We start from the raw sequence: 288358 nt of genomic DNA on the forward strand, positions 1-288358 counted from the left end.
GACAATAGCAATACATTTGGACTTCCCCTTAACATAGTTTGCAAACAACTTATTTCCATCAACAATAGCTGGTAAGTTGATGTTGTCTTTAGACATTTTACACGTGATCTTCTAGATTAATTAAGGATAGAGTGTTAAATCTCAGTACTACTCTATAAAGCACTTCTCAAGTGCTTGGGGGAGATGAAAGAAGTAGGTACAAAGGCCACGAAGGAGGGATTCCCTTGTATATTGAATATCTGTTTGTTTTGTGAATAATAAAGAATAGGAGGCTAGAATTTAAGCATATGCCACTGGGTACAGAATCATTATTCTCTTGAAAAGGCCTGGGGAAAAAGCAGTTACTCTTGAGATGCTGTCAGGATTCAACCAGATGCACTACACGAGCCTACACATATAAAACTTGGATGTACTTAAAAGCTTCTTAAAAAGGAATTTCTTTAAGTGTCACTAAAGAGGTTTCTGCAGATTTGCCTTGGAGGGTCACAGCAGAGTTAAATTTAAGGAACAGAGTTAAATTTCCTGTGACCACTCAGAGAGGGTACACACTTTGTCACCCCCTAGATAGGCAGCATAACCATCTCCCTCATTCCCTTTTAACCTTTGAGGGTAGAGGAAACTGGGAAGCAGGTAACAAGCCCCAGGTTGATCTGCGTGGCTCTAGATCATAATCTCTCAATTGCCTCCAAATGGGTGGAGAAATTATCTACTTCCTTTCAATATCCAACAAATATTTGTTTAGCACACAGATGTGAACAACACAGGCATGGTTCTATGTTCCTGTGAGGTGTACAGTCCAGCAGTAAAGGCAGACTTTATGTAAGAAATTGCCATAATGGGTTATGGTATTATCTTGGGAACAGACAGGGCATCATGGGAGCAAATAGCCGAGATTCTCATTTTTTGAGAAAGAGCCCCGGGCTCAAAACTCTGCATTTTCCCCATAGACCTTCCACAGGACTGATTTCTTCTCTGTAATAAACTTGAGACGCCAGCTGTGTGTGTGCAGCTTGCTATGGCAAACATTTACTGTTCAGGAAATGGTTTTGGCAGAACAGGCTAGGGTTATATGGATACTAAAACCTGCCAGAATAGTCTCAAAAGCAAGTATTATTTGCTTGGTGAGATTCCTTTCCAGACTTTAGGCTGTTTTTTTGTTTTGTTTTGTTTTTGGTTTTTTTAAAGATTCAGGACTAAGAAAGACACCATTTGCATCAATGTAAAGGGAGTTACAATATTCTTCAGTTCTGTGTAAGTATAGAAGGACCCTCGACTTGTGCTGAACCCTTTATATCTAAAGAAATAACCCACAGATGAGCTTTTTTTTTTTTTTTTTTTGCTTCTGGCCCCATCCATTTATGAAATATAACACCCTTACAGTCAATTTGAATGATTCCAGCAGTTATGTACAGAATTTAAAAATTGTCTTTGTCCATTAACATTCTGGGAAAGAAGGGATAAAGATTCAGATGAAAAATAGAAACTAATAACCATGGAAATTATTTGTTTTTTATGTAGTCACTTTTGAGCTATTTTGTTATATATTTGAGTAAATATTGATTTTTGACAGTTTTGCTGTATAGTCTTTTTTTTTTTTTGAGACGGAGTCTCTGTCGCCCAGGCTGGAGTGCAGTAGTGCAATCTCGGCTCACTGCAAGCTCCGCCTCCCGGGTTCACGCCATTCTCCTACCTCAGCCCCCTGAGTAGCTGGGACTATAGGTGCCTGCCATCACGCCCGGCTAATTTTTTTTGTACTTTTAGTAGAGACGGGGTTTCACCGTGTTAGCCAGGATGGTCTCGATTTCCTGACCTCATAATCTGCCTGCCTCAGCCTCCCAAAGTGCTGGGATTACAGGTGTGAGCCACTGTGCCCGGCCTGTATAGTCTTATTCTTATTGGGCTTCTAGAATATACATCTATGTCTTTCCGTTTTTAAAGGTTCACATTAAAGCAAAGAACATGTCATGCAACCCTGTAGGTTCTCATACTCTGAGGTCCCTCTGAGCTCTCAGTTTTTCATAATGCACTGGACATATAGGAGCTGTTTTATTGGTCTTTAAAAATATAGAATTCAAATATCTTTGGAAACAGATTAAGTTTGTTGTGTAAAATTGTCATTTGTTGTTCTTTTCTTCAAGCCCAGCTTCAAAAAATGTTTATCTGCTGGAGTTCCACCCTTCCCTCAGCCTGGCAGCACTTATCCCCAAAGCCCTAGAGCGTCTCTTCCAAGAGGCCTGCCGTGCCTGCAGACCCACATCAGCCAGTGGCCTTGCCTCCCTGGAGCGACATGTCCTGCAGCTGGCCCTGGACCTGTGGCTCACCCCAGCCATGCCTGAGGCCTGGTACAGTACACAGCTCCAGAAAGATGTAAGTTCTTTTTGAAGGGGGCGGTTGGGTCCTTGGCAAGGAGAATGTTTTTTTCCAGATGTTACTATTTAGCTTTGTTTTTCTGTTTGGCTCTATTCCCCCATTATTTGGCTAGAGACAGAGCTCAGTCATAGGCCTCACCAACATTTTTATGTCAGATTTTGGGAGATTGGGTCAAAGTTTCTCATTTATAAACATATTGCTACGATTAAAATTTTAAAGGTGATATACATGGGTATGTGGGAAATGTTTTCTGGTTTATTATTTATATTTTAACAAATACATTTTAATTAAAAATGATATATTTTCTTTCCGCTAAGACACTTCCTAAATGTGTTCTTTTTGTCAAGATCTGGTAGAAGACAGAAAGCATTGAGTAAGGAGTCAGGGATCTGAATTCAAGTTCAGTCCTGCCATTAACTTGCTGTGTGACTCTGAGCATGTATCTTAGCCTCTCTGACCTCACTTTCCTTTTTTTGTAAAATTATGTTTGTGTACTTGGTAGGGGAGGTAGGTGGAGGTGAGCTTGATGATCTCTGAAGCCCCTTTCAGCTCTACTACTCCATGGTTAAAATTGTGAGTTAATGATTTATATGGTGTTTCTAGTTGGATTTTAATCATTTTCTTTTTCTGTTAAGGCTGTCAAGGTTACCCCTGGGTTTCCAATTTGACCTCATTCTGTGTGCGTACTTGCCGTATGACAAAGAAACTTTCATGGGCCCCCCACTGCCAAAACTGTCTGCTCCATAGGTCTGCCTTGGCCTCCTATCCCGTCCTGCCTAAAGTAAAAATTGACTTTATTTTACAGTGATCAAAATAATATAAAATCACAGAGAATTCTAGCAAAAGCAGAAAGAACAAAATGGAATGTAAACATCACCAATCAAATGCATTCATATCATTATTTTTCTGAATTTAAGTATTGTTAATATGTGTGTTGTACATAGCTATAATCATAGTTTTTGTCCATTGTTATTTCCTCCTCTTCTCAGTTAACATTATACTACATATTTTTCCATAACACCAACTAGTCTTTAGACTTACCTTTATGACCACATAATTCCCATATCTGATGAATAAAAACTTCTCTAATCATTTCTCTGTTGATGGACATTCAAGTGGTTTCCAATTTTTCATTTATGAAAAATGCTGTAAGATATATCTTTTTACTTAAAGATTTTTCCATATTTTGAATTGATGCCTTTTGATAGGTTCTTGGAAGCAGAATTATTAAAATAAAATTTAAATATTTGGATACATATTGGCAGATTGCTTTCCAAAGAGTTGTGCCAATTTGTAATGGCACTCATATATTCTGAGTACCAGTTCTGCTATACTGTGTAGTATTAGGCAAAAGTATATGATGTATGTGCAAATATACACATATACATAAAAAGTGGTATTATGCTGTTAATTTGCATTTTCTTCTATTTATTGAACTTAAATAGTCTTTCAAATGTTTTGTTGCTAATTATATTTTTTGTGAATTTTGTTCTTTCCCTTTATTTATTTATCTGTTGGAATCCTAACATTAGTCCTATCTACTTACATGAGCTTCCCTTAAATAAGAACTTTAACCTTCTTTTTGTCTATAATTTTCTACAAATATTTCCCCATTCATTCCCCCACCACCTTTTTTTTTCTTTTGAGGTAGTGTCTCACTCTGTTGCCCAGGATGTAGTGCAGTGGCACAATCACAGCTCACTGCAACCTCAGTCTCCCCAGCTCAAGCTATTCTCCTACCTCAGCCTCCTGAGTAGCTGGGACTCTAGGTGCACACTATCATGCCCAGCTAAATTTTTGCATTTTTGGTAGAGACGAGGTTTCACCATGTTGTCCAGGCTGGTCTCCAACTCCCGGGCTCAAGCGATTCCCCCACCTTGGCCTCCCAAATTGCTAGGATTATAGGCACGAGTCACTGTGCCCAGCCTCTCCATTTTTTTTAACATAAACTTATTTTCATATAGTCAAATCTATTAATCATTTTCTTTCATGTTGCTTCAGATCCCTCACGACAAAGGGGAATTGTGATACCTGTGACGCCTATTTCATGGGGATCTTGTGAAAATAAAAATGAGTTAATATATGTAAAAATACTTCAAAATTTTGAAACTATAATTAGAGAGGTTTATTTTTAAAAAATTGTTGGCCGGGCATGCTGGCTCACGCCTGTAATCACAGCACTTTGGGAGGCCAAGGCGGGTAGATTACAAGGTCATGAGATTGAGACCATCCTGGCTAACATAGTGAAAACCCACCTCTACTAAAAATACAAAAAATTAGCCGGACATGGTGGCACATGCCTGTAGTCCCAGCTACTCAGGAGGCTGAGGCAGGAGAATCGCTTGAACCCGGGAGGCAGAGGTTGCAGTGAGCCAAGATCGCGCCACTGACCCCAGCCTGGGCGACAGAGCAAGACTCCATCTTAAAAAAAAAAAAATTGTTATTGGCCACCAAAATACTTTTAAGAATCAAAGACGTCTATTTCTATTTAGCTTGTGTTTGGCATAGACAAAATATCCCCACAGTGAATATCTAGGGATTTATTTAGACTCATAACATTTATAATAATGATAACGGCAGATACTTTTGCATATGTTAACCCATTTAATCCTCTCAAGAGCCCTATTAGGAAGTTAGTATCTATTTGCATACAGTAAGGACTATTATTATCCTTATCATCACTTTATAGATGAGAAAATTGAGAGACAGCAAAATTGAGTACATTACCAAAATCTCACAGCTTCTAAGTGGCAAAGTTAGGACTTGAGCCTAGGAAATCTGCATCCAGAGTTTGTGCCACTGACAGACAGTGTATTTTTTTAATGTGAAAATTCTTCTTCTATGTTTTAAAGGATATTTTGTTTTCTTCCAGCTGTTTTCAGCTAAAGTTATGGGAGATCCCTTTCTCGTGGGGGAGATATGCCTGCTGGCATTCAAGTCTGTAGCAGACGAAGGACAGAAACAAGGCCAAGACTCTCATGTGCTGCTCTTGGAGATGTTTTCCAGACTTCTGGAACTCTTGACCCTCTGCCACCGGCTGATAGAAATGAGCCTGGAGAGTGCACACTTAGCTCGGTCAGTGGGGGTCAGAGAACCCAGATGGAATATAAGGTTTGCAGCAAAACATGGGGGGAAACAGGCCATGAGACTCCCCGCCTACAAGCCTGCCCCCTCTCTGCTCCCAGAGCAGCCGGAGTTTTCTAAATGGCTAACATGATCACCTTGCTCCCTTGTTCCTTCTCTCTTCCGAGCCTTCCCAAATGCCTCTCTGATCACTCAACCAGGCTAAGCCCTTCTACTGGCACCTGGGTTTCCCCTCCATTCAGCACATTTGCTTTTAATTCATTGCTTATTATTGGTTTATTGACTTTCCTGCTAGCATAAGCTCCCTAAATGCAAAAGCCCTATCCACATTCTTTACCGTGACATACCATCACCTGGTATAGGGCCTGAGCCACACCAGGCACTCAGGGAATATTGGCTGAATTTGCTCCTGAATGTAATGAAATTGAATAGAAAGAGCCTAGAGATGGGAGAGAGATGAGTCAGTGAGAGCATCCAGGTCAGACAGAGGTATGGCGGGCTCGATGCATAGGAGAGAGAAATTAGCGAGTTACGTTTTAGGTATGAGGGTGAGATGATGGTAGGACATCAAGTGGACATGTCCTACAAGCAGGAATAATATGGAACTAAAGGGTTTGTTGTAAACATGTATGAGTGCTGTTATGTTCTGGTCCCCACAAAAGGCCCTGTAGACATAGAGAGTCCAGTTACCCACCACCAACCAGTATCAAGGGCCCGCTGTGGCCAGGGTCTTTACTGGGGATTTTATGTGTATTATTTCATTTAATTCTCAGAATATCCTTATGAGGTAGGTTACAAACATTTTATGAGCAAGGAAATAGAGGCTCAGAAAAGTTAATTTGCCTAAGAGCATATAACTAGAAAGTGTGAAGGCAAAATTTAAATTGTCGGTCAAGATATTAACATCGTTCTGTAATTTATAATCCTTGGTGGCAGGAAGCTCATAATGTAAAAATTACCCATGATACATGGTAACAATGATATTCTACTGATATGTACAAAATACTAGAGGAGTACAGAAAAGAGAGTATTTCATTCTTCCTAAGTGGTCAGGGAAAGCTTCATAGAAGAGGGGCTGCTATGGATTGAATTATGTCCCTCCAAAATTCATATGTTCAAGGCCTAATCCCCAGTACCTCTGAATGTGGCCTTATTTGAAGATAGGTCTTTACAGAGGTAATTGAGTTAAACAGAAGTTATTAGAGTGGGTCTTAATCCAATTTGACTGGTGTCCTTATAAGAAGAGGAAATTCGGACACAGATACACACAGAGGGAGACCATGTGAAGGCACAGGGAGAAGATGGTCATCGACGAGCCAAGGAGAGAGACCAGGACCAGATCCTTCCCTCACGGCCCTCAGGAGGAACCAGTCCTGTTGACACCTTGATTTCAGACTTCTATCCTCTAGAACTGTGAGACAATAAATTTCTGTTGTTTTATATTTTGTGTGTTTCTAGGGTACTTTGTTACAGCAGCCCTAGCAAACTAATATAGGTGCCAAAAACTCAGCCTTCATGTGCCAACTTCTCAAGATGGAGAAATGCATTAGAAGTGGGATGTTGGGGGACATGCACCATGGCTCATGCCTGGAATCACAGTACTTTGGGAAGCCAGGATGGGAGGATCACCTGAGGCCGGGCGTTTGAGACCAGCATGGGCAACACAGCAAGACCTCATTTCTACAAAAATTTTTTAAAAATTAGTTGGGCCTGGTGATGCGTGCCTGTTCCAGACACTTGGGAAGCTGAGGTGGGAGGATTGCTTGAGCCCAGGAGTTTGAGACTGCAGTGAGCTATGACTGCACCACTGCACCCCAGCCTGGGCAATAAAGCAAGACTCCTATCTCTAAAAATAAAAGACAAAGGAGGAGGAGGAAATAGGAAGAAGAAGAAGGAGGAGGAAAGGAGGAGGAGGAGGAGGAAGAGGAAGAAGAATAAGGAAGAAGAAGAAAAGAAGCAGAAGGAAAAGAAGAAGGAGGAGAAGAGGAAGAAGAAGAAGAGGAGGAGAGGAGGAGAAGGAAGAGAGTGTTAAGGAAGGAGGAAAGAATTGTAAACACATAAGGCTGAGATTCCAGAGGAACATCTAACTGGACCCATGCTGCGATAGACTTGAGACTGGAGCTCAGAGTTAAGTCAGGACACAGACAAGGGTCACAGATGGTTACATGAAGGAGTAGTCTTAGGGTGTGGAGCTGAACAGACTCCCCCACAAATCCCCAAGGAGGGGATGTGGTGGATGAGAAGAGAACCAGGTTTGGAACCTCAGGAAACACCAACATTTGAAGATAAGCAAGAGGAGAAGTCAGTGAAGATGAGAGAGAGTGGTCATGAGGCAGGAACATGGAGAAAGATGATCCTCGAGGAGGGGACAGTGAGGCCAACTGTGATGAGTTCTGAGAGAAGATGGTGAATGTTGCGTTTCAGCAACATTGGTGACTTCATGAGGTCTCTGGGGATGGAAGTCAGCTTGTGGAAAATGAGAGTTGAGTAAACATCCAAGCACATCTCCTACTTGACCTGCTTTCTACTATCTGTAACTATCACAGCAAGTGCAGAGCAGAAGACCTCTGTGACTCACTCACTTCACACAGACCTGGGCTTTTGTTGGACTTTACTTTGGTTCTTGTTCAGGTGTCTTGGTTTTCTTATCACTCGCTTTCTTTTTACGAGAAAACACTAACATATGTCCTTGGCTCTTTTTTTTGTTTTAGGCTCTATAAAGAATTGGCATGGGAGATGGGTTTTGAAGAGTTCCATATGTATCTGAGGCCTGTTCACTTTGAATTTGCATCACACAGGGACAGGGCAGACCAGCCACCTCCTGTCTTTATAACCTCTCTGCTGGAGGACAGTGGTCGGGTAGACAGGTGAGCCTTGAGAGGGTTGAGGTAAAAATAATGTAATGGCTGAGTGAACAACCAGTGAAAAATAATTTTTGTCACCATTCGACATGCAAGAACAATCACATTTCTAAGTTCTCACTTATATTCTATCTGCCATGATGCCAGTTTTTTTTCTTCTTTCTTTTTTTAATAAGAGGGAAAAAGTAAGATCTCATTTAAGAGGGACAATTTCATTTAAAAACACCAAGTAACTGAGAAATGAAAGAACCAGGTTGTCCGAGAACTCAGTGGGATGAAATCACAGGCTCAGCCGCTTCCCAGGTAGAATATGTTGCTTCCGGGTAGAAAAGGGAGTCAGCATGGGTCTAATGGGGTGAGAGCCATGGCTCAGAAGTCCAGGTCTCATCTCTCACTTTCCTTCAGACCAGGAAGATGTCACTTAAGTTTTCAGAGCAGCTGTTTCCTTGAAAGGATAACACGAAGTACAAATATAACGTGCAGGCAATATCTCAGGCAGCCTCCTTTGTTGGCTAGTGACAGAAGCCAATGCAAACCGGTGAAACTTCTCTCTCATGCCCCATAGGTTCAACCCATTGCTTGAAAGAAAATACCCTTACTAGTAATAGATGTTGAGTCTACTCAGTCAGGGGAAGGAATCTTTCTTTTGTCCTCACACAATTAACCTTTGATGTGTGGGGAGGAGAAACTTCTGTCTCCCTCTTTTTTCCTTCTCTGCTATCTGCTTTTCCCCATAGGGTCCCACCTCTATCCCTGGAGATTCCTGGTACTGGCTCCATGCCAAGGAAGGAAGAAGGTGACTCCAAGGAGGCAACTGGCACCTTTGTTTTGCTAATGCAGATCCCTGCTCAAAATAGAGCTCTGAGTGTTAATATCCTAAATGACTCCATAGAGCAGGGGTGGAATGAGGGGGTTAGGATGATAGAATACAATATCCCAGGATTTCTCAATTTTAGCACTAGTAAACTTTGGGGCTGAATAAATCTTTGTTGTGGGGCACTGTCCTGTGTATCTTAGGTTGATTAGCAACATTTCTGACTTCTACCCACTAGATACCAGTAGTATCCCAGTACCCCACCCCACACACACTGTTCTATAATCAAAGATGTCCCCAGACATTGTCAAATATCTCCTGGGAGCAAAACCTCCCCTTGCTCTCTCCTGTCACACTAGCTAAGCCAAAAACAGAATTTACTGTAAGGATACAGAGATGTTCACAGAAGCCAAGGCAGGAAGTAGGAAGTATGATCAGGCCTTAGGTGACCATGCTGGGTCTCCAATTGGCGAAAAAAAAAAAAAAAAAACCCATCTGGAGCCAAGCTATTTTCTGGTTCTTCAAGGGCCTCCTTGGTTGGTGTTTTATATTGCTGTGAAAATAGGGCATCACATTTTTGTTCAGTCAGAATCCACCAATCAGCACAAACTGCCCAAATGCCCTGTGGTCTGGCCGATGCTCTGTGGTCTGTGATTGGTCCTCCAGGTGATGACCTAGAGATGCTGCAAGATAAGGGAGCCTTCTGCATTACCAGGGGAAGGCTTATGCAACCAAAGAACTTGTGTATTGAATTCGTATTTATTTTATGTATGTTAATTCCTTAAAGTTGCCACTTTGGAGTGCCATTATAACAACAATATATATAGTGGTCACTTAGTGTCTGTGGGGGATCAGTTCTAAAATCATCTCGGTTACCAAAATCCAAGGATGCACAAGTTCCTTATATAAAATGGCATAGTATTTGCATATAACCTATGCACTCCTGCCCTTATGCTTTAAGTCATCTTTGGATTACTTATAATTATACTTAATACAATTTAAATGCTATGTAGTCATTATACTACATTGTTTTTATTTGTATTAGTTTTATTTTTGTATTGTTACTTTTTATTATTTTATGTTTTCAAATATTTTTTATCTGCAATCAGTTGAATCCATGGATGCAGAACCCATAGATATGGAAGGCCAACTGGATCAAATATGAGTATAGTGACTTACATTTTAAAAAGCACATTCATGCATATTATCCCTGTTAATATTTGCCATAACCCTGTGAGATAGGTGATACCCCCTTTACAGATGAAGAAAGAAAGATTGATAGATATTAAGTTACTTGACAAAGTTTCATAGTTACGGACAAAGTGCCAAGTCTCAAGGTGGAAAAATGGCTGCAAAGAATATTTAGATAGCTGTTGGACCCATAGGAAAGAGAGAGAATTGGACAACATTTAGGGGGTGCTCAAAGGAGTGAGTCAGTGAGGGATCCTAAACAAGTGTGGTCAAGAAGGTGAGAAGAGCCAGGTGTGGTGCATGTCTGTAGTCCCAGCTATTCAGTAGGCTGAGGTGGGACAATTGCTTGAGCTCAGGGGTTCAAAGCTGCAGTGAGCTATAATTGCACCACTGCCATTCAGCCTGAGTGACAGAGTAAGATTCTGACTCCAAAAAAAAAAAAAAAGTCACTTGGTACACCTTTGATACCCAGTTAACTATATATATACTTCAAATAAATAAAAACATTTTGCTTAAAAAAAAAAAGAAGGTAAGAGGAAAAACGGGAGACAGTAGTGTAATGGTAATCAAGAGAAAATAACTTCCAACACTATGGGGTAGTCACCATAATCAAACTACAGAAAGATCAAGTCCCAAAAGGACAGAAAAGATCCCAGAGGCCTTATAACTTTCAGTGGAAATATCAAGTCTTGTATAAAAGTTGCATTTCCTATTATTATTGACATTTCTGATCTGATCACGACATCCTGTTCCATCATAATGGTGTCTCTTGATTAGTTGCATATTACATCAAAACAATTTCATATTTTTTGTTGCAGATATTCTCCTACTGCTCTTGTCTTAGCCATCTCTGAGGTGGATGATAACCAAATTGGCAAATTTAGTTTTTACACAAAGGAAGCCATTCTTAAGGTAAACAATTTATTTTTTAAAAGCAAATGAAAGTAAAATAAAGCAATTTGCTCACATATTTCTTTAAGAAGACATAATACTTTATATAAATTTAGCTTCCATATATAAGAAAAGCTTCCAATTTCATAAATAATAATAATGGTTGTTTTAGTCCATTTTCTTTTGCTGTAACAAAATACCTGAGACTGGGTAATTTATAAAGAAAAGAAGTTTATTTGGTCCATGACTCTGGAGGCTGGGAAGTCCAAGGACATGGTGGCAGCTTCTGGCAAGGGCTTTTGCACTGCATCATAACGTGGCAGAAAAGCAGAAGGGCAAGCAATTATATGCAAAAGAGACTGCAAGAGCAAGCCAAGCTTGCTTTTATAACATCCTGCTCTCTGGAGAAAGAAATCCACTCCCACGATTGTGACATTAATCCATTCATGAGGGCTCTAATCTCATGACCCAATCACCTCCCAACACATGAACTTTTGGGGGACACATTCAAACCATAGTGATGGCCTTGCCTTATTTGATGTGCACATTAGCCTGGTTTGAACCATAGAGACTGCAACACCACTTATAATAACTTCTGTTAGATACTAAAAAAGAAGTTAACATGTAGTGAACAATCTTTGCATAAGGTTTTAAAAATATACATTTGTTATTGGAGCTTTTATCTGGTCTTTCTAAACCTGGTGCTATTTTTTATCTGCTACTTGGATTTCTTTGCTTCTATGTGTGTATTTTTAAAACATTAATCTAATCTTGGCTTACAGGAGCCTGCCACTGAGCACATGTTTGCTAGTTCATCAGAGCCTATTCATCTTTTCCTGACCATTGGGGAAATCTCATGGTGTCCAGCTATAGAGCAAATCAAGCCTGGAGGCTGCCTTCTTGGAATGAAATGCTGCTTAGGGAGAGAGCAGATTCAGTCTTATGGCTGAGTAGCAAGCATCCCAGCTCATTTGGGAGTTTGATTCATATATTTACACGTTGAATAAGTGGTGGTCTCAACCCTCAACTCACTTCTTTATGCAAGAAATTCCTAATATTTTTCATATTTTCTTCCTTTAGCTCTTGTTGCATTCAGGAGTGGAAAATATGCAGGTGACTCTTGCATGCCAAGCTGCTCAGAAAAATGCTTTGATGGCGGCTGTCCACCAGGTGTACTTCTATCACACCCCTCAAGGGAGCTGTCCTGCTAATGTCAAGGTCAGCCTGCATGACAGAGAAGGCAGAGGCATATCATCACTCCCACCAGCTAATGTCAGGCTGCCCCTTTCTTCCTTCCTTTTTTCCCTTCTCCCTTTCTCCCTTTTTTTCTCCCCTGCCCCTTACTTTCTCTTTCCTATCTCTTTATCTTCCTTACTTTCCATTTTTCTTCCTTTCCTTGTTTCCTGTTTGTGAATCAATGTATGACTAAATCCTTACTGGATTTCTTAATTTTTAGTGATACTTTTTTCTGTATTTCTTATTTTTTGGTTATTGAGACAATTCATGTGATATAAAACATACCACAGGCCGAGCCTGGTGGCTCACACCTGTAATCACAGCACTTTGGGAGGCGGAGGTGGGTGGATCACAAGGTCAGGAGATCAACACCATCCTGGCCAATATGATGAAACCCCATCTCTACTAAAATACAAAAAATTAGCCGGGCGTGGTGGCATGTGCCTATAGTCCCAGCTACTCGGGAGGCTGAGGCAGGGGAATTGCTTGAACCCAGAAGGCAGAGGTTGCAGTGAGCTGAGAATGCACCACTGCACTCCAGCCTGGCAACAGAGTGAGACTCCTTCTCAAAACAAACAAACAAACAAACAAACACCACATTATAGTATATAATTCAGTTGTTTTTAGTATATTCACAAGATTGTGCAGCCATCATCACTATCTACTTCTAAAACATTTTTATCACTCACTCTCAAAAGAATCGTACCCATTAGCAGTTACTTACTTTTTCTCCCTCCCCTCAGTCCCTAGCAACCACTAATCTACTTTCTGTTTCTATAGATTTGCTTATTCTGGACATCGTATATAAATGGAATCATACAACAGGTGATCTTTGGTGTCTGCCTTTTTTTCCTTAGCATAATATTCTCAAAATTTAACTGTGCTATAACATGTATCAGTGCTTCATTTCTTCATTGCTAAATAATAGTTTATTATATGGATATACCACATTTGTTTCTACTTTTTGGCATTAGGAATAATGCCACTATGAACACTTATGTATAGGGTTTTGTTTTGTTTTGTTTTGTTTTGTCTTGTTTGAGACGGAGTCTCGCTCTGTCGCCCAGGCTGGAGTGCAATGGTGCAATCTCGGCTCACCGCAACCTCCGCCTCCCAGGTTCAAGCGATTCTTTTGTCTTAGCCTCCTGAGTAGCTGGGACTACAGGTGCATACCACCACACCTGGCTAATGTTTTGTATTTTTAGTAGAGACAGGGTTTCACCATATTAGCTAGGATGGTCTCAATCTCCTGACCTTGTGATCTACCCGCCTCAGCCTCCCAAAGTGCTAGAATTACAGGTGTGAGCCACCATGCCTGGCCTACGTATAGGTTTTTATGAGGACATATATTTTTAAATTTTCTTGGGTATATACCTAGAAATTGGATTGCTCAGATTATATGGTAACTTTATATTTTACATTTTGAGGAACCACCAAACTGTTTTTCAAAGTGGCTGCACTTTTTACATTCCCATCAGCAATGTATGAGGGTTCCAATGTCTCCACATTTTTGTCAACACTTGTTATTGTCTTTTTATTTTAGCTGTTCTAGTAGGAGTAAAGTAGTATCTCATTTTGGTTTTGACTTGGATTTCCCTATTTACTAAGACCTTAAGCATCTTTTCATTTGCTTACTTGAGCATTTGTGTGTCTTTAGAGAAATGTCTATTTAAATCATTTGCCTTTCTATAAAATTTGATGTTTTGGCTTTTTATTGATGAGTTGTAAGAGTTCTTTATATATCCTGAATACAGGTCCCTTATAAGGCATATGACTTGCAAATATCTTCTACGAATTGTCTTATTATCTCCATTTATCTGTTGTTTCATTACTTGTACTTTTGGTGTTATATTTAAGAAACCATTGCCTAATCCAAAGTTATGAAAACACTCCTATGTTTTCTTCTAAGAGATTTATGGTTTTAACTCTTACATTTAGGTCTAGGGTCCATTTATACTTAATTGTTCTGTATAATGGGAAGTAGGGATCCAACTTTATTCTTTTCATGTGGCTAATCAGTTTTCCCAGAATCTCTTGTTGAAAAGACTCATCTTTCCTCATTAAATTATCCTGGAACCCTTGCCAAAAAACCACTTGACCATAAATGTAAGAATGTATAACTGGACTCTCAATTCTATACCATTAATCTAAATGCCTGTTTTTATGCCAGTACTACTATGTTTTGATTACTGTAGCTTTGTAGAAAGTTTGAAATTATGAAGCATAATCCCCCCCAAATTTGTTTTTCTTTTTCAAGTTTGCTTTAGCTATTTTGAGTCCCTTGCATTTTCATATGAATTTTAGTGTCAGCTTGTCAATTTTGGGGGCTTTAAAAAGAGTAAGTTGGAATATTGACAGGGATTGCATCAAAGCTATTGATTGAGTAGTATTGCCATTTTATTTTATTTTATTTTAGTAGGATTGCCATTTTAACAATATTATGTCTTCCAATTCTTGAGCATGGGATGTCTTTCTATTTATAGACACACCTTGGAGATGTAGGTTTGGTTCCAGATGGTTCCATGCAAATTTTTTGGTTTCTGAGTGCATATAAAAGTTATGTTTATATTACACTGTAGCCAATTAAGTGTGTAATACCATTTTGTCTTAAAAAAACCCAATGTACATATACCTTAATTAAATATACATTATTCACTTGCAGACCAAAGAATATTAAGTTACAAAAAAAGAAAGAAAAAATATATTTTTACTAAGAAGTGCTAATAATCATTTGAGCCTTCAGTGAGTTGTAATCTTTTTGCTGGTGGAGGGTCTTACCTTGATATGGAAGGCTGCTGACTGATTAGGGTGGTGGTTGCTGAAGGTTGCGGGCCAGGGGTCTCTGGCAATTTCTTAAAATAAGACAAAATAAAGTTTTCCACATTAATTGACTCTACTTTTCATGAAAATTTTCTCTTTGGCATGTAATACTGTTTGATGGCATTTTACCTACAGTAAAACTTTTTTCAAAATTGAAGTTAATTCTCTCAAACTGTGCTTTATGTAATATTCTGAATCCTTAGCTGTCATTTCAACAATGCTCACAGCATCTTCACCAGGAGTAGGTTCCATCTCAAGAAACCACTTTCTTTCTTAGCTCTTCTATAAGAAGTACCTCCTCATCTGTTTAAGTTTTATGACGAGAATGCAGCAATTCAGTTACATCTTCAGGTTCCACTTCTAATTCTAGTTCTCTTGCTATTTCTGCCACATCTGCAGTGACTTCCTCCACTGAAGTCTTGAACTCCTCAAAGTCCTCCATGAGGGTTGGAATTAACTTCTTCCAAATTCCTGTTAAAGTGGATATTTTGACCTCCTCTCATGAATCATGAATGTTCTTAATGATATCTAGAGTGATAAATCTTCCAGAAGGTTTTCAATTTACTTTACCCAGATCCATTATGCAGGGGTGTCCAAATCTTTGGCTTCTCCGGGCCACATTGGAAGAAGAAGGATTGTCATGGGCCACACATAAAATACACTAACACTAATGATAGCTGATGAGCTTTAAAAAAAATCGCAAAAAAACTCATAATATTTTAAGAAAGTTTACAAATTTGTGTTGGACTGCATTCAAAGCCATTCTAGGCCTCATGCAGCCCATGGGCCACAGGTTGGACAAACTTGCATTAGAGTAATTACTATCTATGGCAGTTATAGTCTTATGAAATGTGTTTCTTAACAATGACTTCACAATATGACACAGACACAAGACATACTCCTTGATCCATGGGCTGTAGAATGGATGTTGTGTTAGCAGGCATAGAAACATTAATCTATTTGTACATTTCCATTAGAGCTCTTGGGCACTGTCAATGTACAGTAATGTTTTTAAAGGAATCTCTTTTTCTGAACAGTGGGTCTCAACAGTGGGCTTAAGATGTTCAGTAAACTATGCTGTAAAGAGATGTGGTGTCATCCAGGCTTTGTTATTCCATTTGTAGAGCACAGGCAGAATAGATTTAGCATAATTCTTAAGGGTCCTAGGATTTGGTCCTAGGGAATGGTAAATGAGCATTTGCTTCCACTTCAAGTTACCAATAGCATTAATCTCTAACAAAAGAGTCAACCTGTCCTTCGAAGCTTTGAAGCCAGGCATTGACTTCTCCTCTCTAGCTATAAAAATACCAGATGGCATCTTCTTTCAGTGGAAGACTGGTTTGTCTACATTGAAAATCTGTTGTTTAGTGTAGCCACCTCTATCAATTATCTTAGCTAGGTATTCTGGATAACTTACTGCAACTTCTACATCAGCATTTACCACACTTCACCTTACACTTCTTTGTTATGGAGATGGCTTCTTTCCTTAACCCTCATGAACCAGTCTCTGCTAGTTTCAAACTTTTCTCTCATCCTTCATGGAATTGGAGAGAGTTAGGACCTTGCTTTGGATTAGGCTTTGGCTTCAGGGAATTTTGTGGTTGATTTGATCTTCTATCCAGACCACTAAAACTTTCTCCGTATCAATAATAACGCTATTTTCCTCTCTTATCATTCTTGTATGCATTAGAGTAACGCTTTTAATTTCCTTCAAAAACTTTTCCTTTGCATTCACAACTTGGCTGTTTTGCACCAGAGGCTTAGCTTTTGGCCTGTTCCAGCTTTTGACATGCCTTCCTTGCTAAGTTTAATCATATTTAGCTACTGATTGCAAGTGAGAGTTGTGTGAGTCTTCTTCTCCCTTAAACACTTAGAGGCCATTGTAGAGTTATTAATTGGCCTAATTTCAATAGGGTGTCTCAGGGAATAGGGAGATCTGAGGAGAGGCAGGGAGACAGGGGAATGGCCAATCAGTGAAGCAGTCAGAACACACATATTTATTAAGTTCATCTTATTTGGTGTGGTTCATGGCACCCCAAAACATTTACAATAGTAACATCAAAGATCTCTGATGTCGGATCACCATAATAGACATAATAATGAAAAAGTTTGAAATACTGTATGAATTACAAAAATGTGACAGAGATGTGAAGTAAGCATATGCTATTGGTGCCAATAATTTGTTCAATGCAGGGTTGCCACAAACGTTCAACTTGTAAAAAACGCAATATCTGCAAAGCACAATAAAGCTGAGTGCAAGAAAATGAGGTGTGCCTTTATTTAGATCTTCTTCAACTTCTTTCAACAATATTTTATAGTCTTCAGGGTACAACCTTTATCCTTTTTTTGTTATATATTAATTCCAAAATATTTCATTCCTTTTAACGTGATTATAAATTGAATTGTTTTTCTTAACTTCATTTTCAGAGTGTTCATTACTAGTATATTGGAATACAAATTGACTTCTGTATATTGATCTTGTATCCTGCAATCTTACTAAGCCGGTTTATTGGTTCTAGTAATTTACAGGTGTGTGTTTGTGTGTATGTATGTGTGTGTTCATAGTATTTCTTAGGAGTTTCTACATACAAGATTATGTTATCTGCAAGTAGAGATAGTTTTACTTCTTCCTTTCCAATCTTTATGCCTTTTATTTCTTTTCTTGCCTAATTGCTCTGGCTAGACCCTCCAATACAAGATTGAGGAGAAGTAGTGACAGTAGATATTATTGTATTATTCCTACTCTTGGGGGAAAACCTTCAGCCTTTCACCATTAAGTGTGATATTAGCATTGGTTTTTCATAGATACCTCTTACCCGGTTGAGGACATTCCCTTCTATTCTAAGTTTGTGGAGTGTTTTTATTGTGAAGGGGTTTTGGATTTTATCTATATATACTTTTTTGTATTTTGTTGTTTTCACTTAACAGTATATCTTGGTTATCACTCCAAATCAGTTCATAGAGGTTTTCCTCTTTCTGCAACTGTTCTCTTTTTGCAATAGTTCTCTTTTATGTATATACTAGTGAATGTAACTTACATGTAAAATTAAATATGGTTTTAAGAAATCAACTTTCCAGATGGTTTTAAACATTCTTTAAGCCTCATGGATTCTACTCAGCTCACCACATTAACCCCTTATCGCATTTATCTACCTCTATTTACCCATTTCTACTCTCTCTTTTTTTTTTTTTTTCAGAGATAGGGTCTCACTCTGGCAACCAGACTAGAGTGTAGTGGTGTGACCATAGCTCACTACAGCCTCGTATTCCTGGGCTCAATTGATCTTCCCACCTCAGTCTTTCAAGTAGCTGGGACCACAGGTGTGTGCCACCATGTCCTGCCAATTTTTAAATTTTTTCTAGAGATGGGATCTCGCTATGTTGCCCAGACTGGTCTCAAACTCCTGGCCTTGAGCAATCCTCCCTCCTTGGCTTCCCAAAGCAGTGGGATTATAGGCATGAGCCACCATACCTGGCCTGTACTCTTCATATTAATAGGAAAGTACAAATTTATGGGTATGGCAACAATATTGAATGCCAAATACTTCTACTGCCAAATACTCAGTCCCATCGAAATCAACTGCTGTAGAAAATAGGGATAGAGTGAGTTATATAGATTTTTAAAAATACAACCCCCAAAATCTTAATTCAGTGCCTATTGTAAATTAGGCTCATAAGATAATACTGAGGTACAATTCCTGAACCTGATGAACCTCTCGGCTGGTGTGTTTAAGGGGGGTAGGCCCACAAGTGGCTCAAAGACAAAGGCACAGAGAGGTTCAACAAGCTATACGAAAGGAGATTAAAGAAATGAGAATACACATCTGGGGAAACAGAAAGGGCAGCACAGAGAGGGGGCATTTGGGAAAACCCTGAAGGATGAGTTTTTTGGCAGGCAGAGATGACCACTTGATCATTCTGAGTAGAGGAAAGACCCTTCAGATACGCAGGCATGTGAGACAGAAAGGGCAGGTGGACACCAGGAAAAAATGAGAAGCCCAACTTGATAACCACCTATGATTTTCATACACAGTTGACACAGAGAATCCTTTACTCAGTCAATTTGATCTTATAAAGAATACCAGTATATAAAACAGATGTAAGTGGGGCTGTTCTGGTTGAAGTGAAGGTTGAGAGCTCGTAAGTCACTTCCTAAGATCAATCCAAGGAGCATATGTTAAAATATACTGCCTAGTAGACAGACACAAAGACAAGTAGGAAATACTATTCATTGGATGATTGCCAAATTCACACTTAATAGAGATTTAAAATGCTGTAGACAGACACAAAGGCAAATAATAAGTACCATTTGTTGAGTGATTGCTGAATTCACACTAAAAAGTTTTTGAGCTGAGGAAGGACCTGACCTGAGATTCTCATTAGGAATATTCACTGTATTTGACAGGTTGAAGGGGAGAAAGGTAAGTTAGGGAGACCAAAAGGCAAGAAGATGTGAAGTCCTGAGCCATGGGTGCAGCCGTGGGGATGAGCGGGAGGGATGGGTGGGAGCGGCAGTGTTGGAATGCATACAGCACACAGGCTTGGGGCAAGTCCCCGGACAAGATTGAAGGTTCCTACCAGGTTGCCACCCTCAAATGCACACCCTTCAAACTTATCTTACACCTGTTACCGTGCTTCCCTCCAGCCATAGAGTGTGAAGTGTTCTTCCTAGTCAAGTTCAATGCCTCCCACCAACATTCTCGATCCATTTCCTTTTCTGAGGCCTTGATTCATTGGTTATCTTCTTTCCCTACTGCACTTTCAAGCTTTTCATCCATTACCTCTTTCCACTTACCGGTACTTCCCACATTCCACTTATGTGCAGGCTAGATTGTTTTCATCCTCTCCAGAAAGCTTAACTGAATCCTGTGTGCTTCTCTGGCCAGTACCCTAATTATGACCTTTCTTTCTTATTCAGGTTTATTGAAAGGATGTTCTTTAACCCCCTAGCTCTATATCCTTTCATTGTAATGTAGCTTGCTCTTCCACTACACCCCTGAAACTGTTCTCACTAGAGTCAGCAATGACCTCTCAATTGTTAAATCCAGGGAACATTATTAAGATGTTGTATTTGACTACTTTCCTTCATTTAATGCTGTTGGTCACTCCCTTGTCCTCGATACTCTTCTTCCTCTGCTTCTGTGACTCCATTCTCTCCTGGAACTCTTCTACATCTTTGATTCTTCCTTCTCAATTTCCTGGAGTTGGGGACCTCTTCTCCACCCATCTCTAACATGATGATGTTTTCGTGGATCCTCTTTTTAGAACTCCTATTCTCTCCTTTCATATTCTCCCTTGGTGATCTCATTGACTCTTGAGGTTTAAAACCTCCAATATACTGTCAACTTTCAAATCTACATCTCTTCATGGAACCTCTCTCCCAGGCCCCAAACTAGAGTATCTAAATGCTTCACGGATAGTGTTTGGATATCCCACAAACACCTCAACTCAGCATCAAAAGGCAACTCATCCTTCTCCCATCTAATTCTCTAGTATTTCTATTCTTGGTTAAGATAGCACCACCTGAGTAGTAATACAGGATTTTTTATTTTTTTTGAGATAGAGTTTTGCTTGTGTCGCCCAGGCTGGGGTGCAATGGTGCAATCTTGGCTTACTGCAACCTCTGCCTCCCAGATACAAGTGATCCTCCTGCCTCAGCCTCCTAAGTAGCTGGCATTACAGGCGCACGTCACCATGTCTGGCTAATTTTTGTATTTTTAGTAGAGATGGCGTTTCGCCATGTCAGCCAGGCTCGTCTCGGACTCCTGACCTCAGGTGATCCACCTGCCTTGGCCTCCCAAAGTGCTGGGATTACAGGCATGAGCCACCGCGCCCAGCCATCAGAAAGGATTAAAATGTGGGTATTGTCCTCAACTCCTCTGGCTTTCTTACTTTAGATCAATCAAGCACTACCTCTTGCCAATATCACACTCTACATATTTATTGAATATGGCCCCTCTTCTCCATCCTCACTGCCTTAGTTCAAATTCTCATTATCTCACTTGTGTGACTGTAATGGCCTTCTAAGTGGCCTCCATCACTCTGGGTTCATGCCTTGCACCACTACCTCTGCCCTCAACCATATCTGTCCTCCACACAGTGACCAGAGAAACTATGCCTCCTTGATTAAATCCCTTCAGTGGCTTCTTGTAGACCAAAGAGCAAAACTCAACCTCCTTAGCTAGGCATGCAAGACCTTCACTTCCTGACCCCAGCCCTCTATTCTGTCACTTCTCCTGCCCTCTATTTGAAGTATCCTAAACATTTTGTGCTATTTCATGTCTCTCTGCTTCTACTCATATTTATTAGAAAATGTTAACCTTACTTTACCACATCCCACCCTCCCATTTTATTTTTTTGCCTCCAAGATTCAACTCAGTCATTGTATCTTCTAGGATGTGTTCATGACTCTTGGCTAAAATGCATTTTGTGACTACTTCATTATAAAATGGTATACTATAATACACACACACATTGCTTCTCTTACAAGTGTGAAACAACAAGAGGACTGATGACATAATAAGGATGAATAAATGATGGAGACAATGAAAGAGTGCAGGGGAAGAAAGGGAAGGGAGCAAGAAAGGAAAGAGGTGGACAGCAAATTGTGCACTGCCACCAAAGTCAAAGGAAGAGAACATTGCAAGAAAGAAAAAGTCACCAAAGATGTACAAATGACAAATAAGCATGAAATGATGTTCAACACTGTTAGTCATTAGCAAAATGCAAACTGAAACCCTATTGAGAAACTTCTACATGCCCTTTAGAATGGTTAAAATGTAAAAGACTGACCATCTGAGTATTGGCAAGGTTGTGGAGGACCTGGGCCTCTCACACACTGCTAACAGAAATGCAAAATAGTGCAACCACCTTGGAAAACAGTTTGGCAGCTTCTTAAAAAAATTGAACATATACTTACCATATGATCCAGCCATTCCTCTCCTAGGTATTTAACCAAGAGAAATGAAAGCACACGTTTATACAAACATTTTTACACAATATGTTTATAGCAGTTTTATTCATAATAGCCAAGAACTGGAAAGAATCCAAATGCCCATCAACAAGTGAATGGATAAACAAATTGTAGTACATCCATACGACAGAATAGTACTACTCAGCAATACAAACAAGTAAAATATTTATATCCACAATAATATGAAGACAAGGGCACATAATGCACGATTCCATGCATATTAAATTCTAGGAAATGCATTCTCATCTATAGTTGCAGAAAGCCAAGCAGTGATTGCTTAAGGAAGAGGTAAGGTGGGAAGGGTGGCTATGGTCATAATTTGATTGTGATGATGGTTACACAGTTGAGTACATACGCCAAAGCTAATCCAATTGAATGCTTTAAATATGTGTTGTTTATTGAATGTCAATTATGTATCAATAAAGCTATTATTTTTAGAAGAAGAAGAAGGAATCCAATAGATTTGAATGTAGAGTGAAAACTCGGAGGATAGGGATTAAAATGAGGCCACAAAAACTTCTTGCTGACTCTGAGAGCAGTTCTGCTAATGAAGTCAGAGTGAAAGCTAGAGTGCCAGAGTAAAGGAGCAAGAAGAGGCTGATAGGCGTGTAGAAGGAGTGTGTGTTTATTGCTCTTGTATTAGTTTGCTAAGGCTGCCATAACAAAATACCACGGACTAAGAGGTAGAAATTTATTTTCTCCCAGTTCTGGAGGCTGGAGGTCTGAGATCAGGGTGCCAGCATGGTTGTTTTCTGGTGAGGGCTCTCTTTCTGGCTTGTACATGGCTTCCTTACACTGTGTGCTCACACTAAAGGACGGATGGGTGGGAAACAAGTGAAGGAGAGCCCCAGTGTCTCTTCCTCTTTTATAAGCGCAGCGCCATGTCAGACTAAGGCCCAACCCTTATGACCTCATTTAAACTTTATTACTTCCCAAAGGCCCCATCTCCAAACACTATCACTTTGGGGTTAGAACTTCAACATATGAGTTTTGGAGGGACACAAATATTCAGGCCATAGTAGCTCCTTAAGAATTGAGGAAGAAACTTGAAAGGGTAGGAAGATTAAAGAATAAAAAAAATGTGAACACATTTGTAGGAAGAGACTTGGACAAGATGAAGCAACTGAGGATAGAGATGAGTATGAACACTGGGCATGGTTGGAATGGAGAGTCTAGGTGGGGGGTCAGGGAGTTAATGATTTAATTCAGCAGCTTCTGTGGTCCAGGCAGGCAGTAAGCTAGGTGATAGAAATAGGTGGACTCATGGAGTTCTCTCACTGCCCCATGCGATGGGGGGGCGTTATCTTCTTTTTCTGGGTGAGGAAACAAGTTCTGAGAGGTTAAGAAAAAGAGACAAGATGAGCAGCTCAGTGTCAGCACCAGGATCTCATTGCAGAGCGTGTGCTTTCTTCCCTCTGCCCTCACTCATGACCTTGTAAGACCTCCCCGGTCCCCTGAACTGGCAGATGCTCCTATTTCCAAGAGACTGGGATACCTCAAGGGTCTTCAGAAAAAAATCTGGTTAAAAACTTTAGATTTTTTTACCTAGGATCTTTTTTCTTTTTCTCCTTATGTCTCCTATGGTAACTCTGCTATGGGTAACTCCTTGTGTCTTTCACTGAAGAATGATCTTTCCTTCAAAGCTTTAACCTTTTTCTTTTAGTTAGTAGTTTAGAAAAATATAAATGAGTTCCATCCAACATGGCCTGCAGCTCCATAGCCAATGGAGCTGGAATATTGGAAGACATGAATTTCCCTTTTATTTCCCCATTCCTCATTCCCTTCTCCCTCCTTCTCCTCTTTTTCTCCCTCTCCCTTCTCCCTCCCTTCTTTGTCATTATGTTGTGCATGGTGGCATATAAAGCCCACTTCCATCTGCCTAGGTGCCCTGTGGGAACTTTTCAGATCTTCTAGCCATGAAAACTATTATTGGTATTCCTTGAAAGACTACTATATACAGAGCATACTATCTAGCCACTTCGTAGAATGGAGATTTTTTTCTCAGAGCACTTTAGACAACTGCACTCTCTTCTGAAAATAATCACACTTAGTGCCTCACCTCTTAATTGTGCAAAGTGATATCTCTCCTTCTCCACTCCACTCTTTTCCCTTTCCGTCTCCTCCCCTCCTCTTCTTTCTACTCCCCTGTCACATGTACCCAGGCCTTTACATGTGTTGGGGATCAGTTGTGGCTGTGAGATCATTTTACAGCAGTACTTCAGGACTTACATGCCCAAAAATTTAACTTACTTTGGTTTAAAATATTTTAGGAAATAAGTTCAGATCTGAGAAATCATGGTGGAATGGGCCCAACCAGAAGAAGACATTCCAGAATTGTGAACGGCATAGACAGCTCGCTGATAGCTCCAACTCCAAAAGTCCCAGATACCCTTACTCATTCTCCAGAAAGATTTCAGGCTACCAAAAGATACTGTACCTGGTGAGTTGGAAGGAGGGATACTGCTTAGAATAACAAAAGTGTCCTCTTTTAAGTCAATTAATAGTATTGGGGGGATTGAAGGAGTCTAAACCCTCAGAGTGACTAGCATCTTATATAAAGACCTTGTATGAATACTAAGAGGGCTCAGCTCCTTCCAATATACTCCAGTCAATAAAGGACAGTGAATAGTTCCTCATTTTAACCTCTTCTCTTTTTCCTCCCCTCTTCTCTTTTCTCTTTCACTTCCCTTCTTCTCTCTCTATATATTTTTCAGACTCCAAAGAGTGTATATCACAAGGAAGGCCTTTCCAAGTTCTCCAAATCTATTTAAATTGAGAAGAACAGAACTGTCCTTTTTTTTTAGATGGAGTCTCGCTCTGTCACCAGGCTGGAGGGCAGTGGCACGGTCTCGGCTCACTGCAACCTCCACCTCCTGGGTTCAAGTGATTCTCCTGCCTCAGCCTCCCTAGTAGCTGGGATAATACGCACGCGCCACCATGCTCAGCTAAATTTTTTGTATTTTTATTATAGATGGGGTTTCACCATGTTGGCCAGGATGGTCTTGATCTCCTGACCTCGTGATCTGCCAGCCTAGGTCTCCCAAAGTGCTGGGATTATAGGCGTGAGCCACCGCACCTGGCCTTTTTTTTTTTTTTTTTTATGATGGAGTCTTGCTCTGTCACCCAGGCTGGAAAGCTGGAGTGCAGTGGCCTGATCTTGGTGCACTGCATCCTCTACCTCCTGTGTTCAAATAATTCTCCTGCCTCAGCCTCCCGGGTAGCTGGGACTACAGGCATGCACCATCATACCTGGCTAATTTTTGTATTTTTAGTAGAGATGGGGTTTCACCATGTTGGCCAGGCTGGTCTTGAACTCCTGACCTCAAGTAATCTGCCTGCCTCAGCCTCCCAAAGGGCTGGGATTACAGGCATGAGCCACCATGCCCAGCCTGTCCTCACTGTTCTAACAAAGGTTTTAACATTGCTTAGAATAATAGGATGGTGAATTATTGTCAGAGAGGCACGACCTCTCCAGAGACATGTCTATAAATCAGAGATGCCCTGTTCTGTCTGGATCTCTTTTCACCATGACAGAGAAAGAGAGACGTTCATACTCTATAGTATGAATTACTTTGTAATACTCTGTATGATACTCTGTCTGAATACTCTGTAAATCATACTCTGTAGTATGATTAGTCAGAGTATTTTATCGAGGCCTACCAATGACACTGTAATTGAATTCTGGCAAATTTAGAATAAAAATTAATAACAGGCAAAGCAACTCTACTACTCAAGATGCTGTTAATCTGACACATGGCCAGAGTTCAAGTGAATTAAAGTCCACATTTCCAATGTGATGGAAGATTTAAGACCAATATGTCTAGTCAAGAGGATCCTTGGGAGGCCACTTCAATCTAAATATCCCTAGAGTCAAGGCTAGGAGAATGCAAAGGGAGATGGGTAGTACAAATACTGGGCTTAGGACTGAGAAAGGACTGCTGAAGCATGCTTCAGGCACAGAGGGTCCCCAAGCAGGATGGTGACACATCCGCATCCCTGGCGAATAATCAGAAATACCTGAAACAGGCAAGAACCATGGAGACATAGCCACCTGCCCTCCTGCTGCAATGCCCAATATACACATTGTCTTTCTGATCCATGTCCACATACCTCCTGCCTTGGGCTCCCATGTTTCTGTTCACTTGTCAGGGCTCCAGAGGCCTTTGTGTCTATTCAACTGGAAAAGGTGGGGCTGCGGGACATGCTGCTGAACACCTTCCTCCTGAGGAAACAAACTATGGCCGACAGAACGAAGAGCCCTGTGAGTGTGTAATGAGAAATGCTGCCTAAAGCTCTGGTCCTCTGTTGTATTTGAGCAAATGAAAATTCTTCACTTGGAATCTGTTGATCTGATGCTTTCATCCTATTTGGCTAGGACCATTGAAAATATATTGTAAAGAGGTGAAAAGGGAAGTTCAATAAGAAGTAGAAAGGAATCAGTTCAAGTGGTTTACAGTCATGCTTTAAAAATGTAGGCATTTTCCCAATGCCACATTTTGTTTTGTCACTTTCTAAATGAACTAGTTTCAGCACCTGCACTGGAACATTAGCCCACTCTTGAGTGACCCACAGGGGTTCGGGGATTAGACAAGGTAAACAATGGCTCTTACCCATCTGGTCACCTGATAACCATCTGGTTATCTTGGTTTTTCAGACACTACCACTATGTTTGTATTTAAAGTTTTTATATTAGCCTAATCTATTGAAAAATACTAAAACTCAAAACTTTAATCAGTAAAAATTATTCCTTAATTTTGTGAATATCATTTCATTATTAATTTTTTGATGAGAAAATCATTATGGTAATACATAGTTATTTAGGAGGAGAATGACAAGATTTATAATTCTAGGCTTTCTTCCCTACTTGTGACTTTAAAGGAAAGACTTAAATTTACTTAATTTAGTTCTACAGATGGGATATGACGAGGGCCAGCAATTACTGCTCAGCAATAATAGAAGCAAAGGGTCCCTTCTAATAAGCAATTCTCAAAAAATATTGACCAAGTGGAAAAAATATAATCATTCATGAACTGCCCTTCAGGATTATTCCACACCTATCAGATCAGAAAGAGCTCAGGCAATATAATTACCTGTATTAATTTGGTCAGGGTCTGGGGACTACTTACTGTCTAATAAGTTAACCTGTTACTGTTCCATGGATGCTGGCAGAAGGCACACAAGACTCTTTTGTCAGAGACAAAGAATTTTATTGTGCACAGCAGAGTAGGCAATGTGATCTTCATGTTCGTGCCAGTCCCATGGGGACAGTGTGGAGGAGCCCACATGCAGGTAGTGGCTTGTGTCACAAGTGAAAAGCACTGAGCTTGGGGAACCCACCTCTTTTATAATAAGCCTGCTCTTTTTCCTGGAGGGAGACATTACCTTATCACTCAAGATTGCTCTCTGCAAACACAACCCTGAGAAATGGTTGTGAGGTAAACTGTGGTCAGGGCCTTGCATCCTTGGCATAATCAGCAAGATGGGTAGGAGCGGGAGAGAGACACGGGAGTGCCTCCCAACAAGCTTAACCCAGAAAGAATGTCTCAGCTCTGTAGCCTTTTCCTGCTTGAAGTCTGCTTTAAGTTGTACACATGTACTAGGGTGGGGAGTTCTTATAGCCAATTGTCTACTAAAACTATCATTCTCCTTTATCACAGGATGAAATTGGAAAAGCCAAGAGAGATGTTATAGTTAAATATTGTCAGAAGTAAGTATAGTATATGTGAATAACACATGCTGATTTCTCTGACTCTAAATGTAATAACTAGCAGTTTTATTGGGTAAAACCAAGTTAAACTGTCCTTTGACATGCATAGAAGCATTGGAAGTGAAGGATAGGGGTCGTTATGAAGGGGTTCATGCCTCTGCCTTCAGGCAATAGCCACCTGACCCAAATGGAAATTCCTTCTTGATAGAAGTACTCTTTCTCTTTGAAAAGTCCTCCAGGGATGTAGATTCTGGAGCTTCTGTGAGAGGTGGAAGAATTTGGATTCTCCTTCTGGACATCCTCTCTTCTGACTTTCAGGTTTAACCACCGCATATCTCACTATGCTCTTCGGGGTCAGATCATGGCATACTGCAATAGCCTGAGAGATCTTCTGGAAGATTTTCCTACCATCAGGGACACCTTTTTCATGGTAGGGCAACCACAGTAGAAGAAGGGGTTGAGGGACTCCAAGGAGGGCCTCAAGACTGACCCCAGGTGCGTAATTTGCTTCAGTGTTTATTACTCTCCTTCCCTGGCCCTACTTCTCCCTGGGGAGAGGCATGTTAAGTTTAATATTAAATCTTTGCTCCCTTTACTGCACTTGACCTTAATATTCTTGTCCAAAAGGGCAAAAGGAAGAGTTAATACTCCAAGAATAAGAGTATCTTTGTATTTGAACCCAGAAGGGGTTCTTTGTTTATAGGCTGTTTGACTGCTTTTTCAATCTCTTCGTCTAATGACTGAGGAAATTGAAGAAGCAGCTCTCTGAAGTTGAACATGTTATGATTCTTGGTGCTAAGTTATCTAGAGCATGATTCCAAGGAATAGGACTGCTGAAGAAATACTTTATGGAAAGGGGCCATTTTTAAGACTGCTCAGGACATGGCAAATAGGAATCATCCCAAGCCAGAGTTAACTAAAGATGAAGGGACAGAGTTGAGGAGTGAGGGCCATAGAGGAAAGAGGTCCTCATCTCATTCATAAAATAAGGGGTTGAGTTAGAATGAAGATAAGAAATAAGGTTTATTCTAAATGTCAGTTCAAACAATGCATTAGTGGCCCTGCTGAGGATTCTGAGGCATCTCAAGTTTGTGAGAGTAATTGTAATTGACTGGCAATGTCTGCCATGCTCAAGGAAAGGCAGAAAGGTAATTTCCATGCTGTGGGTTTGCCATCCTTGACAGAAGAGCCTGTAAAATTCTATAATCCTACTTAATTCTGCAAAGGCTATAATGTACTGTGTTTGATTTAGCAAAGACACCCCTGCCCCGGTAGAGAAGGAGTCAAGGGGAGCCCTCTTCCTAAGCAGGAAGTCCCTTGAGGCTTCCATTCCCTTCATGGCCCAGAGAAGACTGCAGTCTGAGGCCTAGGATGACACTTCAATCCACTCCAGGAGAAGCTGCATTTGCTGATGAACAGAGAGAGGATGCTAACATTAATTGAGCCCTTACTTTGTGACAGGTAGAGCCACTGTCATCCCATACAGCTACTTTGTGCAAATTAGAAGGCAGCACCCCTTCCTCTGGGCAGGTGTGGGCTCATCCCAGGGAAAAGCCTCTAGCAAGTAAAGTACAGGTTGGATCTTGGCCATCGCTTGTTGCCTTAGGGTACAACCTGAACAACAGTATATAGCAGCCTTGGTATCAAGTGCTGGTCCTTCCCCAGCAACGGGAAATAGGTAATTACAATACACTGTGATAAAGAATAAAGTAAAATAAATGTTTAATGAAAGCACCCACCAAGAAACAGTATTATCTGAAGGATTGGGTTGATGGGGATGGGGAGCAAAAAAGGCTCCAGGGAAGAGGGGATGCTTAACTTGGGTCTTGAATGACAACTAGTGCTCCAGGGAGACAGGGAAAAGAAATTCAGCTTAAGCTGGGAGAATCACATGTGCAAAGGAACAGAGGTGTGAGACAGCATGTGGACTTGTGCAGTGCTCATATCCAGAGTATGTGAGGGCAGCAATGGGAAGCAGAATGTATCGAAGGGTGAGGAAAGAGCCAGAAGTCTGTGTTTGTCCTTCAGGTCATTGGGAGAAGTGGAGCAAGATGATTGTCAGTGACATTATGTAGGAAGCTACTAAAATTGTACAGACAAGAGATGTTTAGAAGGTGAAATCAGCTAGGCCAGATGGCGGATATAATAAGAAGCTGAGGGAGACGGAGGAATCTAGGATGTCACTCAGAATCTCTGGCTTGGGTGGATGAAAAGATAGCAGTGCCATTATTGTTTAATGGACACAAACTTTCAGTTTTGGAAGACGAAAAAAGTCCTGGAGATGGATGGTAGCGATAGTTGCACAACACTGTGAATGTACTCAGTTCCATGGAGCTATACACTTAAAAATGGCTAAAATGGCTGAGAGGTGGGCCCTGGGCGGATAGCTGGGCTCGGAGCCGAGCAGGGTCAGGATGGACGAGGATGTGCTGACCACCCTGAAGATCCTCATCATCGATGAGAGTGGGGTGGGCCAGTTCAGCCTCCTCTTGAGGCTCACAGATGATACTTTCAATCCAGAACTTGCAGCAACAATAATATGATTAGCAAACTGTATGATTAGAATGTGTGCCAGGTGAAACAAAGGGATCACTGTCATAGAAGTTGCCTCAAATTCCAGCTGTCTGGAAAGCAATGTAAAGTGGACCACCTGCCACAAAAAATATACTCAGTGAGCTCCAAGCAAGTTTTGGGGACTTCCCAAAACCAACAAAAACTTCAACTAAAAATAGAATTTCAAAGTACTGTAATTTAGTTAGAAACCAATCCCCTAAATCAAACATAAACATCAATGTCTGTACTAAACAGCCTCATGTGGTGGACACAAGATTTGTGTTATCGACCTGAATGTTACCAAGGATTCATGATTTCTGGCATCCATCAGTTTTATTTATTTATTTACTTATTTATTTATTTTGAGATGGAGTTTCGCTCTTGTTGCCCAAGCTGGAGTGCAATGGCGCGATCTTGGCTCACTGCAACCTCTACCTCCTGGGTTCAAGCAATTCTTCTGCCTCAGCCTCCGGAATAGCTGAGATTATAGGCATGAGCCACCATGCCTGGCTATTTTTTTTTTAAATTTTTAGTAGAAACGGGGTTTCACCATGTTAGCCAGGCTGGTCTCGAACTCCTGACCTCAGGTGATCCACCTGCCTTGGCCTCCCAAAGTGCTGGGACTACAGGTGTGAGCCACCATGCCTGGCCCCAACAGTGTTAATTTAAGAAAGTTGGATTGGCCAGGCATGGTGGCTCATGCCTGTAATCTCAACACGTTGGGAAGCCAAGGTGGGCGGATCACCTGAGGTCAGGAGTTCGAGACCAGCCTGCCCAACATGGTGAAACCCTGTATCTACTAAAAATGCAAAAATTAGCTGGGCATGGTTGCGGGCACCTGTAATCCCAGCTACTCGGGAGGCTGAGGCAGGAGAATCACTTGAACCTGGGAGGCAGAGTTTGCAGTGAGCCGAGATCGTGCCACTGCACTGCAGCCTGGTGACACAGCGAGATTCACCTTAAAAAAAAAAAAAGAAAGAAAGAAAGTCAGATTAAGTACCAAATACAGTAGAGCAAACCCAGCTGTGAGGCAAGGACCCCATCAAGTAGTCATGCAGTGCTTTTGTTAGGGTTCTCGGAGCAAGTCTTCCTCATCCCTCCCACATTCACCTGACCTCCCTGTAAACCTGAACTACCAGGTACCTCAATTTTCTTCAAGGCTAGACTGTTGTTAATGTTGCTAAATTGGTTGACGGAATGGGTGAGCCATCTCGCTCTGCACGTTGTCCTCAGGGTGCTCTTCAGGCAGTTCAGCAGCCACATGGCTTTGGCCTGCAGGAGGAACTGGCCCATTACCTATGCCAGTTACATCCCAAGATGTGTCCTCCAAAGAAGCCGATCAGACAGAGGGATGCTCACTGTGGTTGTAGCTCAGGTCGAACGTTTTGTCCACTTGCCAGACATCCAGGAACGGGTTGGGGGACACACAGAGCCTCTTGTACCTCACGCACACCTGCTCGTACTGGATCTGGCTTCCGTTTCCCTGTGCCACACGTAGATCCTGCACCGTGCTGTCCAATTTACTGACTTCGCAAAGATGTCCGGTTCCAGCAGTGGGTTGCTGTGGGAGCCCACCAGAATCCAGGTGAAATTGGCCTGAGTGCACCTCCTGGAGGTGGAGAGGCGGTAGGAATCGTTGGTGGTGAAACAGCCCTGCACAAAGCGTCTCTCCGCCTTGGCCGGGCTCTCCACCGGGGTGCACTGCTCCTCCAGATCTTCCTCTTCGTCCTTGGGCAGGTGAAGGAAGCTGGCGCCCAGTGCGGCCGTCAGCATCATGGGCGCCAGCAGGAAGATCCAGGGGTGCGCGTCCACCTGCCACCTCGGCCACCGGAAGAAGAGCGGCGCCTCCAGGCAGTCGGTGTGGCAGTGGCACCAGCAGACGGGGTCTCCAGGGTTTCCACCTCTGGCAGGGGTGCATTGTCCCCCTCCAACGCCGGGGATGGCTGTGGCCCCTGCCCCTGCCCCAGCGACGGTCGCCGCTCCGAGGGCTGCCATGAAGCCCCGCCCGGTAGCGATTCCGGTTCCTGATCCCACTCCGGGACCTCCCCGGCCCCGAACCTTGTGGCATCGAGCTACGCTCTGTCTGGGACCCCTGCGGCCTCTTGGAGCCTGGCCCCGGCCCTGGCTTCCCCTCTGACTCGGACTCCGGTTTTGGCTCTGACCCCGGCCAGACCCCGGCCCCGACCCCGGCCCCGACCCCGGCCAGACCCCGGCCCCGTTGCCCAGTCCCGCTTCCTGGGCGGCGACTCAGTCTTGGGGTCCAGCTGTGCCACGACCTTAGAGGAGCTGAAGCCCATTTCCAGGAAGCACAGTCAGCGTTCTCACTCGGCACTGCCGGTGAAGAAGCAGCTGCTGGCAGAGCTGCCACCTCTGCCCTATCCAACGGCTTCCTGGAGAAATTATAGGGGAGTCTGTGTGAGCGCGCCTGGAGCAGAGGCGGCGTGGAGAGCACGTGGTTGGCCCTGTCGCTCAACTAATCTGAGATGTGTTGGTGGCGTGCCTGGCCTCTCAGGGGGTTCAGCAAATACAACGAACACTTCTTCAAGGCCATCAGATGCATGCCTGTCCTACGGGACTTGCAATGTATTGGGAGAATTTGGGTGTTTCTCCCCACAACACATAAACGGCGCAGAAATTCCACGTGTCCTGAGTGACAGATTTTACCTTTCTTGCAGTTCACCCAGTAGCAGTTTGAGGTCAGATAGGTAATGTGACGACGTTGTAACAAGGTTCAAGAGTAGCATATCTCACACACGTGTGAACACCCAATCATCAGGCTCATGAACTACAAAAGAATCCTCAAGCCTTTTAAGTAAACTTCCACTCCTGCTCTGAAAAAAACAAAAATAAAAAAAGGCTAAAATGGTAAATTTTGTGTTATGCATATTTTACCACAATTTTTTAATGGAGGGGAAAAGATGGCAATGTCATTGGGACAAAGGGATATGGAGGGAGATGAGAAATCACAGCTCAGAAGCCTCAGCTGTGAATTTCTTCCACCAGCCTCCCAATAAGGCTCAGGTGCTTCTTATTGGGCATCCTCTGCACTGCCATACGCTTCCATTAGCCATGCTGCTACCACAGTGTCATGGTTCCCAGCTGCTTCTGGAAGGTAGGAGCATGGAGGGCAAATGCTGTCTTCATTTTATATCCAAGGTGTGCACCTCTGACTTTGACCCTGGTTGAAAGGGAGGGTGTGTGTGTATTAGGGGTGGGGGTTGGGGAAATAGGCCATCAGGAAGGGGAGGGAGTTCCAGCAGTGGCCTTTAATTTGATCATGAAATAGCAGACCATGTCATGATCTGCTGGCAGGAATTTGGTATGGGGGCCTTAAAGAAGGCTTGGAATTATGAAACAAGAAGAGCTGATCACAGGAAAGGAAAAGGATTGTTCTGGGGTGACATACCTCAGGCTGGAAACCATTTCCATCAGTATAATTAGCAGTGTGATTTCCTCCAGCTGTGCTTAGCAGCATGCCATCAGAAACAGCAAGCTGAGTATTTGCAGGGACCCAGAACTGGGGCTTTGATAGGTAGGTGGGTTGTGAGTACAAAGCAGCAGAGAATTGAAGGTGCTGGGGAGAGAGTGGTTCGTATGCTTGACTGTGAGATCCAGTCTGGGTAGGGAAGGGAGGGAGGTCAGAAAGGAGCTGACAGATGGAAGGGGAGACCAGAGGACTGGATGATGTCAAGGAACCTATTTTGGGGGAATAAAGGAAGGGAAGTTTAGTGAGAGTGGATGACTCAGAAAACTGGAGGAATAAAATATGGAGCTGGGAAAGTTAAGACTTTGGAGGTGATATGGTTTCAGAGGATAATAAAGTCTTGGGTGTGGCCCAGAAGTGGTCAGCTGAAGGAGAATGAAAGGGGACAGTGTTGAGCAGGTTGGGGAACTGCCAGGCCAGATAATTGGCAGGCCATCCACAAGGGGCAGGGGCAAGTCTCCTTGTGGGGCTGAGAACCAGGCTATGCTTCATGTACTGAGCACCTAAAGCTTTCTGCAGTCATCTCTGCTCTTCTCAGCCGATGGCTGCTCACTGCAGGCAGGACTGGAAATGGCAGGAAATAACAGATAAGAAGTAAAGGATAGCACTTGGTAGAGAGCCCAGTGGCTCCAGGGACACATGTGCTTCTCAGAGGCCAAGGAAGGACTGGTTCAGTCCTTGCTGCTAGCAGCACCTGCCAGCATGTGGCTTGCAGGCCCATGTGCCCAGATGCAGACCCTGCAACTTTTTAGTTTTGATATTCATTGTTACCTCTGGGCAGGAATGAGCACAGTGAGCTGAATAATAGAGATGAGACTGGATTATGCTGGTTTTGATCTGTTTCAGGACAGGAATTGTTTGACTTTGTGGTTGCTAAAAGAAAGGCAATTCTCCAAACTAAGACCATACTTTATTCCTGAGCTGAGAATTAACTAATTAAAATCCTGAGACTTATGTTTATTGTAGCACTATTCACAACAACCAAGATATAGAATCAACCTAATAACCCACAAATCAGTCATTTGCAGTAGCACAGATGCACCAAGGATTTTCCACCAAAAAAAAAAAAAAGAAGGCATTGATTAATGTAAAATTCAGGATGGTGGTTTGTCTGGGGGCCACCAGGGAGGTGCACATCAGGCTTCAAGGGTGCTGGCAACATTCCTTTTCTCAGGCCAGGTGGTGAGTACCTGGGCTTGTGTGAATCCTTAAACCAGACATATATGGACAATATGTTTGTATATAAACCTGCAACAAAGAGATGACTAACCTTATTAAGAAATAATAAGGTATTTGGAGGAGGAGGAGAAAGAAGGAAAAGAAGACCAGAAGCTGGAGAACCTGGCAAGAAATGTGATGGCAAGGCAAGAGAAACAGAGCCTGGTTCTGGAGCCCAGATTCTACAGGTGGACAGATAGATGTGCATTTGAATTCTCTTTTTTGTTTGTTTGTTTTGATACAGAGTCTTGCTCTGTCGCCCAGGCTGGAGTGCAGTGGCGCGATCTCCGCTCACTGCAAGCTCTGCCTCCCAGGTTCATGCCATTCTCCTGCCTCAGCCTCCTGAGTCGCTGGGACTACAGGCGCCCGCCACCAAACTCGGTTAATTTTTTGTATTTTTAGTAGAGATGGGGTTTCACCGTGTTAGCTAGGATGGTCTTGATCTCCTAACCTTGTGATCCACCCACCTCGGCCTCCCAAAGAAATGTGCATTTGAATTCTAACTTTGTCTTTCAGGAGCTGGGTAGATTTCCATAACCTCTCAGGGCATCAATTTCCTCAGCTGTGAAAGAGGAACGAAAATAGATCCATCCTGAGGTTGCCAGATGAATTAAGTGACATAATATATGTACCACCTAGTGTGGTGCTGGCTATCTAATTCATGGCCTTTCTGTCCTTTCTTACCATGTCTTTCCCTCCCTCCATCCCCACTCCTTCCCCCACACAGCTCTGGCTAAAATCAGCCTAACTGCTCTTCTTCCTGTTGAGTTATTTATAAACTGGCCACCTGGGAGTGGCATGAAAAGGGCTGCTACCCTGGGGCGTGGATGCTGGGCCTATGGTGACAGGCCTGTGTGACGGAGGGCGGTGTGATTCAACAGGGTCATTCATGATGCCTCTTGTTTAGAGAGAAATGTGTGCTATGGGTCCTTTTTTCTAACACTTGCAGAAGATTTCAGCCCCGGCCACAGTGTTTGCTGTCAGCGGATGGAAAAGTCTTCCTCAATTTATGGTTCATACCCCATTCTTCTGAAGTGCTGGTTATGTTCAAAACTCTGCCAGAAAAGGTTTGTATTTTTTTGCATGTGTGCCAGAATGGAAACTGGCTGATTTTTGTCTCACAGTTAAACATATCAATTCCAGAGAACATCCCTTCTTTTATTCAGACATCTAACTACTGAAATCTTTTCACAGCAGCCTTTTCTGCTTTATTATAATTTGTCTTGGGTCTCACTATGCTTTGATTTCTCTTTCTCCCTAGTCACTAATGAACACTAGTTCAAGCCTCTGACATTTCTTATTAATCTTCAATTTCCTTCCAACCCTTCCAAAAAACCCCACTGATGCTCTGAAGCTAATGGGATGTTGAGATCACACTTGTAACTTAGGGTTACTGTTTTCTGAGGGGTGCTCTGTGTACCTCACTTATTGATCAAGGGCAATGTTGGTAACAATTTTTTAAAAAAAGAAAACACAGGAACACAAAAACATATGTATTTGCTAAAGAAATAAAATACAATGTTGAAAATGGCATTTGGGAATATTCTGATTTTTCTTTGTAAGTGAAATCTTATTTAGCAACCTTGGTTTCTTACCCCTACTTTCACTGAAGAAGTTTCAGATTTTTATTTTTAAAAATATGGAAATACTGCCTTCTGCAGTTAGATCATAATTTTTCACTTTTACTCCACTTGGACATTGATATATAAGATCCACGGTTTGATTTTCAGTCATGTGTTGGTTTAAACAATGTTGATAAATATCTATACCTTGCTTACAGGTATTCTCTCAAGATAATGTTGTCTGAATATGAGTTCCTTCTATGAATTGATTTGTGACCCTTGTAATTCATTGATGGCCATACAAACATTTTGATGTGTTCATGGCCTTCAGTGACTTTAAACAAAGAAACACATTGCTTTAACCCCCCACAGGAGTTCCCTTGTCCAAGGGCATGTAACCCTGGTTCATGAATAGGTTTATTGTTCTTTCTCTGATATTATCCTGTATATACTGTGACAATGTTTATTGAAATATTCTTGTTTAAAGATATCATCCCCATTGAGTGTTCATATATTTTTATATGCCTCTTAGAAACTTCCTAAAACGTATTTCCTTGTATTAATTTTATCCACAGGCAGCTTTTAAAGCCTTAAAGCAAACTCTACAGCTGATAGCTCCTCTGCATGATATCATGGCCTACCTTGTCAGTTTTGCTAAGTTTGGCAACTGTCCAGCATGTTTTGAATTTCCTCTAAGTCCCAACCCTTTGAGAGGTGACTAGGGAGGAACCGAGGGCATTGGTGAGTGATTAAAAGTGATTCAAATCACCTTCAATATTCACTGGAAGTTCTATAAAGCTCTTAATACTTGGAAAGGCAGAACTACAATATACTCTCATAAATGACAGCAATCAGAAGGGCAAAGGAAAAGTCCAAACTGTCTTATAGACTGTCTCCACACTGCACAGCTATCTGCTTGATTCTGCATTCATGGGCTATACCACAAAGTGCACCAAGTTGGGAGTTGGGAGGCCTGGTTCTTACTCTGCCTCTGCCACTTGGTTACTGAAAGCTGGGTACTTTACTCTCTGGGTCTCTCTTGTCCATCTATAAAATGGGGTGATAGTATCTGTCTCATAAAGATGTTCTGTGGATTGAAATTTATGTAAAAATTCTAGGATATATAAGCCCCCATTAAATATTAGTTTTGTTTCATTCCCGTTTCCTTCCTGGCCTTCATAAACTCACATGGCAAGGCCAGAGCCAATCACTGTCTATTAAGAAGCTTGTAAACAGCCCTTGGGTAGCTATCAATGACCTAAAAGTCTTTGTGGTAAGAATGATTGAGGCTTTAGTTTTATACGTCAAGCGCTCATCAGCACAGGTTATATTATAAGACAAACACATGAGGTGAATTAAAGACACTAAAATGTTTACTAAGCTACAATTATCAGAATCAGGGAAAGTAATCTTGCCTTAATAATGTGACTACCATCCAAATAATGTCACTGGTCATGTAAATATAAATTAATAGCAAAATACTGTAGTAGCCAGGGATTTTAAAGAACAGGAAGAGCCTAAGAAATGAGGCAGCATGCCTATTTAAACCTAATTGCTCTTAAAACAAATGTCAGAGAATCTGAGGATATTCCCCTGTGGCTGGTTGGTGCATAAAGGAAATACATTTGTGGGAGACCTTGGAGCTGGTGGCAGGTATATTTGCTTGTGCTAAGGAACACTGAAGGGCTCTGTAAACATTTAGATGTGGACATAGGGAAGGGCATGAATGCTGATCTGGGAGGAGGATAATGCCTGTGTCTAGGCGTGGCAGGATGAAGAGAAAGTGGTAGTGGTGCCGCCTCCGCAGAAGGCACAGAATTGTTGCAGACTAATGAGCTCTCAGAGTGACTCACAAGTCTTCAACATAAGCATCCGATTAGAGAAGCTCCAAAGCACTCTTAGGTCCTTTCCTTTTACTAGTTTGGGGACTGTTGTAAGTAGGGCTTACTCAGAAAATAAGCTAAGACACTCTTAGGGGAGCTATTGGATGTCAGGAGGGTGTGGGGGCTGAGCTTTAGCTAAGGCACAGGAAGAAGAAGTGTGGCCAAGAGAAATGTCCTGCCTGCCATTGAGATAGGGAGGCAGGTGTTACATGGAGATGAGATAAAAGCCGAGAGAGCCAGAGCCATGTTTCATGGTGAAGTCACTACTTAGGAAGTCCTATAGCAGCTGGGAGTAAAGGGTGCCCCCAGGCAAAACCTGCAGGGAGGTGATCTGGAGTGCTTTCCAGACTGGACAGGAGTGGACTTGGATCAATGTAGAAAATAGGAGGGACAGTTCTAGCAACATAAGAAAAGGACACTGGTGAAAGCAGCAGGCAGAACTGCACGTGGCCAGTCCAGAGAAGTGAACCTACCTGTGAGCGAACCCATGAGTATGGCTCTGAGGAACAATGGGAAATGAGGCCAAGTTGAGGACCTAGAATTCAGGAAGAAGGAATTGTTTTCTTGCCATTTCTGCATTGTGAACCCAGAAACCATTGAGATATGTGCGGCCCAGGCTTTCTGAAGCATGCAGGGAGGCACACATTGTCATGTTGCACATTTGTGCTCCAGGGAGAATGTACAGTTTTGCATACTCTGCTTTGCTCAAAATAAAGAGCAAACTTAAAAAAAAAAATCCCCTCCAAGATAATCTTTTTAAAAAGACTAGGCTGCTTAGTTCCTGGCCTATTTCCCAGAGGAGGCAAGAAGAACTAAGAGAAAAGATGAAATGAGAGTCTGTTCCTTTAAGCTATCTCAGAACAATTTAGAGTTCGTTCTAAATTGTCAGTTCTAATTTTTAGTTAGTTCAAATTACTTTTGTGGACTTGTATGCTTTAAAGTATTTTTAAAACAAATCTTGAGGGAAACTCAAGATTTCAGCTTTTAGTCCTCCCCTTGACTGAAGAAAACAGCTCTTAGACATTGTGGACCAGCTCTGTGGATGCAGCCAATTCTCTCCTTCCCTGAAAGCCAGTAACTGCCTTTGAAGTCCAAGTGAAGCAGAGGATGTAATCAGAATGTGGACGTTTACACTGTGACTTCCTTTGCAAAGGATAAGGAGGCCAATTAAAGCCCAAATACTTCACACTGAACTTAGGGTTTCAGGAACTCTCAAGACAAACAAGGAATGAAGTGTACGAGCTCTGAGTCTTCATGCAGAGACAGGCCACTGTGACTCCTCTCTCTCTCCCTCTCTCTCTGGCTGTCTGGCTGTCTGTCTTCTCTGACTTCCCAAACGGGACCCTCCTGGGAAAGACATGAGCAAAGGCTCCTTTCCTGATGTTTCCTGGCACAGGGTTCACCCCAGCCTCACCACCATCGCTGCCGGCAACAACCCTCTGCCCTGTCCACACCGCCAGGCTGCTTGTCCTGCCACCTCCCCTCCCACCAAGCCTCTTGACTCCACAAAGGAAGGAAAGTCAGAATGAGGATTTAAAGATCAGTAAAATAACAAAGGAAAGGCAGTCCTGCCTCCACATCTGTATTTTAATGATAATACTACATATCAACATACAACAATTTTGATGGGAAGCGATCACATGCCAGTAATATATAAACGATGGAAATAACAGAAAAAAAAATCACCTGTAAGCCAGCCACTCTAACAAGTGAAATAATTTTATTTGTCTTTACTCCCTTCTAGCCCCTGCCCGAATATATTCCATATTTACATTTTACAGAGCTTTAACCATAGGGTATGTGTAATTTTATATTCTCCTTTTTTCATTGTCGTTGCAGAGGATTAGTACATTTTCCCCTGGTTACTGCGTAGCCTGATAGAGTATATTACTTTTAGACCGAACACACTAGGCCTTGAACAAATGAGGCTCTCTGACCACCTCCCTCCCACCACCACAAAAGTTCTTGTACAATTCACTCTAATATTACTCTTTTTCTGGTGAACTCTTCAGCCCAATAGAACTATCAGATTTAGAGGAGTCATAAAAAGTTTGCTGATTGCACTCAATTATTTGGGGCTGGAAACAAAAATAAAACACATTTTTTATTGTATAAAACAGCAAATGGATATGAAATCTGGACTGCTCATCTGTTCTTAAAGCCAAAAGCACATGTTAGCAACCATCCTCAGCCCTGGATCTGCCTGATCAAGCTCTCATGGACTGCTTCCCCCTCCCACAACTCTCTGCTTTCTCAGTCGGTAGATGCTGGAGCCCAGTACTGGGCTAGGGAGGAAAGAAGGCTGCTTGCATGTGGACCAGCTGTCAAGATAGAGCATCTCCAGAAATGCCCTGTGGGCTTCCTGTCTCACTCCTGCCTTGGACTGCATGTCAAGGCATTGTGATCAGTTTTCACAATCCTGATAACAGGGATGTCCTCTCAGGGTAGAAAACAATCACTATGTTCACAGGGATATTTCAGACCAGCTGAAATTCTGGTAGCCCTGTAAGTGTGAGCCCAAGCGTGTTCCCCAAGGGCTCATCACTTTCCACTGTGCTAGCCTGTTCTGACTAGCTCCTTTTCTATGCCAATAACTAGGATATACATACCTAGATGCTAGGATGGTCATCCAGACTCAGGCTGGGTTCCACATCCCAGCACTGAGTGCCCCACAGGGCCCCTAAGTTAGATTTTCACCCAAAATGAATACAGATTTATGTATATGTAGCCTACTCTTGCAGTAAGGGTCTAAGAAATAAGGCAAATATGGATCCCTCACATTTACTCCTAAAATGACTAGAATCTCCTAGAAGGATATGTATGCATATGTATACACACGTGTATGTATGCATATGTGTGCATATCTTTATATATACATATATGCACATGTGTTTTTTACTTGCTTTAGATGGTCTTGAGTCTTCTTTAATCCATGAGCCAGTGACAGGGAGGGCTGATTTGGATATAGCATGGCAATAAGAGATGAGTGCTGATTCATAATCTCTGATCGTTTCAAGTGCCTAACAGATATACTGAGGACTAGACTTTCCCATTCCTGTCATTTCTCCTTTTTGTTCTGTTTCAAGACCATAGCCTTATAAATTTTAAAACTTTCTTTCCATGGCCTGTTCTTATTGTACTGAAAAGCAAAGCAAATTTTTATCTTCCTGAGGAAGGAAGGAGACATAAATCAGACCTTTGATTCTACAGCATAAGGCTTTGCTGGTCTTGCAAAACGTATAATTAGTATACCCACAAACAAAACAAGGGAAGTCTGATTAGGTGACAAGTATGGGACAAAATGTTGGTTTACTGGTTTAGCTATAGTAGCCTATATTTCACACTCTCAGACTAAAATATTGTCCATCTTCTAGGGTCTGAGCTTCAAGAGCTGCAGAACATGATTGACAGCCTCCAGAGCCCCCAAGACCCTACCCGGGTGGCCCAGGCACTCCTCCTCTGGAGGGAGGTTATGTTTTTGCAGTTTGATGCTGCAGTAAGGCATCTCATCCCGTAAGGGCTGGAGCACTAATCCTGTTCTGGTAAATTCTGCAGCAGAGGTGTTTGCTGAGTGACCATCTAGGGAGGCCACTCTTGGCAAGGTTAGATAATGAGCTTAAAATAGTCATGGGCACAAGCAGATCCAGAACGCCATGGCTACCAAACACGACCTGCCGCAAAGGCTGTCTGTGAGAATATGTTCTTGTTGGCTAATAACACTCTTGATTTTAGCAAATGTAATCTCAGAACAGTTCATATAATGATTGCTGCTTTCAATGTACAGGGGGTTCTACTGGGAATAACATTTTTATACTTCTAAAGATGATTAGGTTATTTTTTCAACATTTGTTTACCTTTCAAAAAGACAGAATTTTTACTGTACCTCTCAAGCTAATGGAATTGGCTACCAGCGTTAAATTTATAAGTAAATCCATCTACCTCTAGCCTTGTAGGTACCATTGTGTTAAGTATTCCACATACAAAAGGAATGTTTCATTTGGTTAATTAATCATGACGCTGATGGGAAAATTAGCTTGGATTAAGACACATAATGTTTCCAGTATAAATAAGTTTTGTATGAGAGGGAAGGAGGGTTAGCCCTAAAGGTCTCTGCTTATTTTTTAATTGTCAAAATTAACTTTTTTGGGTTAGCTCCCGGTGTGAGTATTTAGCCACTGAGAGGGCCTCAGAGGGCTGTCTGTGCTCTTACCTGTAGGTTGCAGCTGCTTTCCACTGCACTTGTGGGCATCCATGGAGAATGACAAGGTGGGGGTTGCACTGAACTGTCTTGTTCTTTTTCTACTCTCAATCTTCTTTACTCTGACATCAGAGGACTCTTGGATTTAGAATGTAAATTCAGCAGGACAAAAATCAGGCTAATTTGTTTTCTTTATATTGACAAATAGCTTCCTGAGCTGTAGCTTAGTCAAGCAGGTAAGATGTAAAGCCTCAGACAATTATCAGGATGGCCATTTGTTAGTCCTCTGGGCTCTGAAAGCCCAAGGTCAGAATTTGCGAGGATTTTACAAACTGGTGAAGAAAAGTCCTTTTTCGATTTCAGCTACGAAGGATTCGGTTTGGTACTGCTCTCCCAGGGGAACCACTCTGCTTCCAGGAAATCCCCTGGAATTGCTTTGCCAGTGCTTTCTTTGTCCTCACACTCGGTCTACAGAAATGGAGGACACTGTGTCCTATTTCTGGTTTTATGTACTTTTCTGTGACCCTCTGGAGAGAATCACCCAGATGGTTCACCCCACTGTGTCCTCCACTGGTTACATTTCTCCAGCCTTTTTTCCTCAGAGCTGTTCAGGTTGTGTGTGTTTGGAATTATACAGCTAGTAAGTGACAGACTAGAATTAGAACCTAGGTGTGTTTGACTCCAAAACCCGAGATCTATGATGGAGACCAAGCAGCAGCGTGGACAGAGAAGAGGATGCTGAAGAAAAGGCAAGAGGCAGGAGAAAAAGAGAAGCTAAAAGATAAATGTCATCCCTCTTGATTGTTTTACTTAGTGCTGAACCTGTAAACAAGGGAAAGTCCTTAGAGAATGGAAAGAGATAGGAAGCTTGGGACAGTTCCTTGACCCTTCCTAGAGCTCACCAAGACTGAGCAAATCTGACTGTTTACCCCAGGAATTTTCTGCCCATGTAAGCTGAAGGCTTCTCCAGAATTTGCAAAGGAAAAACTGAACTCTTACCTGGAACGAGGGCAGCATGCTTCACAGATGAGGGTGGGGTGTAGGAGGAGGAAGGATGTGGCTCAGGGATGACAGGACAGCCCTGTAAAGTCGCTGAAAATTTGGCTCCTGCTTCCCTGTGGCATAGATCATCTTGGGTACTGGCTATGTGCATGTTTCTAGGCACAAAACATTTCACTCTGCCCGTCTCAACCCCCCTCTACTAGCCAAAGGGCTGATGGAAATTGATAGCTGTCCTCCGAAGGGTTGGATCACACTGACCAGGGCCCAGTATTCATCTCTGGACATGTCCACCAACCTGCAGGAGTTATTGATTAGCCAATTCAAGAAATGCCCAAGGATTGAGTTATCTTTAATGCTAGGTGAATTAATCATTCGCATTGAAGATAAATGCTTGGGTGACAAAGCAGTTCTATCCAATCTCATCTATTTAAGTCAGGAGTTGGCAAACTACTGCTGGAGGTCTCTGCCGATTTTTGTATGGTCTGTGGGCTAAGGATGGCCTTCCCATCTTTAAATGGTTGAAAAAAAATATGTAAAAGAATAGTATTTTGCGACCCATGAAAATGCTATGGAGTTCATATTTCCACGTCCGTAAATGAAACATTGTTGGAACACAGTCATGCCCATTCACTTACGGATTGTCACCGCTTTCACACTACAACCACGGAGCTGAATAGTTGCCACAGAGTCCGTAGGGTCTGCAAAGATGAAAATATTTACTATCTGGTCCTTTAAGAAAAAGTTTAAGCTGGGTGCGGTGGCTCAAGCCTGTAATCCCAGCACTCTGGGAGGCTGAGGTGGGTGGATCACGAGGTCAGGAGATGGAGACCATCCTGGCTGACACGGTGAAACCCTGTCTCTACTAAAAATACAAAAAAAAAAAATTTTAGCCAGGCATGGTGGCGGGCGCCTGTAGTCCCAGCTACTCGGGAGGCTGAGGCAGGAGAATGGCATGAACCCGGGAGGCAGAGCTTGCAGTGAGCTGAGATCTCACCACTGTACTCCAGCCTGGGCTAAAGAGTGAAACTCCGTCTCGAAAAAAAAAAAAAAAGTTTAGTTTTTTATCCCCTGATTTAAAGAATACAATTCGTTTGCACTTTAGGGGTAGAAGGAAGCAAAGAAGTCCCTCAAAGGTACTCTACAGCACAGTATAAAATATATAGCATGGCCGGGCACGGTGGCTCACGCTTGTAATCCCAGCACTTTGGGAGGCGGAGGCGGGCGGATCACGAGGTCAGGAGATCGAGACCCCGTCTCTACTAAAAATACAAAAAAAAAATTAGCCGGGCGTGGTGGCGGGCGCCTGTAGTCCCAGCTACTCGGAGAGGCTGAGGCAGGAGAATGACGTGAACCCGGGAGGCGGAGCTTGCAATGAGCCGAGATCGCGCCACTGCACTCCAGCCCGGGCGACAGAGCCAGACTCCGTCTCAAAAAAAATTCCGATCTCTAAAGAGTCCGTATATATATATATATATATCATGAAACATGCCTCTAGTCTGAATGTATTGTTGATGTTCAGGGTGATTAGGGTAAAAAGGAGAAAGCTGAAGAGATATCCTGTTAATACAATCCTTCCTGCAGCAAGCCTGCTTTAGGAGTACATCAAGGAATTTCTAAAGAAAGCAACACCAGCCTCTCATTCCTTGAATATTTGTTGCTTTTCTCTTCATTTTTGTTTTTGTTTTTGAGACAGAGTCTCACTCTGTCTCCCAGGCTAGAGTGCAGTGGCATGACCTCAGCTCACTGCAACCTCTGCCTCCCAGGTTTAAGAGGACACTGCCCCCCTCCACATAGGGCCACTTGGGAACAGAGTGAACAAGCAAGGGCTGTGGGAGGCAGGTTTTGTAATATCAGGAGAGTGTGATGTTCCATGCTTCACACAGGAAGGGGTGATTGATTTGAATAATGCTGTGGTCTGGCAGGGAACTGAAACCGCTGCTCAGGGATAAGCAGGAATTGCACCTGGTTCCTTTGATAAGGAGGGTCGTTAAACCTGGAGACCTTATCTGTGGGAGCAGAGTGGGGAGCGGGGGACCTTGTGGCTAAGCTATTTGAGGCCTCCCGATTTTGCCAGAAGTCAAGGCAGCACAAATTTTGGACCTTAAGTTTAGGGCTCACAAGACACTCTTCTCGTTCTTCCATCCTCTCAGAGGTGATCTAAGTTTCTGGCAGTGCTTTCAAATCTTCCTGGCAGTTGGGAAGACACAGCTACTTCCCTTATCTCTGCTGTGGGTGAGCTGGCCTCTTCTGGTTAGCCTGCTGTTCAGTACCCCTCTGGATACCCACGTGTGGGGGTCTTTCTCCCCACTTTGAGGGGCTGCTAGTCTTCCTGGGAGGCCACCTCACAGAGAATCCAAGCAAAAGGGACCTTCTGCTCTGGGATACCATCCTCCAACTTATCCAGCATCCTTCCTTAGGCATCCACTAGAACTAAGCTCTAGAAATAGTCTTTCTTTGTTTAACTGTTATTTCCTTTTAGGCAAGAAAAATCATTCTAATTTATCATGCATACTTCCTTCTCTCTGACTTATGGTATAAATTTCATGCTCCAGTCTTCAGGGTTTGTGGTTCTTGATATACAAAGCCACGTTTTGTTTAAAACCAAACAAGAACTTTTCTCCTTCAAACCCCAAGGAGGCTTAAAATTTAAAATTTAGTTTTTATAAAGAACTATTGTCTCAGCTGTTGGTCTTAATTCATTCAATAAACAATTGACAGCTTTTTTCTAGAGCTACAGCTGCACTATTCAGTTCAGTAGCCACATGTGGCTATTTAATTTACTTTAATTAAAATTATTAATTTAAATGAAAGAAAATTAAAAATTCAGGCTGGTCTGAGTGCAGTCATGTTTACAACTAATTGATCACAACCAGTTACAGGTTGCTTTATTCTTTCTCCACTCACACTGCTTCACTTGATTAGCCTTTAAAAAAAGAAAAAGAAGAAAAAGAAAATTAAAAATTCATTCCCTCAGTCACAGCAGTCACATTTCAAGTGTACAACTGCCACACGTGGCCAAAGGCTACTCTGTTGGACAGTGCAAATATAGGACATTTCCACCATTGCAGACTGTTCTGGCAGACACTGCTAGTCGAGAGTATGCCAACCCTCCCCGTGAGGGCTACGAACTGTGAAAGTTGAGGGCAAGGGGCACGGGGGTTGATGTGGCTGAAGAAGGAACCTGTTAATATCTCAAAATGTTTTTTTGCTTCTCTAACTTTGAGGAAAGTTTTGAACTTTAGAAGTGTAAGTAACTGCTTTTAATGAAATGTCCCCCCATATTTTGGTAGAAGAACATTTTTGGCAGCTGGAAATGTTCCTGCCTGCCAGTCTGTCACAGACGGCATGTGCCATGGGCTACCAGCACTGAGCAACTCTCTCAGGAGGAGCATTTTTGCCTAGCAGCTCAGCCTGCCCCAGCCACTGGATCCACGGAGCCTCCAGGTGTCTTTCAGATGTATTTTTATACTGTAAATGGTATGCGGTGTGTAGGGAATTTAGTCAGTTGTTTCCATTTGGTTTAGATTCTGCAGGGGCTTTCAAGACTTTAATGCCCTCTGTCTTCACTGGCTCTGCTTCACTTGAACAGTGGAAGAGTCTGGGCCCCAGGGCCGGCTGTGATTCCCAGTCAGGGTCTTTGTCTCCAAACACTCAACAGGCTGATCAGGGCAACAGCTTGTCTGTTCACAGTTGATAGCAAAACAAACAATCTTCTCCACTTAATAAATAGTCATGATAGCAATTGCAATACATAAATGACGTTAGTAGCTGGGTTTTCAATAGCCCTGGTTATAGCACCTGTTATTGAAGGTAATCCTAGCAACTGTTGTTGCTCCTAGGCAGGAACAATATTACCCACCTTCTACAACCAAAGAGTTCAAGATTCAGGAAGGCCAGAGATCAGACTATTCCAGAATCATGGCAGCACCGGGTTGCAAGCTGTATTAGTTACTTATTGCTGCACAATGATTTACCCTAAAGTTTGGCAGATTAAAACAATAGACATTCATTATCTAACATAGTTTCTGAGGATCAGGAATCTGGGAGCAGCTCAGGTGGATAGTTCTGGCTCAGGGTCTCTCATGAGTCAAGATGTTGGCCAGGGCTGTAATCATCTCAAGGCTCGACTGGAGGACAACCTGCCTCCAAGCTCACTCCTATGGCTGCTGGTGGGCACCAGAAGATCCACTTCCAGGCTTATTCACATGGGCTTCTCCACAGAGCTTCCTCGCAACACAGCAGATGGCTTCCCCCAGCACAAACAGTCCAAGAGAGAACCCAAGATGGAAGTCACAGTGTTTTTATTACCAGATTTCAGAAGTGACTCTCCATCACTTCTGTCATATTCTTTTCACTGGAAGTGAGTGACTAAGTCCAGCAGACATTCAAGGGGAGGGGAAGTAAGCTCCACCTCTTTACAGGAGGAGTATCAAAGAACTAGTGGATATCTCTTTCAAACTACCTCACAATCCCTGGTCTTTTGACTCCAAAATTTCCAGTTTAATATTCTGATCTTATAATGCTAAGCCAAGGGACACCAACATCAACCTCAAGCAAGTCCCACATTTCTACCTTCAGTGGCTGCAAGACAGTGACTTTTGGCCCAAGCCTTGGCCCTCATTTAGACCCAGAAGACAGGGTTGGACCGTGACCATTGGATCTGCTCTTGCTTCCTTTGGGTGTTGCCTGGGATTAGGTGGAAACAGGAGTCCCGGCTCCTTGCTGTCAGAATCAACTCCAACTCCAGGACTTGACTAAAACCAGAATTAGGTCTGGAAGTATAGAATGGAGTCAGATAGGCAGGCCCACTGGTTCCAGGGCTGCACATGGTGTCACAAGGGACAGAGGATGCCTTAGCTGTTGGTTAGTGATATGGAGGAGCCAGAGACTCACATGTAATAATTTGTGGTACTGGTCTTGAGTTGTTGCCTAGAATTGGAGCACAATAGTGATGAAGGACAACTTTTTAAGGTTCCTGATATTGACAGCATTTGAGTAAATTTATTTTTATTGATTTTAAATATGTCCCATTGGTGTTATACTGCTCTGGAACTTCTGAACACTGGTGCTGATTAGTTACACTGAAATCTTTTTTTTTTTTTTTTTTTTTTTTTTTTTTTTTTTTTTTTTTTTTTTTATTATACTTCAGGGTTTTAGGGTACATGTGCACAATGTGCAGGTTTGTTACATATGTATCCATGTGCCATGTTGATTTCCTGCACCCATTAACTCGTCCTTTAGCATTAGGTGTATCTCCTAATGCTGTCCCTCCCCCCTCCCCCCACCCCACAACAGTCCCCGGAGTGTGATGTTCCCCTTCCTGTGTCCATGAGTTCTCATTGTTCAATTCCCACCTATGAGTGAGAACATGCGGTGTTTGGTTTTTTGTCCTTGAGATAGTTTACTGAGAATGATGTTTTCCAGTTTCATCCATGTCCCTACAAAGGACACGAACTCATCATTTTTTATGGCTGCATAGTATTCCATGGTGTATATGTGCCACATTTTCTTAATCCAGTCTATCGTTGTTGGACATTTGGGTTGGTTCCAACTCTTTGCTATTGTGAATAGTGCCGCAATAAACATACGTGTGCATGTGTCTTTATAGCAGCATGATTTATAGTCCTTTGGGTATATACCCAGTAATGGGATGGCTGGGTCAAATGGTATTTCTAGTTCGAGATCCCTGAGGAATCGCCACACTGACTTCCACAATGGTTGAACTAGTTTACAGTCCCACCAACAGTGTAAAAGTGTTCCTATTTCTCCACATCCTCTCCAGCACCTGTTGTTTCCTGATTTTTTAATGATGGCCATTCTAACTGGTGTAAGATGGTATCTCACTGTGGTTTTGATTTGCATTTCTCTGATGGCCAGTGATGATGAGCATTTCTTCATGTGTTTTTCGGCTGCATAAATGTCTTCTTTTGAGAAGTGTCTGTTCATGTCCTCTGCCCACTTTTTGATGGGGTTGTTTGTTTTTTTCTTGTAAATTTGTTTGAGTTCATTGTAGATTCTGGATATTAGCCCTTTGTCAGATGAGTAGGTTGCAAAAATTTTCTCCCATTCTGTAGGTTGCCTGTTCACTCTGATGATAGTTTCTTTTGCTGTGCAGAAGCTGTTTAGTTTAATGAGATCCCATTTGTCAATTTTGGCTTTTGTTGCCATTGCTTTTGGTGTTTTAGACATGAAGTCCTTGCCCACGCCTATGTCCTGAATGGTATTGCCTAGGTTTTCTTGTAGGATTTTAATGGTTTTAGGTCTAACATATAAGTCCTTAATCCATCTTGAATTAATTTTTGTATAAGGTGTAAGGAAGGGATCCAGTTGCAGCTTTCTACATATTGCTAGCCAGTTTTCCCAGCACCATTTATTAAATAGGGAATCCTTTCCCCATTTCTTGTTTTTGTCAGGTTTGTCAAAGATCAGATAGTTGTAGCTATGCGGCATCATTTCTGAGGGCTCTGTTCTGTTCCATTGATCTATGTCTCTGTTGTGGTACCAGTACCATGCTGTTTTGGTTACTGTAGCCTTGTAGTATAGTTTAAAGTCAGGTAGCGTGATGCCTCCAGCTTTGTTCTTTTGGCTTAGGATTGGCTTGGCGATGCGGGCTCTTTTTTGGTTCCATATGAACTTTAAAGTAGTTTTTTCCAATTCTGTGAAGAAAGTCATTGGTAGCTTGATGGGGATGACATTGAATCTATAAATTACCTTGGGCAGTATGGCCATTTTCACGATATTGATTCTTCCAACCCATGAGCATGGAATGTTCTTCCATTTGTTTGTATCCTCTTTGATTTCATTGAGCAGTGGTTTGTAGTTCTCCTTGAAGAGGTCCTTCACATCCCTTGTAAGTTGGATTCCTAGGTATTTTATTCTCTTTGAAGCAATTGTGAATGGGAGTTCACTCATGATTTGGCTCTCTGTTTGTCTGTGATTGGTGTACAAGAATGCTTGTGATTTTTGTACATTGATTTTGTATCCTGAGACTTTGCTGAAGTTGCTAATCAGCTTAAGGAGATTTTGGGCTGAGATGATGGGGTTTTCTAGATATACAATCATGTCATCTGCAAACAGGGACAATTTGACTTCCTCGTTTCCTAATTGAATACCCTTTATTTCCTTCTCCTGCCTGATTGCCCTGGCCAGAACTTCCAGCACTATGTTGAATAGGAGTGGTGAGAGAGGGCATCCCTGTCTTGTGCCAGTTTTCAAAGGGAATGCTTCCAGTTTTTGCCCATTCAGTATGATATTGGCTGTGGGTTTGTCATAGATAGCTCTTATTATTTCAAGGTACGTCCCATCAAGTTTTTTAAGTAAAATAGTAAAAATGGTCTTAAAAAATTAACCATATGGCTGGGTGTGGTGGCTCACGCCTGTAATTCCAGCACTTTGGGAGGCCAAGGTGGGCAGATTGCTTGAGCTCAGGAGTTCAAGACCAGCCTGGACAACAAGGTGAAAGCCCATGTCTACTGAAAATGCAAAAATTAGCCAGGTGTGGTGGCACATGCCTGTAGTCCCAGCTACTCAGAAGGCTAAGGCATGAGAATCACTTGAACCCAGGAGATTGCAGTGAGGTTGCAGTGAGCTGAGATCGCACCAGGCTGCACTCCAGCCTGGTGACAGTGTGAGACTCTCTTAAAAAATAAAATAAAATAATAAAATAAAATAAAATAGTAAAATAAAATAAAAAATCAACCATAGTTCCACAACTAAGAGACAATTACAGTTCACATTTTATTTCCCTGGTATTTTCCCTCTGCATATATGGGTTTATATCTATACTTTTAAGGGAAAATTGATATCACACTATACATTCACCATGTACAGATCTGCTATAAGGGCTGGAAACTTGTCATTTTCTTACAGAGCCAAAAGTTTGATGTGCTCAAAGAAAACTTTAAGTTAGATATGTTACTCTGGTTTTTATGAATTTTCTAGCAGTTGAGGGAATGGGTTCTTGTAAATACAGTTACTCCCAGTTTTCTTCCTGAAAACCATATGTAAAAAATATATATGGTCTTCAAATGGAAGGGTTTTTTGTTTTTTTTAGCTGTGCCTCTGTGGGCTGAGCGACCGTGACCACAAAGTGGCTCATGGAGAACTGGTGGGTGTGCAACTGCTACTGGAAGATGTTCTGAGTAGCTATCATGTGACCATGGAGGCCCCCCAAAGACAGCAAGCCACACTGGGCAAAAATACACAGGTATTCTTGGGGAATCGTTTCCATATTGACCAGTACTGTATTGGACTGAAGGACCTCTCTGTTGGGGAGTTGGTCCGGGGAGTCATGTTTTCCCACAGCCTCTCTCAGTAGGTCCCAGGACTGTGCCAACACCACCTGGCAGCAACAGTGGAGCAGGGGTAGCCACTGCAAAGCATTTTCTAAGTTCCATGATTATGGTATATCCATCTATTTTAATTTTAAAAATACGACAAAAGTTGTGGGAGGTCTATTGAACCCAAATGAAACAAAAACACCAACTGGATGCTTTCTTTGTGAGTCATACATCTAGAAGTGGAGTTGGAAGGGCCAGAGGGGTCTGATAGCCCCAGGTGAACATCTCAGGCCTGGGCTCTTGTCCTCATCACTCAACTACTGGCCTATGGACTCCTGGGCAGGCACTGCCTCCTCTGGGTTTATCACTCTCAAGCTCTAAGGTGCAAGAGCCACTAGCCCTCCTAGTATCATGACTTTAAACAATTTTGCATGTATCCAGGAACTAGGCAGAGACATGTTTGGATGCCAGACAAACTAGCTGGTGCCCCTACTTGAAGAGCTTTTCTGTCCGAGCCAAACTTTCTGAGCAATGCCTAAACCCATCATCTCCATTTTCTTACCTTCCTGACACTCCTTGAAGCACTGCAGTCTGTCTTCCCAATCTTGCTGCTGAAACCTCTCTCATCAAGAGATGGTCCTTGTCACTAAATCCCCTGGGTACTTTCAGTCACCTTCCTACCTAACCCCTTGGCAGCATTTGACACAGAGTCCTTCTCAAAGCCTCTCTGCCCTTGGCTTCTACAGCATGAGTCTCTCCTAGCTTTCCTCCAACATCGCTGAGCCCTCCTTCTCAGACCCTTCTGTAGGGTCCTCTACCTCTGCCAACCCTAAAATTTTTTTATAATCTATCCCACCACTGCTACCAGGGCCACATTTTGACTTCCACAGGCCCTAACACTTTTACCTTTGTGGGCTCTTCCCTCCTCCATGAAAAACCATTAAAAGTTATATTTTAACATTGTGCTAGTACAAAGAAAAATATATTAATATCATATATTAAAGCATTTTATTTAGCCTAAAAGGTCTTTTTTTCTGATTAAAAAAAAATAAAGCATTTTGTGGTCCCTAGGCACTGTGCCTCCTCTGCCCAAGCTGTTAAGTCAGCCCTGAATACTATTAATACCACTAGTATTATTGCCTAGAAGTTGAGGTTTGTTCAGATTGCTTTTTCTGTATTCATTTATTTAGTCCTCACAATAATTCCATGAGATAGGTTGTTTCATTGTTCTCATTTTATAGATAAGAATACTAAGGCTTAAAAAGGTTAAGTAACATGGCCAAAGTCACATGGTTAATGAGGAAAGAAGCTCAGATTCCAACCCAACGGTCTGGCCCTAGAGCTCCCTCATCCTCTTCTCTACTAGGTTGCTCCATTCCTCACCCTCTCCCTAGGAAAACCCATCTACTTTTATAACTTTGATGATATTCACATGCAATGATCCAAATCTATATGTCTAGCCCAAGTATGAATCCTATCAGACTCACATGTTCAATTGCCTGCTGGATATCTCCACTTATTCCATCTCAGAGACAGCGTTTCTCAAGCTAAGGTCATCTTACTCCCTAAATCTTGACCCTCTCTGTCAGTTTACCACTACCTGCCCAGTTGGCCAAGCCAAAAACTCTGGGCACCATCTTTGACTTCTGTCCCACACCCCACAACCAGTCACCAAGTTTTACTATCAATTATTTTAATATCTTTCAAGTTTGTCTTCTTTCTCTGTTCCCCCACAGTACCCACTTCTATGAGTCCAAACCATCATCATCCCTGATCACTAGGCGATGATCTTGACCTCCAATTGGATTCAATACACATACTCTCACCTCCTTCCAATCCATTCACCAGGGTAATATTTTTAAATGCAAGCCTGATTATATCACTTCCTTCACTATAACTCTTCAATGGATTCCAGATGCCCTGAGAAGAGTCCAAATGCTTTCATCAGCCCCTTGTGACTTGACTCCTGCCAATATTTCTACCCTTAATGTCTTTCGATTTGTCAAATGCACCATGCTCTCTTCGGTACTTCTCCCAGACTGGTCCCTGTAGTGGAAAACTTCCCTCTCCTTCCTCTTTCTGCTTCATCACCTGATTAACTCTTACTTATCCTTCAGATTTCCACTTCCAAACCACTCTTTAGGAAGCTTTTTCTGATAATCCACCCTTACCCCGATGCTTCTCTGTGCCAATTAGAGTGCTTCTGGTGCAAGTAACAGGTTGTTCCATTAGCTATAACTTAAATTAGGGAAGCATATTAATCCTCCATAATAAGAAGTCTAGAAGGAGGCAGTTCAGGTTGGTGTAGCCCCTTGACAGTGACTTCAAGGACTCAAGCTCTGCCATTTAGGTGTGTTGGCAAACATCTCCCTCCTGTTTGTATGATAAAAACAGGAACAAAAAAGCTTTCTCCTTGGAGATCTATCTTTTTATCAAGGAGGGGAATATTTTCTAGAAGCCCCCCCATTAGATTTTCCTTGTGTCTTTTTACCTAAACTGAGTCACAAGTCCACTTGGGGCCAATTAGTGGAAAAAGAAGTGGTTTTATATGTGCCATCTACATTCCACAACATAATTAGATCTTCACCCAGTGTGATCATTTGCAAAGCTGAGTATAGACCAAATTGTGCCAAGATAAAAAAACATGCTGGGCCCTCAGGTCCTTCTGTTTGCCATTTTTTGGCTCTATCTGTGATGGATTACCATCTTTTCCTGACATTCCCCACCATCCTCCACCTTGTTATTTATCTTGGCTCCTGTTCCTTCTCTTGTCTGTTAAATTAAAGCACGTAGGTAGAAAAGACTTATCATCATATGAACATATTAACAAACAAGTTTGCTTTAAAATTATTATTTATTTTAATTAACTTTATTTCATGTGTTTTTATTTAGGAGTATTTAGCTATTCATAGACAATAAGAAGCAGTGGAATTTATACTGCCCTGAGAGTCAGGACTCCTGAGTTCCTACCCCAGTTATGCTACAAGTTTTTTGATCTCACTAGGCCTCAGTCTCCAAAGCTCCAAAGTAAAGGTGATGAATTGGCTCAGGGCTTTTAAAATTGTGGTCCAAGGAGCCCTGGGGTTCCTCAAAGACACCTTGGGGCTTCTTGAGCTGGGGAGCAGGGGCAGCAATTACGTGGCCTCCAGGCTGTCCCCTTCATGTCACCATGCTTGGCCTTGGTCTGTTGAATATTTGGGCCAGTGTGTAAGAATTCATTTGATGAAAGAGCTCTGAGGATAAAATAAAATCTGGAAATCTATACACTAGCTGATTGTTGGGGAGGCAGGCTACAAGACTGAGGAGTTACCAGCAGTCTACAGGAACTCACTCTCCCCTGGGTTTTGCTTATCAATTCTTCCTTGGACAATTTGACCAATGCTCTTCCTGGCAGGCAGGCTTTTCCTTAGATATGTTAATACCACTGCTCTAGGTTGCAATTATACCAGGTTGTTCTCCCTGTTTCTAGCCAGGAAACTTGAGTGTCTCAGGTACTGTCACCTAAATGGTCTCTAAGGCTCTTTTTATCATAACATCATGGGATTTGCCATCCTGGTCTGCCAAGAAGAGCTCCTTTTTCTGTGACTGAGACACTGTGGACAGGCAGTGGGCCTGAATCTGGTCCTCATTTTGTTCCTCACTCCGGGTGACCCTGGCCCTCAGACCACTGGCTGCAGGACAGCAGGACAAACAAGGACCCGAATACCTTGTTTCCTCCACATCCTCCAGGGCTCATAGCAGCCCCTCCACAATTATTTACTTAAGGAAAGCACTAATGAATACATGAAGAAATCATAATTTTAAAGTAATCTTTCTTATTGAATGATAAATTCTAGTTAAGAGAAATGTTTCCTGCTTAACTTCTAAAAGATGAGAAGAAACAGGAGGTAGGATAAACTTAAGTTTCCATTTCTTTACCCATAAGATGGGTAAAACCCTCAATGGAAGGTTACTTCATGGCTCCACCGTGATGGAAATTTTAATCTCAGGTGTATTGAAGAGCACTTTCCAGAATGCAGAGGGAAAACACAAAAGGCTCAGTTTTTCAAAGGCAGATAAAATGTTAGTATGCAAGTAAGAGAGTTTTCAAAATGAATGGTTCCAGACCCAAGCAGAAAGCTGTAGTTGAAGCATTCCTATCCTTTCCATAAACTGTTCATGAAGGATGGTCAACCTCTCAACTCTACATGTGCTGTGGGCCTGTAAACCATTCCTCCTGGGGAAAAAGTTAATTCTCCAAAGGCTTTGTTTTGCACAAGCTGCATGTAAAAGGTTAGCCTGTGTTGGTCCATGATCAGTAAAGAAGGATTTCCATAATGCTTTCAGCCAGATTGGTCCAAAGTGCCAGGATTCAGAAGTCAGTTCTGAAGCAGCCCAAAGACCTCCGAGCTGCTGGAGGGCCCGTGCGATGCGGTGATGTCCTTTGCTTTGCTGAGATCATTCTGATACTGTGGAAGCAGCTGGAAGTGCTAAAGGAGCACTGGGGCCAACTCAAGCTGCAAGGCCAGGATATCAACTGTGTCTCTCTCCACAAACGGTTTTCAGAGCTCTATGAGTGAGTGCTGCTGAGGATGAAATTCACGGCCATGACTAGAACCTGGGGGATGGCAGATTCCTGCCCCTTAATCTGAGGGCGAGATTTGGTCCATGAATCCTAATATGAACCATTAGACCCATAGACTGAGTCTCTTAGAGCTTGCAGCATTGCAGCCAGAGATATACAGATGGCACATGTGGCACAGGTCTGGGGAATGGGAGGCATTCTAGCAGCTGCAGGCCCTGGCTCGAACGACATAGCTGGCTGGGAAGGCGTGTTGCTTCTGCCACGTGTCTGTTAACAAACAAACATTTACTAAGCACCCCCATACACCCTGAGCCTTACCAAGCTTAAGAAAGTTTGCTTTAGGCCAGGCGTGGTGGCTCCCAGCTGTAGTCCCAGCACTTTGGGTGGCTGAGGCGGGTGGATTACCCGAGGTCAGAAGTTTGAGACCAGCCTGGCCAACATGGTGAAACCCTGTCTCTACTAAAGATACAAAAAATTGGCCAGGTATGATAGTGGGTACCTGTAATCCCAGCTACTCGGGAGGCTGAGGCAGGAGAATGGCTTGAACCCAGGAGGCAGAGGTTGCAGTGAGCTGAGATCGCACCATTGCACTCCAGCCTGGGCAACAAGAGTGAAACTCGCTCTCAAAAAAACAAAAAGAAACAACAACAACAACAACAAAAAGTTCACTTTGGTATAGCCAGATTGTTTATCTTGTGAAATTATTATAGTCAGTGTCCCTGTTAACTAGGGAAGGTGAAGACTTGTCAATATTTTGAAGAATGAGGACTGAGATCATATGCACCCAACAGGAAAAAGCCTCATGATTTCATGTGGCTAAGGAATGATAACTGTGGTGAATTTAGATGTTGATATATCTGTGAATGGGTTAGGATACTGATGATAGGAAAGAGAAAATGAACGAAAATGATTATCAGAGAATCGAAATGAGAAAAAATATGTTTGCTAATTTCTGTCTTTCTTCTTTAATAGAACTGACATTCTCTACCCCAGCATGAAAGCTATAGCCAGGCAGATGGGGAAAGAAGATGAATTTGAAGGATTTATAGTAAATAATCAGTCTGTTCTTCCCCCCAGTGGAGCCTCAGAAATTGAAATAAAAACTCACCAGGTATGCATGATATATTTTAAATTTGCCTTTGAAAATGTCCTTTATGGCATTAGCATGTAAAACTACAGGCATACCAAAATGGTATTTTTTCTAAGAAGCTAAGTGTAAATTGCAGGGTTGTAAATCATTGAATGGGCTGGAGGGAGGGCAGGACTAAGTATTTAAAGGCATGTGGTGCTTCGATGAAGCAAATTACTACCCTTAATGTCCCTGTTCTATAAGTCTGGAATTTTATCATTTTGATTTTCCTCAAATTGATGTGTACCTTCATAAGAATGATCATAGAAAACATAACCATTATCTTAAGCATAAAATTTAGCACACAAGTATCCACATGGAAATGAAATATTTGTAAAATCTCCCTGTAACTGTTTTTCTGAGAATAAGAAAATGCCCATTCGGTATGTGTAAGATGATCTGTGTGGAGAAGTTGTTTCCCAATTCCTTGTTCAGCTTGATCCTGGGACTCAGGCGCTCTGTGGCTGGGCTTATTGTACCAGGCAAGCAAAGCCTCAGCTGTTTGGTTGTCAATGCAGAGATGCTCATCCACTGAGCAACAAGGAGAAGTAAGCCCCCGTCAGGCCCCAGTGCCAAGCTCACTGCTTACCCTTCTGAGCCCTATTCCTTTCCAACACCTGGGGGCCTACAACAGGGAGAAACCTATGCTCTGCAAGCGTAATGAATTGAGTGAGGGCTCACAGTTTTTGGAAGACTTTACTGTTGGTCCTACATGGAGTTTTAAATCTTGTGAAATCTTCCTTGGTATCTAAATCAAGTTTTATACCTGAGGGCTTCTGGGTTTTTTTTTGTTGTTTTTTTTTTTTTTGAGACGGAGTCTTGCTCTGTTGCCCAGGCTAGGGTGCAGTGGCGTGATCTTGGCTCACTGCAACCTCCACCTCTCAGGTTCAAGCAATTCTCCTGCCTCAGTCTCCAGAGTAGCTGGGATTACAGGTGCCTAGCTAATTTTTTTATTTTTAGTAGAGATGGGGTTTCATCATCTTGGCTAGGCTGGTCTCGAACTCCTGACCTCGTGATCCACCCACCTCGGCCTCCCAAAGTGTTGAGATTACAGGCGTGAGCCATCGCGCCCGGCTGAGAGCTTCTTTTGTAATGAGAACTCACAGAATCCTAGCCACATTTAGAGACCCCAAAAGACATGAGGTCACCCCAGGGATTAGACACTTTGCAATTTAGCAAAACTTGGTTAAAAAAAAAAAAAAGGGATTGTATTTTATCAATAAGGATGTGAGCCGGGAAGAAAAGGTGTTGGTCTCCAGGGAGGTACATCTGTGCCCCCAGAAGCACTAGGGAGACCTAGAAGGGAAGTGTTTCTTCTTTCCTGGGAGAGTAGCTGAGGGGCAGGCCCTAGCCCAAAGCCCTTCTGCAGGAATGTGACACGGGACCCAAAATGTAATCTGAATGTAGAGAGTGACCCTCAACCTGTGCTTACTCTAGCTTCAAAAACTTCTGGAAAATTGTGAAATGCATATGATCCAAGAGGTACTAAGAAAAGTTAACAGAGAGATGACACTGGTTTTATCTGAAAAGTCCAAGGAGAAGTGTTCTCTCCCTACAGGTAAAGTACATTTATTTTGTTACTTCACAAAATAATGTTTATTGGTTTTTCCTAATTACGAAAGCAATTCATGTATCGACATTTGTTGTAAAAACAAGCAAAAACCAAAACATCGGTGCGATGCCCAGAAAATGATATAAAAATGATCTTTTACCCTTGACCCTGTGCAATGAAAGGGCAAGCCTCTCCCCAGCTGGGTGTCTCTAAATGCCACCAGAGAGCTGAGTGTGGCTGAGCTCTAGTTATAGAACCTGCAACAAGACACAAAGCACTTTGGTATATTTCTTTTCCTGTACAAAGTCTTTTTTAAACAAATGGAAACATAGTTTCACTTCAGTTTCAACTCTACTGATTAACTCATAACTGAAATAAAGTTGAAATGAAGGGAAACCTAAAGCCTTTATTATTTGTAACATATATAAGTTATAATATGTCAAATTTGCATATTTAGGGTATGAAGGCAATCAGAATGGTTTCCTTCCATCTGAGGTCCAAACCTGGGGCCACTTCATGGGCACGTGACACAGGATGCAGAGGGGCACTTGGGGTTTCATGTTCTGTGGTCACCATCCTGAAACTTTTAATGGTTTAACTTTGAATTTGTTCAAAGTTACAATTCTAGGTACCTAAAGTGGGCAGGAGGCTTACCCTTCCTGAGCTACCCATTGAACACATGGTGTTGCTGCCAGCCTGGGACCCCTGAGATGCTGCTGGGTACACACGTCTGACCTTGACCCTCCCCGTACCCAGAAGGGAGGGGGACCTTGGCACAGGGAGGGTCAAGGTCAGGCATGTGCACCCGGCAGCATCTCAGGGGTCTTAGGCTGGCAGCACTGCCATGTGTTCAATGGGTAGCTCAGTAACGGCAAGCCTCCTGCCCACCTTGGGTACCTAGAGTCTCCCAGGACAGAGGTTGCAGTACTCTTGGGGGTTGCCTTTCCACGGTGGATTGGGGTAGTGGGAAGGGGAGATGCCTGACTCAACTTCTCATCCCCAGGCAGGGCCCGGTGCCTCAGTCTGGTAGCTGGTGGGTCATGCATATTCATGCACTGAGACACAGGCAGGTCCACTGGGTGCTTATGGGGGTCTCACTTCCCCTGCACATATCCCCATGACCAAGAGAGCGCAACGTTAAAGGCAAATTAAAAACACCGTGACAGGTCAAGAGAAAGACTGCAGAAGAAAGGGAAAAGGTTTATCTTTTAATATCTGTGTGACACTTTTTCCTCCTTTTTGAACAAGAGGTCCTACATTTTTATTTTGAACCAGGCCCCTGCATTATGTAGCTAGTCCTGTCTGATCTATAATATCTATTCCTAACTTTGAATATTCTGTAGGAAATTCATAACCTTTGAGCTAGGGAGTTGTCTGACTACGAACTTAAATTAGGTTTTGCTTTTGAGACAAAGTCCACAGACATTGTAGTGTTAATTAATAACCTCTGTCCTCACCTAAGACATAGTCATTTTATTAGTGCTTCGAATAACTGAATTCTGTAAACAGGGCGCTGTGCAATGAAAGCGTGAGCCTCTCCCCAGCTGGGCGTCTCTAATGCCACCAGAGAGCTGAGTGTGGTTGAGCTCTGGTTACAGAACATTCAACAAGACACAAAGCGCCTGTTGTTTGTGCTGTGTTTGCTGCATCCAGGCGGCTCCCTTCCGAGTCCTTGGAGAAAATCCACAAGCCTGCAGCAGGTGCAACCATCTGCACATATTGGGGCCGTGGTTCCTACCAGACACCCGGGGTGAGGGGCTGTGGGGAAGCATCTTTGCTTTGTGGTTGTGCTGCCTTGCGCAGGGTGCCTGTCAGCTGTGCTGCAAAGGGCCTTCAATGCAGTGGGGGGGCAGGCAAAGGGGAGGGGTAGAGTTATTTTTAACAGTGGCTAGGTTGATATTACCAAGCCTCACTTTGGCTGGAGTGTGTTGGCCAGTTCTAAACTCTTGTTTGATGCTATACTTATAAGACTTTCAAACTCCATGCCAATATCAAATGGGAAGGGTTGTTGTTTCTGGTTCTGTTTTGTTTTGTTCTTTGGTCTGTCAGGCGTGACTCAGTGTGGAGACCTGGATCTCCACCTCTACTGAGTTCTCCTAATTCAAGCGATTGAGTCCTCACTGTGTGCCAAGGTGCTTTGGTATACATTTCTTCAGTGTCATCTTCCTGAGACCTCTGTGGGTTTGGTGCCTTCAAAGAAGGCAATAACATATTGGAATCCCCACCTACCTACTGTTTATCTTGGCAGCAAGAAGTAGCCATAGTGGACAGGGCTTCCACACAAGGGCCGCCTCTTCATGCAGAGATCACCCTCTGTGGTCAAGGTTAGCTTGGGGCTGGAGGTTTTTCCAGAGGAAGTTAGGAATGGAGAGTATTGAGAACCAGAGGGACAGTAAAAGCCCTTATCCTTTTCCTCAGGGTCTTCTCCTTCCCTGTGGGCTGACTGACTCTGGTGTTTACATTTACATCTGCCAAAAAGAAACCCTGAGCCAGGTATGGTGGCTCACTCCTGGAGCCCAGAGGCACTCTGGGAGGCCAAGGCAGGCAGATCACTTGAGCTCAGGAATTTGAGACCAGCCTGAGCAACATGGTAAAACCCCAACTCTACAAAAAATGGAAAAAAAATTAGCTGGGTATGGCAGTGCACACCTGTAGTCCCAGCTGCTCAGGATGCTGAGGTGGGAGGATTGCTTGAGCCTGGGATGTCGAGGCTGCAGTGAGCCAAGATTGTGCCACTGCACTCCAGCCTGAGTGACAGAGTGAGACTCTGTATCAAAAAAAAAAGGAACCCTGGAATACTTCTCTCCCTCTCCCTCCTTCCTTCCCCCTCACCTTGTCTTGGAGCTTGATCATACAGCTTCTGAATGAGTTTCCAGTTTGTCATTGAGCCTCTGAGGATGTGGCATCCAGACCTGGCCCTCATACTAGGTCTTGGTGGCTGAACTAGTAGTCCCCTGAAAACTATCTAAAGTGGATCCAGACATCTTTGTTCAGCCCCGGGGCTTATCTTAGCAGAGATGGCCCCATTGGTTCACAAAGATTCTGCCATCCCTCATCTTTGATGTTTTGGCATTGCAGTGATTTTTAATTGATTTTCTAATTTTCTCTGAGCAGTTATAAGGCCAACAGTGTCCAAAGTGGAATGCATATATCCCAGGGGTGTGGGAAGAAAATATTAGAACTTCTAAATAGATTAGAGCCATATGTAAGGAGTCACATGCCACACTCTACACTGAGGTGTCCTGAAGTGACCATGGGCAGGCAATCCACAAGTAACAAGAAAATAGTAGAGGTGACACTGCTAATCCTAGTGCATGCTTATCCTCAGCCACATTATGAGGTCATAAAACATAATCTAATCATATCTGATAAGAAGAGAGACAATAAATTTTTCTTTTTTTTTTTTTTTTTAGAGATACAATCTCACGCTGCCACCCAGGCTGGAGTTCAGTGGTGCCACCATAGCTCACTGCAGCCTTGAACTCCTGGGCTCAAATGATCCTCCTACCTCAGCCTTCCAAGTAGCTAGAATCACCGGTGCACACCACCATGCCCAACTAATTTTTAAAAATTTTTTGTAGAGCCATCCTCTTGCTATGTTGCCCAGGCTGGTCTTGAACTTTTCAAGTGATCTTCCCACCTCTGCCTCCCAATGTGCTGAGATTATAGGTGTAAGCCACCTGCCTACCAGACAAAAAAAATTGTAAAAGGTCAAGGAAACTATTGGGAATGCGGATTGAGATCCATTCTCATTGTTGATGAATCCTCCCCTAAGTATATCATGCTTTGTGATATTCACTATTGGTAGTACTGTAGTTATAAATACATATAAATAAAATAAAATATAAAAATATAATAATATAGGATAATAAATATAATCAAAATATAAGTGTACATATATTAAAGGTGAGAGATGAACAAACGTTTTGCTTCAAGAGACAGTTCTTACAAGAGCGTCGTGTCAGCCAGCACTTCCCCAGCAGTGCCATGGAACACAAGTTCCTCAAGATACTACAGCAGCAGTTCTCCCAGCCCTTCTTCGCTAACAGGCTTCTGGGTTACCTGACGCTTTCCGTTCTCCTGGTAACATGAGCCAGCAAAGTGCTCACTAATCACAGTCTTTGGGTTGCATGTGTTTTACCTAGCATCGCTGATCATTGTTTGCTCCAAACCTGTTTGTGCCAGTTTTAACTGTCATTGTATTGAGATAATTTAATTAAAAACTATGTAAACCAGTGTAATAGGAATACAAAAAGAAAGAGATCTGTTGATTCTAGAAAAACTAAATTGAAATTGATCATCTGTAGCACATCTAGTCAGTGGAACATTAAGCATTTAAAAGAAATGAGCTGTCAAGCCATGAAAAGACATGGAAGAAGCTTAAATGCATATTACTAAGTGAAAGAAGCCAATGTGAAAAGGCAACATATTTTATGATTCCAAATATGACATTCTGGAAAAGGCGAAACTATGGAGAGAGTAAAAAGATCAGTGCCTGCCACCGTTTAGGAGGGTAGGAAGGAGGAATAGGCAGAGCACAGAGGATTTTGGGGCAGTGAACCTATTCTGTATGATACTAACATAGTGTATCCATGTCGTCATATGTTATCCAAGCCCATAGGATGTAGGACACTAACAGTAAACCATAATGCAAACTATAGGCTTTGGATGATAATGACATGTCAGTGTAGGTTCATTGATGGTAACAAATGCACCCTCTGGGGCAGGACATTGATGGTGGAGAATGCATGTGAGGACTGGGAGCTTATGGGCACTCTCAATACATTCCCCTCCATTCTGCTATGAACCTGAAATTGCTCTAAAAAAATTAAATGTATTTGAAAAAGAAAATAAAGTAAAACGCCTGGGCATGGTGGCTCACGCCTGTAATCCCAGCACTTTGTCTTGGCCAACATGGTGAAACCCTGTCTCTACTCAAAATACAAAAATTAGCCAGGCGTGATGGCAGGCAGCTGTAATCCCAGCTACTCAAGAGGCTGAGGCAGTGAGCTGAGACTGCGCCATTGTGCTCCAGCCTGGGCAACAAGAGCGAAACTCTGTCTCAAAAAAAAAAAAAGAAAAGAAAAAATAAAATAAAAATTATGTTGAAAGGATTTGGAAAACCTGAATAAAAGGCTAGTTGTGTAGAAAAAAGAAAAATTATCAAATCGGTTATGAGACAGATAGCTGAAAAGACTAGGTAAAATTGTGAAATTGTGCAAAATGATGTGTTTGGATTTTCAGGTCTTTAAGTTTTCTCTAAAATCAAACAAACAAAAGTAGAAACTATAGACCAAGATTTATAGAACAAAGATGGTGCAGAACTTCAGTCAGTGGGTACTTACAAAGAAAAGGCCTAGGCCCTATGTTAGATGACTGGCAGATGTTTGTAAATTTACGTAGTTTTAAGTTAAATAAAATGTTTTAGATAGTACATGTTATTTGTAAAGCATTCTCTGCTTTAACTGACTTTTTTTTTTTTTTTTTTTAACTAACCAACTAACTCTTAGTCTTGATTGCATTGGATAGGAGGATTTCTACCATGTTTTTCAGGGTCGGTGGAGAAGGGTTTTGTTCATTTGTCTTTTGTTCAAAATAAGTTTGGGAAACTCAGGATAAATAATATTAAACAGTTTCCTCTACTCGAGAGCCTTTACTATCCAACTGTGCACTGTGTATCTCCAAAGGAGAGAAAATATGCAATGTTTTTTTTAAATTTTATTTACTTCTTTATTTATTTGACCATAGAAACTTTTTCTCTCCTTGGAAACATTTATTATCAACACGAAGAATTAGTGTTCTGGGGAGCAGTTTGAAAATCACAAGAGTACAAGATGCATGCATACTCTGCAATAAGGCTTTCAACCTACCCACTTATTGGGGTGCCCCAGCTGGTTGGGAGAACAGCCTTGATTGGCAGTTGTATGTCTTCAAGTTTCAGTTCTGCCTTGGTTTGGGACCCAGGAACCACTGAGGCACCAAAAGCTAGTGGTTGTGTTAGGGAAGTGGAATGTTACCCAGCCAAGATGTCCTTCCTAGAGGGAGGAGGCTGGGGGGTGGTGTGCAGAGAAGGAGAGAGGGGAAGTGGTTTGGCTAACAGGAAGTCAAAGTTTCCTCTAGTCAAATGACCTGGAACAGAGTGAGAGGAGAAAATGGAGTCCTAACTTAACCCCCAGTGTGCTGTCTCCTTCCTACTTCCATGTTTCTGTCAAAAACTGCTGCCTCCTCTTAAAGAAGCCATGACCAAACACACACTGAAAATGAGACCCATTTGGAGACAGCCAACTCCCCTTTGCCAGGAATTGTTTCTTTTGGATGGATTCTGCTTTTCCTGGCTCCCTGACTCCTGCCTGCAGATGCAAATGCATGTCTGAACCTGAATTCACGAGCAAGGAGAGAGTGCGGCCCAGCGCTCTGTTAAGTTTTCCCTTCAGCTGAGTGCAGAGCTAAACCCCAAACCAGCTCACTGGACATCTGCCAGGTGAGGGTCCCCATACTAGAAGTGTGCAACAGATGTGGTCCCTCACCAGGCTTATCTGTGAGCTGGAGACCCGCCACAACAGTACCTTGGAAAAGATATCCAACTTCTCATGTGAAATACACATGAGCCCTGTCTTGTCATAGCTTAGACGTTTAAAAAGCCTTAAACATCTTAAGAAGTGTGAATTGCTGGGCACATTAACTCTTGGATTTTCCATTTCAGCTGTACTGGGACAGTGGCGATGTGTCTTCTGGCCTTTATTTCCTAAAGGAAAAGCAAAAACAGATTTATATGTTTATTATGGAAAGTAGTCAATTGTTGAAGAAACATAGAATCCCATTTTCAAAACCAGGACTTGGCAGTAAATAGCATAAGTACAAATACCAAAGGCTCTGGCTCTGTTGTGCCCACATTTCTGGGGGGACTGTGCTAGGTATTTTGTCTTGGGAGCACTGAGCCTCCTGTCAGTAAATTGAGTGTGCACGTAGGAAGGCTCATCTGAAATTAGAAACAGCTGGGGCGGGAGCAGGCTGGCAGGTGTCCCTGCTGATGACCAGCACCCCCCATTAACAGAAAATGGAGCGAGGTGGAGCCTGGCTCCTCAGTCCAACTCCATAGATCGCTTCCCTTCAGTATTCCCCTGGGACCACCACGAGGAGGTAGGCACTATCCAGCCAGTTCTTACCAATATAATTAACACGCACATGTGCTTTTGCTCTTCCATGTGGATGGAAGTCAAGCAGTGTTGACATTCTCACATCGTTCCACCACTGTCATGTTATTTTTAAGTATCTTATTTTTAACAGATAATATATGCACATGGTTCCAAATTCAAAATGATGAAAAATATACATTTAGAGTCTTGTTGTCACCATGAACCCCCTTGCACCCTAGTCTGCCACCTGTATGTAACCACTTTCATTAGTTTTCTGTATGTCCTTTCAGTGCTGCTTTGTGCATATATTCATTCTTTCATTCAATAACTATTCAATAAATATTTACATTCTTTCATTACAGGAACTATTCCATGTCCTAGGCTACTATATTTTAGGAAATACTTTAGGAATATATTCTTCCTTTCATTGAGTTTATAGTCTAGGAAGGGGCAGACAACAAGCGATAACATAAGAAAAGAGAAAATAATGGAGTAAGGAAGGGTGGTGTTGCGGAGGTTTGGAGGGGGCTCATTGCAATTTTAAATAGGGTTATTAGGGTAGACCTCACTGAGTGAGTGATGTTTTGAGCAAAAGTTTGAAATAAGGTGAGGTATTGAGCTATGAGGGTATCTAAGTGAAGAGCATTCCAGAAAAGGAACAAGTCATACAAAGGCCCTACGCAGAGCATGCCTACTATATTCAAAGAATAGCAAGGACCTAAGTGTGGCTGGAGTGGAGACCGTGAGGGACAGAAAGCAGTAAGCGTTGAAGTCAGAGAGGGAGGGGGAAGGGGGGCAGACCATGCAAGGCCTTTTGAGGCTTTTTTGTTTGCTCCAAATGCAGTGGGGACCAAGTCTCAGATTTTGAGCGTCATGATCTGGCTTATATTTTGACAGAATCTCTCTGGCTAAGGTGTGGAGAATAGGCTGTGAAGGAAGAAAGGGTGAAAGTAGAAAGAAGCTGGTGTGGAGGTTATTGCAATAACTGAAGAAAGGAGTGATGGTGGCTCAAAGCTGGGAGCAGTGGAAATAGTGAGTGGTCAGACTCTGGGCTTATTGTGAAGTAGGCACTAATGGGTTGAGTATTGTTAGGTGTGTGAGAAAGAAGAACCAATTATGACTCCAGCGTTTTCAGTTGGGAAGATAGAATTTCTATCAGCTGAGAGGAAAACTGTGAAGCAAGTTAGGGAAGGAAGATTGGGAATTTGATTATGCACAAATTAAGTTTTAAATGCCTTTTAGACATCCAAGAAGACATGCCAAGTGAGTATTGGATCTAAATTTGGGAGTTGTCAGGATATGAATGGTATTTAGCTGTGAGACGAGATGAAAACGCCAAGGGAGTGAATATATATAGAAGTGAGGAGGTGGACCACGGCTGAGCCCTGGGACACTCTAATGTTAACAGCTGGGGGTGGTGGGGGAGGAGAAATAGCAAAGACATCTAGAAGGAATATAAAGAACAAACGTTGAGTTAGGAAAACTAGGGCACCGCAGTGTCCCAATGCCTAGTGAAGGAGATTTCTCAAGCAGGAGGAAGCGACAAATTGTGTGAAATGCTGCTGGTAGTTGAGTAAAACCACTGGCTTTAGCCACGTGAAGATCACTGGTGTTCGTGACAAAATCAGTTTCAGTGCAGTGGTGGAGGCGAAAACCAGGTAAGTGGGGTTAAGAGAATTTGTAAGACGTCAAAGGCAGTTTAAGTATAGACTTCTCTTTCTGGGAGTTTTGCTACAAAAGGGTACAAAGAAATGAGGCAATAGCTGATGGGTGAAGTGGGGTCAAGAGAAAGGTTTTTATGAGATGGGAGAAATAACGTGTACTATTGTGAGTGATCCAGGAAAGAGGGGAGAAACGATGATAGAGAAGAAAGGGGAGTTTCTGGGGTAGTAATCCTAGTAGGCTTGAGGGGATATCCTCCCCCTTTATTATCATTGTAGTTATCTCTCTTATAAAATGTGGCATTTTATGGCCACTGTTCTGCACCTTGCCTTTTTCATTTAACAATCTGTGCTTGTTTTCGTAACAGTATATGGAGAATTTTTCTTTTTTTTACGGCTGCATTCTATTTCACTGGAAAGATATGCCATACTTTTAAGTACGCCCTGAAGGGTGGACACTTGTGTGCTTCCAAGCTTTTGCTGCTATAACCAATGTTCCTCTGAATAACTCTGGTTATTTTTTTTTTAATTTTTATATTTTTTCAATTTTATTTATCTTTTTCATTGCAGAGAGAAGTGAACATTTATTTTTGTGCCTTTCTTCCTATGTGTATTTCAAGTCTTTTTCAAAACAAGGCCCCAGGAATCTCTAGATTCAATTATGTCCCTGGGCTTGGCCGAGTGCTACAGGAGTCTTAGGGAGCCTTGTACGGAAGCTAGAGTTACTCATTTACCAACATTAAACCCTGGGATAGACAATGCAGCAAAGAAGGACGCCTTCCTCCATGGAATGTGCTGATTTCAGATGGGGCAGCAGCCAATGTAGAAAACACTAACATTTTTTCTTGGAACTGGATTGTGATGAGAGGTGCTTGCCATGAACATAAGCTACTATCTTTTGTTTTTTGGGTTGTTTTTTGTTTTGTTTTGTTTTGTTTTGTTTTTTGAGACGGAGTTTTGCTCTTGTTGCCCAGGATGGAGGGCAATGGCGCAATCTTGACTCACTGCAACCTTCGCCTCCCAGGTTCAAGCAATTTTCCTGCCTCAGCCTCCGGAGTAGCTGGGATTACAGGTGTGTACCATCATGCCCGGCTAATTTTTGTATTTTTAGTAGAGACAGGGTTTCTCCATGTTGGTCAGGCTGATCTTGAACTCCTGACCTCAGGTGATCTGCCTGCCTCAGTCTCCCAAAATGTTGGAATTATAGGCATGAGCCACCGTGCCCAGCCAGCTACTGTCTTTTCTTTGGCGCTTCCTTTCCAGTTTTTGAAGATAAAGCAGGAAATAATCTTCTCTGAAGATACTTGGTAAAAATTCCCAAAAAAACAAAAACACATGCTTCCACTTCATTGACAAAACTTTACTGCAGTTTGGCACCTGGGTCTAGTTCAGCTGGCGGATAAGCTGATTGATGCATTCACCCCGATAGCCAGGTGTGCCCATCTCCTTGAGGAAGCCCACTCTATTTTTGGTAGCATGACAGGCCACTGAGAGGTGGAAAGGGTGTAAGAACCATGACATCTCCTGGAAATGCTTCCCTGGGGAGGCAATTTCATGAATGAGGTCTTCCAAGCAAATGACGCCAAACTTCCCCAGGTGCTCCTCAATCACTGTGTTGTCTGTCAGAGGGATGGTCTTATTCTTGACCTCGGATTGTCCACGTTTCAAAATGAGTTCCCGGACAGACTTCAGATTTGGAAATCCCCAGGTAACATAAGGTTCCACTATACACAGCATTTTTAGGTTCTGAGGGGTTACTTTTACAAAGACACAACTAAAAATTTTCTTTAGGTGAAGTGTTGCAATGGTTCTCTGCACCAGTAAACTCACACCGCACCAGTAAACTCACACCATTAATCCTTTCAATGCATTCAACAAAGGCCAAGGAATGTTTATCTGGCAATTCCAAGGTGTGAGGTTTCACTTCTAGTCATCTGAGATGCACCTTGTCACATTTCTGCCGCCAGGAACCATGTAGGAATGATTCCAGTCATTTAAACCTGAGCCCTTTTCCTTTCCTCCGCTCCTTCTTTGCTAAAAGTGCCTGCTTTGCCTGGGTGGCTTTGAGGGCTTGATAAGCCTTCCTCTTTTTCAGGAGATTTTCTGGAACCAAAGGGATTTTTCTTTGCTCTTACTCTGCCATCTTTCTAGTGTTGCAGCTACTGATCACGCGCAACCCCTTTAAATTTTTTTTTTTAGAGCGAGGATCTCAACCTGTTTCCCAGCCTACAGTGCAGCGATGTAATCATGGTTCACTGTAGCCTTGACCTTGTGGGCTCAAGGGATTCTCCCACCTCAGCCTCCCAAGTAGCTAGGACTATAGGCATGCATCACCACGCCTGTCTATTTTAAATGTTTTGTGGAGATGGGGTCTCACTATGTTGCCCAGGCTGGTCTGAACTCCTGGCCTCAAGTGAACTTTGCATATGCCTCATCCCATCTGTGTCAGCCATATTGCTGCTTCAATCTTGGAGCTAAAGTTCAGTCTGTCAACATTTCTAATCTGTAACTCTATCTTCTCTCTTCTGAATTTCCTCTCCTTTTTTATCACTATATATTCAAGTTAATTTTGCCCTCTAGCACTAGGAACTTAAGCAGATAAATGTAATAGCTCTTCATTTATTTCTGATCATTGTTTTAGACCAAAGTAATTGGCAGATACATAGAAGGCCTTAATAAAAACAAACATAATGTAGGATTAATACTAATATTTGATTTGCGGTTTTTAGTTATGGTAATGGAATATTCCCTGGATTTCATAGGTGTTCTTCCAAATCTTTGCATTAGGAGTCAGGTTAGAGATCTTCCTAGTTCCCATGTCCAGAGGGTCCTGGATCCCCAGTTGCCCAGCCCCCACTAGTTTTTGCATACAGTTGACCTTTGAACAACATGGTTTGAACTGTGCAGGTCCACTGATACACAGATTTTTTTCAACCAGATGAGGATAGAAAATACAGCATTCAGGATGTGAAAAACACGTGTGCAGAGGGCAGATATTTGTATCCACGAGCCCCCCAGGGCTGACTGCAGGATTTGAATATGCATGGATTCAGGATCCAAGGGTGTTCCTGGGAACAGTCTCCAGTCCCCTGCATGTATCAAGGGGCAGCTGAGTTTGGAAATAGCTTATTGTGTCCCATGTTCTGTCTCAGAGAGTTGCCATTTTATAGCCATTAATGACAGCACAATGTTTTGTGGTACTAGTGCCGGTATGTTTTTCCCCCTAGATCTCTGGAAACACCAAGTCATGAAAGAAAATTTTTCAGTCTCAAGACCACAAATAGTTGAAAAATTTATACAGAGATTAATGCAGAATTATCAGGATGATGGAGTAGAGGTATGTATTGAAAATTAGTCATTCTGTTGGTTTTTATAACATCATCCCAAACAAGGAAAACTTTCTCATTTAATGGATCTCCTAATGCTTCCCTTATTCCCTAAGAATGATTATATGAATACTGAGGCTAAGCCCAAAATAGAGCAATTGTTAATTGTTTTTTTCCTTTTTTTTTTTTTTTTGAAACGGAGTCTCCCAGACTTGAGTGTAGTGGCACGATCTCGGCTCACTGCAACCTCCGCCACCCGGGTTCAAGCGATTCTCCTCCCTCAGCCCCCTGAGTAGCTAGGACCACAGGCATGTGCCACCACACCCAGCTAATTTTTGTGTATTTTTAGTAGAGAGGGGGTTTCACCAAGTTGGCCAGACTGGTCTCAAACTCCTGACCTCAGGTGACCCACCTGCCTTGGCCTACTAAAGTGCTGGGATTACAGGTATGAGCCACCATGCTCAGCTGTAATCATTAATTTTTAATTTTGGAAAAAAATTGATTTCCACTAAAGATCTGAGTAATTAGAATATATGTGTTGGCAAATTTCAAATTTGGTCATTTTTTTAAAGTAACCTTGGAGTTTGTTTATGAATGAGTTGATTTTTAGCAACATATTCTGTTGTTGATTTGTTAGTATGGAAAGCCTAAATGAGGAAAACCAAAATAGCCTATAATGCTGTTACCTAGGAAACATTAAAATGTAGCATATGAAAAAAAGCCAATAGCACAGAAAGCTAGCATTTTCACCCGTCCCCATGCCACCATCTCCAGCTTCCTCTGCAAAGGAAGCCAGCTTCAGCAATCTGTGTGTGTCCTTCCAGAAAAAATATTCGAATCCATGACAACTCTATATATTATATTAAATAATAATATACATTTAATACATACACACACGCATATACACAGTCCTTGGAGTTTTGAAACATGTTTATTCTTGGCAGGAAGTGCCTTGCTAAATCAAAGCAACCCACTGAACAGGCAGGATAAGAGAGTAGACGTAGATATTTGACCATAACAGAGTTTTGAGGAGTGTTAACAAGTGCTTCTGGGTAACTGTGAATCCAGTTTCCTTTGAAACTCAGCCATTTAAAGAAATTTGACTTGGCAAAACATACTTCATTTTTTTAAATGTCTTCTCCAAATTTACATTTTTCCAAGTTCTTCAAATGTTCTCCCTTATTTTATAATATACATCTCAGTTCTTATGAGGTAGACAATTCACAAGCTTGGTTGGGGATACATTTTTCCTCAGAACTTGATGACTTACATGTATTAGTTTAAGCTTTCAATCATAAACAAACATGGTACTGGGTACTCTGAGTGGGTGAAGTAGTTTTCCATCCTTGAGATAAGGAAGTGGTTAGGGTGGGGCATATCAGAAAAATGGATGGAAAAATTTTGTGGCTCACCTTATAAAGGAAGGAAATTCTGGCCTGATGTGGTGGCTCATGCCTGTAATCCCAGCACTTTGGGAGGCCGAGATGGGCAGATCACTTGAGGCCAGGAGTTCGAGACTAGCCTAGCCAACATGGTGAAACCCCATCTCTACTAAAAATGCAAACATTAGCCGGGTGTGGTGGCACGCACCTGTAGTCCCAGCTATTTGGGAGGCTGAGGCAGGAAAATCGCTTCAACCTAGGAGGTGGAAGTTGCAGTGAGCCGAGATTGTGCCATGGCACTCCAGCCTGGGTGACAGGGTGAGACTCCATCTCAAAAAAAAAAAAAAAAAAAAAAAACAGAAATTCTGATACATGCTACAATGAGGATGAACCTTGCAGACATTATTGCTAAGCGAAATATGCCAGTCACAAAAGCACAAATATGCTATGACTCAACTTTTATGAGGTACCTAGAGTAGCCAAATTCAGAGAGACAGAAAGGATGGTGGTTGCCAGGGGACAAGAGGAAAGAATAGGTAATTATTGTTTATCGGGTACGGGGTTTTTGTTTTACAAGATGAAGAGTTCTAGCGGTGGATGGTGGTGATAGCTGCACAGCAACGCGAATATACCTAATGCCATTGAACTGTACCTTTGAAAATGGTATAGTGACAAATTTTATGTTTAACACAACAAAAACAACAGTTTTGTGACTCAAGTCCTTCTCATTTCTTATCTATATGCTTCACCCCAACAATGAGGTCTTGTGGGAAAGAAGCATGAATGTCAGTAGGCAAAGCAAACCCATATCAGGTACACCCCACACTCTGGGCACACTTGAAGAGGCTGGTGTCAGCCTGCCAGTGTCTTGAAGTCGGGGTCCTCAGGATGCTCCAGCCCCTCCAAAGTCTATGCCTGGTAGGCTTCTAGCCTCTTCTAGATCATCTGCAGTGACAGGGAACTTACTCCTCCAGCTACCCCGTCTCCATCATGGAGATGTGCAATCTTGGCTCACTGCAACCTCTACCTCCTGTGTTCAAGTGATGCTCCTGCTTCAGCCTCCCAAGTAGCTGGGATTACAGGCACATGCCACCACATCTGGCTAATTTTTGTATTTTTAGTAGAGACAGGGTTTCGCCATGTTGCCCAGGCTGGTCTTGAACTCCTGACTTCCAGTGATCTGCCTGCCTTGGCTTCCCAGAGTGTTGGGATTACAGGTGTGAGCCACTGCTCCCCAGCCCACTGACGTGTTTTGTCAGCAGAGGTGGGTGTTTTAGAAACATCCTCAAAATACCTCGTGTGTGCCTGATACTAAACAAATTGTTACAAGGGATTCCAAGATGAAGCAAACCACAGAAACTCAATTGCTGCTGGCAGGCCTCAGGGCTAGACTTTGGCCATAACAAGGCCCAGTGCTTGCCATGCTTCACCCCAGGCTGGTTCTCTTGAAGAATCCCTGGGGTAATCTGCTGCTCTTCCACCCAGTGCCATCCATCATGGTTCAGGTTTGAATGATGGTGACAGAACAACCCAGTGGAAGGCAGTGCTGCTTATTGGGCAGAACTGGGCCAATAATCTTAGTCTGCAGCTCTTATGCCAGCCAGGGTCTTGGAGAAGAAACTGGCCAATGGTACCCACTCACGCTGCATTTTGACACAAGCATAGCTGACTCAGGCAGGCAGGGGTAGGTTGCAGAGCAAGTTTTAGGAAATAAATTGCTCCGAGAGCCCAGAGAAGGCTGAGCCCATGGAAGCCACACCGGCTGCTTCATATGCTGCTTCCAGAAGGCTGAGTGCACAGGGTGCAAGACCAAAGCTCACCTGGAGAGAGGGGCTGCTGAGAGCCTGAGAACCTCCCTGCACCCCTCCCTCACTGGCCACTCACTGCTTCCTGTCTGCCCCTCCTCAGACATGTTCCCTGTCCCATGTCCCCTGCAGGCACTCTGCCTGCACCCTTCTCCCTCTCCCTGCTTCCAGCCTCTCTCCCCTTGAGCTGCTCTTTCAGCTCAATCTCTTGAGGCCTCAGTAGAGCCCTGAGAGATGGAAGCAACAGAACTTATCTGGCCTCTGGAGACGCTCAAGGAGAGTCCTACCTTTCCCACCTCTTTGATGTTATACAGACTCACCATAGACTCCTCCTGCTGGCCGGGTAAAACATCATGTTGGCTCAGAGGGCATGGCAGAGGGCCACTGTGGTCCAGTTGTGCATTTCTGTGGGTTTGGGATCCTATATCTGCAGAGGCTGTGGTGGCATTACTGTGAGAAGTGTTTGCCCTGCATAAGAGCTGTTTGATGCCCTGTTGGCACACCCATGTCTGGGCACTGATGCCCAGGATAGTAAAGACTGAGTTGCTGTGGCTGGCTCAGAGCACTGGGCCCAGAAGAGGTCACTGGCCACACCTTGCTGAACTCCAGTAGGGTCTTTTGACTTCTCATGGCTGCAGGCTTTCATTACAGTCAAACCAGGAAGTGCTTCCTTTGTCATGACCAAACCCATGTAGCCTTGCCCTTTCACCAGGAGGTCAAGGTCCAGGGGTAGAATCTTGAGTTCTCTTTGCCTTGTGTCAGCAACTAAACCATGGCTGTCCTGGTGCTTGCTCTCCAGAGGCTGGGTGGGGCAAGAAGGGTAACGGGCAGGTCATCCTGCCCTCACCCCACCAACTAATGCAGCCCCTTGAGGAGGGCCCTAGAGTGTGAGTGGGAGACACTGAGTTCCTGCCCCTCACTGCCCGTCCACTGCTCATTAAATCCAGTATGAGCAGAGGTTTCCATCTGCTGCTTCATTGCCCCTATCTTGATCATATCCTGCCAAGCTGATATAGTTGATGACTTTTTAAAAAGCTCAACTATCTTTAGATTACTATATGCATTTTATTTTTACACATATTTACATAATTATTTTAATTATGTACATTTTATGATTATATTGTAGTAGAAAATACACTCATAATCTTAGTGCTCATTGATAACCATTATTATTATTATTATTTTTAAGAGATAGGTCACCCAGGCTGGAGTGCAGTTGCCTGATCATAGCTCACTGCAGCTTCAAACTCCTGGGCTCAAGTGCTCCTCCCACCTCAGCCTCCGGAAGCTGGGACTACAGGCACACACCACCATGCCCAGCTAGTTTTTGTATTTTTTTTTTTGTAAAGGTGGGGTCTCACTTTGTTGGCCAGGCTGATCTCAAACTCCTGGCCTCAAGCAATCCCTCCTTGGCCTCCCAAAGTGCTGGGATTACAGATGTGAGCAACAGCGCCTAGCCTCCACTATTATTATTTTGACATATTTTCTTCCAAACTTTATTTATAACATTTTTCTATTCATGCACTTTGATATAGGTTGGCTGTGTCCCCACCCAAATCTCACCTTGAACTGTAACTCCCACAATTCCCACATGTTGTGGGAAGAACCCAGTGGGAGGTGATTGAATCATAGGAGCGGGTTTTTACTGCACTGTTCTTACCATAGTGAATGAGTCTCACAAGATTTAATGGTTTTAAAAACAGGAGTTTCCCTGCACAAGCTCTCTTTCTTTGCTGCCATCCATGTAAGACGTGACTTGCTCCTCCTTGCCTTCCACCATGATTGTGAGGCCTCCCCAGCCATGTTGAACTATAAGTCCATTAAACCTCTTTCTTTTGTAAATTGCCCATTCTCAGGTATGTCTTTTTCAGCAGCATGAAAATGGACTAACACACACTTTTTTTTTTTTTTTACAAAATAAGATTATTCTGCATGACCTTTTTTTATAGCATGCTTTTTTGTTCACTTGACAATATGTTATAAAGATCTTTCCTCATCAATAAACATATGTCCATTTATGGTGGCCATTCAGTATTTCATCACGTCTATGAGCCAGATGGATTCAACTCATTTCCACTGTTAGGCATTTTAGGTCATTTCCATTTTTCTTTTCTATTAGAAAAAATATAAAGAATATCTGTTTACATATATTTTCATGGATAACTTTTATTCCCTAAATTCCTAGAAGAGGAGCTACTAGGTCAAAAGTCACAAGCATGTAAAATCTTGTCATAGATACTGTCAGCTTGCCTCCAAAATAGCATCCTGTCTCCCTTCCCCAGCTGCAGCGAGTGAGCCACTGTCCTCACTCCTCCATCAGGGCTCGTCTTACTGCTATTTGCCATCTCTGCTAGTTTACCTCAATAACTTACCTTGGCCAAGCCCATGGTGGGCTTTCCCTGGAGGTCAGTGGAGCACTGGGGTTGCAATGATAGGACAGTGCCCTGGGCCTTCCAGGACAAGCAAATCAGAGCCAGGAGGATCCCCCAGGCTCAAAGGACAGGCTGGCTTCAATGGCAGATGGCCAGGGAGTGGGAGATGGCCTGACCCCAGAAGTGTCACAGATAAAACTCACATTACAGTGTAGGCTGGGTCTTAGACTTGGCCCCATAAACTTTCTCACCCTCCCATCCCTGCAGATAGATACACACACACACACACACATGCACTCATTGATGCACAGAGGGACAAACACACTCACATAGATATGCAGGTCCTAGTTGGGTAGGTCTGTCCTACCTTCCAAATATTGGCTTCCATTTCTCTCCAGAACCTAAATCTAAGCCTGCCTTGGAAGGTTGGGCTGTTCCTTAATTGCCACCTATTCAAAAACTATGCCCAGTCTCCTGGAGAAAGGGAATGAGTGGAATTGCCTAGAGAATGAGCTGTGTGGCCCTTAGACCAGAGCAAGAGAAGCCCCTGCCAGATACCCCATATACCAGAGGGCCCCTCTCTGGCCTTTTTCCAGCCATGATCTTCCTCACAAGGTAAGAAATCCCCTGGGCCACAGGGACATATCCACTCAGAGCCCTGGCCTTCATTTTAGACCATGCTCTAAGTACCTGGGACCTGGAATTCCCTGAGTCCCTGGCCTGAATGCGCCTCCTTCCTGGATCACCTTCCCCAGAGTGAGAGTGGACCTCATCACTAGTGTGCACACCCCTGGCCTGGAAGTGGCCAAGGGGCGACTGGGCATGTGGATGGAGTTTGGACATGCAGGCTAGGATGTCCACTCACAGGCATGTGAAGACCTCACAGCATGACGTGAGGCCAGAGCTGGGAAGAGAAGGGGGTCACACTGTAAACTATAGGTTGGGGACCAGTCCTCCCCAGGTCACCACACTTCAGCATAGAACTGAGAGTAGTCGGCCGTGTGACTCTCACGCCTGTAATCCCAGCACTTTGGGAGGCCGAGGCAGCTGGATCACCTGAGGTCAGAAGTTTGAGACAAGCCTGGCCAACATGGTGAAACCCCATCTCTACTAAAAATACAAAAATTAGCTGGGTGTGGTGGTGCACCCTTGTAATCCCAGCTATTTGGGAGGCTGAGGTGGAAGAATTGCTTGAACTTGGGAGGCGAAGGCTGCAGTAAGCTGAGATCACACCACTGCACTCCAGCCTGGGCGACAGAGCGAGACCCCTCTGAAAAAAAAAAAAACTCAAGAGTAGTCCAGGAATAATAAATTCAAATCTGGCTTTCCAGGTCATTTTTCAGGTCTGTTTTTCAAGGTGGGAGAATTAAACATTTCATTCTGATAGTTTGTTAGTTTGATTTATAACCTTTCAATGTTTTGACACATGCTATGTGGGCTTCCATTGTCCTCGTGTCCCTACAAATGTTCAAAGCTGACCTGAAAGAGAGGCTTGCAAGACTAGAGCCCATGTTGGATATAGAGGAGAAACAAAAGTGGGTCTGTGAGCCAAGGCAAAGAGTGCCTGGGGCCCTGGCATGATGAGGCTGCACTGCTGGAGTGGCTGTGAATAATGAATGCCTCTTTCCTTTCAGATCACTTTCAGGAAAAATCACCTTGAGGCCTGCCTCCTTTCCCTGGGTTGTGATGTGATGGCAAGAGAACGCAGCAACTTTGAGACCTACTCCATGTGCTCTGAGCACGTGTTGCGTCGTGCTAGGCAGAGGCTCAGCCAGAAAGAGCAAGTAGGTTCCCAGAGAGAGGAGAACTGCAGTGGGGAATGGGCGTGGGCAAGGAGGCTCAGGAGGCACTCAGAAGAGAAGAGTAAAACTGAGGGGGTTGGGATACATACAGTGGTTCTTATGCCAGAACTGAGAGTGAATGGTACCCTCAAATCTCTCTACTCATTGGCTCAGTCATTCCCTTGGGCTCTGGTGTTCTCAGTTGCACACTAGGTTATGTGCTTGGGAGGTGTCTGGTGGGGAATACAAAAGGTGAGCAACAAAGGGGCTGGCCCTCCAGGGGAAAGTGCATAGCTGTCCTTTCCACCCTCGGCAAACACAAGGCACCATGTGCTGTTCCTGGTCTGGGAAAGAAGCCAGGATCCTTGAGTAAACTCTCTCTTCAGGAAGCATGTCATGGGTCAGTCTCACTGGAGACTTCCTTAAAATATGAGCCCACTGGTGGGATGGAAGAGTCAGTCCTCCTGCCCTGGGCTGCCCACTATTGTGAAGGTAGATTGCATCAGAGGTTTAGTGTGATTTTAGTTTATACCTTAGAAAAGTTCAAAAATCTAAACCACTAGCCAAAACACCAAATGAAGCATTAAAATGATGAACAATGAGCCTTGGAGCCACCCCCGTTTTGGCCTATCCCCATTACTCAGTTCATGGCATCAGTGTGGGTACCTGGAAGTCATTGTCTTTTGAGGCTGTGTTAGGCATCCTGAAGTCCAGTGGGGCAACTCACACAGTCTCAGCTCCAGGCACAGCCTAAGGTTCTCAAAATGGGGCTCCATTAACACAAATAGGAGGTGTTTGGAATGTGCTGTACTGACTTGAGCCATGGTTGGAAGACTAAATGTTTGAGTTTTGTTGTGTACTGCTTTCTCCTGCCCAGGAATTATATGCTACACAAAGAGGCCAGGGTCCACCTGAAGACAGTGCTGGCCAGGTAGGTCATTTCCTATTAAAAGTTTCTCTTCTCCGTTTCTCACATCCACTCTCTCAGGGTTAGCCAGCTATGGGATGCCTTAGAGTCATTTGCTTGTGTCACCCATAGAAGTCCCGTCAGTGAAGGTCCACTACAGGAACACCAAGGAGTGTGCTTTCACTTTTGGTGAGCAACCCTCCTTAGGGTGCATTTTTTTTTCTTGAGTTTTTTGGTCGCTTTTGTTATTTTGTACTGGTTTTGTTTTGTTCTGTTTTTGTTGTTACTTTGGGGAGTTTTGTTGTTGTTGCTTGTTTTCTTTTGATGCCAGTTAAGGTGCATTCCAGGTCAGACGTGGTGACTCACGCCTGTAATCCCAGCACTTTGGGAGGCCAAGGTGGGTAGATCACCTGAGGTCAGAAGTTCCAGACCAACCTGACCAACATGGAGAAACCCTGTCTGTACTAAAAATACAAAATTAGCCAAGTGTGGTGGCGCACGCCTGTAATCCCAGTTACCTGGGAGGCTGAGGCAGGAGCATTGCCTGAACCCAGGAGGTGGAGGTTGCGGTGAGCCAAGATCGCTCCAGCCTGGGCAACAAGGGCAAAACTCTGTCTCAAAATAAATAAATAAATAAAATAAAATGCATTCCAAAAAAGAAAAGGGATGTTTGGGCTGAGGTGTCAAGGGGAGGCCAGTTTGGAAATGGAGGCCAAGACAGTTGAAGTATTTTTCTCTAACTGAAAAGGGCCTATGTAGTGGCTTTTCTGGGGTCACTTATTCACCAGTCAGTGCCTGGCACTTTTCTGGGACCTTTGAATTGTCCTTAAATTCTTCTGCCCACATTTATGCATCAGAATGTTCACTCTCTTCTTTAGGTTTAAAATAGAAGTGAAATTCAATACTGATCTATAAGAAACTATTTTGTAGTAGCAGTTTGAAACTCCTAAACACACACACACACTTTCTCATGCTTCTGGATTGCAGAGCTCAGTCATGATATGAGCATGGAAATCACCGCTCTGAGAGCCCAACTCACAGACTGGGAAGAGGTGAATCTGAATCTCAAGAAGTAGATTAGAAAAGAAGTCCAAGAAGAATACGAAGCATTAGTCCGAGCTTTGTTTGAGACCTGTTTACACATAAAAGTAAGTGTCCCGTGTTGAACGTCTGGGCCACCCATTGGGGAGCCGAGTGTAACAGATTCCCATGGTGGCTGCACACCCAGGGATCGACGACAGAATGATGGGCTTTGTGGTAACAAGAGATTCTTAGGCCCAAGAATTTTCTAGCTCTAAGCTTTCACTGCAGAAAGAGAGTCAGCAATGGGTTGTCATTAACCACGACAGACACTGAATTTGGGGATAATATAGAAGTCTGTTTTTTACCCTCTGTTGACAGTTGCCATTGTCACTGTCTGATTGCTGTTGGGAGGAGAGAGTGTTCTGCTCCCCCCAATCCCCCACCTCCCCAGTTTCTACCACCATTTTATCTGTTAGTGTGACTTTCCAGACTACAGTGCCTGGGCCAGGCCAGACCTTATGTAGGTAGCAGCAGGTGCCTCTGGAGAACTCCCTGGACACATTCAGAATTTGAATCAGCTTCCACAATTTTTTCCAACCCTCAAAATGCCTGCCAGCCTCACTCTCACATTCAGTGTCAGCAAAGACCCATTGCAGAAGTGATGGGGCGCGCGTGCACCCGCAGCACTGTGGAAGCCAATCGCTTTCATCTGATGTTTGCGCAGCCGTAAGATAGATGCCCCATTCCTAAAATGGGCCATCAGGGAGACCGGTCCAGCTGACTCACTGGTGTGAATTTCAGTACAACCTACCACCTGCAAGTCCACAGCTTCCCCCAACCCTGTCCCCTTCCCTGCTATTGGATACACCCCAAAGCCAGCCCCATTTGGGTCCTTGCGTCTCTCCCCAGGATTGCAGAGTGGCCCTGAGGGTTGTTGGGTTAACAGGAGCTTCCACCAGTACTCACCTTGGCCTGGTCATTCCAGCGAGAATTTCCTCTTACTTGCAGTGTAAATGCTTACACATATTAAGGGATCAAACACAAAATGTATTAGGTCTGGTGCTGCAGGAGAAGGATGGGCAGACAGTGACAGCTGGAATTTGCTAAGCCATCTTTCAGGTGTGAGATTGTTGAGAAATGTCTTAAGTTCCTTTTAGCTTCTGCCAGATTCCCAGTTAAAAAGTAGATTCTCTCTGTTTCCCAGGCTGAAGTAGTTCCACCAAGCCTCCTACAGTAGGGAATCCCTGTTATATTCCAGGGTCCCACGAAGTGCTAAAGCTTCTGTTGTGTGGCCAGAGCCAGGCTTCCCTCCATGGCTCCCAGCTGGGCAACCTCCTCCTGCCTTCCTCTCCCGGGAAGTGGTTTAGAAGTGAGAGGACACCCCTACCCTACCTCTCACCCCAGAGACACTGGGTGTCTTAGTCTGCTCAGGCTGCCATAACAAAATATGATAGGCTGCACAGCTTAAACAACAGAAAGTGTATTTCTCACAGTTCTGGAAGCCAGAAGTCTGAGATCAGGGTGCCAGCGTGGTCTGCTTCTGGCTGAGGGCATGCTTCCTGGCTTGCAGGTGGCTGCCTTCTCACTGTCCTCACATGGAAGAGAGGGAGAAAAAGAAAGGTCTCTTTCTCTCCCTCTTCCTATAAGGCCACAGTTTATTGCAATAGAGCCTCACCCTTATGTCCTCATTTTAATCTTAATTACCTCTTAAAGATCCTTTCTCTAGATGCTGTCACATTGCTGGTTAGGGTTTCAACATATGAATCTGAGGAAGACACGATTCAGTCCATAGCACTGGGTCTTCAGTTGTACTTACCATTGATCAAGCTGTTTCCTCACAAGCCATTTAGCCAGAAGCCATTCAGAACGGAATATTTCCTAATGAGGTTTCTGCTAGATCCTAAATAGGAAGGCAGCCAGCCTGACTCCCTCCTCCACTTTATCTATATTTAACAGAGCTCCTCAGGAGTGGCTCATCTGCAGTGTCTTGTCTGGTCACATTCTGCTGTGAGTCAACTAGCAGCAAAAATCTTTGGTTCAGCTTCCCAAGTAACTCTTACCAGGGGCAGTTTGGTCAGCAGGTTTTCTACCTGTGTGACCTTCCACTGTCCTCCTGGCTCAGCTTGCCTTGGTGTTGACAAGGAAGGCACAATCTAAGATGTGCTGGTGTCCAGATGATGAAGCCCTATGAATAAAAGACAGCACTCAGGGGGCCGCTAAGTGTGACTTCCTTATAGTACATGTCAGAATAATTGTCTGAGTAGGTGATATCTTAATGTGAAATTACTTACAAAAGTTAAGTTGTAGAAGGCAAAATGGCTTTTCTTCAACTGCCCTTCACACTACCCAAATCCATTTTACTTCCTTGACTTGATTCTGCAATTTGCAAGAGAAGCTGGATGAGAATCAGCTTAATTTGATCCAGAAAGTGTGTGAGCTCATCGGTGAAGTGAGAACAGAAGGGATTGACAATATGAAGGACCTAAAGAAAAAAATGGGGCTCTGCCAGCCCTGATGAAGGAATGAAAGAAAACCCAGCCAAAGTATGTGATTTCATTTAGCAATGTGATATCAGCATTTCATCCTAGCATCTGACTCCACCATTCACCCTGTTAGCATTCCAGCCTGATTTCTCTGAGAAAGCATTGCATCAGGCATTGTAAAGAGGGCACAGGGACGCACTGCACAATTGTGTCATCTTCTGGAATGCATGTTTCTGATGTTAGGGTTTGTGCCCTTCCTATGAAAATGTTGGGGGCAGCCTTTCCTGAAAATGAGACTTCTTAGCAGGAACAGCTGTGGGCCTTGGAGCAGGACAACTGCAGCCTGGCCACCCTGGTGTGCAAAGTGAGGAGCCTGGGCTGCTGGAGGCTGGCTGTGCAGCAGGCACGCTTCCAGGCCCAGCTAAGCAGGGCAGAAAAGGTGAGCTCTGGTGGGGGAGGCCCAGACAGTCCCCAGGATGGCTGATCCCAAGCCTCCATGGCTGCAGCTGCCATGGTGTCACTGTAGCTGTGAGTGGCACTGGTGTCAGGTGGCCCAACCATCCTGAAGGACCTGACAGTTGGCGATTTTTCCTGGGAACAGGCCATGTGAGAACTTCAGGAGAAATAGAAAGGGGGCAGAAGCAAAAGGGGCAAGAAAGAACAGATCAGAGAATTCAGCATAAGGGAGGGCAGTGAAAAGATGGAGGAAAAGCTTCACCAAGGGCTTGAGGCTGCTTTGTCAAAATACTGCATATCTTTGGGTTTCATACATGATTATCTGAGGAAAATGAAGTCACAAAATAATAAGTGAGAAATCTGCTTTAAGGCAAATTGACTCCAAAGCGCATATTGATAGCTATTTGGAAACTTTCACATCCTGTTTCTGAAAGTATTTACTCTGATATGTTACCCTCTTCTGAATTAAAATCATGGAAGCAGGCTGGACATGGTGGCTCATGCCTGTAATCCCAGCACTTTGAGAGACCAAGGTGGGCAGATCACCTGAGGTCAGGAGTTTGAGAGCAGCCTGGCCAACATGATGAAACCCAATCTCTACTAAAAATACAAAAAAATTAGCTGGGTGTGGTGGCAGGCACCTATAGTCTCAGCTACTCAGGAGGCTGAGGCAGAAGAATTGCTTGAACCTGGGAGGTAGAGGTTGCAGTGAGCCAAGATTGTACCACTGTACTCCAGGCTGGGTTGACAGAGAAAGACTCCATCTCTAAATAAATAAACAATAAAATAAAATAAAATCATGGAAGCAGTGACTAGCAGGAGCTCCCTTTTACCAGAAGTTTGAAAGAAGAATGGATGGGAAAGTGGTTTAGATACTGCTTTTGAAACTAAAAATCTGGAAAGGAAACCTATTTCCTATCTTACTGTGTTTGGGATGTTTACAGGAATCTATTCAAAGTGAAAAAGAGTATTTACGCATCAAGCTGATGGCAGAGCGAGAAGTGGGTTTATTTCGTCAGCAGGTCCTGGCTCTCAGGCAAGCCCTGGCCAGGGCACAGGCCGACAGCGCGAGGATATGGAAGCAGCAGGACAGCCAGATATCCGAGCTTCAGACCCTCTTCCTTGTTCCCTTTGCAGTTAACTCTGCAAAGCTGAACGTGGCCACCACACTTGGTGCTGTGGCTGCCAGGAGCAGTCACCAGAGCACCACAGCCTGAAGCCACACAGATGGCACATCCAGGAAAAGATGGCCTGGACTTGGGCTTCCCTTCTCCTCCCTCCTCTCTAGCCCGGAAACCAAGGGTGGTGGCCAAAAGGCTATTGTTCTTACTCATATGCGGCTGAGAAAATACTACTCATAAGCAAGATCATTATCACATACGTGTGTGTGTGTGTGTGTGTGTCCATTTCTTTGAGGATCTTTTTGCTAGAGGCTGTCCTGGGATCCTGTGATCTAGGCCTCTGCCTTGAACACAGGCTTTCATGGGGCAAGCAGCACACTTTCAGTTGACAACAATCCTTGGCAAGTAGAGTGTGGTCCAGCCTTGCAGTATTATCCCCCACGCGAGACTCTGTCCTTTGCCAGTGATCCATACTGTGTCTCACTTCCAGAAGTTACTGCTGTGCGATAGGGGCTGGCACCAAAATAAAGGCATTCTAAGCCTAAGCATTTCCTTACTGTGCCAACCTTCTGGGCATGAATGAAGCAGGGCGACTCTAGGTTTAGAGTGAGAACAGCCGAGTTGAAGTAACAGCCTGGGAAAGCTAGGCATATTTAAAGCATGAAATTTAATTTGTTCATCTTGGGCCCTAATTCCTCCATGATTCTGCATCAGATGAGTTAACTATGTAAAGTACATTATAAACTGTAAAGTCATCATACAGGTATGAATAATAATATTAAGTATTGACCATCTAGTACTTAGGATAATACTTATTAGAAAAACTTTGGAACAGAACCAAATTATTTCTACCCTTATCCTTCTTTAACTATCTAGAATCTGACTTCCCCAGATTTTTGGAAGTGAAAACAGAGCCTAAATCAGAACCTCCTATCTTCGCTCATTGTGTGTATGGCATGGCTCCGTCTCCTTGGTGTTAAATGCTTCCACGGCTACCTCCTGACAAAGGCTCCACGACAATGTAAATGTTGTTTGTGCTAGATATGATTATCTGGTTAGTAAGCTGATACATATTATCAAATCTGGGTATTAAAAGACCAAATTATTTGCCCTGGTACTGCTGTACAGTGGCGTGATCGCGTGCCTGGCTTTTGGTGTCTGTTCTGCTTCCCTCTGACTGTCACTTCAGGGCTCACAGTGTAAATGCCAGGCTAGGCTAGATCCTGGTACAGGACAGAATCATTGGGCCACATTTTCTAGAGCCTAGGAATACACCATGTAGTTGTGTCCCTGAGCCCCAAAGGAGGGGATGGTTATTATGCTGTCCAACCTCTCCCCACTTCTGCTGGGAAGAAAGGCTCCCTGCCTCCTCCTTTCTTTTGGTGTTTTCCTGCCACAGGCTCAACTGCTGAAGGAGTTAGAACATAGAGTGACCAGGAAGCTCTCACCCAGCAGCAGCTGCATTTCATGAAAACATCCAGGATGGAGAAGCTCTTGGAAGATGTGGGGCAAAAAGAACAGCAACTGAAGCTCCTTAGCAAAGAGGCTGAGAAGGCTTCTAAGCTGGGCCAACTGCAGCAGAAAAAAATGAAGAGGGACCTCCACCAGGTAAACCTCAGTAAGAGGGAGTGTCCAACCAGAGTGCACCTGGTGCCCCAGCGAGGGCTGCTGCATCCTTCCCCTGCGTGCCCATGCCTCTCTCCTGTCCCCCACAGCAGTGTTTCTCAACCTCTGTCACTTATAGGCAGCCCAGGAGAATGGCAGCCTCTCTCCCCACAGTGTCTCCCCATACCACAGGTATTGCTGGGCAGGCCATGGTGGCTTGGCTGCCTCAGGGCTCGGAATCTCAGGACCCCTGTAACCTACTGAAAAACCCTGTTTCTACCCAGCTCTCATCTTTGAACTAGGAATCTTTTAGAAAATTCCAAGAAGTAACCTGGAAAAGCAGCAAGTGTTAATGGAGGCTATGACAAGAAGATTTTATTCAAGTGTTTCGGGAACTGCAGAGACAAAAATGAAAGGCAAAAGTGGTTTGCAGATCCAATGTATTTTGTTAACTATACCTAACAACAAAGAAATAGAAGAGAATACTAGAATGTAGGTGTGGATTAATACAAGTTTCAACAAAGCAGAAAACAATGTAATTCAATAAAAAAGGAAAAAGTAATTTCCAAAGCAGGCGCCTCACACATATCCATTGAATGAGCAAATCACTGAATTCATTCATCAGAGATAGAAGGAGATGGAAATTGAAAGACAAATTATTGGTCAAGTGTTTTTTTTTTTTTTTTTTCTTTTTTTGAGACAGAGTCTCATCTGTCACCCAGACTGGAGTGCAGTGGTGTTATCTTGGCTCACTGCAACCTCCACCTCCCAGATTCAAGCAATTCTCCCACCTCAGCCTCCTTTGTAGCTGGGGCTACAGGCATGAGCCACGAGCCACTATGCCCAGCTAATTTTTGTATTTTTAGTAGAGACGGGGTTTTACCACGTTGGCCAGGCTGGTCTCGAACTCCTGATCTCAGGTGATCCGCCTGCCTTGGCCTCCCAAAGTGCTGGGATTACAGGCGTGAGCCACCGCGCCCAGCCTCTGATCAAGTAAGTGCTCAAGGAAGAGATCAATAAGGAGAATTCTATCCACAAAAATGACAAAAAAAGATTAAAATTTGAATTGAGTAAAAGCTAAAGAAAATATTTATATAGAAATGGGTAGAGAAAATGAGTAGCTTTAGAACAAAAATTAGAATTTCATATTTATTGCCTGAAAAGTAAACAAAAATATGAACCTATAAGAAAACTTTGGCATCCTAATTTTGTTACAAATTATGCTTTTTTAAAAGCCACCACAAAAACAGAGAAGTTCATAGATTCATTTCTTAAAGGTTTTCTCTAGTTAATTATTTGTTTCATGGCAGAGATTCTAGAGGTGGTCAAAACAAATATTTTGAGGTTTCTCTCAACAAATGTGCACTTTATCATATGTATGTATAAGCCATTGGCCCTTTGTAGAGTACACCTCCAGCTCTCCTGACAGCTCAAGTGTCCCTGCGCCTACCTACTTTAAACAGCAATCCTCAGCCAGCAAGACCCGAGCCCCTCACCCTCACCCCCGGCCCCTTCCAGCCAGACGTGGCTTCTTTAATCTATCTCCGGCCTCTGACTCCATGGGCAGATATTCACTGTCTGACCTCGGAGAGCCTCAGTGTCCTAACCTGTTGCCTGCACCTGGTTGAGGTCATTTATAGCAGGGGTTTCCAACTCCCGGGCTGTGGACTGGCAGGGGTCCATAGCCTGTGAAACTGGGCTGCACAGCAGAAGATGAGCAGCAGACAGCATAACTGCCTGAGCTCCGCCTCCTGTCAGACCAATGCTCCTTAGATTCTCATAGGAGCACAAACCCTATTGTAAACTGCACATGTGAGGGATCTAGGTTGCCTGCTCCTTATGAGAATCTAGCTAGTGCCTGATGATCTGAGGTAGAACAGCTTCATCTTGAAACCATTTGCCCCCACCCCGTGGAAAAACTGTCTTCCATGAAACCAATACCTGGTGCCAAAAAGGTTGGGGACCAGTGATTTAGAACACAGGCCCTGGAGTGGAACTGAGTGGTTCATACTGCCGGCCCTCCAGCGGTGTGGCTTTGGGTAAGGTCTGTGGCCTCCCTATGCTTTGGTTTCTTCATCATTACAATGGAAACAATGTACTCACTTCACTGAATTTGGGGGATGATTAAATTAGGAAATTAGGTAATTCAAATAAAGCCCTTAAAACTAGGCCTAAAACAGGCATGCCTGTAGTCCCAGCTGCTTGGGAGGCTGAGGCAGGAGGATCTCTTGAGCCCAGGAGTTCAAGCCTGCAGTAAACTAAGATTATGCCACTGTACTCCAGCCTGGGTGAAAGAGTAAGACCCTGTCTCTAAAAAATAAAAGTAAAAAATTAACAAAAATAAACAGGCCAGGCGCGGTGGCTCACTCCTGTAATCCCAGCACTTTGGGAGGCCAAGGTGGGAGGATTGCTTGGGCAACATGGTGAAACCCTGTTTCTACAAAAAATACAAAAATTAGCCAGGGGTGGTGGTGTGCATCTGTGGTCCCAGCTACTCGGAGGGCTGAGGTGGGAGGATCACTTGAACCCGGTTGCGGTGAGCCAAGATTGTGCCAATGCACTCCAGCCTGCGTGACAGAGTGAGACTTTGTCTCAAAACAAACAACAGCAAAATCACGGTGTGATACATAGCTCTCAGTAAATTTTGGCTGTTGATATTTTTGTTGGGAATGTGAAGGTAGACAGCCTTGGAAACAGGTAGGTAGACCTGGACTCAAATCCTGGCTGTGTGGCCTTGGGCAAGTCACTTCACCAGCCTCTGTGACATTGGGGTGAGTGACCTAACACAAGGAGGTCCTGAGGAAGCACGCTTCCTTGCTGGTATTTCTCAGGTTTCCTAGTGCCAGCCTGGCTCAGGAAATCTTGATATGTTTCCTTGGCACCAGCCTATAGGGAATGAGGATCCTACACAAATCCCTACAGTATGGAGAGGGACTTTGGACCTAGTTTATGTTAGGAAGTTTTCCTAACTCTGGAGCTCTGGTAATCTTCTGAAATTTAAACTATGCTTGGGAGCCCCCCGACATAAGGAAGAGCCCACTTTAACGTTTAGGGCAATACTATGCAGGGGCCTTCTGGCCGGGTATGTATAGGCAGAGTGGGATGTACAACACACGGGGCTGAATGCTTGAGATTAGCACGTGTATTCACTTCCTAGGGTTGCCTTAATTATCACAAACTGGGTGGCTTAATAGAATAAAAACGCATTCCTTCACAGCTCGGGAGGCCAGAAGCCTGAAACTAATGTGCTGGCAAGGCTGGTTCCTTTTGGAGGCTCTGAGGAAGAATCTGTTCCATGTCTCTTCTTAGTCACATTTTGGTCTCTGGCATTCCTCGGCTTGTAGTTACCTCACTCCAATCCTGCCTCTGTCATCATGGAGCCTTCTTCCTGTGTGCTCCTCTGTCTGTATCCTCATCCTATCTTCTTTGTAAGGACAACAGTCATTAGATTCAGGGCTCACCCTAAATCCAGTATGACCTCATCCTAACAAGTCCATCTATGAAGGCCCTATTTCCCAATAAGGTCACATTCTGAGGTTCCAGGTAGACATGAAATTTGGGGGGTACTCTTCAAACCACTACAGTATGTATTTTCTACAAGTAAAAACAATTAGGAGATTATAAACTGAAAAAGCACACCTGTGATCTGTGCAGATGAGATACACTTTGGACCCGGGCACTGTCTGGCTGGGGAGTGTGGGCTAGCCGTGCTGGGGGAGAGCCATACAAGCCAATACAAAGGTTGCTTCTGGAGATGGGCTTGTCAGAACAGGGCATTCCTGGCAGATGCTGAGCTGAGAGCAGAGATCTAGGACAGAGATCAAGTCTTTCCTCTGTTTGAAACTGTCCAGGGGCTCTGACAAGTCCTCATTGTAGATGCAGTGGCTGGGCCTCCAAGTTCCTGTGTGCACTGGGCCCTCACTCCCATCTTCCTCTACCTATCTGATGAAATAAACATGAAAGATATAACCTTGTGAATAAGTTCCTAGCTATTATAAGGTATAAGGGATTCCATGGACTGTTCCTTTTTGGTTAAGTTCTTGGTCTTCCTGAAGTTCTTGATTCTCAGAAGGCTAAGCTGAGCCTAATCAGGCCAGAGCCAGTTCTCTTTGCAGGGTAGCCTGGGACACCCATTCTTCCTAGGAACCCCCTGTGAACCGAGGAAATGAAAGTGAGCACAAAGCATCTCTGCTTCTCATTTTCCCCTCAGATGAGAAGCTGGCTTGCCCAGGAGCGCAGTGTGAAGCTGGATGCTCTCCAGCGTGTAGAGGAGCTGCAGAGTCAGCTTCACGATGCCCAGCGGTCAGCTGTCCCCACGGGTCATCAGGCGGTAAGGATACCCCCTGCTCTGGCTAGAAAACCCTCCTAGTCTCTGGGGTCTGAACTGAGGAGGGTCTCAGGGACTCAGGGAGGACTGAGTCAATAACTATCCAGTGGTTATTGAGTGGGTCCTCCACAATGTTTGTTGAATGACACATAAATGGATAAACCGTAATTCTGATTTACAGTCAAAACTTCCTACTTTAGCACCTTGGAGTACTGACATACAACTACTAAAAGGTTTCAGTCATAAAAAACTGGTCTTGGCTGGACACAGTGGCTCACAACTGTAATCCCAGCACTTTGGGAGGCCGAGGTGGGCGGATCACGAGGTCAGGAGATTGCAACTATCCTGGCCAACATGGTGAAACCCCGTTTCTACTAAAAATACAAAAATTAGCTGGGCATGGTGACACACACCTGTAATTCCAGCTACTCGGGAGGCTGAGGTAGGAGAACTGCTTGAACCCGGGAGTTGGAGGTTGCAGTGAGCTGAGATGGAGCCATTGCACTCCAGCCTGGTGACAGAGCGAGACTCCGTCTCATAAACACACACACACACACACACACACAATCTGGTCCCAGAACCAGTTCATTGGATTTTGAGACATCTTAATGCTTTGGGATACCAATGACCCCATTTCTCAGTTATTCATAAAGTACGTGATGATTCTTGTGTGCTGGGGGTTTGGGGTGTCCTTGAAAATAACAATCAAAATAGCTCTCTGAGCAGTGCAGGCAGCATGGAGCCGAGGCCAGACCCCAGGATGTCTCTAAACCAGCTTCCTCCTCTATAAGATGAGGACTAAATACATTCTAAGTTCTCTTCTAGATCTGACTATTAGAAATATCACCAGGCCGGGCGCGGTGGCTCACGCTTGTAATCCCAGCACCTTGGGAGGCCGAGGCAGGCGGATCACGAGGTCAGGAGATCGAGACCACGGTGAAACCCCGTCTCTAATAAAAATACAAAAAAAAAAAATTAGCTGGGCGTAGTGGCGGGCGCCTGTAGTCCCAGCTACTCGGAGAGGCTGAGGCAGGAGAATGGCGTGAACCTGGGAGGCGGAGCTTGCAGTGAGCCGAGATTGCGCCACTGCACTCCAGCCTGGGTGACAGAGCAAGACTCCGTCTCAAAAAAAAAAAAAATCACCAAATATCACTAACCATGATTGGCCTGTTGTTATGATTGGCCATGTCTCTTCTTTCCTGTTCTGTACATAGCCTGGTAGTTGAGTATATGGGCTTTGGAGTGAAACAACCAGAATTCAGGCCCTGGCTCTGTCACTGCTAGCTGCATGACCTTAGACCTTAATTAGCCTCTCTGTAAAATGGGAATACTCACTCAAAGGCTTGCTCTGAGATTAAATGAAGTAATTCCTGTCTGACACCTTAGTGGCACTTAGTAATTGTGCAAGTGTTGGTTACTATACTTGCATACATGTGTTTAGCCCTTTATCTGTATTTCCTTTTGGCTACTTTCCAGCGTGAATGAGCTGAGGAAACACAGCCTTTCAGGAGCACAAAGTCACAGATGAGATTACTTTGGGTTTACTAAGAGCAGAGCTGGACTTGGTAGTAAAGCTCACAGGGCCCTCCTTCCTGCCTCTGGATTGCTGCCTGGACCTGACATTGGGAGCTGGTGTCCCCTGCCCCAGCTACTGGTTGCTGCTGCTGCCCCAGCCCCAACACAAAGGGCATCAAGAGCACACAAGGGCCCTACTTTGGCACCTGACCCTATGCAGTTCTGTACCTTACACTGTCTTCTCCATGTGCCAGGGGATTTTTTCCTTCTCTCCCTTTCACTGCTGCCTGCAGCCTAGCCAAGCATCTTTCTAATCCCTTCCTGGGATAATGCGTCCTAGTGAACTGCCATCCACGTTCTCCAACACTTGCCTATTGTGAAGGAGAACCAGAGTGAGGCATGAGGCAGGTGGGGTAGACCCTAATTCCCAGGATTGGGGCGGGAGCAGGAGTGGGAAGGAAGCTTCTTTCCCAGGAAGTAGAGGAGGGATTTGAGGGCACAGTCAGCTATCACCCATACTGCTAATGCTAAGCAGTAAAAGTCAGCCATATTCTCACTCCTTCCTCCGCTGTTGTCCAACTGGAGTCTCAAAGTGACCCAGGGGTCTTCTGCAGCAGCAGCCACAGCAGCATCCCTGCTGGTGCATCCTGCATAGGTGCACTCAAAGGGCACGCTCTCTTTCCTTGCCATTAACGTGATTCCCCTAGGATTTTGCAACTCCTGAGAAATGATTTTTTTCTAAATCAATTATTTTAGAAATGCTTAAGAAAAAAATGAAACCACTTGGCTCATAAAACTGTAAAATGTTGAGAAGAGGCCTGGCTAAAGGTAGCTTCATCAAGGTTTGAACTACTTCACGAGGACTGCTTTCACTCTCTCCATCTCTGGCTCTGAGGAGGCTGGGAGCAGAAAGGAAGCAAGGCTCTTTGGAAGCAAGATGGCAGCCACCTCTGTAGCTTCCGTCTGTTCATGCTCAGCATGGCAGGAGCAGGGTGTGGAGATGGGACAGTTAAAAAGAACTGGGCTCTGCCTGCACTGACTTGGGTCATGTTGCCAATTTTGAACAAATCGGTGGAGCCACAGCCTAAGATGCCTGGTTGGCTTAGGCCCAGCTTACCTGCTCCTCCACTGGAATTGAGGGTTGGGTCAGCTCACTCTCTCCTCCTCTCTGCAGCAACTGTTTTAAATCTGCCTTGTCTCCTCAGACCTTCATACACTCCCCCCAACCCCTCATCCTTTCATCTCCCACTTCACAGAGAAATTAAAAACCCTCAGACAGGAATGCCATCTTCTCCCTGTCTCTCAGCCCACCTACATCTGTACTCTGCTGCTTCTCCTTCCCTCCTGTGAACATGGAAAGGATGTCCCTTTTCTTCCCCAGGCCAATCCCTATGTAAAGGGCCCATCAGCTGCTACCTTCTCAGGGGCCTTGAACTATCTGCTTCTTTTCTACATACTTGCATTTCCCATCCATGCATCCCTCTAATCTTGCAAGCAACAATTACTTATGACTTATGTGCCAGGATCATAAAATTCACTGTAAAATAGCTCCCCCCCCCCCCCCCCCCTTGACGACATATTCCTTCCTCTGCCCCTAGTCTTTCTCTTCCCAGTCAGACTTCTTAAAAGAGCTGCCTAAACTCACTTTCGTGATTCACTTCACTTAATTTCTCTCAGGTTTTGCCATTCTCGACTTGTGGCTTCCAAATGTTGCTCACTACCTCATGGTCCAAGATGACTACTTAAGCTTTCCGGCCAATAGGAAGGAGGAAGGCAACAAAAAGGGCCCACCCCTCTCTTGAAGCTTGAGGAATGCTTCCTGGAAGTCACTTGTGACACTTCTGCATACATCCCATTGGCCAGCACTTAGCCCCAAGAACACACAAAGGAGACTGGGAAATGTAGTTGTTATTCTAGGATGCTGTGTGAACAAAAAATGTGAGGTCTATTTCTAAGACTTAGGGGAGATTCACAATTGGGGGCCAAGAATAGGTCTTTACCACACCACCAGCAATCTGATTTTTCTTACCACCATTTCATTGCAGTTGCTCTTGCCAAGATCACCTTCACTTCTGTCTCCAAGTCCAAAGGACACTGCTGAATTCTCACTGATTTAGTGTCTCAGCAGCATTTGAAACAGCTGACCACACCCTTCTCCTAATTATTCCCCTGGCACTGCTCCTTGTGGTTTTTCTCTTCCTCTGGCTTCCTTTTCTAGTTCCTCCTACTGTATCCAACCTCTAAACACTGAAGTTGTTCAGGGATCTTTCTGTTTCTGGCCCCTTCTCCTCTCACCTCACATTGTCTCCAGATAATTGCATATTTCCCACAGCTTTAATCACTGTTTGCTAAGTCTACATCTGCAGCTCAAAACTCTCCTCTGAGCTGTAGACGCATATATCCAATGACCCATATATCCAGTGAATAATGTCTACATTCGTCTCAGGCTCACCAGTTCAACAGGAATGGAGTCCATCTTCCTATCCTCCCCCCTTCCTACTTTTGGGGTGGGGGAGATGCTCTTTCAGCAAATGGTAGTGCCAAATACCCAGTTGCTTAAGCCAGAAATTTGGGAGCTGTTCTTTGTCACCCTGCAAATCTGGTTAATTCCCAACTCCTACTAATTTGAGTAGCTTTCAGTCTATCCGCTTCTACCTACCATAGTCCAAGTCTCTCGTCACCTCCTTCACTTTTACTTGGTCATGTGACTATTGGGCAAAAAACTCTCTCCAAGTTTTGACATATTTGCTCAAAATTGATGAAGCTGAAAAATAAGCTGAGTTAGATGCCAATTTTAAGCCCTAAATTTTATGAATTAAATCTAGGTACAGGAATTTGAGGTTATAGTGAGCTATAATCATGCCACTGCACTCCAGCCTGGGCAACAGAGTGAGGCCCCCACTCTCAAAAAAATAAAAAATCTAAATAATCTAGGTTTATCCATTGCAACCAGAGATATAATTTAACATTTTTAACTTTATAGACCTTATATTCCAGGCTCAATACTCCCCAACTTCTGTCTCCACATCATCCAGATACTCCCAGCAACGCTTTTTAAAGACTAATCTCAAAGGCAGTAAAATAACAAGATGGATTCAAAGGCCACAGACTGTAAGTAATAAGATTGATTTACATGCATTAAACAATAAAGCCTTACAATTTGATTTCATGGTTTTTGGGTCACTTCAGACTTACATTAGAAAAATTATATATCAGGAGCTTATGTAGATGCCTTGAATCTGGATAAGAAAATTCTGATGTTGAAATAATCCTATAATAGCACCTTCTAAATTACAAGTCAATAAATGGGTGTGGAATCAGTACCAACACCTTGCTGTGTTCCATCTCTGAATTTCTTTTTTCCCCCAATCATCTTCAACAATTAACTAGCAGCATCAGACTCCTTATCTGAGTTCCCCCACAGAGCAGAAATAGTTTCGGAAGTCATTTTAAAACACGTGAGAAATCTACCCTTCCAAGAAAATTCTTGGGATGCAGATTAGCACATATTTGAAGAACTCGTAAAATGTTTGTTTTTAGTTTATGTAAAACAACACATAATTCCTCTTCCACTGCCTCCTCTCTACTGCTTTAGTAAATATTTTACTCTTTGCTCCATTTTCTTTCAGAATCCCTTCTAGAGATTCACATAGCTAATCAACACATTTAAGAACTCCTGGCTGGGCACGGTGGCTCACGCCTGTAATCCCAGCACTCTGGGAGGCTGAGGCAGGCAGATCACCTGAGGCCAGGAGTTTGAGACCAGCCTGGCCAACATGGTGCAACACTGTCTCTATGAAAAATAAAAAAATTAGCTGGGCGTAGTGGCGGGCACCTGTAATCCCAGGTACTCGGGAGGCTGAGGAAGGAGAATCGCTTGAACCTGGGAGGCAGAGGTTGCGGTGATCTGAGATTGCACCATTGCACTCCAGCCTGGGCAACAAGAGCGAGACTTCATCTCAAAAAAAAAAAATCTTTCCCATTACCTGATGAAAAATTAAGAGGAAAAGATTTAATCATTCCTTCAGAGAAAAGTATGCCATTCCAAGTCATTCGATGGTGTAATTCTGCAGCTGATGGTCTAGTTATAAGGATCAAAAGTTTCAAGATTTCTAAACATGCAGTTAAGAACGGGGAAAGACAGATTGGGAAGATACCCAAACACCATCTTGACCAAGTGAGGGCCACATTACTAATGTCCACCATTTGCTTGACTCACCAATCTCTGTGCAGTCATCTTTCTTGAAAATGTGAAATTGTATTATATGTCTATGTTTCTGCAAAAGCCTTTTTCAAAAAGAAGCAAAGTTCACTTTGTATGTGTAGGATCACAAGGGCTTTCAACAATCACTTCATCTCCATTTCACCCTGAAAGCTGTAAGTACCATGGGGGTGCTGGTGATCGTGACTTGTTGAAAAGGCTGCTAAGCAGATAAGTGCATTAGTGAAGATTTATTATATTTGAGAGTTTCAGAAGGGTGATGGTCTAAGGCTAATTGATGAACATTGCCCTACCAAATAAATAAACCCTACAATGAAATGTCTTGTGGCCCAATATGGGAACCCCAAGCAAAAAACCTCAAGGCCAGGGAAGGTACACAGTTAGCTGGAACTTCTTCAGATCTCAGGTCTGACTTCTTAAGCAAGGCCTATGAGACAAGTCAGATAAATACTGATTGAAGACGAATTTATACATGGCTGAAATGTAAGAATACAGTTAATTTTCTAAAAATTAGCCCTGCACTAACACAAATGATAAAAAGTTAAGGAATTTTTAGATTACTTGAAATATGAGCTGTGGTTTCTTCCTTAACTGGAAATGGCTTTCCATTGATGGATTCATTCTTGACCAATTCCCTTTAGGACAAGTGGCAAAATACAGACAAGAAGGCGTACTATATGGCCTAACCCAGACTGAATCAATGATCTTGGTCTCATTAATAAGTGACTTTTTATGATGCTATAACAAGAATTATTCACCGTGTTCTTAATGAACACCGATATCTACTTATATTACAGGTACCTATTAAACACAAAAAAAGGATTGACGAAGTTTTCCTACCCAATATGGCAGAAAATCTTCAACTGACAGCTTTTCAGGTTCAAACAGCTCCATCCAGATTCCCATTTAGAGCTGACTGGTGATCGTATCTTCTTTTTCCAACCTTTATTTCTATGAGTATTTGAATGAATAAAAATGACTCCAAATGCCATTAAACCTCTTATTTAATTTTATGTATGAAATTCTCTTGTCTGTACTTGGAAGACAGGGTTGAAGGACTAAGATGATTACATCTTGAACCAACCCCAGGTGAAGCAGGGGTTGGTCCTAGACTTTAAAACCTAAGCATTGATTTGCATTTCTACAAGCTAGCCTTTGCCTCTGGTCAACCAGCAGCCTCTCAATACGAATTCTAGAGTTAGTGGGTAGACAGGACAGCTAAGATGGAGGCCCTTGCTTCTAAGCAGTGTTTACTAACAAGTGAAAAACCAAAGTATGTTAATAGAGATTAACAGACAAATGAACGTCAAAGCATTTGTTTCACTTAGAAAACAAATTTGCCATCCTCTATTAATCTTTTCATTCTTCCTATAAATGCCAAAGACTTCCTCAGACTTTAGTATAAAGTCCTAACCCAAGTCCTTTGTTCAGACAAGAAAATCTGTATTGTGTAAAGCAATTAATAAACAGATGAATGGAACAGAGAAACATATTTACATGCATAAATTTATATATGATATACATGGCGTTTCCAACTAAAGAGAACATGGAGGTTATTTAGAATAAATTAAATCGTCACCTTACCCCATACACTATAAATTCCAAATGGATTAAAGACCTAAATGCACATACATACACATGCATACATATACACACGACACACATGCACAAACTGATTTTTTAAACAATATAAAAGCCAATAGGAAAATTGATAACTCTGATATCAGAAAACTTCAGTATGATAAAATACTGTATCAGTTATCAACTTATATCTCAGCTCCAAATTCATTCTTTATTGTCTGTTCTGCAATAACAAATATGGACCCTATAAATATTTCCTCTTTGCCAACTGGCAAGAAGTTAAGCTTTGTCAGTAGAGGTTGCTGGAGGGACCCTGTAGGAGGTGGCAGGGTTTTTTCCCAGGTTACCTTGTGCTCCTCTAGGCAGGCTCTTGCAGTGTGCATGGCTTCTGCAGCACCAGGTTCTTGTAGTATATACAGCTTCTGCAGTGCCTGGCTCCAGTGATGCATGTAGCTCCATGGTAGAGTGTCACTTGCATGGCACCTCCTATGACGGGTCCCCTCCAGCACCCCTTTGAGTAGCTTTGCAGTCTCGGTGAATTTCCCAGCCATCCAGTAAGCTTTGGCCAGATCCTCTCCAATGAGGTCTGGATCTCAGCCCTGAAGGGTAGTGGCTGGTACCTACATCCGCTATCCTTGTATTCTTTAGAGTTCTCTTTATTGCTTACAAGCAGTATGCCAATCCTTTGTTATAGTTAATAATTCTTTATATCAAACTTTCCCTGTTTGAATTACTGTGTGCTTTCTATCTCCCGATTGGCCCATGACTGATACAGAACTGGTACCAGGAGCAGGGTGTTCCCAGAGGATAGACCTGCTATGGTTTGAGTGTTTGTCCTCTCCAAAACTCATGTTAAAATTTAATCCCCAATGTGGCAGTACTGAAAGGTGAGACCTTTAAGAGGTGATTGGGTCATGAGGACTCTGCCTTTATGAATCGATTAATCCATTCATGGATTGGATTTGTGGGTTGTTAAATTAATGGACTATCATGGGAGTGGGACTGGTGGCTTTATAAGAAAGGAAGACTTGGGCTAGCATGCTCAGCTCCCTCACCATGTGACGCCCTGTGCTGCCTCAGGTCTCTGTGGAGGGTCCCCACCAGCAAGAAGGCTCTTACCAGACATGCCTCCTCAACCTTAGGTTTCCCAGCCTCCATAACTTTAAGAAATAAATTCCTTTTCTTCACAAATTTCCCCATTTCAGGTATTATGTTATAAGCAACAGAAAATGTACTGAAACAGAACACAGATGGAACTTGGGATTTGGTTGGCTGCAACCTTAGGCTTGAACACAGTGCTGAGCCAACAGGAAATTGGAATGTTAGTATTCTTTGCATGCAGTGGCATCACAATCACGTTATTACCTGTGGCAGATTGTGCTGAAGTACCTGCTGAAGCATGTGCCTTTAGGAGCCTAAATTGCTACTACATTGACTATCATGGTAGTCATGTTGACTATAGAGACTGTGGTGTGAGGTGGATTTTTTTGAATGCACTTCAGCACTTCTGGAAGAAAATGGCAAGTCATGACCTTTAATTCTAGGCTTAATTCATGGTCTGAAACCAGAGAACTTCCATGATACCCCTAAAAGTATCTCTTATTTCTCAGTCACAGGGATAATATTGCTAAAAATCAAGCACAAATTTTTATTAGGGGCATGCTAAATTACAATGACAGTTGTATTTATAAGCTCATCAAATTTCTCATTGCCATTGAGATGGGCCCTGTGATTTCAATGAAGAAAATGCAATTCCAAAGTAGAAGAGTGAAGTGGCAGGCTTTAACTGGCAAAGACAAGGTGGGCACATCCATTATAAAGGGCAATAGGGATGTATCAGTAGTCAGAATCCCTTGGCCTGCAGAGATCTTTGGTAGTTAATGTGTCCCCAGGTATGAAATCATACGAAATCATAGATTGCTTAATGTATGTAACAGAAATTGCTTAATGTATATAACATTGCTTAATGTATGTAACAGAAAATTGCTTAATGTATATAACAGAAAAATCTATAGGTCTAGTAGCCAAAACTTGAGTCACCACAGTGAAGAGTCACAGCCCCTGACCCAGGTTCCAATTCACAGACCAGAGGCCCTTGACCAAAGGGGAGGATGGATCTCCTTGAGGAAGGACCCTTCACTGCTGCAGGTTCATGTTATACATCTTCTTCCAAACCGTTCCCTAAGGGACCTGCAATCATTTTCTTAAATTACTGTTCTTCAGAGAAAAGAAAATATCCAGACATTTTGGTGGTTACTAGACCCAGGGCCTAAATTAATGCTAATTCTTGTTCCCAAAACACCACTGTGGCTTACCAGACAAAATGAAGGCTTACAGTGGTAAGGTGCTATAGAAAGAGTCATAGCTCAGGTCTGAATTACAGTGGACCAAATTGGCACATGGACCCACCCTGTGACTACTTCCCCAGTTTCTGAGTGAATAATTAGAATAAATATAATTAACAATATGAAGAATTTCCATATTGGTTTTTTGACATATGAGCTAAGAATCAATTATGGTAGGAAGGGATTACTGGAAGCCCCTGGAACTTTCCCTATCAAAAAAGCAAACCAGAAGCAATACCATAACCCTGGGGAAATGGCCCTGGGCATTAATGCCACCATCAAACACTTGAAAGCAGCAAGAGTGATGATAACCATCCCTTCATCATTTAACTCACCACTCTGGCCTGTGCAGAAAACAGATCTTAGAAAACAACTAGGGAGTATCAGTTCCACATCTTAATGAGGTGGTGATTTCAATTGCAGCTGCTGTCACAGACTTATTATCTTTACTGCAACAAATATGCTCCTGGGACTTGACATGCAGTTATTTCCTTAAAGCCTTTTGTAGCATGAGAGGCAGTTTGCTTTTACCTGGCAAAGCCACAGTATATCTTTATAGTCTTGCCTCAAAGCTTTGTCAGTTCTCCTTCTCTCTGCCATGATATAGTCCACAGAGACTTTGTTCATCATGATATTCCACACAATATCACATTGGTCCACTACACTGATGACATTATGCTGACTAGAAATAATGAGCAGGATGTGGCAAGTACTTAGGTGCTTAATAAAACATACAAAAACTAAAAGGTGAAAGAAAAATCCCGTAATTCAGAAACTCAGTGAAGTTTCTAGGGGTTCAATGATTTGGAACAAATTAAAATATCCCCTTCCAAAATGAAAGATAAGTTGCTGCACTTCACACTGTGCACCATGATTAAAAAGACATGATGCTTGGTAGGTCATTTTGAATTTTGAAGGCAACATATGCTTTATTCAAGTGTGCTATTTCAGCCCATCTAGAGTCACCCATAAGATGATCATTTTTGAGTGGGTACTAGAGCAAGAAAAGGCTCTATTGCAAGTTTGAGTTACAGCACAAGCTGCTCTACCATGTGGGTCTTATGATCCAGCAGATCCACTGATACTGAAAGTATCACGGCCTATAGGGATATTGTGTGGAGCCTCTTTTAGCACCAGTAGGAGAATCATGGGGAAGAAAACCCATGTCTTCTGAAGATTACTACTCTGCTTTTAAGAAACCGCTGTCTTACTACTGTGCCTTGGTAGAGACTGAAAACCTAACCATGGGATGGCAGGGGATCATGTGGCCTGAGCTTGCCATCATAATGTGGATGTTAGCTAGCCTAGTCATGAACTTGGACATGCAAAGCAGCAATCTATCATCAGACAGAAATGGTGCACAATAGACTTAGCTTGCTTTAGCAGGTCTGAAGACAGAGGTAGCATAGCTTGCTTGAACAGTTGGCTCAGACTCTTTCAACACCAACTCCTCTTTCATTGCCTTCTCTCCCTCAACCCATACCTATGGTCTCCTGGGGGTTGTTCTAACCAATTGACCAAGAAAGAAAAAAAATCAAGTCTGGTTTACAGATTGGTCTGCATATGTTGGTTTCATGCAAAAGTGGATAGCTAAAGCACTATAGCCCCACCCAAGGGCCACCCTGAAGGACAGTGGTCAAAAGAAAAAAAAATCCTCCCAGTGAACAGAACTTCAAGTAATACCTTTGGTTGGCCACTTGTCTGAACTGAGAGATGGCCATAAGTACAGACTTATACTAATTAATGGGTAGCTGCCGATGGCTTGGCTAGATAGGGACTTGGAAGAAACAGGTCTGGAAGGCTGGTGACAAGGAAGTCTGGGAATCATCTGTGGACGGACCTCTGGGAATGGGCACAGACTAAAGATATTTGTGCCCTAGGTTAATGCCCACTGATATGGTTTGGCTCTGTGTCCCCACCCAAATATCATCTTGTAGCTCCCATAATTCTCACGTGTTGTAGAAGGGACCCAGTGGGAGACGACTGAATCATGGGGGAGGGGTCTTTCCCATGCTGTTCTTGTGACAGTGAGTAAGTCTCATGAGATCTGGTTTTAAAAACGGGAGTTTCTCTGCACAAGCTCTCTCTTTGCCTGCTGCCATCTATGTAAGACGTGACTTGCTCTTCCTTGCCTTCCGCCATGATTGTGAGGCCTCCCCAGCCATGTGGAATAACTGTAAGCCCGTTAAATCTTTCTTTTGTAAAGTGCCCAGTCTCAGGTATGTCTATCAGCAGCTTCGGACTAATACACCCACCAAAGGGCATCCATAGCAGAGGAGGCTCTTATTAATCAAGTTGACAAAACAATGTGCTGAGGTTATCAGTTACATTAATTATAATCTCAGTGCACATTCCCCAGCTACTATACCACTTGCTCAATGGGTCCATAAATAATGCAGCCACAGTAGCAGGGATAGAGGCTGTGTGTGGGCTCAACATCGGGGGATTCCCCTTACCAAGGCTGACAGGCACTACTGCCAACTGCCCAATCTGTCAAGAGCCAAGACCAATATCAAGGCTGCAATATGGCACCAATTCCATGGGTAACAGCCATCTACCTGGTGGCAAGTTGACTACATCAGATCTTTTCCATCATGTAGGGGGCAGAGATTCATCTTCACTGGAATAGACACGTATTCTGGATATGGATTCCCTTTCCTGCCCATAATGCTTCTGCCAGTACTACTATCCAATCCACCTACTCACAAAATGCCTTGTCCACCACCATGGCATTTCCCATAGCATTGCTTCTAAGCATGGAATCAGTTTCCCAGCAAATGAAATGCTGCAATGAGTTCATGCCTATGAAATTAACATACTCCAAAACCCAGAAGTGGTTAATCTAATTGAAAGGTGGAATGGTTCACTCAATACCCACTTATGATGATAGCTGGCAGATACCACAGTGAAGGATGGAGTTCCACATGACAGTACATGCTTTGAGCCAGAGTATACAGTTCTGGGAATCACAGGGTGGAAGTGGGAGTGGCTCCTTTCATGATTATACTTCTTACTTTAGCAAACTCAAGCTTGCTGGTTTGGCAGTCTTAGTTCCCAGGGGATCCTTCAATCAGAGATACAACACTTGTTCCACTGATGTAGGATCTAAGACAAGACTGCCATCTGGGTTTCTGACGCCACTGAACCAATAAGGAACAAAAGGTGTAACTATACTGGCAGGAATGATCAATCCTGATTACCAGAGTGAGTGTATTGCTAGTACACAATGGAGGCAAAAAGGACTATTTCTGGAACACAGGAGATTCTCTGGGTGCCTGAGTATTCCCACATCCAATAGTAAAGGCTCATGAAAAATTACAGCAACCAAAACAGGTAGCACAGGAGGACTCAAGATTCTTCGCTGAGGTTCTGGCCAAGGGCAAAATAAATCTCAAATAGGGAGTTAAAAGAGGTTGAAGGTTTGTAGAAATGACGGCTATAGTAGCTTTGAATGTTTTCCATTTTCCTCTTGTATTTATTCATATGTTCTAACCATTTTCACTTTCTCCTTGCATTTTAACTTAATATACACGGTTTTCGAGGTTAAATTGACAATTGGGTTTATTATTTTTTGAGACAGAATCTTGCTCTATCGCCTAGACTGGAATGCAGTGGCACAATCTCAGCTCACTGCAACCTCTGCCTACCAGGTTCAAGTGATTCTCCTGACTCAGCCTCCCAAGTAGCTGAGATTACAGGTGTCTGCCACTATGCCCAGCTAATTTGTGTATTTTTAGTAGAGATGGGATTTCACCATGTTGGCCAGGTTGGTCTCAAACTCCCGACCTTCAGTGATCCGCCCAAGACAGATTGGTCTGGATGCAGGGCTGCAGTGCTTTAGCTTTCCACTTTTAGATGAAACCAATGTATCATGCAGACCAATCTATCTTGACCTCTGAAAGTGCTGGGATTACAGGCGTGAGCCACCACACTGGCCACAATCAGTCTTTTGATAACAGAGCAATTGGTGGAACAGTGACAGAACTTGAGTAATTCATATAGCCAACAATGGATACAATGACTGCTGGTACTGGGCTTCTCATGTTGGGGAAAGGGAGCAAACGTGACTTATAAGGAAGTATAGCTGTATCTTGTTAGATGGAAATGTAGAGCTGTTCCAATGTTGTTGAGAAGCGTCAAAGTGTGTAGATGGGCAAATGTGGAAGTTGAGTAGCCAAAGGGGTGGACTGTGACTATTACCAACTTCTTGCCTCAGCTCCCAATCCACCTCTCATTGCCTGCTCTGTGATAATGACGCTGGACCGTATGACGATTTCTCCTTTTATACACAAGGCTGGGGAAAAGGTTTAGAAAAAACAGTACTTGCAGCTCACACAAAGCTAGGAGTTGAGCCTGGTCCTTCCTACTAAGCCACACTAGAAAGCCTCCTCAGAGGAGTCTGGCCTCAGTATTGGGGAAGCAGCATGATATTTTATAAGGGCACTGGCAGGATGCTGGAGGGATTTCTTTTCCTGGCTCTGGTTTGCTCCACTAGGGAGACACCCTCAGTGCCCTGCTCCAGCAGCTCACAACTTTACAGTGGAATGCCACTGTAAAGTCACCACCTTGGATGACTTCCCAGAAGATTGCCACTGGTGTGACAAACATGGATGGCTTCCTTGGCCCTCTCTCAGATGGATTTGCACCTACCATGAGCTTCACCCAGGGGGCCAGGACTGCATGCTCGCTAATCAGTTCTGAAACTCAGCTTGAGGGAGTGGGTGGTGGCTGCTTCCTACATCTGCTATCTCTGTATTCTTTAAAGTTCTTTTTTGGCTAGGCAAGGTGGCTCACGCCTGTAATCCCAGCACTTTGGGAGGCTGAGGTGGGTGGATCACTTGAGGTCAGAAGTTCGAGACCAGTCTGGCCAACATGGTGAAACCCTATCTCTACTAAAAATACAAAAAAATTAGCCAGGCATGGTGGCTCATACCTATAATCCCAGCCACTCGGGAGGCTGAGGCAGGAAAATTGCTTCAATCTGGGAGGTGGAGGTTGCAGTGAGCTGTCATCGTGCCACTGCACTCCAGCCTCCAGCCTGGGCAACAGAGCAAGACTCCGTCTCAAAAAAAAAATAAATAAATAAAAAATAAAAAAAGTTCTTTTTACTGCTTCACAAATTTCTTAAAATTCTGCAGATAATATGCCTCATCACTGCAAACCACTGTTATAGCTAATATCTCTTCATATCAAACTTTTCCTGTTCATATTGTGTGGCTTGTCTCCTGACACAAACCATTATCAGAGACACAAATTTGAATTTTTTTTTTTTTTTTTTTTTTTAAACGGAGTCTCACTCTGTTGCCCAGGCTAAAGTGCAGTGGCACAATCTCGGCTCACTGCAAGCTCCGCCTCCCGAGTTGACACCATTCTCCTGCCTCAGCCTCTCCAGCAGCTGGGACTATAGGTGCACGCCGCGACACCCGGCTAATTTTTTCTATTTTTAGTAGAGATGGGATTTCACCGTGTTAGCCAGGACGGTCTTGATCTCCTGACCTTGTGATCCGCCTGCCTCGGCCTCCCAAAGTTCTGGGATTACAGGTGTGAGCCACCGCACCCAGCCAAGAAAATATCTTTTGAAATCTATTCACCATGGATTAGCAGCCAGCATATTTTCAGATTAAAACAAAAAACCCCTACAAATTGATAAGAAAAAAAAAGAAAAATAAATGATTCACCAAGGAAATCATTCCACTCACCAGAATATTAAAATTTAAAAACTGTTCAGATATCAAGTGATCTGCTGCCAGTGAGAAGTGGAAAGCAATCTCTGTGAAAATCCTCAGTGTGGAAACCCTATGAAGCAGCTTTCCATGCCTCCATTTCTACTCTGGAGGAAGTCACACATAAACAAGGTGGCAGGTACAAAGATGGTCTGTAAAACTGTTGCTATGAACTAAAAACTGCAAAAAGCTTGTCTTTCAATAGGTAAATACCTGTGTCAATTATGGTATCCATACTACATATACCAACACAGAAATTAAGAATTTGGTATAGCCCATTCAGGACATAGGCATGGACAAAGACTTCATGACTAAAACACCAAAAGCAATGGCAACAAAAGCCAAATAGACAAATGGGATCTAATTAAACTAAAGAGTTTCTGCACAGCAAAAGAAACTATCATCAGAGTGAACAGGCAACCTACAGAATAGGATAAAATTTTTGCAATCTACCCATCTGACAAAGGGCTAATATCCAGAATCTACAAAGAACTTAAATAAATTTACAAGAAAAAAACCCCATCAAAAAGTGGGCAAAGGGTATGAACAGACACTTCTCAAAAGAAGACATTTATGCAGCCAACAGACATGAAAAAATGCTCATCACTGGTCATCAGAGAAATGCAAATCAAAACCACAATGAGATACCATCTCACACCAGTTAGAATGGCCATCATTAAAAAGTCAGGAAACAACAGATGCTGGAGAGGATGTGGAGAAATAGAAACGCTTTTACACTGTTGGTGGGAGTGTAAATTAGTTCAACCATTGTGGAAGGCAGTGTGGCAATTCCTCAAGGATCTAGAACTAGAAATACCATTTGACCCAGCCATCCCATCACTGGGTATACACCCAAAGGATTATAAATCATGCTGCTATAAAGAACATGCACACCTATGTTTGTTATGGCACTATTCACAATAGCAAAGACTTGGAACCAACCCAAATGTCCATCAATAACAGACTGGATAAAGAAAATGTGGCACATACATATCATGGAATACTACGCAGCCATTAAAAAAGGATGAGTTCATGTCCTCTGCAGGGACATGGATGAAATTGGAAACCATCATTCTCAGCGAAACAGAAAACAAGAAAAGAAAACCAAACACTGCATGTTCTCATAAGTTGAACAATGAGAACACATGGACACAGGGAGGGGAACATCACACACTGGGGCCTATTGGGGTATGGGGGCTGGGGGAGGGATAGCGTTAGGAGAAACATCTAATGTAAATGACAAGTTGATGGGTGCACCAAACCAACATAGCACACGTATACCTATGTAACAAACCTGCAAGTTGTACATATGTACCCAAGAATGTAAAAAAAAAAAAAAAAAAAAAAAAATTTGGTATAGCCACATACACTACCTTTGAAAGATCTCCAAAAAGTGAATGAACATTACAGGATAAAAAAAAAATCCACATTACATTATTTTCCAAAGGTACATACAATTATGTGATTATAAATCCATTAATTGTAAACCAGTTAGTGATTACCTCTGTATCACCACTGAAGGCAAGAGGAGAAAAGGGCTGGGGATGGTCAAAGCAGACTGACACCATATCTGTAATATTTAAATGCGATTTGTTTTCTAAGAAGTATATTTAAGAAAATCTATGTATTAATTGAAAATTTTAAAAATAATACATTATAAACCCTATGTTGAACTTTTTCTTCCAGCTGGGATGAAATGAGGCTGGATTCTTGAATGACTAAGAAACACTGGACAAGGCCAGGCACAGTGGCTCACGCCTGTAATCCCAGCACTTTGGGAGTCCAAGACATGTGGATCACCTGAGGCCAGGAGTTCGAGACCAGCCTGGCCAACATGGCGAAACCCTATCTCTATTAAAAATTACAAAAATTAGCTGGCCATGGTGGCGGGTGCCTGTAATACCAGCCACTCAGGAGGCTGAAGCAAGAGAATCGCTTGAACCTGGGCAGTGGAGGCCGCAGTGAGCTGAGATCGTGCCACTGCACTCCAGCTTCAGCGACAGAGTGAGACTCCATCTCAAAAAAAAAAAAAAAAAAAAGAAATTTGTTTCTAATGTTTACCAGAGTCATTAAGCTTAGCATCAAGTTTTGTATTACTTAAACCAAATGTGACTGTATGTAAGGCTAATACAAAACCCAAAATTCATGATTTCTGAAGTGAATTATTCAGTCCACCCTTAGAGGTTTTAAGGCTTACAGAGGAGTAAATTCTTAGTTCAAGTCCAGTGATTTAAAATAGAACGTAATTTTGCCCACAAAACAACAAGAACCACACTCTGAAGTCACATCATGTGGCTTGATAGTAATTTATACCAAATAGTTCTTGGTTTTTTACTGTATATGCAATATGAACTAAAAAGGCAGAAAGCCACAAACTAGCTTTCAGATATATAAAAACAAGATAGTATTCCTCTCAAAAATTATTGGAAAACTACAGCATAATTTCTATTGATTTGTGGAAGATCAACTTGCAAATCACTCCCACAAGTATACCAAGTCCTCCCTCCACCCATTACTTCCAAGGCTCTGCTTTCTACTGATATCAACATGTGCCTTAGTTACTATCGGCTGGTCTAGAGGAGCAATAAAAATTGAGTAGAAAGCCCACCCCAAGCCGACTAAGATAAATCCACTAAGCATTAAATTTTATAAGCAAAACGCAGTTTAACACACTATTAATTCAATAAACATGTAGATTTATTTTAAGTCAGTTTGGTACATGATACAGATTGGTTTTGAAGTTTTTAATGAACTGAAATAGAAATGTCTAAATACAGCAGTATCTGCCTGTGCAACAAGTATCTGTAAGGTAAAATAAGGTATTTGATAAAAGGACATCTGCAAGAACAAATCAGATGAAAAATCTGAAAAGGTTTCTATATACCTTCTGGATTTTTAAAAAAATCCAAAAATTAATGGCTCAAGATACTACATTGCTAAAGTTAGGGGAAAAAGTAAAAAGGCTGTGAGTTCTGTTGCAAGAGCTCATTTGTAGACTTGCAAAATCTAATTTTATATTACGCTTGTTGTTAGAGCAGTGCTCAAAATTACAGAAGCTTCAAACTGTTACATTTTCACAAAATTTGCTACATATGTTGACATTAATGGGTGTCAGGGAATTCATACCCAGGTAAATGACAATTACATGAGTGTAGCTAATTTTTGCCACTTTGGGAGGAATGGAATTCTGCCTATTTTTAAATTAATCCTACAGCACTCACTAAAAACTAACAGCCATGGCACCATAATACATTTTGTGAGGTACCTAGAATATTACTAATGGAAACAAAAAATGTGAGGTAAACCGATCTTTCCCCAAGAAACTTTGAAGCCAGAGATTTTAAACAATTAAGGCACTTGAAAACATTAAGTATATGTACAAATGTGCAAGTAAAACAAACAGCTGTACCAACGAGTAACAAAGAAACAGTAAATCTTCATCTTAACAACCTTTAATAGTTATCTAAATGCAGAGTTTCAGTTTATGAAATGAACCAAAGCAATTTGTCGTTTCTTACTATAAAATATTGAAAATCAACTGCGAAACTCAGCCACTATTGGCTAAAGAAACTAAAAACGTTAATGACCTAGAAAAGCAAAAGCCCATTTTAAGCTACTTAAAGCCTCTGCACTAGTCCAATGAGTCAAAGGCAAGGGAGAAGTAATCCTCTAAAACTGAAGAAGACCCTCTAAACAAGAAAACTATAGAAGTTAAAGTATGCATGCTTACTATACTATGGGAAACCAAGAAGAAAAGAAGGGAGAAAAAAAAAGCACAGTCTATTCATCCAGGACAATCAGTAAAAATCTACAGTAACCTGATTAACCAAAAAATCCTTAGGTGTTGTGAAATTACATTGGTCACTTCTGCTGTCTTAAAACTTAAAATGATTGTCTCATTTAAATAAATGATTCCAAAATAATATGATTGTCTCATTTAAATAGTAAATGATTCTAAAATAATGTATTTCCTTCTTGCCTCACCAAAGAAGTCACTAGTCAAGAAAGTCTGGTGGAAATCCTTTTAAGGTACAATAGTGCTAGCATACTTTTTTTTAAAGTACAAAGGAAAGTGTAATTAAATCAATTTAGCTTTATACTTTTCAACAGCCATAAGAAAAATGTTGGGAGACTCAAGATACTTAGGCTTTCAATTTTGTATAACAGCCTTTAGCTTAAGTTTCTCCGCTCTGAAATAAATTTTCAATAAAATATTAACAGTATGATATCTAAAACAGGTTTACTACTGCTCACATCAAGTTACATCCTCTGACCAATCCTTACCTTCCTTAATGTCAAAGAACAAATCATAGACATTAAGCTAGAGCTTACCTTTCACTGTCTTCTAAGGCACTGTTCTTTATTTTCTCAATGACATAAGGTGCTTTACAAGTATGAACAATAACCTGTTTTACACACTAATGGTATCCTTTCATTTCTTTAAATCTGGAATGCAATTCCTTCTGTGGCATCTTGTTTCCAATGTAGAAAAAATAGCTGTTATCAAGCACAAAATTTTAATCTAAGGATACCATTTAGTACTACTAAATTAATAAATTTATTCCACTTTTGAAATGACAGCCAAAAATCCATTCTCATTTGGCACATTCTTCTCAATTCTGTTCACTAAAATTACTAAATTTAAACTGCCAAGAGTCATGATGTTGTCTGCACAAGACAACATTTTCCATCACTTACAGAAAGTTATATTTGGCATGTTAAGGAAAAAAAAATATAATCCCACAGCAGCAGCTATTTAAAATAAAGAAGACAGCCACAGGATTCATGCAGAATATTTTAAATATTCCTGTTGAACACAATGATTTAATTGATTTTTTTCTTCATGGATGATGCTCCCAAACATCCTATATGCATCCATGGAAATTTAAAGATCCTGGAATAGCGTCTTCCATGTGGGACATCTTGAAAGATAGTATTTTGGTTTCAGTGAGTTACACAAATGACTCACCAGTCCTTATTAATTCAACGGGTCTGTTTACAGAGTGTGGTAATTTCGTTCTTTAGATTTGCAGAATTTATAAAGAAAGAAAATTACAGCCTGCACACCCAAGACCAGGACAATTCCTCCAATGAAACTGGCTGCATCAAAGGTAGACTTTCGCACAGGTTGTGAGGTTGGAGTCACAGTGGTATTTGTTGTACCTGTTAGGTGAGACAAAAGAAACAACAATCCTAAGTTTCATGGTCCTCTATTGTAATTTAAAGACTCACCTGAGCCTCTATTTTGCCATGTGTTAAATTCTATAAAGTATTTCCTCAAGTCTTTACAGCTAGAATTTATCCCTAATTGAGGAAGACAACCATATCCCATTTTTTCATTTCACCCAAGGATACAAAGTGGTCAGTGCTGCTGTACTACTACAAATATAAAAACAATGGGAAAAATTATCCTAGTATATAAATTGTGCCCTGGGAATATATCAAACACTTCTAAAATATGCAACAATTTCTTCAGACTATGTACTTTTAGTTCATTGTGAGTGTAAATGTCAATAGTGCTGAAAATTCACATGACTTTTGAATTTACTAGTATAAGGTAAAAATTTTGGTTGCAATTTTTCATGTTACAAAAATAATCTAATATGCAATTTATAATTTCAACAAGTAAAATAACTGTTTTTAAAGGCATATCCTGCCAACAAATTTCACATGAGAAAGTATTATCAAGTAATAAGGAAAAAACAAATATCTGAATTTCTTTTCAGGCAGAAAAAGCGATTTCCCATTTAAAATAATCTATTTAAGAAAAAAGTAACAGTTATCAAAGAACACTGGTTCTGGTGGCTGTACCAGTTGGTTACTTTAATCACAACTGTTTTGTATTCCTTCTTGTGAAGACAGAATGGCTTCACTGAAACTGAGAAAAAGGTGGCATAAGCATGAAGAAAAAGAAATCACAAAAAGGAGGTAGAAGATTAGCATCAGTTTTTTAAAAATATGGAGAGAGGAAAGGATTCTTAACCTTTGTACCTACAGTATCCTGTGGCGTAACCTAAATATGATTTAAATTAGATTATGTCAAATCATCATTTAATAACAAGCTAATTTTCACGTTACTGAGCAATGTTAAGAAACGGTTAAGAAAGTGAGGTGCACATCTGGTAGTGATTCTGGCTTTTTAGACCTTTCTCAGTGAAAAGGACGGATATATTATCTTCCCTCAAATCGCCATGCTCTCTCATACAGCACACAACCAATCCCTAACAGTAATCAGAAGTTACAAATTAGATTTTACATACAAGTTGTACTGAAATGTTTGGAAAAACATTATTACTTAATTCTAAAGTGTCACGTCAAATGTAATTACACATTTATAAATGGGAAGGGGAATCTCAGCAAAACTATCATTATTGTGTTAACAAAGAACTACCTTGATCTCCCCTAAATGTAAGAGAAGAATTTCAGTTCCATAACCATTAATCAAGAAAGCTGGAAAATGATGGTAGAAATTGTAAAGGGCAACATCATACACACATCCTACATCATTGTTAATCTAAAAAGCCTCAATTACCTGATGTAGTAACTGTCTTGGAAGTTGTAGAAGGGGAAGGCTGAACTGTGGGTTTAGCTGGAATGAAAACAAAATGTCTTTTTAAAAAACCTTAAATTTCTAGCTTCCCAGTTATCTAACAGCTTTAAAAGAAAATCCTGCCAACTTCAACATGCTTTCAATTTTTTAGAGACCAAAAGCCAAATTTCAGTTAATGGTTCACTAACATAGCTATGCACCCAAGAATACTAGGATTTAAGTGTATTTTAAAACATTAAGCAATCATAAAATTGTTCATGTCTATGTATCTATCTTGTATAAAATCTATGTATACATCTGGATAAAATTTGCAAAAACTTTTATCTTGCTCACTGCCAAGGGCAAGACCATTTAGGTGAGGAACTATAGGTTCTTCATAATCTTTCTCCTAAGACAAAAACTACTAAAGTCGTAAGTTCTCTCTGACAAGGGTATTGAGATTTGCCTATCTTCTTCATTTCAGGAGTTGGCAAACTTTTCTTAAATGGGTTGAAAGCAAATATTTTACTCTTTGGGCACTGTGTAATGCAAAAGCAGCCAAAGTCAACATGCAGATGAATGGGCATGGTATGTTCCAATAAAGCTTTATAAGAACAGGGGCCCTGGGCCCACAGTTCCCCAACGTAAGAGTCTAAGAGCCCAAGGGTAAGTAAGCTCTAGTCCACCACACTGCATGAGGCCAAAATACTATTTGAGTTGCCATTACTTTTAATGGCAAGAACTGCAATTACTTTTGCACCAACCTAATAGTTGATGATACCGCTAAAGAAATGTACACTCTGAGAAGGATTAGTTTGAATGTAAAATCATTTTAGGGACTAAAGCACTCTTGCTTTTTTTTTTGAGATGGAGTCTCACTCTGTCACCCAGACTGGAGTGCAATGGCACATTCTCAGCTCACTGCAACCTCCGTCTCCCAGGTTCAAACGATTCTCCTCCCTCAGCCTCCTGTGTAGCTGGGATTACAGGCATGTGCCACCACACCCAGCTAATTTTTTATTTTTAGGAGACACGGGGTTTCACCATGTTGACCAGGCTGGTCTTGAACTCCTGACCTCAGGTGATCCGCCAGCCTCAGCCTCCCAAAGCGCTGGGATTACAGGCATGAGCCACAGCACCCAGCCTAAAGCACTCTTAAGAAAGGAACATTGAACAATGTGTATTACAAGTTGTTATCTGTAAGAGTTCTCATAGATGTGGATATAGTTTATACAAATTAACATTTTTCCTAGCATCCAAAGAGCTACTAAATAATTAGTATATCACCTATTTTTTTTTTTTTCCCGAGACAGTCTCTCACTCTGTTGCCCAGGCTGGAGCGCAATGGTGCAATCTCAGCTCACTGCAACCTCTGCCTCCTGGGTTCAAGTTATTCTCCTGCCTCAGTCTCCCAAGTAGCTGGGATTACAGACGTCCGCCACTGCGCCCAACTAACTTTTGTAGACAAGGTTTCACCATGTTGCCCAGGCTGGTCTTGAACTACTGATCTGAAGTGATCTGCCTGCCTTGGCCTCCCAAAGTGCTGGGATTACAGGCGTGACTCATCGCGCCCAGCCAGTGTATCACCTATTAAGTTTCTATTAGTAGTATGAATACTAATAGAAGTCTGACCAAGGCTTTCAGAAAGGAAGGATGTGAATACAGTTTCTACGAATTAACATTTTTTCTAACATCCAAATGGCTACCAAATAAATTCAAAGTTTGCTGGAGCATTTGAGAAAGGTTTCATTAAGAGGTTGTCCTAAGGGTAGGGTTCAAATTTTTGGAAAGTGCACTATAGGAGTCACTAGCTAAGAGAGCTTATTTTGTCTCAGGAAATCATTAGGTAAGTCAGGCTTCAGAGTGCAAGGGCTTCAATATGAGGATTTGCTTATGCTGGTGGGCAGCTGGGGATGATTTGGGGAAAGATGAGGAAGATTAATCATATGAGATTTATATTTTTATAAAAATGTAAGGTGCTATGCAAACATTCTTTTTTTATTATTTCAGAAAAAAGGATTTGAGGGCTAAAGAGAATTTGGAAAACAAATGTTACTTCTGTTTAAAATACATAACTGAATAAGACTTCAAAGTGATATGCTTAACCCACAAAAGACAGGGAAAGGGTGCCAAATAACTGTTGATGAAGCACAGAAATGAGCAATCTTTTCACTACATTAGACTTTCAAACAATCAAACAAAAACCTCAATAGGAATCAGCATTCTCCCAAATTCTACTAATATAAAAAAGGAAGTTCTGTGCTTTAACAGTAAATATACACTAAAAGAGCAGGGCTTGACAGTTTTCAGACATTGCTAAATATCTGAATTGTTGCTAAAAGTAGATCTTTTTAAGACCAGGACTCTCGTAACAGGCTGACTACCCATAATCCCAAGGTTGACTGAATCCTAGGAAACTAAAGTATTCTAATTTTCATATGACCATGAGTAAACAGAGAGCTTACTGTTTATAATAAGTAATAAAAAACTTTTATTAATAAAGACTTATTAATATTGATACTACTTAGAAGCTAATAGGTGATATACAAATAATACTGATGGATAAGTTCAGACTCATTTGCTTTCTTTTCCCTCTTACTTCAAGCATTGTTGTACATACTTCCATCCATCCTGCTCTTGATTAAACAGTTCTCTCATCTCTCCATGCTGAGAAAATCTTACAGGAAAATAACAGAGACCTTATCTCTGTTAAGACTGGTCCTTACACAGAATTCTTAGATTAGAGGCTGTGATTATGTTAAAGCTCATTATTTCTGTCAAGGTTTTTTACTGCTTCTGTGTAACCACAAAAAATACACTTTACAAATTAAACACATCAAATTCTGTTCAATCTCAAAACACTATTACCAATTGTTTGACAATGTTAGGAAAAAAAATTCTGCAACTTTGCAATTTGGTTCTCATTACCGAGCCTCAGAACAAGGTAAAAACTATTTCTTTTTAATAAGTAGGCAAAATATTTTATTTTCAATTTTGAAAAAATATTACATTGACAGTATTTTCAAAATAAATGCACCACTTAGGGAATATACCTCTGTTGACCTACTGTTTCTTTTACTGAAAAAAAAAAAAAAAAAAAAAAAAAAAAAAAATTTCATTAGGAAATGTTAAAAAAAAAAATCGTAAGTTATGAAAGTTGCTATTAGTGGTAAGAAAATCTAGAAAATGCCATAAAAATACTGAATTAGTCCCATCAGAGTAACAGGTTACTTCCTGCCATTTTTCTAGGCATGTATATAACAAAAGCTAAAATTTTATTACAATTGCTTAATACAGTTCATCTTCCACTTCATACGAACATTTCCCACTATATCTGACGTATTTTCGCTATTCTATTATTTGCACTGAAGGAGGGCCATTCTAATTAACCTCATTATACACCCTTCTATATAAATTAGATTCTCCTTGCATTGTTTACCTACCCCTTCACTTCTCACTTGCTCTCTTCGGCAGACAGTACACATGCCAGGAAAAGAAACCGCCTAAAAGTTTGTTCTTCAACTAGTGTCGGTCAACTGATGCATTTTCTGCAGATAAGCCCTTGCTGCTTTCCACCTTTACAGCACCAAAGAGAGCTATAGCACAAAAGACTCATGGCAATTCACAGGAGGACCCAGGGTGGAGAAAGCTGCAGAGAACTACATCAAGAGTGAACCCAGTTCTGAAGAAATGAACAACAGTTCTGAAGAAATTGTTCCCCCACTCCCTGCACCCCATTTTCTTTTCATAACCAACCTTCTGAAAATTACTTTTCTCCAAACACCTCTGGTTTCAGCAACCTTCAACATCCTACTTAGTCAATGTCTTCTAATGAGTGTTAAACATTTACGACATCACCATATAATCATCAGCTCAAAATAAGTTTTGTATCATTTGCAGACTTCCATGGCATGACTATTTCCATGGTAACCAGTTTCAAGTTACCAACATGGTATCACTGAACACGGGCTGGGAAGAGCTACTACGCATAGCTGGCTAGCAAAAGCTGGTCCAAGCCAGCTCCACACACCACTGCATAAGTGTTTCAAGATGAGTTCTTGTCCTTGTTACAGCACTTGACTACTTCTCCCTTTGAAAAACTATGCCCACAACCACATACTGTTAGTTTCTTGCACATACTTCTCTGGGCTTTTTTACTACCCTACCCCCATCCCTATTTCCTCCCCTGTCCTCTTCCTAGCCCTTAGACATTACTGTTTCCTAGAGTCTGGTCTTCAAGCCCCATCCCTTCTTTCTATATGCTCCTCCAGTGCCTCTACTACTGCCTATGCCAATTTATATTTCTAGCCAAGAGCTCTTGCCTGACTTGCAGTTTCCTGAATACTGAACAGATCCCACTTAAATGGACTCTAGGCATCTTAAACTAAAATCCCAAATGACAGGCCCAACCATCAATAGACTGCTCTTCCTCTTTCTTGCTTACTTTGGTGAAAATTCCTCCCCTTCTCCTTATCACTCTACCTCTCCTCCTCTCAGTCATGAAGTCCTACCCCTTCTACTTCCCAAACCTATTTGCAAACATCTGCAGCCCACCTCTATCTGTTCTCTAGAATTATTGTAACAGGCTATCTAATCTCCTGAGTTCCTTCTGGCATTGTTCCAATCTACTCTCCCCAATGCCAGAATAAGTTGTTTTATTAAAATGTAAGTCTGATCATATGACCTACAAACTTTAAAATCTTTCAGGATAACATTCAAGTCTACCAGCAAGGCATACAAAGGTGTTTCCCAATTCTGCTCTTGCCCTGGTGATGGACCAGCTTAACTCCTTCTCACCTTGTACAGGATGGGACACTCTTCGACCTCACTGTACTACTTCATATCTCCTCCACATGTGCTGACCCACTGCTTCACCTTGGAGGCTCTCTCCAAGTTTTCCAGTGCAGTTTCACTACCAAGCTATCACCACATCTGCACCCCACCCAATACACATACCTTCTTACAAATTTCCCAACATGCTGTGCTCACTGAGATCTTTCATTGTTCCTACAGTAGACAAAATGCTGGCTTATCCCTACCATTTACCCTAGTACTTGTCTTGGAATAGTTCCATTTAATATTGGTAAAATATTAAGTATTTAATATTTACTCTTCCTATCAAGTTAGTAAATTTTAAGGAGTTCTTATCCATGCTGTTGAGGGCATGGTAAAAACTTTCCCGGTTGATGGGAATGAAAATAATAAATCTTTCTGGAGAGCCTTAAAATAATCATACCCTCTGACCTAGAAATTGTTTGACTCAAACCTATCAGAGATAAATACAAATGCAATTCCATATAAGATGTTCACTGCATGGAGAATGAGAGATGGCCTAACTCTCCAATTAAGAGCAGGATGGGTAAAGTGTATACCATCATGCTTACATTAAGAGAGAAAATACAGGCTGGGCTCGGTGGCTCACACCTGTAATCCCGGCTCTTTGGGAGTCTGAGGTGGGCGGATCACTTTAAGTCAGGATTTCAAGACCAGCCTGGCCAATGTGGTGAAACCGTGACTCTACTAAAAAAAATTAGTTGGGCATGATGGCAGGTGCCTGTAATTCCAGCGACTCAGGAGGCTGAGGCAGGAAAATCGCTTGAACTTGGGAGGTGAAGGTTGCAGTGAACCGAGATTGTATCACTGCACTCCAGCCTGGGCGACAGAACAAGACTTCGCCTTCAAAAAAAAAAAAGAAAAGAAAAGAAAAAAGAAAAAGAAATACAAAGGTGCATGAGCGTTATCGTACAATTTCATAAAAAGTGTATTTATTTAGATACACATAAAAAAGACCAGAAGAAATTAATCACTGAAAACATTTTGGATGCTTTGGATGATGAGAATTATAATTTGCTTTAGGCTTCTATATTTCCCAAGATTTCCACTAAATCTATAAAAAGTACTTTACAGACTCAATGTACACAGCCTCAGCAAATCTGCTCACATTCACCGACCATAGAACACTGGAGCTATGTGTCACTGTCACAAAAGGTAGAGATTAACGTTAATTGCTGTGGTCCAAGACTTTAAGTTTTTACTCATTTTTAAAATTATACTAACAACTTTTACATAATTATTTAAAATTAATCCATCAAGAAAGCTTAAAAATACTGAAGGAAAAGGAAGAAAACAGTCATCTTGAATTACCTGTAGAATTGGCTGTTGGCACTGGAGTGGCTGTGGAAACTATTAAGAAAAAAGAAAAACCATATACATCAAAGCTATTTAAAATATCACAATCTATAACGCTATTTCCTGACCTGCAATCATTTGAGTACCACTTTTCACAGTTTTTACAACACTTAACTACTACCTGTGGAAGAGACTGACAGTTGCCCCCAAATACCAGTCTCTTCTTCTTTAGAAATAGAATCACCACTTTTTATCAACACCTCCCTTCCCCCTGAAAAGACATTTCCTAGTCTCCAGTGCAACCAGGCCATCATGCGTAACCTCTAGGAAGCATCCTTAAAGTAAGATACAAGCCTCTTTCATTCCCTTCTTCATCCTGCTGGCAGGAAAATAATCAATGTGATGGCTGGAACATAAGCACCCACCTTGGAGAGTAGGGTCAAAGCCATTTTTGAGAAGTGAAAGAGTAAAAACCTAAGAAGCCTCAGTCCCTAATGGTTGCAGAGCTGAACTCTAGTCCAGACTTCCTTTACATGAGAGAAAAGTAAATCAGTCCACTGCTTAAGCCATTGTAATTTGGGGGTTTATGTCCTTCATAGCTGAAACTAATTCTAACTGGTGCATCATCAAATAAGCAGTATTACAAATTCAGTTTTCCTTTAAATCAGTTTTCAAAAACGTCCTAATACTAATGAAATCTTCATTAATCTTGTCTCTAAGCAATATTACAAAACAACAGGTCTCACAGTTATTAGTTTATCTACCACATATTAATTACTTAAAATGTTTAGGCCAGGTCCAGTAGCTCAAGCATGTAATTCCAGCAAGACTGTCTCAAAAAAAGTTTGTTCTTGTGCCACCTAACTATATTACGCACCCTGTGTGAAGTAAAACTGATCTAATACTAATGAAATCTTCAGTTACAAAATTCACATTGGGATGGGGCAACCCCTACCAAAATTAAAGAGTCAAAGGTAGTCTTCCAAGGTTAGACACACTCCACAAAAATCTTTCTTCTATTCAATTATTATCTATGCATCAAATTAGGAATGTGTCTTTCCCACTGATTTACAATCTCATTGGAAAAATCAGCAGCTTCAAGTAGAATTTTAACGTTTTGCTGGACGAATAGTAAAGGTTAAAAAGTAATCAAGTTACTCAGATTAAAATACAGAAAATGGATGGGTATAGAAAAGCTCATTTAACCATAGCACCAACTATGCTGCAGACTAAATTTAACAATCAACAATCCCCAGTATCATAACACCAAAAGTGCCAGAATGAGGTTTCCCAGACCTGCAAGATGCAAACATAGTGTCTAAACTGTGATGAATTCCTAGAAAAGTTAAAAAAAAAAAAAAAAAAAAGTGTGGGGGCAGACAATGCATCTACACTTACAGCATCCACACTATAGCTAAATCACTAAACCAAGCTTCAAGTATCATCCTTTAATCAATCAATATGAATATACTATTCATATTCCAATTCTAACAAGATGAGAATTATGGCAATGCTTCAAACAAAGCACTGAAACAAGGCTTTCTGAGGCAGTGATCTTCCTCACCTCTCTGTGGTCAGCTTCCAAGCAGCCAATATGAATACTTACCAGAACAGAAGTCTGTCGTGTTCCCCACTTGACAATCACTAACTGTTGAGTTATGTGAACAATAGCTCTCATCTATTGGGGGGCAGAGGAAAAAAGACAAACAGCATCAACCACCCATTTGTGTTATCTTTGACTTTGCTACTAAGTTCTATGAAATCAAACCCAAACACTTTAGAAGTGGGCGGTGGGAACCACTTTAGAGGTGTTTTGACCTAAAGTTAAACCCACAGACCAAACCCTGTCATTCTCCTTTTCCCGTTGACTTAGAGATTACACAGGATCCCTCTAACTTTTATCCATTAAAAATCCACATTAATATACTGAACAAATAAATCTGCAACACTTAGATCTCAGAATTGTGGAAAGACTACTGTACAATCAAGAAAGGCAGCCATCATCTAAAAAGAGGGCAGGTGGCTCATGCCTATAATCTCAGCGCTTTGGGAGTTGGCGCCAAGGCGGGAGGATCACCTGAGGTCAGGAGTTCGAGACCAGCCTGACCAATATGGTGAGACCCTGCCTCTACCAAAAATACAGAACTCTGTCTCAAAAAAAAAAAAAAAAAAAGGGGGGGGGCGCAGAGACAGTAAGTTGAAGTGGTCAGGGTCTTTATTAAGAGGTTAGTAAACAGAAGAGGCACCGTAACACTGTTGAAACTCTATTCCAGATCTCACTGCTTTAGTCTTCTATACTTTCTAAAACAACTTTCCCGGATAGGTAGACTTGGAGCAAGAGTAAGGGGAGAACCTTTCCCAACAAATCTTAAAGTAGAGCATTCCATCTCCGAAATTCACCAACTCTTAAATACTCCCATATAAAGGGGAAAGAGTACACCCTGAAATCTCATTTTATGACCTAAAAAAAAGAGACACTTCTATAGCAAAAAAGTTAATTTAGCCCAATTTAGTTAATACCTTAAAGAGCTTTTTGAAATTTACGTAGTGATATAATTTCTAGAACTATTAAAAATTTTACCATATAAAAAAACTTATGGTTTGGTTTTTTTACTTTAAAAAAAAAAAAAAACCGCCAAAGCAACTAGATTGTTTTACTGAGAAGAAAGTGCAACCACTTTACATTAAAAAACAGAATTAAAATAATTTATGCAGTAATATCATGGTTCTAATAAGAACATTATTGAACTTCAATGTACGTCCCTCTAGCTCTCTACCTCTTGTATTAACAAAAGTACAGGAAAAGTCAACTCTCCCCCTACCTCATTCTTCTTTACACCTAAGCATCCAACAGTTTCATAAAGTCTCTTTATATTTCACGTTGCAGGACATCTGTAGATCAATGTCTCAAACAGTTTTCAACACAACCTTCACTCACAGCTAATTCCAGTGTATTAAAATACTCTTAATCCTTAAAACAGGCTTTAAAAAAAGCCAGGTGAGGAAGCACACACCTGTAGTCTTGGCTACTAGGGAGGCCAAGGTAGGAGGATTGCTTGAGCCTAGGATTTCAAGACCAACCTGGGTAACACAGGAGACTCCATCTCATAAAAAACAAACTACTGAGCTTTAATTATCAAGTCTTAAGGAATCTAAAGCGAGGATGGGAGACAACAAGAAATTTTCAGGGGGAGTGCTACGCAACTGGCACTTTAAAGGATACTGGATTTGCAAAATAAATAGTGCAGAATATCCTAAATGTCCTACATAACTTCCAAGTGTTCAAGAGTTATTGTGTTTTAAAATGTTATAACAAAACAGTTTTGCATCCCCAAAGTTTCTTACCTTTACATTCTATCCAAAAGCAGGTAGTATTAACAATGCTAACATTAAAACAGGAAACGCAGCTGTTTCGACCTTCACAGGTTTCTGGGGGGTTGGGGGAAGAGATGCATGAAATCAATGATTTTACTGGTATCTTATTTGACTCTGTATTACTTATCTTTTTGAACAATAAGCATTACATACAGCACCAAAATTACTAATTCAGATAAACGATAAAACTTTATACTGGTTTACTAAGAAATTCCAATTATTACAAAGCTGTAAGTAAACGCGTTAGAAAAACAAGCTAGTGGTCACTCTCAGTATAGTTCCTGATGGTATCTATCTAACCAATCTTTTTTCACAGGACAACTATTGGAAGACACAGCCATTAAGGATTTAGGCATTTCAAAGCATCCTTAATACATAAAAATATCGAGAAAAAGGCTTTGATATAAGACCAACACTACACATAGGAAAATCACTATCCCCAAACATCAGATAAAACGCTGAGATTTTTAGTAGTAACAGTAGTAGTTTAACAGGTTGAACCCAAGCCCTGATGATGCCCATTCTGCTGCAAACAAAGATAATTTCCCAGGGATTCTCGATTAATAAATGATCCACTCTCGACAGGATCCTCCACAACTGGAGACAACATCTAAAAGACCATATTCACGTGTATATAATTCAAGTTAACAAGGTATTTGTCAATAGTTCATCCTAGGCCAAACAATCCAGAAACAAGTACTCATCACCATAATTCAATTTCTGGAGAAGAACGGACTATAAAACTGGGCTTTCTTTTCCAGTGAGAAAAAGCAGCAAAATAAAAGAAAGAAGAATTGGGCTCCATTCATTTTCCTAGAAACTAGATGCCTCCAAACATTCTCATTTGTTTTGCTCCTGCCTAAAAAAACAGTTCTGCAGAGGCACTGCTTTCAATATTTCATCATTAGTATCCATTAAAGACTGGGACATGTACGGTGGGGTGGGGAAGGGTTCATAAAGTAAAAATACATTTTCTTTAGTTTGTATAGGTAAAACATGCTGTTTAAAAACCTTTGTGCTTGATGGGTGTAACAGTGAAATGTCTGAAATGTTCTTTACAATGAACTAAATTTGCTACCTTTCAGACCACACCACATCCACTTATGATTTCCAGAAAATACATACCTCCTTTGCACTTCAATTACACAAAGACAAATTAATTTGATACTTCCAACCTTCTCTTACACACACACCACAATTCTGAAAGGAAACTGCCAAATTAAGACGGAGACAAACATATTCTGCTCTATCATCTTAAAATAGTGCGGTTAGAATTCTCAGTATTATACTGCAATTTACTTCCCTCGTTTTGAAATGTTACCATTACATCTTCCTTAAACTAAAAACAAAACACTAAGTTTACTATACACTCTATTAAACTTTTATCAAATACTAAAACTAGAGAAGAATTTGTAGAATATGAATGCCGTGATAAAAATCATTACACTTCGGCATTCTTCGGTCAAGAGGCCAATGTTAACTACGTAAACATTACTTAACTAATGTTAACTAGAATAACCAATCATACGAGACTGCAGGTTTTAAACCTCTAGTGTTTCTCCTGCTTATTACCTCAAACTTATCTTCCTTCTCTCTTTTGTGTTGTCACGGTATGTGGCAATTTCTGCTTTAAAATGTATGTATGCCTTAACCAGCCCTATTCGACTGCACATAACAAAAGACATGCTCCTGATCGGGTTTCAGAAAACCCACAGACCTGGATACAAACCCCAGTTCCACGACCTACTAAACATACGCTATCTGAGCACAGGACATAGTGAAGAAAATTTTAAATGCAATTTTAAAAAGAATAAACATACAACGTCAGGAGAGTTTACTCATCTCCGTCTCTGCATCTGCCTCCTAAGTTTCACTACCTACCTTCTAGTTTAGCCTTAGGATTCGTACGCAAAACACCCGGTACATAGATGGGTACTTTTCTTCCTTTTCGCATACCTTGAAGTGTGAAGTTTTCACTAACTACGTGCTCAAACGTCAGCTACGTTCTATTTCTATCTGCAAAATCAATGTTATTAAGTCTCAAGCGACTTTCTAAGACTGAGACACGAATGAGCATTACCGTCTTTAAGTTTCTCTTTCCCGGACTTCCGGAGAAGGCTACCTCCGGAGAGAGGCGCCGGGCGAGTGAACGACCAGCGGCAGGGAGAGGCAGCTCGGCCCCACCGCCAACCTCAGAGGCGCGACGCCCGGCCCCATCCTCAACCCCACCGCTGCCCCCGCAGAAGGAAGCCACGTCCCCATTTCCATTTCCTCACCCCCAAGTGAGGCTAGGAATTACGATGCACTTTTAAAAGGCACCTCGACTTGCAACACTTCGAGGTGGGCCCCAACGCCGCAGCCACTGGGAACCGCGTGTCCGCTTCCCCCCAGCGCGCTCCCCACCCGGCCCGGCCGCGAGTGGACTCCAGGCTGGCCGCCATGTTGCCGGAGTCGCCGCCGCACCCCGAGCGCGGCCGGCCCGCCCGACCCTGGCCCGAACCCGGGCCCCGCCCGCACGGCGGGGAGGCAGTGCGGTTCGGCTGGGCAGGGGAGCGCGGGAAGCCCATAGGGCCCGCGCCCACCTGGTGCCGGAGTGGTGACCAGCGGGAGGGACGTCACCGGCGCCGAGGTTATATTGGAGATGGGCGCTAAAGTCGTCACGTTCGGGTGCTGGGTCGTGTTCTTGTCCGCGGACAGCACACAGAGCACGGCCAGGCAGGTGGCGGCCCAAAGCAGTGAACGGGAGAGCCCCGACATCGTCTCCTCAGCGCTGGCGTTCGGGCGAAAGCTGTGGCGCGCAACGCTCAGTCTACCCCTCAATCCCCTGCGGCGCCGCCTCCGAGACTACGCTCCCCCGCGGGAGCGCGCTGGGGTCACGTGAGAGCCCCCTGTTCTCGGCCTGCGGGGGCGAAGAGGAGGGAGGTGGGGCTCGGGCGATACCAACGAGAATCCTAAGGGGGAAGCGGGGGAGTCGGGAGGAAGCCGAAGGAAGCTGGCCCTCAAGGCGACTGTGCCACAGCCAAGAAAACTGGGAGCCTCTGCAAATCGTTCTTCTTGCCCTCCGATTGCCACACACGACGCAGCTGGACTTGTCTCATGCCTGCGATAGGGACGGCCCCCACCCTGACTTGCATGGAACAGCCGACATGACGTGGCTTACGGCTTCCACCTGAGCGCCCCGCCCGGCCGTAATTCCGCAGCCCCACGTGACCTCGGGGGCCGCGCCTTCCGGACGTAACTCTGCTGGGGCGGAAGTTGGTTTTGTGCGGCTCACAAGAACTAAGTTTCTGCTGTGCTGCCGGATCCCCAGAGTGCTTCCTTATATCTTCGGCAGGACCCCTTCCTTTTTTCTTGAAGATTGATTTTGCTAGAAGTTATCCTGTGGTAGGACTCCCTAGGGGAATGGAGGCGCCACGTGGTTAAGGAGTTTGTGCTTTGCCGCCCACATAGTGTGGGCAGCTGAGGCGCCGCCCGAGTCAGAGCCGCAGGGCGTCTACTCTGTCACTTTCCCAACCTGACTTTTCCGAATTGCTATTTCAGGCGGCGGTTGCAGCAGCCGATCTGTCTCAACTCCACCACTGTAGTCAGAGAATCAAAAGCGGTCTGAGTTGCGAGGCCATTGGGGCGGCCCCCACCCCCACATTACCAGTGAGGAAACTGAGACTTAGAAAAGTGACCTCACCTGGACACGGGATTGCCTGGCATCAGAGCTGGATTCTTAAGTGCCTGTTAGTGTTCAGGCACTGCTCAGAATTTTAGTAAAGGTGAGCGCCATCTACTGCCAAGTCTCACAAAATATTCGCAAAGTTTGATACGGTTATCACATGGTAAAAATTAGACTTTAAAAGTTGTATTTAATGCTGTGTTTTCAGCTGTTGTACACTTATGTAATTTTAATTATGCAAAGTTATCCTAATAATATAGGAATATTAATTGCTTTCGTGAGGTCTGTTTTGATGTGCCACGAACGCCAAAAAAGATGACTACCTAGTGCTTTACCTTTTTGCTCAAATAGCTCTTATTTCCCCCTTGGAATCTTTTCAGTGTCGTCCTTCTGTACCCTCAGGACTATGAACATTTGTTCCAATGACTACGCTAGTTGGAGTAGTGTTGCTTGGATGTAAACAAAAAGCTGATAGTTTGACTGATCCAGCCCAGAAGCATGAGAATGCTGTCAGGGAAGTGAGCTCCCACCATAAACCCTTCAAAGAAGTGTCTGCTCTTCTCTCAGGAGGCCTCTCTCTATATTTAACACTTGACTATCTGGCACCCAGACCAAATGAAAGCACAAGGCAACTTTAATTTTTTTTTAAGGTTAAGAATGTAAATAGGGGCCGGGGGCGGTGACTCACGCTTGTAATCCCAGCACTTTGGGAGGCCAAGGCGGGTGGATCACCTGAGGTCAGGAGTTTGAGACCAGCCTAGCCAACATGGTGAAACCCCGTCTCTCCTAAAAAATACAAAAATTAGCCGGGCATGGTGGCGCGTGCCTGTAATCCCAGCTACTAGTGGGGCTGAGGCAGGAGGATCGCTTGTATCTGGGAGGCGGAGGTTGCAGTGAGCCGAGATCACACCACTGCACTCCAGCTTGGGCAACAGAGCGAGACTCGTCTCAAAAAAAAAATGTAAATAGAAGCTCTGTTCTCAGAGCTCAGTGTGTTATCTTCTTTCCACCCTAGGATAAACACACTCCTCTGTGCAGACCATTGTTTAACAGTTTGTCACGTGGATGTTCAACTCTAGTCCTCAGATATTCCTCAGTCCTGATAAAGGGACATTTCACGCGCTTGTTTTAAGACTAGAAAACCATTGGTTTGTTTTATTTTGCATGGCAACTGTAGAGGTAGATCGGGGAGTTCCAAAGTCATTTTCACCATTTCAAAGAGACAGCTTTTTTTTTTTTTTTCAGTTCCTGACAGTAAGGTTCTGTTTATTGTTGTCATAGAGCAAGGTTTCTCAATCTTGGCACTATCGAGATTTCAGGCTGACTCATTCTTGCTTGTCCTGTGCATTGTTGGATATTCGGCAGTATTCCTAGCCTCTACCCACTAGATGCCAGAAGCACCCCACCTCTCAGGTGTGACAACCAAAAATATCTCCCGATATTGTTAAATGTCTCCTGGGGGTAAGTCACAATTGAAAGGCACCCTCAGAGAGTTCTGTCTGCAAAGTCAGCCATCACTCAGGTTATTTCCTCTTAGACACATTGCTTGCAATTAGATTGTTGATTGGTTGTTAGAGCGACCTTCTTAACCATTTGTTTTCTCGAAAGCAGCAAGACACAGTGCTTCTGCGCTTGTGAATCTTCTAGCAGTATAAGCTACCTCTAAGTTTTTTAAACAGCAAATTTTTAAACAATGCTTCAGCCTTGTGTCAGTACCTTTCCCCAAATAAAAGATCAACACTCCAAACAGGACCCTGCCTTCTAGCTATAACTAACATCCAGTGGCCCCTTAATAATCAGAGGTTTGGCTCCACTACTTAATAGCAAGAAGTACAAACCCTCTTGTACTAGCTTATGTTAAAGGGAATCCATTCACTGTAAGAATATGACAGTAAATCTTATAGGCATTCAGGGGTGGGAAATCAAGTGTGTGAGGGCCAAGGGAGACTTGAACTTAAAAGGAGGAATCCCTAGCATGTGGAGCTGGTTTGCTAGGACTTCGTTTCAGGCTTCAACCCTACAGGACATTGCCAGATCTATAGGCCCACAGCCAATCATCTCCACTGCCCAGTATTCCACTTATATAGCTCTTGGAAGAGATAAGTTGACTGAGTACCATGCCTTCCCAACCTGTCTGTTACCTACTCTCTGCTCTGACTCCATCCATGCAGTCTACACTAGAGCTCCCTGAACTTCCAGTTCTCCTAACTGGTCATGTTTTCTTTTGCATATGGATCTTCATCTGTGCAATTTCTTCTGCCTAGACCATTCTTATTCCCTTCTGGCATCTGACCAACTCCTACTTCTCCTTTCAGGTCTTTCAGCTAAGCTGTCATTCCCATCTTAAGCTATCCTTAAAATATTCAACTACCCCTTTCTCCCCACTCCCAGACTACAAAAGGTGTTCCTGCTCCGTGCACCCTGGACTTACCCATAACAAAGCATATACTGCATTATATAGCAATTGTCTTTCTCGCTAGATTAACTCAGAGTTAGTGCTCACCAGTTTATTCCCTGCACTTAATTTAAAAAAATGAATAAATGAACAAACTGGCTTATTTCAGTCAGTTGTCCACCCTTGCCAAAAATTAGCTGCATTGAAAAGCACAGGAGGAGCCCGGCGTGGTGGCAAGCACCTGTAATCACAGCTACTTGGGAGGTTGAGGGAGAAGAACCTATTGAACCCAGGAGGCAGAGGTTGCAGTGAGCCGAGATTGCATCACTGCCCTCCAGCCTGGGCAATAGAGTGAGACTCCGCCTCAAAAAAAAAATTAAATAAAATAAATAAAAGCGTAGGAGAGCAGCTGCTACAAATAGCTCCCCGAACTCTTCAGCTGTGGGTCAGGGCAGATTCATCTAGAGGAGTATGGGTGGGAAACAAGGGCTGGCGTCTATAAGAGTTTTAACAGCATATATTAAAGCTCATTTAGTAGTATTCGAATCTGTTTTGACAAAGAGAAGGATTGGAACAAATCAAATATTAGCTAAAACTGTATATTCAGAGTCTTAATATTGTGATTAAGATTAAGGGTGAAATTCTGGAGATACTGTCATTAGGAGGCTCTCCACTTTGACTGTGGATGTTTCTTTGAAAACTGTGCCAGGGCACCAGAGGGGAGCATTACACTTTAGAGCCGTTGTTCTTAACCTTGGCTGCACATTGGAACTACCTAGTGACATCAGTGGTGGTGGTGTGTGTTGAAAAATATTGATACTAATGTCTGGGTACTGATTTAATTGGTCTGGAGTAATAGCTGAGCATCAGTTTTAAAAGCTTCCCAGCTGTTTCTCATCTGCAGCTTAGGTGGAAAACCAGTGCTTTACTCTTGCTTTCCAGAGTGTGGTTCTCGAACCAGTATCATTTATATCACCTAGAAATGCAGACCCTCAGGCCTCCCCCTCAGATCTCCTGAATCAGAACCTACATTTTAACAAGATTCCCAGAAGATATGTACATGTGTATAGTATTAAAGTTGGAGAACAGCCAGATGCAGTGGCTCACACCTGTAATCCCAGCACTTTGGGAGGCTGAGGTGGCGGATCACCTGAGGTCAGGAGTTCGAGACCAGCCTGGCCAACATGGCGAAACCCCGTCTCTGCTAAAAATACAAAAATTAGCCAGGTGTGGTGGCGGGCGCCTGTAATCCCAGGTATTTGGGAGCCTGAGGCAGGAGAATTGCTTGAACCCAGGAGGTGGGGGTTGCAGTGAGCCAAGATCGTGCCATTGCACTCCAGCCTGGGCGACAGAGTGAGACTCTATCTCATAAAAAAAAAAAAAAAGTTGGAGAACACTGCTTTACACTATGACTTGCACAGAACTATTCTATCCTGAACTGCTGCAATTTTTTTTCTTTTTTGAGAAAAATGAATAAATAAACTGGCTTATTTCAGTCAAACTGGCGCAATCTCGGCTCACTGCAACCTCCGCCTGCCTGGGCTCAAGTGATCCTCCCACCTCAGTTTCCTGAATAGCTGGGTGCGCCACCACACCTGGCTAATTTTTTATATTTTTGCTTGAGACGGGGTTTCACCATGTTGCTCAGGCTGGTCTAGAACTCCTGAGCTCAAGCAATCTTCCCCCCTCAGCCTCCCAAAGTGCTGGGATTACAAGCATGAGCCACCATGCCAGCCCTGCAATTCTTAACAGTGATTCATCTACAAAATTACATCAATACATACTGTTTTTGCTTCTTTGTTTACAAACATATGTAAGGTTAGCGTACAAACAGCACAAACCTCCTGGATGCCCAGGAGTCAGGGAGCCCGGCCCAGGTTCCCTTTAGGCTGGCACCCGAGATGCATGATTTTTATTTGTAGTCTGCTTCAAACCCTGGGTCTGCTAGAGCTCTTTGCATTACATCTCTTGGTCCTTTAGGAAATGAAGCCTTTTCCTGACTTGTTACTTAGGAATAACCTCCAAGTTCAAGCTAAACTACACCTCAGGTGGCTTGCTGATATCTTGGATTAGCTATGACTTCCCCTGTCCCTAGGTATTCACTGTGCTTCTCCCGATCCTGTCTTGGAGAGCTGATTTTCAGCCAGAAGACACCTCATGGCCACTCTGGTTATTCTAGTAATTCTGTACTGACTGGCAAAGTGCATGTCCTGAGCGGCCCAAGTGTCCAAGTCCCTTCCTAAGGACCTGACTACCACGTTGCCACTGTCCAGCACCTGGAGGTCTCACATCTGGCCCTGTTAAGAACCTCAGGACCTTGCAACAGGATTCTGGTCACTGTCTAATTGGTCAATGTATGCGTACCTCCTCTGCTGCCTTGATGAAATCAAGGTTTCTTGTCAGTTTCCTTCATTCTTCCTTTTCTGTTGTAGGTTACACTTACTGTTATGACTTTTCTCTTCTACATACCTGGGTGCCACAGATCTCTCATAGATCTGTCTCTAATATATCCCATCTGTTCTTAAAGTGTCGTCTCCAGAACAGCAGCAGCAGCAGCATCACCTTGAACTTGTTCAAATTCTCCAGCCCAACCCAGAGCCACTGAATCAGAAACTCTGAGGTCCAGCAATCTGTGTTTGACAGGCCCAGGCGTTCTGATGCATGCTAAAGTAAAAGAACCTGTGATTTATCACCTTACAAAGCCCTCTATCAAATATGCAACTTGTAATTCATGTTGTATACATTACTACTGAGTTAGTCACCAATATTTCGTATGATATACGAAAGTCTTAAGACTCACCAGATTTAAGTGGTGATGATTCCACTTTGGGAAGTGTAGGGGATGGTAAGATCAATATAGTTTAAAAAATGAGTCTCCATAAGGGAGAATATTGCTAGGTGTGGTAGAGACCAATTTTAATTTTAAAGATATACCTTTGAACTAGTTCAGTTGATTGAAAGTTAATCTGATGTTAGTGAGAACTGCTAATACTCAGTATAAAAAGGGCTTGATATTTCTTGAAATGAGGATGATGATATTCTCTCAGTGGTAGCCTGACTGGTTTTGTCGGGAGACATTTCTGAAGGGAAACTAATTCTTAACGGAATATCTGCTGTGTGCCAAGCATTATTAGAAACACCTTCACCTGCTGTCTCAATCCTCAGAACACTGAGACAGATGTACCCCCATTTCACTTAAAATTGCCGATTTTATGCGTTTCCTCAGAAAAATCACTGAAGTTTTAGAGCCAGAAGAAAGCTAGCAACTCAACTTCTGTTATTTTTACAAATGGGGACAGTGAAAGGTTAAGTGATTTGACCATCACATTGATGGACAGGTGGTTCTCAAACAAATATGCTTCATTTAAAATATGTATAAAAACTCAGGGTCTGGAATCCTGAGGTTGCCAGATTATCCATTCCTTAACAAATAACCGGCACTGTTTGCAGTAGGGGCAAACAAATTCCTTGGATAGAATTTTAAATATTTACCTCAAATCTCCCCACATAAGAAAAATGTTTAGATATGCCCTCCCTTATTCACATGGCCTAGTATAAGATACAGCGTATGTACTTGACTTTGCCATATCAGCAGTTAGGGCAAGTTTAGACATATAACTTAGCATTTTGTGTAAATCATCAGAAGGCCTTTATTGTCCTATTTGTAGATGTGGAAAAATCTAGAGTCCCTTCTGTTTAATTAATGTATTTCAGTTTGGTTAAATCAAAGTCTTACATGTGGAGTTCACTGGAGTAAACTTTTGAGTCCTTCTAACAATCAGTTTCTTCAACTATAAGGTTAAACATACAAATCATTCTAGCACAGAAGTATCAGTGTGTATACTTTTAAGTGCTGGTGATAAGAACCACTGCATGGATCTGTGGTTGAGGTTTCTACAGCCCAGAAGTGGAAAGTTAGATTGAACAAAGGGACCATGAACTCGCCATCCTTGAGAAGACTGGCAGAGTTCTACCTTTCTATTGCTGCTGACAAAGGGAGCTGGAATCAGTTTCTTACAGCCACACAAATATCCCAGTTCTTTCACAACATCAGATAAAATGCCTAATGCCATTAATATATAGGTTCATCACCAGTAAGAACTGCCCTGCTGTTTGTTATTACATGAGTAACGCTTGTCATGTGTTTTAACTGGGCTCCTTGCAAAGAATCAGTTTTCATTCACCAATTGTTTTGAATCCTGGTGGCAAGCCCAGCTCCCTTTTGTCTGAGATGTCCCCAGTGTGACCTGAGGAACCTGGGCAAAGGCCCAGCGAGAGGGTCTGGAAGCTGTAGACAAATCACCTGAGTTCTCAGACTGCCCAGAAGTCTGCGAGTACAGGAAGAGGGAGACTCTCCTCAGGGATTCCCAAATCTGGCTATCAAAGTCATTGGAGAGCTTTCAAAAAGTCCAAGCTCTGAGGCTACACCCTGAAGGTTACACATTAGTAATTTATTATTAAATTTATGGAGTGCTTACAGCAGACCAGGTCTCATAAGTTCTTTATAGAAATTATTGATTCATGGAACCCTCACAGCAATCGTATGTGGTAGGTACCACTGTTTCTCAGATGAAGGAATTGAGGCACAGAAAAGTTCTTGCCTGAGTTTGTGCAGCTAGGGAATGGCAGAACCAGCATTCTGGACCTAGAACACACATTCTTAACACTATGCTGCTCTGGGTCAGTTGAGAATGTAACATAGACGGTCTGCTTCCTCCCATCCACCTCAGGTCTTAGCATAAAGCATATGTCATATAGCAATAAAGCTGTCATTAAAAAAAAAAGCAAATGCCAGTTGTCAGGAGTTAGGGATGGCAGGGGGCAGGGGAGTGGGTGTGACTGTAAAGGGGTACTGGAAGGGGGTCTTTGAGGTGCTGGAAAGGTTCTATATTTTCTCTATAGTGTTGGTTACATGAATATACTCATGATAAAACGGCATCACACACATTGTACCAATGTCAGCTACCTGGTTTTGATATTGTACTACCGTTTTGTAAGCATAGCCACTGGGGAAAATAAGTGAAAGGTACACAGGACTGCTCTACTATTTTTGCAACTTCCTATGAATCTACAATTATTTCAAAATAAAAAGTTAAAAAAAAAAGCCTATGCCTACTTTTGGCAAGCCCCATATCCATTAGAAGCCTGCCTCTTTAAGACCGATGTAAATAGAGATCATTCTTGGAAGACAAACCTCATTCTGCTTAGGGTAAGAAAAGCACTCTCAGCCGGGTGCGGTGGCTCATGCCTTTGTAATCCCAGCACTTTGGGAGGCTGAGGCGGGCGGATCACGAGGTCATGAGATTGAGACCATCCTGGCTAACACGGTGAAACCCCGTCTCTACTAAAAATACAAATAATTAGCCAGGCGTGGTGGCGGGCGCCTGTAGTCCCAGCTACTCGGGAGGCTGAGGCAGGAGAATGGCGTGAATCGGGGAGGCAGAGCTTGCAGTGAGCCGAGATTATGCCACTGCACTCCAGCCTGGGCAACAGAGTGAGACTCCGTCTCAAAAAAAAAAATAGAAAAGCACTCTCAGTCTGGGCAGAGCAGGGGCACAGGGTAGTGGTGGTAACAGGAGCTGAGCAAGGTCACCAATAGCAGAGTCAAGCACTCTGCTGATTACATTACACCATGGGGGCTGGAACCAGTTCCTTATGCCTTGCAGTGATTCCCAGATGACTAGTGCCCAGCTGTCTAAATGGGAACCCTGGGGAAAGAGCTAAATGAACACAGAATCTGTGCCCCATGCCTGGGAACCCTGGGGAAAGAACCAAATGAACACAGAATCTCTGCCCCACGCCTGGGAACTCTGCCTCAGTAGGTCAAGAACAAGGTCTGTTAGGTTACATTTTAAAAGCTCCCCAGGTGATACGAGCTTGAGAACTTTAGATTACAGAGTAGTGATAAAGCTGAATCTCCAATAACATCACATGATACAGCCACCACGGACACTGTAAAACAAGCCCTTGGTTTTCATAGGGTTGGTATGGCTCAGAGAGATAAGGATGATGTTCATGTCATATATGAAAACATCCAAAGTGTAGATACTCTTTCTGAATGCTAGTATAAACAATGAAATATTACAATGAATTGCTTTTTCTTCTGCATCATTCCTATTTGGTTACTTACCAAGTTTCTCCTGGGAGTACATGTAGTTACAAACAAGAACATAATTCTATTACAGATGTCTTAGGCTATCAGGTATGTTGCTAAATTAAGAATTTTTTGTCCACAAGTAACAAAATTCTCAACCAACAGTACCATAAACAACACAACACAGGGCTCTGTTAGTCTCATATACTAAGAACTCCAGAGTAGGTGGTTGCTGGTATTAGTCCCGCAGCTCAAGAGATTGGGGCTGACATCTCTGCAGTACTTGGCCTTTTCTTTCTTTCTTTTTTTTTTTTTTTTGAGACAGAGTCTCTCTCTGTCGCCAGGCTGGAGTGCAGTGGCGGCATCTCGGCTCACTGCAACCTCCGCCTCCCAGGTTCAAGAGATTCTTCTGCCTCAGCTTCCCAAGTAGCTGGGACTACAAGGGCATGCCACCATGCCCAGCTAATTTTTGTAGTTTTAGTAGAGACAGGGTTTCACCATGTTGGCTAGGATGGTCTCGATCTCTTGATCTCGTGATCCACCTGCCTTGGCCTCCCAAGTGTTGGGATTACAGGCGTGAGCTACCGCAACTGACCTCAGCCTTTTCTTTATGGCCACAAGATGACAGCTGCAGCTCCAGCCTCTCCACATTCCAGACTGGATGAAGGGGAAGGGGCAGGACCACTGGCATTCTATTCCTGTCCCACTGGCCAGAACCATCTCTCATGGCCACTTGTGGCTGCAAAGGAGTCTAGGAAATGGAGTACTGCCCTTTCACAGTCTCTATGAGAGAGACAGGAAAGGAAGATGGGGAGGGATTGGGTGTAGATGAGGCAACCTATAGTGTCTGCCATGGCTTTCAAATTACAATTTATCAAGTACTGTTTAATTAAATCCACAAACAGCTGATCAGATACACAGTAATAAATTATCACAGAAAATATTGATATGAAAATCAAGCATAAGGATCTCCACTGGCAGTAATTCTACACATATGTATTGGTCTTTCATTCTGTGTTGGAACTAATTCTAGTTGTTTAAGCACTTCTGTTCCTTCAATCAATTGCCTACATAGGAGAAAAAAATGGAAAATTTAGTCAGTCATAAGTTTTCATATTTAACTTAACATTCCGAAATGGAGTCCTACCCAGCTATAGCTAAGACAATTTCCTACAAATTGAATGAACATCAGCTCTAAGTATCCTAAACCTCTCTGGATGTGTGCACTTTGCCACACCTACAGTACCCAGGGCCATCATCCAGGCAGCTGGCCTCCTGCCGCAGCTCCGAGCTGGCTTCCTCCATCTGCTTGGCACCCTCCCCTCTGTTCTCCCTGCAGTCAAGGTGATTTTTTTTTTTTTTGAGACAGGGTCTCACTCTGTTGCCCAGGCTGGAGTGCCGTGGCATGATTTTAGCTCACTACAGCCTTGACCTCCTGGCTTAAGTGATCCTCCTGCCTCAGCCTCCTGAGTAGCCAGTGCTTACAGGTGTGTGCCACTAGGCCTGGCCAATATTTTTGTTTATTTATTTTTGTACAGATAGGATCTTGCTATGTTGCCCAGGCTGGTCTTGAACTCCTGGCCTCAAGCAGTCCTCCCACTTTGGCCTCCCAAAGTGCTGGGATTATAAGTGTGAGCCACCACACCTGGCCAGCATGGTCTTTTAGAAATAGCAATCTGCTTTTATCTCCTTGCTCAAAACATGACAATAATAGCAATCTGCTTTCATCTCCTTGCTCAAAACACGACAGTAATTTCCCATTATCTTTAGGATGAAGACTAAAAATCCCTGCCATTGCCTACCAGGGCCTGCACGGTCTATCTCCCATGGCCTCTCGGGGAGGTTGGGCCACATGCTTCCTCTTGCTCTCTGCTCCAGCCAGACTGGCTTTCAGTACCTCAAGAGCTCCACACTCCCTTCTTCCACAGCTCCTGCATTACTCCCCCACCCCTACCCTTTGGCATGGTCACCTCCTGGTCTTCCTTCAGACCTCAGCTCAGTCATCACCTCCTTGGGGAAGTTTCCCAGGCCACCTTGCTTATGTTAAGTTCCCTGTCGCTCCTTTAGAGAAGTTCCCAGGGTTGAAACCTTACATTTATTTGTATGCTTCTTTGATTGATTTCTGATTCTCCCATGATGGTAGGGATTACGCTTGTGCTCAGGCTCAGTGCCTAGCATAATGCCTGGCACTACCAGGCACCTGACAACATGCACTGAGTGATGAATAAAAGACAGCTCAAAGCCATGCTAGTTTCGACTGGATGTGGTGACTCATGCCTGTAATCCCAACACTTTGGGAGGCCAAGGCAGGTGGATTGCCTGAGCACAGGAGTTTGAGACTAGCCTGGGGACAACCTGTTGAAACCCTGTCTCTAATAAAATACCAAAAATTAACTGGGCGTCGTGGTGCACACCTGTAATCCCAGCTGCTCGGGATGCTGAGGCAGGAGAATTGCTTCAACCCAGGAGGTGGAGGTTGCAGTGAGCTGAGTTTGCACCACTGCACTCAGCCTGGGCCATAGAGCAAGACTCATCTCAAAAAAAAAAAAGCCATGCTAGTTTAGATCTCTGTAGACAATTGCTGGCCATGAGCTAGAACTTCCTGGGGAGTGGAGCTAGACTTCTGATGGTTCTTTCAATTAAAAAAGGGCAGAGAGACAGGCCAAGACATAGGACTGGTGCCATCTGTCAGTGCTTGGGCTTGGACAGTGGCTGAGGGGAAGGGTGCAACTTCCATCTCATGAGCTTTTATAGGAGCATGGTCAGTGCCGACACCAAGTGTACTCTAGCCCTCTCTTTGCCTTTGGGCTCTATTTTTGCCATCCCAATAAAAAACCATGACACAGGACAACATTCTGAGGATGAAGGGAAGAGGATAAATAGATTAATTTCTGTCCAAAGAGAGTATGAAGCCTGTTCTCCAACAAGACAAGATAAGCAAAGGCACAGGGACTGTTCTTGGAGTGATGGTACTATGGTCTGGCTGCAGCTTGGCTGCCAGTCTACAAATTGCTTCCAAATTACATTTCCAGCTCTGACTCAGCTTGAATATCCACCTCCTGGGATGCCACCAACTGGCTATCCTATAGGTATCCTAATATGAAACTTGTCCAACTTGAACTCATGATCTTCTCTCCCAAATCCTCCTCCTTATATTCTCTATCTTGGTGAAATGGTACCACCCCTCCAAACAGTTCCCAAATCCTAGGAGTTACCCTAGACCTGCACTGCCCAATATGGTTGCCACTAGCTACATATCGCTATTTAAACTTAATTATAGGCTTGGAGTTGCAGTGGCTCACACCTGTAATCCCAGCACTTTAGGAGGCTGAGGTGGGTGGATCACTTGAGGTCAGGAGTTCGAGACTAGCTTGGCCAACATGGTGAAACCCCATCTCTACTAAAAATACAAAAATTAGCTGGGCATGGTGGTGCATGCCCATAATCCCAGCTACTTGGGCGGCGGAGGCATGAGAATTGCTTGAACCCGGGAGGCAGAGGTTGCAGTGAGCTGAGATCGCACCACTGCACTCCAGCCTGGGTGACAGAGTGAGACCCTGTCTCAAAAAAAAACAAACCCTTAATTAGAATTAAATATAGTTCCTTAGTCACACTGGCCACATGTGGCCAGTGGCTGTCATACTGGGCTGTGCAGAATACAGGACATTTCCATCATCACAGAGAGTTCTACTGGACAGTGCTGGCCTGGACTCCTCTCAGGCCCTCACCCCCGACTCTAACTTCTTTTTTTTTTTTTTGAGACAGAGTCTCACTCTGTCGCCAGGCTGGAGTGCAGTGGCGCAATCTCGGCTCACTGCAACCTCCGCCTCCCAGGTTCAAGTGATTCTCCTGCCTCATCCTCCCGAGCAGCCGGGATTACAGTGTCTGCCACCATGCGTGGCTTTTTGTATTTTTAGTAGAGACAGGGTTTCACCATGTTGGCTAGGATGGTCTCGATCTCTCTTTTTTTTTTTTTTTCCCTGAGACGGAGTCTCACTCTGTCACCCAGTCTGGAGTGCAGTGGCGCGATCTTGGCTCACTGCAAGCTCCACCTCCCGGGTTCACGCCTCAGCCTCCCAAGTAGCTGGGACTACAGGTGCCTGCCACCACGCCCGGCTAATTTTTTGTATTTTTTTTTTAGTAGAGATGGGGTTTCACCGTGTTAGCCAGGATGGTCTCAATCTCTTGACCTCGTGATCGGCCCACCTCGGACTCCCAAAGTGCTTCTCTACTCTAACTTCTCAATGTCTTCAGTTTGTCCACTTATCACCTGCTCATCTGTACTGCTGGTGCTTTAGAGCAGGACTTCATTTATGGCCTGTTACAACCATAGCTTCTTAAGTGGTCTTGCTACTTCCTTTTCATTCTTTGCCAATTCATTCCTCACTTCTGCTAAAGAGATTTTTTCTTCAAAATGAGAAGCTGGTTATGTTGCTCACAATGTAAAATTCTCCCATGGCCCCCATCACCTTTGGGTGAGGTTCGTGCTCAGCAGCATGGCACCCGCAGTCCACTGTGAGTTGGACCCTTGCTGACCCTCTTATCTGGCCTCCATCCTTTCCATTCTCCCCTAGGTACCAAGCTCTGCCCAGAACAGATGACTTGTAGATAAGATCCTCTCTTACTCTTCAGGGCCTCTCTGTGAAACCTCTTCACTCTTCCTAAAACTGATTTGACTCATTGTGATTTCTAGCTTCTCTATCTGGCTAATTTCTACGTGACATTTCACTCCTCAGCTCACCTTCTCATGAAACTTTCCATGACCCCCTCCCACCTTACAAGTCTCTTAAAATGAAATAATTCCCCCTCCCCCAAGCCCCCTCTACAATGGGTGCATGTGAATGGAGAGCTTACAGGCTTGTTTTGTGATATTCTTTCCCTACAAGCCCACTGGGCCAGCCATGCTCTGTGGATCGCTGCAGTCTTTCCTGAAGGACATTCCCAGTGTCATCCATCTGAGGGAGCGGCAGGTTCATGTACCTGAAACTGGGCTTGGAAGGAGTGCCTGTCTCGGATCAGAGAGGAAAATTCTGTATCTCTCTGGACCTTGCTAACCATGTCTGGACTTCCAAAAGCTCAGACACACCTGGGGATACTGAGAGATGATAGGGAAGAGGCAGCCCTACAACTGGGAAGGAAGGTATCCCTGAAGGAGTTCTATTTCATTAGTTTAACTAGATTATCTAGTTGCCTATTATGTTTTGCCTTTCTGCTTCTCCCTTAGCACTCTGTAAGGTCTTGTTTAAATATTCCAGCCCAGCCTCAATTGTGATTTGGAGACTTTGTTTATTTTTAATTTGGAGATTTAAGGAATACACTGAGATCATACTTGAGGCAGAATAGCAGAATAGAAGGAGGGCAGTGCCTCCCTGAGGACAGAGTGGTGATAACAAAAATTAGAGATTTCTCCAAGAGGAAGGTGGATCATAGAGAACAGGAACCATCGAAAGGAGACCGAGTGCTCTCCACTCCATTGCCGCCCTGTAAGGCTCTGTGTTCACTTTGGTGAAGGGAGTTGGAGGGTGTTTTCTTACCCATCTCCCAATGCACCCTGTACACAGTTTGCATGGCCCATGTCTCACTGTCACATAGCTATTGGCTATTTGACCTGTTTTTCATAACATACTCTAAGCTCCCTGAAGAGCAGGGATTGTACCTTGTCGCTGTTTTTCCCCAGCACCGAGTACCATGAATGGCATGGTGCCTAACGAAATTCTGTTTGAATGAGTTGGGAAAACAGCAGAAGTGAAGGCTGAACAAAGGATGTGGGGCCAGAGGACCTGGAACGCCACTCTAGACTTCAGGCTGTGCAGATGTGGAGGTGGTAATGGAAGCACTGTTTTAAAGTAGTCATGTTTGTGTTTGAGAAAGGTACCTTTAGCTGAGATATAAAGGATCACCAGAAAGTTGGTAGAGGATAGAGACTGTCAGCAATATGACAGAGATTTAAATGGTCCAAGAAATGTTATTTGGATTTAAATGATTCAAGAAATGTTATTTGGATTTAAAACTATTTATTTTTTTTGAAACGGTGTCTCACTCTGTGGTCAGACTGGAGTGCAGTGGCGTGATCTTGGCTCACTGCAACCTCCCCCTGCTGGGTTCAAGCAATTCTCCTGCCTCAGCCTCCTGAGTAGCTGGGACTACAGGTGCGTGCCACCATGCCCAGCTAATTTTTGTATTTTTAGGAGAGATGGGGTTTCACCATGTTGGCCAGGATGGTCTTGAACTCCTGACCTCATGATCTACCCGCCTTGGCCTCCCAAAGTGCTGGGATTACAGGCGTGAGCCACCACATCCAGCCTTAAAACTAATTTAATAATGCATTTTCAAAATCAGAATACAATTTATTTGGGACCAGGGAAAACTTAAGACAAGTCATTGTTTTACGTTATGCATCTATTAATGTAATGTTACCTCTTTAAAGATATCTTATGGATGAAAATACACTTTCTATTTTTTCAACCTGGAAGTATCACAGAAAGCATTACACTAAAGGAATTATTGTGGTTAAAATGAACACTGGCATGACATTCCAGGTGCTGGAGAGTCAATAATTATCCCTATGGAGTGGGTGGAATAAATCTAACAGTTATTCAGAAAAATACAAACACTTTACATTATTTCAGGGAAGATGAAGTAAGCCCTGCCTCATATTCACTCAGTAATTAAAGAGAGAGATGAAACACTGGAGTGATGAAAAGTATTTCTATCATCCATTTTAGGTCCACATGCCTTTAAGCATCTTGCTAATAATATTCTAATAATAACTATTACCTGTGATGTTTTCATATTGAAAATCGTTCAGTAAAAAAAGTTATATGTAACTTGAATAGTTTTCATCTACTTCTTCATGATGTCCATGGACAATTATTTAAATGACTTCACCTCTTCACTTCTACATATTAGTATATTATTAAGCACTGTGGTATGATTCATAGTAACAAAGAATTGATAATATCCTTAAGGCTGAAGATTGACAGATGGATAGAGACACAGAAAGAACATTATCGTGACTATGCCTAAATGGTTTCTGTTTTTATTTTTTTATTTTGTCTTTTATATTTTTTTGAGGTAGGGTCTCATTCTGTTGCCCAGGCTGGAGTGCAGTGGCACAATCATGGCTCCCAGGCTCAAGCAATCCTCCCACCTAAACTTCTTCAGTAGCTGGGACTACAGGCACACACCACCACACCCAGCTAATTTTTATTTATTTATTTATTTATTTATTTATTTATTTGAGACAGTCTTGCTCTGTCACCCAGGATGGAGTGCAGTGGCACGATCTCAGCTCACTGCAACCTCTACCTCCTGGGTTCAAGCAATTCTCCTTTCTCAGCCTCCCAAGTAGCCAGAACTACAGGTGCATGCCACCACGCCTGGCTAATTTTTTGTATTTTTAGTGGAGACGGGGTTTCGCCATGTTGGCCAGGCTGGTCTGGAACTCCTGGCCTCAAGTGATCTGCCTGCCTCAGCCTCCCGAAGTGCTGGGATTACAGGTGTGAACCACTGCACCCGGCCTATTTATTTATTTTTGAGACAGAGTCTTGCTGTGTCACCTAGGCTGGTGTGCAGTGGCATGATCTTGGCTCACTGCAACCACCTCCCAGGTTCATGTGAGTCTCCTGCCTCAGCCTCCGGAGTGGCTGGAATTACAGGCACATGCCATCATGCCTGACTAATTTTTGTATTTTTAGTACAGACGGGGTTTTACTATGTTGGGCAGGCTGCTATGGAACTCCTGGCCTTAAGTAATTCACCTGCCTCGGCCTGCCAAAGTGCTGAGATTACAGGCATGAGCCACCATGCCCGGCCAGCTAATTTTTAATCTTTTTGTAAAGATGGGGTCTTGCTATGTTGCCCAGGCTGGTCTTGAACTCCTGGGCTCAAGCAATCTCCCACCTCAGCCTCCAAAAGTGCTGGGATTATATGCCTGAGCCACTGTGTCTGGCCAGTTTCTGTGTTTTTATAGATAGCAAACTTCTTGCAAAATATTTCTTACTTTTGTCTCTATTTGTATTATTTTTGCATTTAAGCCCTATTTTTAGCTACCTATACACTATATACAATACTTATCCAAATATTTTTAAATGACATTTTTACAGGTGTGAATATTATATAAACAGATCTACAATATACATACCCAAAAGCCACAAATTTTCTATCTAGATAAGGAGTTGCTTGCAGTGTGATATAGAATTGTGACCCGTTGCTGTGACGGCCTTTGTTGGCCATTCCAAGTACTCCTCTTTTATTATGAGGAACTGAAAAGCTTTCATCTAGGAAAGACAATAATCACTAGGTCATTAGCACATTTCTATTATCTCAATTTATTGTAACATATAAGTAACAAATAGAGCCCTTGGTAACACTCTCAATCATATTTATCAATGGATTCCAAATTGTAAATATTCTGTTTATTTCAAATTATTTTCAAACATTCAAATGGGCTGTTAAAAAAACTGTAAAGCCTTATTAGAACTATTTGAACATTCAGTTTTAGTTTGTCCTGACCATAAACAAGTGTGCTAAGAAAATTAATAATGTACAAGGAAATATATACAGTATTCTAATCAAGAATAAAGGTCAGCAAACTTTCTCGTGCTGTCTTGGTATTTCTTTCAAACTACCACCATGCTCATTAAAAACACCTCCTCTGAGAAGTCTTTTGTGGACCTGACCTTTCCCCTGAACCCCTCAAGCATCTTACACATCGTTCTTGGACAGTCCTTATAACACTCTATGTAATTATTGGTTTACGTGGCATTTCTTCTCTAGTAGGTGAAGGCAGGAACCTTGTCTCCTCATGGCTTTAGCTCCAGGCTTCTCAGCATATTAGTTGGCATAAATGTGGCCCTAAATGTTTGGGCAGATTTCCATTCCATGTACTTTCCCATTCCATGTAGTTTAAAAATGTTGATGATGAAAGGAAATTAATTATTTTATTTTTAGTAATCTTCAAATAATTTCTTTTTTTTTTTTTTGAGAGAGAGAGTACTCGCTCTGTCGCCCAGGCTGGAGTGCAGTGGTGCGATCTCGGCTCACTGCAAGCTCCGCCTCCCGGGTTCATGTCGTTCTCCTGCCTCAGCCTCCCGAGTAGCTGGGACTACAGGCGCCCGCCACCATGCCTGGCTAATTTTTTTTTTTTTTTTTTTTTTTAGTAGAGACGGGGTTTCACTGTGTTGGCCAGGATGGTCTCGATCTCCTGACCTCGTGATCCGCCTGCCTCGGCCTCCCAAACTGCTGGGATTACAGGCGTAAGCCACCGCACCTGGCCAATCTTAAATAAATTTTAATCTGAAACCTTATTTGGATTGACCAAGATTTTGTGGAAAGCAATAGCTTTTTTAGTGTAAGATTTAGAAGTAAAAAGAGTTGTATGGTGATTATTAGGCTACCAATTTGAAGATGTACCATTCCCAGCTTTGCCTCCAAGTTCAAATACACAGAAGGAAATAATGGATGAGAAATTCAGTGAAATTTTTCATTCAATAACTTCACAAATTTCTGAGAATAACTGAGAAATATGAATATTAACTGTCTATAAGATTTTATTAAACTGCAACTGCTGTTACTAAGTTTCAAAACTAAGCAAACTAAGTGATTAAGCCATATCTGGGTAGTTACTTTCAGCCTGGTAAGTTGAAAACTGAATAAAGACCCCTGAAACCTTATGAAATGCTGATGAGGCATGTTTGTACAAATGAGTCTATATAATTACGCTGATGCTCCTTATTCATTTCAGTGAAATAAAGAAAAAATCTCATTAATTTCACAGAAAATTGCATGAAATGGAAATCTGCCCACAGCAAAGACTCAGAGAGTTTTTTTTTTTTTTGAGATGGAGTCTCGCTCTGTTGCCCAGGCTGGAGTGCAGTGGTGTGGTCTCGGTTCACTGCAAGCTCCACCTCCCAGGTTCATGCCGTTCTCCTGCCTCAGCCTCCCTTCGTAGCTGGAACTACAGGTGCCCGCCACCACGCCCAGCTAATTTTTTTGTATTTTTAGTAAAGACGGGGTTTCACCATGTTTGCCAGGATGGTCTCAATCTGGTGACCTCGTGATCCACCTGCCTGGGCCTCCCAAAGTGCTGGGATTACAGGCGTGAGCCACCGTGCCTGGCCCAGATTCAGAGTTTTAACAGAATGGTATTTGTTATTGCTTTTACATATTCTGATTTATTTTTCTTAAATTCTTTAAAAATTGGGAAAGAAAATGATGGAGTTGTAACATTTTTATAAAAAATTCTGTGATTGTGGGATAATTTTAAAGCAGTTAATCATAATACCTATCAAAGAAATTGCTACCTATGTGAAAGCCCATGTATAAAACAGTGCAAAAAGTGCCTAGAGCAGCCAGGCACAGTGCCTCATGCCTGTAATCCCAGCACTTTGGGAGGCCAAGGTGGGTGGGTCGCTTGAGGCCAGGAGTTTGAGACCAGTCTGGCCAACATGGCAAAACCCCGTCTCCACTAAAATCACTAAAATTAGCTGGGCGTGGTGGTGCATGCCTGTAATCCCAGCCACTTAGGAGGCTGAGGCACAACAATCGCTTGAACCCAGGAGGTGGAGATTGCAGTGAGCTGAGATTGCGCCAATGCACTCTAGCCTGGATGACAGAGAAAGACTCGGTCTCAAGAAAAAAAAAAAGTGCCTAGAGCCCTCTTATCTCCTAAACACATTTATTTAGGACAGCATGGAAATCCTTAGAGACAATTTGAGAACCACTGCTATAAAGGGACAGAATAAATTATATTTTTAAAAGGTGCAGGTAGTCCCTGACTTAGAAACTTAAAAATGTATGGACCTGAAAAAAAGTGTGAAAACTAAATGACTATGTGTGGATTCTCTAAGTCCAGAATGTGTATGTGAATCTTAAGAACCCGAGGCTATGCTGCTCCAGCCAGGCAGTAATGCCAAGGCCTACGGAAACCGCTCAGTGGTCATGCCATAACTGGCCGACTTGGCATGATCTTGTATGCATCAAATAAAATGATGTGTAAGAAAGAACCGTTTTAAATATTAACTCTAACTACCTTTGCAGACATAAAGTATTACAAGACAAGGGTAATTTACGTGTTCTTTTGTTCTGCTGTGTCTCTCTGACTCACTCTTTAACCGTCTGCTCACCTCGGTATTTCTCGATCTTTCCAACCCCTCTGCTTTCCTTCTGCCTCTTTACACTTCTTTTCAAGATTCCATAAAGCTCTAAAATTCAAGAGCTATAATTTAAATTAAATTAAATTAAATTTTTTTAGAGAAGGCATCTTGCTAGTTGTTCAGACTAGTCTTGAACTCCTGGGCTCAAGGCCTCCTGCCTCAACCTCCTGAGTAGCTGGGACTACAGGTGTGTGCTACCACACCTGGCTAGCTATAATTTTTTTTAAAAAAATTATTTACCAACATAAAGTTCCCTGATTTTTTTTCTAATAGTAAATTTTTGGTACATTTCATTAACACTTAAAACATTAAGTTGCTTTATACTTCCATGATATCAAAATGCACCCTTTGGCAGTAAACAGCGCTGCTGAAGGGGGCTGAGCCTCTTTAGGTTTAAACAGAGTGAAAGGCCCCCATAGAGGAATTTCTGTCCTCTTTGTTTGGTGAGGAGTGAGGCCACTGGTCAGTAAATAGGTTTGATTCAAGCCTATTTTCTCCTGAGTGCTTCTGCCAGGGATAAAGTATGTGTGGGAACAACCTACACAGAAACCAATACCTGAAACTTGCCTAAGTAGAAAGAGCCTATTTATTTAGGACTTTAAAAGTTGTGATTCAAAACAAAGCAAAACAGACTTTCCCTAGGTTAAAAAAAATTAATTCGTTTATAAAATAATCTAATTAAATGATACATTATTAATTGCATTATTTTTGTGTTAAGCTTAATAAAAGTGAGTTTTGTGGTTGCAGTTTTTCACAGCCCCAGTTTTAATTCTGCATCTCATGGAAGTAGGACCCCATGAGAGAAATGTGGAGGAAGGACTGGCTGGCTGCTGCATTCACATTTCCAGGCAGTTGAAGGGATGAGGGAGACAGACCCATGCCTTAGCTGTTCTGAGGACTAGCTGTGCTCTCGCTTTCACAGTTACTCATCTTTCCTTCTGGAACATCTCTTCTTCCCACTTGATTGCTTCCTGGATTTTTTATAATTTTGTCCTACCAGACCAACCGAATAATAAAAACTTCACTGAACGTACTGGGACTCCATGGGCATAGTGAGGACAGCAAAGATTCTATCTGGAGACCAGATACTACCACAGTCTAAGGATGGGGTGAGGCATAATCAGCAGAGACTCAGGGGTGTCTAGGAGGTCAGGCAAGGAGATGAGTGAACAGATCAATCTCCTGGACAGGAGGCCCACGTTCCATCTGAGGCTGTGCCTCTGAGCACAAAGCATTTGGGTGCTCTGATAATGGTTGTGGGGTGGAGAGGTACAGTGGATTCTCATCAGGGATTGGGGCCAGGAGAGTCCTTTCTCCATCTGCAACGTGTTGCTGCAGACCCAACTCAAAGCTTCTCTGTGCCACGGCATCCAACTCTCCAGGCAGCTATTCTTTCTTTTCCCACAGTACTCAGTTCCTTCCTCTCTAACAGCAACTGACACAGCACCTGTAGTTGATCTGTTTTAACATCTATCTGCACAAAACCACTACAAGCCTTCCAAGTAGAAACTCGGTTATACCATCTTTGTTGCCACAGGCCCTAGCACCATGTGAGCACCTACTTTGGAATTTAGTATTTTATGAATGACTAAAGGAATGGTGTCACTTGCATGTTTTCATTTGATAAAGCTGTCTGCAGGAATTTAGAAGGAAAGTAGCTATTACTTTTCCCTTTCACTTTGGCCATCGATTCAATAAAGATATGTTTTCGGCCAGGCGCGGTGGCTCTCGTCTGTAATCCCAGCACTTTGGGAGGCCGAGGTGGGCAGATCACGAGGTCAGGAGTTTGAGACCAGCCTGACCACCACGGGGAAACCCGTCTCTACTAAAAATACAAAAAAATTAGCTGAGCATGGTGACACGCACCTGTAATCCCAGCTGCTCAGGAGGCTGAGGCAGGAGAATCACTTGAACCTGGGAGGTGGAGGTTGCAGTGAGCCGAGATCACGCCATTGCACTCCAGCATGGGTGACAGACAGAGACTCCGCCTCAAAAAAGGAAAAAAAAAAAGGTATCTTTTCATAACCTTTTCATTCTATTCAAATATAGACACAAAAAGCCACAGAAAACTAATGTATAAAGTTATTATAAGGCAAATACCCTTTTAACTACCACTCAGGCCAAGAAAAGAAACTTTGCTGGCCTCTGCCCAAAGTTCCTTGTCAAGCCCCTCTCTCACCCAAAAGGAATCATTCCCCCGACTTTTATATAACCATGCACTTAATGTTTCTTTATAGTTTTAACATCAAAATATGCATCCCTAAGCACTATAATTTAGTCTTTCCCATTTAAAAAAATTGGTTATGCTTTTTAAGCCTCTTTTGATCTGCAGGTTCTTACCTCCATCCCTTTCTTTTCCTTACATTTATCTATTACTAATGAACCTGAGCTGTCTAACCTCGAGAATTTCTCCCAGTCTGGAGTCTGTTGATTGCACACATGGTACAGTCCAGCATGTTGCCCTGTCTTCTGTCCTGTCAGTTCTGCTATACTTGTTTTGAAAATGCACATTTGCTTCAACTTGATGGATATATTAGGGAAAGCCTTGTGCATTATGGATTTTGCCCCCACTTACATTCTTCCACCATGAGAAACACTAGGGAAATGAAAACTGCATTCAGCTACACGGAGCCACATAGGAACACATACACCTCAGATCTATCTACCAGCTACCCTGGAGCTGTTCTGAGCCTCTCCCACCCACACCTAGGGTTCTGATTGCAGAAAACCCTCCTTCCGCCACTTCAAAATTGCTCAAAAGCTGCAACTCTTCCCATACCCACCTTCACGAACTTCAGGTCTTTTACAAGGTATGTATGTTTCGTGACCATTTAAATATGTAAAACTGTATTGCTGGTTTTTTTTCGTTACTATCCTGTTTTTTAATGCCATCAAGAAAGTTTTTCTTAAACCTCATTTTCGCAATAAACTCAGTGGTTTTTGTTGCACAATGCTGCAAAGTGTAGATTTTTTTGGTTTGTGTTTTGTTTTTTGAGGCAGTGTCTCACTCTGTCACCCAGGATGGAGTCCATCATGGCTCCATGATCATGATGATCATGGCTCACTGCAGCCTTGGACCTCTCCAGCTCGAGATCCTCCTACGTCAACCTCCCAAGTAGCTAGGACCGCAGGTGCATGCCACCACACCCAGCTAATTTTTTTTTTTTAAGAGATGGGATCTCGTTATGTTACCCTGGCTGGTTTTGAACTCCTGGGCTCAAGCAATCCTCCCACTTCAGTCTCCCAAAGTGCTGGGATTACAGGCATGAGCCACCATGTCTGGCCAAAGTGTGGAGATTTTTTAGGAACACATATGTCGCATTACAACAGAACTGACTGTATTTCTTGCAAATCGGCAGCTGAGTCCAGAGGCTTAGTCAGACTGATATTCTTTGGTAGTGTGTTCTTTCAACAGAAGCCTCATCATGTCTGGTTGTCTCTGTTTTTGTGAAATTAGCAGACTGATGCAGCAAATGCTTAGACCCATTATTTCACTGGGGGCAGCAAAATGGTGACATTCCAATTCTATTATTTGCTTTTCATTTATCAGTGGCAATACTTTTATAAAGAGATGTTTCCCCTTATCTAAAATTTAGTACAGTTCATATAGGAAAGGTGGTGCTTGATTCTTTCCCTATACTTACCACTTTTCATGATAAATTCATTTCCTAGTATTCCTCCAAAGGTAACCCATTAGCCTTTATTTTATAATATCATTATAAACTCACAGATTTGAAATATTTGTTGGGTTTTGATCAATTGCAATTACTGTTGTTTGTGAAGCTCAAATTACTCCATCTTTGGTCAGTGAGACCCTCTTCAAATTGGCTCCTGAGGCCTTTTGACATGACCCCAGTAATCTTTCAGAAATCTCCACACTTTGTAGCATCGTACAACAAAGGCCACTTTTGCTATCTAATAGAACATGAGGTTCCAGGCTCATCTGGTAGATTTCCTCCCTGAGATCTGGCATCTGCCATTTCTCCCAGAGACTCTGGTTTCTTTAAGTGAGAAATGACATTTCAAAACAACAATCTAAATTCTAGGACTATGCATTGCTACTGGGTTGTGGTCGTTGTTTATAGACCTTTTCAGTGGATAGAGCTATATATATACACATTTGATATTTCTTGAGTTTAAAGTCATGTTCAGGACTATGGAATATTCTTTTTTTTTTTTCTTGAGATGGAGTCTCGCTCTTTCGTCCAGGCCGGACTGCAGTGGCGCTATCTCGGCTCACTGCAAGCTCCGCCTCCCAGGTTCATGCTATTCTCCTGCCTCAGCCTCCCAAGTATCTGGGACTACAGGCGCCTGCCACCGCACCTGGCTAATTTTTTGTATTTTTAGTAGAGACGGGGTTTCACCATGTTAGCCAGGATGGTCTCGATCTCCTGACCTTGTGATCCGCTCGCCTCGGCCTCCCAAAGTGCTGGGATTACAGGCACTGCGCCCGGCCGGGACTATGGAATATTCTTATTAGCTTCTATTATATTTCATCTCTATCTTCTTTCTTCCACATTGAGAATCCTGATTCTCAAGGACAAAGAAAATTATGAAATTTGAATATTCCATAATTACTCAATGACTTTATCCCACATTACATATACAACGGTCTCAAAATAACAATACTAATAATACCATCACTGGTGTACTTTACTGAGAATAGTTAAAAAATAAAACTTGTATATATTCATTTTCTTCTATTTTTTAAATAGCCTATGTCTCCACTGCCCAAGCATATCATCATACAGCATACTCTCACCCTTTGAGATGGGGTCTTGCTATGTTGCCCAGGCTGGTCTCAAGCTTCTGGGCTCAAGCAATCCTCCTGCCTCAGCCTCCCAAGTAGGTGGGACTAAAGGTGCATGCTGCCACACCTGGCATACTCCTCACTGAATATAATAAATTCACAAATAATAATATGATTAATGCTCACCACCAGTTGTGTGTCAAGGTCTCTCTTATTATTAATATTTAGTTTTGTGAAATTCATTCTACAGCAGATGCTGCAGAAAGGGCTCATGGCAACACTATTCTCTGAAGTCTTGCATGTTGATAAACCTGTGTGCCCTTTATAATTCAACATCAGTTTGACTAGATATAAAATCCTTGCTCACGTTTCCTTTGCTTGAGTTCATAAATATATTATTCCATTTTCTTCTGGCATAAAGTGTTGCTGTCAAAGAATATGATAATCTAATTTTCTTTCCCTTATAAATCATTTGCTCTTTTTCCCTAGATGCCCAAATAATTTTTCTTCAATGTCCAATAATGTTAGGAAAATATGTCTTGGTGTTGGTTGTTCTGCTTCAAATTGTCAGGTTCATGGTATGCATTTTCTTTTTTATTTTATTTTATTTTATTTTATTTTATTATACTTTAGGTTTTAGGGTACATGTGCACAATGTGCAGGTTTGTTACATATGTATCCATGTGCCATGTTGATTTCCTGCACCCATTAGCTCGTCATTTAGCATTAGGTATATCTCCTAATGCTGTCCCCGCCCCCCCCACCCCCCACCCCACAACAGTACCCGGAATGTGATGTTCCCCTTCCTGTGTCCATGAGTTCTCATTGTTCAATTCCCACCTATGAGTGAGAACATGCGGTGTTTGGTTTTTTGTCCTTGCGATAGTTTACTGAGAATGATGTTTTCCAGTTTCATCCATGTCCCTACAAAGGACACGAACTCATCATTTTTTATGGCTGCATAGTATTCCATGGTGTATATGTGCCACATTTTCTTAATCCAGTCTATTGTTGTTGGACATTTGGGTTGGTTCCAAGTCTTTGCTATTGTGAATAGTGCCGCAATAAACATACGTGTGCATGTGTCTTTATAGCAGCATGATTTATAGTCCTTTGGGTATATACCCAGTAATGGGATGGCTGGGTCAAATGGTATTTCTAGTTCTAGATCCCTGAGGAATCGCCACACTGACTTCCACAATGGTTGAACTAGTTGACAGTCCCACCAACAGTGTAAAAGTGTTCCTATTTCTCCACATCCTCTCCAGCACCTGTTGTTTCCTGATTTTTTAATGATGGGCATTCTAACTGGTGTGAGATGGTATCTCACTGTGGTTTTGATTTGCATTTCTCTGATGGCCAGTGATGATGAGCATTTCTTCATGTGTTTTCTGGCTGCATAAATGTCTTCTTTTGAGAAGTGTCTGTTCATGTCCTTTGCCCACTTTTTGATGGGGTTGTTTGTTTTTTTCTTGTAAATTTGTTTGAGTTCATTGTAGATTCTGGATATTAGCCCTTTGTCAGATGAGTAGGTTGCAAAAATTTTCTCCCATTCTGTAGGTTGCCTGTTCACTCTGATGGTAGTTTCTTTTGCTGTGCAGAAGCTCTTTAGTTTAATGAGATCCCATTTGTCAATTTTGGCTTTTGTTGCCATTGCTTTTGGTGTTTTAGACATGAAGTCCTTGCCCACGCCTATGGCCTGAATGGTATTGCCTAGGTTTTCTTGTAGGATTTTAATGGTTTTAGGTCTAACATTTAAGTCTTTAATCCATCTTGAATTAATTTTTGTATAAGGTGTAAGGAAGGGATCCAGTTTCAGCTTTCTACATATGGCTAGCCAGTTTTCCCAGCACCATTTATTAAATAGGGAATCCTTTCCCCATTTCTTGTTTTTGTCAGGTTTGTCAAAGATCAAATAGTTGTAGATATGCGGCATCATTTCTGAGGGCTCTGTTCTGTTCCATTGATCTATATCTCTGTTGTGGTACCAGTACCATGCTGTTTTGGTTACTGTAGCCTTGTAGTATAGTTTGAAGTCAGGTAGCGTGATGCCTCCAGCTTTGTTCTTTTGGCTTAGGATTGACTTGGCAATGCGGGCTCTTTTTTGGTTCCATATGAACTTTAAAGTAGTTTTTTCCAATTCTGTGAAGAAAGTCATTGGTAGCTTGATGGGGATGGCATTGAATCTATAAATTACTTTGGGCAGTATGGCCATTTTCACGATATTGATTCTTCCAACCCATGAGCATGGAATGTTCTTCCATTTGTTTGTATCCTCTTTGATTTCATTGAGCAGTGGTTTGTAGTTCTCCTTGAAGAGGTCCTTCACATCCCTTCTAAGTTGGATTCCTAGGTATTTTATTCTCTTTGAAGCAATTGTGAATGGGAGTTCACTTATGATTTGGCTCTCTGTTTGTCTGTGATTGGTGTACAAGAATGCTCATGGTATGCATTTTCAATAAGTGGTTTCAATTTTTTACAGATATTTTTATTTGAGGTATAAACATTTTCACTTGAGATATATAAGTATTTTTACTTACAATATAAACATATGCTTGAGGTATACACAATTGTCAAAATGTGTCAAACATCTAAGATAAATGCATTTTATTAAAATTTAATAAATATATCTTTGATGTTCAGTTTGATGCTGTATAACCACCACCTAAAATAAGATATAGAACCTCAAATCCTTTTTGTATTTTAGGGAAGTTTTCTTTAATTATAGTCTTAGCATTCATTCTGTTCCCCTGCATTAATTTAATTCCTTAGAGATACGTATCATCTAAATGTTAAATCTCCGCTTTCTTTAATATTTGTCACTTTCTTGTAAATAATTTTTACCTTTCTTCATTTACTTTTGGTTTAAAAAAATTTCCTCCTCCTGAGGGAATACTTCTAAACTCATTTTACAAGGCCAGTATTACACTGAATACCAAAACCAGACAAAGGCACATCATAAAAAAAAAACTACAGGCCACTATCTCTGATGAATACTGATGCAAAAGTCCTCAACAAAATACTTACAAACCAAATTCAACAATACATTAAAAGGGCCATTCATCATGACCAAGCAGGACTTATCCTTGAGATGCAAGGATGGTTCAATGTATGCAAATCAATCAATGCGATATTGACATAATGAAGGATAAAAACCATATGATCATTTCAACTGATGCTGAAAAAGCATTTGACAAAATTCACATCCCTTCATGATAAAAACCCTCAAAAGACTGGGTATAGTTCTCCTAGTACTATGTAGCTAGAGCAACCAGACAAGAGAAAGAAATAAAGGGGATCCAAATTGGAAAGAAAGAGGTCAGGCCAGGTGTGGTGGCTCACGCCTGTAATCCCAGCACTTTGGAAGGCCAAGGTGGGCGGATCACTTGAGGTCAGGAGTTCCAGACAAGCCTGGCCAACATGGTGAAACCCCATCTCTACTAAAAATACAAAAAAATTAGCCAGGCATGGCGGCAGGTGCCTGTAATCCTAGCTACTCAGGAGGCTGAGGCAGGAGAATCGCTTGAACCCAGGAGGCAGAGGTTGCAGTGAGCCAAGATCACGCCACTGCACCCCAGCCTGGGCGACAGTGTCGCAAGACTCCATCTCAAAAAAAAAAAGAAAGAGGTCAAATTATCCTTGTTTATAGATTACATGATCTCATATTTGGAAAAACCTACAGACTCCACACAAAAATCTATTAGAACTGATAAATAAATTCAGTAAAGTTGCAAGATACAAACACATACAAAAATCAATAGCATTTCTGTATGCCAACAGTGAACAATTTGAAAAAGAAATCTAAAAAGTAACCCCATTTACAAATAAAACTAAATTAATAGGAATTAACCAAAGTGAAAAATCTCTACAATGAAAACTATACAACACTGATGAAAGAAATGGAAGAGGATGCCCCAAAAATGGAAAGCTATTTCATGTTCATAGGCTAGAAGAATCAATATTATTTAAAATGTCCATACTATCCAAAGCAATCTAGAGTCAATGCAATCCCTATCAAAATACCAATGACAGCCCACTAGCAGGGTGGCCATAGTGCCATCTGCCTCGTGTAGGGCCCACTTCTCTGACCAGCAGACCCATGGATTACCACCTGATGCAAGCCCCTCTCGCTGAGCCCATCCCAGCTGAGGTATCCTGGAGAGATCTTCACTTGTGTCCCACGTGGAAGATCAGTTGGTGCCATTTCTGCTGGAGCTTTAATTTTTTCTTCTTCCTGATTATAATACTTCTTTTCTGTAGCTTTAGCCAAGCTCCTGGGAAACACTCTTTTGTCCTTGTTGGGTGTAGAGGCCATGCTAAGGCCCAGTGGAACACCATGTTGTCACTGTTCATCCTGTTTGCTCTCCTAATCACCTTGGTCCAGTGTGGGTGGGAACACAACTCTATAGCAAATATTTCGACAAGTATTGCATCAGGGAATCATCTTCGTGGCTGCTGGATTTGTCATGAACATTCCCAGGATGGAGAGTTCTATCTTCTGGCTTACCTAAGAAATCTCACTACCATCCCCGCTGACTTCCTAACGATAGTGATCTTCAAATCCCAAACTCCTACTTGTTGAATGGAACTCTCCCCCACTTAACGGATTCCACTTGAACCCCCTGCCACCATTACCTGGACCTGGGAAATTGGGTATTTATATCTCTAGTGCACTAATGATTCTATCTTTTGCATTCACTGTTGTGTTCATGACACAAGAGTGGAAGCCTCCCTGTGATGCTCTCATAAAACTTTAGTTGCCATGTTCCCAAGGCCACAGCAAGGTAAATGGGATTCTATTTGTAAGCGAGGAGACCACATATGGTGCCTTCTGGATCAGAACATATAAGGAAAAAAAACTGCCTTATCTGGGAAGGTGGGAGTACTGCCCCCTTCCGGAAAACAAAGGGTGTCCCGCTACCCCCATTGGAACAGGGGAAAAATATCTCTCTAGACACAATTTCACAGCAAAGCATAAATACCACACCCCACAGAGCTTCTGTTTGTGCCCCAACTGGCTCATTTTTGTTTGTGGCATGAATGGGAAGAAGTTACAACCTGAACTGCGCCCAACTCCCCAGGGAGTCACCTGTTCTCTTAGGAGTAGCTTTCCCTTTTATATCAAAATCTTGGAACAGAGGTGAATGTATGCTGGCCACTCTTGCCCCTCCAGGAGTCACTGTCTGTAACTGCATAACACCCAAGAATACTAGAAGTAAGTGAATAATAGGAGTAATTCTGGCAGGAATTGGCAGTGATAGGACTAGCAGCACCCTGGGGCAGCTTTGCCTACCGTGAGTCAACTCTGATGAACTTGACTCAATCCCTAGAATCCTAAGCCACCAACACAGGTCAGGCATTAAAGGGAATTCAAGAGTCTTTAGGCTCTTTGGCAAATGCAGTTCTCGTTAACAGACTAGCATTGGATTATTTACTAGCTGAACACAGTGGAGTCTGTGTAGTTATTAATAAAACCTGCTGCACAGATGTTAACAACTCTAGGCAAGTTGAGATTAACATTCAAAAGATCTATGAACAAGCCACCTGGTTACAGAGATATAACCAGGGCACCGACCCCAACTATAGCTGGTCAATTATCAAGTGCTTTCCCAAGTCTCACCTGGTTTTTACCTCTCATAGAACCTTGGATAGTTATCTTTTTGTTTCTAATTTTTGGCCCTTGCTTATTTAACCTCTTAGTAAAAGTTCGTGTTTTCTAGATTACAACAGTTCCAGGTAAAAAACAATGCTGGCACAAGGCTTCCAACCTATCCTATCTACTGACCTGGAGAATGAAAGTGTCCTGCCTGTGGGCCCGTTACATCAGGTATCCAGACATTTTTTACTCCTCCAGTGCTAGGCAGGGCCTATGGCCATGAGCTCAGCAGCAAGCAGTTACAGAAGACTGGCCTTGACCCTTCTGCAGCCCTCTTAATATTAAGGAGGAGGATCTAATTTCTGAGGGGAAAATGAGGTAGGAGGCAGGACTTGACTCCAGAGGTGGGGCTCAGACAATGGATCAAATTGAGGACTAGCTAAAACAGGGCCAGGGCAAAAGCGCCTTTCAATCAGACCTGTCCATCAGTGTGCCATATCAATCTACTGTTGCCATGGCAACACCTGGGAGTTACTGGCCTTTTCCATGGCGTCTAATGATCCAAAAGTTACTATCCCTTTCCTGCATAAACTGCCCCTTAATCTGCATGCAAATAAAAGTGGGTATAAATGTGACTGTAAAACTGTCCTAAGCTGCTACTCTCTGCCTATGGGGTAGCCCTGCTCTGCAGGAGCAGTCACAGAGCTATAGCACTACTGGAGCTGTAACACTGCCTGTTCAATAAAGCTGCTTTCTTCTAAAAAGGAATTACCAATGACATTCTTCATGGAAATAGAAAAAACAATCCTAAAATTTACGTGGAGCCACGAAAGACCCCAAATAGCTAAAGCTATCTTAAGCAACAAGAACAAAACGGAAGGAATCACATTACCTGACTTCAAATTATACTACAGAGCTATAGCAACCAAAACAGCATGATACTGGCATAAAAACAGACACATAGACCATCAGAACACAATAGAGAACCCAGAAATAAATCCACACACTCATAGTGAACTCACTTTTGACAAAGGTGCCAAGAACATAAGCTGAGGAAAAGACTTCAATAAATAATGCTGGGAAAACTGGATATCCTTATGCAAAAGAATGAAACTAGACCCCTACCTCTCACCATATATAAAAATAAAATCAAAATGGATTAAAGACTTAAATCTAAGCCCTCAAACTATGAAACTACTACAAGAAGACATCGAGGAAACTCTCTGGACAAATGGGATCGTATCAAGTTAAAAAGATTCTGCACAACAAAGGAAACAATCAACAAAGTGAAGACATGGCTGGGCGTGGTAGCTCACACCTGTAATTCCAGCACTTTGGGAGGCTGAGGCGGGCAGATCACGAGGTCAGGAGTTCAAGACCAGCCTGGCCAACATGGTGAAACCCTGTCTCTACTAAAAATACAAAAATTAGCCAAGTGTGGTTATGTGCGCCTGTAATCCCAGTTATTTCGGAGGCTGAGGGAGGAGAATTGCTTGAACCCAGGTAGCGGAGGTTGCAGTGAGCCGAGATGGCACCACTGCATTCTATCCTGGGTGACAGAGTGAGACTCTGTCTCAAAACAAACAAAAAACCCACAGAAAATATTTGCAAACTACCCATCTGACGAGGGATTAATAACCAGAATATATAAGGAGCTCAAACAACTCTACAGGAAAAAACCTAATAATCAGATTACAAAATGGGCAAAAGATTTGAATAGACATTTCTCAAAAGAAGACATACAAATGGCAAACAGGCATATGGAAAGGTGCTCAACACCACTGATCATCAGAGAAACGTAAACCCAAACTACAATGAGATATCTCACTCCAGTTAAAATGGCTTTTATCCAAAAGACAGGCAATAACAAATGCTAAAAAGAATGTGGAGAAAAAGGGACCCTTGTACACTGTTGGTGGGAATGTAAATTAATGTACAACCACTGTGGAGAACAGTTTGGAGGTTCCTCAAAAAACTAAAAATAGAGCTACCATATGATCCAGCAATCTCACTGCTGGGTATATACCCAAAAGAAAGGAAATCATTATATCAAAGAGATACCTGCACTCCTATGTTTGTTGCAGCACTGTTTACAATTGCCAAGATTTGGAAGCAACCTAAGTGTCCATCAACAGAAGAATGGATAAAGAAAATGTGGTACATATACACAATGGAGTACTATTCAGCCATAAAAAGAATGAGATCCAGTTATTTGCAACAACATGGATGGGACTGGAGGTCATTATGCTAAGTGAAATAGGCCAGGCACAGAAAGACAAACATAACATGTTCTCATTTATTTGTGAGATCTAAAAATCAAAACAAATGAAATCATGGAGACACAGAGTAGAAGGATGGTTACCAGAGACTGGGAAGGGTAGTGAGGGTTAAAGGGGGGTGGTGGGGATGGTTAATAGGCACACAAAAAAAGAAAAAATGAGTAAGACCTCGTATTTGATAGAACAAGCAGGCAACTATAGTCAATAATAATTGTACCTTTTAAAATAAAAGTGTATAATTGGATTGTTTGTAACACACAGGATAACTGCTTGAGGAGATGGATACCCTATTTTATATGATGTGATTATTTCACATTGCTTGCCTGTATCAAAATATCTCAAGTACCTCATAAAGATATACACCTACTATGTACCCACAAAAATTAAAGCAAACAAAAAAGTTCCTCTGCCTACCTTGTATTTCTTTTAGGACATATGTTGTATTTTTATTTCCTCTTGTGTTCCTTGTAGTTTACTCACTTCTGAAATTATTTTTCTTTCATTGCTTTCCTCAGCCCTTCTTTCCTCAACTCTGTCACATCATGTTTAAGTTTTTCTAATTCTGATTTATGAGCTCTTTCATGTCTTGTATCATTTTCTTAATGTCTTTAAGCTTTTTTTTTTTTTTTTTGAGACAAGGTCTTGCTCTGTTGCCCAGGCTGGAGTGCAGTGGTGCAATCTTGGCTCACTGCAGCTTCTGCCTCCCAGGCTCAAGCAATCTTTCCACCTCAGCCTCCCAAGTAGCTAGGATTACAGGTGTGCGCCACCATGCCCAGCTAATTTCTGTATTTTTTGTAGGGATGGGGTTTGCCATGTTGCCCAGGCTTCTTTTAGCTTATTTTGATATTGACTGTTACAGTTTTGATCTACAGTTGACCCTTAAACAATGCAGGGGTTAGGGACACCAACCCCTTGGAGCAGTCAAAAATCCACATATAACTTTTGACTCTCCAGTAACTTAACTACTAATAGTCTGCAATGGACTAGATGCCTTATCAGTAACATAAATAGTCGATTACATATATTTGGTGTGTTACATGTATTGTATACTGTGTCCTTACAATAAAATAAGCTAGAGAAAATAAAATGTTATAAAGAAAATCATAAGGAAGAGAAAATATATCTACTATTCATTAAGTGGAAGTGGATCATCATAACAGTATTCATCCTTGCCACACTGAGTAGGCTGAGGAGGAGGAAGAGAAGGAGTTGGTCTTGCTGTCTCAGGGTGGCAGAGGCAGAGAGGTGGACGGGGAGGCAGGAAAGGTGAGCACACTCAGTGTTAACTTTACGGAAATACATTATAATTTCTGTTTGACTTTTTGCTTTTTCATTTCTCTAGCAATGTTTCCATACAGTATCAATCCTTCTTCCACTCTTTGCTTTAGTTTCATTGCTCTTATCATAAAAGGGTCTATGTTGTAAAAGAAGTCAAAAGTAGTCTTGAGTAACTGGAACCCTTCCATCAGATTGTCTAGTGTCAGTTTGTTTCCTGACACTGCTCCTTCTACGTCTTCTTCCTCATGATCTGGCACTGGTTCGGAGGCACTCATCTCCATCAACTCATCTTTGAATGCCTCTGCTGTGGTATATATTAGGCCTTGAATTTCTCCAAGATCCACATCTTGACAATGTTCACCCCTCATCTTTTTTGCCATATCCACAAATCTCTTTCATGATTTCCTTGATGGGCTCTGTCATAAATCCCATGAAGTCACGCACAACATCTGGGCACAATTTACTCCAGCAGAAACTTGTTTTGAGCTTGATGGCTTTCATGGCTTTTTCTATAACAACAATGGCATCTTGAATGGTATAATCCTTCCAGACTTTCATGACGTTCTCTCTATTGGGGTTCTCTTCCATAATGTTGACAATCCTTTCCATAGAGTACCATGTGTAATCAGCCTTAAAGGTCCTCATGACCTCCTGACTAGAGGCTGAATTAGACATGTTGTGTCTGGGGATGAGTAGACCACTTTGATGCCTTTGGTGTTGAACTCATGGTGTCCTGGTGGCCAGGGGCATCATTGTTCAATATCAAAAGAACTTTTTAAAAGGTAGTCCCTTACTGGCAAGGTACTTCCTATAACTTCAGGGAGAATGTATTGATAGAACCAATCTAGAAAACGGGTTCTCATTGTCCAGGCCTTTTTGTACAACCAAAAGGCTGGCAGTGGGTGTTTAGGTTAGCAGCTTTATGGTTAGGGGCAGTCTGGATCATAAACCCAACTGCATTGGCACACAACAGTACAGTTAGCCTATTCCTTCCTGCCTTAAATGCTAGTGCTTGCTTCTCTTACTAATACATGTCTTTTGTGGCTTTTTTTTTTTTTTTTGAGACAAGAGTCTTACTCTGCCTCCTAGGCTGGAGTGCAGTGGCGCGATCTTGGCTCACTGCATCCTCTGCCTCCCGAGTTCAAGTGATTCTCCTGCCTCAGTCTCCCGAGTAGCTGGGATTACAGGCACTGCCATCACGCCCAGCTAAGTTTTATATTTTTAGTAGAGACAGGGTTTCACCATGTTGGCCAGGCTGGTCTTGAACTCCTGACCTCAGGTGATCCGCCCGCCTCAGCCTCCCAAAGTGCTGGGATTACAGGTGTGAGCCACCACACCCGGCCTTTTTGTGGCTTTTTTTTTTTTTTTTTTCAGAATAGGTCACTTTTGTCTGCCACAAAACTTGTTCAAGTAGATATCCTTTTTCTTGTCATTTTGTTAATGACATCTTGGAATTCATCTTCTGCCTCTTGGTCAGAAGAAGCTGCTTCTCCTGTTATCTGGACATTTTTAAAGCCAAACTTTTTTCTAAAATTATCAAACCATCTTTTGCTGGAATTAAATTATCCAGTTTTAGATCTTTTACCTTCTTCTTGCTTTAAGTTGTCATATAATAGCTTTGCTTTTTCTCAAATCATATTAGAGTCTACAGGTCTGCCTTTCTTATAGCCATCCTGTGCCCACATAAAAGCTGCATTTTCAATACAAGACAAAAAAGGTATTTTGCAGGCTAGGCTTGGTGGCTCACACTTGTAATCCCAATGACTCAGAAGGCCAACTCAGGAGGACCACTTGAGCCCAGGAGTTGGAGACCAGCTTGGACAACAAAGCAAGACTCCATCTTTACAAAATTTTTTTTTTAAATTAGCCAGCATGGTGGCATGCACCTGTAGTCCTAGTTACCTGAGAGGTTGAGGCAGGAGGATCTCTTGAGCCCAGGAGTTTAAGGTTACCATGAGCTATGATCACGCCATTGCACTTTAGCCTGGATGAGAAAGTGAGATCCTGTCTCTTAAAAAAAAAGAAAAGAAAAGAAAAAAAAAAAGGTAAAAGTATTCACAAAAAAGTGCAAGGTTTTCATATCTGATGGTATAGCTGCAGTGGCAGCTTCTCCAAAAAATGCTCCTCTAAGTAGGTAGTAGTCCCAACTACTTAGGAGGCTAAAGTGGGAAGACTGCTTGAGGCCAGGAGTTCAAATCCAGCTTGGGGAATATAGTGAGACCCTGTCTCTATTTTTTTTTTTTTTTTTAAAGAAACCGACTGTAAGTTTCTTTAAGTGGACTCATATAGTTCAAATCCATGTTGCTCAAGGGTCAACTGTATCCTGTGAGCATGTCTTTCTAGGGTACATTCACCATCAGTGCTGATGTTACTCTGCTCCTTATTCTCTTTATTCTTATAATCACCTTGAAACTTCTATTGTTCATTTTAATATAAAATTAGTGTAATAGTGGTCAGAATCAAAATGTAGTCATGTTTAAAAAATGCTGACAAATACAGCCAAGGAAAGCTATGAACAGAGAACTCTCACACTTGTATGCCTGATAACAAAACAATCACAAAGAACTACAAAAGCCACAACCTTGCATAAAGGCCACTGCAACCTTATGCAGGAAATATTAATACTTCTGCAGGGACACCTGTCCAGTCCAACCTTGGACTCTTGTTACTGATCACTATAGCCAAGGATAATCATTTCAAAACAATTATGTAATCTTCCCCAATTTTCCTTTAAAACCCTTTGTCTCCCTTTACCTTCCTGAATATTCACATCGTTTCCTACGGCACATGTATGCCTACTGCAATGCCCTATTCCTGAATAAACATCATTTTCTTTCAGAGAACCTCTCTTTGTTATATAGGGTGACATTAGTTTTCCTAAATGTTTAGAAGATGTGTCTTTAGAAAGAAAGTAGATTTTCTAGTTTCAAAAAGCTCCCTCTTGCATGTTGAAAATCTTGCATGTTTAAGCATGTGGCTTTCTTCCTTAAATTTCTGGCTCTGTTCCTATTCCCTCTTTGTCATGATTGTCCTTGTATCCTGGATAATTTTGATGCCATTTCCAACAGTTCCACCTCTATGGGAGCCTGTCCTGGAAGAGAGCCTTACCAGATCAGTTTCGAGAGTGCACAGGGGTTAGACTGCTCCTGCCTCTTCCAACCTTCCTGGGGGCCCCTTGTACTCACACACTATTGGCTACTTAGGGGATCCTAAGTACTCTATTCTTGGGAAGCCCTGCCCTCTCCTACACAGATGCTGATACTGTGCAGATTTCATGGCTGTTGGTTTGTTGTTTGTCCTTACCTGTTTGTATTTTGGAATTTAGGTAGATACCTTGTCACCTACTTTTGTTGTAAATGTTACACAGGGTTTTTCTACCGACAGCAATCTTTTTTTCTTTTTTTTTTTTTTTGAGACCGAGTCTCACTCTGTCGCCCAGGCTGGAGTGCAGTGGCACCATCTCAGCTCACTGCAACCTCCGTGTCCCAGGTTCAAGTGATTCTCCTGCCTCAGCCTCCTGAGGAGCTGGGAGGCGTGCGCCATCATGCCTGGCTAAGTTTTGTATTTTTTGTAGAGGTGGAGTTTCACCATATTAGCCAGGCTGATCTCGAACTCCTGACCTCAAATGATCCACCCACCTCGGCCTCCCAAAGTGCTGGGATTATAGGTGTGAGGCACCATACCTGGCCACCTGACAGCAATCTAAATAGAATGATTATCAAGGTACCAGTTCTAAGTATCAGCACGGGAAATTACAAGCCCTAAAAATATAAATTCCCTTTGACTCTACAATCCTAATTCTGGGATTTATCCTAAAGAAATAATATCATTAGGTAAGTGAAAAAAATATGTGTGTATGAAGCTGCTCTGGTCGGGCCTTAGGGCGCTTCCCCCCGATCCGCTCGTTTTTAACTCTTGCTTGTACTGTAAGTATTGCCCCCAGTGATATCTTATTTGGAATTGTGAAAGTGTCCGGTCCTGTTAAGTTTGAATAATCAACTAATATATAACTAACAAAATGTAAAGATACACACCTTCAAATGTTGGTCCATAAATCGACTCTCCATTATCTCCTTTTCCATACACTATATCTGAGAAATAGCAACAAATAAACATTAGAATTTTGAGATGAAAAGATTTAGGATACAGTAATGACAGAGAAAAAATGTTGCTTTAAATGATGATTTCAAGGCTGAGGTGGGATGATCACTGGAGCCCAGGAGTTTGAGACCAGCCTGAGCAACATAATGAGACTCCATCTCAATTAAAAAAAAAAAAAAAGGAATCAGCCAGGTATGGTAGCTCATGCCTGTAATTCCAGCACTTTGGGAAGCTGAGGCGGGCAGATCACCTGAGGCCAGGCGTTCGAGACCAGCCTGGCCAACATGGTGAAACTCTGTCTCTACTAAAAATACAAAAATTAGCTGGGCGTGTGCCTGTAATCCCAGCTGCTAGGGAGGCTGATGCAGGAGAATTGCTTGAACTCAGGAGCTGGAGGTTGCAGTGAGCTGAGATTGTGCCGTTGCACTCCAGCCTGAGCAACAAGAGTGAAACTCCATCTCAAAAAAAAAAAAAAAAAAAAAAGAATATGAATAAAAAATAGGTGCTGCAAACAGAATTCATGTTCAAAATTTCATATCCTATAGTGGTAACTCATTTACTTACCTAGCGTATTAGAAATAAAGTTTCCTATAATGTAACAAGGTTTTTTTCAGGTGTTCACATGCTATGCATATTTTGGTTTAGGCAATGCTCCCACTATAAAAAGACTCCATGAACAAGTTATTTTTTATCTATCCACAGCTAAAAGAGGAGCAAAGCTAACTCTAGTGAAAAGAGTGGGCTCTGAGGTCTGTCCTCTCTCCCCCATCCTCCCCATCAGTATCTCTCTACTAACTTCAGCTCTATTCTGCTCCCTCCTTTAATACAGTGCTCAATAAATATTTATTGAAGGACTATGCTTTTTAAAGTCAGTATGAGCAATTTACGTACAATAAAAGTGTGTGTGCTATTTTTCAAAGAAAACTGATGCAACACCAAGCATGTAGAGAGAATTTATCCCAGAAAGGCCATGCAGCATTTAGATTATACTACTCAGAGCTGGGTGCGGTGGCTCATGCTTGTAATCCCAGGACTTTGGGAGGCCGAGGCTGGCGGATCACGAGGTCAGGAGATCGAGACCATGGTGAAACCCCGTCTCTACTAAAAATACAAAAAATTAGCCGGGCGTGGTGGCGGGCGCCTGTAGTCCCAGCTACTGGGAGAGGCTGAGGCAGGAAAATGGCGTGAACCTGGGAGGCGGAGCTTGCAGTGAGCCGAGATCGCGCCACTGCATTCCAGCCTGGGCAACAGAGCGAGGATCCGTCTCAAAAAAAAAAAAAAAAAAAAAAAAAATTATACTACTCAGAAAGCTGGCTCAGAAGTTAATTGATAAGCCTTAAGTCTCCAACCCGACTCACGTAACACTCAGCCATGGTTCACTACCCAGCCCCAGGCAGCTCTCCAAAGGAAGTTGTCATGGCTGAAGGCTGAATCTGGAAATGGGGAAGCTGAGGGCCCCCCCACCATCAATCCCTTCAGATCCTAGGGGTTGGTTCTCCCAAGGAAATCTGCCCAGGTGGTCTTCTCCCCTGCCAGCTTACCTACCCATTGGTCACATTCCCTTGCCCCCTCCCTCCCACATCCACCAGCATTACTCTTGTCCTCTGCTTCAGATCTCCTAGGTGAATATTTTCTATTGACACCATTTCAATCCGTATTTGCTATTCTTTTTTGTGGCCATAGTCCACCCTCTTGAATTCAGCCTTGTATATCTGATATTATTGCTATACTCTGACAACAAATTCAGAGATGCTGAATAGTGGTTAAAAGCAAACTTGAAAGTCAGATGATTTTTGATTAAAATGTTGATGTTGGTTACTTTTTCCAAACCTGTTTGCTTATCTGTACAAACAGGGATAATGGTAACTGCCTCACAGGTAGCTCTGAGGATGAAATGAAATAACACAAGTAGAGCACTCAGGCAGTGCTTGGAAGAGTGTCATGCCCATGCAGCATCACATGCTTCTAGAATGCCCCCTCTCATTATCATTATCTTCATCATTCTGCTCAATATGATGATGATGATAATAAAATGCATTAAATTTATCTCAAAAGATCCTTCTGAACTCACACTGAAGAAATGTCTTATGAATAGAGGAAATGTGGTAAGGGCCTTTGGTGTTCTAGTTCTATTTGATAACATAAAACAACTCATTCTGGAGAAGAGCTCTGAATGTATGGAATGTGGCCAGGTGTGGTGGCTCATGCCTGTAATCCCAGCACTTTGCGAGGCCGAGGTGGGAGGGTCACTTGAGGCCAGCTGTTCAAGACCAGCCTGGGAAATATAGTGAGACTCTGTCTCTACAAAAAAAAATTTTTTTTTTGAGACGGAGTCTTGATCTGTTGCCCAGGCTGGAATGCAGTGGCATCATCTCGGCTCACTGCAACCTCCACCTCTCGGGTTCAACCGATTCTCCTGCCTCAGCCTCCCGAGCAGCTGGGACTACAGGCATGTGCCACCACAGCCAGCTAATTTTTGTATTTTTAGTAGAGATGAGGTTTCACCATATTGGCCAGACTGGTCTCGAACTCCTGACCTCGTGATCCACCTGCCTCAGCCTCCCAAAGTGCTGGGATTACAAGCGTGAGCCACCGTGCCTGGCCTACAAAAATTTTTTTAAATTATCTGGGCATGGTGGCATGTGCCCGTAATCCCTGCTACTTGGGAGGCTGAAGTGGGAAGAGTTCGAGGCTGCAGTGAGAGCTATGATTGTGCCATTGCATTCCAGCCTGGATGACAGGCTAAAACCCATGCCTATATTCCTAACACTTTGGTGGGGCTGAGGCAAGAGGTTTCATTGTTTGAGTCCAGGAGTTCAGGACCAGCCTGGGCAACATAGAGAGACCTTGTCTTTTAAAAAAAAATTTTTTTTAATTTGCCAGGCGTAGTAATGTGTGCCTGTAGTTCCAGCTACTTAGGAGGCTGAGAAGATCACTTGAGTCCGGGAGGTTGAGGCTGCAGTGAGCTGTGATTGTGCCACTGCACTCAGCCTGAGCGACAGAACAAGACCCTGTCTCAAAAAAAAGAATGTGGGAATGCCTTCGTTTCTCTCAAATCCATTCAAAGTCACATAATAATATACACTGGAGATGGACATTGCTGTCTCACTGTTTGAAAACATGACCTAAGATCTGTGCACTTTACTATTTGGAAATTTTACTTTAAATAAATAAAAACACAAACAAATAATATGACCTACTTTCCCCAAATCTTGCAAGGGTGGGTGGGAGCTAAGCAAAAACAAAAATAAAACGAAACAAAAGAATACAGCATATGGGGCTGGGTGTGGTGGCTCATGCCTGTAATCGCAGCACTTTGGGAGGCTGAGGTGTGCGGATCACCTGAGGTCAGGAGTTCAAGACCAGCCTGGCCAACATGGCAAACCTGTCTCTACTAAAAAAATACAAAAATTAGCTGGGTGTGGGGGTGGGCCCCTGCAATCCTGGCTACTTGGGAGGCTGAGGCAGGGAGAATTGCTTGAACCCAGGAGGTGGAGCTTTCAGTGAGCCAAGACAGTGCCACTGCACTACAGCCTGCGTGACAGAGCGAGACTCCATCTCAAAAAAAAAAGAAAAAGAAAAAGAAAAAGAACACAGCATCTGAAAGCCTAGCACATGAGAGTCAACACTGAGCTCAGTGTCAGGAGCCCCTAATATTAACAGGCCCCCTTGAGAAATGTTTTATACTAACAAAAAATAGAAAACCATCTAAATGTTCACCAATGGGGAATTAATTAAACTGGTATAGCAATATGATAAAAAAAGAAAACTAGGCAGATGTTAAATGTTTTGTATGTTTATGTTCATTAGCATGGTTAGATAGACACCACATATTCAGTGGAAAGACACAAAATGGAAAAACACTTGAAAGTGAGGTTAGATAACAATATTTGTGGTATGATCTCATTGTGGAGAAACCAAAGGGAAAATACCTGCTTTAACATGTAGGATGCTTGGAATATATCTATATTTTTCTCCTCGTCAGCCTCAGAATGTTCCAGATCATACAAAAAACGGTAAAAACTAATTTAAGCTTCTCCATGTGTCATCGAGTTCAAGCAAATCTCCTTTGACACTAAGCCAGTTATTTGTAAATTGCTGCCTTGTTGCTCCCTATAGACTATCCCCCAAAAGGCGCCCAAAATTCAATTCCATGCTTTTAATCAGACACCTAGTCTATGTAAAACCAAAGGACTGCCTGAAAAGAAAGCGAACATAGAAACCAAAATCCTTTAGACATTTCTTTTTACTTGTAATAATGTAACATGTTTGGTGAGAAATAAGTTGTTTTCCATTTATTGTATTTTCTTTTTCTTTTTTTTTTTTTTGAGACAGAGTCTCGCTCTGTCGCCCAGGCTGGAGTGCAGTGGCGCAATCTCGGCTCGCTGCAAGCTCCGCCTCCCGGGTTCACGCCATTCTCCTGCCTCAGCCTCTCCGAGTAGCTGGGACTACAGGCGCCCGCCACCGCGCCCGGCTAATTTTTTGTATTAGAGACGGGGTTTCACCGTGGTCTCGATCTCCTGACCTCGTGATCCGCCCGCCTCGGCCTCCCAAAGTGCTGGGATTACAAGCGTGAGCCACCGCGCCCGGCCCATTTATTGTATTTTCAAATTCCCACTCTTAGTATACTTATTAAAACCACTGTATTTCTAGGTACTATGTATTTAGGTGAGCATTTAAAATTGGTAAAAATAAAATTGGTAAAATAAAATGTCACTCTACTCTCCTATGTCATTTTTGAATTTGGAATATTCCTGGTAACATTAATTAGATTTATTTATTTTAATAATCAGGGTGTTTTATAAAGAATACAAATATCTTACTTCATTATTTGGCTATATAAAGCATTCTTTAAATATGTCTAATTTTAAGGATATCTAATTCTACATACATTTCATAAAGATAAACGAAAGTTTGGACCTTCTTATTTGATATTGCAATTAACTTGTATTTACGATTTTAAACTTACCGCCTCCTTGTATCCAGCCATTCCGTACTATTCGATGAAAAATGGAATTTTTGTAATGTAGTCTTATGCCACTTTGAGAAAACCCTGCTTTTCCTGTGCACAAGACCTGAAAATTTTTACATGTTTTGGGACACACATCACAGTATAGCTACAAAATAAAGACAAAAGGTTTCAAAGATTAAATATTTAACACTCCAGCAGTTATAGATCCTACCCCCACAAACTTATATATAAAAAAAGTATCACCTCAAAAATCAATCTTCCAATTGGAGAAGAATCAATACAAATGTCCAAAAACACGAAATCATGCTGTGAAGATTAAGGAGAAACATATAATGCAGGTCAAAGTCTTATAAGAAAGTTTTCAGAAATGACCAAAAATACAGCAGATACAATATTTTTAATGATAAGATTTCAATAACATTACCAATGGATAATATTACAGTAAAATTAAGTGAATGACTTGTATTAGTTTATTTCATTTTATCAAGTTTTTACAACCCACTTGACACATTTTAATTTTTATTACTTTATTTATTTATTTATTTATTTATTTATTTTTGAGACAGGGTCTGGCTCTGTCCCCCAGGCTGGGGTGTAGTGGCACCATCTTGGCTCATTGCAGCCTCAACCTCCTGGGCTCAAGTGATCCTCCCACCTCAGCCTCCAAAGTAGCTGGAACTACACACATGCACCACTACCAGGCCCAGCTAATTTTTGTATTTTTGGTAGAGATGGGGTTTCACCACGTTGCCCAGGCTGGTCTCGAATGCCCGAGCTCAAGGGATTGCCTACCTTGGCCTCCCAAGCTACTGGAATTACAGGCGTGAGCCACCACTGCACCTAGCCCATATTTTACATTTTAAAAACCTTTCCAGAGTGAAAGCTCTGGAGAACATTAACCTATCTCACAGGAGTGAAACACATGGCCTAGATATCTACCACATCACAACTAAGTGTGGAAATAGCCACACCTAGTGTGGGGAAGAAAACAGACCAGGGATTCTTCTCTACTTCCCTCCTTTCCTGAGTATTTTTGGGAAGGATCCATCATGAACATCATGGATTTGGTTACTCTGCATCCTGGATTTTCAGAGACAGCACAGATTAGCTAACCAGAGCCAGGCCACATCTGTTCTGAGTGGGAAAATCAGGTCCCTATATCCATAGCAGGTGTAGCACCAGAGACAGGGAAGAGAAGAATGCTGGCCTTTCAAGTTATATTCAATAATACCCTCACGTGCACAGATGCCCCCAGCTTGTCTTCACTTGATATCCTTTCTCGTAGAGAAAAACATTTGTGAGACCTTGTCTAGCCCTATAAAGAGGCATTCAAAATGAAAATGCTAGTTTCAACACAATAGCATTCATTTAGGAGCTAAAGCACATTTAATGGAGTACATTTCAAATCCTGGGCACCATTCTCCTACATTAAAATGCCACCTTGGTTCATGCCTGTAATCCCAGCACTTTAGGAGGCCAAGGTGGGTGGATCCCTTGAGCCCAGGAGTTTGAAACCAACCTGGGCAACATGGTGAGACCCTGTCTTTACAAAAAAATTAAGAAATTAGCTGGGCACGGTGGTATGTGTCTGTAGTCCCAGCTACTTGGGAGGCTGAGGCAATAGGATCACCTGAGCCCAGGGAGGTTGAGGCTGCAGTGAGCTATGATCGTGCCACTGCACTATAGCCTGGGCGACAGAGTGAGACCCTATGAAAAAAAAAACAAACCCACCTTATTGAACAAGGTGCATAACTTGTCCTGTCCTCTTTCTTAAGAATCTAGGAAACATATGAAATTAAATGTATCATATTTTTTATGTCACTCTTTTTTTAATGTCACACTTTTTTTTAATGAAAAGACTGAAATAATATTGTGCTATCTGGCATCTAGCAATGAAATGTTCCATCCATACTAATTATAATTAATTTGTGCCTCTCAGCTTCTGTACTACAAGTTTTTAAGTATAAAACAGAATAGTGTAACTAAAGAATAGGAGGCATAATATAGTAAACTTCAGAGGCTCAGGAGGATAAAGAGGATATATTGGAAATCATGGTTGACTTAGGAAATGGACTTACTGTCCATTCAGACACCATTAAACTTCCCTGCGCATCAAGATATTATCTTTATGAGGTAGTCCAGAATAGATAGTTCGGAAAACGCCAATAAAAGAGTTCAAATGAATGCAACACAAGGTAATGTTCCAGTCAGCTAGCAGCCAAACAGGCAAGCATATTTATCTACTATATGGTTCTAACTGGAAGTAAACAAATCCCTAGGTTTTATTCAGCAAGAAAAGTCCACCCTCTGTGCAAAAAAATCCAAGGATTGTCTCTGGAACGTTTCATGACTATCCTCTATCCTCACTGCCACGAACAAGCTTTCATTATGTCTAGCCCATGCTGCTATCCAATCCCCTGCTCCCAAGCTGTCCCCTACTCCAGCCTGCTTCTGCACAGACCTAAACATTTTTCCAGAAAAGCAAAGAGGATTACGTCATACTCTTTATGGAAAGCTCTGTTGGTTCAGTTTCCTCCTGGATAAAATCCAACTCTTTCGTTCAGATGGACAATAAATCATAATCCAGCCTCAATCTTTCTTTAGTATCTATTGGATTTTTTTTTCTTAATTAAAATCTGAGTACCCTTCCTATCTGGGGAACTCCTCACAGGGTCCCACTACCTTCACTAGAACCTAAAGGGGCCAGATTCTCCCTCTCCCCAAGCTGAGAGCACCAGGTTTTGGGAATATGACCTAGGCTTGCCAGCTAGGTGCTCCTGCCTGGGCTTAGGTCTCCAGGGAGTGATGAAAAGACACTGAAGCACTGAACAGTTAATCTCATTGAAGGTGGTGGTGTGAACAAGGGCCAGCAGTGCCATAGCAGTTCCCTGGCAGCACATCCCTGCAGTGTGACTCTGGCCATGTCTTCCTGCTGCCAGGCCTCATTGGTTCCCGCCTGTTTTCCAAAGCTGTTGGCCAGCTTTCCTGTCAATTGTGAGATAACAGCATCCTTTCAATACACACCTTTTCGCCTTCGATCAATCAGAGGAGCTTGGTAATGCTGGCACCAAGAATCTTGACTGAAACTCATCTTCTCAGCTTCTTTCCCCACAAATTCTGGCCTCCTTGCTGTCCCCCTGCCATTCCCAGGGCAGGTACTGCTAGACTCCTGACCCTTTGGGAATTAACTGTTTGAACATTAAATGCCTCCCCACACCCCAGAGTTTCTAGCATTGTCAAAGTGCACTGTTTATTCAATCAAACACACACTGAGCACTTATTATGTTTCAGGTCTGTTTGAGTAGTGGTCCAACAAGGATGAATGAGACAAGGCCTTTGCCTACGCACAGCTCAGATCTTAGCACTGGCTCACTGTGGGCACAGGCCGCCATGGGCATGAAATGATTTTCTGCACAATGCAGTTGTTGCTACAAGAAGATTTCTGAGCAGGACTGCAAAGTCCCTCTACCCCTACTGCCATCACATCCTGATAGCTATCTCTCACCCCTGGACCTCATGCTTCATGACTATCCTCTGCCACTGGAAACCTCCCCACTGGCACAGCTTGTCTGGGCTTGCTCTTGCCAACTATGTGTTAATTTTTTTTTTTTTTTTTTTTTGAGATGGAGTCTCGCTTTGCACCAGGCTGGAGTGCAGTGGCGCGATCTCGGCTCACTGCAACCTCCACCTCCCAGGTTTAAGCGATTCTCCTGCCTCAGCCTCCTGAGTAGCTGGGATTACAGGTACATGCCACCACGCCCAGCTAATTTTTGTATTTTTAGTAGAGACAGCGTTTCACCATGTTGGCCAGGATGGTCTCAATCTCTTGACCTTGTGATCCGCCTGCCTTGGCCTCCCAAAGTAATGGGATTACAGGCGTAAGCCACCACACCCGGCCTGTTCATGCTTTAAAATGTCACCTTTCTTCAAACAACTTTCCATTCTCTTAGCTCAGTAGCTCTTGCCTAGATGTTGGACAGTCTTAATTTAAATATTTTACACTCAAGATGAATGGATGATAGATGTTACCTTCTCTGGGGGGGGGGGGTGGTCTTTATATTTTAAAATAGGTAATTCATGCATATAAATCTCTAATGGGAAGTAGAAATGTCTGCACAGAGATGATCTCCCCGTGCAGCCCACGGGCTGTGAGACACACTTGCTTTACGTACCACCATATTACAATCTTTTGCAAATGGAAATGGAACTAGGCTTTAAACTTAGTCTCCTACTTTTTTATAATCTCCTTCATTAGGACATCAATAATTAATGCTGCATCAACATAAAGGGTCAAAGATTCCACGATTTTTCTTTAAAAATTAGTATAACTTGCCTTGGTGTCTCTTAAGAATTTAGCTGAAAAATCCTCAGTGAGTGCGTCATAAAGTGCAGAGGGTTTAATGTCAACTATATCCCACACCTCGTGGGCCCATTTCTGCAGATCCAATGCATCACCCAGGAACTGACCATTAACAAAAGAAATCACAGAGGAAGAATATTCCCAGGTTTCATTTTTGAGTTCCTGTAAGAGAAAAGGACAAAAAAAAAATGTAAGAAGTAGGGGGGAAAACTTGCTAAACCCATAAGCCAGAGCTTAGGATCACCTCTAGGTCTGAATTTGTCAACTATAGTATTGAATCTTTTAAAAATAAGTTTTTATCGTCCTTTAGAATTTTGCTCTCAGAAAGAACTTAAGAACATTTTTAAGAATCTGACATCACTAAAAGTAAAGAATGATCTAAAAAGTAACATAAAAATGTTACAAATTAAAACAAATTTATCTGAAAAATGTGAGCCCCTTTAAATTATCATGCCCAGAAAGGCATTTAAAATGTAATAGCAGTTATGTCTCACTCCCCCTTGAGCTAAATAATTTCCTCCACTTACTATGTGGGCTCTAGACTGACACCAAACAGCCATAAAAAGCCATCCACTCTATAGTTCAACAACATATAGCCAATTGCTAACCAATGTTATTTCTGTAAATCAATGACAATTCCTGACCAACAGCTTTTGTAATCGCCCTCTCTTCTGATTGATTATTTTTTCTTTAAACACTTGAGCCTCTATTTTGTTCTCTGGAGCACTCCCCAAGGCAACTTGGAAATATGTCCTGGGCTGCAGTCCTCAACCTTGGCCCAAATGAACACTCTATATTAATTTTGTTTCAGCTTCTTCCTTTTAGGTCGACACATTAATAGAAGATAAATGGTAATCTGGTAATAAAAATCATCATGAGCCTGGCATACCTGTTATATTAACTTGCAAACAAAATTCAGTCTCTGTCTTCATTCCTAAAGCACATTTTACTGTGTGCATACTTGGGAAGGATAGGGGTCCAGGTAAGACATGCGGTTCAATGCAGAGGATGGGGAAAATGTTTTTTGGGTGGTGTGGTGCTTAAGGTTAGGAAATGACTTACGAGGGTCAACAGGGATTTCTGGGGCACAATTAGGAGCAGTGAGGAAGAAAACTCACCTTCCTCAGCACTGTGCCTTCAGCCCCTCAAAACGCAGTGTGTTAGTGTTTTCATCAACACAACGCTGATGGTAAACCTAAATCTCTGGTGAGCTCGAGGGACGTCCCCTCTGAGGAGATCTGGTTTATTATTACCCAGTACCAGTCAGGCAAACCATGAATAATTTGGAACAGCCATGCTCAAACTTTCGTGGGCAATGACAATCACTGAATCTGAGATTCTCATTGATCTCAGATTCTCAGAATCACAGAATCTGAGTTCCCTCTCCCTTTCCCCCGATATTCTGATTCTAGGATGGTGCCTGAGAATTTGCATTTATTTATTTATTTATTTGTATTTTGGAGATGAGGTCTCACTATATTGCCTAGGCTGGTCCTGAATTCCTGGGCTCAAGATCCTCCCACCTCAGCCTCCCAAAGTGTTGGGATTACAGGTGTGAGCCACTGTAACCCGCCAGAATGTGAATTTCTAACAACCTCTAAGAGGTGCTGGTGTTGCTGTTCTAGAGACTGCACTTGGAGAAATACTAGTTTGAGGAACAGTTTACATTCAACTTGCCAACTTGCTTCATTCTCCTCAGCAGATTTAATATCCTATCGCTTGCTTCCTATGCCCTCATCAAAACCTGCTTCTAGGCAGAGAAGAGACTTGCTTATGCTGAACTATAAATCACTGATAGAGCCAGTGGGTCGATACTTTCTGGAGTGTTTAAATTTATCAGTGTTATCATATTTTACAGGACCCAAAACTTTCTTTCTTTTTTTTTTTTTTTTTTTTGAGACCGAGTCTTGCTCTGTTGCCCAGGCTGGAGTGCAATGGCGTGATCTCAGCTCACTGCAACCTCTGCCTCCTATGTTCAAGCAATTCTCCTGCCTCAGCCTCCCAAGTAGCTGGGATTACAGGCGCCCACCACCACACCCAGCTAATTTTTGTATTTTTAGTAGAAATGGGGTTTCACCATGTTGGCCAGGCTGGTCTCAAACTCCTGACCTCAGGTGATCTGCCCGCCTCGGCCTCCCAAAGTGTTGAGATTACAGGCGTTGAGCCACCACACCCTGCCAGGACCCAAAACTTTCTAAACGGGAGAAAAAAATGTCATTGTGGATATTTTAGCTAGCTTGGTAGGAAAAATGCAGTAGAAGGTATGTTTTATTTGGAGGTTAAAGATGTAAATACCTTCCTCTGTCTCCTCTATACTTAGGGAGGCGTGCTCGCCTGCCTCACGTGAACAGCATGGACCTGATGGTTTCTAGGGCCTTCAGCACTAAGAGTATGAGGCTGCCTTCTTTGGAGCAGAGAGAGAGAGACCTTCCCAATGGCCCTGAAGCCATCCACTTAGGGTGGCACTTCATTCTGCTGAAGCCTAAGGCCAGTTGAACCTAATGAGTTCAGAGAGACCAAATGTGCTAAGAAGCACTACTTATGACACAAGACACAATACTTACACTGATGAAGGACAAGGGACTGCCCTGAGAAGGAAGAAAAGGTTAAGGTAACAAAAAGCCAGAGGAGGAGGGAGGGAGGGGGATGAAAGGAAGGATAAGGAATATCACAGGTGGAACGAAGCAGCAATGATGAACTGGAAAGCCTCATTCAAGACCCGTGAGAAAGGTAGGAGGAAGAGAACACAAAACGTCTTGAGGTAACCTGGTCTGAAAGGGGAGGGAAACTGGGGAATAGAATCCACATCAATTTCCTAGAGTCCAGTGGGAATTCAGAAGAGGAATGGGTGCAAACCACAAACCATGAGATCATAGTTTTCCTGTGGGAGGAGAGCATGACACTGGTAGGTCACATAAGTTTGATAAAAAAGAAAAAAAACACGTATTGTTTTATGTTAGGGTGACCAACAGTTGTGGCCTGCCTAGGACTATCCTACTTTTAGCACCAAAATTCCCACATCCTAGGAAACCCCTCAGTCCCAGGCAAACCAGGACCGTTTGTCACCCAAGTTGTTGGAAAGATTATAATTTATGTATATAAGCTGGGCACAGTGGCTCACACCTGTAATCCCAACATTTTGGGAGGCCAAGGTAGGAGGGTTGCTTGAAGCCAGAAACAGAGACCCTGTTTCTACAAAAAAAGAAAAAAAGAATATATGTGTGTGTGTGTGTGTGTGTGTGTGTGTGTGTGTGTGTGTGTGTCTGGAATACTGTCTGTCATACAATAAGCAGCATTGTAAGTGTTTGGTTCTATTTGAATTCCAATGAAAATCTTTTAAGGCTAGGAACATGTGAGGCTTAACAAATGGTATTCTTATTCAGTCTTGCACAGTTCACGTGACTGAACAGAGAATGAAGTGGTCTCATAAAGCCGTGCTGCCTCCATGATAATTAATCACAGGATCACAGGATATCCTTGTGCAACCCAGCACAGAACAATCTAAACTGCCCTGGTCAAGGGAAATGAGGTTTCATCAGCCATGGGGGAGATGGGGTGGGGCAGGGAAACTAGGACTGGGACCATCTACAAGACTAGGCCAGGGGTGACAAGCATCCCACCCTCCCCAACACAGGATATTGCTAAGCCAGGATGCCACCTTAGCATTCTTCTTATCACAAGCTCCAGGCAGCACTACCAACTGAGCAGGTTGTCACCCAACAGGAAACCTATCATCCCTGGACAAGCTCTGCTAGCCCTAAGGTGTGAAGTTCTCTGAGGGTATAGATAGAGTGGAGAATGCAGAGAAGGAAGCTTCAACTAGGACAAGGTTGCCCTGTGGGAGCTTGGTGTCTGTCATCGGAGCTTCCCTAGGCAACAGTCCCACAGAAGCCCCTGGCTGTCTCTGTGATGTACACCATCAACACTTTCCAGAGTTTAAGGGCCAAGAGGGCCAGGCTACATTAACCTGCTCAGTGCCAGGGTGTGAGAGGAAGTATAAGTGATGTGCAGGGAGACAGGGTAACTAACCATGATCAGCGGCAAATGGCACCATTGATTTTACCTTTATCTCATGCTTTCCAAAGGAAAATTCTGTAAATGTTGCACTTTTTTTTTTTTTTTTTTGAGACAGAGCCTCACTCTATCACCAGGCTGGAGTACAACGGCGGGATCTTGGCTCACTGCAACCTCTGACTTCTTGGTTCAAGCGATTTTCCTGCCTCAGCCTCCCAAGTAGCTGGGATTATAGGCATGCACCACCATGCCCAGCTAATTTTTGTATTTCTAGTAGAGACGGGGTTTCACCATGTTGGCCAGGATGGTCTTGATCTCCTGACCTCATGATCGGCCCACCTTGGCCTCCCAAAATGCTGGGATTACAGGTGTGGGCCACTGCACCCAGCCCAAATGTTGTAGTCAAAATCAAAAACAAAAACAAACAGCTTGGTGGCTGAGCGCAGTGACTCACACCTGTAATCCCAGCACTTTGGGAGGCCGAGGTGGGTGGATCGCTTGAGCTCAGGAGTTTGAGACTACCCTGGGCAACATGGTGAAACCCTGTCTGTTAAAAAAAATACAAAAACTAGCCAGATGTGGTGGCGTGTGCCTGTAATCCCAGCTACTTGGGGGGCTGAGGTAGGAGGATTGCTTGAATCCAGGAGGTTGAGGCTGCAGTGAGCCAAGATCGCCCCACTGCACTCCAGCCTGGGTAACAGAGTGAGACCCTGTCTCAAAAACAAAACACCTAGCTTGGTAAATGATTAATATAATTTAGGAAAAGTACATAATTTAGAGAAATAAAATCTAGTTACACTAAAATTACTCTTTCAGTTTTTCCAAAACAATGCATAAATAATTCAGGCAAAACTTGGCTTGTTGTCTATATCCCCCACACCCCAAATATCCTTTACCCTTTTTTTCTCCTGTAGATATTGATGCCATGCAAATTCTTGAAGAGGAACTAATATAGGATCTTCAAATTTGGATGGATGATTATTCTTCAGATTCTGGATTTCGAAATAGAATAATTATTTCAGAGTTAGTTCTCTTTTAAAGTCAAAATCATGTTCCCCAATTTTTACAGGGTTTCCAGAAGTTTTATACAACACATGCCCAGGCCATGCAGTCTGACTGAGATATTCCTTGCTCGCTGTCAGAGGCCCTTGTGTTCACCTCCAAGTTGCTCCCCAGTCCAGGGAGCTTATTTGTATAAGTGCCTCGAAGCCAAGAACTATGTCTTAGAGGCTGGGTGCAGTGGCTCACACCTGTAATCCCAGCACTTTGGGAGGCTGAGGTGGGCAGATCACCTGAGATCAGGAGATTGAGACCAGCCTGGCCAACATGGCAAAAACCTGTCTCTACTAAAAATACAAAAAAATTAGCCAGGCATGGTAGGTGTGTGCCTGTAATCCCAGCTACTCGGGAGGCTGAGGCAAGAGAATCACTTGAACCTGGGAGGCAGAGGTTGCAGTGAGCAGAGATCACACCACTGCACTCCAGTCTGGGCGACAGAGTGGGACTCTATTTCAAAAAACAAAAAATAAAAAAACAAAACAAAACAAAAAAAACTCTGTCTTAGTCTTCCTATATTCCCACCTGCCACAATCTCTGGCACACAGCAGCTGAATAAAGAAAGGAATACATAAATGGGTTAATGCCAACAGCTTTGTGACATGCTATGTTCTTTAAGACTGGTTTTTCCCTAAGTACAACTCTTGCTAAACCTCGGTGGATCTACAGACACTTTACTTATAACTAAAATAAATAAATAAATGTTTTTGCTTTAATTCACTGATGAATGGGGGATGACCAAAAAGATAATAACGTTGTGGTTATACCCCTTAGGAAAAAGACAAGTACGAAATCAGTTTAGGTTTAGATACTGAATATGTTTTAGTTTGACATAGATTGTCTGTAGGAATCAGAGAAAATTCTTATTGGTTGGCAATCCAGGCTTGGTTCTTGATATTCGTTATACTTTGTCTCCCTCTAAAGCAAGAGAATGCAGGTGAGGCTATAACAGGCCTCTTTTCTGAGTGGGTTTGGGAAGTAGATGGACCAAAGGGAAAAGTGACAGCCGCTGCAGGTTAGTACCTTCCCTGCTAGGGACAGTGCATGGAGGCCCTGTCCTGGTCCAAAAGAGGGTGCTGGCCTAGCACAGGCCATCAGGGGTGAGTATTCCAAGGAGAGAAAACCAGGATGTGAGTGTGGCCCACTTTGGCAATACTCACGAAGAGGGCAACAATAATTAGGCCATTTCCTTCTGTCGCCAAGCAATAGCTGACGCATCTTGTTTCTCAGTTCCAGTGTCTGTGCTCAGTTTGAGGCAATACTGCAGGTTGATTACTTTTTCTTTTTTTTTTGAGATGGAGTCTTGCTCTGTCGCCTAGGATGGAGTGCAGCGGTATGACCTCAGCTCACTGCAACCTCCGTCTCCTAGGTTCAAGCAATTCTCCTACCTCAGCCTCCCAAGTAGCTGGGATTACAGGCGCCTGCCACCACGCCCAGCTAATTTTTGCATTTTTAGCGACGAGGTTTCACCATCTTGGCCAGGCTGGTCTCGAACTCCTGACCTTAGGCAATCTGCCTGCCTCAGCCTCCCAAAGTGCTGGGATTACAGGCGTGAACCACCGCACCTGGACCGGTTGACTGCTATTTCTAACCATCTGGAATAAACTATAAATCCAGCAGTTTTCAAATGAAACACATCATGTCTTTTTAATAATTTAGTATTTGTTGTAGAACGGACTATATCCAAATGAAAATGTATGCAATATTTGTTCTTATTCTCTACAAATCTCAATATTTTGTGTGTTTGGTTTTTACATTTTGTTTTTAATTTTATTTTTAAATTTACATATAATAATTGTACATATTTATGAGGTAGTGATGTCTCGATACATATAATATGTACTTACCATTAGCATATCCATCATCTCAAACATTTATTATTTCTTTCTGTTGGGAACATTCAACACAAATCTAAATCTTTGTTAGTTAATCAGACATCCAGGATAGCTCACAAATTACCATGTTAGGAATACATTCAGATATCCATTAAGACAGAACTAGAGGCTGGGCGTGGTGGCCCATGCCTATAATCCCAGCACTTTGGGAGGTCAAGGAGGATTGCTTGAGCCCAGGAGTTCAAGACCAGCAACACAGTGAGACCCCCGTCTCTTCCAAAAAAAGAAAAAAAAGCTAGCTGAATTTTCATATTTGAATATAACTACAGTAAGTAAAAGTTTAAGAAAGGGAATATTGACATTATTAATATAATAAAGATATTGTTTTCTCGACCTACTGTCTTCTACAGCAGGGGCTGGAGAGGAATAATTTTTAGATTTGTAAACAGTTTTTTGTTTTTTTTTTAAGACAGAGTCTCACTCTTGTTGCCCAGGCTGGAGCACAGTGGCACGATCTCAGCTCACTGAAACCTCCACCTCCCGGGTTCAAGCAATTCTCCAGCCTCAGCTTCCCGAGTAGCTGGGATTACAGGCGCCCGCCACCATGCCTGGATAATTTTTGTATTTTTAGTGTAGATGGGGTTTCACCACGTTGGCCAGGCTGGTCTTGAACTCCTGATTTCATGATCTACCTGCCTCAGCCTCCCAAAGTGCTGGGATTACAGGCATGAGCCACCGCACTCGGCCTGTAAACAGTTTTAAAAAATCAAAAGAATATTTCATGGCCGGGCGCGGTGGCTCACGCTTGTGAGCACCCAGCACTTTGGGAGGCTGAGGCGGGCGGATCACGAGGTCAGGAGATCGAGACCACGGTGAAACCCCGTCTCTACTAAAAATACAAAAAATTAGCCGGGCATAGTGGCAGGCGCCTGTAGTCCCAGCTACTGGGAGAGGCTGAGGCAGGAGAATGGCGTGAACCCGGGAGGCGGAGCTTGCAGTGAGCCGAGATCTCACCACTGCACTCCAGCCTGGGCGACAGAGCGAGACTCCGTCTCAAAAAAAAAAAAAAAAAAAAAAAAAAATTTCATGTTATGTGAAAATGATACGCAAGTCAAATTCAGTGTCCATAATATGGTTTTACTGGAATACTGTCATTCATTTCCATCTCTGTGTCTGCTTTTGCAACACAGGACAAAGCTAAACAGGTGTGACTGAGACCCTATTGCCAAGAAGGCCTAATATATTTATTATCTGGACTTTACAGAAAAAAACTTGTCAACACTTTCTTTACAATGTGGAGTAGGCACAGAAAATGTGCCTTCAGAAAAAAAGCGAAAAAAAAGAAAAAAAAATCCCCGAAACTCATTAAATACATTAACTTTGTAATTAACTTCATGGCCATTCACTTTGGTAATAAAAGGTTGCTGATCCCGTCTGCCCAAGAAACACAGACCACAATTTCTACTTTTGATGATTCGTGTATTATTTTCACAGACTTCTGATCACTTTTCTTTTCATTATTTATTTATTTTGAGACGGGGTCTGGCTCTGTCGCCCAGGCTGGAGGGCAATGGCGCGATCTCAGCTCACTGCAACCTCCGCCTCCCGGGTTCAAGCGATTCTTGTGCCTCAGCCTCCTGAGTAGCTGGGATTACAGACGACTGCCACCACGCCCGGCTAATTTTTTTATTTTTAGTAGAAACGGGGTTTCATCATGTTGGCCAGGCTGGTCTAGAACTCCGCGTCTGCCTCCCAAAGTGCTGAGATTACAGGCGTGAGTCACTGCGCCAAGATATCTTCTATTTGGGAACATTTTGTTGTCAAGTATCCAGCTGGGTACTTCGGGAGTTAAAAACATTAATTAAGGCATGGTCCTGGAGTCAAGTGAGGTTCGGCGAGAAGTTTGCCATGGACAGCATTTCTTTCTGGAGCAAACCCTGTAAGAAGGGCTGAATTCTACATGCCGATATTTCATACATTTCTCCTGCATTTCAAGTTGTAAGTGTGCTGCAGCATAACTGATCTGGCCAAATTCTTCCAGTTTTCTCAAGTGCTTTTCCTTTAGTATCGTTCTGAGTGTTTACAAAGAAACGATTTTCCAAAGCACTTGTGAAGAAGCATCTGGTTCGATTGGAACGCAGTGACGGCTCTATAAAATTCAAAGAAAAGAACCTCCCCGCATGAATAGTTTACAAAAATCGCTTGGGCCGAGGTGGCGAGGTTGTAAAAATTAGCTAGTTATATAGTAATCATTTTTCCATAAATTTTAAAATCTATAATTAAATAAAAAATTGACGTAGAACAAAATCTGCGGGGGTGTGTGTGTGTGTTTTCGGAGGGGATTACCTTATCTCCCAGCACGGTTCTGAACCCTTCCTTCGCTCCCTTTAAAGGTCGCCAAGTCGAACGCCCGCCCCCGGACCCGCACTTGGCCCCCTATACTCTCCTCCCGGTCCTCCGGACGGATCCCGCCCGGCCAGGACACGCTAGCCCCTTCCTCGGCCGGTGAGGCCTCGACCCCCGCCGCCTCGAGGAGGCGCCGCGCCTGCAGTCACGCGGCCGAGAGCGGGTAGCGGGGAGGGCCGCCCACGACAGAGGTTTCTCTGTGGTTACCTCAGCGGCGGTCTTCGCAATCTGAAAGTTGGGGCAACTGAAGAGCCCCACCACCTTCACCTGCAGCGGCCGCTCGGGCAGCGAGGGCGAGCCGCACCTAGCGTGCGGGGGCCCGCAGGGCTGCGGCCTTGCCATGGCCGCGCCCGGGGATGCCCGGTGACCCCAAACACTGCGCGTCGCTCCGGCAACCGCGCGGACCCGCCTCCGCCGCTCGCAGAAGGCGGGGCCCAGGGGCGGGGCCGAGGGCGGCCCGTGGCGGCCGGGCCTTTCCTCAACTTTGCGCCTGTTGCTGGGCTGCTGGCGCGCGGGCGGCCGCGACCGCGGCCGGGGACCAGCTTGGAGGAAAAGAAACCGGGAGCCGCCCACCAGGGGGCGCCCTCCGGACCCGCAGGGTCCTCGCGCGCGGCCCTCGCCGAGCCTGGGCGCCCGGATTTCGGCAGCGGATGGCCTTTCCGGGTTGGCGGCCCGCCTGATTGGGAGCAAACGGCCGGTTGCCGGGGGAACGCGGGAGTCGGGCCCGGCCTGAGCCACGCGGGCTTGGTGCCCACCTGTGCGCGCCGCCCGCGAGGAAGGAACGGCCCGGGGAGAAGGCGCCGCCGGCCGCCCCCGTCCCCACCGCGGCCGTCGCTGGAGAGCTCGAGCCGCCTCGCGCCCCTGGAGCGCCCCAACCATGAAGCCCAACTTCTCCCTGCGACTGCGGATCTTCAACCTCAACTGCTGGTGAGTGCGTCCGCGGAGTGCGGTCTGGGGGCCACCTTCCGTTCGCACCCATGCAGCCTTCTTCCCCCCATCCCGCCTCACGATCTCAGGGTGTAGGGAAAACCCGAACCTCCAAAGTCCACATCTGGCCCCAGCGCCGGTGGTCCCAGCAGTCACCTCCCCTGCCCCGCTCTTCCCTTCCTTAGGGGCATTCCGTACTTGAGCAAGCACCGGGCCGACCGCATGAGGCGCCTGGGAGACTTTCTGAACCAGGAGAGCTTCGACCTGGCTTTGCTGGAGGAGGTGAGATTGTGCGGCACCGTGCGGAACCCGGGCTGGGAGGAGGGCACCTGGGGACAGACCTTCCCCCTGGGGAAAGGCCAAGCAGGCATCCTCACCGCTGCCCTCAGGTGTGGAGTGAGCAGGACTTCCAGTACCTGAGACAGAAACTGTCGCCTACCTACCCAGCTGCACACCACTTCCGGAGGTGAGAAGCCCACTGGCCTGAAGCCTTTTCTCATCCCAGGAGGCTCTTGGCCCTGCCAGCCCTTCCCTGTCCTGCCTGCACCTTCCAGTCTCCTCCAGCGTCCTCTCCCTCTGGATGTGAGAGAAGGAGAAGGGTAAACCAGGAAGGTCCTATGACTTCAGCCCATTTCACCTTTGTTTTCTGGCTGCCCTATACTCCTCCAAAGGCTGTCGCCTTTGTTCTAGGGCTAGTCTCAGCAGTAGAAAAAGAAAAAAATAGCTGATCAGAGCTGGAAGACAAGGGAGGGGAAGAGGGCTGGGTGTCTCTCCCTGTTTTTCTGGTTATTAAGCAGGGCTTGGCTTTCAGCGGAATCATTGGCAGTGGCCTCTGTGTCTTCTCCAAACACCCAATCCAGGAGCTCACCCAGCACATCTACACCCTCAATGGCTACCCCTACATGGTAAGCCAGACCTCTGACCTCCTCCACCTCCCTTCTCCACCTCCAGTAATACAAGGTAGAGGAGGCAGCCCTCTGAGAGCTGCAGGGGATGGGCAGAAAGATGGTGGCGGTGCCCTGAGTTTCTATCTCCTTCTGCCTGCAGATCCATCATGGTGACTGGTTCAGTGGGAAGGCTGTGGGGCTGCTGGTGCTCCATCTAAGCGGCATGGTGCTCAACGCCTATGTGACCCATGTGAGTGAAGCTGGCAGTGCCTAGGGCTGGGACATGCAGCCCAGTCCTGGGACAGAGAGATGGTACTTCTCTAGCTTTCATACCTGGGGGTGAGGTGTGGGGGCAAGATCTTATAAGGAAGCAATGGGCAAGGCTTATCCATTCTATACCAAACACCATGCCAAGTGACAGATACAGGCTTGATTCAGACATACCCCTGGGACCCTCAGTCTTATCTGCTGTGATCTCATCTATCTTGCTCAGCTCCATGCCGAATACAATCGACGGAAGGACATCTACCTAGCACATCGTGTGGCCCAAGCTTGGGAATTGGCCCAGTTCATCCAGTGTGTGAGCCTGGGCTTGAAATGGGAAGTGGGATGGGACCCAGGGACTGAGGGTGAAAAGGCCCCAGTCATGGGGAAGAGCTGGTGAGGGAAGAACTCCCACCTCACCAACCTGGTTCCCCCAGCCACACATCCAAGAAGGCAGACGTGGTTCTGTTGTGTGGAGACCTCAACATGCACCCAGAAGACCTGGGCTGCTGCCTGCTGAAGGAGTGGACAGGGCTTCGTGATGCCTACCTTGAAACTCGGGACTTCAAGGTGAGGACTTGCCTGTTACTTCCCCACCTATATCCCCAGCTTCTCTCCCTCCATCTCCCCAACATCCTAGCATGAGCCAATGATTCCCTTAGGGCTCTGAAGAAGGCAACACAATGGTACCCAAGAACTGCTACGTCAGCCAGCAGGAGCTGAAGCCGTTTCCCTTTGGTGTCCGCATTGACTACGTGCTTTACAAGGTCAGGCTCCTCCCCTCAACATGCTTTCATATGCTGTGTCTCTCTGTCTGCCACCAACCTGTGTAGATCCTTTGCTCAGCTAGTCTAGTCTTGGACCACTGATGGGTGGAAAGTGGGGTAGCCGGGAGCTGGTTCTCTGGGAAGAGGCCCTCATATGTAAGCTTCTCTCTGGCCTATACTTTTCCTAGGCAGTTTCTGGGTTTTACATCTCCTGTAAGAGTCTTGAAACCACTACAGGCAATGACCCTCACAGTGGCACTCCCCTCTCTGATCATGAAGCCCTGATGGCTACTCTGTTTGTGAGGCACAGCCCCCCACAGCAGAACCCCAGCTCTACCCATGGTGAGTCACCTCCACCCTTTCCTTGGTTCTTGCCCCGCTTGAAGCAGCCCTTCCACTCTTGACTCTCTCCTGCCCCACTGCCCTGCCCTGTTGTAGGACCAGCAGAGAGGTCGCCGTTGATGAGTGTGCTAAAGGAGGCCTGGACGGAGCTGGGTCTGGGCATGGCTCAGGCTCGCTGGTGGGCTGCCTTTGCTAGCTATGTGATTGGCCTGGGGCTGCTTCTCCTGGCACTGCTGTGTGTCCTGGCGGCTGGAGGAGGGGCTGGGGAAGCTGCCATACTGCTCTGGACCCCCAGCATAGGGCTGGTGCTGTGGGCAGGTGCATTCTACCTCTTCCACGTGCAGGAGGTCAATGGCTTATATAGGGCCCAGGCTGAGCTCCAGCATGTGCTAGGAAGGGCAAGGGAGGCCCAGGACCTGGGCCCAGAGCCTCAGCCAGCCCTACTCCTGCGGCAGCAGGAGGGGGACAGAGCTAAAGAACAATAAAGCTTGGCACTTCAGTGGCTCTGCCTTTTTCCTTGTAGAGGCCATGGGAGCCAGGGGTCAGTGTGACTGTCACACTACAGACCTTAAGCCTCCTACACATCTTCTCCTGTCCCGATACATGCCCCCACCTCCCACCTGTAGGCAGTGTGAACCCTGTTTGTGGCAGAAACATTTTAATTGTAAACAGCAAGGCTCTCTGCCAGGCAGTCCAGATCAACAGGGGTGGCACTGTGCTGGGGTGAGGTGGTTTCTTTGTGGGAACGAAAGCAGACGGCCCACCCTCGTCTAGCCCTGGGCCCCTGTCCCCAGGGCCAGCTCGCTGAGCCTGCGCTCCTCCTGGAAGCGGATGAGGGCATCTCTCTGGTTGACCAAATCCACCAGCTTCCTCAGGACCTGGTCCTCAGCCTGCCGATCAGCAGCTGTCTTTAGGGTTTCTAAAAGGAGGAGACAAAGCTTAGAGAACAGGGAACTGGGCAGGGAAGCAGGAGGGCCACAACCTAATCCCAGCCCATGTGATTTCTATAACCCGGGCTTTGTTTCCTAAGCTGCCAAATTAGGAGGGTTGCCAACACCAGTGGTTTTCTAGCACTACTGAGCAGCACCATTTTTTTGAAGGAGATCTTGTATAAAAGCCAACTGTGCAGCTCTGATTGAACTGAAGTGAGAAGGGGCTTTGGAGCCCCCTCCTCTGGCTTCCTCCTGAATTGTCTCAGAGGTACACAGACTAAGGACCATTCTGCTTGGTCAGTATCTGAGATCATGAGGCTCGCATGACACATCCCTGGGATGTGTCTGCTTCTCCCCACATTTCACCTACCTTCCCGGTTCATGTAGCCTCGTAGCTCCTGGTCCAGCTGCCACTGTTTCTCCTCCAGGTTCAACTCCTGCACCCTGTGGAGGTCAGGGATTGTAGAAGCAGAGCTGTCTAAGGTGCCCAAGGGGCTGGAGCCTGGCCCATGGGCCACTGTCACCATCCCCTTCCCCTTACGTGATCATGAGCTCGGCCTCCTCAGCCACCAGGCTGTTTTTCTTATCAACAAGCTGTAGCAACTGTCCTACCCATAGTTTCTTTTGCTGTTCTGGGGAACCTGAGAAGAAGGAAGATGGGTGGGGTGATGAGGAGGCTTCCAGCCAGCACCACAGGAGTTATAGGCTTAGGGGAGACAGGAGAGCAGGGTGTCACAGGTATGTGTTAGCTGTGTGGCATAGCCACTGGGACTCCTACGGGCTGGAGCGTGGAGCTGAACACAGTGCTAGAAGGCAGAGGGGTGTCCTAGCTTGTCACTCACTGCTCTGGCGCCTCAAGGCCAGCTCCAGCTTCACACCCTCGGCCTCTAGCTCCCTCAGGGCAGCCTCAATCTCATTTAGTCGCCGTTGGATGGTCTGAGGGGTACAAGACAGGATACCCAGGAGTCTCTACGTTGCTCAAGAACAGAGCACTGGAGGAACTCTGATCTCATTCTCAGAACTTTGACCCCATCAGAATTTTGGGAACCCCTGGGCTTCACCTGGGCCTTGCAGAACCTCTTCATCTCCTCCTCCTTCGCGCGGCGCAGCAGAGTCCGACGCCATGTTGGGTAGTTATTCATGGTGCCTGAGGTCTTGGCAAAGGTCTGCAGGGCCTATGGGAGGGTCAGGTCAGTCAGGGATAGGGCTTGGGCCCCCTGGTGGATAGGATTGTTGTTTGGAAAGGCAGAAAATAACCCGTGCTGAAGTGGGGTAAGCTCTGGTAGAAAAGGTACAGGCCAGAGATACGACAGGCCGAGTGAGAAGACATTCCAAGAGAAGGGTGCAGTGGACCAGTGCAGGTTTCTCCTGTAGTGGGCTGGACAGCATTTTGTGGCTGCATGCTGGCCTGCTCACCTGTTCCACATCTGAGTCCAAAGGCACATCTTCTTCTTCTTCCTCTTCACTGGAGAAGGGACTCTCTTCTTCCTCCTTCTCCATGGCCACAAGAGCTGAGAAGAAGAACTGAGAAGTTCTACTGCCTCCAGCACCTGCCCCAGTCAGGCAACAAAGAGCATGGTGGTGACGGAGGCCCTGCAAGTCTGGTGAAGACTGAATGTATGTGTTGGGGCATGGGAGGAACTGAGAATAATGGAGCAGAGGAGAGGCTGCCACAGCCTGGGATCCCCACAACTTCCCTCTGTATTCCCCAGAATTCCTCTGCAGGAATTCCCACCCTGTCCCACCCTGGGTCAGCACATCTGCGAGGATGGGTTACCTTGAGGGCTCTGGACTGGCAGGCCCCAACCCACAAAGCTGCTCTCCAGGGCGTGGCGGGCCAAGGCAGAGCAGCTGCGGGGGGGCTTGGGTGGAGGCTCCATTTCCGGGTCAGGGGTAAGGTTAAGGGAGGACAACCGCTGGCGCTCTGAGCTGGAGAGGCGGATCCGCCGACGGGTGGGCTGGCTGGGATCTGAAACAGGACCGGCCCCCTCCTGCGAGGCTGTGGGCGTTGAGAGGCCTGGTGGCATGCTATTCTCACTTGGTGTGGGGAGCTCCTGGAAAAGCCACCATGTGGTCTGGTCAGTGACCTGCCCAGGGTGGGGTGAGGTCGGGGGGTGAGGCCACCCCTTTGGAGCAAAGGTGAGCCTTGGCATTCATTCGCTTAAAACCGTTTACAAACAGTGTCCGGCTGTGTTTTAGATACTTGAGAGAACAAGAAGTGTACGCAGACAGGCATCCCTGCCTTCACAGAGCTTACATGCTAGTAGAGGAAGACATTCAGTTACTCCCAGCAAAGCGCTGGTTTGACGAGACCCTCTTCCTCTTCCCATGCCCCAGTACACACACATGCCTTCACAGTCTTTACCGGATTCTCAGGGCCTCCATCACTGCCTTCCTCTTTGTGGTCTGGCTGGGGCAGGTGCTGGAGGCAGTAGAAATGTCCTGGAAAGGGTAGAGAGGGGAGGAGGCATCTGGTGTGGGCAGCCCAGTGCCCAGACATGCAACAGTTTATGAAGGAAGGTGGGGAAAACGACAGATTTTCAGGTGAATTTCTGCCAGCCTCCTGTTCCTCAGAACCACACATCTGGAGCTTTCCAGGAGACAGAGAAGACCCTGAGCTCAGGAGAACGAAGTGCCATCTTGAGCCTGTTTCCACTCTGTGCCTCTCTACCTCAAGCTCTTTGTCCCCCAGGCAGGGCCAGGCCCAGAGTCTCTCTGGAGGTCTCCCAGGCCCACTCACCATCTCCTGGGTGCTGCTCATAGCCACCTAGCCACAGTGTGGCCTCACAGGTATGGCAGCGGAAGCAGCTCCGGTGGAAGAAATGGCCGTCGACACAGAGGCGTTCCAGGACATAGAGGTGTTCCCCACAAAGCGCACACAGGTCCCCGGCACTGGCCTGCGTGGACCCCCAGGACACAGGGTCAGGTGGAGCCAAGGCCAGCTCCAAAGTTCTTTCCCTCCCATGAAACGCCCCTGCCCTGCCCTCCCCAGGCCTCTGCCTGCACACGAGGCCTGGCTCTCACCTCCTGGTGTTGGGATGGGGGTGTCAGGGGTACACCAGGCTCTGGGTCAGGTGGCACCTCAGTACTTGGGGTCTCGGCCTCCATCTAAGGAGGTAAGTGCTTAGGCAGGGAGGGTAGAGGGGCAGGGCTAGCTGGGAGGGGATGCGTACAGATGAACACAAGGGGCTGAAGGGAAGGGGAGTGAGACTAGGCAGGGAGGCTGGATGGGGGGTTATAGGACCTGGGGTGGGGAACAAGACATGGGGGCATGAGAAATAGGGAAGACACTACTGGGAAAGGGGATAAAATGTGGGGTAGGAGACTGACCCGCTCCTGCCTGCATTTACCTCCAAGCACAGCTTCTTGCCACCAGCATCCTCTGCATTTTCCTGCAATAAGTCCTAACAGCTCTGAGTGCGATGTTTTGAGCTCCCAGTTCTCCCCACTTTCTGAATGTCCTCAGCATCATCCCAGGATCTCCACTGGGTACCCCCCTGCCCACTCCTCCCTGCTCAGCTCCAGCCCTGCCTAAACTCTCCACCTTGGCCCGGGATCGCTGCAGGGTCCTCTGAAGTTTACCAAGGAATAATACAGCACTGGAGGTCCCAGGGGAGGCCTGGCTGACAGGGCCTGCGGGGAGAGCCAGGGCATCAGTGTGGATGGGGGGTGCCAATACTGTACCCCCAGAACAGACAGTCACTCTCCAACCCAGAAGGACACCTCTCCCAGGCTGACCCTCAGAGGGCGCTTTCTCCCTCTTTCTGTCACACACACACACACACACACACACACACACCCCTGCCTTTCCTTCAGGTCACCTGGGCTGTGGGCCATGCTCTTGAAGGCACTGTGGAAGTGGCTGAGATAGGCAATGAGGCCCAGTGGGTCACTCCCTGCTACCACGGCCTGTGCAGACACCACCGGTGTGATGCCCAGCTCATGCTCTGCCACCTTTAGTGCCCAAGCAGTTGCTTCCAGAGCTCCCAGCCCCTGCAGCTCTGAGGGTTCCCTGTGGGATGTCAGGGAGAAAAGCCAACTAGAGACAAGAACCTAGCCCCACTAAGGGGAGGAGGGGCAGCAGGAGGGGAGGGACAGCAAGCAGCGGCTGGGGTACAAGAAGGCTTGAAGGTAGGTGTGTAGTCTCTGCTACCCAGTGCCCAACCCAGTGACACTACTCCTGGCTTTGGGAGCCTGTGCCATTCACAAAGCTCTCCACTATCTGAATGCATTAGAGTCTCACAAGAGTGTCAGCAGATGCAGGGAAGCACACTGTCGCTAGGACTCAACTGGATATGCTAACTCCTACACTGAGATCATGAGAGAGAGGTGGGTCTGCCAGGGACTCACAGCAGGCCAGGCTGCAGCCGGTGCACCAGCGCACACAGAGCTAGCCCGTCAGCCCAGGAGGAAGACAAATCGGAGACGTGGACTCCCGGGTACCCAGCTGTCTGCTCCTGGCACCAGCGTAGCAGCTCCTCCTGGGTGCCTGCCGACCCTGGGAGAGAAGGCTGCGCTGTGCCCAAGGCCCCCTCTGCCCATCCTAGGCATATAGGGAGCCCAGCTGCTGCATGTGGGGGTTCTGTAGGGGAGGAGGAGTCGGGGACCCACCTCTACTAGGGCACCAGCCTAAAGTTCACTATCAGCAGCCCTCCATCCCAATTCTCTTTTAAAAAAATCTCTATGGAATAAAGTAGAGGAGTGAATAAAGTGAAATCGCAACTGGCTACATAGGGGGCAGCAGACTAAACTGGGGGCAGGGGAGGTTGCCAGCACCACTATGGCTGTAACGGTGGTTAAAACACTGAAGCGCTTCCATTCAGACTGGCAGCCAACTGCTGCCTGTGTGGTGCTGCCCCTCCGTTCCTCCAGCAGGCCCCCAACCAACCCACCAGCCAACAACGAGTGCTCCGGCACACTGCTCCTGTCCTGAGGCTGTAGCTGCTTTGCGGGGACCACCTGGGCCTCGCTGGGTAGTACATATTTTGGTCACCCCTCGGGAGGAAGGCCTGCTCACCAGTGGCTGGCATCCCTGTATCTGTCTTGTCGCTGTTCCTCTGCACAGGCTCCTTGGCTAGCACATCGTACAGGTCTCGTACCTAAGGCAGCCCCGCTCAGGTCTCAAGGCAGGCTGGCCACACAGCCCCTCAGTCCAGGGGTAAGGGCCCGCCGGGGGTAGGATTGACCCCAAAGGGCAGCGACTGGGCAGGGAGGGCCTGACCTGGGGGAAGGGGGTTGGCTTGGGAAGGCTGGTGGGTGTGTCGGGGGTCTGACCTGATTGGGGGTCACTGCCCGGAGGTTCAGGTTGGGGTAGCGGGTGGCTGGGTCCAGCCCATACTGGGCCACATTGCGATGCATGTTTTCTGGGGATGTCTGTGACAGAAGCTGGTACAGGCTCTCACTGAGGGGGTGAGGGTAAGGGGCAGGGGCATGAATGGGAGGGCACCTGTCAGCACCCACCCCTCAGGAACTGCCAGGCCTTTTCTTCTGCCTATTCCTCCATCTATTCACCCAGCACCCCTGCCCCTCTTCCTGAACCTTGTCACATATCCTACCCTGCCCACATCCCCCTCAACTCAGGTCTTACCGCTCAGCCAACACCTCTAGGGACTCAGCGCCCTCTGCCCACCGCTTCACCATCCAGGCCGCATCAAAGGCTGCCAGGAAGCCCCGTGCCACTCCAGTGCCCAGGGGCCAGAAGGGCTGCAGTGTCAGAGGAATAGGAAGCAGCTCAGGGAGAATCCAACAGGCGCATCCCAAGCCCAGATACCCACCAAGGTCACAGCAGAAGGGGCCGTCCCCACACCAGGCAGCCCTTAGCTCCTCCCCTCTGCAGGCAGACCTTTTTATCCCCTCCTCCATACTAGGCAGCTCCCTCCCCTAACCATGAAACCCCTGTGCCTCCTGAACCCCTCACCTCCACCAGGCAGTCCCCCACCAGTCCCAGCAGCAGGCGGGCGCCATGCTTCTCTTGCACACGAGCAGAACTCTCTGCCCGCATCATGCTCGTGAAGTCAAAGGCAGAGACATCAGGCTGCCCATGGGCGTCCTGGGCAAACTCTAGTTTCCCGAGCTTGCCATGGGTGGCAAAGTCAGCAGCTGCCCGGGCAAAGCGCTGCAGAGCCTCGGGCACCACATTGGCACTGCCCAGCAGCCGATCGGTGTCTGGCAAGTCCTGTATGGTCAACAGAGCAGAACCTCAGAGACCTCTGAAAGCAGGGTCAGTGGGCCAGTGCCACCCCCTTGGGCGCAGAAGGTGCACATCCTGGGGCCCAGAGAAGGAAGGGGCTGCCCTAGACTACATAGCAGTTGAAGGCTGAGCTGGGACTAGAATTCCAGCAGCCTGGAATTCTCAAAGCCCTTTCTTCAGCACTCACCCTGCTGCTGGGTGTCCCAGGCTGTGTTCTGCCCATATCATTACTGTCATATACTTGCCACAAACTCAAGAGCTTTAGTTTGTCCATCACTTAGAGACAACATGCCTAATTTATCAGGGTACTCATGAGAATTAGATGAGAGATGCAAATTTAACTCTCAACACAGTATCTATCTAGCACGTGGTAGGCACTCAACTAGTTCATTCATTCAGCAAATACATACTGAGCGTTTACTATGTATTTGGCACTGTTCCAGGTACTGGCAATTAGTAGCAAGCAACAGACAAAGAGACAAAAATGCCTGCCCTCACGGAGCTGACACATACCTACTGTGGCTGGTATAAGGTGTTTAGCCCAGAATATGATTCCTGTTGCCTTGTAAATCCCAGGGGAGAACTTTTTTTTTTTTTTTTGAGACAGTTTCACTTTGTTGCCCAGGCTGGAGTGCAGTAGCACAATCTTGGCTCACTGCAACTTCCGCCTCCCAGGTTCAAATGATTCTCCTGCCTCAGCCTCCCGAGTAGCTGGGATTACAGGTGCCCGCCAACACGCCCGGCTAATTTTTGTACTTTTAGTTAGAGATGGGGTTTCACCATGTTGGCCAGGCTGGTCTTAAACTCCTGACCTCAGGTGATCTACCCACCTCGGCTTCCCAAAGTGCTGGGATTACAGGCGTGAGCCACCATGCCTGGCCGAGAGAACTTTTAGGGGTGAAGTTAACACCAGGACAAAGGAGAGGACGGGGTCCCCACACCCAGGTGTCGACTATGTCCAAGCCTAGCCTCTGCCTCCCGGGGCTCACCACCCAGCCTCTCCTGGCCAGGACTGGGCCTCACCTGGTGCAGCACCCCCAGCCGCAGCAGGCACTGCTTCTTGGCTGTCATCACAAAGTAGTGGGTGTCGTCCTTGTAGTACACAATGTTCTCCAGATCAATGCCTGGGGGTACAGGGCAGGGGACAGTAGATACGTCTCCTGATAACGCATCAACTTCCCTAAACATCCCAACATGGCCTGACCTCTGACCTGGGATCCCGGCTTAGGCTGCAGTGAGTGCTCCATGCATAGAACCCCACGAGTCCTGATGACACAAACAACCATCTGTCCCAGGCCCAGGAGGCCTGAGGACTTAGAGCAAAGAGGGAAGCTTGGAGGGGGGTGGCATTTGGGAGACCTGCACCACCTGGTCGCATGGCAGTGCAAAACCAAAGTAAACAGAGGCACCTTCTTGAAGTACCACTTAAGCAAAACTCCCATACATAGGTTCATCTCTGAGAGATTCCAGGACTTTTCATGCTGGGTGGTCAACTAGGGCTGTGCCTGCTTAATCCCTGAGGGGACAGGTTCCTTCTTTGCTGCTGAGACCAAAAAAACAGAAAAGTGTGGAGTTCCTTGCAGTGAGGACAAGTTTGGAAGGGAGAGGCAGGAGCCAGGCCAGTCAGGCAGGGGGAGGGGAAATTCAGCAAGAGGGTCCCTGACCTGTGGCTTTGAGAAGGCTCTGGAAGAAGCTCTGGTTGTAGATCCTGGCTACACCACTGATCTCCGGCACCTGTGTCTCCTCCACGGTGCGTCCATTCACAAAGTTAGCTGTGATGCCAATGGCCAGTTTGCCTCGCATTTCTCGAACTTTGAAGCCTAGAGGTGACGGTAGGTGAACAATGGCAGGAGGAGGGGGTTATAACAATCTAGAAAGGCCCAGGATGTGCCAGAGATGCTGGCTTCTTTGAGGGAAGTGATCACTCACCTTCAGGGACGAATTTACCTCCTGCAGCCGAGACAAGGACGTCAAATTCATAGTTGGCCAGGTGGGCAGGGGGGGTGGGTTGGAGCTGGGCACGCCAGCCACTCCCTAGGGCAGGGGGTATGAGAGGCACAAAGGTGTAGAAGTTGTAAGAGCCCCTATAGTCTCAGGACAAGCCAGTGAAATCATCAAAACATGTGTAAAGGACTCTCTGGTTTAGAAAGCAATGATATATTATCTATCAGATTACACCTTCACAGCTATGGAAGGCAGGTAAGGAAGGAAGTGGTATTCTTGTTTTGCAAATGCTCAATCTGAGGCTCAGGGTGGCTTGCCCAAGGCCACACTATTAGAAAAGGAGACTCCTGGCTGGCATGGTGGGTCACGCCTGTAATCCTAGCCCTTTGGGAGACCGAGGCGGGTGGATCACTTGAGGTCAGTAGTTCGAGACCAGCCTGGCCAACATAGTGAAACCCCGTCTCTACTTAAAAAAATACAAAAATTAGCTGGGCGTGGTGGCACATGCCTGTAATCCCAGCTCCTCAGGAGGCTGAGGCAGGAGAATCGCTTGAAACTGGGTGGCAGAGGTTGCAGTGAGCTGAGATCATGCCACTGCACTCCAGCCTGGGTGACAGAACGAGACTCTGTCTCAAAACAAAAACAAAAAAGGACACTCCTGGCCCACCCTTTTTCAGACACTGGCCAAGTTCTTGATGGGGGAGGGGGAGATTCCAGGGAGCATAGAAATACTTACCCTTCCTAGGAGGGGGCTGGAGGCCAGTGAAAGTGACACCCCAGTGAATTTCTACCCCCAGCAGCAATGCTACCTTCAGCAGAAGCAGCTGGAGCTGCCGGATGCCTGGAAGGGAGAGGACATTAGGAACAGGGACCCTAGGGCAGCACAAGCTCCCCATGTACCAGTGTGTGCCTGGTCAGGGTCAGACTGGAAAAGGTCTTAGCGATCACTCAGCCCAAAAGCCCACTTATAGATGGGGGACCTGAATCTTCAAGGTCACCTGACTGATACGGATCTTGTCCACTTCGACTCTTGGCTAGCCCAGCATTTCCCCACTGGCCTGCCTCTAAGCCCAGGCTCACCCGCCCCTCCAGGCCACCACGTGGTGCTCACTGATGTGGTCCAGGGTGCCAGTGCAGAAGCGCCCGTAGAACTTCTTAGCGCCGAGTGCCCGCAGGTCGTGGATGGTGAAGGGCCAGAGGTGGAGCACGTTGTGGCGAGAGAACTTGGTGCGCTTTTCCACCAGCACCACTCGGGCCCCCAGCAGCGCCAGCTCCACAGCGACCCGCAGCCCACAAGGTCCAGCACCCACCACCAGGCACTGTGAACACACAGGGCAGTGAGGGCATGGCATCCTGTCCCTCCTCTGACTCCCCACATTCTCTGCACCTCATCCCAGGCACCGTGTATCCACCTTGGTGCTGGTGCAGGCCCGGCCCTGCTGGTAGACAGGCTGGCCTGCTCGCTTGTCCAGCTTGGTCCACAGTGACTTGGCGCTCCAGTAGTTGAGCTGGTCCTTGATCTTGTGGTACTGGGGCAGCCCCCCACCGGGTTCCAGCCCCAGGGCCCCACATAGCTCCTGGAAGCTGCTCAGCACGTCCTGGCACAGCTGGGCCTGCAGGAAGCTCTCAAAGTGGGCATGCGCTGGGTTGGTGGAGGGGGGTGAAGCCATGGAGGCCTCCCGGGGAGAGCAGCAGCTGGGCAGAGGCGAGTGGCTGGAGAGGTGGAAAAAGAAGGGGAAGAGGCTGGAGAACAGAAGAAATAAAAAGGAAGGGGAGGCGAAGAGAGCAGGCTGGTGTCCCCAGGGAGCTCGGGATTCACCAGTGATTGGCTCTGCTCCTCCCAGCCCATTCCCCTGCCAGCATCTGCTCCAGAGACAGCTGCTATCCCGTCCACTCCAAGTGAAATTTGCCACATTTGGAAGTGAAAAACATTAGTCTTTCACTAATGGGCACATGGGACACCAGGGGAGCCTCCAGTTCAGTCTCCCTGTCCAGGGATCTCCAAGCCGTGGGGTAGGAATTCTTAGCCTGCCTTCCTTAGGCCTTGGAATCAGGGCGTGGGGGGATTTCTTAGATGTGGAGAGGACAGAGCTGCCTTTGCATGCAACACAGGGACAGATCTGACACTCACAACCCCAGCTGCTGAGCATACATCCTGCCCCATCTCCCTCCATGCGTCCCTGTGCCGGCGCCCCTTGATGGCCCCAGTGCCACGCTGGGTGTGAGAAGTGTCTCATGGCAAGGGCAAAGTTTTCCTCAGCACTCGTGCTTGCCTCCTGACAGAGAAACAGCCTCTGTCCGCGTGGGTTCCACTTCCCTCCACCAAACTACCTCAACAAACGGCGGGAGGATGTTGCGACTGACTGGGGAAAGGAGGCCTGGGTCTATTTCTGACGCACTGTGGTCAAAACACTTCCTCTGTGAACGTGCCCTACTCCAGAGAGCCGTGGGTAGGGCTGGGGGTCGACCGCAGCCGGGTTCGCCCCTCCCAGGTTCCCCCCTCCCTGATCGACCCCTACCCCGCCCCGCCCCTTGTGCGCCCGGGCGCGCTCTCCCAGGAATCTCCAGAGACAAGGCCTCGCTTTGTCGCCCCCTCCCACGCCACCTGAAGGGTGCCCGAGGGGGTTTCTCACGCAGGCCCCAGAAGGGATCAGAGGGTATGGAGGAGGCGGGTGTCTACGGCAGCGTTAGGGAGGGTGAGTGGGGGCAGTGGGGGCAGGTCCCTGAGGCTCAGGCCCCTCCACCATCCAGCTGCCCCTCCGTTCCCAGCCCGCCGCGCCGAGACAGGAGATGAAAGCCTCCCGCTGCGGGTCGCCCGGACGAGGGCAGACGGAATCTTAAGACGGAAGGGCAAAGATCCTTCTTGGGGGTGGAGGGTGGAAGGAGGAAGAACTCGGCGAAAGGGGAGAAAGGGGCGACCCAGCCTGGAAACTCCAGGACAAAGGCTGTGAGAGGGGTGGAGCGGTCTGAAAGGATGGAGAGGGAGCTGGACCGCGCGCGGCAGCAGTGGGGGTCCCCGACACTCTGGACGGCAAAGTCCGGACGCGGGGTGAGCAGGGCTGGGCTGAGGGAAGACCTGCCGGACCTGCCGGGCGTGGTTCCCGAGGGCTCGCAGCCGCATTTCCCCGGAAGCGCACCCCACCTCACCCCACCCGGCCGCGGGGCGCGCAGCCGGCTCCGCTGGACGACTTACCAGCGGCTCCGAGGCCGGGAGGGGCCGCTTCCTGCCGGGCTGGCAACCAGGTCGGAGCGAGTGGGAGGGCGGGGGCAGGGGCGGAAACGCCGAGATCGGGCGGGGATGCTGGGATGCGGGGCGGCCCGGGGCGTGCGCCCGGAGTCCCGCGGAGTGTGGGCTTCCGCGAGGGGCGCGGGGCGCCGCCCGGGCTTTATTCGCGACTCATTAGCATCTCATTACTTCTGGATCCCTCCACCGCCTCCAGCGGGGACAGTCTTGGGCCCGCCCATGCCTGCAGAGTGGCGCCCGAGGGCGTGGCGCTGCGCTGCGGACACCCCGTTCCGCTCTGGGGCCTCCGGGTGGGTCTGGCCTGTTGGGGGTTGAGGAGCTCGAGGGTCAGGGCGCCCAGTGCTGGACCGCGCACCCTCGGCCTGGGCTCCTTCCCGGCGCTTGCGCGTGCAAGGCTAGCTCTTTCCCCGCGGCAAGGCGAGGATCACCCGCCCCCGGCGCGGTCCCGGGTCCGTTGGCAGCCTCCCAGCGCCGGGCCAAGAGGGCGCTCAGGCCTCTCAAGAGGTTTGGAAAAGCCGGCGGGTCCGAGGGTGGCGCCGGAACGTCTGCGGTCTCCTCCGGTCTCCTACCTGGAGATGCACGGCCCGGGCGCCCCAGGATGGATCCAAGCGCAGAGTGCGCCTCCCATGAGACAGGTCGACCCCTAAGTCCGGGCCGAGGGTAAAGGGCGCGGATTAAAGTCCTGGAAACTCAGCAATCTGCAGCTTCCAAATGGATATGAGAAGTGAGAGGAAAGGGGACGGCGGGGCGGGTTAGACCACCACTAAGAGATGGGGAATGGGAGGGGTGTGTGGAAGAGAGACCAAGTCTTCAAAGAATGCCTTAGAGTGACGACCCATGGGACTGTCTGCTGAAAAGGGCTGGAGAGGCCTTTGGGATCAGCTTCGTTGTATTCCCGATAAGGAAACAGCGCCTAAAGTGAAGGGACGCGTCCAGTCTTTCAGCTAGTTAATATTAAAAAACATCGTCTCATTTATTGACCGTCATCCTATGAGTATTACCTCAGCATCAGTGCTTGCAAGTCCCATTTTACCAAAAAGGAAACTGAGTCACAGAAGTTCTGTGATCTGCACACAGCAAGTGGCAGAGCTGTTTGGGGGCCCAGTTCTGTCTGGGCTCCACCACCCCAGGGGTGACCCAAAATGACGCATGAAAGGCTGGCATTATAAGAAGCTGTTTCTTGTTTAGAGGAAGTGACACTGTTACACTGGAAACACTAATAAAACTGAGGAATAAATAAGAGGGTTGCTGTCCTTGAGATCCAGAGACCATAAAGAGCTGGGAGGCAATAGGGCTCTCCCTTTATTCTCACTTTGCATTTCATCTGGAAAATCTCTGAGACCCAGTAAGACCTGAACACTCACTGTTCCCAGCTCGAGCTGAGAAGCAGGCAGTGGGAGGAAAGCAAGGGGAAATGCCTGTTCTCTTGCCAGGAGAGGCGAGGGAATTCAGCCAGGTCGCGCTCAGAAAACTAGGGCAGCCTCTCAGTTGGGCCCATCCTAGCTTTTGAGTGTGACACGTCATTTGGCTTGAAATGAATTTGCCGAATATCAGACACACCCATATTTAAATACACAGTGTAAAAACGTTCTAAAGTCCACTACAGCTGGGTTACCCTGGGCTCCACCCCACAGGGTTGATTCAAAATGATGCGTGAAAGGCTGGCATTATACGAAGCTATGTCTTGTTTAGAGGAAGTGAACTGTCACGCTGGAAACACTAATAAAACCGAGGAATAAATAAGAGGGTTGCTGTCCTTGAGATCCAGAGACCATAAGAGATCTCGAGACAGTCCCTGGCTTCTAGAATAATCTCATTTCCCTTTCACTAGCAGATGGTACACAACTAGCCGCTGCACTTAATGTCTTTGCAAAGGCTTAGTGGGGTCTGGCTTGACTCAATGCCTTTTGCCAAGCAGGGTCATGTGGCTCTATGAATGACACATCATAAAATTTGTCTTTAAAGAAGATCAGAGAACAATAATGAGTTCATCAGTGCTAAAAACTGCTGACTTGGAGCTTCAACTTATGCTAATTAAATACTTAACATGGGGGCATAAAGCAGCAGGGAATACATTGTTCTGGAATCCAGAAGGTCTGGTCGGATTCCAGCTTTGCTTCACACTAGCCTAGTGTGACCTTGGATGTCACCAACCACACTTCGTCTGCCCATCTCTAAATGGAGGCAGTTTAATTACTCAGCCTTCTCAGCCCATTTCTACTCCAAAATCCTACCATTCAATGCTGTCCTAAGAAATGAACAGACTAGAAGACCCAAACCAAGTTCTACTTAGAATTTCTTCCAAGAAAAAAAAAAAAAAAAAAACCTCTATTAAAGCTATTTACTAACTATAAGAATTTCTCTCCTTAATTAGAATCTTGAGTCATGATTCAAATTATGTGTATATAGAACGAAAAATACTGGCACAATCACATTGGCCAATTCATATTGGATCAAATAAGTGGGTGATACATTAAGTCAGTCTAAAAAGAGTCCCATTCTAAGGCTGGGCACAGTGGCTCACGCCTGTAATCCCAGCACTTTGGGAGACTAAGGCGGGCAGATCACCTGAGGTCGGGAGTTCGAGACCAGCCTGACCAACAAGGAGAAACCCCATCTCTATGAAAAATACAAAATTAGCAGGACATGGTGGCGCATGCCTGTAATCCCAGCTACTCAGGAAGGCTGAGGCAGGAGAATCGCTTGAACTTGGGAGGCGGAGGTTGCAGTGAGCTGAGATCGTTCCATTGCACTCCAGCCTGGGCAACGAGGGTGAAACTCCATCCAAAAAAAGAAAAAAAGGAGTTCCATTCTAATGTTTTTGCAAATGGTAAAACCCAGCAGTAGGCCTGGGTTAAAAACCTGAGCCATTAAGACAGGATCCCCTTCCCTCTGCCCCATACCATGTTCTGTCACCTCCCAATTTCTTATCTCCTGGGCCCAGAAACTGGGTCCCTAGTACTGTAGGTGACATGTTTAAGTCACCCTGTAATATGGCTTTGTACCTGCGGGCCAGTATCTTCAAGCAACAAACCCATGGTCCTGGGCTGGGAAGCTGTGGCTGCAGTATAGCCAGAGACAGAGCCCATGACTTAAAAACAGTGACATCTGTGCCAAAGGTGTAGAGAGTGCCATGAGAGGATGTGACAACGTGGTTTGATTGAGGTTAGAGGACAGATGAGTAGTCATGAATCAGAGTGGGGGCAGATAACTTTCAAGGCTGAGAAACCACCTGCCACAAAGCCCTCAGGTAGGAAAGAGCTGGGTATGTGTGGGGAACAGCAAGGAACCCACGTGACTGGAAATGAGAATGGGGAAGAGGGTCCCAAGAGGAAGTTGGAGATTTTATTCTAAAGGCCAATGGAAACTCTGTAGAAGTATTTTAAGCAGAGCAGAGGCACGGTCATATTTATCTTAATAACTAATGCAAATGCATTCATTTAGCAAGACACTCTGTTTGATGCTAAGCTAAGGGTACAATGGTGAGCCCAAACAGATCACCACTTGCAGTGGAGAAAGCCCAGCAGGAGGTGGTAGAAAGGATCAATCAGGTCTTTGTCAGGAGTACAGGCAAGTGACGTGGTATAGTGAGGATGGGAGAAGTGGATGGAGTCAAAAGATATTTCAAGGTGAAAGTGACATAACATGGCCATGAATTGGGTGTGGGGGTGAGGTGGGCCCCTTCAAGAATGACACCCAGCTTTGTCTCTTGGCTTGGAGTGGGTAAATCACAAATTTGGGGCCCCCATTCTTTCCTATTCTTCCTTCCCACCTTATTCCTCTGTATGCTGCTTTTTACTCAATACCTTCCCCAGAAGTCAAAGCACAATTATGATTTCATAGACTCTGAGATAACACAAGGACTCTACCTTGAGAGGCTGCAAAGATTAAACACATAAATAGGTTCGGGATCAGTTAAATACTTGCCCATATTCTTGTAATAAGACTGCCTTTGCCCTTCAAACACTAAGATTATAAGAAACATTTATCCAGAAGCCACTTAACCAAACTAAAATTATCTTGAGAGGTGGATTTTTAAAATGTAGTTTTGTTTTTAACTCTGATTTAGTCTAAGGAAGCTTCAGTTTGACTTTTCATTTAACAAGGATAAAGTAATATGAATGAACTAAAGCCAATACCCAAACTATTCTTTTGGAAAATCATCTTTGAATTATATTTAAAGTGACATATTATGGATATTAAGAATTCAGAATAAAAGTTCTCTACCCTGACCCCTGCTCAGATTTTTTCCTTTTTTCACACTTCACACTGAATATAGTACCGCTTTTCAGACTCACATAAAAAGCTAAGATCCCTTGCTGTTACCAAAATGTGTTTAAATTCCTACATTTTGTATTACTGAGAATGTGGGCTGAGTACAGTGGTTTGTGTCTGTAATCCCAGCACTCTGGGAGGCTGAGGTGGGAGGATCACTTGAGCTCAGGAGTTTGAGACCAGCCTGGGTAACACAGTGAGACTTTGTCTCTAAAAAAAATTTAAAAATTAGCTGAGCATGGTGGTGCATGCCTGTGGTCCCAGGTGCTCAGGAGGCTAAGAGGCTGTAGTGAGCCATGATCATGCCACTGCACTTCAGCCTGTGACAGAGCAAGACCCTATGTCAAAAAAAAAAAAAAAAAAAGAAATGTAATTGAATGAGCTTTAGTTTAAAAGCTGTTGATGTCCTATGTTCAAGTTAGAATGAAATATATAAATACACACACACACACACACACACACACACACACAGTCCAGTAAGCTAAAGTCTTTTGCTGCTTTATTATGTGTAAAGAATTTGAGAGCAGGATAAACTATCACGACATTCCCGCTTCTTTTAGAGGTCACTCCTTGAGAGCTGCTATTTACAAAAGGCAAGGCAAGCAGATTTTTTACAGGGCACTCCTCTTTATCTGCTATTTACAAAAGCAAGACAAAGAGTTTTCTTTCAATTCTTAAGAGTTTAGGCTTAAGTTTAGAAACTGAAAATGAAATTTTACCTTAATGCTTATTAAGGATAACAAAAATAAAACAAACCTACCCTAAACTTAAAATATCCTCAGTCAAAAATTTGAAAAAAGGGCTCACTTACAGAGGCTCCTGTTAACTAAGACATTTTCACCTTACTAGTAACTTTCATTCAACTGGCAAATTTCGATTAAGCTTTTTTTTTTTTTAAATTATACTTTAAGTTCTAGGGTACATGTGCACAACATACAGGTTACATAGGTATACATGTGTCATGTTGGTTTGCTGCACCCATCGACTTGTCATTTACATTAGGTATTTCTCGTAATCCTATCCCTCCCCCAGCCCCCCACCCTACGACAGGCCCTGGTATGTGATGTTCCCCACCTTGTGTCCACGTGTTCTCATTATTCGATTCCCATCTATGAGTGGGAACATGTGGTGTTTGGTTTTCTGCTCCTGTGTTAGTTTGCTGAGAATGATGATTTCCAGTTTCAACCATGTCCCTGCAAAGGACATGAACTCGTCCATCCTTTTTTATGGCTGCATAGTATTCCATGGTGTATATGTGCCACATTTTCTTACCAATTAAGCTTTAAATCAATAGTAGTGAAACACTAACATGATTACTGAATTTCTGTAGACCATAACTTTCACTATTATTGTTTTATGTAAAAAAGTTATAATTGTATGCAGGTGGCACATGCTTGTAATCCCAGCACTTTAGGAGGCCGAGGTGGGACGACTGCTTGAGGCCAGGAGTTTGAGGCCAGCCTGGGAAATATAGTGAGACCCTGTCTCCACTTAAAAAAAGTACGCTATAATTCCAGACACAGACCCTCAATTTTAGTCAAAAAGTTCTATTACATTAAGCAGGTCACATTCCTTAATTATTAAATATGTAATTTTTAATAAGAAATAACTTAATAAGTAGGAAATAAATTACGTATTTAATATTAAATAAGAAATTACTTATTTAATAAGAAAATTGTCATTTTCTTTCGGTTCTATTAACCTTGGGAATAAGAAATCCAGCTTAAAGTTTTAAAAGCCTGTGCCCTGGTTCTGGTTCTACCACTTACTGTATGACATTTGGCAACAGACTTTCTCTTTGGGCTCCATGTTCTCATCTGTCCAATAAGCATAATAATTACTCACCTCATCAGAATGTCATGAAGATTAAGATGAGACATGCTTCCAGCGGTTAAGGTGTGTCCCAGACACTGCTCCCCTCCTCACTCAGATGCCAGTTGTTAGGAGGTAAATTGTGTCCCCCTACTCCAAATTCACATGTTGATGTCCTAATACCCAGCATCTCAGAATGGGATTGTGTTTGAAAAGATAATAAATGAGGACATTAATGTGGGCTGATCCCATATAACTGATGTTCTTAAAAGAGAGTAGGACAGAGGGAAGGACATGTGAAGATACAGGCAGGGGAAGACAACTAGAAGGGAGGCCTCAGAAGAAACCAACCCCACTGACATGTTGATCTTGGACTTTCTATTTTTTTCAGTCACCCAGTCTGTGGTATGTGTTATGGCAGTCCTGGCAAACTAATATACCAGTCATGACTAGAGGGGACTGGAGTCCTCCAACCCGAGGGTGCTATATTGTAAATCTGTGTGCCATGACATGGAAGATGTTTGAGACCCAGTAAGATATGATACAGATTTAACAGACCTGGCTTGGCTCCTGGCCAATAGTAAGGACTCCATATTTGGAAGATATTGTTATGTTCCCATTTAGGAAAACCTAGATAAGCATCTATAATGAGAATCCTAGGTAAGTGTTTATAATGAGAATCTTTTTTCATTCCTCAGCATCATTTAATCTGTTGCTCACAACATTTATAACACAAGAACCAACTGTAGAAAATACAGAGTAGAGGTGAGTTTCAAGAAGCACTGGGCAAGCACTTGAATAACTGATTTTGATGGTAAGAGTCATCCTAAGGCTGACCCTCTACTGGGAGAAAACCAAAGATTCACCTTCAAAATGAGGTGTTTCAGGAGCCCCAAAGCATAACATTCTGTTTGCTAAGAAACACACTCTGTATTTCTGTTAAAACAATTTAAAAAATAGTACACATTTACTAGAAAACGAATTGTGAAACACTGCACTAGTAACATCATTTCTCAAGGACACATGAGAAGTACTTTCATGTTCACGACATTTCTTTTGGGTACTCAAGTCATTGAACTTCTTTTTTTTGAGATGGAGTCTCGCTCTGTCGCCAGGCTTGAGTGCAGTGGCGTGATCTCAGCTCACTGCAGCCTCTGCCTCCTGGGTTCAAGTGATTCTCCTGTCTCAGCCTCCCGAGTAGCTGGGATTACAGGCATACACCACCACGCCCGGCTAATTTTTGTATTTTTAGTAGAGATGGGGTTTCACTATGTTGGTCAGGCTGGCCTCGAACTCCTGACCTCGTGATACGCCCACCTTGGCCTCCCAAAGTGCTGGGATTACAGGCATGAGCCACCACACCCGGCGTCATTGAACTTTTTTATTCAAAGGGGTAGAATGTATATGTGGGACAAAGGAAGAGGCTAGATTGATAAAGCTATCATTTCCTTGTTTCTCTTTGACAGCTGGTCAAATAATTCAGGCATAGCTAGGACTGATGCTCAAGCTAGAAACAGGTGGCCCATGCTGTCCAATATAGCAGCCACTAGCCACATGTGCTTATCAAGCATTTGCACTGTGTCCCATGCAACAAGGAACCGGATTTTAATTTTAATAAATTTTAATATAAATTTTTAAACTGATACTTCAATTCTTGAAAAAAACTTTTGTCTTAGCTACTTGATATGAGAATCTGTTTTCAACTGTAAGTTGCATGAAATCTAAATACAGATCAAGTATGTCCAATGAACATTAGCATCCAAATTGAGATGTGCAGAAAGTGTAAAATATGCACTGGATTTCGAAAGCTTAGTATGAAAAAGAGAATGTAAAATGTCTCACTAATATATTTTTATATGTTGAAATATTTGGCAAATGTTGGATTAAATAAACTTTTATTAACATTTTCACCTGCTTCTTTTTATGTTTTTAAATGTTGCTACTAGAACATTTAAAGTGACCTATGTTGTTCACGTTATAGTTCTCTTAGTGTAGAGGTAGACTGTTATCGAGCCAGTGAAACTTGACTTATAAATAGCTATGTAACCGTATTTTCTGAATAATCACCTAGCTATCCAGAGTGAGTAGAAATTCACTTACTTAAATATTTAGTTTCCTGGAGAAAATGTGGATTGGTGGGCTTTGAAAAGCTGGTAAAAACTTTGTATTTTAAGAATAAAATTAAACAGTTTAAACGAGAACCTGAAATAATACTTAGGGCTTAACAGTGTTTGTAAAATATTGTTATCTTTGCTCTAGTCAGGCCTGATTTAACATTAGTTTGGTTGATACATATGAGATGTATATCATTTTAGAAATTTTGTGAATTACATATAATAAAATATAGCTTAGCAAATATGCAACCAAAATGTTTTTATCTTCTCTCAAACCTGAAGAATTCTCTATTACTCTAACCTCCAAATAACTTACTTGATTTAGGTAGAAATCAAGGATGTCTAAAACAAAACAATTGACGGAAAGGCTCTATTAATTTTAGAGTAGATTACCCCCTACTCTCCATCGGCATTGTTAATTTAGATATACTAGTGCCCACCTTCTTTTCTCAAAAATCCCCTACCAGCTTACATGAAAGTGGTAAAAGAATTCAATATGCTTAGCTTGAAAACTTAACCCAAACATAATTTAATCTTTTGATGATGATTTAAAAATCATACAATTACAGACACATGCTGGCTACAAAGTCTCTGAGGCTCAAAGTTTTAAGATTAGATGAAGATTAGCTGGGTGTGGTGGTACATCCCTGTAGTCCCAGCTACTAGGAGGCTGAGGTGGGAGGGTTGCTTGAGCCCAGGAATTCGAGGTTACAGTGAGCAATGATTGTGCCACTAACACTCTGGCCTGGATGATAGAGTGAGACCCTGTCTCTAAAAAAGGAAAGATTAGGAGAAGATATTCACTTTGTGGGATTGAACTAGTCTGCAATAAAAATGAATTATAATAAGCTTCCATCTCCAGAAAGTTAAAGGACACAATACGTAGATCAACATTTTCAGGAGATCAGTTAGAATTCAGTAGAGTATATATAAGACTTAAATTACACTGAATAAAGTTTTATGTTCCAGAATAGTGAAGAAAGCTTTACCTTCATGAAAATCAAATCTCTTTTCTGACAAAAATTCAGAATTTAGGGTGAATGTCTTGATCCAATTTTGTATTTTAAACTTAATTAAAATTTTGATAGCTTGCTGTTAAAAAATATGTAAATTTGTTTCTCAGGAAAGATGAATTCAGAATTTAAAAAAAATCCTATACTTTTAGCTATCTTGTTACATGAATTTTGAGTTAAAATACTGAGTTTATGAGTTTGAACCTTCCTCAAGTATAACACAATAAGCCCACTGTACTGCACAGAGATAAAACGTTGAGGGTTACTTTGTCTTAGGGGACTGGAAGTTATTAAAAGGGCAAATTCCCCATACATTGTGATCTGTCATATTTAGCCCTGACTTGTCTTGTGGTAACAACTGTGTTGCCTAACAAAAATAAGAAAACAGCACAAACCATTCTGCCCAGTTCAACCAAAATGACTCCCTTTGTCCTAGAAAATAAAAAAACATAACTGGGGAGGTTGGCAAGACCATAACCTATGGCTGTGAGCATTTAAACCTTACAGAAAAACTGAAATCAATGCTCCCAAAGAAAAACTACCCGAGTCTTTATGAGACGTTGCAGATGAAAATGAAAACCATTCAACAATATTGAAATGCTCAATCCAAATCAGTACCTTAGACAAGACATACACACATCTTGCTACCTGGATGGAGGGCATTATAAACATCAGTTAGCCATCACAGCTCACAGAAGGATCTGCAAGTCGATGGTGTGGAGAGTCTGACTTCAAGCGTTCAAAATCCAGTCAGAGCTGGCTTATAAGAAGAGCCCAATCAAGCAGTCAAACGTGTTTACAGGTCAGCTCTGCTCTTGGCCAAGCGGCGTTGGCTGGGGCACGTGGTGAGTGGGTGGCGGATCAGGCTCCTGTGTCAGCTGCAGGTGCTGAGCTGGATCTGAAGTACTTGTAGCTAAATGGAGCTCCTCTGTTTGCTCTTGATGGGCATGAAGATGTTCCAGTGTTTCCTTGGACAGAGTGATCACGTGCACTGGCTCTGTTTGTGAGGGTCCCATCTGGCTTTCAATCATATTGAGGCTCTGAATGTGTTCTGTTTGCTCCTGCTGAGCCGAAAGAATTAAATTCTGCAGTTGCTCTGGTTGCTGCGTGAGCAGGGTAAGATTAGCAGCCTGGTCTGCAGTCATATTCTGGGAACTCTCTGCAGTCACGATGCTGATTCCCTGGCTAGGACCGGGCATGAAATTGATGTTATGTACAGAATCAGTTACAAGAAGCTGAATTTCCTGCTCTCCCGAGGTAGAGAGTTGATATGGCTGTAGCTGAAGAATATTCCTGACCTCTTCTGTGTTACTACTGCCAGAAATGCTGCTGGCATCTGACACATGCTTCTCCTTGCTATGAATTTTCAAGTGAGCCTTCAAGTTGTCTAAGCGAGCAAACTGTAAGTTACACTCAGGGCAGGAGAAAGGCTTCTTGCCGGTGTGTAGAATGCAGTGTCTCCTTTTGGCACTGGAGTCAGAGAAGGATTTGCCACAAATGCCACACGAGTATGGCTTTTCTCCTCTGTAAGAAAATAAACATTTTATTTTTAAAATGGAAATACCTACTTACTACTTCCTGATTATTTAGGGGCAAGCAATCAAGAGTAGTGGAAAATTAACTGGACTGCAAGTCATACATCATGGGTTCACCTACTAACTCAGGGACTTGAAGCAAGTCTCGCTTCCATGGGCAGTTTCTAATCTGAAAATAGGGTGGGGGTGGTGCCTGAGGAAGGGTGGCAGATGGGGCAGGGCTAGATATGATAAAATTTTATGATTCCACAGTATGTATTTCAGATAGGAAGAGAGAGTAAATATTTATACAATAAACACATAGTTCTCTTTTGTTTTGTCTTAGTTTTCACAGCCAATTTTTAGACTCTACTGGCCCAATAAGTATCTATGATTAATGTCAATTTAAAAAATTAAAGCATCCTCTAATTATTTGTGATGCTGTTAGAAGAACTCCTAAGTCCCACCTGGGGATAACTGTGTAAACAAAAACATTTATTCAGAAAACATCAAATTTAATACTTATTTTTGATTGAAGATTTAAGCTTTAGACCAATCCCTAGCCCCAATCAAAATTTAATAAATGAACTCAGTAATGTAAACTTTTACTGGCCAGAATCAGCATTCCTTTTTACCTAGGTGAGGAATTTCATTATTGAAAAGATAAACCAAAATAGGCCAGGTGTGGTGGCTCACATCTGTAATCCCAACACTTTGGGAGGCCCAGGCAGGCAGATCACTTGAGGTCAGGAGTCTGAGATCAGCCTGGTCAACACGGTGAAATCCCGTCTCTACCAAAAAAATACAAAAACTAGCCGGGTGTGGTATCCCAGTTACTCGGGATGCCACCGTGGGAGAATCGCCTGAACTCCCACCTGCACTCCACTTACACCACTGCACTCCGGCCTGGGCGACAGCGAGACCCTGTCTCAAAACAAACAAATAAAACAAAGCCAAAGTAATAAACTGCACACAAAATTCTGCAGAGTAACAACTGGGAGAAAACTATATAGGTAACACATGTCCCCTCACTGAACAGCAGAACTGAATCAGGCCTCCATGTGAGAAAAATATCTGCAAAACTTTACCGATGGATTCTGATGTGGGTCTGAAGAGAACTCTTTGCTGTGAAAGATTTGCCACAGATTTCACAAGTAAATGGCTTCTCACCTAAAAAAAAACACACACGAAACAAAAAAAACATTTAACAATATACATTCAGCATAAGACAAAATAAAAACACTTTGGTTTCACAATATAAACAGAACAAAGGCAATCCCCTCCGTAAGCATAAATGAATGATGCACTCACCAAATATCTACTCTGTAACTAACCTAAGCACTGTGTGCCGAGTGCCAAGAGCATACACAGAAATTGTAAGGCATGGTTCTCTTAAAAACCTGAAAACTGCAACAAGGAAGTGAGTTACACCCTATTTACTCCTGTTTTCTCCCATTAGATATTACAGCACCTATGCTCTCCTGCCTTACTGCTTGGCTAGGTAGCCCACTTGACCCTGAAAGGACTCCTGTGTGCTAGGGTGAGTTATGTATTATTCACGTTTATATCAACCTTCCAAATATATCCAGAATCTGACCACTGCTCAGTACCTCCACTGCCACTCTCTGGTCCACACCACCACCATCTCTTGCCTCCTATGGGGTCTCCGTTTCTGCTCTTGCTTCCCTGCCATAAACTATCCATGTGGCCACCAGAGTGAGCCTTGATGCAGTCAGGTCATTTTATGCTTGGGCTGCAAATGTTGATGATTTCCCACCCCAAGATAAAACCCAAAGTTCTTGCCCTACAAGCGATCATAGATCCATACCCCATAAACCCTACTCCTCACCCCAAACTTCCCTGATGTCATCTCAGGGTGTCTCCCAGCATGGTTCACTCTCATCTCCTTCAAGTCTCTGTTCACACGTTATTTTATCAGTGAGGCTCCATCACCACCAAGAGCACTACAAACCTTGCCACGCACTCCTTAGTCCAATTCTCCAATTTAGTTTTTCCACAATGCTATTGCTGCCTCATATAATGTATAAGTTATTTATTATCCATTTCTTCCTTTTTAAGATAACTTGTGGGTATGCCCGCTTCTAGTACCCCAGTGCTGAGAATCTGGCCTGGCATGCCATTTCAGAAACCCCTGCTGAATGAATTTCATGGGGGTGGTACACCTGAGATGCTATAACTGCTCCAGAACCCACCAGGCTTCACTAACATCAGCAAGTGCTTATTCAGTGTGTTTTCATGCTGAACATACAATGACAGACTGTTCATGTTGCCCAGAAACAAAATTAAGTAATCCAATGCAGGCAAGAAAACTAAATTGGAAAAAAAGAAGAAAAAAAAAAGCAAGCAGCAAAATCCACTTAACTGGAGAGCAGGAGAACAGCAAAGGATAAGTACAATTTGAAATGGAAGATGGTCAGTGAGCTTCCCTTTCACAGCATCTACTGGAAAATTCAGGCAAGACATTTCTCCAAGCTCCATCGAGGCAGAGGACAGCTGTAACAACTTGGATGAATCTGCATCTTTGCATCATGAACTCTTACCACTTCAAAGATTAAAACCAGGCCACTGCCATAATCTGTCTATAGCTTTCTACATCAGAGCTGGGGCCTTCTCTGATCTTGGTTGGTTTTCTCCCTCTCCAGATTCAAAGACTGAGTACCTGCTGTTTGCCTGTGATTGTAAAATTCTTGTTGCAGTTTTCAGGTTTTTAAGAGAAAGAACAACAACAATCATCCATAACAACATTAACTTTACCATTCAGCTCCAGCTGAGTTTCTATTTCAGAAAGTCTGTCTGATGGCAAATGTTTTTTGAGGGTAAGTGTTTGCAGGAGCAACACCCTGCAGTGGAAGCTCTTTGAGGGAGTGAGCAGGACAGCAGGAAGGCAAATTTCCCTAGCCAAGGTGAATCTGCCCGGGGTCTTCCCGCATAGTGGTTTCTATCTCTTCCCCTGTGTACAGCTCTACCACCTTCAACAGAGACACCCAGTCCTTAAATTTATTTAGTTCTCAAACACTGATAGACCATCAATAAAGTACACAGCTAAGAAACAAAAAAGAAACTTTTCTAATCTACTTGAGGAGATGCACAAACTAATTAAGTAACATAGGTCTGTGTTTCACTGAACATTAAAACAAGTGGCGTCAACAATTCTGAGTGCAGACAGGGTGCTGGATGGGGTGGGCGGGATCTGGCTAGACTGGAAAGAAACCTGGGCCAGGGTACTAGTCTAAATAGTATGAGCCTATGGTGTCAGAAATGACCAAACGGTGTGCACCAGGAGTGACAAGCATCACTCTCAGGAGTCGGGAGGCCAAGGCAACAGGAGCTATGAAATCCAGGCAGGGGACCTGTGGAGCCTCTGGAAGTTTTTAGCAGAATGACATGCTGAAAGTACCAACAAAATACACCTGGGAATGATGAGGAGGGTGGGCTAGAGGCAGGGGGACCTCTAACAGGCTACGCACAAGGCCTAGACCAGGAGGTGGCAGGTGGCAGATGGAGAAGAAGGATAAGGTAATAGGACAGGGCCTGAGAGGCATGGGGACCGGAAAGAAGTGTGTTACAAGAGGATTAGACAATAGCGATTAAAGGAAAAGGCAGAGACAGGAGTGTGACGAAAGGTCCCACCCAGGGTGATGTCAACAGAAGTACTGAAACAGCTCCAGGGTGTACTTCCAGACCCTCTTCTCAGCAGTTACTCCACCGATCCCACCCCTACCCTTCCCCAATGACTTAAATCCCGGACCCCACTCCAGATACTATCGATGAGTCACTGCTTATTGGCATCACAGGTGGATTTCCCATCCCCACCTGCTGAAACCCAGAATAACATGGGTCATGATGGTTAACGACAACATCACCCAGCCCCTGTCCAGCCAGGCACAACAATCACAGTGACACCTCCCATTCCCTGAGCTGTCACGTTCACCTGGCAGTCCAGTTCTGTCCGTCTAGACCCCTCAACATCCTGCCTCCCACTGTGGACCGCAGCTTTGTTTTTCTTAAAAAATTACTGTGTTCATTGTAAAAGAATCAAATATTGAAAATACAAAGAATATTAAAACTGCTCCACTATTCTCATCTCGAGACAACCAGTTAACAATGGCGAATATCTTTACAGACAAATCTGTTTATTTGTGGTCTTACTCTGTGAGGTCATCCAATGCATGCTGTTTGTCACATCAGTAAAGCCACACCGCCATTTTAAAAGTCTGTTTTGTGTACCATTGTGTATACTGCCCCAAATTTACCTATCTAATCCCCTCCTGGGACATTTGGGTGGCTGTTAAACTTGTTAAGTTATAAACAATGCTGCCTATGATGAATATCCTTAGGCAAACATCTTTTCACAATTGTGCGGTTTACGTTTTGGTAAGTATTGCAAAAGTTCCTTCCAGAGGGTTCCCAAATTATATTCCCACCAACAATAAATAAAGATGTGCATTTCCTCATGTACTTGCCAATCTTGGCAAAAAAGGGACACATGTCCGTGATAACTGTGGATAGCATGGTTTGACACCTGTGTACTTGGCATTCCTATATGGTCTTCTCAGCTGTTTCCTGTCCTGTGTTCACACCTCTGCTGTGGCTCTGACCACGCCATACTGTTTCATAGTAGACGGCATGTAGACTCTGTAAGGGCATGTTGTGTTGAGGGGCCACCAGGTCTCAGGAAGATGGGAAGACCCCCAGGTCTCAACGTTAATGGATGGTCTCAACACACAGTTGAAGAGATTTGGGAAGCTTCAACTTCAAGCCACAATGAGGCTGTGAACAGAACTGTGACTTACTGAACTTTATCATTTGTTCCCAGACAGGGCCATCTACCTGTGAGTAGGAGCCCTCAGGGCAGAATCAGTGTTTATGGAACACCATCCAGGAACAGGGACACTGGTGGGGTGGGACTGTGCTGTGGGGTCAGAGGTCACTCACCAGGCTTCTCTGTGGCCTGGGCTAATTCCCTTGACTTGTTCCCAGCTCACCATGCAATCTTCTGATCACTAGCTTGGCTTTTGGGTACACTAATGTGAGGAAGGAGGTGCTGTGGGCAACAGAAAGGTGTAATCCCTCTATTGAGTTGATATATTCTCTGGTTTATCTGTCTTGTGAACTCACTTGGCTTGACTGGGTCCCTATAAACCTGACCAGCGCCAGGTACGGGGACAAGATGTGAGTAGGAGGGCCTGAGATGTGGTGACCTGGCAGGTACTGCTTGTCTGCCTGATACTTTGCCTCCGTGTCAAAATGTGTCCACCTCCCTCACTGGGGATGCTCTCCTAGGAAAGAGAACGTCTCTAATTTGCCTTTGACTTCTCCAGTGCTTGGTGCAGGACATGTAACCCAGAGAGAGTTTGTGCCTAAAGATCTAAGAGATGAATGACGGTTCATCTCTAAGAGATGAAGTCTTGGTTTCCAACTGAGCATGGCCCTGAGGGTGGGGACTGGGACTACTCATTCTGGCTGTGCTCAATGCCCAGGGAGCAGGGAAATGGCACGCCAATGCCCTTCACCAACATTCAAGCAGATTCTCCGTGCTGATGCTAGGGACAGATGGGTCATAGTTACTGCTCTTGAAGCGCCCCAATTTTTTGACAGGTTCAATTTCTTTTCATATTTCTAAGTCAGGCAAACCACAGATGCCCGTCTGTCTCCTTTTTAACTCACCACACATCTTCCACTTTCTGTTCTGCTTCTCAAAGTTGACAGGCTGAGAAGAGTTTGCTGGAATTATAGTGGGGGAGGTCTTCTGTTCCTTTTCATCCCTACTTCAAGTCCTACTGCTACTCACAAAGCCCAGAAACCTCACTCCCCCTTATGCTCAACAACAAAACCAAGGGGAAGTGCCTCCTCTGGCACTGCTCAGCATGACCAAGCCAGCTCCACTCTCCTCCACCATCGCTGTCTCCCTAGGGAACTCAGCACAGCACCACATACTATTTGCAGGCACATGTGTACCTGTGGAAATCCAGAGCTCTGGCTGCATCTCTCCCCTGAACTCTCCAGACCTGGAAATCTAATGATCTACCCCACACCTGCACATGGATGTCAAATAGACACCAACCAGTCCACAATCTAACTCCTGATCTGTTCTTCTTAGTCGTCCCTAGTTTTTCCTCCTCACAGTGGCTTTTGCCTCTTCTTTCAACTCCCACATCCAATCATGAGCGAATCACATGAATTCTTCCCTGGAATATATCCAGAACTGGACCACTTGATACCACCTCTGCTGCTACTGTGCTGTTCCGAGCCCCACTACTGCACAGCCTCCTAATGGGTCTCTCTGCCTCCACCCTGGCCTCGCCCCCACCTCACAGGGTGGCTAGAGTGACCCTGTTACAACCCTAAGTCATGCCATGTCACTCATCTCAGTAAAGCCAACTCCCTCAGAATAAAATCCAATCTTTACTGTGGCCTTCAAAGTACTTCAGCCCGAGTGCACCCTACAATTGTTGAGGGGTATTTTAAAAAACACCAATGCCCAGGCTCTGCCCAGGTGAAGTCAATCAGAATCTCGGCGGTTGGGACAAGGCTTTTTTTGAAGCTTCCCAGGTGGTAAAAAGCATGCAGCTAAATTGAGAACATCCACCTACACTACGACTTCCTACTCCCAGCTCTCTGGCTGCCTTGGTGCTCCTCCCAGCACGTCTCCAGCTTGTCAAAAATGTTTATTCCTGCCTGAGGGCCCTATGCCCAGGGCTCCTCCTGCTTAGAATGCTCTCTCCTGGGCATCCTCAATGGCTGGCTGGCTCACTCCCCCACTGCATTCTCCTCTCCATCCAAGATGCCACCTCATCTGTGAGACCTTCCCAAACCAGTCCACGCATAAAAGAGCAGCTCTCTTTCCCGCATCCTGCCCCCTTACCTTGCATTTTATTCCTCAACGCACTCACAACACCGAATGTGTTATATACTTGTTTGTACTCTGTCTTCCCTATTGAATGTTGGTCTCTTAAGGCAGGGGCCTGTCCATCTCATTCACTGCTGCATCCTCAAAGCCTAAAACAGTGTCTGGTTCCCAGTAAGTGCTCAGTGCATGTGTTAAAATCCATATCCTATGAGACGTTTACTGAATTTAAGAAGAAAAACTTGCATTTAAAAAACAACATCCAGGCCAGGCACAGTGGCTCACGCCTGTAATCCCAGCGCTTTGGGAGGCTGGGAGGGTGGATCACTTGAGCCAGGAGTTCAAGCGACACCAGCCTGGCTAACATGCCAAAACCCTGTCTCTACAAAAAAAAACAAAAATTAGTCGGGCGTGGTGGTGCACACCTGTAGTTCCAGCTACTCGGGAGGATGAAGCAGGAGAATTGCTTGAACCCAGCAGGCAGAGGTTACAGTGAGCTGAGATCGCACCACTGCACAACAGCCTGGGCGATAGAGTGAGACAGTGACTCCAAAAAAAAAAAAAGTCCAAAGCACCATAAATCAATTTGCTATTTAGATAATTCCAGTAGACAACAGAATTATTAAATAACCTGTAATGGCAAGTTTTTCTTAGAAAATTGAATAGGCTTATTTTTAACACACATTCTTTGACAAAAGGTATAAAAGATCCAATTTTTTGGTCTTACATAAAAAAGCTGACCTGCCCTAATCAATGCTGCCTCCTCGTCATCTCTGAAACTGATTTTTCTGGAGGTGGTGCTGCTTAAGTGTTGGTTCTAGGGGAGAAAGTGGAAACATTCTCAGTGTCTATGCTACATTTGTGTCTGTTACATTTGGCTGTCTTTTCTAAAAAAATAATCTTGGGCCAGGCATGGTGGCTCATGCCTGTAATCCCAGCACTTTGGGAGCCCAAGGCGGGCGGATCACAAGGTCAAGAGATCGAGACCATCCTGGCCAACATGCTGAAATCCTGTCTCTACTAAAAATACAAAAAAAATTAGCTGGGCATGGTAGCACACACCTATAGTCCCAGCTACTAGGGAGGCTGAGGCAGGAGAATCACTTGAACCCGGGAGGCAGCGGTTGCAGTGAGCCAAGATCACGCCACTGCACTCCAGCCTGGCAACAGAGAAAGACTCCATCGGGGTGGTCAGTTGTAATCCAGATTTGGAGGCCGGGGGGGATCACGAGGTCAGAGTCGAGACAGGGGAAACCCCGACAAAAAAAAAAATTATCTTGCTTGGCATGGTGGCTCATGCCTGTCATCTCAGCATTCTGGGAGGCTCAGACAGGAAGACTGCTTGAGCCCAGGAGTTCAAGACCAGCCTGGGCAACATAGTGGGAGCCATCTCTACAAAAAATTAAAAAATAAAAAATTACGTAGGTGTGGTGGTTTCCACCTGTGGTCCCAGCTACTCAGGAGGCTGAGGTGGGAGGATCACCTCAGCCCAGGAGGTCAAGGCTGTGGTGAGCTGTGATCGTGCCACTGCACTTTAGCCTGGATGACAGCATGAGCCCTTATCTTAAAAAAAAAAAAAAAAAAAAGTCTTGCTATCACCTTCAATGCTGAAGTAAATTAAGAGTGAAACACAGAACCAGACTCAGACTCACTATTCTGTGGTATTAAATGAATTGTGACATACGAATAGTGCTCAGTAAGTGATCTCCGTTTTGCTCCTCTACAAGAGATGTGATTTCCCCAAAGACAGTGCTGACAACATTCTGCCTTCCAACTTTTAACTTATCTTCTTACACAACTCCCATCCAATTTATAATAAACATTTCCAAACACAGGCTTAGCAGGGCAGTCAGAGAACTTCATTCTTCACTCTCCTGAAAACATCCCGTGTACTAGGGGGACAGACGAGATGGAGTTTTACCTGTGTGTGTTCGCAGATGTTTCTTTAGCTGAGATACATCCATGAATTTGCGATGGCAGTCTTTGCATTCCGGTAATGAGTGGCCTTGTCGCAACAATAAAAAAAGTGTCAGTGCATATATGCTCTCCCTGCATTTTCTTCAGTGATTTGTGTTAAAGCACTTCCCTGAAAAATAATCACTTTAAATACAGTACTTTAACAACAAAAATTTTTTCATTAATTTGGTAACTGTTAATATTTTCCTAAGCACCTCAACTCACTGCCTCCTCCAAGAGAGCTAGGATCCTTCCAAATCTAAATGTAGTCTCTCCTTTTTTCCTCAAAGTATTGGTGTGACTGAGGCCACAAATGATCTCAAATGACACTCGTAACCCACATTCATTTCTTATTAGTTGGCAGGAAAGAAAAAGGACAACAGGTAGAACCGGGGAGAGAAAGCCTGGGCTGACAGCCATGGGGTGATAATGTCTCTGCCCAGGCACCACTAACAACCATTCACTGAAGCTCCCTTGTGCAAGTAGCACTTTTAATTCTATAGGGTTTCTGTGTGTGGCACCAAAACTGTAGTATACAAATAAAACATAATTCACATGGTGGCAGACAATAATATAAAAACATATAATTTAGACTCTTAAGGCACTTTTCCCTAAATACCCTATGTGAACAATATGTGCTAAGAGCAGAACAATATGAACCTAATGTTTCAGAAACAATTTTTATTTGCATTTCTTCCCCCTCAATCTAAATGTTCTCACTTTATCGTACCTGTATGAACTCGGTAATGGCTCTTTAGTTGTCTGTTCTGGCTGAAATATTTTCCGCATTGATCACAGGTAAAAGACTTCTGTCCTGCCAAAAAAACCAAAACACTAAAACATGCAAAAAACTATAAAGAACTGGAATGCTCACTAATAAGGTAAATACTACAGTGGGCCCAGGTCCCCATTTTCTACAAATGATACAAGTGACTTGTTTACAAACCCAGAAAACTTCAATCTACCACAGAAACATAAATGTGCAAAGGTATGTAAGGCAATAGGGAGTATTGGAGACGGAGACTGGGGTAGAACTGGAGAATTTAAGTTTCCCCCAAAGGCGTTCAAAGTAAAACAATTCTAAACTTTGGTGGTTTAATAAAACACACTTGCACACTAAACTCCCAGCAGCCAGTTTATAAGCTCTAGTTTAAGGATCTGTGCAGAACTCTAAACTGCACTCAGACCGATGCAAAACCCTGTCTTTCAATGACACCACGTTGGAAATGATACTAGGCTGAGAAAACACCATTTAGGTGTTGGTAATGCCCACCCTGGGGAATGGGAATCTGGTGACAGCTGGCCCTCTGGGCAAGCCCCACTACCTGAGTGCAGGCTCATGTGCTCCAGCAGTGAGTGCTTGGTGGTCAGAGCCTTGCTGCACACGGTGCAGGTGTACGGCCGCTCGCCTGTGTGCATCCTGGTGTGGACCTGTAGCGAGTGCTTCTGGGCAAAGCCTTTTCCACACTCATTACATTTGAAAGGTCGCTCCCCTGGAAGAAGAGCCCCAGAAGCATGGTGTAAGTAAGAATCCACACATTTTTGTCTCTCCCAAATTAAAATAACAATAAGGGATTTTTCCTAAAAGGCACACATCCAAAAGGCCAACAATGAACACAAGAGACATCAGCAATAAAATTTTGGAAGCTGGAACAGATGAATCTGAAGCCAGCAGTGACTAGCACTAATATAACTTAATTTTTTGTTTTTTCTTTGTAACAGGGTCTCACTCTATAACCCAGGCTGGAGTGCAATGGCGCTACCATAGCTCACTATAGCCTCAACCTCCTGGGAACAAATGATCTTCCCACTTCAGCCTCCTGAGTAGCTCGGATCACAGGCGTGTGCCACCACCACACCCAGCTAATTTTTTAATTGTAATTTTAATTTTTTTTTTTAGAGATGGGATCTCACTATGTTGCCCAGGCAGGTCTCCAACTCCTGGGCTCAAGCAATCTTCCTGCCTCAGCCTCCCAAATTGCTGGGATTACAGGCATGAGCCACCACACCCAGCCCAATAAAACCTAATTTTTAAGATACAATCTCCAAAAAACTCAGGAATTGGTGGCAAAGATACAGTCTCCAAAAAACTCAGGAATTGGTGGCACCTGCTATCTCTGGAAACAGAGTCTGTTTGAAAGTCTGTTTCAAAGGTACTTAGACCCCTGATCAAATCTTCCATTCTACACAGCCAGGAGACTGTCCCTCTCCCCAAAAGAGGATGGAGAGTGTTCACTGAGGAGGATTAAGAAAAAGGGGTCTTTGGATTAGGAGTTTCTAGGCACAGCTGAGTTGGGATCACCACAGGGAGAGTAAGTCAACATTTCCATCTGGGATGATGAGACTCCCCCACTCCTTCTTCCCCCTCCTGTCCTAGACACAGGCCGGCAGCCAGGCCTAGTGCCTCCAAGTGAGAGAGCAGAAGCGTCTTCCACTGGAACATGATAGGTCCAAGGTAAGAGAGCAAAGATGTGGAAGCCAGGCACCAGCAACGACATGGGGCACAGCCACACCACCTCCAGTGAGGTTATAACACACCTCCATAACAACTGTTTCAGTACTGACTGAGTGGTTAAGTTAAATATTAAAAGCCAGCGCCCTTAAACAAAGGCTGGAATGTAACAAAAGCCCACCAAGAGTTTTGCCTAGGCTTCTCCTGGGCGTTAAAGCATGACAAAATAACGAAGGAATTCTTAACGGGACCCATTTAGGATTAAACAAGTTTTACTGGGGATCTGAAGGAATTCCCCAAATCTCCGTGATTTAGCAGAAGGGTAATCACCCCAGCACCTAGACCCATTTAGATTAAGTAAACTTACTGAGGCTCTAGAAGAAGGTCTTTGGGACGCAGACCTTGGTTATAGATTAAGAGTTAATCACCTACGTCTGTAGAGGAATGCACACTTACACATAGACAAACAGCTTATGCGGTATATAAGCTCTGAAAAACTTTGTAATTTTGATTTGGTCTGGCGATAATTTCCAGGCCTTCTCCCTGTAACTGGTTATAGAAATAAAAACTCTCTTCCTCCCCAGTTCATCTACATCTTGTTATTGGGCCACAAGAAATAGCAGCCTGACCCTCAGTGTGATCTGGGAACAACGTCACAGTTTTGCAGGCTCTCTCATACAAAAAAATTAGCCAGGCATGGTGGTGCATGCCTGTAATCCCAGCTACTTGGGAGGCTGAGGCAGGAGAATCACTTGAATCCAGGAGGCAGAGGTTGCAGTGATCGGAGATCACGCCATTGCACTCCAGCCTGGGCAACAGAGTAAGAAATAAATAAAATACAGGCTCTCTCCACACATGCAGCATTGCCGGTAGCTTTTAGCAACCCGCCCTTACATATGACTAAATATGATTTTTAAAAAAACATCAGGCACTCAAGGAAAGCCTTTTGTAGTAGTGACAAACAAGTAAGAAGAAAAAAAAAAGCAACTTGCCTCTAATGAGGAAAATGTTATCATTAACATGCTCACAGAGGTAAGATATTACATTGTGAAATAAAAAGATCATTCAAATTAAAACATTTAGAAAACAAAAAGAGCTCCTAAGGGGGAAAAAAATAAGAGTCGAAACAGAAAACCTCAAAGGGCTGATAAACAAAGTGGAAATCCCCCAGATGGTGGGGCCAAAAATGATGGAAAATATAAGAGAAAATAAAGTTAGAGAGAACAGAGAAAACAGAGGGGAGAAATCATCTATGAAATAACTCAAGATTTTCCAGAACTGAAAGACAGTTTCCAAACCTTATGAATCTACCTGTTATCTACCCAGATGGAAGAAAACAGACCCATACTAAAGTGATGGGCTGCAAAATTCAGAATACAGATGCTCCCTGACTTATGATGGGACATCTCAACAAACCCATCATACTGAAAATATCATAAGGAAAAATACACTTATACAGAGTACTGTATGAATGCACCAAATGCAGAGTACGGGTCATCTACCCAAGTGACTGTGTGGCCCAGCATGGCATGAGAGGATCATACTGAATATTACTAGCCCGGGAAAAGATCAAAACTCAGAATTCAAAGTACAGTTTCTGTTGAACCTGTACTGCTTTCACACCATTTTAAAGATGAAAAATCGAACCACTGTGAGTCGGGGACTGTCTGTACTGGGGACGTAAGGGAAGATCGATCCTACATGCTTTTTCTTAAGTCTTCTATAATGATTTAACTCTAAACTATGCACATATAAATCTTTGATTAAAATAGCCAGCTGGGCGCAGTGGCGCACGCCTGTAATCCCAGCACTTTGGGAGGCTGAGGCAGGCAGATCACGAGGTCAGGAGTTTGAGACCAGCCTGACCAACATGGTGAAACCCCGTCTCTAATAAAAATACAAAAAATTAGCTGGGCGTGGTGGCATGTGCCTGTAATCCCAGCTACTCAGGAGGCTGAGGCAGGAGAATCGCTTGAACTCGGGAGGCGGAGGTTGCGGTGAGCCGAGATCGCGGCCACTGCACTCTAGCCTGGGTGACAGAGCGAGAATCCATCTCAAAAAAAAAAAAAAAAAAGCCAAAATATAACCTATTACATTTCAACAAATATTTCTCAAGTATCTACTTTGTTCGAAGTACCTGAATTCAAGGTCTTCAACCTATCTGTAGCTAAAGTCTTTTGGGAGCTTTCAAAAGCACCAAGGTGCCAGACAATTAAATCAGAAGCTCTGGGGTTGAGGCCTAGGCAGTGGTAGTTTTAGAAGCTCCCTAAGTGATTCCAATTTGCAGGTTGAGAACCACAGCACCAGATGCTGCTGGATCACAGGACGAGACTTAAGCACCAGTCCCTATACTTAAGCTTACAATTAAGTTGAGGGATATACAAACAGCAACAACAATCTGACCCAAAGCAGAGTGGGGTTTAAGCACCTGAAATGGCTCAAAGGAAGGGATTTCTCGCTAGGACTGCAGTGTCGAATACGATCGCCACTAGCCACATGTGGTTATTCAAATTTAAATGAATTAAAATAAAATTTAAAATTCAGTTTCTCAGTCACACTAGCCACAGTTCAAGGGCTCAAAAGCCACATGTGGTTACTGGCCACCATATTGGACACTGCGGATGTAGGAACATTTCCATCATCACAGAAGGGTCCCATTGGTCAGTGCTGGGCTGGAGGGACCAAAAATGAGAAGGTATTTAAAGCTAGACAGCTGAGTTAGAAAGTGGTCCACATAGACTTAGGCAAAAGCATGGTTATGGTCAAGATGAAGAATGTTCAAGAATCAGAAAGCAGGGTACACTGGGCTAGATCTTGATAAGTGGACATTAAAGGATTCATTCAACAACTACAAATGAGAGAGGTTCTTCAACCAGGCTACCTGGGTTCAATCCCAGCTCTGTCACTAACGGGTGACTCTGGCAAGTTATTTAAGCTCTCTAGAACTTGGTTGCTTCATCTGTAAACTATGCACTTTAGTAACCCTCTCTTACATATGAGTAAATATGATTTTAATCATACAATGTACAATGAGGATATTATCTACCTTGCAGGATTGTGGAGAAAATTAAATGCAATAACATGTATAAAGGCTTTATTACAATGCCCATCACACAGAAGTTGCACAGTAAATAGAAGCTATTATTATCATCACTACTCCCAATTCTGAAACACACTGCAATCAGCTTTGAAAACATCATTACCTGTGTGGCTCCTCTGGTGGATTGCTAAAAAATGATTGTACTTAAAGACCTTGCCGCAGTCTTTACAGCGGGCCTCAGGGCCTCCAGGGCGCTTTCTCCTTCCACAGATCCTCTTGGCTGAACCATGGTCCTCTTGATCCCCAACAAGTTTGTAATCTTTAAGTTTGACGGATCTCCAAATCCTCCGCTTGCTGTACCGACTCTGGCTTGCCTGGCCATCCTGGGTCTTGGGATCATAGTTCTCATCTTTTTCAACTGGCATTTCCTCCTCTCTACTTGGCTCACAAGTAGGCTCCGATTCTTCCTTTTCTTTTGCTGCAATCTGCTCATTTAGTACACCACTGTCTCCTTTAACCACAAAGTTTTGTCTATTCTGAACTGAATTGTTCACTCTTAACTGTATTTCTTCCTCTGCAGCCAGTTCTGATTTCTCCTCCTGCAATGTATTGACTTTTTTTGGTCTTCCCCGTTTCCGCTTTGGAGGATCGTTTTTCTTATTAGAGATAACAACCACTGGGGCACCAGCAGTGTTCAAAGTTGTTGGCTTTGGGGAGCTATGATTATTTTGGAAGTCTGTGTAAGCCTTTACCAGGTCATAGACTTTTAAGAACTGAGCAGTAGCCAGAATTTGTTCTGTACTTTTCTCACTGGCATGGAGATAACCTGTGTAGATAAATTCCAACAGGATACCAAAGGTGTCTGCAACCATGCCTTCCAGCATATAAATGGATTGGCCGATTTCCCCCTCTTCTGCAAACATCATTGAGAAGTATTCACTACTGGCAGCAAGTAAGGCTTTGTGGGCCCGGAAATGTACATTCTCCACGATTAAAGTAATGTCACAGAGGAAGCCTTTCTTCCTCTGATCCTCAAAACTGGCCAGGACAGTGTCACTGTGAGCGTCTGAGTGTACAACAAGCTGCCCAGAAGGCTCTGGCGATGTTTCTGCCATTTTCTTCAGAAGCCACGAAGGGTTAAATCTGAAATAAGAAAACAAGGTTTAAAAAGGAGGAAGCACTGTCTAAAAGGTTAGTGCCAGCCCACATGAACTTCCTATTCACTTCACATCATTAACTGAATTTTACCATTACCATTTTTAATTGTCTGTCTACAAACTTAGCTCTGGGCCCGGGAGCAGTGGCCTCACGCCTGTAATCCCAGCACTTTGGGAGGCCGAGGCCGACGGATCACTTGAGACCAGCCTGGGCAACATGGAGAGAATTCATCTATACAAAAAATACAAAAATTAGCCTGGCGTGGTGGCACCCGCCTGTGGTCCCAGCTACTTAGGAGGCTGCGGCAGGAGCATCACCTGAGCTTGGGAGTTCGAGGTGGCAGTGAGCCGTGATCGTGCCACTGCACTCCAGCCTGGGCGACAGAACGAGACCACCACCTCAAAAAAACAAAAACAAAACAACTTAGCTCGGGTTTTTTTTTTTTTTTTTTTTGAGACGGAGTCTCGCTCTATCGCCCAGGCTGGTGCGCAGTGGCGCAATCTCGGCTCACTGCAACCTCCGCCTCCCAGGTTCAAGCAATTCTCTCCCTCAGCCTCCTGCCGCACATTACCTAGCTGAGTGACTCTCCAGTATTCATGGAACGATTCAGGGTCTACCTTCTCTAAAATGAAGAAATGCGATCAACCATCTCCAAAATCCTCCGCAAGCACGAACTTTCTATGGTTGCACAACTATCTCAGGGAGAACGAGGCTGCCTCCATCTCCCAGATTATTAGCCATTTCGTATGTGGGAACCAATGTGAAGAGTGAAGAAATGTGCATGTGCAAAGTGAATGTGAGGTAGCTGCAATAAAATACTAATAACTTAAGCTGCGTGGGGCCGTCAGACACACTGGGCGCGGCGCAGAGCCCCCGCAGCCCCGGGTGGTCCGAGCAGGGGGAGGCGGCGCGGAAAGACCCCCACCTCCCCGCCCAGGCCCCGCGGGCCCGACTAGGGAGCAGACGGCGGGGGAGGTCGGCGCGGCAGACCTACCTCTCAGGGTCGCCCGGTGGGGTCTCGGTCGCTGCCAGCTCACCCGGCGGCCTGGCGAGAGACCCACGCCGAGGCCCGCTGGCCCTCCGCTCCGCCCGCCTCTGGGGCTTCTGCGCCGCACCGGTTTCTGCCCCTGCGCCGCCGCCGCAGCCACAGCCACAGCCAACCCGGAAGCGCGGCGCCAAGAGCCGCCTGCGCGCGGACGCCGAACCACGTGGCCCGCAGAGGCGCCCCTGGAGGTGGGGGCCACGAGAGCGGCGGGGAGGGGCGGGGAGGGGCGGGGAGGGGCGGGGAGGGGCGGGGCGAGATGGCAGGCCGGGGATCAGGGCTGGGCGGGGGCGGGCGGGGGCGGGCGGGGCGGGGCAAGGCGGGGCGCGACGGCAGTTCGAGGGTTGGGGCGTGGCAGGGGCGGGGAGGGGCAAGGCGGGGCGAGAATGCAGGCCTGGGGTCGGGGGTGCCGCGGCGGGGCGGGGCGGGGCGGCGAGAGATGGCAAGCCCGGGGCTTGGGGGCAGGGGCCAGAGCCGGGCCGGGGCGGGGCGGGGAGGGGCGAGGAGGGGCGCGGCTTCGGAGGAGGGACAGTGGCCGGGGCGGTGTCGGCGCCCGAGGTCCTGCGTGTGGCACTGCCGGGGAGCCCAGGCAGGAGCGACTTTTGCGGTGAATTGGGGGCCATGGACAGGAGAGGCTTTGTGACCCCTCCCTTTGGGAAGTTTTATATCGTATTAAACTATTAGCTCAACGCCAATACCTTAATTTTATCTCTCCTACGACACTGAATCTGGTGTTGTTCTTGAATGTAAAAGGCATGAAATCCCCCTTACCGTCATCATCATTGTCATCATCATCACCATCATCATTATCTAGTGCTAATATAATAACTATTACTTACCTTCTAAATGTTTTTCACTTCTGCCTCCTTTTCCTCCCCACTCCCGATGCCTTAATCTAAGAGAATGAAGAGAGCACTGCAGTCAGAGAAACCTGGGTTCTGAGAGATCTTGGGCAAATTACTTACCCTCACAACTTCTTTACCTTACCTGTGAAATGGAGATGTTAACACTAGTGCCACTTCGGTAGGGTTGCTATTGCATAAACAAAATTAAGTATGTAATGGGCTTAGGAAATGCCTGGTTTAATTCGTCTGCTGTGATTAAAATGATCATTATTATTCAAACTTTCATCATCTTTGTTCAATAGACTGTTTCTAACTGGTCTCAGCTGCAGTGTTGTTCTCTTTAATTCGCAGAAGTACAGAGGATTTCTCCAAGTACATATGAGATCCGGAGACTAGAGTCACTCCTCGGCTTAGAATCCATTGTGGAGTACAGAGGATCTCTCCACGTATGAGATCCAGAGACTAGAGTCACTCCTTGGCTTAGAATCCATGTGGCTCCCACATGCCCTCTGGATAAAGTCCAAGCTTCTTAATGTGGTCTACAAGCCCCATCCAAATCTACTCCCCACCTGCTTCCATCCATTTATTTCAGCATTTTCTCTCTCTTCGCCAATACCTAATTACTTATTTTTCTGCCCATTTCCAGATTCCCAACATGCCATCTATAGCCTCCCTGATCTTGAACCGGAGGTGTAATTAGCAACCTGGCTCTTATATTTTTACTAGATTTTATTAAAACTAGCTCAAGCCACACATGCTCCTTCTCTGAGGTTTCCCTTTCATACTGAATTGTCTCTAAGTCCTCTGGATTTGTGGGGGTACCAGTGGGATGGGGAGCACTCCCTGACTTCTGCATACCAGCAGGAAGTTAGCTACCTCATTGTTTCTTGCTGCTACAAGGGTTGCAGTCAAATCACTGGCCCTCCAGAGGTCCTCAACGGCATAAGAAGACTCAGTGTCAAGGTAAGCCAGGTACTTCCATTTCCTCATTCAATCATTGCTCACTGGAGCATAATCCTGTGAGGAAAGACTGAGTCTGGAGGATCTTCCAGCATCAGCTACCCACAACACAGACTAGCCCTTTCTTCAAGGCAATTTTGTTTTGGATCCATACTGACTTTTTCAAAACTTTTGTTAAGGCCAGCTGGTCTACCCCTAACAGGTCTTCATAACTTTAAATCTTGCAGAACAGGATTTGGGGTGTCATACATTCATCTAACAGATATTTGTTGAGTGTCTACTAAGAGCCAGACATTGGCATCAGGTGTTGGGGATACAGCAACTAACAAGGCCTTTGCTCTCATGAAGCTTACATTCTACTAAGGGGAGACAGGACAAATACACAAGTAAACTAAGGAATAATAGTTTCAGAAAGTGTTAAATTTTATAAAGAATGATGATGGAGACTGACAGGGAAGTGAAATCAGGATAGGGTGACATTTGAGCTAAGATCTGAATGACATGGAGACAGCTGGGGGAAGATCTAGAATAAGAATATCCTAGGCAAGGGAAAAGCAAGCATAAAGGCTCAGACTGGGAAGGAGCATCTGATGAACGGCAAGGACCGTGTGGCTGGAGCACGGTGAGTGAGGGGCAGCAGACGGAATGGAGAGTTGCCAGATTTCACAAATAAAGACACAGGACACCCATTTAAAAAAATAAATGCAGCCTCAGCCTCCCACGCTGGGATTACAGGCATGAGCCACCTATACAGCCAAGAAAGAATTTTTTTCATATAAATTTAGTGTAGCTTAGAGCGTACAATGTTTATAACGTCTACAGTAGTGTATAGCCATGTCCTAGGCCTTCACATTCACTCACCACTCACTCACTGACTCACCCGGAGCAACTCCTATTCCTGTAAAGCTCCATTCATGGTAAGTGCCCTACACAGGTGTACTTTTTTTTTTTTTTTTTTTGTCTTTTATACTGTTTTGTTTTGAGACAAAATCTCACTCTGTTGCCTAGGCTGGAGTGCAGTGGCATGATCGCGGCTCACTGTAACTTCTACCTCCTGGGCTCAGGTGATCCTCCCTGCTTAGCCCCCTGAGTAGTTGGGACTGCAGACACATGCTACAACACTCCACTATTTTTTTTTTTTTTTTTTGGTATTTTTTGTAGTGATGAGGTTTTGCCATGTGGCCCAGGCTGGTCTTGAACTCCTAGGCTCAAGTGCTCTGCCCACCTAGGCCTTCCAAAGTGCTAGCATTACAGGCATGAGCCATCAGTATACTGTATTTTAAGTGTCTTTCTTAAGTTTTGGTATGTTTAGATACAGAAATACCACTGTGTTACAGCTGCTTACAGTATTCAGTACAATAACATTCTGTACAGGTTTGTAGCACAGGAGCAATAGGTTGTACCATAGAGCCTAGGTGTGTAGTAGACTATACCATCTAGGTTTGTGTAAGTTCACTCTGTGATGTTTGCACAGTGACAAAATCACCTAATGATGCATTTCTCAGAACATATCCCTGTCATTAAGCAATACATGACTGTACCTATAAAAGAAAACCAGTTAAAATGACAGCTGGTTTCTCAACAGCAATAGTAGAAGCCAGAGGTTAGTGGCATGATACTTTCAAAATTCACCTAGAATCTTTTTTATAGACTACAATTATCATGGACAAGGACAAAATCAAGACAATTTTGGTCAAACAAAAAATAAAAGTATTAACCTCCAACAAACCCATACCATAGGAAGGAAAATAACACCAAGAGGAAAGTCTGAGATATAAGAGGGAGTTGTAAGCAAAAAAAAAAAAAAAAAAAAAAAAAAGAGAAAAAAGTAAGTTTGAAGGAAATCTAAACAAACATTGATTATGCAAAATAATGTCCAATTTGGAGAGTAAACAAATAGAGTAGATCTAAAATAATGAATGAAAATACCATTTCAGATGGGAAGCTGGTTATCAGTATTCCAGTATTTTAAGGGTACAGCTATTGATTACCTTGAGACTTTACATATACATGGTGAAAGAGTAAGGGACAGCCACTTAATTGGTACAAATAGAGTGCATACTTCAAACACTGTAGAGGAGATAATGGCATTTCAAAGTTATTGGTCAATGCCAGGTCGGGCGCAGTGGCTCACGCCTATAATCCCAGCACTTTGGGAGGCCAAGGCTGGCAGATCACTTGAGGCCAGGAGTTCAAGACCAGCATGACCAACATGGCAAAACCCCGTCTCTACTAAAAATAGAAAGATTAGCCGGGCATGTTGGCACAGCTACTTAGGAAACTGAGGCACGAGAATCTCTTGAACCCAGGAGGCGGAGGTCGCAGTGAGCTGAGATCATGCCACTGCACTCCAGCCTGGGCGACAGAGCAAGACTCTGTCTCCAAAAAATAAAAAATAAAAAAAAGAGAGAGAGAAAGAAAAGGATGGAGAGGATGTTAAAGGCAAGAAGAGCCAGATCATGTAAAGTCTTTTATGCCAAGAAAAAGGAGTTTGGATTTTAACTGAAATAGGAGGCCATTGGAAGATTATTCAAAAGGACTGTTGAATCTGATTTATGTATTTAAAAATTACTCCAGCTGCTAGATGAAGAGTAGATCCTGGAGGGACATGAGTGGAGGCATGGATATGAGGGTGACAGCAGTGTAAAATGTAAGAAGAGCCCATATTCAAGGTAGATTTGGGGGATAGGTCTTTCTGACAGGACTTGCTGAGAATAGATGTGTGGAGTGACGGAAACAATGCAATCAAGATTGACTCCTGGATTTGGGGCTAAATCAACAGAGGGTACGGTGTTACCATTAACTGATGTGGAGGAAGAGAAGTTGGGTTGGATAACAAGTATGGGGTGGACATATTAAATTTGAAATGTTAACTAGATAACCAAGTACAGTAGGCAGTCGTAGATAACAATCTGGAGTTCAGAGCTGAGAACAGAATTGAGATATTAATAATGGAGTTATCAGAGCATAGATTATAAATTGTTGTAAGTAAGATCAGTTACAGAGTGAATATTGATAAAAGGCTATCCAGATTTTTTCTCTTTCCTCTCCAAATCTAATCTCCATTCTTCTCTCCTTTTTTTTTTTTTTTTTTGGCCCTGGGACTCAGGACTTCATCATCAAAGCCCTGTGCCGGCTAGCTTCCAGGTGTATTGAGTCAATGGAGAATCTGGCAGATTGGAGGAAGGAGAAGGTCATGATCATCTGGCAATTAAAGGTTAGCGGAAGTCCTTTGTTATGATGAAGGGCATCAAAAATATTTGTGTAGCCCAGGATGGTTGGTTGATAACTGTGGCTGGAAGGAACTATATAGTCCAAGGCTTATTATGACTTAAAGGGATTTGGGGAGAACAGAAGGATAATTGTCAATGTTCAGTGCCAATAGTGCATCTTTAGAGGGATTTTATAGCATTAATCCAGTAGTGCTCCAATTTCCAGATCCCATGTGTCCTGTACTACACAAGGGCAGGGCATGTATCTGCTTATATTTTAATCTCCTACTGTACACAGACTGGTAGAATTCTTGTAAATATACACATGCTTGCATATGCTAAGCAGTCTTCAACATGTGTCTCACAGGTTTGGTGAATACGTGTGCTCACAAATTAATTCTTGGAATGTTTTTCACCCCCTGGTTATAATCTCAAATTTGACTTATTTTTAAAAATTTTTTACCTGCTTTGATTTTAAAAAGTCCATATAATTCAGGTGTCACTCCCTCTGATAATTCTTCCCAGAACCACCTATAGTTAAGGGCTCTCAGGCTTTGTGGCTTGATATTCTTTAACCCAGATCTTCATTTGTATAAGTAAGAACAAACCAAAAAAAAAGAAAAGACAAAAAAAAAAAAAACACCCACAACTAGACAAAGGCGTTCATGTGTAAAATATATCTCTCATTCCTATCCTGTTCTTTTTTTTTTTTTTTTTTGAGACGGAATCTTGCTCTGTTGCCCAGGCTGGAGTGCAGTGGCCTGATCTTGGCTCACCACAACCTCCGCCTCCCGGGTTCAGGTGATTCTCCTGCCTCAGCCTCCTGAGTAGCTGGGACTTCAGGTGTGTGCCACCATGCCCAGCTAATTTTTGTATTTTTAGTAGAGACGGGGGTTTCACTATGTTGGCCAGGCTGGTCTCGAACTCCTGACCTCATGATCCACCCACCTTGGCCTCCCAAAGTGCTGGGATTACAGGTGTGAGCCACCGCGCCCAGCCTATCCTGTTCTTGAACTTCTTCCCCTTCATCACTGAATTTGTGAAATTTTAATGAATTACCTGAATTCAACAAATTATCAAATGAATTGCAAATAAAATGAAAAATATATGATAAAATTGAAAACGTTTAAAAAATGTAGTATTTATTACTGTACTTTGAGTTTTGAAGAATTTAAAACCACAGTTCACACCATATCCTGAAATAAATTCTAGAGGACTTAAATAATTAAATATATATTTTTATTTTATTTTATTTTATTTTATTTTTTTTTTGAGACGGAGTCTTGCTCTGTCGCCCAGGCTGGAGTGCAGTGGCACAATCTCGGCTCACTGCAAGCTCCACCTCCCGGGTTCACGCCATTCTCCTGCCTCAGCCTCTCTGAGTAGCTGGGACTACAGGCGCCCACCACCATGCCTGGCTAATTTTTTGTATTTTCAGTAGAGACGGGGTTTCACTGTGTTAGCCAGGATGGTCTCAATCTCCTGACCTCGTGATCCGCCCGCCTTGGCCTCCCAAAGTGCTGGGATTACAGGCGTGAGCCACTGCACCCGGCCAAATATATATTTTTAAAAACACAAATAAGTAGAAGAAAACAGAATGGAATATTCCATTTCTAGAGATTGAAGAATTTCCGGAGCTTAGAAGACTATTCAAAATCATTCTGGCCAACATGGTGAAACCCCATCTCTACTAAAAATACAAAAATTAGCGGGGCATGGTGGTGGGTGCCTGTAATCCCAGCTACTTGGGAGGCTGAGGCAAGAGAATTGCTTGAACCTGGGAGACAGAGGTTGCAGTGAGCTGAGAACACGCCACTGCACTCTGGGCGAAAAAGCGAGGTTCCATCTCAAAAAAAATAAAAAATCAGAAAGGAATGATGAACACGTTTTATGTTAATACCTAAAAAATGGAATATATGTACTACAAAAGGTCGATGTCTATATTACATAAAGAACTCATGCAGAACTTTTAAACGCCCCATAAGTTAGAGGGCAAAGGATGTGATAAAATAATTCACAAAAGAGAAAATGCAACTGGTGACCAACATATGCAATAATGTTCAATCTCACTATTAGTTCAGATTAAAGCAAAAAGGTTCTGCTTTTCACCCATTAAAGAAAAAAAAGTGAAGATACTGACAAGTGATTGTAAAGAAGTATTAAAATTGGTGTTCTTGGGTGCTCCTGGAAGCAGTATAAATTGCTGTAATTATTTTGGAAAGTTGCTTGGTAATATGAATTGTGAATATCCATTTAAGAATATTCATGCCCTTTAACCCAGCAATTTTATTTCTCAGAATTTATATCAGGCTAATAATCCTAAATATAAGAGGGAAAGATTCAACACAGTATTTTATTTATTTTTAAAATTTTTGTAGAGACATGCCCAGGCTGGTCTCAAACTCCTGAGCTCAAGGGATCCTCCCGCCTTGGTCTCCCAAAGTGCTGGCATTACAAGCATGAGCCACTGTGCCCAACCTCAACGTAGTATTTTAAAATTTAGTACAACAGTACACACTCCAGCAATAGGAATGGTCAAATATAGCGTATCTACTCAGTGTGGATCTGAGTGTAACTGTTAAAAAAAAAAAAAAAAGAAGGAAAGGAAGTACTCCAAAATCCTTTTCCTACTTTTCCACATTTCATTTACTGTTTGACTTAGGATCTGTCAAATGGAGACTGCTTCTCCTTCCTAGGTGAAGTTATTGTTGCTGTGAAAATGACATCTAGACAAGCCATGGAGAGGCATAGGCTGGTTGGAGTTTCCCTTGCCCTTAAAGCTGCACTGCCTCAGCCTCTTCCTGAAGCAGTCAGGATTGGGGCAGCAGCTGGAGGATGGGGGTGGGCAAAAAGGAGTCTCTCTGAGCCTCAGTGAGCACCATGGCCTGGCCACCCACTCTGTTATTGTTTCACATAGGGAAAGTTTAAGGGTCCCTGGACACCCATTCAGAATATTCTTTCATCATATTTGGGACGCTAGTTAATGGATTATTTGTAATAATATGCAAGCATAATTTCTAAACAAAAGCAGAATTTCAATAAGAGGCTTTAAAGGATACATGTTCTTCTTATTGCAGAAATATTGTTCTCCCTTGTTAGGGACACAGACCGCTTGACATGGAAAACACAGCTTGCTCCCCTGAGAAGGAAAGCAAACATGATAGGTGGGTGTGAGTGCACGTATGTAGTGGGCCTGGAGGGGAGTGGTTCTCAGGCTCCAACAAGACTTTCCCAAGGGTCTCCCGTATTTTTTTTGTACTCTGAAGTACATTCACACATACACACAGACATACATGAAGGACACTACTGACACTACTTAAGAACACTGACACTGGGATGGTGGTTTGCAAGATGTGCTTACAGTGCAGGAAGTGGTAAGGGTAAGAGCAAGGCTGTAGTTAGGCAGATCAGGGTCTGAATCTGGATAGTAACTTACATGATCTTGGGTAGGAAGCTCTTCTCATGTGTAATAATGAGATGAGATAATGCATGAAAAGCCACTAGCACGCTCTCTCTGGCCACATAGAAAACAGCTGGGAAATAGTAGCTGTGTCCATAGTTATTCTAAATAAGGCTCCAAATGTAGCTAACTGTAGTTGCATGTGAATGGTAGGGACCTGGGGTGTCCAGCACTAGAAGCTACTCTAGGAAATTTGACTCCTTACTCCTTCCCCACTGCTCCTACCTGCTATACTCTGTTGTATATATTTACTCAGAGGAAGAAACTCTATGGAGAGAGAGGTGAAAAGGGAGAATCACATGGCTTTTGGTTGCTGACTCAGCTCAGGGACTGAGCTTCTTCCTACTAAGAAGATAAAGGGCATTTGCCCTAGTTTTGTGCAGAATTCAGCAGCTCCAGAATAATGATGCATGAGATGTTAGAGCTCAGAAGACAGCATCCTTGGGCTCGTAGAGTTCTCAGGGCGAAGCCATACTAGAGAACTTCATCCCCAGGAGATGTGCAGTGGGTGTAGACTTTCTCTGGAGCACATGGGACACTCCCTGGAGACCCCAAGAAACACTCAGCGGTATTCTGCAGGGACTGCTGCCCTTCGTAAAGGCAGGGGCACTGAAGCAATGAAGTTTGGGTTTAACTGCTAAAGCAAACTCATCATACCCATAGGCTGAAGAGACCTGAGAACATTTATATTTTGTCAAGAATGAAAAAGCCAGTAGATTTCAGTTGGTGATAGAAAGATGGTAAATTACAGACATTAAGAAATGGGCAGGGAACAAAAAATGGGGCTTAAGTTGCCAGCAAAACTTGGTAGCTATTGGCAACTCCCAGCCTCCTGAAAAAGTAAAGGCTTTTGAGGTTTATCCTAACTTTGGCAATAGGCTTCCAGCTTTTGTTTAAAAATCATTTTATTATGAAATATATAATGCAAAAGATATATAAAAAGACTTCTAGTTTTTAATTAACATTATTGAATTTATAGGGATCAAAGAGCTAAACCATCTATTGTGGAGATTAAGAAATGAAGGCTCAGAGAAATTTACCCAAGGTTACACAGTTAATGGTCATATTTTTTATTTTTTAAGAGTCAATCTTGCTGTTTCCTATTCCAGATCTTTTTATATTGCTGCTGAAAATTGTTATTTTAAAAATCTCATTAAATTCAATTTAGTAAGTTTTCCTCTAGCATATACTGAGTCATATAATGACTCTAGATTTCATCCTTCTTAAAATTCCAGGTAATTTCTAATTATAAAATAATGTATAAAGCATGCTTCAATGAATACTTAAGAAAAAGAAAAGAGGCAGCCAGTCAGTTGTTGCAAAATCCATTTATTTTATTGGGAAGATGATAATATCTTATGTTCACAAAGTTCACAAACAATTTTGTATGTAAAATGTATAACCCATATTCTGGTTTCATTTATCACAATGTTAAATGTATTTCTTAAAGCTAACATTTAATGAGTAATTTTAACAGAGACTGACTTTTCTACTGAAAATGTTAAAAAGGAAAATAATACATTTATTAAATAAGTCACTTAACTTTTCTATATGGAATTATAAATAGAATGTTTGTTTTGTTAAAGCGTCAAAGTTCAGGCAAAGAGCAATACATTTTAAAATTGTATTAAAACTTATGTTTCCATAAGAGTGCTCCTTCCTGGCTGGCAGACCTTTGAGTTCACCTGAAGTCTGGCAGCCATGGTACCTTGCTCAGGAGGCAAAAGTACTTCCAAGAGGCCCAGATTTTCAATCTACTTCTCTCAGTTTCCCTCTATCACTTTCAGATAACTCTTGAGATTCAGGCTGCTATTACCTAAGTAAACTACCCATTAATTGGGTCTATATTTCTGAGAGAGAGAAAGGTCTTTAACTTATGGTCAAAGTCAATGGCTCTGAACTGAGGTTCCTTGTATTTTCTGGTCATCTTGGTACCCAGGTATGTTATGAGTTCACAACTCTCCATAAACTGCTCCATCTTCTTCTTATACTTTTTTCTTGTATATTCAGAACCTTTGGGATTAAATGCTGTAGAAAATTTCACAGAACTATGAATAATTTCTGCTAGTTACTGAGTCATTAAATGAAAGAGAAAGAGACCTGGATGTGTGATTGAGCTAGTTACATAGTTATGGTCGAGAAGATATCCAAATCTCAAACAAAATCTGGAGATTATTCTGTTTTAGGTCATAATTGCCTCTATTCACCCTTCTTTATGGCATGGATTATTGACAGCTGACTGTATTACTCGTAGTCCCTACTTTGAAAACAGAATTTTAACTTTGACATTTTATTTAAAATATTTGCCCTGTATTGTATTTGCTACTAAGACTCTCTCTCTCTCTCTCACCAAGCAGGCAACACAGTTTAACAATCCTATTCATCACTTCTACTACCATTAATGTTAAATTTGTTCTGAGTAGTAAATCATTAAAAACGACATACCTTTGAGATGAAGTGCTATATATAGCAGTGCAGATCTCCTTATACTTAAAAAGGGGAACTTGGGCTTTAAGCATCCCGCTGCATTCATTGCTTTAATTAGAGAAGTTGCAATACCCTGCAGGGAGGGAACAATTCAAATTTTGTGTATACTTGAGTTTGGTTTCTTTTCTTAGTGCCAACAGATAAAGAGGCAAATATTATTTCTTTGCCTCAAATAGCCCCCTGGAGTGGGGATGAGGCTTATAAATATGGTTAGATGACCAGTTAGCCAACAGGAAATACAAAATATATTTGATTAGGAAAAATGAAAATTACAAACTGACTTAGTGTCAGCTGAGTGATGGATAGGAGTATGGGCTTCATTACACAAGTCTCTCTATTTTTATATGTTTGACATTTTTTATAACAAAAAGTTAAGAGAAGAAAGAAGGGGACCCTAGGCTTTGCGATATCTTGGCCCGTATCTGCTTTCATTCTCAGAAATGGCCAGACTGCTTCCCACTCTGAGGACCCTTGGCCACCTGACAAGGAATTCCAGAGACCACAGTAGTCAGTGCTGGCAAGATTCCAGAGCCCAGAAAAAGGTAAGAGGCCCTCCTGATAAAAATTGGCCTTCATGAGAATACTCCCCTATGGGTAGGCCTCATCTGGCATTTTGATGTTAAACCAGACTGAAGGCTAACCTTATAGGCAAGTTGAAAAAATCAGAGTGGTTAAGAATTGCTGACAAAGGTTTGAAATTGTGCCCTAAGCATTTATTTTGTAGACTTTTTTTTTTTAAAAAAGCTTTAAAAATAGTAAAAATAAAATAAAATAGTAAAGATAGTGGTTGGCTGCTGCTAAGTTTTGCTATTCTTAAAAAGTTATACTTGGATAAATAAAGTATAACTTAAATAGAATAAATAAATAACAGTAAATAAAACTGACTTTATCTGAATGTGGGGCAAAATATGGGCTTTTTGGTTTGGTTGTGTCACTGTAACTCCACTCTTTTGAGTAGTCAGTGAATGACCCTCTCACGGACTGAATCTGCACATTTCAAATTATGAAAAGTTTCACAGACATTGAAATTCAAAAGTAAGAACCAAACTACATATCTAATTCAAATGGAAACAATTTTGTGACGCTCTACTTTCTCTTCACTTTGGTGCAGATATTTGGGAATTAGCTATGGAAGCAGGGGATTTTCACACATTTTATTTTAACCACTACATATGAACAAAATAGGCTGAGAGAATTTGCAGCTTAAAATCAGAAAACTCTGCCTTGAATTTTATCGTTCCCAAAATAAAAATTAGTGTTAAAAAGAAGAAGTCACTGTATTCTTCTAACATACATAACAGAAAATTAAGTAAAAGAACCTGTTCCAGATATCCAGGCAAAGGAAGACTAGTAAGAAGTATCGGTTCCCTTAATGGGGGAAGCTTGTGTGGAAGCTTCTGTTCCCAGTATTTCAGTGGCGACCTAAGAACACAAAGTTCATTAGATGGATGCTCACAGTTATACTCAGCGTGTATAGATAGGAATAGACAAGAGATTATTAGAAGATAAAGTTCACTACTTGTTTTTCTGCACTGGAGAAAATAATACAAGTGGGAAGGCTGGGGCTCCTGGAAGTGCACAGCCACTCATGTCAACTGGGTACCCAGCCCTACTCACCTCATCTCAGTTTTCTCATTTTTCACAGCAATTATATAAAACTTTCTTTATTTTCCTTAAACTTCTGACTCTCCCAAATGCCCCCTCACCCCCAGGCAGATGCCATGCTGTACTCAGAGAAGCCATCGGGATGGGACTTCCTCAGCCCATCACAAGCAGAGCTACCCACTTGTTCTCTTCCCATGGTGGAAGTGCCTCCCATCTGAGACCAGGCCCCTTGGTCCCACCGCTCCCTCTCTCCAGGCATCTTACTACAGCACCTGCTTGCTCCCTGCCCTGGCATCTTTGCCACTTCCTTCTTTATTGGGTCCTTCCCGTGCATATGCATTTAAACATCTTCATAATTCCCCATTAAAAAAAAAAAGAAAAACCATTTTTACTCCTTAAATCCTATATGCCTTCCAGAAACGAACATCTCTTCTCCTTTTATAATTAAACTTCTTCAAACAGTGGCTTCACTAGACATTGCAAGCTACCACACAAATTTTATCTGCAGATGGGATTTGATCCACATGTATTTTATTTTTAAATTTGAATCAGATGTGGATGTTTAGGAATGTGAACAATTTAAACAGCAATAATAGTTTCCAGCTTCTTCCAGCAGTAGATGGGCAGCTCTGGTCCCTTCAGCCGGCCATGTGCAGTCCAGTTTGCACCAGGACCCCTGACTCCTGTGTCTTCACACCCAGCCTGCTTGCCTCGGGTCCCTCGCCTCCTGGCTGCTGTAGGCATTGTGTTTGTTTGTGCCTCTGGACTACAGGCAAGAGCTCAGTTTCCTCAGCTCTGCTCCTTGGAGCTCTGTAGTCACGTCCTCTCACATCACTTGACAAAACCATTCTTGGCAAGATTACTAATGACCTGTTACACCCTAAATCTCAAACGCTTTTCAGCCCTTGTCTTGCTTGACCTCTGAGAAGCATTTAAACCTGTTGCCATGCCATCCCTCCCCTCTGCCTCCCTCAACCCTCCTCATCCTGGCCCTCCTTTCATGTCTCTGTGGTTCTTCTTTCTCAGTTTCCCTTGTAAGCTCTTCTGACATTTATGCGTTGGTGTTTCTCAGGGTGTGGTCCCAAGCCCGCTGCCTTCCCCACATAACTATGGATGAGCTCAAACATGTCATCATATTTCAGACAAGATCACTCTGGCAGCCTCATCACTGGTAGTCCAATCCATGGTCTACACTTTAGTAGTGGTCTGACTCCAATCCATGGTCTACACTTTAGTAGTGGTCTGACCCCAGAGCAAATCTGATTCCAACGCCGACCTCACTTACAATCAGTCAGTGTGCTCAGATTGCCCTCAGGATCACTATGAGGACACAAACTGTGTACACAGTATGAGTCCATGAAACCGCAAACGCTTCATGGTGGTCTTACTTGACCTTCCACACTCTGGCCCTGCCCTCCACCTCCAGCCTCGCCTTCACTCCATCCCCTCTCCACATCGCATCCAGCTATGCTGAAGTTCTTAACAGTTCAGGAATACCCTAGGCCAGGTTTGTTGTAGGTCCCTCTGCTTGGAACATGTCCCTCTTTCCCTTCATCTAGCCAATTCCTACTCCTTATCCTGACCTTACACCCACACACAATTCAGTTAGACCTTTGGGCTACACTTTCTCAGAAGTCCAGGCATTTCCCCACCCTAAAGTCCATCACATTCTGTTGTTATCAGGCACTCAAAGTCCATCTTACCCTGGACAGCTTTGGGATGGCAGGGACCAGTACTTGTTCACACACACACACACACACACACACTCACACTCCTTTCCCCTGTTCCCAGCATGTTGCATGCAACACAGATTTTCAGTAAATATTTGTGATTTAATGGTCTCACCTCAAAAATTTCTGGAGTTTTTCTTTGTTCTCACAAATATATATACGATTACGATATTCTAAAGCATAGTTAATGCTACCAGGTACTAGAGCTTCATATCTGGAAGACCAAAGAAACAAAACAAAACCTCTATTGTATAATTAATATGCAGTCTTCTGTAAATAAAAGGTCAAAAGTTTTTTATTTTTCTACCTATGTAGCTCAAGGAAGAAATAGAATATTTTTCCAATTAAACAATAGCAACCTTTTGACCAATATGTTAAGATTATTACATGAACCACTTCTTTGGCGTAGCAATATCGTTCTATACTTCCACGAAGGCCAGGACTTGCCTTTGGTTTCCATCCTGATAGGTCACTGGACAGTAGCCCTGGAGCTCCGCACACTTAGGGAATCGACTCTTCAGCTCTGACAGCGTCAGTCTTTTGGGGATCATGTCAGCAGATGGGAGTGGATGAGGTGCTAAGGGAGGCACGTACAATTCTGGGTTCTCCAAGAATTTCTATTAAAAAAGAATTCCAGTAGCAACATGATTTAAACCAGAAATGCTATGCCAATCAGAAGGCCACCGAGGCTCTCCTGCACCCTCCCCATTTTCAGTAGCAGAGTTCTGCTGCTCCTCAAACTGTAATAACCTCTCCTCTGAACAGAAGTTCCTTACAGGAATACTCCCAAGTGATCACATCCAAGATTTATCCTCATCTCAGTCACTCATTCATTCATTCCTACAAAAAACACTTGTTGCGCTCCTACTACACTACAGTCACTGGAGAGAGCAGGCCCTTGCCAGCCCGTATTCCTGTCCTGCTGTGTAATTAACCGGTTGGGTGCCTTTGGCAGGTGAGTTAACTTCTCCAGCTTCAGGTATATTGCTCTGTAAAATGGAAGGGGTGGACCAGATACATGGCCTTTAATGTCACTTCCAGTTTTAAAAATTCTATGATTACCATTTAAGTAAGCAGGAAGAAATCAATATCTCATAATAAAGGGACCAACAATTCTAATTCTCCAAGGAAATAAAATGTTCAGAGGCATCTGATTTTTTTTTGTTTTGTTTTCAACTACCAATCTTTAAAAATCATCAAATTGTGGACATTATGAGACAAAATCTATATTCTGTTCCATTAAGCAGAAATATAAGGTATATAAAGAGTTCTAGTGATAGAAAAAAAATTAAGCTCAGGAGACATATGTCAGCTCTTGCTTCATTTCTACTGACTCTGATTCCCTTCAGCACCCCTGGGTGCTGAACCCCCTGGATCCTCAGTGGGCTGAGCCCTTGATGTTCAGCATCTCTTCCATTTATGGGACTCACTGTTGGCTCTCCTTAGCCGTTAGGCTGGCCCAGGCCAACAGCTCATCATTGACCCTGGACTCCTCCAATGTTTCAAATTATGTCCTGGGATGCAGTTTTGGAACTCACTGCTGAGTTGCTTCACTTGTCCCAGAGTCACAGGTTCCAGTAATGGGGCTCCTGGTCCCAAGTTTCTGGGTGCCTATCCCTTCCTATTGATTAATTCCAAGATAAGACATTTTCTTTCTTTAGTACATATTTGGAGTTAGAAACAAACTTACATTCAGTTTTTCCTGAGAACTCATTTTATAGTAGTGCCCCCTGAACTCTGCTGCAAATTCCAAGGAGTCAGTTGCAGAGCAATCAAATAATTCCTGGGATTCTGCCAGGCTGACAGGGCAGAACTGTCCAAATTCTCCCAGGCGAGAAAGCAGCTCTTGAGGTGTGATACATAACTTGTCAATGCAGGCAGCTTTTCCTATTATTAACATATTAACTATTATCATGTATATACTTTTCATAGAGAACACAATGATTTTAGAAATTAAAATAATTTTAATTACACAGCACTATACATACACATTATAAAATTCCAAACAATAGAGTAAAAAGTAAAAGTTACTATTCACATCTCCATTGTTTCAATCCAATACTTTACTTGAGAGGTAATCATCACTGTTGGATTTGTATCTTTTTCAGTCTTTTTTCTATACCTTCACATATATACTTTTTTGCATATAGTATGCTTGTGTCACTATACTAGAAACATTATTCTGCAACTTGCTTTTATCAGTTATGGTCTTTGACCTCTTTTCATATAAGCTTATATAATTTACCTAATTTTTTTTTTTTGAGATGGAGTCTCGTTCTGTCACCCAGGCTGGAGTGCAGTGGCATAGCTTGATGTCAGTTCACTGCAACCTCCACCTCCCAGGTTCAAGTGATTCTTGTGCCTCAGCCTCCCAAGTAGCTAGGATTACAGATGTGTACCATCATGGCTGGCTAATTTTTTGTACTTTTAGTAGAGACGGGGTTTTGCCATGCTGGCCAGGTTGGTCTCGAATTCCTGGCCTCAGGTGACCCACCCACCTCGGCCTCCCAAAGTGTTGGGATTACAGGCATGAGCCACCGTGCCTGGCCAATTTACCTAATTCTTTTTAATCAATGCATAGTATTCCACTGTATAAACATACATGTAGTTTACTCAACCATTTATCTATTGGTGAATGTTTTGGCCGTTTTAGTTCTTAGCTACTATAGACTATATATATGATACACACACACACACACACAGTTTATACATGTGTATACCTGCACATTTATAAACCTGCTATGTTTAGAAAAACCTATGGGCTAGATTTCAGGAAGTGCAAATAGTTTGTTGACATGATGTTACTCACACAAAGTTCTCCCTGTGCCCAGATCCCACCTAAGAGAAGGAAAACAAACATTTATTCAAAAGTGATTGGCTTTATTCTAAAGAGTAGATTTTAAAAAGAAAGTACCCAAGTTCCTTTAATGAACAAGATTAAGAGTTTTCTCTCTGTGCTTACCCAGAACAAAAATGTAAGTATACACATAAAAAAGAGAGTTTTCTCTCCAATACTCCACTGGAATGGGGACTTCAAAGCAATATAAGATGTTATAGAAAATAAAATTACTTTTTAAATACATTTTAGTTATAATGAGTTATAACTCATTATATAGTTGTATATATTGATACATACGTATATATGTATATTGATACATATGTATATACATATGTGTATAAATACATATATATTATTTAGTTATAATGACTTATTATAGCCAGTACATTTTGTTAGTTGTCCTTTTACCAAGGCAAAGTTTTACCTTTTTAAAAGATTATGCCTAGGAACATACTAAATTAACCATAAAATTAGGAAGCATAAATCATAGTTTGTTTTTTGTTTGCTAGGATAGAAATGATCTCATCTGAAATGTACTATTACAGAACTGTAATCCCTTATCTAAGACCCTTGGGGCCAGATATGTTGGATAATTCAGAATATTTTAGATTTTGGAAATACATCACACTCAGCCAGGTGTGGTGGCTCACGCCTGTAATCGCAGCACTTTGGGAGGCTGAGGTGGGTAGATCGCTTGAGCCCAGGAGTTTAAGACCAGCTTGGGCAACACGGCGAGACCCTGTCTCTACAAAAAATACAAAAATTAGCCCACTGTAGTGGCACATGCCTGTAGTCTCAGCTACTTGAGAGGCTGAAGTGGGAGGATCACTTGAGCTCGGGAGGTGGAGGCTGCAGTAAGCCACTGCACTCCAGCCTGGGCAATAGAGTGAGACTGTCTCAAACAAACAAACAAACAAACAAACAAACAAAATGAAAGAAAAGAAATACATCACACCCTCACAGAGTCTGGAGAAGCACCCTGTAATCAATAAGATGAAATTTCTGCAACCAAATAGGATGACCCTTCCCCACTTACTGGGTTTCATAAAAAGACTATAAATAGCCATATGTCAGCTCATGTCAAGTTTTGCCCTCAAATGATTTATAACTAAACTTGGTATTTTTAGAGGTTTTTGGATTTTGGAATCACAGGCCAGAGGTGTCATGTCACGTGATTGCCTCACTGATCTGCCTGCCTGTACTGGGAAGGAGGGTGTAGGGGTCCAGAAGATGATGTCTCCTGATACCAACTACCATTTCCACTCTTCAAAAGGCCACATGTAATCCTGAAAAGGAGATGGTTGGGAAACCGTGCCCAAAGAGGTTTCCATTATGCAATCTCTCCACAATCCTGCTTTTAAGCAGGGAGTAGGGGAGGGGGAAAGGAACATACACAACATGAAGGGATCTTTATTAACTGGCATTCTTTAAGCAATCACAGCCCTCCTTCAATAAGGCAGGCATTTAAAACCATTGCTTATTGGCTCTCATCCTCCATTCATCTCTTGAAGGCAAAGAATCATCAGTGTGGCATCAGCACTACTCCCAACCAGGTCTTTAGGACATAAACTGATAAAGTGACAGTATTTTCCAAATTGTAACATCTAAGACTCATCAGAGTCAACATAGGTCAATTAGAATCCCCAACTCAACTTCTGAGTCCCAGAAGAAAGGATGCCATCCATGAATGAATCCTGATTGTATCCTTAGGTTCTGGTCTTCTCTGAAGAGCTGAGAGCCAGCTGGGTGGGATCTCCTGAATGTCTTTGTGCCTGTTTCACAGAGTTAACAGAGGGCTTTCTAGGAGAGCATTATTGGCCTTAAAACAAATGACTTTGAACCTTACCATATCTTACCACATAAAATTATTGTCACTTAACATTCCCAATTTCCCGATTAATCTGAACATAAATCTGATGGTGAATTCCTTCACCATATCATCATATCATGTGTATCACTGGAAGCCACAGGGTGGGCTGATCTGATGTGACTCCAGTGGTATTCTTGATCCCTGCCTTGTGGTGTTCATGCCTTTGTGTAATCTCCTCCCCCATGTGTGGGCTGGACTGAGTAACTTGCTTCTAATAAACAGAATATGGCAAAAGTGAGGGGATGTCACTTCCAAGATTAGTTTACCATTATGGCCTGAATTATGTTTCCCAAAAAGATATATTGAAGTACCCCCAGTACCCATGAATATGACCTTATTTGGAAATCAGGTCAGAGAAATACACACAAACAGACAGATACAGAAGGGAGAATGACATGTGAAGACACAAAGACACACACATGGAGAACGCCATGTGATGTCAGAGGCAGAGACTGGAGTGATGCATCCACAAGCTCAGGAATGCTGAGGATTTCTGGCAACACTGGAAAAACAGAAAGGCATGGAATAGATCCTCCCCTAGAAACTTCAGGCAGAGGATGGCCCTGTCACCACCTTGATTTTGGACTTCTAGCCACCAAAACTGTGAGACAATACATTTTTGTTGTTTAAGCCACCCAGTTTGTGGCAGTTTGTTTCAGCAGCCCTAAGTAAAACAATTACAAAAGATGGACACTCTTTCTTGCCCTTTCAGGTTGTACACTTGATAAAGGAAGCTGCCATGTTGGAGAGATTCACATGGCAAGGAACTGAGGGTGGCCTCTGGCCAATAGCAGCCAGCAAGGAACTGAGGTCCTCAGTCCAGTAACACTTAAGGAACGGAATCTTACCGACATCACACAAGTGAGCATGGCAGTGGGCTCTTTCCCAGTTGAGCCTTCAGAAAAGACCATAGTCTTGGCTGACACCTTCACTGTAGCCTTGTAAGAGAGTACCCAGTTAAACCATGTCCAGATTTCTGACCCACAGGAACTGTATGTGTGTGTGTGTGTGTGTTATTTTCAGTTGCTAAGTTTTGGACTAATTTGTTACGCAACAATAGATAACAAATACACTATTCTATCTGTTGCTTATGACACAGATGAAAAGGCTAAGAAGTTCCAATATTGATTTTCTACAAAGAATATTACACTACTATGATACTATAGTGGTTCTATAATATGTAGTACTATAGTACAATAATATATAGTATTATTAAGGTATATGGTATTATAATACAAAGTATTATTATATACTACATGGTGCTATAGTATTCTAATACTATCTATTTCTAGGTTGCTCTTTAGCTCAGATGTACTGAACCTCACCAATCCTGACAGGTTTAGTGACAGGGTAATTTAGAATAATGCAACTTCAAGTCTCAAAAGACACCCAAATGTCTCTTTTTCTAATTATTGGGATATTCTTGATGACATCTGGCAATGTCTGTGTACCCTCTTCTGGAATGTGGCAGGAGGAATCTCTTTAATCCTCTAAGCCCCAGCCTTGCACCATCTCACTGATCAGGGTAAACCTTGGCCTCCTGGTAGGAGACGATCATTTGAACAATATACAAAGGAAACAGAGCATGAAAAAAATCAAAACTAAATTCAAACAATCAGGTACAGGCTAGATTATCAGGCAGATGCTGAAGCAGAAGAGAACAGGACAGACTTCACTGAGATGAAACTATGTGTGGCAGAGGCAGGCACTGGAATCATGTAGTGGATCCTCAGTTCCCTCTCCAGGGCTGACACACCCACCGTGCAGCTGCTGGGCACCTGGCGCTGATTGCTCACAGCTGGACTGGAAATTGCCCTTCTGTCACAGCCTACACAAGTTATACTCCCTCCCAGGGTGGCCTATGGTCAATGACAGGCTGATGCGAGGGTGGAGAGGATACAAAGCCTGGACCCTCCCCCCACTTTGGGACATTTTGAAGGTCCCTCCCAGCACCAGTGTTTCCCCAGGATCTACTGAGGGCTTCTGTTCCCACCACACTGCAGGTTAGTTTCTCCTTCTGCCCAATCTGACCATCCTGACTTGTCCACAGGTGTATCTCCTGATTAGAGTTGCTGGATAAAATAAAGGACACTGCTGGTTGCAGTGGCTCATGCCTATAAACTCAGTACTTCGGAAGGCTGAGGTGAGAGGATCGCTTGAAGCCAGGAGTTTGAGACCAGCCTGGGAAACAAAGTAAGATTGCCCCCTCCAATCTCTATAAAAACATTTTAAAAATTAGCTGGGCATGGTGGCATGCACCTGTAGTCCTAGCTACTGGAGAGGCTGAGGCAGGAGGATCCTTTGAGACTAGGAGTTCAAAGCTGCAGTGAGCTATGATTGTACCACTGCACCCCAGCCTGGGGAACAGAGCAAGCCCCTGTCTCAAAAAATAAAATTAAAGAATGCCTGGTTAAGTTTGAATTTCAGATAAGCAATAAATATTAATAGTTTTTAGTATAAGTATACCCTATGCAATTATTTGGGATATACTTATACTAAAGAATTACTGTTTATCTGAAATTGAAATTTAACTGGGTGTCAGTCAGGCATGATGGCTCATACCTGCATTCCTAGCACTTTGGGAGACAGAAGAGGGTGGATCACCCAAGGTCGGGAGTTTGAGACCAGCCTGGTCAACATGGTGAAACCCTGTATATACTAAAATACAAAAAATTAGCCGGGCATGGTGGCACACACCTGTAGTCCTAGCTACTCGGGAGGCTGAGGCACAAGAATCGCTTGAACCCGGGAAGGGGAGGTTGCAGTGAGCAGAGATCACACCACTGCACTCCAGCCTGGGTGACAGAGTGAGACTCCTTCAAGAAAAAAGAACTAGGTGTCCTGTATTTTTAGTTGCTAAATCTGGCAACTCTACTCCTGAAAGTACTTTCTGATAAAACTTCTGCACATGACTTTTCATCTTGAGTCTGTTTCTAGGGAACCCAGTCTAAGACAGGGAGGGTGAAATAGAGTAACAGAAAGATGAATGAAGCACAGCTTTCACTTTCAAAGTCTGCTGTGGAGTGTTTCCCAGTGCTATCCCACCCAGAGCTTATTGAGATATTTCTAAAAACTCAATTCTCCCTTCCCTTGCACTTTTATCTTCATGCCTTATGATCTTTAGGTGAAAACAGATTCCCAATTTGTAAACAAACAGGAACCAGAGATACTGGTTATGCCCACATGATGAAGCAAATCAAGATACAGTGATGCAGTTATTATTGGAATCCTCACTGCATTTTTCTTTGTACAGGACTCTCTTAGTCACATTGCTCCCATAAACCTCATCATAACTTCTCTGTAGTTTCTGAAGTTAAACAAAATCATTAAACAGATGTCTGTGAGAACCCTACAGATCATATCTTTGTAGTCATCACTCTTTTTAGAGATACCAGATGTAGATAACTTTCCTTGTATTTTGTGTATTTTCAGAGAACAGTCAATAAACTATTTAACAAGAATATATAATCAAACGTGCTTCTGTGAATTCCTAATATAGATTAAAAGACGTTTTAATGAGCAAGCTTAATTTTTTTATGGACTCAACATTTACATCATACTATAATGGGTGTAAATAGTAAAAATAATTTTAATTCTAGATTCCTAAATAAAATTTTGCCAGGTGTCACTCTGCAATCATGGACCCATATAACTACTCCACACATTCTGAAAAATAGCTTCTTACTATTCCAAACACTATATACCCTTTTAGTGAGAGATCATCTATTATTTTTATGTCCTAGATTCACATAGACATTCAATAAATGATAGCTTGGGTAGTGGCAGTCATTTATTAGAACAAACATGCCCACATGTCGTAGTCTATTTTCGCTGCTATAACCAGATGCTACAGACTGGGTAATTAATAAACAACGGAGATTTATTGCTCACAGTTTTGGAGACTGGGAAGTCCAGAATCAAGGTACCAACAAATCTGGTATCTGGCGAGGCATTGTTCCTCATAGATGGTGCTCTCTTGCTGTATTCTCATGTGGTAGAAGGGACAAGCAGGCTCCCTCAAGCTTCTTCTATAAGGGCACTAATCCCATTCATGAGGGCAAGCCCTCGTGATCTAACCACTTCCTAAAGGCCCCACCTCTTAATACTATTATACTGGGGATTCGGTTTCAGCATATGAATTTTGGGTGATACAAATTTCAGACCATAGCATCACAATAATTGGATAATACTATATATATATATATATATATATATGTGTATATATATATATATATACACACACACACACATACGTAGTATTGGATAATACTACGTATATATGGGTAGTATTGGATAATGCTACGTATATATGGGTAGTACCGGATAATGCTACGTATATATGGGTAGTATTGGATAATGCTACGTATATATGGGTAGTATTGGATAATACTATATATATGAAATACTTATTAAGTCATGCCTGACTCATATTCAAATGGAATGAATTACAGTAACACGAGTCAGGCATGTTTACACTTTAAATTAATATTTTATTCTACCTTAAAAAGTGCTATCTTACCTGCTTTTATTCTTTCCAGGTATGTCTGCATGTATTTATTCACCATTTGAACATTCTTAATGACTTCATTCCATACCCACCATTTGCTGTGAAATCCATCAATCACATACCAGTTCTGATGCTGTTCTTGATAATATTGCCTAATCTCACCAATATTTTTGTGATACTTTACATTATTGACAGCTATAATTTGTGCACTATTGTGCAATGGATAAGGCAATCTAATAGAGACACAGAGAAAGAATGGAAAAAGCTGTTAAAAACATATCTTTTCCCCCTGTATGATTAAAGTTTATTCCTTTTTTGTTGTCTTCATCATGCACGTTACCTTTGTTCATTTTCTTTTTCTAGGAGCAATCTTTTGAAAATCTCCTTGGAAGCCACGCTCAATTCAAAGATGACCATGGGAATGATTGATCTAGCTTCCAAGAGATTCATTTGATGTTTAGTTACAGGATATCCATCGATGACAACACTAACAAGGAAAAACATGAAAATAAAAATTCCACATTTCTTTTTCTCTCGTACTTCCTTTCTGTCTTCCAGAACCAGTATGTCTCTTTAGGAGTAGCTCATGATTTTCCTTATGTAACTCAATTTATTTTCTTCACACTTTGCCCTCTTCATCTCTGCATCTTTAATCTCAGTCAGGCCAAGAGCCATGAAGTGGGCAGGACACATCCAAACCACAGTTCAGAAGGTGGGTGTAGGAGAGAGCTCTGAATTTCTACACTCAGCATGCTGGAGATAGATTTTGGCAGAATTTGAGAGATAACTCCCACAGTACCTTGAACATTGTGTTCAATTGGTGCTGTTAATCTAAACATGAAAGAGTATAGCTTTAGAGGCAGAGAACTTTAGATTTAAAACCTGGTTTGAACTTTCTGAGAGGAAATGATATTTAACTCTTAGAGTTGTTTTAAAGATTGGAGATCAGGTATGTAAAGCAACTAGAGTAGGACCTGGTACATATTAGATGCTCAAGAAGTAGTATTTTAGTAAGAGACTAAGTCAATATGGAAAAAAAAATGTGTGCTTTCAGCTTGCTTTTTGTAGTAAATGCTCTGTGAGGAGGCTGGGAGTGCAGCTGGGGGAGAGTTGGTGAGAGTGGCCCTATAATATTTGAGTGGGAATCATTCTATCAGGACCCATGATGCATGCCTCTGAGCAGAAATGACAAGGAAAATTTAAACTAGTTCAATAGATTGAGATATATTGAGATAATGAGATTGTCACTATCAAACTGAGAGGAGGAAAAAAAAGGCTGGTTATAGCTTCTAGGAGGAGTGGCCCCCAAGCTCAGGAAACTCCCTGTGAGGTGGGAGCAAGCTGGACATGCTAGCTGGTGGTCATGAGGAAGTTTGGTTTGACCTAAGCCACAGGACTCCCTGCCTCAGTGCTTTCCAGCTGTTAAAGCAAACTAAATATGGCCATACGTCTGTATTTGAGTTCTTGTGGATGAACTGTAACCTAGCTTAATAGTCAGACAAGATTGAAAACCTAACTTAGGAGTATGTGCCTGTAACAATAACTGAGTCCTGGCCAATCCCAGCGGCCATACTTCAACAACTCACAGACTGCTAAGTGTTTAAACTGTGTTCAAATAAGGCAAACACCAACCTGTAACCAGTCCAGCTGTTTCTGTATCTCACTGCCAATTTCTGTACATCATTTCCCTTTTTTGTCTATAAATCTTCTTTCACCATGTGGCTTTGCTGGAGTCTTCATGAGTCTGCTGTGATTCTGGGGGCTGCCCGATTTGTGAATTGTTCATTGCTTAAACTCCTTTGAATTTAATTCAGCTGAAGTTTTTATTTTCTAACAGCTGAGTCTCTAGGCACTGGCCTACAATTCTACAGCAGAGGAGACTGTTGGCTAGGCTGGCCTCATAGAGAATGTATGAGGGTGCAATTGTTGTTTTTTTAATCAAGAGTAGCTCAACTTCTTTGTCCTGTGAAGAGTCACTTGAGTGACCCTCAGGATTAGGGAAATTCTGGGTGAATGAGCAGTCATTGTCCTGGTATTATTAAGGTGGAATGAAATCTTTTTGACTCAACCATGATTGCCTCACTGAGGTCCTTCTTATGCAAAGCTGAACACCAGGGAGTAGGTAATTCAATTTGGGTAAGTCCCGGGCCTTTTCTGGGGATAAAGTCTGACACCCCAGAAGCTGCTCCCCAGTAAATGAACTCGAGAACTGTTCAAGGACTTAATTATGGGTCACAGACAAGGAAAGGCAAGGAGGCTCCTAATAGAAAACCTTGAGTAAATCAGGGGGGTTCTAGGTCAGTGACCTGTGCTCAAGACCAGGGCCTCAGGTTTCAGGGGGAGGGCTTTTACTACTGGGTATGGCCCGTGGCTGTGCTGGAGGAGCAAAGGTGAGAAGTGTAAATGGAAGAGACAGCTCTAGTGCATAGCTTTCTTGTCCAAATGTGGTGTTAAGGGAGAGGCACTGCTACCCGTGCAGAGAGCTGGGCCAGACATAGACCATCTCCACTGGACCAGCACCTGGGGGATGGGGAAGGGCCACTTCTCCATAACTTCATGGGGCAGTGAGAAGAACTCCTGGAGTGTGGAAGTCACATCAGCCTCCTTTGTTTAAGTCTGAAGGCTTTTGGACAACTCAGGGGTTGCTGGAGAGAGTGAAGGGGCCTGCCTGCTAATCTGGCATGTGAATTTTCAAGCCAAGTTTTTGCTTGACAGAAAATTCAAATATGTAACCATATAGGTGCCCAGAGTTTGAGAGAAGTAGATCACACCCTTACAAGAGCTTTAAGCCCTATGTAAGTGTTTTAAATCACGAGTGAGCAGTTTCTTGAAAGATTTAACTCCCTTTGTCCCATCCTCTCACCCCATTCACTTACCCTGCAGTATTGCACACACTTTCCATCAGAGAAAGTTCTAAGGCTTGAATAGCCAGTTCATCAGGTGCTGTCATTCCTTTATGAAGATGCCAATTTAACATAAGTGCCAGCTCTGTTTCTGGGTGATTGTTTAGTACATAACGCAAAGCTCCTCCTATTGATAAACGCTTTAACCCATATTCGCTTGTAATTTTTTTGGCAACTGAAAAACATAAAACTTTTAAATTAAATGATTTAGATTCAGGGGGAACATGTGCAGTTTTGTTACATGGGTATATTGCATGATGCTCAGGTTTGGGCTTTTAATGATCCTGTCCCCCAAGTAGCAAACATAGTTATGGCAGTGGCTGCTGCCATCACACTGGCTGCAGCTGCCCAAACCATGCTGCAGACCCAGGCCTCCTGCTCTATGGAGGAAGCAGCAGCCTCATCCTCCTGGGCATGGCTACAGTCACTTAAACTGCAGCTATGGGTCTGAGCCTCCCTGTGCTCTTGGAGGCAGCCAGGAGCAGGTAAGACCTGCCCTCTTGGATGCAGCTGCAGCCACCTGACCCACAGCTGCAGCTCTGGGCCTCCTGCTCCATGGAGCAGGCAGGAGCCGTGGACAAGCAGGAACCCTGCCCCTTCTGAGTTGGTGGTGTGGGAGCTCCCTGGGTGCAGCTTGGGGGGTTCTCCCAGGTGCAGGACCCAGGCATCTCTGCATCTCTGCAGCCTGCATCCTCAGGGGCCTGGGAACCTCCCCAACCCCTGCAGGCTCAGGGGTGTCTGCTCCTGCTGCTTGGCCTCTCTCTGCTCCTGGCCCTACTCCCATCTCTGAACAGGGGTTGGGGCCAAGCCCCAGGGGCCATAAATGGCAGTGGGTGGCAGATTGATTCCTGGGCAGAAGGGGGTGGGTCCCCAGTAAGGCCCTACCTTCAGGCCAGGGAGGGCCTGAAGGCTGGGGGCCAGGATGCCAGTCTGTGGACAGGAGTGGGGACTCGTGGTGCCTGTTCTGGGCCTACCCAGGGCCACCCATGGACCAATCAGCAGGCACTTCCTCCCCTCTGGGGTCCATAAAAGCCTTGGGCTCAGCCAGAGCAGGGGAGAGGACGACCAGAGGACGAAGAGGGCAGAGAGATAACAGGATGACCAGCTGCAGAGAGGAGTACCCTCTCTGCTGATAGCTGGAGAGGACAGGACGACCAACTGCAGAGAGAAGTATCCTCTCTGCTGATAGCTGGAGATGAGAGAATAACCAGTTGCAGAGAGGAGCTACCCTCTCTGGTGAGAGCTGCAGAGATGACCTGCCAGCAGATAGGAGCCACCCTCTCCAGGGCCTCCTCTCTGCTGAGAGCAGCAGACATCAGGACAACCAGTAGCAGAGAGGAGCTACCCTCTCCAGGGCCTCTTCTCTGCTGAGAACTGAACACTGGACAGATGACCTGCCTAAGTAGAGGAGCCACCCACTGTGGGTCTCCTCTGAGCTGCTACAACACTCAATTCATGTTTGTCTTGTTCACTCTTCACTTGTCTGCCTACTTCATTTTTCCTGGATGCAGGACAAGAATTTGGGCAAAGGTGCTGCAGCCACAGAGATTTCAAGCCAGAAAAGATCCAACCCAAAGATACCAGAACAGTAGTACCCAATAGATAGTAAAAAACAAAACTCTAAATTTATTTCATTTCACAAATTTATCAGTTCACCTTAGTTTTAGACTCTGGCTAATGATATCAACAGCAAGCTAATTTTCACATTTCTCAATGAAATTTCAAAAATTAAAATTGCCCTATTTTATGGAACTAATAACTGTCAAAGTTCAGTCATTAACAGTACTTCAGGTATGTGGCTATAGAGCTGGCTAATGAGCCAAATCTGCTTGTTTTTTTTTTTTTTTTCCTTAACAAACCAATTTTAAGGGTTTTCTTTCTTCTGCATGAGGTGGCAAAATTTTTGAGAGCTTTGCAAGTCATCTTATACGTACTCTTACTATCTGGTAGTATGCCCCAAATAACAATATAATATTCCTGTTTCACTGAATTGTATCATTCCCCTTTCTGTCCATTTATGGACTCCATGATGCAATCAGCATAGCATACTCTATACAGTTAGATCTCAGTTAATCCTCTAGGAAATAATTTTTAAAATGTATAATGGCACACTTGACATTTTAATAGTGACTTACAGCCTATGAGGAATTTTTCTTCTGTGACTTTATTTGATATTTTTAACTATTTCATCAGGTGGGTGGAATGGATATTGAAATTCCAATTTTATAGGTGAGGGGAACTGATTTGTCCAAGGTTACATAGATGTTGACACTGGCTGAAAGAAGACTCACACTGGCTTCTCCTGAGTGAGACAACAGACAGATAAATGGCTTCTAGTAGCTAGTAAATGTGGGTGTGCTCTGTTGTGTGTATATTCCTTGCCTGAGCACTGTGTGGAGATAGCAGTGGGTGGAGGATACTCAGAATTCTACTCATCCCATGAGGACGACGATTGCCCAGGGACCACCATCAGAACCACCCAATAAGGAAGTTCCTGTGAGAGCCACAGAGCACGTAACTTCAGCTTTGCACAAATGCTGGAATGAGATCTATTTTTTTAAAAGTTCTAACAATAATTAGGCTCCTAAAATCTGACACCTTATTTAAAAATCAACCACCATTTTTTTTTTTTTTTTTTTTGAGACGGAGTCTCGCTCTGTCGCCCAGGCTGGAGTGCAGTGGTGCAATCTCGGCTCACTGCAAGCTCCGCCTCCCGGGTTCATGCCATTCTCCTGCCTCAGCCTCTCCGAGTAGCTGGGACTACAGGCACCCGCCACCACGCCTGGCTAATTTTTTTGTATTTTTAGTAGGGACGGGGTTTCACCTTGGTCTCGATCTCCTGACCTCGTGATCCGCCCGCCTCGGCCTCCCAAAGTGCTGGGATTACAAGCGTGAGCCACCGCGCCTGGCTAAAAATCAACCACCATTTCAACAAAAAAAATGAGATATCAGGTAATCTACATGTTCACCTTGTGCTCTGGATATGGGATCTTATTTTGCATGTCAACGTTCTGCTGTCTTTGGAAAATATCATTATCTTTGTGAACATTTAGGATATGATTATGTCAGAGGCATGCAAACAAGAGCAACTCCATCTTGAGTAGGGGCTGGGTAAATAAGGCTGAGACATACTGGGCTGCATTCCCAGACAGTTAAGGCATTCTAAGTCACAGGATGAGACAGAAGGTCAGCACAAGATACAGATCATAAAGAACCTGCTGATAAAACAGATTGCAGTAATGAAGCCTGCTAAAACCTACCAAAACCAAGATGGCAATGAGAGTGACCTCTGGCTATCCTCACTGCCACACTCTCACCAGTGCCATGACAGTTTACAAATGCCATGACAACATTAGGAAGTTACCCTATGTGGTCTAAAATGGGGAGACATGAATAATCCACCCCTTGTTTAGCATATCATCCAGAAATAACCATAAAAATGGGCAACCAGCAACCCTTGGGGCTGCTGTGTCTATGGAGTAGCCATTCCTTCACTTTCCTAATAAACTTGTTTCATTGTACTCTATGGACTCGCCTTGAATTCTTTCTTGTGTGCGATCCAAGAACCTTCTCTTGGGGTCTGGTTCTGGACCCCTTTCCTGTAACAATTATAGACTCCTTTGTCATGTTAAGAACTTTATAAAGCCAAAATAAACTTTTCATCTGAAGAGCTGGAACATAAAATTCCCTTATCTCTCTTCTTTGTTCTCTATTCAGTCAGTCATTAAGACTTACTGTTTTCCTTGGAAATGTATCCTATATCTGCCATTTCCATTCTGTTCTCATTGTGACCACCCACTGTTCTTATTGTTATCATGTCATCTTGAAATACTACAACCAACCAAGTTTTGGACTATTTGCCTGAAAGTCCAAAGTTACACAAAACATTACAGGAATATAGTTTATCAAATGCCTTTCCAGCAATGATTAAGATAATTGATTTACTATTATTACTTGTTTTGAGACAGGCTCTCACTCTGTTGCCTAGGGTGGAGTACAGTGGCACAATCATGGCTCACTGTTGCCCAATTTCCTTGGCTCAAGTGGTCCTCCCACCTCAGCCTCCTAAATAGTTGGGACTACAGGCATGTGCCACCACTCCCAGCTAATGTTTTAATTTTTTTGTGGAGATGAGGTCTCACTATGTTACCCAGGCTGGTCTTGAACTCCTGGGCTCAAGTAATCCTCCCACCTTGGCCTCCCAAAGTGCTGGGATTACAGGCATGAGCCACTGTGCCTAGTATAGTAAATTATATTTATAAAATATTTTCATATACTTTATATACTTAGGATATTTGACTATAATTATGAATATTAGTTTGTAATTTCTTGTATTGTCTTGATTAGGTTTTGATATTAGGGTCATGTTAATTAAAAAATGGATTTGTATCCTATATGCCTTTTTGACTGTATGAACCATATTCCTTAATAAAAAAGAAAATAAAAATAACTTGGGAAACTTACTCTTTCCCCTTGCTATGGGAGAGCTTATAAAAATACAGGCATTATCTCTTGAGTTTTTAGTTCTTTGAAAATTTGCTATAATTTTTGTCTAAAACAATTTGATTCTGGGCCATTTCAGAGTTGGGTTATATTTTTGAATGCCTTCTCTTCGATGGTTATTGGTCTATTTAGGTTTTCTATCTCGTTTTGAGTCAATCTTGATAGTTGGTTTTCTGAAGAAGTGGCACTAGTTTTCAGTCATTCTCACAGGATTAACAAGAATTCTAGACAGAAATATAGTTATAATAAGCCTGAATCAGGCTGCACCTTTGACCCACTTCCTTGTAACTGAAAGTCACATAGCAGTAGTTACTGATCACTGGCATCCCCATCATTCCTATAAATAGGATTTCTGATGTCAGACGCACAAGACTTTTGTTTAAGAAAGATAGGATCTCTGATGTTAGAATAACAAGGCTGTTGTTAAGGAATTCCTTAAGCAGAACCTAAATGCCAGCAGAATAGCTGACACCAAGAGGAGGTTTAAAACCCCCACCGAATCAGCAGAAGTCAGTTTCTTCATCTCCCTGTCCCATGACTTCACCCTGCATTCTTCAACCAATCAATGATTTTTGCACTTCAATTCAGCCCACTCCGAAACTCTTAAAAACCCTAGCCCCAAATTCCTCAGGGAGACAGATTGGAGATTTCCTCCTATCTCCTCACTCAGCCACCCTACAATTAAATGTCTTTTTCTGCTACAACCCAGTGTCTTGGTGAATTGACCTGCCATGTACATCCGGTACAAGCAGATTCTTTTATGCTTGAGGAAAACAAAGGCAAATATAAGCTCACCTGTAGTTTTCCCAGATTTTGGAGGCCCCACAATTATAATCCTAATGGGCACAGTAGGCTTAGGTTTGGGTTGGCGGATATATTTGATTGGGTTCTTCATAAATTTTTCTTTTGTTTCTTTACTAGATAAAAAATAAATATACTGACGATGGATTACAGGATAAATTGGATTCTCTGCATTTTCGACTGGCTTGATTGTCTCTCCTTCACTTAGCTGCAACATATACACAGTTGAATTTGAAAGTTAGTTTGAATTTTTACAGCACTTCCCTGAAACACATTTGAAAAAAACAATTTGTGACATAGGAAAAAAAAATTGCCTTACAGAATAAGAAAACTAATTATAATCAAAGATTAATATTAAACAACTGTGGAAAAGTACACATTATTTTACAGCCATATGTAATCAATGCAATAGTTCTTAATTGGCCTTCAGTTTATGACAATTATAGTCCTTCTACTTCATTTATAGTGTGTTTAATGTATACTGAATGTTTCTGTCAAAGAGCCTAAGGTTGTTTGCATTTATTCACAGGCCAATTTATCCTCACAAAGAGGTCCATTCCTAAGGTGATGTCATGGATTGAATTGTTTCTCCCTTACCTCCTCAATTTCTGTTTGAGGCCCTAGCACCCAAAGTGACTTACATTTGAAGACAGGGCCTTTAATAAAGGAGGTAATTAAGGTTAAATGAGGTCAGAAGGATGGAACCTGAATCTGGTGGGACTGGTGTCCTTACAAGAGGAGGAAGAGACATAGGGGTGGGCACACAGAAAAGGCCACATGGGGACACAGATAGAAGGTGGCCAACTGCAAGTTAAGGAGAGAGGTCTTGCCTTGTCAGAAAAACCAACCCTGCTGGCACCTTGATCTTGAACTTTTAGCCTTTAGAACTGTGAGAAAATAATTTCTGTTGTTTAAGCTACCAAATGGTATTTTGTTACGGCAGCCAGAGATGACTAATACAATTGGGTTCTTGGGTTATCTTTTGGGGGTATACTAGTAGGGCAAATCCCACTGGGTTCTCTTCTATATTTTTGTATAGTTCAAATCCCACTCACATAAACATTAAGAGCTATCATGAAAGGGAAAAATACCCATAAAAGGCAACCTAAGGTGTGGGTAGGAATGAAGTTGGAGGAGTGGTTCCACATCTTTGCATTGGTGATGATGAAGACTGGGCAATTGATCAATGCTACGTTTGAATATCTTTTTATAGCATCAGATGGGCAAGCATCAGCCATTCCTGGACTTGACAGAGTAGGTGTGAAATAGTATGGCAATATTGCTCCTCCCTGAGAGCTACCTCAAGACAGTTGTTACAGATCAATGGTAGTGTCAACATTATAATTCTTGGGCTAGAGTGAAGTGCATGGATGGCAGTAAATGCTAGAGATAAGGAGAAACTCGGAGGTAGGGGTGTCTCCTCTATGTTATACAGTTGGTGATAAAAGAAAGTTTAATGATAAAAGAAAGCTGAAAGTTTAATGATTCCATTTTAAATCCCAAAGTGTTTTTATAGCTAGATGAGACTACTACACAATACTTACAATTTTTGAAATTATCCAGTCTTTTTCCTTAAAAAAAAGACATACCTTTGAAAAAAATAAATAAGGAACATGGCTTTCAGGTGCATTTGCTGAAATTACCTTTACAGGGTCCCAATAGCCGAATGAGCTTATATACTTGTAGGTAAAGGTGAGCATTTTCTGGGCAAGGGGTGCTGGTATTGGATGACATTTCTCAAAAATGCTTGCACGATTTTCCACCAGTGGTTTCAGTTTCATATTCAATGTATATTGTACAATGTGATTTTTCCGAGCTCCATTAATGGAAATTATTGGTATCAAATACCTCTCAAGTTCATCCTGATAAGAAAAGTCATAAGAACAAATATATTTAGTGAGAAAAAGGCTGGTAGTATTTAGTCACAGCATGTAGATACTGCTGGTGACTGACTACTTCAGTCCAGAACACAAATATTTTTCAGCTTCCAAGTGGCTGCATGTTGGTGACTAAACTTACTCTGACCCTCTGTGGCTTCCACGTTGCTCTTAATTTATGGACTTATTGCATAATTGTTAAATGATACTGATAAAAGGAAATACAGCCCTAAAATATACATTTTTGAAATGTTTAAAAAAATGGCATGAACTAAATTGCTTTAGTCTGATTCTCAAATATTACTTTTGAATTATAAAAAGTGAAGGAAAAGTAATAACCTGTATTATTTGTAAATTATGTGTATCTGCTTCAAATTTTTCTCCTAGTTCACCTCTCAGGTGCTCAATTGCATCCGTTTCCTGTTCTTCATCTTCCTCGCCACTCATCTCTTCCTCATCTTTTGGAAACTCATCTTCAAGGATGTTTTCAATATCATCATTGTCTTCTTCAAGTTCTTCCTCACTAATCTCTTCATCATCTCTAACAACATTCTAAGGAAGAAAACATTCCCTTTTACTATACATGTAAAATATGTAACAAAAGACACTATTAACAAATCATCTGGAATATTTTGTAATGGGTCGATATTGGTTGGTATTGTATGTTGACATTCATCTAGTAACGCAATAAGGTTTTAAATATCTGACACTTTTGGGGGTGTTATAGAACCCTTTTATGTCATGTTGCCAGAATTATTTTTCTAGTTCCTTCTCATTTAGGTAGACTATTTCTTCTAATTATTTTTGAATTTATTTTGGATTTGACTGGTTTTTTAAAATTTCTTTTTTTTCTCCTTGAGGATGTGACTTTATGTTTACAGTTGCTTGTAACTTCTGGGTTCCTTCAGGGTGAAGCCTCTGTGCGTGAGTTCCTCGGTGGTGGTCTTTGGGATGATGGCTTTCTCAGTTGCTGGTTGTAGTAGCAGTGTGCTCAATGTGGAGCGGGTTCACTGTCTCAGTTTTCTGCCTGCCTTCTGGTGTAGGCTGTAGCCCACTGCTTCTTTCAAAGGGTCTGTGGTTTCTTTCAGTTTTCCTGTTAAATTCCTGTGTTGCTTCTTGGAAAAACGTTCACAGTGTGAATCTCTACACCCTATTTTGTCTTTCCAAGTTGGGGAGGCATGCTAACACTGCCTCCAACCTGCCATCTTGGAAAAATTGTTTAAAAATTTCTTTGGTACTCAGAATTTTAATACTTTCAAGACTCTGGCCCCAAAGTGGTCCCACAAATAAATACAGAGACAAAATATTAAATGTTATTTATGTCTATGATTGTCAGAATGTTACATGTTTTTGATGGTCTTCAGGAACAATATTTAATGCAGTTTACAGAGTATAAAACACTAGCTGTCTTAACTGGGACAAGATGTTTCCTTCTCTGTAAAATAAGAATAATAAAAGTACCTCACAGGGTTGCTGGGAGCATTAAATTAGTTAATACATGCAAAGCCATTAGAAAAATGTCTGGCATATGGTAAGTATGTGAATGTTACCTATTATTGTGCTCTTATAGTTATTATTGTCACTTTGTGTAAAGCAGTGTACAAACAGGACAGCAGATGCCTTTTCAGAGGCTATAGCCTATCTGAGAAAACGAGAATAATACATTAATGATTATTAAAGACCATGACAGGATATTGGTACTAAGTCGTATTGTATAGGCTTTAAGTGCTATAGTTCACTTTGCACAAAACTGAATCCTATAATAATCATCCTCCTGCACTGCCTCCACACTGTTCTCCCTGTAGTATTCCTTATTTCAGTTGGAGAACTGCCCTCCAGCCTGAAACCTGGGAGTTATCTAGACTCCCAGGATGAGAATCCTGGATGGGAAGGGATGGGGGGTTACAAAGGACTGTAACCCTAAATAATGCTCAACACTCCCTCCCTTGCGGCCCCTCTCCACTGTTTGCCTTCACATTGTCTCTTGCCTGCAATCTTCAGGCTACTTCCTAATCTTTCTAAATGACCAGGCCTCTGGTCATTTAGTTTAGTGAAAAGTGCCTGGAGATGGGATTTGGGCACATGAGTGCAGGGAGGAAGGTAAGAGCATCAGGACCCATTCCTGCTCCTGCCCAAGCTCCCCTTCCTCCAAAAGGAGCTTGGCTATGGAGCAGGGTTTTTCAGTTCTGGTTCCTTTTAAAGAAGTTTGAGATCATTTGTTCTCCTTATGACTTGTTCCTTTTTATTATATCTTGTCAATTTTCTATCCTGATATTTAATTTTCTAAGGATCACTGCAAGTATAGTGGGATAGGTCTACACTACAAGCTGGGACATCTTAGTTCCAGATGAACTTGTGCTCACCTCTCTGGCTCCACTGAATAGCTCCTACAACTTTTTATTAAAAATTGAAATTGTACAATTTTAAAAAGAAATTCATTTTTATTATAAAGAAATTAAATTATATAGTATTGTATAACATAAAAAGTAGAAGTCTTTCATCACACTCCTATCTATATTTCTACCCTCCTACCTGGAATTAATTTTGGTTAACAATTTGGTTAGGAGCCTTAAAAATGTTTTACTACATATATATTTAATTACATCATATTTTAAACATAAATGGGATTATTTTATTTTCTACAACTTAAAAAAAATTAGCAATATATTTAAATTTCTTTCCATATGGGAGCATACATCTCAATTTTTTTCAATTAATTAAAAAAAATTTCAGCTTTTATTTTAGATTCAGGGTACATGTGCAGGTTTGTTACAAGGGTATATTGCATGATGCTGAAGTTTGGGGTATGACTGATCGTGTCATCCAGATAGTCAGCATAGTACTCAATAGTTATTTTTTCAACCCTCTCCCCAACCCTCCTCCTTCTAGGTGTTCTGAGTGTCTATTATTACCATCTTTATGTCCATGAGTACCCAGTGTTTAGCTCCTACTTAAAAATGAGAATACAGGGTATTTGGTTTTCTGTTCCTGTGTTAATTTGCTCGGGATAATGGCTTCCAGCTGTATCCACATTGCTGCAAAGGCTATGACTTTGTTCTTCTTTATGGCCATGTAGTATTCTATGGTATTATACATATGTAGCACATTTCCTTTACCCAGTCCACCACTGATGAGCCCCTATGTTAATTCCGTGTCTTTGCTATTGTGAATAGGGCTATGATGAACATATGAGTGCATGTGTATTTTTGGTAGAACAATTTATTTTCTTTTGTATATATACCCAAGTAATGGGATTGTTGGGTCGAATGGTATTTCTGTTTTGAGTTCTCTGAGAAATCTTCAAACTGCCTTCCACAGTGGCTCAGCTAATTTACATTCCCCTCAAGAGTGTATAAGTATTCCCTTTTCTTTGCAGCTTCACCAGTATCTGTTGTTTTTTGACTTTTTAATAATAGCCATTCTAGGTCAGGCATGGTGGTTCATACCTGTGATTCCAGCACTTTGGGAGGCTGAGGCTGGCAGATTGCTTGAGACCAGGAGTTTGAGACCAGCCTGGGAAAAATGGTTAAACCCTGTCTCTCCAAAAATAAAAAAATAGCTAAGTGTGTTTCTATCTGCAGTCCCAGCTACTTGGAGGCTGAGACAGGAGGATTGCTTGAGCCCTGGAGGTTGAGGCTGCAGTGAGCACTCCAGCCTGTCTCAAAAAAAAAAAAAAAAATAGCCATTCTGACTGGTGTGAGATGGTATCTCACTGTGGCTTTGATTTGCATTTCTCTGATGATTAGTGACACCGAGCATTTGTTCAGATGTTGTTGGCTGCATGTATGTCTTCTTTTGAAAAGTGTCTGTTCACATCTTTTGCCCACTTTTTAACAGGGTTATTTGGTTTTTGCTTGTTCAATTGTTTAAGTTCCTTATAGATTTGGAATATTAACCTGTGTCAGATGCATAGTTTGTGAATATTTTCTCCTATTCTTTAGGTTGCCTGTTTACTCTGTTGATAGTTTCTTTTGCTGTGCAGAAGCTCCATAGTCTTAGGTCCTTGTGGGAGCTAAGCTCCCACTTGTCAATTTTTGTTTTTGGTACAATTACTTTTGAGGACCTAGTCATAATTATTTCCCAAAGCCAATGTCCAGAATGGTGTTTCCCAGGTTTTCTTCTAGGAATCATATAGTCTGAGGTCTCACATTTAAATCTTTAATTTATCTTGAGTTAATTTTTTTATACGGTGAAAGGTAGGCATCCAGTTTCATTCTTCTGCATATGAATAGCCAGCTAACCTGGCACCATTTATTGAATAGCGAATCCTTTCTCTATTATTTTTTTGTTGTTGTTGGCCTTGTTGATCAGATGGTTGTAGGTGTATTGCTTCGTTTCTGAGTTTTGTATTCTGTTCCATTGGTCTATGTGTCTGTTTTTGTACTGGTATCATGCTGTTTTGATTACCATAATCCAAGAGTATAAAGTTAGGTAGTGTGATGCCTCTGGCTTCTTTTTTCTTGGGATTGTTTTGGCTATTTGGGGCTCCTGTTTTGGTTCCATATGAATTTTAGAATAGTTTAAAAAATCTGTGAAGGATGTTATTGGTAGTTTGATAGAATACCATTGAATTTGTAGATTGGATAGTATGGCCATTTTAACAATACTGATTCTTCCAGTCCATGAGTATGAAATGTTTTTTCATCTGTTTTGTGTTGTCTCTGATTTTTTTCAGCACTGTTTTGTAGTTCTCCTTGGAGAGATTTTTCACTTCCTTGATTAGCTGTACTCTTAGGTATTTTATTCTTTTGGTGGCTATTGTAAATGGGATTGCATCCTTGATTTGGATCTAAGCTTAAATGTTACTAGTATAAAGGCAACTAATTTTGTGCATTGATTTTTGTATCCTGAAATTTTACTGAAGTTGTTTATTAGTTTCAGTGACCTTTTGGCAGAGTCTTTAGGGTTTTACAGGTATAGAATTATATTGTCAGCAAAGAGATAGTTTAACTTCTTTTCCTATTTGGAAGTGTTTCTTTCTCTTCACTGATTGTTCTTTGCATCTTAATATTTTTAACTGCCACATAGTACTTCGTAGTATCACAGTTCATTTAATCATTCTTCTATTTAAAAAATGTGTGTTTTTTCTATAGAAACCAGTTTAGAAAGTAACAAAACAAACAGTAAACGGTAATCACTTTTGACCCTTGTGATATTTGGTTCCTCTTTCCTGCCAATGATGATGAGGAATTTAGCTAACTTACATCACTCCTCTTTCTGCCTGTTGCCCAGTTTTAGTCATATTTTCACTCTTTATTTTGTAATCGAGTCTTATAACTTTAAATACTATCTCCAAATCTCTATTTATTGAGCTGCCCTCTTTAGATGTCTGTTTTGATTCCCCATTAAGAAGATGTCCTTACTCTTCCTTTCAAGTCTCCCTTTCTTCAGTTTCTAAGTATTTTGTCTCCAATATTACTACATTTATGTCCCTGTCCTATAATTGGAGTTCAGTATTTGGTGCTTCATGTAGAAATTGATTCTAAAAATTAAAAGTAAGCAAACAGCATTTGATTGATTCTGAATATGGAAATCTAATAAACAGCACCTGCTATGTTAAATTACATAACCCTTATTCACTACAGCTGGAGTTAGTAATACAAGGAATGCAATTCTATATCAAGAAACATGCACTATTCTAAGTAGAATGTGTCTAGTATCAAGACCAAGCATCACTTTTTCTTCTTATTCAAAATCATGCTACAATTACATTTGCCCCATATTTGAATAATACTCTTATTGTCTCTCCCCACCCCCATATTTCTAGGGTTTTTTCATTTGTTTGTTTTATTGTTGTTTATTTTGTGAGCAGAAACAGTGTTATTCACCATATCAATTGGCTACTCTTTTCAGGAAGAATATAAAAGAGGCTAATTTTCACAAATCTTAAGTATCTGAAAATTTTTCCATTTCATTTTCTCTCATTATAAACAGTTTGCTAAGTACAGAGTTCTAGGCTGAAAACCATTTTCACTTAGAATTTTACAAGTGTTGTCTCTGTCTTTTACTATCAAGTATTGTTACTGAGAAGTCTGATACAAATCTTACCTCCATTCCTTTGTAGATATCCTTTTAAAATTTTAGAAACAAGTAGGAGCTTCTCTTTATACCTGTCAATCTCAAATTTCATATGGATGTGTCTAATGCACATCTCTTTTTATTTATTCTGCTTGGCATTCCATGGGCCCTTTCAATTTGAAGACCTCCTGCTCTCTTCAATACTGGGAACTTTTCTTCTAACATTTCTTAGATTATTTCCTTATTTTATGTTTCCACTATTTGAAATGCATATTGGATGTTGACCTTCCTGGATTGACCTCATAGATCTTCAGTTTTTTTCTTTTGTATTTCCTATCTCTTGCACTTTGTTTTATATTTGAGAAACTTCTTGGACTTTTCCTTTTTTTCAATTTAACTTTTAATTTATTTTAGTTTTCATTAACTCTTTTTTGTTCTCTGACTTTTTATAGCATCTTTTTCCTGTTTTATGGATATAAGTTTCTTCTTGAATTTTCGAGAGAAAGTGAAATTCTTTTAATATTTAATGATGTTTCCTGGGTTGTCCACTTGTTTTATGATCAATTGTTCTGTTTGTTTATGTTGGTTTTTCCTTTTTTTGGTGATTTTCCTCAAGTATATGGTAACCCTTGGTTGGCTATTCATTTTTATAAATGAAGGATTAAATTGATTAGTTCAGAGCACCTGCATGCTGTCTGTATATGAGCAGGTAATGTTGTATCACACTTCTATTTAAGATGTGAAGATGAGAAGATGTAGGAAGCCTGGACCTTGCCCCAAAAATGAAAGGTATCAACCAACATTCTGTGGACCTAGAATCTTCCAGACAGATTATTTCATCCCTTTAGAAATGATTTACCTTTTTTCTTTATGGGGCAAATGTCACTGTTAAGTGAAGGGCTGATAGAGGTGACCTTAAGGAATTTTTCTGCAATTTACCCTCTTACACTTTCTAGATATTCAAATTATATACAAATAATGAGTTTTATTCTTACTTTTTAATACGTATGCTATTTCTTTTTCTTACTTTGCTTTGGCTCACACCTGTAATACAATGTTGATTTTTAAAAAATCCTAAAAATATCCTAAAAATCTTCACAAAAGATCATCTAAGAGACTCTCAGGTTAATTCTTCCAAGGGAAAAAAAAGTTTTCATTTTTCTGTAAATGGTCATTTAATCTTGTAGAACAGTGTCGTTTTCCCTGACATCATGCATGTCTTAGTCCTCAAGTTGGAAGATGTATATTCTAAACTTCATGGTCTTGAAGATCTGCCTCAAATATGAAGAAAAAAGTTTATTTAACCTCTAGCAGATAATAATAAACTGTAAACAACACTCCTCTCTCTATTATTTTTGAGGTCTTTGGAGCAAGAAAAGCAGATTTTGAAGAGCAGTCAAAATTTGGAGGAAGCAATTGGCATAGGGTGAGTTTTCTGATTTTGTGCATTTGCCGAGAGGGCAGTTTCAGAGTAGTAGTGGTTCAGTGTGACTAAAACTTTGGTAGAAAGCCAACTGACTTTCTGGATGGAGCAACCAGAGAAAGGAGCCACAACTAGGGCCGCTGGAGAGTGAGGGTAAATGCCAGAGATGAGAGAGCCAGAGAAGGAAATACCAAAGTTAATTTGTCCAAGACTCTAGCTAGCCTGTGAACCATGTACATATGGGCAGTTCAAAAACAGTATACACAGAGCTGCCATTCATTGCAGGCATGACAGAATTTTAAGTTTATCTTACCAAGTTAATTGCCTGCTAAAACAAAAACCTCAGTTCTCTTCAGAGGTACATAACAAAATCCAGAATCCCCACAATATAACATTTACAATTCTAGAACATAATCCAAAGTTACTCAAAATATGAAGAATCATGAAAATTTGACCCATCCTCATAAAGAAAGATAATAATCAAATACCCAGCCCAGGTGTTAGGATCACCAAACAATAACTTTTAAAGCAGTTATTATTACAATGATCAATCAGGAAAAGGAAAATACACTTATAATAAATGAACAGATAGGAAATCTCAGGAGAGAAATAGAAAATATAGAAACAAACCAAATGGAAATTTTAGAACTAAAAATACAGTATTTGAAATTTAAAAAATTGTTGGTTGGGCTTAAATTATTTACCTTAAAGAAGAGAGAGAAAAAAGATGGAAAAAAATCAACAAAGTTCCCAGGACATATGGAACAATAGCAAAGGTCTAACCTATGTATAACTGGGGTACTATAAGGAGAAGACAAAGAGTAAATGAGGCAGAAAAAATGTCTAAAGAAATAACGTCTAAAGTTTCCCCAAATTTAGTGAAAGACACAAATGTACAGATTAAAGAAGCTTAGTGAACCTCAAACTAGATATGAAGAAAATGATATGTAGGCACATCATAACCAAACTGTTGAAAAGCAAAGATAGAGAGAAAAGAAAGACAATAGGTGAACAATAATCCAGATATCCAGCATTCCCATCCTTCTGATTTCCATCATACCAGAGGAATGATGAAGAACATCAGAAATAGTAAATATCTGGATAAATGTAAAACAAGGCTTACTTTCCTATTAATTTTTTGAATATACATGTGACTAATATAAACATTAGAACTATTTCTTATGAGGGCTGTAATGTATTCAATTGTAAAACACATCACAACTAGAGCATAAAGGATGTTAGTGGGTTAGAGACAGGTGGGGCAAATGGAGCTAGACAGTTCTAAGGTTTTTACAATATTACATTGAATAATATTGACCCTAAGTAGATGTGAAAAGCCAAGGATGTATTTGTAATTCTAGCATAACTACTAAAAAACGAAGCATAGAGGTATACTTAAAAAGGCAACAGATTTTCTTCTAGGGTTTTTATGGTTTTAGGTCTTACATTTAAGTCTTTAATCCATTTTGATTTTTGTATATGGTAAAAGGAAGGGGTCCAGGTTCATTCTTCTGCATATGGATAACCAGTTATCCCAGCACCATTTACTTACTAGGGAGTCATTTCCCCATTGCTTGTTTTTATCGACCTTGTCGAAGATCAGATGATTATAGGCGTGCAGCTTTATTTCTGAGTTCCATTGCTTTATGTGTCTGTTTTTGTACCAGTACCATGCTGTTTTGGTTCTGGACAAATATTTTATGACAAAGTCTCCAAAAGCAATTGCAACAAAAACAAAAATTGACAAGTGGGACCTAATTAAACTAAACAGCTTCTTCACACAAAAGAAACTATCAACAGAAGAAACAGACAACCTACAGAATGGGAGAAAATATTTGCAAACTATGCATACAACACAAGTCTAATATCCAGAATCTATAAGGAACTTAAACAAATCAACAAGCCCAAAACAACAACCCCATTAAAAAATGGGCACAAGACGTAAACAGACACTTAGAAGAAGACATAGACACAGCCAAAAAGCATATGAAAAAATGCTCAATGTCACTACTCATTAGAGAAATGCAAATCGAAAACACAATGATGTGCTATCTCATGCCAGTCAGAATGACTATTATTGAAAAGTCAGAAAATAACAGATGTTAGTGAGGTTATGAAGAAAAGGAAATGTTGGTGGGAATGTAAATTAGTTTAGCCACTGTGAAAAGCAGTTTGGAGATTTATCAAAGAACTTAGAACTACCATTTAACTCAGCAATCCCATTAATGGGTATACACCCAAGGGAATAGAAATCGTTCTACCAAAAAGTCACATGCACACATGCAGTGCACTACTCACAATAGCAAAGACATGCAATCAACCTAGATGCCCATTAATGGTGGACTGGATAAAGAAAATGTGGTACATATATACCATGGAATACCATGCAGCCATAAAAAAGAATGAATTCATATCTTTTGCAGCAACATGGATGGGGCTGGAGTCCATTATCCCAAGCAAATTAACACAGGAACAGAAAACCAAATACTGCATGTTCTCATAAGTGGGAGCTAAACTTTGAGTGCACATGGACACAAAGAGGGGAACAACAGACACTGGGGCCTACTTGAGGGTAGAGGGTAGGAGGAGGGTGAGAGTCAAAACACTACCTATTGAGTACTATGCTCACTACCTGAGTGACAAAATTATTTGTACACCAAACCCCGGCAACATGCAATTTACCCATGTAACAAACCTGCACATGTACCTTCTGAATCTAAAATACAAATTGAAAAAGAAAAAATAAAATAAAAATTTTACACACTTTTCAAAAGAAAAAAAGGCAATAGATAATTAAAATGAATTTCTAAAATATAATCAAATAATCCAAAGAAGGCCGGAAAAGGGGAACAGAGAAACAGAAAACAGAGGGACAAGCAGAAAGCAAATAAATTCATAGTCTCAGAGAGACAGGACTAGATTTGGGGTAAGCTGTGTTACAACTGTCTACTGGTAGGGGAAGACAGGGGAAGCTATATCTGGACAGAAGCTTGTGCCAGGAGAGTGATGGAATTTTTTATGATTAGAGAAGGGACGGAAGAGGAAAGCATGAAGAAATGGAAGAAGAAGTAAAAGACCTGTTAGAGTTCTCAGGGCTTCCTGACACAGATGCTCGTTATCTAGATCCCCAGATTCCTTTATTATGCTGTGGTGTGACTGACATTGCCTGTGGAGCAGCTATTGTGAACTACTTGGTTTTCAGTGCTTTGAATCTGTCTCCAACCTGTATACCCATGCATACTTTTGCTTGCTGTTTCATCCTGAAGAGCCCTCTGTGTATCAACCTTTGGGTCTAAACACTCTGTCTTCTCCCTAGAGGATCCTGGAGATGGTTTTGGCCTGATACTTGGTCCCGACCCGTGTTTCAACCTCATATGGACCCTGACTTGGACCTTCCCTCAGTACCTATGATCAATGTGTTTCTATTATTCTTCTCCGAGGCGTAGTCTGACACTGCGCTCACTTGCTCCCCAGGCTTCCTGTCCTGGCCCTCCCTTGCTTTCACCTCCCAGTGGCTACCCAACACCTAATAGAGACCCAGGGATGGAGCCAGGGGACAGGAAGAGAGGGAAGATTACAAGCAAGGCCAGGGGCTGCCTTACAGTCACATTCTGAGACTACAGGTCCACAAGATGGCAACGTTTCCCTATGAAATTAATGCAAGTGGTGACTGGGATATTGAAGTGATTTCTAATGTTGGAAATGTCCCATTCAGTGCTAAAAAGACAGTAAAGGCAATGATTTTGTTTAGGGCAAGAAGACAAATCTGGGAAGGGCTTTCTCTGCCTGGGATTCCCCAGTTAGTGTGAAAAAGGCAAGTCACAGAACTGCATATTCTGCATAAGAAGGCAAATGTGAGAAACCCCCTGGATCTGTTCATGCAAGTGAGCTCCAGGATAGATGTGGAGTCAGGATGGATGCCACTTAGGGTAGCACACTGACCAGCAGTAACAAGCACACTAACTCAGCCCTGAGATGCTACATTTTGTCTACTTTATTGTCTGAGTCAGTAGCAGGACATATAAAATTTCCATCAAAGGAGTTGGAAAAAAACTCCCCACATACAGTTTTAATTTTTAATTCATCAAACATCTCAGGAGTTGTGTTGTGAGTTTGTTTATATCAGTTTTGTGGGATACACAGCCAATTTTACAAACATGAAGTCTCAGGAGAGCTGACTTACAAAATCCTATTTAACCTCTACATAGAATATTGCATTTCCGAATGATAAATCAGAAGAAATCACACCATTCTAATGTTAACAAATGAAAAAATTATAAAGAACATTTAAAGTTTATCCTGAAAATTAATTCTTAAGAAATGAAGATTTAACTAAAGAGTAGCAAAGGGAAATTAAATTATTATTAATTAGGGAAAGTAAGTGTATTAATTTTTCCCATTTTACAATAAAAAGCCCTAGGTTTACAGAGGCTAAGTGACTTACTCAGTGTTATACAACCTCAGCGAAACAACTGAAGTTGAATGTCACGTGTGTCAGCACTCCACCAGGCACTGGAGAGCAGTGAACAAAGTCAATGAGAACTGGAGAATGGATACCGCGTAGGTGTGTTTAACTGCAAAGCCTGGACTCCTTCACTGCTGAAACATTTGAAGTGATTCAGAAGGGGACCACTAGGGACTCCCAAGGGCTTAAAGTAGTTAACTGTACTTAATTCCAGGTTAGGACATCTTTTTGATCCTAAACATTAGCATGACACCTTAAACAGAGTAAACTTTCAGAACATGTTTGATGAGGGAAATGAGCATTAGAATGAGGCTAGGATTTCTGTAAGTTTTGCTCATGACTGATTTGCCAGTATTTGAAACAGTGTCAGACACAAAGCTCAATTAATGTTTGCTGATGGGCTGAATGAATAAATGAATGAAAATCGAGGCAAATAATTAAGAGGAGGATTCTTATTCTTACATGGTGCCATAATTTTGTCAGTCCAATGGTTTTTTTTTTAATCTACTTTTGGTTGTAAATATTTTGTTTTGACAAAGCAACAATTACTTTGGCCCCTCCTTTGCAATGCTTTGTGCCCGCAGTTGCAGTTGCAGTTGCACTGTATAGTATCAGCAGTCCTCTGTATGGAAGTCCAGCATATTCACACCAGGGGGACATGTGGTTGCACTTGTAGCAAGTTGTATTTTCTGATATTCCTCTTTTTCTCTTCTTCTTGTTTGGCTGGACATTTTTATACAGATGGAAATCAGGTTACAAGAGGGTCAGCCTTGAAAAGCTGTTACAAGGGTGTCTTATGCCAGAAGGCAAAGGCTGGGTGTGATGGCTCATGCCTATAATCCTAGTGCTTTGAGAGGCTGAGGTGGGAGGATCCCTTGAGCCCAGGAGTTCGAGGTTGCAGTGAGCTATGATTGTGCCACTGCACCCTGCCCTGGGCAACAGAGTGAGACCCTGTTTTGAAAAAAAAGAAAATTACTTACCTCCCTCCTTTTTTTATCTCTCTCTAATATAAGTTCAGCCCTTCTTTTAGCAATCATACCAACCTGTTAAAGAAAGAGACATTAAAAAATTGTAATGAAGAATGATAAAAGTGGCTTTCTCTGTATTAATATATTTTTCTATAAAGTAGGAATAACGTTTGGGCAGAAGCACAGCAAACTTTGCAGGAAAGGATGTGATGGCGGTAATCATGTTGCTTGGCTTGCATCCTTGTACCTCTGAACCTCTTGATCAGCTATTTTCTTTCAGAGGGATAAGTAGCACTTGGGGTCAGTTACTCTTTCCACAAAGTTTAGAACTCCTTTTCAAAATTTATTGCTTATTTGTTTGTTTGGTTTTGGTGGCAGGAAATAGGGAAATACTTGGAGGCAATTCGTTGAAAATGGTAAGCTTTTAACACACTATTAAATAGCCTAACATAGCGATCCCCAACCATTTTGGCATGAGGGACCAGTTTCACAGAAGACAATTTTCCATGGACCGAAGATGAGGATTGTTTTGGGATGATTCAAGCTCATGACATTTATCGTGCACTTTATTTCTATTATTATTACAATGTAATATCCAAAGAAATAATTTCATAACTCACCACAATGTAGAATCAGTGGGGGCCTTAAACTTGTTTTCCTGCAACTACATGGTCCCATCTGGAGGTGATGGGAGATAGTGACAGATCATCAGGCATTAGATTCTCATGAGTTTGCAACCTAGATCCCTTGCATGCACAATTAACAATATGGTTTGTGCTCCTATGAGAATCTAACGTGCCGCTGATCTGACCAGAGGCAGAGCTCAGGCAGTAATGTGAGTGATGGGGAGCGGCTGTAAATACAGATGAAGCTTCACTCACTTGCCCACTCACTGCTCACCTCCTGCTGTGTGGCCTGGTTCCTCACAGGCCACAGACTGGTATCCATCCATGGCCCAGGGGTTAGGAACCCCTGGACTAACAAACCTAAAAATACATATGTCCACATGGGGAAAGTGTATGTGGTTGGGAGACAGTCACAGACTTGATATATAGATAGTCCTCCAACCTTCCCAGAATCCTCTAAATCTAACACAATGGATCCTCTTTGATAGGTCTCCAAGGTCTTCATGAAAACTAATCTGCTTTCTTCAGGTTTGGGGGCTTATTGGCTCAGGACTCTGTAAACTGGTCTCCCTTTAAATACCAGGAGGCTAGAGTGGTGCCTGAGGACATGCTCTGGGGCTCTGGTCCAGAAGAGCAGAACCTGGGCGCTTTTGTCTGGTTGCTATTGAGTACACATTCCTGAGAACTTATGCCTTGTAGGCATGCAAGAATTATTTGTAGATAGAATTATAAAACTGAACTGAATATAATTCATTTGGTTTATGAGCCCCAGAAAGATTCTATGGCTCTTAACATGGTGAGAATTTACAAAAACTTCCATTATTTCCTTTTATAAAAACATATCTTTACCATAGGTTCTTTAAATGTGGAGTTGTGAAAACATAGTCTCTTTTGTGTTTTCATAAAACATAAAGACCACTGTATTACCAAAAAATTGCAAACTATACACAAAAACACTCATACACATTCTGAGTCTACTTTTCCTCTGCTCTTTTCACTCAAATAAATAGTCAGTGAGGTTTAACTAATTATTGTACATCTGCCAGATGGCAGCACTGTCCTGAGCACGATAATATATATTCTTTCATTTTCTGCTCAAAACATATCTGCAGGGCATTACTCCACTCTAGAGGTGAGTTAACAGAAATTCAGGGTTTAACTCACGTAATATCACACAATTAGTGTGAGAATGCTTTTAGAAACTACCAGATATGGTCTCGATCTCTTGACCTGGCCAACATGGTGAAACCCCGTCTCTACTAAAAATACAAAAATTAGCTGGGCATGGTGGTGCACGCCTGTAGTCCCAGCTACTCTGGAGGCTGAGGCAGGAGAATCGCTTGAACCCAGGTGGCGGAGGTTGCAGTGAGCTGAGCTTGCTCCACTGCACTCCAGCCTAGCGACAGAGTGAGACTCCGTCTCAAAAAAAAAAAAAAAAGAAAGATATGGGATTGCCAAAGCATACAATGTGGTGGCTGCTGCAGAGAAGGGTTTGTATTTGTTTCAACTGAGAAAAAAAGTTAGACAGATAATTTGGGATAAGATTGAGAATTCAGATCTTAATTGGGTGGCTTGATCAAAATGGAGTTTTAGGAAAATTCGTGTGGAGGTAGTCAGAAGGATAGTCTGGAAGGCATAGAGATGAAGCCAGGGAGGACAATTAGGTCACTGTAGGAGCGCTGGTGTCAGCCAAGAAAGCTCTGAACTGAGATAGAGTTATTGGGTGAGGAAAGGAAGGGGTAAATGCCTGGGGTGATAAACCAGCTCCTGAAACCTGCTGCTTTCCTATTCTAGGTCTCTAAAATTCTTAAAGAATGTGGTATCTAGGATGTGGCTTCATTGCCCTACAGCTGTTCTGTCCAGTACAATAGCCACTAGCTGTGTGTGGCTATTTATATTAAAATTAAACAAAATTAAACATTTGATTTTTCAGTCACACTAATCACATTTTAAGTGCTCAACAGCCACTGCGGCTAGGGCTCCTGTACAGGACAGCACAGATCTAGGACATTTCTGTCATCACAGAGATTTCTGTGTTAACACTGGCCTAGATATTCCAGGCCCCACAGTGAGACAACATATGAATGTGCTATGGTAGGCTCTCATCTTTGGCTCTTTCTTTTCCATTCTCATACTTACAGAATCTCTCACATGGCAGACAGTTTGGCCTGAACGTCATCAAGAACAGTGTGGAGCCAGGTATCTTCCCATGTCTCCCTCCTTACCTCCACAGTTCTTAGATGGCTAAGAACTCTGCCTGCCTTGATATTGTGCAAACCAGTGATGGCCTGGGACATGCAACCTTAGTGTGGTGGGGGAGAGGAATGGATGGCAATGGCCTTGAAGGGATTTCCTCTGGCTAACCCCAAGATGAAAAGAATTTGAAAACGATGTCTGAGCAATGAAAGAGGAACTGCTTGACTTTAACACTTTGGCAGTCTGTAATTTAATTGGTGTTGAATTGTGAGAATGTATTACATAATTTAAGTCTTAGTATCTCAGAATTGAAATTAATAGATGAGCTTTCTGACATATTTTACATTCTCCCCTGCCAAATGTTCGTCTAGTTTATGCTTATTTATTGGCAAGGAGCTCCCTGCCTTCATTCTTGGTTCTTTTTGAAATGTCTTGCTAAGGATGAAATATACTTTCCCTGTACCTTCCTCCTACCAATGGTAGTTCTTTCCCTTGAGGCCACGTGGAGTAACCCCAACCTCTCTTCGGTATGAAAGCCCTTCAAACGTTTAACACTGCTCTCATGTCTCATCTGGGCCATCCTAGGTCCAGACTCAAAAGCCCGTTCTTTCTACCTCAGCCCAGACCTACAGGTTTGCCTTTTCAGGGCATGTCATGTAAATGGAATTGTACGGGACGCACTCCTGTTTTGCCTGGCTTCTGTCACTCAGCACAATGGTTCTGATTTTTATCCATGTTACAGGGTGTATCAATAGGTCATTCCTTCTTAATGCTGAGTAGTTTTTCAATTCTAAGGATATACCACCTTTTATTTTTCTATTCATCAGTTGATTATTTGGGTTGTTTCTACTTTCTGGTTATTATGAATAATGGTTATGAACATTCACATATAACTTTTTATGTGGACATATATTTTCATTTCTGTTAGACAGATTCCCAGGAGTGGAATTGCTGGTTCCCCATGACACTTTTGAACATTTTATGGAATACTCCTCATAATGTAGGTTTAGGAACAATGTTCTAATCTAATGTGGATCTGGTTTCACTACAGGCTCACATGTCTTTGATGGGTGGTGTCATCACTCCAGGGGCAGCGAAAAAGACCTCTGAAATTTTACTTCTTTGTGTTTCAAATCTCTGTTTGTTACCTCTTCCACTTTGCTCCCATGTGTGGGAGAGGGAAGTCTTGGCACTACCACTATCTTTTGTTTGCCATAAAGAGAGAAGCATTAACACATTGATCACCACAAAAGCCTGAAATAACTCTTAACTCTTATTGTAGTCTTAATATCCGATGAAAAATGTTTCATGCTGCGGTATTAAAATTAGAATACTACATTTTTTGTGAAGATCACTTTATAACAGATCACTAAACAGATGCTGAACAGATTACTAAACAGATGCTGAACAGATTTATTCAATGCATTTTTGCTAGATACATACCCTGATTTTTGCCTTCATGTCTCTGATCAGTTTCTTCCTTTCTAATTTCTTCTTTTGTTTTAGTTTCCACTTTTCAATTTGGGCAGGAAGGAGGCGATCAAAAATATCTTGATCATCAACTTGTATAAAAACAGCTGCATCTGGGAAAAATCCACGATCTCCCAAAAACTGGGCCTCTTCTGGATATCGTGGGAAACCATCTAATATAAAACCTGTGGAACTGGTGGAAATTTTCATAATTTACTTTATCTCATTAAAATATTGTAATGGATGTGTTCATTAATTTGACTGTAATGATCATTATACAAGGTATATTAAATCATCATGTACACCTTGAATATATACATTCTTTACTTGTTAATTAAATATTTTAAAAGAAAAAAATAAAGTAAAAAAAGTATTGATAAATATCAACTTTCTGTAGGTAATGAATAGTTTAAAAATTTACTCTACTATCTTTTATTTCTTTTACTGTTTCTAGTTGTATATGTGACCTTTATTTTTCAAAATATATCAAATTGAATTAAAATTACAATATTTCATACATATATTTGTAATATAAAATTGTAGTCAATCAGTTTACAGACAATTACTATTAACTGAAAGTTTACTAAAAGTTGTGAGAAGACCATAGGAAAAGAGAAAATAAGTTCTCTGTTTGGGAGGGGTGCCCAGCCTAATGAATGTGGTATTCTTTATTTAAAGAGTACACCTGGCCAGCCCACTTGTAGTGGGAGCCCTCACCTTTGGCAGTTTTTCTTCTAACAGTGCTTCCTTTCATGAGACAACTAATACCCACCTCCCTGGGTCTCCTTGTAACTGATGACAATTGTTAATGTATGTATCTTGGTTCCTATGGGCAAGATGATTATGTTCAAATGGGATTGTCAAACTTGCCCAAGTATGATGAGACTTTAAGAATCAGGAAAATATGCCATTGCACTCCAGCCTGGGCAACAAGATTGAAACTCTTTCTCAAAAAAAAAAAAAAAAAAGAATCAGGAAAATAACTGGAATGTTAATACATTTTTATTAGAGAGCACTTATAAAACAACTAAGCTTTGAAAACTTGGCTTTGTTTAATTGAGAGAGTCAATACCGGTTACCGTTTGAGTGAGAATTTGTTTCTCCTGCTTATCTGAAATTTGGTTTGTTTTACATATTTTCTTCTTAATACAAATAGGACTTCCATGAACAATTTTTTTTAATTTTATTATTATTATACTTTAAGTTTTAGGGTACATATGTACAATGTACAGGCTTGTTACATATGTATACATGTGCCATGTTGGTGTGCTGCACCCATTAACTCGTCATTTAACGTTAGGTATATCTCCTAATGCTATCTCTCCCCCCTCCCCCCACCCCACTACAGTACCCGGAGTGTGATGTTCCCCTTCCTGTGTCCATGTGTTCTCACTGTTCAATTCCCACCTATGAGTGAGAACATGTGGTGTTTGGTTTTTTGTCCTTGCGATAGTTTGCTGAGAATGATGATTTCTAGTTTCATCCATGTCCCTACAAAGGACATGAACTCATCATTTTTTATGGCTGCATAGTATTCCATGGTGTATATGTGCCACATTTTCTTAATCCAGTCTATCGTTGTTGGACATTTGGGTTGGTTCCAACTCTTTGCTATTGTGAATAGTGCTGCAACAAACATACGTGTGCATGTGTCTTTACAGCAGCATGATTTATAATCCTTTGGGTATATACCCAGTAATGGGATGACTGGATCAAATGGTATTTCTAGTTCTAGATCCCAGAGGAATCGCCACACTGACTTCCACAATGGTTGAACTAGTTGACAGTCCCACCAACAGTGTAAAAGTGTTCCTATTTCTCCACATCCTCTCCAGCACCTGTTGTTTCCTGACTTTTTAATGATTGCCATTCTAACTGGTGTGAGATGGTATCTCATTGAGGTTTTGATTTGCATTTCTCTGATGGCCAGTGGTGATGAGCATTTTTTCATGTGTTTTTTGGCTGCATAAATATCTTCTTTTGAGAAGTGTCTGTTCATATCCTTTGCCCACTTTTTGATGGGGCTGTTTGTTTTTTTCTTGTAAATTTGTTTGAGTTCATTGTAGATTCTGGATATTAGCCCTTTGTCAAATGAGTAGGTTGGGAAAATTTTCTCCCATTTTGTAGGTTGCCTGTTCACTCTGATGGTAGTTTCTTTTGCTGTGCAGAAGCTCTTTAGTTTAATTAGATCCCATTTGTCAATTTTGGCTTTTGTTGCCATTGCTTTTGGTGTTTTAGACAGGAAGTCCTTGCCCATGCCTATGTCCTGAATGGTATTGCCTAGGTTTTCTTCTAGGGTTTTTATGGTTTTAGGTCTAACATGTAAGTCTTTAATCCATCTTGAATTAATTTTTGTATAAGGTGTAAGGAAGGGATCCTGTTTCAGCTTTCTACATATGGCTAGCCAGTTTTCCCAGCACCATTTATTAAATAGGGAATCCTTTCCCATTGCTTGTTTTTGTCAGGTTTGTCAAAGATCAGATGGTTGTAGATATGTGGCATTATTTCTGAGGGCTCTGTTCTGTTCCATTGATCTATTTCTCTGTTTTGGTATCAGTACCATGTTGTTTTGGTCACTGTAGCCTTGTAGTATAGTTTGAAGTCAGGTAGCGTGATGCCTCCAGCTTTGTTCTTTTGGCTTAGGATTGACTTGGCAATGTGGGCTCTTTTTTCGTTCCATATGAACTTTAAAGTAGTTTTTTCCAATTCTGTGAAGAAAGTCATTGGTAGCTTGATGGGGATGGCATTGAATCTATAAATTACCGTGGGTAGTATTGCCATTCTCAGGATATTGATTCTTCCTACCCATGAGCATGGAATGTTCTTCCATTTGTTTGTATCCTCTTTTATTTCACTGAGCAGTGGTTTGTAGTTCTCCTTGAAGAGGTCCTTCACATCCCTTGTAAGTTGGATTCCTAGGTATTTTATTCTCTTTGAAGCAATTGTGAATGGGAGTTCACTCATGATTTGGCTCTCTGTTTGTCTGTTATTGGTGTATAAGAATGCTTGTGATTTTTGTACATTAATTTTGTATGCTGAGACTTTGCTGAAGTTGCTTATCAGCTTAACAAGATTTTGGGCTGAGACAACGGGGTTTTCTAGATATACTATCATGTCATCTGCAAACAGGGACAATTTGACTTCCTCTTTTCCTAATTGAATACCCTTTATTTCCTTCTCCTGCCTAATTGCCCTGGCCAGAACTTCCAACACTATGTTGAATAGGAGTGGTGAGAGAGGGCATCCCTGTCTTGTGTCAGTTTTCAAAGAGAATGCTTCCAGTTTTTGCCCTTTCAGTATGATATTGGCTGTGGGTTTGTCATAGATAGCTCTTATTATTTTGAGATATGTCCCATCAATACCTAATTTATTGAGACTTTTTAGCATGAAGGGTTGTTGAATTTTTTCAAAGGCCTTTTCTGCATCTATTGAGATAATCATGTGGTTTTTGTTTTTGGTTCTGTTTATATGCTGGATTACATTTATTGATTTGCTTTCATGAACATTTGACAGTTTCAGCCTTCAAAGTTGTTAATTAAAAAATGTGAATTTTCCTTTCTTAATAAGGAGGCAAATTTCCATATATTGGCCATAATATATGTGTTTTTTAAATTATACTTTAAGTTCTAGGGTACATGTGCACAACGTGCAGGTTTGTTACATACGTATACATATGCCATGTCATGTTGGTGTGCTGCGCCCATTAACTCGTCATTTACATTAGGTATATCTCCTAATGCTATCTCTCCCCCTCCCCCCACCCCACAACAGGCCATGGTGTGTGATACTCCCCTTCCTGCGTCCAAGTGTTCTCATTGTTCAATTCCCACCTATGAGTGAGAACGTGCGGTGTTTGGTTTTTTGTCCTTGTGATAGTTTACTGAGAATGATGGTTTCCAGCTTCATCCATGTCCCTACAAAGGACATGAACTCATCCTTTTTAATGGCTGCATAGTATTCCATGGTGTATATGTGCCACATTTTCTTAATCCAGTCTATCATCGATGGACATTTGGGTTGGTTCCAAGTCTTTGCTATTGTGAATAGTGCCGCAATAAACATACGTGTGCATGTGTCTTTATAGCAGCATGATTTATAATCCTTTGGGTATATACCCAGTAATGGGATGGCTGGGTCAAATGGTATTTCTAGTTCTAGATCCTTGAGGAATCGCCACATTGTCTTTCACAATGGTTGAACTAGTTGACAGTCCCACCAACAGTGTAAAAGTGTTCCTATTTCTCCACATCCTCTCCAGCACCTGTTGTTTCCTGACTTTTTAATGATCGTCATTCTAACTAGTGTGAGATGGTATCTCATTGTGGTTTTGATTTGCAGTCCTCTGATGGCCAGTGATGATGAGCATTTTTTCATGTGTTTTTTGGCTGCATAAATGTCTTCTTTTGAGAAGTGTCTGTTCATATCCTTAGCCCACTTATTGATGGGTTGTTTGTTTTTTTCTTGTAAATTTGTTTGAATTCATTGTAGATTCTGGATATTAGCCCGTTGTCAGATGAGTAGATTGGAAAAATTTTCTCCCATTCTGTAGATTGCCTGTTCACTCTGATGGTAGTTTCTTTTGCTGTCAGAAATTCTTTAGTTTAATTAGATCCCATGTGTCAATTTTGGCTTTTGTTGCCATTGCTTTTGGTGTTTTAGACATGAAGTCCTTGCCTATGCCTATGTCCTGAATGGTATTGCCTAGGTTTTCTTCTAGGGTTTTTATGGTTTTAGGTCTAACATTTAAGTTTTTAATCGATCTTGAATTAATTTTTGTATAAGGTGTAAGGAAGGGATCCAGTTTCAGCTTTCTACATATGCCTAGCCAGTTTTCCCAGCACCATTTATTAAATAGGGAATCCTTTCCCTATTTCTTATTTTTGTCAGGTTTGTGAAAGACCGGATGGTTGTAGATGTGTGATATTACTTCTGAGGGCTCTGTTCTGTTCCATTGGTCTATATCTCTGTTTTGGTACCAGAACCATGCTGTTTTGGTTACTGTAGCCTTGTAGTATAGTTTGAAGTCAGGTAGTACGATGACTCCAGCTTTGTTCTTTTGGCTTAGGATTCTCTTGGCAATGTGGGCTCTTTTTTGGTTCCATATGAACTTTACAGTAGTTTTTTCCAATTCTGTGAGGAAAGTCATTGGTAGCTTGATGAGGATGGCATTGAATCTATAAATTACCTTGGACAATATGGCCATTTTCATGATATTGATTCTTCCTATCCATGAGCATGGAATGTTCTTCCATTTGTTTGTGTCCTCTTTTATTTCGTTGAGCAGTGGTTTGTAGTTCTCCTTGAAGAGGTCCTTCACATCCCTTGTAAGTTGGATTCCTAGGTATTGTATTCTCTTTGAAGTAATTGTGAATGGGAGTTCACTCATGATGTGGCTCTCTGTTTGTCTGTTATTGGTGTATAAGAATGCTTGTGATTTTTGCACATTGATTTTGTATCCTGAGACTTTGTTGAAGTTGCTTATTAGCTTAAGGAGATTTTGGGCTGAGATGATGGGGTTTTCTAAATATACAATCACATCATCTGCAAAAATGTACAATCACATAATCTGCAAACATCTAAATATACAATCACGTCATCTGCAAAACACTCCTCTTTTCCTAATTGAATATCGTTTATTTCTTTCTCCTGCCTGATTGCTGTGGCCAGAACTTCCAACACTGTGTTGAATAGGAGTGGTGACAGAGAGCATCCCTGCCTTGTGCCAGTTTTCAAAGGGAATGTTTCCAGTTTTTACCCATTCAGTATGATATTGGCTGTGGGTTTTTCATAGATAGCTCTTATTATTTTGAGATACGTCCCATCAATACCTAATCTATTGAGAGTTTTTAGCATGAAGGGCTGTTGAATTTTGTTGAAGGCCTTTTTTGCATCTATTGAGATATCAGGTGGTTTTTGTCTTTGGTTCTGATTATATGCTGGATTGTGTTTATTGATTTGTGTGTGTTGAACCAGCCTTTCATCCCAGGGATGAAGCCCACTTGATCATGGTGGATAAGCTTTTTGATGTGCTGTTGGATTTGGTTTGCCAGTATTTTATTGAGGATTTTTGCATTGATGTTCATCAGGGATATTGGTCTAAAATTCTCTTTTTTTGTTGTCTCTGCCAGGCTTTGGTATCAGGATGATGCTGGCCTCATAAAATGAGTTAGGGAGGATTCCCTCTTTTTCTATTGATTGGAATAGTTTCAGAAGGAATGGTATCAGCTCCTCCTTATACCTCTGGTAGAATTCGGCTGTGAATCTGTCTGGTCCTGGACTTTTTTTGGTTGGTAGGCTATTAATTATTGCCTCAATTTCAGAGCCTGTTATTGGGCTATTCAGGGATTCAACTTCTTCCTGGTTTAGTCTTGGGAGGGTATATGTTTCCATGAATTTGTCCATTTCTTCTAGATTTTCTAGTTTATATGTGTAAAGGTGTTTATAGTATTCTGTGATGGTAATTTGTATTTCTGTGGGATTGGTGGTGATAACCCCTTTATCATTTTTTATTGCATTTATTTGATTCTTCTCTCTTTTCTTCTTCATTAGTCTTGCTAGCAGTCTATCAATTTTGTTGATCTTTTCAGAAAAAAACAGCTCTTGGATTCATTGATTTTTTGAATGGTTTTTTGTGTCTCTATCTCCTTCAGTTCTGCCCTGATCTTAGTTATTTCTTGCCTTCTGCTAGCTTTTGAATGTGTTTGCTCTTGCTTCTCTAGTTCTTTTCATTGTGATCTTAGGGTGTCAATTTTAGATCTTGCCTGCTTTCTCTTGTGGGCATTTAGTGCTATAAATTTCCCTCTACACACTGCTTTGAATGTGTCCCAGAGATTCTGGTATGTTGTGTCTTTGTTCTCATTGGTTTTGAAGAATATCTTTATTTCTGCCTTCATTTCGTTATGTACCCAGTAGTCATTCAGGAGCAGGTTGTTCAGTTTCCATGTAGTTGAGTGGTTTTGAGTGAGTTTCTTATTCCTGAATTCTAGTTTGATTGCATTGTGGTCTGAGAGACAGTTTGTTATAATTTCTGTTCTTTTACATTTGCTGAGGAGAGCTTTACTTCCAACTATGTGGTCAATTTTGGAATAAGTGCGATGTGGTGCTGAGAAGAATGTATATTCTGTTGTTTTTGGGTGGAGAGTTCTGTAGATGTCTATTAGGTCCGCTTGGTGCAGAGCTGAGTTCAACTTCTGGATATCCTTGTGAACTTTCTGTCTCATTCATCTGTCTAATGTTGACAGTTGGGTGTTAAAGTCTCCCATTATTATTGTGTGGGAATCTAAGTCTCTTTGTAGGTCTCTAAGGACTTGCTTTATGAATCTGGGTGCTCCTGTATTGGGTGCATATATATTTAGGATAGTTAGCTCTTCTTGTTGAATCAATCCCTTTACCATTACGTAATGACCTTCTTTGTCTCTTTTGATCTTTGTTGGTTTCAAGTCTGTTTTATCAGAGACTAGGATTGCAACCCTTGCCTTTTTTGTTTTCCATTTGCTTGGTAGATCTTCCTCCATCCCTTTATTTTGAGCCTATGTGTGTCTCTGCATGTGAGATGGGTCTCCTGAATACAGCACACTTATGGGTCTTGACTCTTTATCCAATTTGCCAGTCTATGTCTTTTAATTGGAGCATTTAGCCCATTTACATTTAAAGTTAATATTGTTATGTGTGAATGTGATCCTGTCATTATGATGTTAGTTGGTTATTTTGCTCATTAGTTGATGCAGTTTCTTCCTAGCCTCAATGGTCTTTAAAATTTGGCATGTTTTTGCAGGGGCTGGTACCGGTTGTTCCTTTCCATGTTTAGTGCTTCCTTCAGGAGCTCTTTTAGGGCAGGCCTGGTGGTGACAAAATCACTCAGCATTTGCTTGTCTGTAAAGGATTTTATTTCTCCTTCACTTATGAAGCTTAGTTTGGCTGGATTTGAAATTCTGGGTTGAAAATTCTTTTCTTTAAGAATGTTGAATATCGGCCCCCACTCTCTTCTGGCTTGTAGAGTTTCTGCCAAGAGATCAGCTGTTAGTCTGATGGGCTTCCCTTTTTGGGTAACCCGACCTTTCTCTCTGGCTGCATTTTTTCCTTCATTTCAACTTTGGTGAATCTGACAATTATGTGTCTTGGAGTTGCTCTTCTTAAGGAGTATCTCTGTGGCATTCTCTGTATTTTCTGAATTTGAATGTTGGCCTGCCTTGCTAGGTTGGGGAAGTTCTCCTGGATAATATCCTGCAGAGTGTTTCCCAGCTTGGTTCCATTCTCCCTGTCACTTTCAGGTACACCAATCAGATGTAGATTTGGTCTTTTCACGTAGTCCCATATTTCTTGGGGGCTTTGTTCATTTCTTTTTATTCTTTTTTCTCTAAACATCTCTTCTCACTTCATTTCATTCATTTGATCATCAATCACTGATACCCTTTCTTCCAGTTAATCGAATTGGCTACTGAAGCTTGCGCATTCGTCATGTAGTTCTTGTGCCATGGTTTTCAGCTCCATCAAGTGATTTAAGGACTTGTCTACACTGTTTTTTCTAGTTAGCCATTCGGCTAATCTTTTTTCAAGGTTTTTAGCTTCTTTGCTATGGGTTCGAACTTCCTCCTTTAGCTTGGAGAAGTTTGATCATCTGAAGCCTTCTTCTCTCAACTTGTCAAAGTCATTCTCTGTCCAGCTTTGTTCCATTGCTGGCGAGGAGCTGTGTTCCTTTGGAGGGGGAGAGGCGCTCTGATTTTTAGAATTTTCAGCTTTTCTGCTCTGTTTTTTCCCCATCTTTGTGGTTTTATCTACCTTTGGTCTTTGATGATGGTGACATACAGATAGGGTTTTGGTGCGGATGTCCTTTCTGTTTGCTAGTTTTCCTTCTAAGAATCAGGACCCTCAGCTGTAGGTCTCTTGGAATTTGTTTGAGGTCCACTCCAGATCCTGTTTGCCTGGGTATCAGCAGCGAAGGCTGTAGTACAGCGAATATTGCTGAATAGCAAATGTTGCTGCCTGATCGTTCCTCTGGAAGCTTCATCTCAGAGGGGTACCTGGCCATGTGAGGTGTCAGACTGCCCCTACTTGGGGGTGCCTCCCAGTTACACTCTCAGGGATCAGGGACCGACTTGAGGAGGCAGTCTGTCCATTCTCAGATCTCAAACTCTGTGCTGGGAGAACCACTACTCTCTTCAAAGCTGTCAGACAGTGACATTTAAGTCTGCAGAGGTTTCTGCTGCCTTTTGTTTGGCTATGCCCTGCCCCCAGAGGTGGAGTCTACAGAGGCAGTCAGGCCTCCTTGAGCTGTGGTGGGCTCCACCCAGTTAGAGCTTCCTGGTTGCTTTGTTTATCTACTCTAGCCTCAGCAATGGTGGGCGCCCCTACCCCGGCCTCGCTGCCGCATTGCAATTCGATCTCAGACTGCTGTGCTAGCAATGAGCGAAGCTCCGTGGGCGTGAGACCCTCTGAGTCAGGCACGGGATATAATCTCCTGGTGTGCTGTTTGCTAAGACCATTGGAAAAGCACAGTATTAGGGTGGGAGTGATCCGATTTTCCAGGTGCTGTCTGTCACAGCTTCCCTTGGCTAGCAAAGGGAATTCCCTAACCCCTTGTGCTTCCCCAGTGAGGCGATGACTTGCCCTGCTTTGGCTCATGCTCAGTGGGCTGCACCCACTGTCCTGCATCCACTGTCTGACAAGCCCCAGTGAGATGAACCTGGTACCGCAGTTGGAAATTCAGAAATCACCCATCTTCTGCATCGCTCACACTGGGAGCTGTAGACTGGAGCTGTTTCCATGTTTTTTTCTTTAGAGGTGCCTTCAGTCTGGTCTCTCTGGCAGGGTCAATTTCATTCCTACTGTTCCTGCTGTCATTTCTCTGTCAATGACTTCCAAATCTTTACCTCTACACCCAACCTCTCTTCTGAGTTTTGATTCCAAATTTTCAAAAAGCTATGGAGTTTCTCCATCTGAATGCCCTTCTGGAATTATACACACATTATACTGTCAAAAATCATACTGTTAGCCTTCCAAACTGCTCTTCCTTCTGACCCACTAGTAGTAACGTGCTACCTGTTAGAGACCTTTGGCCCTCTCCCCTGGCTCCCTCTTCCTTCTTACATTTAATAGCTAAGTCCTGGCATGTCCTCCTCTGTACTTACACTTCTATTTCTGTCATCCTCCCTTAGTTCAAAACCCTTAGTATATCTCTCCAGGACTAATGCAATAACCTTTTCAAAATGTGCTATTTTCTCCTTCATTATAAAAGCAATTAAGTCATACTATAGAAAAATGGAAAAAATAGAGAAAAGCTTTAATAAAAAGCTAAAAATTATCCATAATCCCGTATCTCAGAGGTTAATAAAAATGTTTTATTTCTTTCCAGTTGGTTTTTCATGTGTGCATTCTCTATTATATTATGGTTTTACATCTTCTTTTTAACTTTATGTAATAACATTTCTTATGCTATTACACATTATTCATTATAATAATTTTTTTGTTTTTGAAATGGAGTTTCACTGTTGTTGCCCATGCTGGACTGCAATGGCACTATCTCGGCTCACCGCAACCTCTGTCTCCCGGGTTCAAGTGATTCTCCTGCCTAAGCCTCCTGAGTAGCTGGGATTATAGCCATGCTCCACCTCACCTGGCTAATTTTGTATTTTTAGTAGAGACAGAGTTTCTCCATGTTGGTCAGGCTGGTCTCGAACTCCCCCTCAGGTGATCCGCCTGCCTAGGCCTCCCAAAGTGTTGGGATTACAGGCGTGAGCCACTGCACACAGCCCTACAATAAATTTTAATGGTGCACAATATTTAGCTATTTTGTTTAGGCTTTTACAATTTTACCACAAATGCACTTTATAATAACCTGCGGGTACTGAAAAGTATCCTAGGCTCACACTCCTAGAGATTCAAATTCAATTATTTTGGTGTGGGGTCCTGGCATCGGTATTTTTAAAGACTCTACAGATGTTTTTAATGTGTATCTCAAGTGAAAAATCACCAGCTTACATGAATATAAAGGTGAAAATTCTTCAATGTATGTTAAACTACATTTTTAACTTTTAAGAATAAAACAAATAAAAGCAAATAAATGTACAATTCTATATAAATTAAGATACCGTATTGGTTCCTCAAGCCACCACTCAGAAAGAATTACTTCAAGAATTTCAGGAGGCAAGGGCTCATTTTCCATTAGACTTGATTTGATTACTTCTTCTTCTTCTGTAAGTTGTACTTCTGGATGCTAAAAACAAAAATCAGAAAACAAAACAAGTTTTAAAACTCTATGCTAATAATTGCGTGTTCTCACTCATATGTGAAAGCTAAAGAAGAGGACCTCATGGAGGTGGAGAGTAGAATGAAAGTTACCAGAGGCAGGGAAGGGTGTGTGGTAGGGGACATGAAAAGAAGCAGGAAAATGGGTACAAACATACAGTTAGATAGAAGGTGTAAGTTCTAATGTTCAATAGCACAGACGGAAACTATAGTTAATATACAATGTATTGTATATTTCAGGATAGCTAGAAGAGAGGGCTTGAAATGCTCCCAATACATAGCAATGATAAGTGCTCAAGGTGATGGATATCATAAATACTCTGACTTGATCCTTATACATTCTATGTGTGTAACAAAATATCACGAGTACCCCATAAATATGTACAAATACCAATTTAGAAAAGCCCCAAAATCTATATTCATAAACAATATGGTATTACATAGCTGATTAGAATGAGACCTGTTATTTTCTCTGAGGTCTTTTTTTTGTAGTGTTGCTTATAAACATTTAAAAATTTGAGCTATTTTCTTTAAACCAATTATTTAATGTGGTTAGAAATATAGGTTGTGCAAAAGCAATTGCAGTTTTTGCTTTAAAAGTAATGGCAAAAACACAACCATTTTTGCACCAACCTATAGTAAATAATATTTACTACAGTTAAGATAAATTACAAGTAATAATATGATTGATTTTCATACATGACCTTGGGGTGATATCTCATTACTTTTTGCTAAACCTTTTTCAATTTATCACACACACACCTATAAGGCTTAACTGATTTTTGTTATTTATATTATAATTATACAGCATTATCTCCCCAACCTAGATCCTGATTATGGGATAAGCCAAACAGGCAGCCATCTGAAATACAAACTAGAAGAGGATTATAATATAATAACAAATAGAAAGCATTGTGATAATTAACTGAGGTCAATTCTCTCTAAAGTAGGATCACCCTTGAATGGATAGTAAAAAACAACAGTTCTTACAAAAATGAAACATTTTTGTTGAGTACTTTTGTCATCCAAAATTCTAAAACTGAATAGCTAAGGTATGATAAACTGCTGCTTACCAGGAAGCAGGATTAATGTTATTATCTAAAAATAAAATCCCTTAATTGCTTTCTGAGAAGTTAAATTATTCAGAAAACAGTGAACGAAAACCAAACAAAAAACTGTAGACAAGCAGGAGATATTTGTTGCACTTTAAAATCTAGACTTGTTAAATTTAAAAATCTGGATTGACATACTTTTTTCTTTTTTTGAGATGGAGTCTTGCTCTGTTGCCCAGGTTGGAGCGCAGCAGTGTGATCTTGGCTCACTGCAACCTCTGCCTCGCGGGTTCAAGTGATTCTCCTACCTTAGCCTACTGAGTAGCTGGCATTACAGGCATGTGTCACCACGCCTGGCTAATTTTTGTACTTTTAGTAGAGACGGGGTTTCACCATGTTGGCCAGGCTGGTCTCGAACTCCTGAC

General features: G+C 42.9%; 8 protein-coding genes, 1 non-coding gene and 2 pseudogenes across 25 annotated transcripts in view; 3 read left to right on the forward strand and 8 right to left on the reverse strand.

The window, feature by feature from the left end:
• The window catches only part of LOC116475711 (uncharacterized), a 25320-nt gene extending 12696 nt beyond the window's left edge, over window positions 1-12624 (forward strand). The window contains 6 exon segments of the mRNA XM_032165260.1: window positions 1-71; window positions 2139-2367; window positions 5243-5445; window positions 8166-8321; window positions 11139-11232; window positions 12292-12624. The exon segment at window positions 1-71 is cut by the window's left edge and continues 51 nt beyond it. Coding sequence (XP_032021151.1) covers window positions 1-71; window positions 2139-2367; window positions 5243-5445; window positions 8166-8321; window positions 11139-11232; window positions 12292-12624 — 1086 coding nt within the window.
• A 17643-nt stretch (window positions 12625-30267) lies between these two features.
• LOC116476828 (patched domain-containing protein 3-like) lies at window positions 30268-32495 on the reverse strand (annotated as a pseudogene).
• Window positions 32496-33195: 700 nt separating this feature from the next.
• LOC116477775 (small nucleolar RNA U13) lies at window positions 33196-33297 on the reverse strand. Its single transcript, XR_004250638.1, has one exon. It is a non-coding gene; the product is annotated as a small nucleolar RNA U13 (small nucleolar RNA).
• A 2948-nt stretch (window positions 33298-36245) lies between these two features.
• LOC116476836 (coiled-coil domain-containing protein 162-like) lies at window positions 36246-97451 on the forward strand. The gene is given in 22 exon segments (XM_032167196.1): window positions 36246-36269; window positions 37340-37505; window positions 42022-42160; window positions 47138-47291; window positions 51901-52053; window positions 56453-56567; window positions 56570-56681; window positions 57663-57801; window positions 59257-59377; window positions 71396-71505; window positions 78688-78837; window positions 79712-79769; window positions 80729-80895; window positions 83160-83252; window positions 83254-83307; window positions 83555-83686; window positions 84648-84795; window positions 86219-86254; window positions 86257-86432; window positions 90640-90748; window positions 95255-95382; window positions 97291-97451. Coding segments are annotated over 22 exon segments (2610 nt in total). The 3' UTR covers window positions 97417-97451.
• On the reverse strand, window positions 69538-70332 carry LOC116470746 (large ribosomal subunit protein uL30-like 1; annotated as a pseudogene).
• Window positions 97452-108817: 11366 nt separating the features above from the next.
• CD164 (CD164 molecule) lies at window positions 108818-125041 on the reverse strand. Of its 2 annotated transcripts, none has more exons than XM_032156301.2 (6): window positions 124758-125041; window positions 122146-122229; window positions 120407-120478; window positions 118816-118854; window positions 112675-112731; window positions 108818-111305 (listed from the first exon to the last, which is right to left on the reverse strand). In XM_032156301.2, the coding sequence occupies exons 1-6, from the start codon at window positions 124930-124932 to the stop codon at window positions 111139-111141; spliced, it is 594 nt and encodes a 197-aa protein (XP_032012192.1). In that variant the 5' UTR covers window positions 124933-125041; the 3' UTR covers window positions 108818-111138. The 2 variants fall into 2 exon arrangements, with proteins under 2 accessions (XP_032012192.1, XP_032012202.1); XM_032156311.2 differs by lacking the exon at window positions 124758-125041 and adding an exon at window positions 124057-124663.
• Window positions 125042-130731: 5690 nt separating this feature from the next.
• Window positions 130732-182563, reverse strand: PPIL6 (peptidylprolyl isomerase like 6). 5 transcript variants are annotated; one of them, XM_058435468.1, is made up of 8 exons: window positions 182339-182563; window positions 177731-177826; window positions 172794-172982; window positions 168704-168766; window positions 168458-168605; window positions 163422-163478; window positions 142472-142607; window positions 130732-130898 (listed from the first exon to the last, which is right to left on the reverse strand). In XM_058435468.1, the coding sequence occupies exons 1-8, from the start codon at window positions 182471-182473 to the stop codon at window positions 130841-130843; spliced, it is 882 nt and encodes a 293-aa protein (XP_058291451.1). In that variant the 5' UTR covers window positions 182474-182563; the 3' UTR covers window positions 130732-130840. The 5 variants fall into 5 exon arrangements, with proteins under 5 accessions (XP_058291451.1, XP_032012303.2, XP_058291452.1 ...); XM_032156412.2 differs by lacking the exon at window positions 130732-130898 and adding an exon at window positions 135186-135395; XM_058435469.1 differs by lacking the exon at window positions 130732-130898 and adding an exon at window positions 141176-141297 and having other exon boundaries at window positions 182339-182538.
• A 43-nt stretch (window positions 182564-182606) lies between these two features.
• On the forward strand, window positions 182607-185815 carry SMPD2 (sphingomyelin phosphodiesterase 2). Its single transcript, XM_032156433.2, has 10 exons — window positions 182607-183058; window positions 183244-183340; window positions 183448-183524; window positions 183870-183963; window positions 184106-184195; window positions 184439-184521; window positions 184647-184779; window positions 184872-184976; window positions 185165-185318; window positions 185415-185815. The coding sequence occupies exons 1-10, from the start codon at window positions 183009-183011 to the stop codon at window positions 185801-185803; spliced, it is 1272 nt and encodes a 423-aa protein (XP_032012324.1). The 5' UTR covers window positions 182607-183008; the 3' UTR covers window positions 185804-185815.
• Window positions 185816-185927: 112 nt separating this feature from the next.
• MICAL1 (microtubule associated monooxygenase, calponin and LIM domain containing 1) lies at window positions 185928-207579 on the reverse strand. Of its 10 annotated transcripts, none has more exons than XM_032156339.2 (25): window positions 207491-207579; window positions 195797-196097; window positions 195496-195703; window positions 195121-195225; window positions 194370-194474; window positions 194105-194260; window positions 193464-193564; window positions 192168-192425; window positions 191838-191953; window positions 191525-191651; window positions 191268-191349; window positions 190601-190748; window positions 190072-190262; window positions 189795-189883; window positions 189601-189642; window positions 189275-189358; window positions 188991-189147; window positions 188616-188692; window positions 188028-188304; window positions 187667-187800; window positions 187312-187425; window positions 187093-187186; window positions 186792-186891; window positions 186621-186694; window positions 185928-186237 (listed from the first exon to the last, which is right to left on the reverse strand). In XM_032156339.2, the coding sequence occupies exons 2-25, from the start codon at window positions 196052-196054 to the stop codon at window positions 186089-186091; spliced, it is 3246 nt and encodes a 1081-aa protein (XP_032012230.1). In that variant the 5' UTR covers window positions 196055-196097; window positions 207491-207579; the 3' UTR covers window positions 185928-186088. The 10 variants fall into 10 exon arrangements, with proteins under 10 accessions (XP_032012230.1, XP_058291447.1, XP_058291445.1 ...); XM_058435464.1 differs by having other exon boundaries at window positions 187667-187761; window positions 188601-188692; XM_058435462.1 differs by having other exon boundaries at window positions 188601-188692.
• Window positions 206186-224984, reverse strand: ZBTB24 (zinc finger and BTB domain containing 24). Of its 2 annotated transcripts, XM_032156390.2 has the most exons (7): window positions 224825-224984; window positions 222836-223815; window positions 218506-218673; window positions 217911-217994; window positions 217146-217229; window positions 209445-209526; window positions 206186-208366 (listed from the first exon to the last, which is right to left on the reverse strand). In XM_032156390.2, the coding sequence occupies exons 2-7, from the start codon at window positions 223785-223787 to the stop codon at window positions 207646-207648; spliced, it is 2091 nt and encodes a 696-aa protein (XP_032012281.1). In that variant the 5' UTR covers window positions 223788-223815; window positions 224825-224984; the 3' UTR covers window positions 206186-207645. The 2 variants fall into 2 exon arrangements, with proteins under 2 accessions (XP_032012281.1, XP_032012290.1); XM_032156399.2 differs by lacking the exon at window positions 218506-218673.
• A 9676-nt stretch (window positions 224985-234660) lies between these two features.
• AK9 (adenylate kinase 9) overlaps window positions 234661-288358 on the reverse strand; it is a 225980-nt gene continuing 172282 nt past the window's right edge. The window contains exons 27-41 of one of the 2 annotated variants that reach the window (XM_032156454.2): window positions 286725-286849; window positions 275611-275830; window positions 271358-271420; window positions 258811-259023; window positions 258238-258456; window positions 256589-256802; window positions 251264-251465; window positions 248728-248874; window positions 248400-248620; window positions 240862-241058; window positions 239619-239788; window positions 239287-239385; window positions 237156-237258; window positions 235795-235909; window positions 234661-235377 (exon numbers count right to left, since the gene is read on the reverse strand). In XM_032156454.2, the coding sequence (XP_032012345.1) occupies window positions 235175-235377; window positions 235795-235909; window positions 237156-237258; window positions 239287-239385; window positions 239619-239788; window positions 240862-241058; window positions 248400-248620; window positions 248728-248874; window positions 251264-251465; window positions 256589-256802; window positions 258238-258456; window positions 258811-259023; window positions 271358-271420; window positions 275611-275830; window positions 286725-286849 (2511 nt within the window). In that variant the 3' untranslated portion in view covers window positions 234661-235174. Of the gene's footprint in view, window positions 235378-235794; window positions 235910-237155; window positions 237259-239286; window positions 239386-239618; window positions 239789-240861; window positions 241059-248399; window positions 248621-248727; window positions 248875-251263; window positions 251481-256588; window positions 256803-258237; window positions 258457-258810; window positions 259024-271357; window positions 271421-275610; window positions 275831-286724; window positions 286850-288358 lie in introns of both variants that reach the window. The other variant, XM_058435472.1, reaches the window with a different exon arrangement.

The sequence above is a fragment of the Hylobates moloch genome, unplaced genomic scaffold, assembly GCF_009828535.3.
Source record: "Hylobates moloch isolate HMO894 unplaced genomic scaffold, HMol_V3 SCAFFOLD_2, whole genome shotgun sequence".
Classification (NCBI taxonomy): Eukaryota; Metazoa; Chordata; class Mammalia; order Primates; family Hylobatidae; genus Hylobates; species Hylobates moloch.

What these genes read in the sequence shown, in the direction of transcription:
- SMPD2 (XM_032156433.2), top strand. Translation starts at nt 183,009, where the DNA reads ATGAAGCCCAACTTCTCCCTGCGACTGCGGATCTTCAACCTCAACTGC. An exon ending in ATCTTCAACCTCAACTGCTG is followed by an intron (nt 183,059 to 183,243) that starts GTGAGTGCGTCC and finishes TCCCTTCCTTAG; the next exon opens with GGGCATTCCGTACTTGAGCA. An exon ending in TTGACTACGTGCTTTACAAG is followed by an intron (nt 184,977 to 185,164) that starts GTCAGGCTCCTC and finishes TACTTTTCCTAG; the next exon opens with GCAGTTTCTGGGTTTTACAT.
- CD164 (XM_032156301.2), bottom strand. Translation starts at nt 124,932, where the DNA reads ATGTCGGGGCTCTCCCGTTCACTGCTTTGGGCCGCCACCTGCCTGGCC. An exon ending in CTTTTGGATAGAATGTAAAG is followed by an intron (nt 120,479 to 122,145) that starts GTAAGAAACTTT and finishes GCCCCCCAATAG; the next exon opens with ATGAGAGCTATTGTTCACAT. An exon ending in CACGACAGACTTCTGTTCTG is followed by an intron (nt 118,855 to 120,406) that starts GTAAGTATTCAT and finishes TTTTCTTAATAG; the next exon opens with TTTCCACAGCCACTCCAGTG.
- ZBTB24 (XM_032156390.2), bottom strand. Translation starts at nt 223,787, where the DNA reads ATGGCAGAAACATCGCCAGAGCCTTCTGGGCAGCTTGTTGTACACTCA. An exon ending in GCACATGAGCCTGCACTCAG is followed by an intron (nt 217,995 to 218,505) that starts GTAGTGGGGCTT and finishes TTTTTTTGGCAG; the next exon opens with GACAGAAGTCTTTTACCTGT. An exon ending in CCATTACCGAGTTCATACAG is followed by an intron (nt 217,230 to 217,910) that starts GTACGATAAAGT and finishes TGTTGCGACAAG; the next exon opens with GCCACTCATTACCGGAATGC.
- PPIL6 (XM_032156412.2), bottom strand. Translation starts at nt 182,473, where the DNA reads ATGGCAAGGCCGCAGCCCTGCGGGCCCCCGCACGCTAGGTGCGGCTCG. An exon ending in TTGGAAGATTGATTTTTGAG is followed by an intron (nt 168,606 to 168,703) that starts GTGATACTTTTT and finishes TTTATTTTGTAG; the next exon opens with CTATACTGTGATGTGTGTCC. An exon ending in TGGCTGGATACAAGGAGGCG is followed by an intron (nt 163,479 to 168,457) that starts GTAAGTTTAAAA and finishes GCTATTTCTCAG; the next exon opens with ATATAGTGTATGGAAAAGGA.
- MICAL1 (XM_058435462.1), bottom strand. Translation starts at nt 196,054, where the DNA reads ATGGCTTCACCCCCCTCCACCAACCCAGCGCATGCCCACTTTGAGAGC. An exon ending in GAGCCTTCTCAAAGCCACAG is followed by an intron (nt 193,565 to 194,104) that starts GTCAGGGACCCT and finishes CTGTACCCCCAG; the next exon opens with GCATTGATCTGGAGAACATT. An exon ending in AGAGGTTCTGCAAGGCCCAG is followed by an intron (nt 187,187 to 187,311) that starts GTGAAGCCCAGG and finishes TGTACCCCTCAG; the next exon opens with ACCATCCAACGGCGACTAAA.